The following is a 288,358-nucleotide window of genomic DNA, read 5'->3' on the forward strand; positions in this document are numbered from 1 at the left end:
CTTCTAACTGGCCTCATGTTACACCTTTTGTAGCTTCTAATTGGCCTCATGTTACACCTTTGAAATTCCAAGTAGCCCTCTTCCTTTTCTCTTATTTTTTATTTTTTATTTACCTTTCTTTTTATTATTACACCCTTGGGTGCTGGGGTTTAGGATTCGCTTAGGTTTAAGCATGCATGCATCTAGCTTAAGCTTAATGCATAGATTAAGTTGTATGCATAGAGCTTAATGCATAGTTTAAGGTCTATGCATAGAGCTTAATGGATCGATTAAGCTCTATGCATAGAGCTAAATGCATTATTTATTTATTAACTTTCCTTTCTTTTGATTAATGCGCCCTTGGGTGGCGTGGTTTAGGATTAGCTTAGGCTTATGCATGCATGCATCTAGCATTCAACTTAATGCATAGATTAAGATATATGCGTAGATCTTAATGCATGCATTTAACTCTATGCATAGAGCATAATCTATACAGTAAGCTCTATGCATAGAGCTTAATCTATGCATAAAGCTTCATGCATAGATTAAGCTCTATGCATAGACCTTAATGCATTAATTATTTATTAACTTTCCTCACTTTTGATTATTGCACCCTTGGGTGCCGGGGTTTAGGATTAGCCTAGGCTTAAGCATACATGCATCTAGTTTAAGCTTAATGCATAGATTAAGCTCTATGCATAGATCTTAATGCATACATTAAGATCTATGCATAGAGATTAATCTATACATTAAGCTCTATGCGTAGAGCTTAATGCATGCATTAAGATCTATGCATAGAGATTAATCTATGCATTAAGCTCTATGCGTAGAGCTTAATGCATAGATTAAGCTCTACGCATAGAGCTTAATGCATTAATTATTTATTAACTTTACTTGCTTTTGATTATTGCATCCTTGGGTGCGGGGTTTAGGATTAGCTTAGGCTTAAGCATGCATCCATCTAGCTTAAGACTAATGAATAGATTAAGCTCTATGCATAAAGCTTAATGCATACATGAAGATCTATGCATGGATCATAATCTATGCATTAATCTCTATGCATAGAGCTTAATGCATAGAGCCTAATGCATGCATAGACTAAGCTCTATGCATGCGATACAACACAACTCCCCCATAGCAATACTTGTTTGCGTCGTACAAGCGTCGATATAGCGCATCACTTAAGCTAGAAGCGACGATAGATTGTGTGTCACATAAGCAACGCATAGGCATAACTGAAGCGACGCACTTTGCATCACATAAGCAACACTTGATAGCATGTGTCCCTTATTAGATGTAAATATCGAGAGCATCCCATATGCAATGAACGGGCATCGCATAAGCGACGCTCAATGGATATTTTAATGAATAAAAAATTTACTTCTCAGTTCACTCTGGCATGTATTTGTGTTTGAACAAAAATTCTCTCTGCCTCTCTCTTTACAATACTTCTCTCTCTAACACACACATACATACAATATTAAAGTACTCATTCTCTCTCTCTCTCTCTCCCTCTCTCAACTCGAATTGGATTGAGCTCACACATTAAACTTGAACTCTCTCTCTTAATTTGAACTGGATTGAGCACACATTAAAGAACTCTCTCTCTCTCTCTCTCTCTCTCTCTCTCTCTCTCTCTCTCTCTCTCTCAGATCAAACACACAAGTGAGCAAAGATCAATTCAACATGGCAGATTATAACAACAGTAAGCAGTTTACATTTATGCAGAAAGTTGAACAAAAATAAAAACTCATGTAAGTATATGTAAGTGTTCAAGAGTACAAAGTATATAAAGTGATCAAATGTCTCTAAATAGCAAAATATAATGACTATAAATGGTAGAATGTGAGGCCAACATGGTCTACCTAATCCTATACTCATGTCTATGTGTAATAGTATGTAAAACTATGTACTTCGCCTCAAAATACAAAATGGGACTAAAAACAAGCTATGGATCTAGAGCAAGGAGAAGGAGGATCCTTTAGTCTCCATGGTCTGAACCCTCGTCATTCTCATGATCATCGTCCCCTGATTGTTGCAGGTTGCTTTGTTGACATAGATTTGCGTCCCATGGCACTCTGGTGGTCTACCTCCATCATGTCCTCATTGCCATGCAACTCCTGCGATTTAGAATGAAAAGATGTAAGGAAGAAGAGAGCTTGAGCTCTTGCAAGCACACACACACTCACACAAACCCTAGAAGAGAACACACAAGGTGAGAGGCTGAAAATTCTTTTTCTTCTTCACACAAAAAAAGAGGTCTACAAAGAAGATAAAGTGACTATAACACATAATAGAGTATATATAAGCGGTCCATAATGTGAACATGCTAATAGAAGTGGGGGTAGATCTGGACTAGTCGGTGTAGTCCAGTTGTAGAATCTCTGGCGAAGATATTGCGGTGCCAGCTACCAAACTCGTCAGTTGTAGAATCTTTGGCGAAAGATATTGCGGTGCCAGCTACCAAACCTGCCAATGATATAAATGTCAAATGGTCATGCAGGCGCCTCGTCAGTGTTAGCTCATGTTGAGCTTGACATCTCAACACTCTCCCTCAAGCTCAACTCCAGCTCATGAACTCCAAGAATATCTCAAAATCTGTGAAGCTTCTCATCTCCCAAGGCCTTCGTGAGATGTCAGTAACCTGATCCTATGTGCTCACACAGGCCAAGTCGATGTCGCCTGCTAGGACTCTCTCCCTGATGAAGTGGTAATGTACCTCAATGTGTTTTGTTTGCACATGGAAAACTGGGTTCCTAGCCAATTGTATACTACTAAGATTGTCATAATATATGAAAACCTTTCTCTCCACATGCAACCTGTTAAAATCCTAAGATCTCTCTAGATAGTTGTTATATATAAACATGCATAAATCAAACATGAACTCATCCACCCAACCACCCCGATACCAAGGGATGCACACATGAAATATAATGAAATACATCAGTCCTTTACCTTGATGTCCCATACCATCAAGAGGTATAACTCCAATCCAATAGCATGTACCTATAGTGTGAAATGGCAGGTGAGTAGATATGATCCTCTACACAAGAGAGCATAGCCTAAGCCTCCAAGCATCCACCAAGCCTCCCTTGAGTGTGCCCCATGTCCCTATTATATAGGAGCTCAAGTGACTGTTGACTCTCCATTTCCCATGTGTGACCCTTAGATGCCTTACCCTAATCTTAACCCTTAAGGTTAGTCCTAACCCATGCTCCACTAGAGCTTGTTCCCATGCCCCCATGCTCACAAGCCTAATGTGGGTTAGCCTCCTAGTATATGTACACATAATGTGTAAATAACATAGTATATGTACACATAATGTGTAAATAACATACTTCCCCTTTCTCAAAACATTGCACTCCTACAATGAAAAGAAGGAGAACTACGCTAAACAATCTCAACTGACTTCCAAGTGGAATCCTCTATTTCCCTATTTTTCACCTAATTTTAACCTCAGGGATTAGTCAACTACAAAGTTTCCTTTCCTTGAGTTCAAGTACCTTATCAAGTTCATGTGGAACATAAAATAATTCTTCAACTTCAACGAGTTCTTGAGGAATAACTATGTTATCATCACCTCCCAATTTCCCTTTCAATCTATTGATATGAAAGACTGGATGAACTCTAACATGTGGAGGTAGTTTAAGTTCATACACAACTGTGCCAATCCGATGTATAAATCGAAATGGATCACAATATCCAGGAGATAAATTCAAGCATTTTCCTTTTGAGACAAAGTCTGAAAATCTTTAGGAACTTTTAAATAAACCAATGCTCCTAGTTCAAAAGACCAAATTGAGCATCCTCTATCAGCATAGAATTGTGCCCTATCCTTAGCACTCCTAAACGAATCTCGAGCTTCGGTCAGCATTTCCTATATATCACGCAAGAAATCCCTCGATGCATCAAGCTCAATGTTCTTAAGAACGACATCAATAGGTGCCCTGGGTTGATACCCATACATAAGCATGAACAGACTAAAACCAATAGCCATATGTTTAAAACTGTTATAGGCAAACTCCATCATTGGAAGATATTTTTTCCAATTTGATACTTTTCCAGAGACTATGCATGAAGCATATCCTTTACAATGTGATTCATACGCTCTGTTAGATGATCAAAGGAACTCATACTCAAAGTAGTTTCCTCGTTTGTAAACCATTCGGAATAAAGTAGGAAAACATGGCATTATAGCAACAGGAACCAGGGATTCATCAGCACTCCGATGTACCCACATCTGCACAAGGAATTATCGGTGTCCCTTGAGTTACCCATATCAACATAGAGAGTCATCAACGTCTTGATGAGTCACATATGTCCATCCATAAACCATCAGGTTGACTGTATAAATCACCTAAAGTACAAAACTAGAGAAAGAAATGCCAACAAAGGAAAAATCCAAATTTCCTTAATCCGAACACAACAAGATAAACTTGTTGAACTCTAAAGAAAGAGATTTCAACAAATAAAAATACCGACAAGATTACACTCATCAAAACATGTAGGATATAGATAAAAGAAGTTTATTTAGAGAATGCCCACACAATAACTTTAAATGAATTCAGAAAATGAGTGTCTTTGAATGTTGAGGTCAACATGCTAAGTGATGTAAGCAAAGAAACAATATTGAGCCCAAATTATCCCATAAGATAATATATGTGAGGGATCGCTAGCGTCCCATACCACCATGATACCACCCATACATACCTTATTAATTTGAAACTCCCTAGTAAACCGTCTAGGAAATATGAAAAAATTTCAGAATAAAAGGAATAAGATGGCCTTATCCCAGACTTTCACATACTAAAACCTATCTCTATATTCATGAGACCACATCAAGGAATAACTCTTTCCGAGGATAGCATTAGAAAAGAATTTTGAATTATTGGTGCCTTTCTAATGATAACTACCCAATAAACTTAATAAAGTTACGGTATATATATAACTCACCTAGATACATAAGCAACTAGGTATCCAAGTTGGAATATGTAGAAGAGTACAAGCAATATACTCCAAAATTATGTGCAAAAAACAAAGGCAAATGCTACCCTCAAAGTACATGAAATTATCCAAAAAATTAAAAGATCCTTATAAAACCATGGATAGAAGCATAGTAGCTCCTTGAATCCATGAAAACCATAGTTGATCATAAAAATCAATGCATACCATCTAATCAACATTAACCATGGACAAGTGTCAAAGGTAAAACACACTTTGAATGCAAATTATAGCCATCATTGAAGAAACTAAGGAACATGTCCAAAAAGAATGGCTAAACAATGGGAAAAAATCATGAAAACATCGTTTAAAATTAATCCAAACAGAAATAACTATAAATACGAGGTATAATCGTATTAATAATATGCAAATAACCTTGCATCTATCTAATGTTAGCACCTGAAAACATACTTCAACATTAAATAACCCTCGAAAATAATAAATTCTTGAGGAAAAAAATTATCATGATTTTTTTCTAATTTTATAGAGCCTCAAAATACGATAATTTTGAATTCCGCCAAACGTACCTTATGGCATTCCAACCTATATTTTTCCAAAAAAAAATAGCAATTAGATTTGCCAAAATACCATTGATATTTTAAAAATACAAATTTCTAGGATTTCTAAAAATAACTTCTAGAATATTCCTAATTTTTCCTAAGAATCCCATCGTTCACGAAATTTCCAATTACGCGCGACAATTCTCAAATCCAATGAAAATCTACAAGTTTAATGGATTTTCTAATTTTCTCGATCAAAAAATATATTTTTAAGGAATTTGAATGGTCATGGGTGCTGGAATGGACACACCACATGCCAAACACCAACCCCAAATTTTCTCGAAATTTAAAATAATCTTTGTCTAATTTTAAAATTTTTTGGAAATTGTTTGGAAATTTACCCCGAATGCATTTAGAATATGAACGGTCAAAAAATTTCAGAATCCCAATAGTTTTTCCAGAATACAGAAAGCCAAAAGTTTCGGGGAAATGAAAAGACAAAAAAAAAATGGAATGTGAAAGGTCAAAAGTTTCTGGAATCCGAAAGGTCAAAAGATTTTCAGGAATTCGGAAAGCCAAAAGGTTTCAAAAAATAATTTTTTAGAAAAAATTTCAAAGAAGATTTTTTTCCCTCCCAAATCTCATATTTTCTCTTTTTTTTCAGGATTTTTTCTAAGCTTGGAAAAGCTTTAAATAATAAAAAAACTTCTTTTTTTTTAAAATAAAAAAATTGGAAATAAAAGCTTTTTTTAAAGCCTTAGGTTCAAAGCTTTCAGAAAAAAAAGGGGGGGGGGGTTGGCATTTTTTCGCCTCCTGGCAGCAGCAAAACCCCCCCCCCTCCTGGGCATGCGCCAAAAAGAGAGGGAGAGAGGACTCGCTCTCTCCTCTCCCCTCTCTCCTCTTCTTCTTCTCCATTCAATTCTCTTCTCACCCCCTCCTTCTCTCTCTATTAACAGAGAGGTTAACTTTTGATTAACTATTTTAATTAAACCAAGCTTAATCATAATTAATGTTTAATTAAAAAAATCCCTATTAAGAGAAGTTCACAGGGGCGGGAGGAAAATAGAGAAGAAAAATTAGATTTGAGAGGCGAAGAGGGTTCCACACACACGGGAGAGCATTGCATGCATCAATATGCTACATTTCAACAGAAAATCGGTAGAAATTTGATCGCATACCCATGGAAAAACCCGTAAAAATGTATTTAAAAAATATTTTCAACCATAAAAATGCTCAAAAAACTTCTAAAAAAATAGGCAAAAATTCCTTAAAATTCTAGAAATTTAGGGTATCCATTCTACCAAAAATATCCACACTAAAATATGTTGTAGTTTTAAAAAAAATCCATTAATTCTTATTTTAACCCACAAAAATAGGAAAAAATAGCATTAAACTCACGCAATTCCCCTACAACATGGATTCGTCCATTAAATAGTAGTAACACGTGTTCCAATTGCCATATTGATGATCCACATGCAAATCATCAACACAAATTAACAAAATAACATTTTTATTAAGAAATATTAAAATTTACTTCAAAGAAAGGCCAAAAATTGCAATAAAAAAGAAAAATCAACAACAACTAACTAGAGATTGCTCTGATACCACTGTTAAAACCCTAAGATCTATCTAGATAATTGTTATGCATAAACATGAATAAATCAGGCATAAACTCATCCACCCGACCAGCCCCGAGCCCAAGGGATGCACACATGAAATATAATGAAATACATCATACCTTTGCCTTGATGTCCCATACCATCAAGAGGTATAACTCCAATCCAATAGCATGTAGCTATAGTGTGAAATGGTAGGTGAGTAGATATGATCCTCTACAAAAGACCATAGCCTAAGACTCCAAGCCTCCCTTGAGTGTGTCCCATGCCCCTATTATATAGGAGGGCGCTCAAGTGACTCTTGACTCTCCACTTCCCATGTGTGACCCTTGGATGCCTTACCCTAACCTTAACCCTTAAGGTTAATCCTAACCCATGCTCCACTAGATTGTTCCCATGCTCCCATGCTCACAAGCCTAATGTGGGCTAGCCTCCTAGTATATGTACACATAATGTGCATATAACACAACCCCAAATCAGCGTAGCTTTCATAACCAAGCTACCTCACATGCTGCCACCGCAGCTCCTCTGTACTCTGCCTCTTTACTCAACAAGGCAAGTGTGGGTTGCTTCTTGCTGCTCTATGTCGCAACAACACTCCCCAATGAAAACATAAATCTAGTGGTAGATCTCTTGTTTGAGATGCGACCTACCCAATCTACATCTGTGTACCCATATAGCTACATTGGTACACCTGCTACATAAAATAATGCATAATCAAGAGGCCCTCAAATACCGAAGTGTATGTTGCACACTGTGAAGATGTGGTTTGTGCGGAACCTGCATAAACTGGCTCTCTAAGCCAATAGTGTAGCTCAAATCTTGCCTACTAATCATGACATAGATCAAACTCCCCACAATCTTTGTATACATAGTGGGATCCTCCAACATGTAATGTGCATCAGCGCACTAAGCTTGCCATTTTGATCTAATGGCACCGATATTGTCTTACAGTCATCCATCCCATACTTGAACAACATGTCCAATGCATATTGTCTCTGTGACAGCACAATACCCTCAGGTGTGTGAATGACCTCAACTCCCAAGAGTAGCGCAGATCTCCCAAATCGTGCATCTCAAACTGCATTTTGAGAAGACTTTTCACATGCTCAATCTCTTCCAAGTTGTTATCCCCAACAATAAGATCATCTACATGAATGGTGATGATCACAATACCCTTATCACTCTGGCACACATATAAAGAGTGATTTACATCTACCATATGAAAACCAATAGTGAGCAATCTTATCATGCCATGCTCATGGAGCTTGCTTCAGTCCATACAAGGCCTTACAAAGCTTACACACATACTCTAGGTGACTTGTATCCTTAAAATATGGTGGCTAATCCATATACCTCTCTTCTTACAAGTCACCATGGAAGAACACATTTTTTACATCCATCTGATGTAAAAACCAACCTTTAGCTATAGCCACCACAATCACAACTCTCACAGTATCCATCTTTGCAACTGGGGCATATGTCTCTTCATAATAAATCCCATGTGTCTGCGCATATCCTTTGGCTACCAATCTAGCCTTCTATCTGCTTATGCTACCATCACTATTATGTTTCATCTTATACACCCACTTATAGCCCCAATAGCTTTCTTGGCTTCAGGCAATGGCACCAAATCCCGTCTCATTTCCATACAATGCATCTATCTCCTCATCCATAGCTTTCTCCTAACACACATTTCCAATAGCCTCATCAAAACATGTGGGTTCTACAACCTGCACAATTTTTGCCATATATGCATAGTGATGTGGCACATAGCCTAAGTCAACCTCTGCACATGATTTTGGACTCTTTCAAATCTTCGTAACTTTGCATTCATGGCTTCCATAGCCTTCTTCACACCAGGTGTGCTCATTGTTGGAATCCCAAGCTCCTCATCAAGGCTTATCTCCGAGCCACTAGAATCCCATCAACAAGAGAATGCGGTGAAGAAATGTCAGGCATACCAAGGGGCTCAACCACTTTCTCTTTGCCTTTATGTGATGTACCAACTACATTTTCAGGACTGGTATTATGATACAGCCTACCACTCCATGGTCTATTAATAGAACCGTTGGACGAGGACTCTCCTAGTCCACTCAATGGACTGTGATTACTGACTTGCATTCTGTGTAACCACATTTCCACTTACATCATCCCCAATAGCATCCTTTTCAGCAACATACCAGCTACTCATCTCATTAAATACAACATCCCTGCTTACCCTCAAATTAGATGTAGCAGGATTATAACATCTATATTCCTTTTTCTTGAGGGAATACCCCAAAAACATACATTTTTCTACTTTTGGATCCAGCTTGGTACATAACTCATCTGGCACATGCACATATGCAATACATCAAAAAATTTTCAAGTGAGACAAATCACGTTTCTTGCCAGTAAACTTCTCCTCTGGCATTACATCATGTATGTGTTGAATTTGAGCAATGTGATGAGCTATGGTAGATCAAACACTAGAATCAACATCATTAACAAAGTGATTAGTAAATAATTAAGATGTAATTAGTGGATAATTAATAAATAGATTAATGTAGGCATGGATACTCAAAAACCAACAAATTCTCATTAGGGCAATGCCTCAATTTATAGAGTTTACATCAAGCATCAAATCCCATTGATTTCTCCATGATTCACTCCACCTCTTTTCCCTGATTCTCTCCATCTCTTTACTTTTCCCAGAATATCTCCACACTTCCTAAATCTTCTCATGCTACCCTTTATTCTTGCCCAGTAGATTCTTCTCACCTTTTCACAGGTTCTTTCACATTTACTCATTCTCTTTTATAGCCTCTAACCAAGGGCTTGTTCCCGCACACACCCTATTCACTTGTATTTTCAACACCTCCCCTCAAGTGAATACTCCTAGAACACCTAGACCCTATACCAAGTTTGCCTCCCCTTACTTGATAGTCCGCGACCAGTGTCTACTCCTCCCCTCAAGTTATCTTAGCACACCTGGACCCTGTATCAAGTTTCTTTCTTACCAGCCCGCGCCCAGTGCCTCAAGTCCCTAAACTCCATAGTCCTTGACACACACTCTCTCTCTGTCTATGTGTCCAAGGCTACTATAAGTGCCCGCAACCTTGACTAAAGTGCTCACACATACATCTACCACGTGGCCTACATCATTGGTGGCTCAGAGGTGGTTTTACTTTGTTGGGGCAGGTTACATTGGGTTGTGGGGTCTCTCTCTCTCTCTCTCTCTCACAGAAAAGATGATCCGACTCCACTTCCTTTGGAGCCTCCATGAAGTTTGCCGATGTCGTTCCTTCTCCACTCGGTTTACTGTAGCAGTCTCTCGCCATGTGTCCTGGCTTTCCACATTTGTGGCAAAAGTGAAGGTCCTTCCTCCTTCTCTGCCTCTTTCTCGTCCTCATCCTCGAGAGAATCCTCCTCGAGTGAAGAATGCTTTTTCTTCTCCTGCTGTTGAGTCGAGCCATTTCTTCTCTTTACCTCTGCTCTCTTGCTCTAGTAGAGCTGCTTCTATCTCGTGTAGCTTCAATTCAGGTACATTCTTTAGTGTTGCTACAATATTTTCATATTCACCTTTGTCCACACTCTTCAGAAGTACAGCTAGTCCTTCATCATCTTCTACCTTTTTGACAATAACTGCCAGCTATTGCTTAATGCTTTCTTATTTGTTCAAGTGTGTGATTAAAGGTTCACTTTCCTTCATGTCCAATTTTTAGAATTGCATTAACAGATTTATCTTTGAATTTTTTGCTTGTGTGCCAAATAATTTATTTTCATCCCATGCATCTTTTGCCCATTGTATTCCTGTGATGTGATGAATGATTTCATCATTTAAACTGAGTGCAATAAGTCCCAATGCTTTTTCATTCCTACTCTTCCACTCATTTTCTCCTCTCTCTGGGCATTCATCTCTTCCCTCATTTAATCCCCACAGATTTTTCCTCATGAGCAAATACATGGTTTTTGTCTACCATGTATAAAACTGCTCCCCATTAAATTTTATTATTTCTTATGCTGAACTCATGGTGATGTGAAGGGGGTCTTACCTCTTGATCCAATTTCAAGATTCAAGGGTAGTGTCCACCCTTTTACAACTCAATCTGGTGTTTAATAGATGATTACAACAAATTTATTAGCATAAAATCACCAGAAATTACATTAAATCAAGGGTAACCAATTTGTACGGGATGGTTGGAGTATCAAACCAACTCCGAATTGCAATCTGAAGTTATAGGGATCTGTATTAGATAGCTAATGGTTAATTTGAACCCTCAATTGTACCAAAATACATTGATTAGCACTGATTAATCATTGATTAACAAATTAATGCTCTGTTTTGTGTGCAAAAAATAGAGTATGCGGGGAGTCCAGATCTGGTGCCTTAGACTTCAAATGAGCTCAAATGCTTTCAAAGGCATCAATAACAATGAGTTTAGTAGAGGATTAAGCTAATAAACACAAGATTTGACCAAATATTGAAAGCTTAATCTCTGTTTTACCAAAGTCACTTGCAGATTTGATGAAGAGCTTGGATCTCATTGTAGACTTGATGAAACTGAATTTTGTCTTCACCAGCTTGTAGAGCATGCTTGAAAACACCTTGGGCTAGGAGGAATTAGAAACATTTGATTCGTACAAGCTGCAATGTCACTTTTACTCAGAAAAAAACGTGCCAGCAAAATCTTTGATTTCTCCTTTGTTGCTTGGTGGTTTTCTGTGCCGATTTGATGAGCTTGAAGGCAAGTGGGTTGGCAACCATATGCTAGAAGGGTTTAAGCTAAATGTGAGAATGCAAGGTGAATGAGATCCTTGGTGGCTGGGGGTGAAGGGGTGAAGTGAAAAATAACTAAAATTTGGATTATTTTCTAATTATCTACTAATCTTGAGTAATTAAATAATGGGCTAATAAACCTAATGGATTCTAGGCATGGCTCTGATACCATGTTGAAATTTGAGCAATGTGATGAGCTATGGTGGATCAAACACTAGAATCAACATCATTAATAAAGTGATTAGTAAATAATTAAGACATAATTAGTGGGTAATTAACAAAGAGATTAATGTAAGCATGGATACTCAAAAACCAGCAAATTCTCATTAGGGCAATGCCTCAATTTATAGAGTTTACATCAAGCATCAAATCCCATTGATTTCTCCATGATTCACTCCACCTCTTTTCCCTGATTCTCTCCACCTCTTCACTTTTCCCAGAATATCTCCCAGAATATCTCCACACTTCCTAAATCTTCTCATGCTACCCTTTATTCTCTCCCAATAGATTCTTCTCACCTTTTCACAGGTTCTTTCACATTTACTCATTCTCTTTTACAGCCTCTAACCAAGGGCTTGTTCCCGCACACACCCTATTCACTTGTATTTTCAACAGTATGGCTGAAGAGTAGAAGTCATGTTCATGATATAAACTATTGTAGACACAGCCTGAGCACAATAGCTATGTGGCATATTCTTCTTAGCCATCAATGCTCGTGCTATCTCTACAATGTGCCTGTTTTTTTGCTCAGCAACTCCATTTTGTTTGCAGAGTGTATCTACATGTAAATTATCTATGAATGCCATTCTTTCGCAACAAGAATTCAGAGAACACATTGGAGAAGTATTCTCCCCCTCCATCTAACCTTAGGCACTTCACATGTTTTCATGTCTATTTTTCAGCCATAAATCTGAAATTCTAAAAATGAGTGAACACTTCACTCTTCTCCTTCGTGAAGTACACCCACACTTTCCTCATGTGGTCATCAATGAATGTTACGTAGTACCTGTAGCCACCCATAGACATAGTCTTCACAAGACCCCATACATTTGAATGCACAACATCTAGTACATTCGTGCTCAAACACCATATTAGGGAATTTGAAAAATCCACATAATTTGGGAATGTGAAATATAGAGCCTCCTAGTAATTTTGGTAATTTCATTGATTTTGGTAATTTAATTAAATTTGAGATTTATTCCTTCCAATGTGTCAAGAAGACTCTTACACAAGCATGATTTGAGTTATCATTCAAGGGGTCTATAATGTTTGTTATTTATAAACAATAATCAATGTAACATACATAGCATTGTTGATTGTTGATTAAAATCAATTTACAAGTGGCATTTATAAACACCATTTAAGTCAGTTGTAACATACATAGGATTGCAAATCGTTGATCTAAATTAATTTTTAGGTAGTGTTTATAAACACCATTTAGGTCGATTGCACTTGAACAATTCCACAACTGAAAAAAAAAACATTAGTATGGTGTCAAAATATTAAAAAGAAAAAGCATGACCATGTTCTCAATATTTACATGAAAAAATAAGCTATGGAACCATAAATGCATGCTCATTCATTCTCCACATCACAACCACGTAAGATCTGAAGTGCCTTTGAGCAAATGTTTGGTGGTATTTTGATCCTTTGTGGAATCTTTTGTCCCTTTGTAACCCATGCAAATACTATTGAGTTAACATCTTCCCAGAACAAGATCTTTCCTATTGCACATCCAAAACTTATTCCAAAAATCCGCATAAACCTCGGCATCACTTTGTTTACTAACTGGTGCCCAATACTGTATCAAAACTTTCTTGTAGCTCTCAGATGACCTGTTCACATCAATGTTACTTTGTACTGTGCCTAGCCAAATTGGGTAGATTAGATTTGTTGGCCTTATAAGTAGAAAATCTCCTCTCTCTCTCTCTGAATGCATAGAGAGTTACAGAGACTTAGGAAGACAAAGAGATGCATAGACATTTAGAGAGAGAGAGACAGAGGCATGTCAAAAACATAGACAATTAACACCTCCATGTACATGTGTATTAGGCATTTACATAAGCATACCATGCGCCATTACAAGTATTGATTCATGCCTTCAATGCCAATCAATGCATTCCAATTTCATCAAGAAATAAGGTGAAGCAAAAGGCATATGGATTGGAATGTATCTTGACATTCCCAGGCATTGAGATAGCTTGAATGTCACACCAATGATTGAAGAAGCATCAAATGGTTTGAATGGCATCCAATGGTGTATGGATTTGGTCAAAAACCCCCAAAATTGAGTAAAATGGCTTAATCATTAGTCTATTTCAAGCAATAGCTTGTGTAATGTCATCATTAGTGTGATTAATGTTCATTAGACAAGGCTAATGGCAAATTGGAATGGCCAATGTCAAGAAATTAGGGTTTCTTGGAAGAAATACCTAAATCTCAAGGAAGATTCAAGAACTCCAATATTCAAGCAAGAAATGCAAGGAAAAGCTTACCAATTTCTCAAAGATTACCTCAAAGCCTTGGTTATGATTGTATGGTGAAGAATACTTTTTCCATGAAGAAAAACGTAGACCTCTGTTAAGTTCAGATTTTTGCAGAGTATATGGGATTCAAATCAGAAGAAATATGCCTTGAAAAAGCTTGGATATGATGAGGAACACCATTGGTAAGATAAATGGAGCATTTAGGCATATGATTTGGAAGCTTTCTTGGTGGATTTCTCACAAAAAAAATAGGCCAGCATGCTGAATTTTGCTGCCCAGCTGTGGCCTCTCCATGGCTCAAATCATATGCCTAATGTGTCCCATAACTCCCCCATAATGTTGTCTAAGTGATGGTTAAAATATTTAGAGTGATTAGATCAAGAAAGGTGATGAAATCAGGGTTTTCTTGAAGCACCTAATGGCTGGAAATGTCTGCATCAAAACATGGTCAAATTTGGGGAAAATAGGATCAATGAAAAGCTTTGATACCACTCCAAAGAATTAGCTATGGCCACTCAAAGCATGGAGTGACAACATGGGTGTAGGAGCACCATTCATGGGTATGGAGGAGAAGGGAAATATTGCCATGAAAGCCAATTAGTTTGTAAATTTGATTAGTATGAGTTAATTATGATTAGCTATTCACATTGGCCTATATACCATGGCCCTCTTTTCACACACACTTATTAGTGCCCACCCCCACTGGGCCTTTGGCCCATAAGCCTGTGTCCCTCAATTACAATTGGCCCTTTGGCCCTTTGGCCCAATACACCTATGCTTGGCCCTTGACCTCATATGTACAAGTCGTATCCACAATTATGTGTCCACTGCTTCATTTACAGATGCTGATGTTTACTCTTCTACATGCTTTGACTATTGTTGCTTACTGCCTGCTATGGCCTTACCGCCTGCTGAACTTCTGTTGATCAACTGGACTCCAGATGGTCAAATGACTAGAGAAGATGTGTCCATTTATAGGCCTATGAAACTACCAATTGGCTAGCCTAGCTTCTACAGCTGACCTGTATGGACAAGCATAAGAACCATATATATATATATATATATATATATATATAGGGGCCCATGGAGGAAGGTACATTGAGGAGCCCCTTTTGTAATAAAGAGCCACCAACAATAGGGAGCCTTTTTTAAGAAGGGGCACCAGCATTCATCTCCATACAATCCAAGAGAAGAAAGAAAGAAAATTAAAAAGGAAAGTAAGAGGAAGAGAGGTCAGTGGGAGATTGGGAGGACATTCCAAAATGATCAGGTATCAAAGTATCCTATCATACAACCTTTCGAGTCAGAAAACAAGGAGCCATCAAAGTTTGCTACTTGTAGCTAGAAGTTGGGTCGACCAATCATGCTGCAATTAAAGCTTGACACGATAGAGAATCACCTTGGAAAAGTTTATGAGAAAGAGATGGTTGATGTAAATACAAAAATTGTTACTCATTGGAAGAGCAATGATGAATGCAAGCATGTCCAAAACATGGTTGAGTATGAAGCTCACTTGTTGCAATTGGAAGAGGATAGAATGGCTCGAGCAACTATTCAGCACTTGTATGGGAAAAAGTTCGTGAAGGATTGGCAATCCACACTCGCACAATTTGCCATTGTATTCCACATACTCTCCATAGGGAAGCCCATGTCAGAATATTCCAAGTGGGAGAGGCCTTTGAGCTTCATTGGACTTCGTGTTCCACATTTTCCAACAAACCATTAGAGTGGCACTTCGGGTTGGGAATTTTCCAACTACATGGCAAAAGTGGTTAAGGGGAGCTTATAGGAGAAATTAGCAAATGCCAGGTTCATTGCTGTCTCACTTGATGAGGTAGCCAGTCGTGATAATGGCTCGTAGGTATGTATCAATGCATATTATGTGGAAGAACATGTGGGAAAGGTGTGCTATGTGGGCATCTTCAAGTGACAAAGTCCATATTAGGGAATTTGGAAAAATCCATGCATTTCGAAAAAAGTGAAATTGATATATTTAAATTAATTTTGGTAATTTCAATGAATTTGGTAATTTCATTAAATTTGAAAGAGAAATTTTTGCTACTCAAGGTTGCTAATAACACATATGGGGTATTTACAAGGACCGTTTAAGCTACAATGTAGCCAAGAAAATATCCATAAAATTTTAAAGAAAAGTATAAAAACAATCAAATTCTAAATAGTAAGAGAATAACACGTACTAACTCATAAACAAAAGGTGACCAACATAGATCCAACTTCTGGTACTGTAATGATCTAAACTCGCTGGCATTTATCATAGTCCTCGGATGTTGCAAAACTCTCCTTTGTCTTAGCAAACACATTTTCTAGAATCTTAATCTTTTGTGGCACTTTTTTCCCCTTAGTGTCCCACGTAAAAACTATTGTGTTTTGATAGTTCCCAACGCATAGGATCCTTCTTGTTACACATCCAAACTTTGTTCCAACAATCTCTATAAACCTTAGCATCACTAACATTTCTCTTTTTGCATACTGGTGCCCAATATTGTATTAAAATCCTATTATAGTTTTCAGATGTTCTCTTGGCATCTATGTTACTATGCACTACACCCAACCATATAGGATATACTGGTTCTGATGGTCGAATAAGAGTAAAGTATCTCTTTCTAACATCAACCATGGGTTAAAAAGCTTGCTTTGGACTTATACTTCGTGGTCCACAATAGTGATCATCAACAATCCTAAGAATTTATCATCAATATCAGTATCTGTATCATCCACATGCATGCCTAGGATTCTTGGCCAAAAGTTTTGATAGAAGCCTTCATCCTGGACACTTGGTCTCTCTAGTGCCGGAACCATGGCCTCCCAATACTCAATCACTGGGCTTATGTACAAGGTGAAAGCTGCATCAGATCCTTGAACATCAACCCATCTTTTCCAATATCATATGTAATCCTTAATTCCTTTTACCACCTCTAAGTGATCTTTAATGTACTCAAACATTGGAACGACACATGGAACCCCTGTTAGTAAGATTGTGCTACCATCACTATCCTTCTTCTATAGTCAAAAACCACCATCCTTTGGCAGCCATTCAATGGATTTGGAATGCACTTTATATTGCATGATTGGAGCCTTTTGTCACGTGCATCCCGCACTTGGATGCCACGTAGACATATCTGTACAGAAGGTGCAGAACCTAGGATGGTAAACTCGTCCCATGTGAGCCCAGTTTGGAAACGATTCAGCGAGGGATCCATCTCAGTCATTCGAGGTCAGGTGTGCATTGTCCTACACATGAGTCCAAGGTCAGGTGTGCATTGTCCTACACATGAGTCCAAGGTTAGGTGTGCACTATCCTGCACATGAAATAGTTCCAGTCTGCCCTGTGAGTCCCTCTGGAATTATGTCAGTGATTATGTGTATTTGGTATGGTACTGGATGCCAAATCACTGACTAGCCTCTCGAGAATAAAATCTATTCAAGGCATTGGAAATCTTCTCTTGATAGTCAGCTTGCTGAGTGCATGATAATTGACACACAAACGAGAAGACCCATCTTTCTTCTTGACAAATAAGATCGGGGCTGCAAATGGTGACACGCTAGGGCGGATGAAGCCAGATTGCAACAATTCTTGGAGTTGGCAGTCCAACTCCAATTCCATTGCCTTGGAAAGGCGATACGAAAACTTGCTCAAGGGTTCTGAGCCTAGGATGAGGTCAATCTTGTGGTCCTCAGGTATGGACAGGGGGAGCTAGGGAGGGAGATTGTCTTGAAGAAAAACCTTTTGGAACTTTTCATGGAGAGCCGAGTACTTCTCGGAAGCACTGGCCACCGTCTGGGCTGTCTGGATGTATATTATCGCACACTGTGTGCCTTTCTTGACTGCTCCCTTAGCCTTTCCTGACTGCTCCCTTAGCCTACAAGTGGCTTATGAGCGAAAAGTTCAGAATTTCTGCCTCACACTTAATGGTCACTCAGGCATGACACATTTTGATTGATCTGGAACATGTGCTTGTCCACTTGACATCAGGAAGAAACTTGTGAAACCACTGAATACCTAAATTTATGTCTACTCCTATAAGAGCGGCACAACCATAAAATCACGCACAAATTCTATACCCTAAATAACCACCTTAGCACACCCAGAGCTTTATACTTGATGCTCATTATCATGCCTGTGCTAAAACCCTCAACCTATTTGTCCACCAAAGTCAGGATGAAACGGGTACGCCTAGCGACCTGTTCCGTGACCACATCCTCCATGCTGCCACTATCAAACAAGACAATGGCTGCATGAAGCACACGTATGCACATTCCGAGGAATTCGATACACAGTGGGAGCAGGCATTGGATACCACAGGACCATGCCACTTTTTGATACATGATGGTTGGCTTTTCTATAAAGGCCGACTCTGTCATGAAGTTGTTCAGAGCAACTCTTCTCCATGATGCCCATGATGCCATTACTGGTGGTCATAGGGGCATGAATTCAACTCTCGAGAAATTGGAACGACAATATTATTAACCAAAGATGAGGTGAGATGTGTTTACATATGTACAATACTATGATATTTGTCAAAAGGTGAAAGCTCCTTGTTGAAGATAGGGTTGTTACAGCCCTTGCCAGGTGTGCATTGTCCTGCACATGAGTCCAAGGTCAGGTGTGCACTGTCCTGCACATGAAATAGTACAAGTCCATGCTGTGAGTCTCCCTTTGAAATGATATCAGTGATTCTGTGTATTTGGTATGGTACTGGATGCCAAATCATTGACTAGACAATTAGGGTTTGCATTTACAAAAAGGGGCCTACCCATAGGGCTACCCCAAGGCCTTGTGTGGGCATGGGGATAGGGTGAACAACCCCCATGAGGGCTAGGAAGGCCTTGGCTGAGTCCACTAGCCAAGGAGGTACTGTAGGATAGCCCTAAGGGCAGGGGAAGCCTACAAGCTGTACAACCTAATCATGGCTATAAGAGCAAGTTTGGGGTAGTCCATAGAGGCTGCCCAGTCCCCATACAGCCTAAAGATAGGGCCTAGCCCCTAGAGAACCATGCACCTGATGCCCAGCAAGGCATGAATTGATGCACATCAATTTATTAGATTTTTCCAACATTATATGCTGATTTTTCCAGTCGTGGGTTGATTTATGAGATAGCCGACTGCAGTGTAGCTAGCAGACTGGTCATCCTGGAGTAGTATAAATAGGAGAGCCACAATTCATTTGTGTTATCTCATCATTCACCAAGTGCTCAAGCAAACCAGGGCTAGGACAACCAAGAAGTTGCCGAAGCAAAGGGATGGAGGGCTGCAAGTCAAGGGCATGGATTCCTAAGCCAAGAAAGGTCAAGGTTTTTTGTATTTTATTTTCAGATTCACATCATTCTAATAAAGCAAATACACCATCTGTGGGGTGGGGGCCCTATAGAGGGTGTTTGGGACCCAATACTGTGTCCTCTCCTCTCTCCCTTTCTCTCTCTCTATTTTCTACACATCTTCATTCAGTTTTGTGCGTTAATTTTGTCGTAAAAAGTGTGCTAATTTTTGAGCATTAAAGTTACTGATCTTCTTCGAAGATTCCGCATGTTACACCTTTTCTTGCATGAAGAATTTGGGTTGTAATGGTTTTGAGTGCCCTACTAGCACATCTTGTCCACCATTAGACAAGTACTCATTAATGAATCCCTTGAAGTCTGGGACATTTGTCATCAAAAATGGGGTTGGAGCACATACTTGGCTATCCTTGAATATTTTCATTAAATGTGGGAAGGTGAATGTCTCTCTAGTCCTTAGTTTCTCATAAAACCTGCTAAACATTGCATCAATATCCTCATGTGTATGGCCAACCATCAAAAATACTAACTGGACCATCTTAAGTACTCCTTTGGCAACCAACAATGATAGATAGGCAAACAAATACCGATTATTGTTCTTTGATGCACAATTGTTCAATTGTAACATCAAATTCTCTGGCAACTTCTTGAAGTTTGAACTAGGATTTTTGTTCAACACTTATGTTGCTATCCCAGCATCATTCAATGTAGTTGAGCAAGCTCCCATGTATCCACCCTCATGCGAGTAATGCCGATCAAGAGCCTTTCTAGAGTTTAAGGCATTCAACAATGTGCTAGTAGATCTGGGCATACCATCATGGGAAAGATCTCCATACTCATGTCTATCACACCTCTCAAGGTTTCTTAGACACAAGGCAAGAGAACCTATTGTGAAATTCGGATCAGATGGCCATAAGATGATAGCAAAATGTCCATAGTGCCCTTGTCCATGTCCATGGGTTATCATTCCTATTAGTGATACTGGCAATTGTGTTGACTTATCTGTCTCCTTGGAACACACCTTCAATCTCGAGATCACTAGTGATACTGGCAATTGTGTTAACTTATCTATCTCCTTGGAACACACCTTCAATCTCGAGATCACTATTTTCTTTTAGTCCATCTTATCATGTATTATGCATAAGTACTTATGAGGATTTAATTGTGAGGTCAATCTCCAAGCATAGTAGAGATTTGTATAGCTAAGTTGTTGCAACATGTGGGCCTTTCTTTGATGCATCACTCTATTACGTTCATCTTGGAACTTTGTGGCTCCCAAGTGATCCTTTATTCCACTGCATATAGTGCACTTTGAAAAATCACTTGTTTTGGCAACGCTAACATGCTAGAATTCTATATTCCAGATCCTACCAAATGTTGATGTCGACATTTCTTTTTGATTGATATTCTTCAATGTCATATTAACCTCATTCAAAATGTCCACATGCTTGTATACATCTAGAGTAACTAGTTGGGTTTTGCTAGAACCATCTGCCATGGTCCTTCTCCTATGAGACATCTTCTCAGAATTGTTTTGTACAAATTCTTGAACTATTGCCCTTCCTAGTTTAGTGTGATTCCATGCCTTTCTTATAATCCTCTTGTTTCCGTGCATTGACCTTTGTATACCATTCTCAAACTAACCCCTGTATATGTAAAATGTTGTATTTGGAATACCATGCATCTCATACCATGCCCTTGAACATATTTCCATACCATTGAATGTGAACTATATTGTCTTGTCCCCACTCTGTCCACACGGCATGCCATTTCCATGGAATCATACACATAGTCAGTGTGAGATTGTAAGGAACGCCCCCAAAAATCTTTGCGGAGTTGTATCATTGCATCACAATCAGCAACTTCGTAACATTTTCTTCTACAACAATCAATTGTAGCTACATGGGAAACATCATCTAGTGTTTTCCTCTTTGAATTCCATGTTATTCCCAAGACTTTGGATTTCCTCTTCCCTATGTGGTATCTCCTCTACTTAGTTGGAGCATCAAGACATTCATCAATGAATTGGTCATCCATATCATTGGAATCCTCTTCAATGAGAATCTTAAACCATCCTCAAATGTGAGTCTTTTAATAGGCCACCTAATGAGATTAACACCATTATTCAAAGAAGGTAGTGGTGATTGAACTTGTTGGATGGATTGATCAACCACCACACCCACATCATCTCCACCTAAAACTTCAAAACCAATAGCCTTCTATGGAAAGACCAACAATATGACACCTTTCCCAACACATTCTTCTTTGCCCTCTAACTACAATAACACAAATTTTTCTCTCCAACTCTCACGGATTGAAATTCCATCATATGGCACTACTCTTGAATCATGTCCACCATCCTGAGCCCCAAAACTTCTTGAATGTTAGGTGCTACACCCAAGATCTCTAGATAATTCTTACACCTTTTGACATTGCTACCGACTGCATCAACTAATTTGCTTGCATCTAAAGTTGGAAATGGTCGTGCAATGTCATGGTTGAAGCATTTCTCAATGCTCACAGAGACGTGGTATTTCCCAAGTGTTTCTCCATGGCACATATCTTCCTCATGGGTTGCATGTATCTTGCCTATTGCCACCATCACATTATTGATGATCAACTTGACACATTCTCCATGAGAAAATTGAGATGACATTTTCCCTACACATAAAAAATACATAGATTCAGTTCTCCAAATTAGATCAAGTTTCCAAATTCAGTTTAGTAGAATATATGTTATAATCTATCATTAGTATCATCTTCTTTCACTTACCACTTCATATAATTGACCAATTTTTCAAATCTATATACAAATAAATATTTTTGAGGTCTCCAAAAAAAGCCTTTAACTCCACCGAATACATGGACTACTCCTTTTTATGGGATTATTACCCAAATATTTATACATATCTCATTCTTGCTTACAAATGCCACAACTCTCTAAAGAAATGGCCAGGTCTCCAAATCTATGTCTTAGAATTTTATCACATCCTGGTTTTATGAACCTAGCCATTTATATGTAAATATCTACATTTGGCGAGCTATCCAAATCTATATATGATATGAACTATCTCATAAACATCTCATATGAACTAGCCAGTTTTACAGTAGTCAAAATGTCACTCGAGATAGTTGTCGAAAGTAGCATCAAAAAGTGCGTGGTAAAATTACTTTTTTTGACTCTTGTTTTGACGCTTTTTTTGACACTTTTTTGACAAGTATTTTGATAATTAGGGGATTTTAAGCTTAGTTCTAAAGCGTGGATGCCCCACCTCTTGTAGTGCTTGGCTATGTGCGAACGGCTACACTACAAGGCTTGTAGAGCTGAACCAGTAGTCATGTAATAGCTAGGTTAATAGCTAGGCCAATAGCTATAGGGGTAGCCAATTTTATAGTTGGGAAAGTAGTCGAGCTAGGTCCACAAACAAAGAAATAGGGGGATCCCCTTACATGCACTACCAAAACTACATTGACATGCAAGCCCCCTATTTTCTTGCTTGTACATATGCAAGTCAAGGTGAATATAATAATATTCACATATAAGCATTGAGAGATAAAAGTTGAATTTTTTTGCACAAGATTAAGGTTAAATATAGTAATCATTTCTTAATAATTGAAGAAGTACATCTTGGATTGGGACAAAAAATCGTAATGCCTTATCATTGTAGGAAAAATAAAAATATAATGAAATAAAATTCTAGGGATTTGGGGATGCATTAAGGTTCTCAATAAGAAATGGGTTGTTCCTTATCTTTTCTAGAAACACAAAACACTCGTAGGCATTTTGATTGTTGTTTCTTTCCTTTTCAGGCTCTATTCTCACATTTTCATTATTTTTTGATTTTACATGGGTGAGATTTGTAGTAACACAATCCTTAAACACAATAAAACTAACACAAAAGAAACAAAACAAAATTAACAAAAGTGAAACAAAATTTAGAAAAAACAAAGAGGTTATAGGTTTATAAGTGTACTTGCTTACCATGCTTAGTGCCAAGGAGGGCCTCGAAAAATTATAATACATCCTTCTTCCACTATTTCAAAGAGAGCTTCCAAACCCCTCTATATGAGAACTCATATTCATCCTATATAGGGGAGCGGTTCACTGCTTTAAGCTACATGCCTTACAAAATAAATGAACATTCATTTTATGTTGTTTTATAAGGTAATCTTTTTTCCTTAAAAGATAAGATATAATTTGAAACAAAATGATTGATGGGATATCCACTCCTTTTTGCTAGAAGTTGTTTTCCATCTACCCATGTAAAAGCATTAATAATTTGAAACAAAACGATTGATGGGATATCCACTCCTTTTTGCTAGAAGTTGTTTTCCATCTACCCATGTAAAAGCATTAATACTTAAAACTCCTATGCGTAATCTATGTATAATTGGCATGTATACAAGTGCCACTTGTGGGATTCCTGGCTTGTAGGTGTATTGGCTTGTGTAGGTCTTGACTTGTAGAACTTAGAACTTTAATCATAATGCACTTCTGTGATGGCGAATCATAAATATGCCCAAATTCTAGAAAGTGAATCTGCCACCACATTTACCTTTCCCTTCGTATGTGTGATCTCAAAATCATAATGTTGAAGGGTAGCCAACCACCTTCTTTGAATAAGTAAAATATTTGATTGTGATAAGAAAGAATTGAAGAACCCTATGGTCACTTCGCACAGAAAACTTGCTTGGAAAAGTGGCTAGTGTATTACATAGCCCAAACGGCATCACCATGAGAAATGATAGAGACCTCTTTCAGTATGAAATGTCATCTTGTGCTCATCCCCACTTTTCATTATTATAATAGTGGTAACCAGACCACAAGTCAATCTTGGTGAAGAACGTGGTACCCTTCAATTCATCTAAGAGATCATCAATTCTTGGGATTGGGTACCTATATTTCTTCTTGATGGTGATCTTATTAACATCCCGATAATCTATGCACATTCTAAAAGTCCCATCTTTCTTCTTCACCAATTAAATGGGAGATGAAAATGGTGATTGACTAGGCTTCACCCAACCTATATCAATGAGGTCTTTACCTTACTTTGTCACTTCATCTTTCTCCACTTTTGATAATCCATATGGAGGTTTTTTGAACGGCCTTGCATTTGGCTCTAACTCAATGGCATGATCTATCTCCCTCATTGTTTGGTGGTAAGCACTTGAGAATATGGAACACATCTTCTTCATACTCCTTGAGTAGCTTATCCACACCCACATGTGTAACTTTTCTCTCTTTTTCATTGTCCTTGTCCTTACAAAGCTGTAAAACGTACATATAGCCACTCTTTTTCAATTCTCTCTTGAGTTGTGTGCTATTGATCAAGGTTAACTTTGAGGTGCCAAAACCATGCAATGTAATGGTCTCCTTTCCATTTATAAACCTCAAAAATCCTTGTTCCAAATTCATAGATAAGGTTCCTAGGGTTGATAACCAATCACACCCCAAAACCATATCAATCGGCCCCATATCTAGCACCAACAATTCAGCTTTGCAAGTGTACTCTTTTGAGAGCATTAATTCCACATTTCTACAAATCATTGTTATCCCCATTTGCTACTACAAATTTTCTCTTCATTTCTAATGCCTCCAGATATAACTTCTGATTTCCCAATGATTTGTATTTCACAAAACTATGAAGTCAATATTAGGTAATTTGGAAAAAATCTCATATTTTGGGAATTAATTACTCCATATAGTTTTGGACATATCTTAAACATACTAACTCCAAATTTGTCAAAGATCATAGATTTAGATTCTACTCTTCAAGATCTTTCCGATGATATGTCACATGAGGGGGTTTTGACAAACTTTTGGACAAGTTCACCATGCTCCCATTTTTCAAATGGGAATGGGATTTTTCCCAAATTATCTAATATGGTGTTTATGTGTGCTACCACTATCCACCACGAACACAAATGCATCTGTTCCCTTGAACTTAGCCTTGAATCTGAATGTATGTGCCCCTTTGTAACTACCATAAAATTCATGGGATATGAAACAAAGAGAAGCTTTGTGTTTGTATGCATTTGTAGCACCCAAAGTATGAGGTAATCCATCATCATAATCATGAAGATCACCAAGAGAACCACTGGGGGTCAAAAGGAAATTCCCCTTCCGGTTCTAAAGAATAGTCGACATCCAAAAACTCATATGGCTCCTCAAGTGGCTCCATTTCTTTGTCATTAGTAAACCATATTAATCTTGACATTGTGGGATTTACACTCCTTCCACTGGTCCTTGCTATACTTCCCACCACATTTGTAGCATAGGTTTTTGTCCCTCATCTCATTAACGTGGTCTTCCCTCACAAATTTGGTCTTGGCAACCCCATCATTAGTTGTCTTTGCACCCGCTTGTGAAGGATTTTGAGAATTATTTCCACTTTTGAAACCACCGGCATTGTATGGTTTTCCACCACTACCATAGACGGTAGGAAATTTGGGTACATTGGGAGTGGTAAGAGGTGGCTTTGTGAAAGCCGATGATTCACCCATGTATTTTCATACTTTTCTTCATATACCTCGGCCAAGATCATTGCATCCTTGAGAGTTGTTGGTCTCTATGCCTTCACATATGTTCCAATTGCATTCTTTAAGTCCTTGATATACTTCACTATTTTAAACTCTTCACTAAACCCTTCAACATGAAGCATAAGTTTGAGAAACTTATGTGTATACTCCTTCACACTCAAGTATCTTTGTTGTAGATCGTCCCATTTTAAACCATTTTGTCTTTGTGCATCTTGGAAGTGAATATGTCTCTCATATCTTCTTTGAATTCATATCAACTTGTGGCCTCATACCCTTGTGATGATTAGAGATGCCTCCACCATGCATGAGCATACCCTTCCATGTGTAAGATAGCATACCCTTCCACGTGTAAGATAGCAAAGTAAAACATAGCTTTTTCACTTCGAGGGTTCATCTCAAAATAGAGATCCAATTTGTTCACCCACTCCTCAAAGATGTCATTGTAAGTGCCTTCACCACTAAACTTTTAAAGGAAGATCTTATCTTTCACACCCTTGAATTCATCTCCATTTCCATGATGAGAATTTTGAGGTTACTTTTTGGTGGGGAGGTCATAACTTGAGCACAAAAACTCCAAATTTGTCGGAGGTTGGAGTGTTAGAATCCTCTCATCAAGATCTTTTCAATGATATGTTACATGATATAGTTTTGAGGTACTGTGGATAGAGTTATCCCACGATCCCCCTTTTCGTAATAGAATAAAGACTTGGTGTAAGATTCCTCCCCAGTCTCTCAAAATGTCCAGCATATTCCCTGTAATCAATCCCTCTTTAGAAATATAAAGACCTTGTTTCTAACTGTTTTAACCTAGAGAGAGAAAATATTCTAGAGAGAGAATATTCAAATTTTGAATATTTTTGGATAGAAAAATATCTCATATAATTAAGATAAATTTCCCTGAAATAAAAATTCAAAAAGAATTTTCCAATGTGCAATTAGAATTAATTGGAAATAGGTATAAAGAACCTTAGTCTAAGGGTCTAGATTTTCAGAAATCTTTGGACTATGGTCCAATTAAGGCTTCTAGGGGCCAATAGGATCAATCCATGTGTAGGGAAGAGATAAATCCAATTTTGTAAAAGAAGATACCCAAAAATGAGTAAATGCTCACATAAGGTGAAGAGTTGAAAATGTACAAGATTTATTAGTAAAAAACTATGAGCAATATTAAAAATATGAGATATTTTGGGTATAATGATTTCATTTTGACACATATGTAAAGAAGGGGAGTCCCTTCAATGCTCACATAAGATGAAGAGTTGAAAATGTACAAGGTTTAATAGTAAAAAACTATGAGTAATATAAAAATATGAGATATTTTGAGTGTAAGGATTCCATTTTTGACACATCAGTAAGGAAAAGGAGGGCCTTCAATGTGGCGCCTAAAACACATGCTTGAATGAGTTTTAAACTCATAAAAATTGAGATATTTCATCTCTCCTCTCTCCTCATTCAAGTCTAGTTCCAAAAAGTTAGCTTAACTGACCTAAAAATGGTCAAAAAGTGACCAAACTGAGTTGGAAAATTCTAGAATCAGTTTGTTTGGTTAGGAGCTCAATTTTTCCTATAGATAGAAGCCTCCCCTTGTTGAAAAAAATATAGTGTTTACACATTGTTACTCTACTCCACCTAAGCCAAGAACTATGAATTCTTTAATAATTCACTAGTTTTTGACACTTCTCTCTTTCTTCAATTCCCATTGGTGGCTCCATCAACATACTAAACCAATTGATTGGTTGGGGGCCTCTACCATGAACAAAGAATCAAGCAAATTGTAAGGTAAGTATGGTGAATTTTGATCTTTTCTATAATTTCTCAATGTTTCTCTCTTCTCTACCCCTCTCAAGCTTGAGAAGCTTAATTGGTATGGTTTTTGAATGCTATTGAAGTTAATTGATTAATGATAGTAAAGAATTACATAAATTTTCATTTATGTTTAATTCTAATGGCTTTTTCTCTCTCTCACTTAAGAAATGGTCATACTCATGACCCATTCTCAATCCAAATGAAGCTTTTCATAAAGCTTTTCCTTAATCCAAGATTAATCTATGCTTGAGAATAAATTAATAGTTTTTTTATCTATACTTTTAGTTTATGATTATTTTTTATTTAGTCCATTAAGGGTTAATGATCCAATTAGGGATCATTCTAATCATTCCCTTAAAGATAACCTATCTTTTAAAATAATTGAGATTTATCAGTTATAGTAGTGGAGCTATGGCAAAATTTTATAAAAATTTACACATAAAATAATTTCATTCAAAGCATGAAAAGAGGATTTCCTACCATATTCTAAGAATTATCATCCTAGATTAATTGAAAGAATTTCATTGTAATCATGAAAAAATTGAATTTTTATATTATGCATAAAAGATAAATATTTTATTATAAAAGTATTACTTTTAGCATAATTGAATTTCATGCATAGAGGTATGCATAAAATGTAAATATTTTATTATAAAAGTGTTACTTTTAGCATAATTGAAATTCATTCATAGAGGTATGCATAAAAGATGAATATTTTATTATTTTTTTATAAAACTGTAAAGAAAAAAAATTGATTATTTTATTATAAAAATGGTATTTTCATCATATTGAATTTCATGCATAGAAATGAAAAAAATAAAAAAAATATTATTTTATTATAAAAATATTACACGAAAAAAAAATGTTTATTTTATTGTAAAAGTGTTACTTTTATCACAATTAAAAATCTTGCATAGAGGTATGCATAAAAGATGAGTTAAGATGTGTATGGGATGAGGTAAGAAGTGTATGTGGTGACGGGATAAAATACTTATGGGATGAGTTAAGATGTGATAAGATGCGTATGGGATGAGATAAGAAGTGTATGTGATGGGATAAGATGTATATATGAGATGAGTTAGGATGTGATAAGATGAGTTAGGATGTGATAAGATGTATATGAGATGAGTTAGGATGTGATAAGGGGTGTATGAGATGTGATAAGATGCATATGAGATAAGTTAGGATGTGATAAGAAGAGTTAAGATGTGATAAGATGTGTATGGGATGAGATAAGAAGTGTATGTGATGAGATAAGATGAATATGGGTTGTGATAGGGTGAGAATGGATGTGATGAAAAAGAATAGATGAGAAGGCGTATGGGGTTATATGAATGGGAATGAGGAAATGGATGTATGTATGTGGATGTATGGATGTATGCATTTAGATGTGGATGTATGCATGTGGATGTGTATGTATGGATGTATGTATGTGGATGTGGATGTATAAATAAGGATGTGAAAATGGATGTATTCATGGATGTGTATGAAGAATAATGAAGGTGAATGTGTATGGGAAATAATGTGTCGTTGATATGAATGAATGGATGAGAATGAGTACATATAAAGGAAATGTGGAATAAGTAATGTGGATTAAGGAGAGATAATGTGGAATTAAGACGGAATTCGATATAGAAACTGTATTTTGTGACTGTTTGTAAATGCTGTTTGTAAATGACTGTTTTATGTCAAGAATGCTGGGAAAGCATTTTGACCATCTTGTGATTAAGGTCGTGGAGACCTAACTGATAAAGTTGCAACTGCTGACGAAGAGTCAATGGAGGACGTCTCGCGTAGCAAGGTCCACCGAGGTCTTGACCAGCCTCGGTTCGATTAAAATGGTGAGCTTCCGGTATGGTGGATGAGGGACCAAGGAAGGGACCTATGAGTGAAGCGCTAGGTCACCTGCGAAGGATCCTAGAGAGTGCCGACCATACAGTGCTCGGGCTCTGGGTCGCCCAGGATACCCACGCGTGCGTCGAGGAAGATATTAGAACAAGGAGTAAGAGTTGTTTTCTGAAACCAGGCATGGATCTGGTTGACTGACCTTGCTGGTCCTCAACGGATTAGTCCATGGCTCTTTTATATGGATCTGTTGGTTGATCTTGCTGATCTTCAACGAGAGTCCATCTTTATAAGTGATTATATTGCCGAGTATTATGGGCTAGGAACTATTGAAAAGGCCCCTGAGTGGACAGGTGGTGAGCGTTCTAGTTGCCAATGATGCCATAGATACTCTGATGAAGGAATGATGGGAAATTGAATCAACCGGATAAATTGGAAGATTGTGATCAGTGATACTATGGTTTCATTAAAAGATTGTTTTAAAGTTAGTTGATGTTGAGAAAAAGGCAATTTCATATTGGGTGTGTAAGTGGTGTGACTAGTTTTATGTTTGCATGATTTTTCGGCTAGGGGGCCTTGGAACTCTTTTCCTTGGTACCCGAGACAAAACCTAACCAAATTCTTAATTGGATCCCATCACTACAGTGGTTGGGCGGTTGGCTAACCCATGCGACTGGATGGGGTTAGGCTGGACTGATGGATCCGTAAATCGAGACTCAAATTCTGTTACTACGATAGATAAAGTAAATCCCGGATAGTAATTGTTCTATGGATAGGAATCAACAGCTGTGCCTCTTGATGGGAAAAAAAGCGTTGATCCCAATCATCCAAGTGCAAGTTTCTTTCTTGATCTGACCAAGTATCTTTATAGATGCTATCGGATCTGTTTGATCAGTAAGGGTTTTGACTACGTTAGAGTAAAAATTATCCTGGTGGAATCGCCCGTGCTTTCCGGGTAAAGGAAGTTTTTTCGGGTTCGGTTCTGGATAAATCGATGGATTAGTCTCTTGTCCGGATATCCGTGGGCGAGGCCCCGAGTGTGGGACTCCTGTCCCGCGCGAGAAGTGCTACTTCCGCTGCTAGTACCCAAATCCGTTGCTCGGTGGGAACAGGGATCTTACAGTTGGTATCAGAGCATTTGGCTAATAAAGATCAACTGAGAAACCAAATATGTCAAAAATTTATCAAGAAGCACAAAAAGGTTGTAATTGTGTGATATAATTCATACAATTTGATATTCAAACTGAAATTCGTAAATTGGTAATTGGGTCTTCAGATGGAAATACCGCAATTATATAGAATCCCTGACTTGCTTGAGGCCTAGACATGATGGTATTTACCTTATAATTCCAAGGGCCGTGACTACCGTATATATCGAGAGTATAACTGCAGCTCTTTACTGACAGTATATACGAGTAAATCGAAGACTTGAAATTATAAGCGTTAATGCTATCCAGATGATGATTTCGAATGTGGTTGATATGATTTTTAATTCTGTTTGAGAATTGATGAATTGATTTGGATTTTGATTGGAAAATAATGAATTCTGAAATTTAGTTGAAATGTAATAAGCTGAGCGAAACCACAATGAGGATGAATGGGACGACTCCCTGTGATGATATTCATAACTGGAATGATGATAATGATTTCAGCAAATCACTATGAGATTAGTGGATTGTGCTGTCGAATTGCTACGATTAACACTTGACTCGGTAGATCAAGTTAAGGGATGACAAATTGAGAACTTGCTTAACTGAAATTCCCATGGAGGAATGTTCAGAAGGGAATTTTTCGGTCTAATGGACCATTATCGTGTTAAAGATATGAATGATATGATCTGAATGAATTGTTATTTAATGATGAGTTCTATATAAGGGATATTTATCTCAGTATTCTGTTGGGTTGACCAGAATATAAGGAACCCCAGAATAAAATTGGATCTTAAGAAAAATAGTTGTCCTCTACCTTGCGAGATGAGGACATCTCGCACTTTTCAAGTGGGGTAGAATGTAAGATTCTTCCCCCAACCTTCGAGGTATACAGGAGTAAGAATCTCCCTTTTTTATCTTATAATTATTTCCTCTCTAAAATAAAAGAAAGATTCTGTTTTTAAAAAAGGAAGACCCTTTTCCTAGAATACTTCTCAGGAGTCCCACCTGTTTTAAGGATTCCGAACAATGAGTTCAGAAGTGAAAATCGGTGTTTTGGATACCAAGGTTTTGGTTTTCATTCGAGTATAGCCCAAAAGAAGTTCTTTATCTCTTCGGGAGTATAAAAAGTTATTCCCCCAGATATTGTGAGCCTTATATCTGAATTCAATGAAAGTAGGTGACTTAGCCTTCAAGCTTCTTTTACCTCCTCATCTCAGAGTTCTTAATGTATTTCATAGAAATATGTGCCAAACCCAAATCATGGAAAGACGGTAAAACTTCAGTGGCAAGATACCGCTGGCTTCTAAGTTACGCTAGCTCCTTCCTTTATATAAGTCGTAACTTTTACTTATCGCTCACAGTAATCTTACTTCCATCGATCTCCCTTCTTCTTAATCTCCTTCATGGCTTGGCAACAGGAATTAGTTTTATCCATGATGATTTCTCACCTTCAAGACGCAAGAGAGTCTGTGAAGAAAGATTTTATAGAACAGTATGAGCGCTCACTTTTTCCTCACCTAGGAACTTCTGTAGCTCAGACCAAATGGCAGACCTATCAAGACATAACTAGGGTAACACCCTGGGGTCAGCAGCACTTTCGTAACAATGTCCGCTTGGCCATGGTTATTGAAGCTTTGGGTTTGGGTCCCCGATACTACTGCATCATGAGATCAAGGCATCTTGGTTTTTCTGAGCTGGTCTTCTTACTGGCGTGTTTTCTTCCTCATCAGAAGATATGCCTTTACCCCGTTTTTGGCTTGCCTCTCAGAGGTCCTTTTGTTAGATCACCTCATACCACTGAGATAGGTGTGGTAATAACCAACATAATTATTCCCATAGATGAGTTACCTTATACGTGCACAGCTTGTGAGTGCTGCTTTTGTGACCATATGATGGACAGGCTTATGGAAGTGTAAAGAGTTCTTCTATCTTTACTGTATATGTTCTGAGAATGAATAAAGTTTAAATCTTGTTCTTATCTTGAATCCTGCTCTCTTTGAGACTTTTCTTGGTGGTTAATCTTGATTAAAATTTTTCTCTAAGTCTCATATTCGTGCATCTTGCAAAATTACCCAGTTTGCGAGATGAGGACATCTCGCGTTTTTCAAGTGGGAGAGAATGTAAGATTCCTCCCCAGTCTCTCAAAATGTCCAACATATTCCCTGTAATCAATCCCTCTTCAGAAATATAAAGACCTTGTTTCTAACTGTTTTAATCTAGAGAGAGAAAATATTCTAGAGAGAGAATATTCAGATTTTGAATATTTTTGGATAGAAAAATATCTCATATAATTAAGATGAATTCCCCTGAAACAGAAATTCAAAAAGAATTTTCCAATGTGCAATTAGAATTAATTGGAAATAGGTATAAAGAACCTTAGTCTAAGGGTCTAGATTTTCAGAAATCTTTGGACTATGGTCCAATTAAGGTTCCTAGGGGCCAATAGGATCAATCCATGTGTAGGGAAGAGATAAATCCAATTTTGTAAAAGAAGATACCCAAAAATGAGTAAATGCTCACATAAGGTGAAGAGTTGAAAATGTACAAGGTTTATTAGTAAAAAACTATGAGCAATATTAAGAATATGAGATATTTTGGGTATAATGATTTCATTTTGACACATATGTAAGGAAGGGGAGTCCCTTAAATGCTCACATAAAATGAAGAGTTGAAAATGTACAAGGTTTAATAGTAAAAAACTATGAGTAACATAAAAATATGAGATATTTTGAGTGTAAGGATTCCATTTTTGACACATCAGTAAGGAAAAGGAGGGCCTTCAATGAGGCACCTAAAACACATGCTTGAATGAGTTTTAAACTCATAAAAATTGAGATATTTCATCTCTCCTCTCTCCTCATTCAAGTCTAGCTCCAAAAAGTTAGCTTAACTGACCTAAAAATGGTCAAAAAGTGACCAAACTGACTTGGAAAATTCTAGAATCAGTTTGTTTGGTTAGGAGCTCAATTTTTCCTATAAATAGAAGCCTCCCCTTGTTGAAAAAAACATAGTGTTTACACATTGTTACTCTACTCCACCTAAGCCAAGAACTGTGAATTCTTTAATAATTCACTAGTTTTTGACACTTCTTTCTTTCTTCAATTTCCATTGGTGGCTCCATCAACATACTAAACCAATTGATTGGTTGGGGGCCTCTACCATGAACAAAGAATCAAGCAAATTGTAAGGTAAGTATGGTGAATTTTGATCTTTTCTATAATTTCTCAATGTTTCTCTCTTCTCTACCCCTCTCAAGCTTGAGAAGCTTAATTGGTATGGTTTTGAATGCTATTGAAGTTAATTGATTAATGATAGTAAAGAATTACATAAATTTCTAGTTATGTTTAATTCTAATGGTTTTTTCTCTCTCTCACTTCAGAAATGGTCATACTCATGACCCATTCTCAATCCAAATGAAGCTTTTCATAAAGCTTTTTCTTAATCCAAGATTAATCTATGCTTGAGAATAAATTAATAGTTTTTTTATCTATACTTTTAGTTTATGATTATTTTTTATTTAATCCATTAAGGGTTAATGATCCAATTAGGGATCATTCTAATCATTTCCTTAAAGATAAACTATCTTTTAAAATAATTGAGATTTATCAGTTATAGTAGTGGAGCTATGGCAAAATTTTATAAAAATTTACACATAAAATAATTTCATTCAAAGCATGAAAAGATGATTTCCTACCATATTCTAAGAATTATCATCCTAGATTAATTGAAAGAATTTCATTGTAATCATGGAAAAATTAAATTTTTATATTATGCATAAAAGATAAATATTTTATTATAAAAGTATTACTTTTAGCATAATTGAATTTCATGCATAGAGGTATGCATAAAAGATAAATATTTTATTATAAAAGTGTTACTTTTAGCATAATTGAAATTCATGCATAGAGGTATGCATAAAAGACGAATATTTTATTGTTTTATTATAAAATTATAAAGAAAAAAAATGATTATTTTATTATAAAAATGTTATTTTCATCATATTGAATTTTGTACATAGAAATGAAAAAAATAAATAAAATATTATTTTATTATAAAAATATTACAAAAAAATGATTATTTTATTGTAAAAGTGTTACTTTTATCACAATTAAAATTCTTGCATAGAGGTATGCATAAAAGATGAGTTAAGATGTGTATGGGATGAGGTAAGAAGTGTATGTGACGGGATAAAATACTTATGGGATGAGTTAAGATGTGATAAGATATGTATGGGATGAGATAAGAAGTGTATGTGATGGGATAAGATGTATATGAGATGAGTTAGGATGTGATAAGATGAGTTAGGATGTGATAAGATGTATATGAGATGAGTTAGGATGTGATAAGATGAGTTAGGATGTGATAAGGGGTGTATGAGATGTGATAAGATGCATATGAGATAAGTTAGGATGTGATAAGAAGAGTTAAGATGTGATAAGATGTGTATGGGATGAGATAAGAAGTGTATGTGATGAGATAAGATGAATATGGGTTGTGATAGGGTGAGAATGGATGTGATGAAAAAGAATAGATGAGAAGGCGTATGGGGTTATATGAATGGGAATGAGGAAATGGATGTATGTATGTGGATGTATGGATGTATGCATGTAGATGTGGATGTATGCATGTGGATGTGTATGTATGTGGATGTATAAATAAGGATGTGAAAATGGATGTATGCATGGATGTGTATGAAGAATAATGAAGGTGAATATGTATGGGCAATAATGTGTCGTTGATATGAATGAATGGATGAGAATGAGTACATATGAAGGGAATGTGGAATAAGTAAAGTGGATTGAGGAGGGATAATGTGGAAAGACAGAATTCGATATAGAAACTGTATTTTGTGACTGTTTGTAAATGCTGTTTGTAAATGATTGTTTTATGTCAAGAATGCTGGGAAAGCATTTTGACCATCTTGTGATTAAGGTCGTGGAGACCTAACTGATAAAGTTGCAACTGCTGACGGAGAGTCAATGGAGGACGTCTCGCGTAGCAAGGTCCACCGAGGTCTTGACCAGCCTCGGTTCGATTAAAATGGTGAGCTTCCGGTACGGTGGATGAGGGACCAAGGAAGCGGCCTAAGCGCTAGGGCACCTGCGAAGGATCCTAGAGGGTGCTGACCATATGGTGCTCGGGCTCTGGGTCGCCCAGGATACCCACACGTGCGTCGAGGAAGATATTAGAACAAGGAGTAAGAGTTGTTTTCTGAAACCGGGCATGGATCTGGTTGACTGACCTTCTCAACGAATGAGTCCATGGCTCTTTTATATGGATCTGTTGGTTGATCTTGCTGATCTTCAACGAGAGTCCATCTTGATAAGTGATTATATTGCCGAGTATTATGGGCTAGGAACTATTGAAAAGACCCCTGAGTGGACAGGTGGTGAGCGTTCTAGTTGCCAAAATGATGCCATAGATACTCTGATGAAGGAATGATGGGAAATTGAATCAACCGGATAAATTGCAAGATTGTGATCAGTGATACTATGGTTTCATTAAAAGATTGTTTTAAAGTTAGTTGATGTTGAGAAAAAGGCAATTTCATATTGGGTGTGTAAGTGGTGTGACTAGTTTTATGTTTGCATGAACTTGGCTAGGGGGCCTTGGAACTCTTTTCCTTGGTACCCGGGACAAAACCTAACCAAATTCTTAATTGGATCCCATCACTACAGTGGTTGGGCGGTTGGCTCTAACCCATGGGACTAGATGGGGTTAGGCTGGACTGATGGATCCGTAAATCGAGACTCAAATTCTGCTACTAGGATAGATAAAGTAAATCCCGGATAGTAATTGTTCTATGGATAGGAATCAACGGCTGTGCCTCTTGATGGGGAAAAAAGCGTTGATCCCAATGATCCAAGTGCAAGTTTCTTCCTTGATCTGACCAAGTATCTTTATAGATGCAGCCAGATCTGTTTGATCAGTAAGGGTTTTGACTACGTTAGAGTAAAAATTATCCTGGTGGAATCTCCCGTGCTTTCCGGGTAAAGGAAGTTTTTTCGGGTTCGGTTCTGGATAAATCGACGGATTAGTCTCTTGTCCGGATATCCATGGGCGAGGCCCCGAGTGTGGGACCCCTATCCCGTGCGAGAAGTGCAACTTCCGCTGCTTGACAACCCCAGATTTTGGTGCCAATTTTGGCGCATTATGGTGATGTTTGGAGGTTCTTCATCGACAAAAGTCACACTTTCATGGAATTCATGCCTAAATTGTACTTATCTTTTGTACTCCTTTTTAATGTAAATGCTTGGCATATTAGCGGGTCCGCATTTGTAAAGCCACAGCATGAAAACTCTTTCTTAGTATTTTGTAAGGTCCAAGCCATGTATTCACAAAATGAAGCAAGCCTAAAGTTCAAACATTATGTACTTTTGAATATTTGGAATCAAATAAAGAAAAGGGGAAAAGAAGGGTCGTGGGATGTGGGTGGTTGAGGAAGTTAGAGTCTCTCTCTTCCTTTATCAACCTCTTTCACGTTCCTTTCTAACTCTCTTGGTTTGAGCACAACTCTTGCCTCTCTCTTGTCTCTTCCTTGTTCTTGAATATTTCCTAGCTATGGAGGAAGGAGAAGAGGATGGGGAGGATGATTGTCTTGTCTATCTTCTGTGTGCTCTACACTAGGTAGCTTTTCATTGTGTGGGTATATGGCTATGGTGTTTTCCTAGAGAGAGAGATGAGAGAATAGATGGTGTGTGTGTATATGTGTGTTTCTTGAGAGCTTCTTGCAGTTTTTTATGGTTAGGAGCAAAGCTCCACGCATATATTTTGCGTGCTTGAGCCCGGGTTTGCTGTCTTTTTAGTGTGCCTTGGAAGGCGTTTCATTTGGTGCGTTCACCGGGAGAGGCTAGCCATGGAAGCTACGAGGAGTGGAGGCATTCTTGGTGCACTGGCTGGGACCGATCTAATCATGGAAGTTGCAATAGAAGGGCAAAAGCATGCTCGTGTGTGCTCAAAGGTAGGCCATAAAATCGATGCTACCCTGTGGAAGAACCTGGTGCAGAAGGTATCTAAGAAAGCAAAGGGCGACTATTTCAAGTGAATGGGCAGCGCATCTGCAAGAGGGGCTTTCTCTGAGTAGGCAATTGTTGTTGTTGCACACACTTGAACTGGAGCGGAAAGTGGGCGTTGCCCTATGAGCCGAGAAGGAGATGACGAAGAAGCTGTTGCGCTAGCAGTACCCAGAGAAGAGAGACAAGATTGTATGGGTGTGTGCATTTCTTGACGCTTGCAGATTGCAGGGGAAGCGCAAACAAGATTTAGAAAAACTCGAATGCTGCTCCAGCAAATGGCAGAGAGGAAAGAACAGGTCGATGGAGAAGGAATAGTTGAGGGTGCACTTATGGCGTTGGACAGAAAGTTGTCGCTCTCTACACATCATTCTGTGTGCTCGCTCCACGTCATATTGTTGCAGGGTTTCAATTCTTTAAGTTCATTTTTATCTTTTATTAAAATATCATCACCTAATTCTAAGGGATCATTCGCACCAAGGCAATGAAACACACACACACATTTTATCAATATGGGCTTGGGTACTAAAAATAATCCTTACGCCGGAGAAATTTTCTGCACCATAGCTAGGATGTGCCAAGTGGAGGGCTTGATTACTAAATGTTTTGTGTGGGCGAGCATAGTGAAAAAATTTGGATGGGGTTTCATTTGGGGTCAAAAGAAGGGGTTTCCATTTGGTTTCCATGAGGGTGGGTGAGTGTTCTTTTGAGCAAAGGGTTGATGTTGTACATCCTTATCCTATGTCATTTGAGTGAGGTGGTGTTAGTGTGTAAGTTTAGAGATGAGTGACTGAGTGAGTGTGATGAGTGTGTAAGTTAGTGTGGGTGTTTCTTGAACAAGGGAGTTGTGTGGAAGGTGTGTGAAGGAGCTAAAAGTATGCGTTAATGGGAGGTTTTTCATCAACATTTGTTCGCGAGGACGCTCACAGCTGAGTGGAGGAGAAATGACAACCCCGGATTTTGGTGCCAATTTTGGCGCATTATGGTGATGTTTGGAGCTTCTTCATCGACAAAAGTCACACTTTCATGGAATTCATGCCTAAATTGTACTTATCTTTTGTACTCCTTTTTAATGTAAATGCTTGGCATATTAGCGGGTCCGCATTTGTAAAGCCATAGCATGAAAACTCTTTCTTAGTATTTTGTAAGGTCCAAGCCATGTATTCACAAAATGAAGCAAGCCTAAAGTTCAAACATTATGTACTTTTGAATATTTGGAATCAAATAAAGAAAAGGGGAAAAGAAGGGTCGTGGGATGTGGGTGGTTGAGGAAGTTAGAGTCTCTCTCTTCCTTTATCAACCTCTTTCACGTTCCTTTCTAACTCTCTTGGTTTGAGCACAACTCTTGCCTCTCTCTTGTCTCTTCCTTGTTCTTGAATATTTCCTAGCTATGGAGGAAGGAGAAGAGGATGGTGAGAATGATTGTCTTGTCTATCTTCTGTGTGCTCTACACTAGGTAGCTTTTCATTGTGTGAGTATATGGCTATGGTGTTTTCCTAGAGAGAGAGATGAGAGAATAGATGGTGTGTGTGTATATGTGTGTTTCTTGAGAGCTTCTTGCAGTTTTTGTGGTTAGGAGCAAAGCTCCACGCATAGATTTTGCATGCTTGAGCCCGGGTTTGCTGTCTTTTTAGTGTGCTTTGGAAGGCGTTTCACTGCTAGTCCCCGAATCCGTTGCTCGGTGGGAACAGGGATCTTACACTTGGCATTTCTTAGAGGGCCCAAAAATGAGTCCACATTTTCCCTAATGCCACCCTTGTTTTTATCCTTTCTCTTCATCTCTTCAAGCATGCCCCTAATCTCTTGCACAAGTGGTTGTATCATGGTTTCCACAAGTGGTTGCATCACGCTTCTCATAATCATCAGACATATCATTTGTCACAGCGGGCATTGCTTGTGCATTTGCTAGCTCCTTTCAATTGATTTGATATATTGGCCACATTTGAAAAATTTGGCCCAATTTGCACATGATTTTTCCTATGCGCCACATTTGCATTGCTAATTTTGCCTTGTAAATTCATATCCTGTTCACTAATCACCTCTACATGATCCACATTCATCATTTCCTTATCTTCCCTTATTTCTTGAAGTTTCATCGCTTGGTTAGATGGATGCCCCCGTGGCATAATGGCTGAAAATAGAAAATATCTAGTAGAAGGCATGAATGGTGTTGGAAAATTGATGATCTAGGGATCTATGGATAGACCTTGTTGCATAGTATCCAAATATGAAAGAATAGAAGATTTTTGGATAGCCCTAATGTTCTATGTTTTAGGGTTTGTGTGACACTGCTGCAAATAAGAATTATGCTATAGAGTACTCAAAATTCATTGAATTTAAATGAAACTTGTTGTGTGAGCTTGTGATGACAAGTACTAACTATGCCTAAAAGAGGGTTTTAACCAAAGTGCAAATATAAGAATTATGCTATAGAGTACTCAAAATTCATTGAATTTAAATGAACTTTGGTGTGTGAGCTTGTGATGACAAGTACTAACTATGCCTAAGAGGGTTTTAACCAAATTCAAAGTGCAAATGTACCTTGTTTTGACTTTTTGTATAAAGACAACCATATAGGTTTGACCAACGAAATGACATCGGATTCCCGTGTACTATGGATGTTGAAAAGCCCTAATGATGTGCATCCATTTTATGATGCAATTTGTCCCAAATAGCTTGCTATTTCTAGTTAGGCCTAAATGGCAAGTTAGGGATCCAAATGATGTCGGAATGAAGAGATTGACAGCTTTTTGGGAAGGTTTAAGAGAGTACTAAGAGCATACATAATCAACAAAAATTGAGACCTGATGTGATTTTACTAAATGAGGGTTTTGTGAATCTACAGATTTTGTTTAAATGCTCTTTGGTACCCATTTGCCTTCTATATGTTTCACATGTTACACCCTTGCTTCCAAGAAACTTTTGCATCCAAAATCACCTTATGTGTGTCCACAAATTCCCTCAATCCAATCCATGCATGTAATTTTTAAACTTTTTTAGCATGGTCTCCTTTGTATTAGTGATCAAATCTCAAATTTCCAATGTACTCAATCCACAATCAATGCTCTTTTGGCATTTGGCATAGTATCAAAGGCATATCCTCATTGCATCATACATGACCAATGGCATATTGCATTTAACCTTTGTGCCGATGAAGGTTGAGTGTTGATGGAGAGGTTCTCTTGTTGATGGAGTTTGCTTGCTAATCTCCTAGCAAAGCCTTCCCACCCTCTTACGAAAGTTTAAAATCCAATGGTGAGAGTTGAGGCCATGTCTTCACTCCATGTACCTAATCTTCCAATGTACCATTTTTCCAAGGCACTCATGGCCCACCGGATTCAAGACATGCTCCCCTTGGCTTCCAGTGCCAAGGTACCCTCACACATATCTAGCTTTCTAGTTATGCAAAGATCAATTGAAAGCTTAGAAATGGATGAGAGTAAAGAACACATACCAATGACATTTATAAAACATGACAAACCATTACAACATCAAGATTAACTAGCTTTATGCCTCCCTTATGAATCTGGTATATAGCCTTTCACCATGAGCTCAAAGGAACACATAAAAGGCATCTCAAAGAAGCATAATCATGTCTCATTCCCAACATCATGCATCCAAATAGATCAATGTACTCCTCTATCCACCATTTATACATCAATCCAGCAAATATAGAGATATAATTGCCATTTGAGTCATCAATTTGATGTGGATTCAAATTCAATCCCCAACCTCATATAATGAAGAATTGGCATGGGAACTTGAATAATCATGTCTCTTGATCATATGGCTTGCAAATGCATTCAATGTAACTTAAATGATGAAAGGTGAAGATTACAATGAAAAACGGTTCTCTCTTTTTCTTTTTGGTGGAAAAATTGCATAAATTGTAGCCCATAGAGATCAAAGGGTCACCATTGTAGCCTTGCAAGATTTGGAAGCATCCAAGAGGAGAAAGCCATTGGGAAGCCATTCAAGTGAAGAGTACCGTATAAATCATTGATTTGAAGCATTGGAAATCAAATGGAGACATATCGTGGTCCTTATGATGTAGGAAATTGTGCATCCCAAATCCATGGTGTTGTGGTAGAGATGTGTAGCAGTCAGGTCATCATTTCAAGCTTCAAACCATCACAAGATATCCCTTATGCCTAACCTAGAATTTTCCAAGACCTAACCCACACAATGACTACAAAGTTTAGTCAATTTGGGCTCCAAAAATAGCCCGACCTAGCGGGAAGGAATTCTTCACAAAAATTGCTATTATCAAGCTTAGATTGTTGGCATTTTCTTGCTCAAACAAAGGCCTGGGTTAATGCTAGAACTCAACAACGGATTGAAGCCTTAATCATTCTGAGATTAAGCATGAATAAGAGGAAGAGTAAGAACTTTTTTGGATTAGCAACTATTCAAGAGTAGGAAATTTCCCCTAATTTTGGTCTCGATATTCAAATTTAATGAAGCTACCCCAAACAAATTTGGTCCACAATAACCCTCCCATAACCCCCAAAATCTTAGGAAAATGTGAATCAAAAAGATCAAATCAACTTAAGCAAGATCACCATATCCCCCATTTCTTGATCAGGAAAATCAAGAAATCCAAGAATTCCTCAAATTGTCTTGAAATTAAAATTAATATGGATCAAAAGCTAGGCTCAAATACTAATGCAAGAAACAAAAAACTCACTCATGACATTGACTAGATAACATGGGTGTAGCATAAGAGCTCGAAGAAAGGTAAAGTCAAATGATCAAAAGGTACAATGCCCATGATCCTATGTCTAATATAGCCCCCCAAGGCCGTCAAAAATACACATGTAAATGACCCTAGTCCACTTCATTACAATAAAAACATAGTGAGTAACCTAGAAGCTGAAAAACCTCTCCATCATCTGGAAGTGATTCTCCCAACTAGCCTCCATAATGTCTGTGATTATATGTCTGTATGAGAGGTAGTAGGTGACTGGGTAAGGGATGATCACAAGACATCTTAGACCAACAACATGCACAGGAGGTAATTTGTGTGCACGTGCCTCCATCTGTAAACTAAAGAATATAATAATTGTTCCTAGATCCATGTTACTTTGTCTATCAAGATCATTCAGAATTTAAATGAATCAATGTAAAATGATTAGAAAAAAAAACATCACTTACCATAGGCGAATCTTGTCTCTCTAGTACCAGAGCATCACAACATCTTCCTAACTCTAGCTTGTGGGTACGACGTTGCTATTGTGTCTGTCAATGAGTGCCTTGACAATTCACACAAAATCATGGAACTCTCTACTTGTCGTATGTATGTGCCTCATAATTTGCATGCTTCACAAATCTAGAGTACATCACAAAAGACATTGATGAAGATGTAGACACACCTCCTCCGCCTATCATGGGAGCTCATAGGCATGTTGGAGGAGGTGATGTACCAGAGGATGAGGCAAAACCTGTTTTGCTATTTGAACAAAAGAAAAGTTAGAACAACTACTTGTTAAAGTCGGTTATGTATAAGTTTGTAGTGAAAGTATTCATAGCATGTTTAATTGTTTTGGAGTTCCACTCATATGAACGTAGTAAATCTATGTGGCATGATATTCAATGACTTGATTGGTGAGTGTTTGATAGCTCATAGTTGTCGCTACATGAATTAATTTTTTATTCTAAATTCTTATATATGTGACTTGAAAATGTGTAGGAATTATTGCTCAGTGAGAAAGAATACCCATTCCACTAGTATGCACCCTAAGTCGTCATGGAGGGTCTTTTCGTAAGAGATGCGACTCAACACACATTTCGATCAGCAGAAGGTATGTAATAGTTACTTTCTAGCTATGTGATAGTGCATGTCTTAAATTTTAGGTCTATGTATACATGTTTTTTAATTCAAAGCATATATATATATAGGATGTATCATGATCCAGGATATAAGTTGGGCATACATCATGTCTCAGCAAGATGGAGAGGAAGGACTTTAATACCACTTTTGTAACTTTAAGTAATTATTAGAATATCTACATTTGGTCTTATACATGCATGTAAGTGTATATCATATGTTCTTTATATCACACGATATTTAATGTTTTTTAAATAATAGGTGAAGGATTGGTCGTGATCCCACACCTCAAGAGATAGATACGGCGGCCACCTATAAGGGTTATAGGAATATGAAGACCTAGCTACCTCCATGGGCTACTTTTGTAAGTAATCTTGATTAAATAGGTGAAGGAGGTAGATTAACAAACTGCCATTGGTAGATCTATGTCAGAGCAACATCGAGAAGACATTCATATATAGGCATTTGAACAATGAGGATGATGCTGATGATCATGACTAGATGGCCATCCGTCTCCTTGCTCTAAATGATTTGTTTGGAAGCTTTGTACATAGTTATACTATTACCCACATCATTTGTATAAGATTAGCTAGACTATGTGGAACTCACATTCTACCATTTGTACTCATCAGATTTTACCATTTATACAAACATTTGATCACTTTATATACTTTCTACTCTTGTACACTTACATATATTCACATGAGCTTTTATTTTTGTTCAACTTTGTGCACAAATGCAAACTGTTGAAGTATATTTCTATTCTTATGTTAACCACATGGTGGTTAACTGGGCAATTGGCTTAGGCGGGCCTAGGAACACATTAAAAGGGAGATGATTTTCAAGACAGAAGTGATACTGTAAAGAGATTCCAATTTTTGATGTTTTCCTCTTTTTGTTTTGAACCCATGTACTAGGAAACATTCAAGGCTTGAATCTATGTTTTCCTCTTTTTGTTTTGAACCCATGTACTAGGAAACATTCAAGGCTTGAATCTATGTTTTGATAAATGAGATCTTGGGATATAGAGCTTGGTTTGTGTTATCTTGATTACTTTTGTTGAGTTGCACAATTGTGGATGCATTTTAAAGTTTAGACAGTTGGCTTCTATCACCAATGTGCTTGTAATGTGAAATCCCTTGATTTTAAAGGTGCCTGAAGGACTGTGGATGTGAGGTGGGGTAAAGAAAGGCTTGTTGGAGGAGTCCATGAGCTTTTGGAGGTGTATATTCAATTGAATTAGCAATCAGTTGAGTCGAAAGTAGCACTGCCACAAGCCGTGTTAGAAATAAGTCAGCTAAGGGTAGCAGACATGTTTGGGAAGATCCAAGGAATGTATTTGAAGATTTTTGACCTAGGGGAAACATTCTAAGATCCTAGTGACATGCTTTTGACTCGGGACAACATCAAATTTTGGATTCTATTAGTCACTTAAGTTGAGTGATGTTTTGGTCAGCTGGTTTAACCTTTTTTGTGCTTTCTTGCATGTGTGTGAGAGAGTGACTGTGTGTGATTGAGTGAGAGAGGAGGGTTGAGCTTCCATTGGAGTGTCGCAATGGTGTTGGAGTAGAGCCTGGAGTCTGGCTGCATGGCAACAAGGACTCCTATGAGAATCCAAGTATAAGAAATCAACAAGGTCAGTGAAACATCTTGTTTATGCGATTGTGGGCTAGGTTATGGTTGATTAGCCTCTTGGTTTAAGTTGTTTTATGCTCCAGAGTGCACTAAGGCAAGGCCCCAAGACATTGGCTAGTTCATCCTGCACTCTTTCTATGGTATAAGGGGTTGCCACGAGTCATGCCATTTGGGCTGTCCAATGCCCTAGGTCCTAATGTGCACATTCTATAAGGAATATCTTCAGAAATTCCTTGAAGTCTTCATGGATAACCTCTATGCCAACTCTACATGGAAAGAACATTTGTCGAGTCGATGGAAAGTGTTAGAGAGATGTTGACTCTATATAATCTCTCTCAACCCTCTCAAGTGCCAATCATATGAGAAATTCAGTTATATATACACGTGATTCTTGAATAAGCCATCCATCCCGCTACCATACTACCTTCAGAATGAGCTCTTTGATGAAAAAATCCCTTAAGTGTCTTCATAAATCTCTCCAAGAAAAACATCCATCGGCTATGGACAACCCCAGCCACAGTAACTTCATCAACCACATGAACTAGCAAGTGCAATTGAATGGTTAAATTACTTGTTGGAAAGTATTTCTTAGCCATTGTAATAGCCTCGATGGAGTTTCACTATGTTGCTTCCAATGTGTCTCTACTAATATCTTTCCTTGATATCCAACGCACCAGTGCACCAATTTTTTAAATTGTTGCTCTAATGTTATGGTTGAGGCAATCCTTGATGGCTATATGAAGCATGAATTGTAAGAATTTGTGCCAAACATGACTCTTTAAGCCACTAAGCTCATCGTCCTTTGTAAATTCTCCCTTCAAGAAATGCATGCATCCTGTAGGGGTACAAAACTCACTAATGCACTTCTTTACATGCTGTTGCTCTTCCTTTGTCATGACTGGGGTTTGATTTTTTTGCGAGCTTTATTTGGCGAGCTTTTTGGAGATAAGATAGTTTTATGCGAGCTTGTAAGAAAAATGATACATTTTGGTGAGCTTTTATATAGTAAGTATTTATGAAAGAGAAATAAATACATTCACATACATACATACATATATACATGTATATTCTCAAACACACCTCCCTACCTACCTACCTACCTTCCTACATATATACATACATATATACATACATACATATATACACACATTTGTACAATACATACATACATACATGCATGCATACATACATACCTACATACCTACATACCTACCTACCTACCTTCCTACATATAAACACACATTTTATGTCAAAGAAACTTAAATATAGGCACAAACATACCTATCTATGTACCTTTCTTCCAATATTTATTTCAACACAAGTAAAAACAAGTATACTTGGCTCATATTTTCTTACAAAAAGATTGAGTTCACATTTCCTTTCAGGAAGATATATGGTTGGTACAACTCCTTTACCATAGCATCGCAAGCTACCTACAATAAGACTTTACCATAGCGTCGCAAGCTATCTAAAATAAGACTTCAGAGTACGTGACAGTATACTCCATCCCAAAGGAAGACAAAAAATATTGGTTCAAATTTTCTTACAAAAAGATTGACTTCACATTTCCTTACAAACATGAGAGGCTTGATTAAAGCTTAAGTAGGCACAAACATGAGAGGCTTGACTAAAGCTTAAGTATAGGCAAAAACATCCTTGCTTTGAGGACGTGACAGTATATTGCCCACTTCCTCTGGTGATAGTGTCGATTGATGCATTACCATATCCTCATTCTTATGTAATCCCAAAACTCGCAAGAAGACAAAACAGATATGCTTACATGCAACGTAAGACTTTCCTCTAGATTCTCTTTGCAGGAAATCAGGACATGGACACCAAGGTTGTACCTTGACGTGTATAAAATAGTCCTCTCCACTCTCACATGCCAAATGAAAAATAGAGTATGGGGACAGCTGCATTGCACTCTCATTAAGGACTATCATTGTCATAGCCTCGGCACTACCAATCCTCTTTTTTGCTTCTTTGGAAATCCAATGCCTCCACTTGGTTGATCTCTGTGTATTCTATGTAGCATCATGTGGCCTCTTGTCACTTTCTTTGTTGCGCGCTGCTTGTGTGGACGTTTCTCCCACCCCTGATACAAAAGGTTCTTCATGATGAGTAACATCTAACTTGAACCCTACCTTTACTAATTTCTCTACCTCTTGGCTGGTTATGTTGGTCCCAACATCCACTTTCCATATATCTGGGTATGATGGCTTGTATGTTATGTTTGGATCTACATGCCATGTGTGTGAAACGTCTGAAGGACAAAACCACATCATTTGAGCCTTTGGCCCCTCGGGCCAGGATATCGTCGCTCTGAGTAGAAGCTAGGGGCAATAACTCCAATAGAGCTTCCCTATATGTATGAGTTACACTTAAGTATTCCATCAATACCTCCCAAACATTTGACTTTTGAGTTCAATGGGGTTCGTCTAATGGCCCACATTGTGCGTCCAATGGCCTCTTCCTTTACATGCATTTGTCCTCCGCTCATTGTGCCATAATGTTGTTTCAGCTCTTCATATCCAACATCTTTGTTTCCTCCAGTCATTGGTCTTTTTGGTCCTCCCCTTGAAGCGTGACTTGCTGCACTGTTTGTTCTAGATCTATCTCCAAAACTTACTCTTCTTGCTATTCCCCGATTTTGAGGATGTTTACTCTGCATGACATAACCTGGATGATGTGAGAATTGGTCTACTTCCATTGTCCTCACCCTCTTCCGTTGAATAGTCTCCTTATCTCCATGTAGAGGCCTTGATTCCTCATACATAGGAGTATTAGCTACTGTTTCATGGACCATGCGAGCCACTTATGGTAGTGTCGGCCTTGACCTTGCTGCCACCATGTCCAGCAACTTGCTCAAGCTTGTTCCCTTGCCTTTGTGCTTCCCCATCTGATATGCATATTGCTTTGCACTTTGTAGTAAAGCGTTTGCCATATCTAAAATGCACGCATCATACAAGCTAACCTTTTCCTTGTATGCTTCACCAGCAAGCCAACTCCCATGTACACTTTCAGATCAGTTTGTTCGAGGGGTTTGTTCTAAATCCACCAATCTTTAGACCACCTCCACACAAGAGGTTTCATACATGAATTCACAAAATTGACTCCAATGCAAATACATCCATACAACATATCATTTCTCCATAAAATTTCTCACCCTTGACATGAGGTTGCCCCAATGTGCTATTCGTGAAAAGATGTAGGGGGGAAGAGAGCTTGAGCTCTTGCAAGCACACATACACACTCACAAAACCCTAATAGAGAACACACAAGGTGAGAGGCTGAAAATCTTCTCCTTCTTCACTCAACACTCAACACACCATATACAAGAATAAGAGTACACAATATGAAAGGTCCTCAACCAATACATACACGGGTTCTCTATAGTGTGAACCCGACTAAATGAGCTGGCGCTATAACTATGCCAGTCTCTAGAATGGCTGTCACACAGCTTGGCCTCATATCTCCCATGATCTCACCAACCATGCCAGTGGTGTAAGTGTGGGGCCTATCCCCCAGGCGGGCAGTGTCCACCGCCTCACTAGACGAGCTCGATATCTCAACACTCCCCCTCGAGCTCAACTCCATCTCATGTACACCAAGCGAAGCCCTGAATCTACGGAGCTTCTCTGCACCCAATGCTTTGGTGAAGATGTTAGCTACCTGATCCTCTGTGCTGACATAAACAAGGTCAAGATCTCCTGCCAAGACCTTCTCTCTGTAGTGGACCTCTATGTGCTTCGTACGAGCATGAAAGACTGGGTTCCTAGCCAATTGTATACTGCTAATGTTCTCACAGAAAATGACAACTTGTCTATCCACCACTGATAGACCCAAATCTGCAAGTAGCTTTCTCAACCAAGCTACCTCACATGCTGCCATAGCAGCTCCTCTGTACTCGGTCTCTGTACTGGATAGAGCAACCATAGGCTGCTTCTTGCTGCTCCAAGTCACAGCAGCACTCCCCAAAGAAAACATGAATCCACTGGTAGATCTTCTATCTGAGATACTACCAGCCCAATCAGCATCTGTGTACCCATGTACACATATCTCTGTCCCAGTCTCATAGAATAGTCCACAATGCAAAGTAGACTTCACATACCTTAGTATGTGTCTCACTGCATCCAAATGCGGTTTTCGTGGAACCTGCATAAACTGACTCACCAACCCAACAGCATAGCTCAAATCTGGTCTGGTGATCGTCATGTAGATCAAACTTCCTACTATGCGCCTATACATAGTAGGATCCTCCACCCAAGATCTCTCCTGAATCTACACTCAACTTGCCATTCTGATCCAATGGCACAGAAATAGGCTTACAGCCTGTCATACCATACTTGGACAACATGTCCAAGCCATACTGTCTCTGCAGTAATCCAATACCATGTGGTGACCTAATCACCTCAATGCCCAAGAAATATCTGAGCTCCCCCAGATCCTTCATCTCAAACTTCTGTCTAAGCAAGATCTTTACATCAAAGATCTCTGCATCATGGTCCCCCGTAATGATCAAGTCATCTACATAGATGACAACAAGCACAACTCCTCTATCACCATGTCTCACATACAGTGAGAAATCTGCATTGGCTACATGAAAGATCTCTGCATCATGGTCCCCCGTAATGATCAAGTCATCTACATAGATGACAACAAGCACAACTCCTCTATCACCATGTCTCACATACAGCGAGAAATCTGCATTGGCTACATGAAAGCCAATAGTGACAAGATATTTAGAAATCTTGTCAGACCATGATCTTGGTACTTGCTTTAAGCCATACAAGGCTTTCTTTAACTTGCAAACATGCTCGGGGTGACCCACATCCTCATAACCAGGTGGCTGCAACATATACACCTCTTCTTGCAAATCCCCATGCAAGAATGCATTCTGTACATCCATCTGATATAAAGACCATTGCTTTGACGCAGCCATTGCTATCACAACTCTCACCATTGCCATCTTGGCAACTGGGCTGAAAGTTTCCTCATAATCAATCCCATATGTCTGCGCATATCCTTTGGCTACCAATCTAGCCTTGTACCTGTTTATGCTTCCATCACTGTTATGTTTAACTTTGTACACCCATTTGCATCCAATGGCTTTCTTGCCTTCAGGCAATTGCACTAAATCCCAAGTTTCATTTCCATATAGTGCATCCATCTCCTCATCCATAGCTTTCTCCCAACACACATTTCCAACAGCCTCATCAATGCATGTGGGCTCTACAACCTGCACAACCTTTGCCATATATGCATAGTGATGTGCCACATAACCATCATATGTAAATCTCTGCACAGGGTTCTTCACTCTGCCTGATCTTCGCAGCTTTTCATTCATGGCTTCCATAGCCTTCTTTACACCAGGTGCTCTCATAGCTGGGATCCCAAGCTCCTCATCAAGGTTCATATCTGAGCCACTAGACTCTCCATCAACATGAGAATGCCCTGCACAAATGTCAGGCATACCAAGGGGCTCAACCACTTTCTCTTTTCCTTTACGTGATGTACTAATCACATTTGCAGGACTGGTATTATGATGTAGCCTGCCACTCCATGGTCTATCAATAGACCCACTAGATGAGGACTCTCCTGGTCCACTCAAAGACTGTGATTGCTGACCTGCATTCTGTGCAACCACACTTCCACTCACATCAGTCCCAACAGCTTCTTTTTTAGCAGCATACTAGCTGCTCATCTCATCAAAGACAACATCCCTGCTTACCCTCAACTCACGTGTAGCAGGGTTATAACACATGTATCCCTTTTGCTCAAGGGAGTATCCAATAAACACACATTTTTCAGTTTTTGGATCCAGCTTAGTTCTCAACTCATCTGGCACATGCACATATGCAATGCATCCAAAGACTTTCAGATGAGACAAATCTGGTTTTCTGCCAGTAAACCTCTCCTTTGGAGTTACATCATGTATGGCTGCAGTTGGAGTCCTGTTCTCATGATGTATACTGTTGTAGAAATAGCCTCAGCCCAATAGCAATGCGACATATTCTTCTCTTCCATCAATGCTCGCGCAATCTCAGCAATGTGCCTATTTTTCCGCTCAGCAACTCCATTTTGCTGTGGAGTGTATCTGAACTGTCTTCGAATACCATTCTTCTTCAAAAATTCAGAGAACTCATTGGAGAAGTACTCTCCCCCTCCATCTGACCTTAGGCACTTTACATATTTCCCTGTTTGCTTTTTAACCAAAACTCTGAAATTCTGAAAGTGAGTGAACACCTCACTCTTCTCCTTCATGAAATATACCCACACTTTCCTTGTGTGGTCATCAATGAAAGTCACATAATACCTACAGCCTCCCATAGATATGGTCTTCGTAGGACCCCATACATCTGAATGCACAACATCTAGTGCATTTCTACTCACATATCTGTTACGTGGAAACACATGCTTTGTTTGCTTCCCAAATTGGCATGCTTCACATATTTTCTGCATACCTTCCACTTTAAATTTTGCCAGCCCTGTCACAATTCCTTTTGTCTACATAGACTTCAATCTCTGCACATTTACATGTCCAATCCTTTTATGCCAAATGTCTGTGTCTGCAACAATTCTTGAACCATTTGCAAACATCGCAGCACTCATTTCAGGCATGTCTACATTTAACGTAAACATTCTGCCCACTCTGTTGCCTTTTGCAACCAACCTGCACTTGTCTTTAAAGTCTTCAACATAACAACCATCAGGGTTAAACCGAACCTGCAAACCCTGCTCAATCATCTGGCCAACTGAAACCAGATTCTTTGTTATGTTTGGTACATGAAGTACATCTGCAAGGTACTTCACTTTGCCATCCTGCATAGACAATGGCACATCTCCAACATGGGCAATTAGATGAGCAGTGTCATCCCCTGTTTCCACAAAACCTGGTCTTTCCGGGTTTTTTATCTCCTTGAACCACTCCCCATGACTTGTCATGTGGTTCAAAGCACTTGAATCCACATACCATACATTATCTTTTTGTGCTGCATCAACATTTTCAGACATGGCATTCACGACATGCTGCATAACAATCAACCTTTCATTATCCTCCTTATTTCTGCTTGAGGATGCATAGTTGTTTTGCTGCACTTTCCCATTTTGCATGTCAGCCTGCTTCTTATAATATTCTGCTTGCACATGTCCAGGCTTACCACAATAATAGCATTCACGTGCATCATTATATTGCCTTTGCCAATTTCCACGGCCTCTTTGACTCCCCCTGCCTCTGAATTTGCCTCTTCCACCTGCGTGTTGTTGTTGTTGTTGATTCTGGGACTGTTGTTGTTGCTGCTGCTCTGCTGGCCATAATTCTGATTGCGTGTTCGGCCACCTCCTTGACCGCGTCCACGGCCTCCTCTACCTCGTCCTCTTCCTGAACTTGTGTAGAAGGCCTGTTGCTCTGAACTGTTTTTGCTTTGTGAAGACTGTTGGTCTTCACCCAAGCTCTTCTCTTCGATAATCAGCATAGACACCAAATCTGTAAAGTTGGGAATGTTTTCCCGAGTCTGAATAGACGTCTTGAATGCCTTGTATTGTGGCTCGAGACCACATAGACAGACCTCCACCTTATCATCATCATCTACTGACACACCAATAGATGCAAGGGATTCCACAATACCTTTATCTTCAATGCATAGTCATTCACAGACATGCTCTTTTTCTCCACAGTATGAAGTTCGTTCTTCAACTGTATCTTGCGTGCCTTGGTATTTGTTTCATAGAGTTTAACCAAGGTGTCCCACGCCTCCTTGGGGGACTTGGCATCCTGAATATGCCCAATCATGGTGTCCTGTATACTAATAGAGAGCCAATACATAACCTTCTTGGCTCCTTGGTTCCAGTCTTTAAATTCTTTCACATCTGCAGCAATCCGGTATCTCCGGTGCCTCTTCATGCTCACCTTCTATGTAGTCCCAATAGCCTTTTCCCATCAAGAAATTCGTCAACCTGAACCTCCAAGCATGGAAGTTATTCTTATCGAGCTTCTCAGCCACAATCTGAGTCCCATCATTTGACATCTTGCCAAACACACAATTTTATCAGAAACTGCACTCTGGTTTTTCTGCACAAACTGCAGTATTTTCTGCACAGCGGTACTGCAGTACTCTCAAATGTCACAACCAGTGACCTCAATGTGAATACATATACCCAATGGCAACTGTAGACCTCTTTGCAGCACCCACAGTGTCTGCACAGTCAATCTGTCTTCCTACAATTCTTAAAACAGAGTTCTGCAGAGAATCGATGACTTACCCGCAGTGCTCGAAATCGCCTGCTTTCTGAAAAACGGAGGTCCAGACGCACCCGAAACGTGTTTTCAGCCCAGAAAATGTCGTCCGATAGGACAGTATAGTTGCCTTATAGCTTTACTCCCGCGAAGAAAGCTCCTCAATCAGAGATCGTTGCCGGTGCCTCCCGTAGAGCTCCCGACAAGGGTGTAGTCACCAACACAAACAGGGAAGAGTAGTTGTAACTCTTACCCTCGTACCACTTCCTGTGGTTCTCTTGCTTGTAGCTCAGTCCTTAGCACGAACCAAGCTCTGATACCATGAAAAGATGCAGGGGGGAAGAGAGCTTGAGCTCTTGCAAGCACACACACACACTCACAAAACCCTAATAGAGAACACACAAGGTGAGAGGCTGAAAATCTTCTCCTTCTTCACTCAACACTCAACACACAATATACAAGAATAAGAGTACACATAATATGAAAGGTACTCAACCAATACATACACGGGTTCTCTATAGTGTGAACCCGACTAAATGAGCTGGCGCTATAACTATGCCAGTCTCTAGAATGGCTGTCACACAACCTGTCATCCCACTTGCCGCATATCTCCCATGATCTCACCAACCATGCCAGTGGTGTAAGTGTGGGGCCTATCCCCCAGGCGGGTCATCAGTGTCCAATGCCTCACTAGACGAGCTCGATATCTCAACAATTCGTACTTCCCACCAACTCATCCACGTATCCATCACTAATAGTTTTCCCTCATGAGAACATGTCCAATTCTCCACCACTCACGAATATCTTTACTTTTGAAGAAAGCTAACTCCTTATTGGTTTCGAATCTCCATTCTTCACACAAGTCAATATGGTGTTGTCCACTTTCTGCCTTCACGCATTGTTTAGCATGCTTCATTAAACTTTGTTTCCAATGGAATAAGCACGTCCGCTCCCTGTCCTCCATAATGTTGTGCAAAACCCCATTGAAAACGGTCCTAAACTGCACACCAATTTGACCCTGCTTCATCAGCCATCATAAACCCATATAAGTGTGCAGGTGCATAACCGCATTGCTCCATTGTGCTATTCAGCATTTCCCAAAATAGTACTTGGCTTTTTGTATCCTCCTCCTTCATTTTGCATGTGGAAATTGTCAACAGCTCTTGAACACTATTGGATTTTGGAGAGAATTTTTTTCAACCAGCTATCATTCAAGGTAAATGAAAGAAAGGAAAAATTTGAAGTACGTAGTCTCACCTTGGGTCGTAAACATGACAGGCCATTGTTGACCAACCAAAAACTCGATAAGTGTGATCAAACAAAACCCAGGACTTTGACAAGTCACCTCCACTATCACACCGCATGCGATTCACCAAGTCCATGCCTGATGCTGGTCCTCGTCGCCGCAAAGACATCTTAAAGACATAACATTTGTCGTCGTCAGGGCCACCTTGTCCTGGGAAATGGCTACCTTGTATAAATGAATAGCGAGATCTTCTTTGTATAAGAAGGATGATATCAAAGCCGTCTCCAACCGGCATCAATTTTCTTTTCTCCTGGGATACAATGCGTCTAAACCTAAAAAACTTAATTTCACAATAAAGAGAGGACCGAATGTAGAAAAATACATACAAATATAATTAAGTTACAGAATGAATACTCACCTCCGTTTTTTCACAAGAGGACTCAACTCCTCCAAAAAAATGCAGAGCTCATGATCCCCAATACTTGTAGGTAGCTCATTATTTTGATTCATCATGGAGGAAAATAGCATATCCTTCACAATATCCATATGTATTTTTCGAGGACCTGCATTTCTCTGGGCTTTCAACACATGAGAAACAAACATTTTCACGCGCTCCAACATTGACCTTGAAGTTCCTGGCTGAATTGGATCTTCATGCAGCCCAGTGTGGAGCATCATTCTTGTAATAGTTGTGTCACGAGGCATTACGTAATACACAACACATCTACACACTTGCACACAGTGTGCAATTTTGCGACAAAAGTGACAAACTATTTTAGTTTTCTCATTCTCTATCAGAAGTCCAACTGAAATCTTTTTTGTCAGATGTCCATGAAAGAAGGTGTTGTTATACCTTTTATTGTTCAAGTAAAAAGGACAGCTGAGCCTATGGCACTCCAAAGTACCAACACAATAGCTAATACGCACCGTACAACTTACAAACATGTTTGATATTACTCGACGTGTCCATAGGCGACCATCATATTTTTGCTCCATTCCATCCATATTTCCTATTTTGCCATATGTTGGTGGAAACTCTAGGATGGAATCACCATCAGAATGTCTTGGCACCTCCTGGACTTGGATGACTCGAGTAACTTTTTCGAACAATGAACGTAGAAGAGAAGGTTGCTCCTTCTTACGAAGAATTGAAAGTATACTCTCTGAAGCAATACATTCATCTTCAGAGATATTGTGCTTTGAACCTTTTGGATTGCTTGTACCTTCACCTAGTTGCAAAATAGTTGTTGAGCCATTCAAGTCACTCTCAAAGGAGGAGCTTGAGATATGAACAAGGGTGTTTTGTGTCCCTAATTCTTTCTCCACTGAAGTCTCCAAATGTCGAACATCTTGGGCAATGTCATTAGCACTAGAATCAAGACTATCAGCAGCACCAGAGAGGACTACATTGTAGCATATATGTTTTACCTTGAGTAATATCTACGAGGTAGTTTTTATTACCCTCCATATCATAATGAGCGATGATTTCTTGTAGGCTTCCATTGGTCCTAGTAGCTTTCACTCCAAAGAGGGCGTGTGATGAAGGTAGAAACCCTTGTAGATATCCATGTGACTGACAAGTGTGGTCTGGTGGAGAAGTATTAAAGTTTGAGATTTTTTGCTGCAGCCATCAAGTTCCCACTCAAAGGTGACAGTGTGCTCCATAGGGAAGGTAATACAAAGATGCAGAAAGGACAGGAGAGATGAAAATGTGAAATGAAAATATAAAAACAAAGGAACAGGTGGAGCAATCACGATTGAGAATGAAGGCGGTTCAAATGATAAAACAAGGTGGAGCAATCACGATTGAGAATGAAGGCAGTTGAAATGATAAAACAAGGTGGAGCAATCACGATTGAGAATGGTCACGGTAAATTTTTTAAAAAAAAATATACAAATATATATATATCTACAAATACATAAAAAAATATACAAATATATACATTTATTGGTTCTAAGTATTATTTTTATAAAAGGCTAGTCTCTTTGTAAATACACACACACACATGTCTATATTTATATATTATATTGTATATATTTTAGGCTAAGAATCTATTAGGATATATGTATTTTAGTGTGTGTGTGTGTGTATTTACAAAGAGACTAGCCTTTTATCTATTTTAGGATATATAGATATATTAGACTATATATCTATTAGGCTACACACACACACACACACACACATTTATTAAAATACATATAGCTTAATATGTGTGTGTGTGTGTGTGTAGCCTAATAAATACCTAGACTAATATATATATATATACATCAATATATATATATGTACATATATACATAGCCTAAACTATATTCTCTCTCTCTTTTGAGCCTAAATGTTTAAAAAAGTTTTAAAAGAGCATGATTTTTCTCTTTGTTGTACATCACATATTCTCTCTCTCTCTCTCTCTCTCTCTCTCTCTCTCTCTCTCTCTCTCTCTCTCACACACACACACACACACACACATACATTTTTAAATGGTTGAATATGTGGCATACTTTTTTAAAACGCTATTGGCTTTGCGATCTCAAAATGAGTAAGTGATCTCTCTCTACTTAATTACGGACATTGTGAAGTCATTGTTAAGTTCTTGGCTCATTGTGACTCTTTACAATAGATTGGTGCGCACTAGTGTTACACCCACATTGTCACATGAGATCTTCATGTTTCAACGATTTGGAATGGCGGACAAATCATCCATATTGGACTACCTTGGTGAAGACATAAGGAGGTGGGCTTTAATGGAGCTTAGTTTGGAGCGACGAACTGGAGAGCAATGGTACAATGCTCCAGCTACAGTCTTGGCATAGCTTGTGTGGAAGGTAGTGTTTGCATTTCCCATCTTTTATTAATAAACGGATTATCAATGTTTTTTAATCATATGAGTGATAATGAGTTCTTTTTGAAAATGCGGTGAAGCAAGATATTTCATGCTGCATTGATAGACATGCCATGGGTTTGCAAGAATATGAGACAAAATGTGAGAAAGCCAGACGTGGTGTAGAGCAAACATTTTGAGATAGAGCGTACAAGATGCTCATAATTGCAACCCCATCCAATGGTGATGCATTCTTTCAACTCGTATATAACTATGATTGGTCTAAGAAGGGATTGGTTGCTCTGACCAAAGAAAAGCTCTACACAGTCGCCATATCTCGGATTTCAACTCAAAGGTATGTCACATGTCAATAAACCTCCCTTAACATAAACTAACCTTAACATCTAATCTCTTATGGCTTTGGTATGATGGCTTTGGTATGATGCTGAAATAGGAAGACGGAATTGCTTCAAATGCTTATGACCGGGAGGGCAAAGGACAAGGTAATTTCAGAGATGTTTAGGGATAACACAAAGACGTTGCTGCATATGAAGAAAGAGTTGTATTGGGAAGAGCTAATAGGGGAAGCGGACTCTATTTTGGACGGTTTATTGGTATATGATGATGTTATCTACGTTCCACCATTTATGCAATGGGTGCAAGAGGAGCGATCGAAACACATACCATGGGCCTTCCATGAGGTGTGGGCAAAGATTGGAAAAGTGATGGAAGGCCAAAAGTAGCCTGAGGTGGAGAATGCCGCAAAGAGGGTTGTCTACAGGTATATATCTTCTAATGCCATTCTATTTTTGTAAAAAATACATATACACATTAAAAAAATATTTTAGTGCTGTTTGTTTTATTTTGGATATGTAGGTGGGTGTAGCTACTCATTGGCCAAGGTTTAATGGACGAAGAGACGGAAGCAATCAAATAATGGGTAGATCCAAATTCCTCGGGTTGAGAGAGGGGTTTCTGATTGGGAATATAAGAGATGTCCTTGGTGGTTGGACTATCCTCTAAATCATGTGCCTCCAAGTGAGGAGCTCCTAGACAAAGGTACTTTTTTGCTTTCTACTGAATTATATGCATGTAATTGTATATGTATATGTATATGTAAACCTTCCTACCTATACATATAAATATATATAAACTATCCATATGCATATATATATTAGATACATATACATACAGATATATACATATACAAATACATATGTAAACATATATGTACATATACATATGCATACATAAATACATACCTACATACATACACTAGATTATATACTAAATTTCTACATACATACAAAGTTCATGTTACATTTAAGATTTGGCATGTTAGATTTTAAAGAAACATTGTTAAGTTTTGCAGTTTATTTTGGGATTTTTTAGAAAATGCAAAGGAGATACTGTCCAAATTTTTTACAAATTTGTACATACATACATACGTACGTACATACATAGTTCATGTTACATTTAAGGTTTGGCATATCAAATTTTAAAGAAACATTGTTAAGTTTTGATATATACATACCTACATACATATACATATACATATACATACCTACATATATATACATATACATATACATATGCATATACACATACATATACATATACATAGATACATATACATCTACATACATATATATATACAAAAAGGTCTGGAGATTTCTACCTTTTTACTAAATTATCTTGATCTATTTCTTGAAGAATTTAAGAATTGCCAATCTGAGCTTGAAAGAGAGTCCCCAACTCAAGAAGACTCTAGAATACCTTCCCCGCAGCCAACAAACTTGACCCAGTATCCAGTAGTTGGATCCTCACGCGTGGTCCCAAAACCATCCACACCACTGTCACGAGTGCCACAATCACACCAAGAGCATACATCTACATCGTCTCAAGTGCAACGTGAGAGGCAAACAAAGAGACGTCTTGACATTATGCATGATGTTCAAGAGGGAGACCCCACAAACAAAGATTAAGAGAGAGACCCTCCAGAGCATCTTCAAGAGAGGGAAGTGTGAGGAAAACGTGACATCATGGACATAACTAGTAAGAGTACTTTCCATCACAAATTTATTTTGAGCAGTGTGTGCTCTCAAAATGCATCTCATTTTTTGTCTTGTTTACTTGCAGGTGAGAGATGTTCTTCACACATATTGCTGGTAGACGTCTGCACTCTTTCAAAGGGCTCAGATAGGTAAAAAGAATAATTTCACCATATAATTAGTTTTCTAAGTTATACTTACCAAAACCAAACATCATAAATCTTTTATGTAGTGTGGAAGAATTCTTGATGAAGATTCCCAAGGCTCTATCTCATAGAGATGCTCCCTCAGATACAGTGGCTCGCCTTGTATGGGGTGACTTTTCTACAGGTTTACAGGTTGTTGATGTAGATACAGATGGGTATCCCTCATGGAATCAAGTTTCTTCATCATTGATACGTGCCACACTCAGTTTTGTTGGTTTGTTTCATTAGGAAGTGAATGGGGTCTTCTTGGGCCCTTTAATTTGCCCAAGCCTAATCAAGGTGATTAAGGAATAGCCAAATGGGGGGTTGCCATGTGGACTAAAATGTTGGGTTTGTAAGAGAGGTGTAAGAGTGGTCAAAGGGTGCACTTTTCCCCCAAAAAAGAGGAGGAGGCAATTTTACAATTTTCGGACCTCCATAACTTCTACATACAAGCTCCGATTTGAGCAGAGATTATAGATCCGTGATCTACGCATCAAGAGCTTTCCATAGATATGTTACATGATATGGTTTTAACCGCTAGATTTTAAATTCCATTTTCCCCCCAAAATTCAAATTCGAATAAAGTAGCCGTTTTGAAGCTTCTAATTAGAAAACGTTTCTTCTTAAGAGAAAAGATTTGACTCCTTAAACTGCCAAATAAAAGGGCCCAAGAAGCCTTCCATTGAGGTCCTAATGATGGCTGATGAGGGTTGGTTTGTGTGTTTGAGTCTAATGGATCAACTTCCTAAAATATATTCCATGGGAAAGAAAGTTGGATTGGTCATGCATTGGTCATGCATCGAACAATGTCTGTTCATGTGGAATCAAGTTATTTGTATGAGAATGGAGAACGAGTAAGTCATAATCTCTCAAATATTTCCCTTTATGTATACATGTTATGTGGTATGGATATCCAAACATAATGTTTTCTCGTTATGGTAGGTGGATACATTGGCGCTTAGTATGTTCTATCGAGTAAATTGCCATGTCCCTATTATTGATCATGAGGCTAGGCAAAATGTTTCAAAGAAGTTATTCAACGCTCAACAAAATTTCATTTTTGAGAAGAATAAGAAGTATCCATTCCAATGCACGATGGTCTTGGAGTGCTACGAGGTGGTGCAGAAAGATCTCCTATGTTCTTTAGGTGAGATGATTTTCATTCTGTTCATTTTCATAGCTACTTTTTCAAAATACTTAGATGCACGTTTATGATTGCATTTCATTGTAGGTGGCTAGTGGAGATCTTCTCAAGTGAAGGAGATGGTGTCTTGGATGTTTTTGAGGGATGTGGAGGCTTGGGACGTGCATGCCAAGAGTTAAAAAGGCACTATATGGGGATAGAGAATGACATGGAGGTAGCCAAAGCATGTCTGGGAGATTTCTCATTAGGTCAGGATGAAACGTAGAAGAATGCTATAATTTGTGGATCAAAAGAATTTGTAATCGAGATTGTCATGGTTTGGAAGTTTAAAGATCGATATATAAATTTTTGATCTTTAAAAGATTGTGTTATATATTTAAGTAAGTAAGAAAGTATGTATGTAATGTATGTATATATGTTAGTGCTGTGTAGGTAGCTCTTGTATGTGTGTATATGTATATGTACGAGGTGTATGAATTTAGGTAGATATATGTATATATATAATTATATCAATAAGTATGATGTGGATCGAAAGACTTTGTAATCAAGATTTTCATGGTTTGGAACTTTAAAGATTGATATATAAATTTTTTATATTTAAAGGATTGTTTTTTCTATTTAAGTAAGTAAGAAAGTATGTATGTATGTATGTTAGTATGTACATTAGGAAGTGAATGGGGTCCTCTTGGCCCTTTAATTTTCCCAAGCCTAATCAAGGTGATTAAGGAATAGCCAAATGGGGGGTTGCCATGTTTTACAATTTTCGGACCTCCATAACTTCTACATACAAGCTCCGATTTGAGTGGAGATTACAGATCCGTGATCTACACATCAAGAGCTTTCCATAGATATGTTACATGATATGGTTTTATCCGCTAGATTTTAAATTCCATTTTTCTCCCAAAATTCAAATTCAAATAAAGTAGCCATTTTGAAGCTTCTAATTAGAAAACGTTTCTTCTTAAGAGAAAAGGTTTGACTCCCTTAAACTGCCAAATAAAAGGGCCCAAGAAGCCTTCCATTGAGGTCCTAATGAGGTAGCTCTTGCATGTATGTATGTATATGTATATTTTGTATGTGTATATGTATGAGGTGCATGAATTTAGATAGGTATATGTATATATGTAATTATATCAATAAGTATGATGTGGATCAAAAAACTTTATAATTAATATTTTTATGGACTAGATCTTTAAAAGACTGAAATTTATATTGTTGATCTTTCAAATCTTGTTATTTATATGTAAGTAAGTTCTTGGTCCTTTATAAAGCTCATAGTAAGTTCATGGTCCTTTGCGAAGCTCGGACTCCTTGTTCATTGCTCGAAAAAGCTCGGCAAAAAAAGCTCGCAAAAAAAAAATCCCCCTCATGACCCAAGGTGCTTTTGGTAGCTTCACCTTCCCATCTGCTCTATTTTGGGCCCATAAGTGTTGCATGCGTTTAACCTCTTGTAAATAATCTCATTTTGCCTTGCTCTCCTTTGCTCCTGTGATCGTTTTCCAAAGCACCTCGGCTATATTCCTGAAAATGTGCATTGGTTCAAAAAGATGGTTCACTAGAAGGTCATTCCAGTATAGAAGTTGATGAAAAATGGATAGATGCTTAACCTTCCCATCTACTCTATTTTTGGCCCATAAGTGTTGCATGCGTTTAACCTCTTGTAAATCATCTCATTGTGCCTTGCTCTCCTTTGCTCCTATGATGGTTTTCCAAAGCACCTCGGCTATATTCTTGAAAATGTGCATTGGGTCAAAAAGATGGTTCACTAGAAGGTCATTCCAGTATAGAAGTTGATGGAAAATGGATAGATGCTTCATTCTTGGAGGTGTGCAGGATCGAGCATTGGATCCAGCTCCCATAAGGTCCTCCAGTTCACTGCTCTTCCATATAAGAGGAGACCTCCCTAGAAATCCCTCAGGCAAAGGATGGTTGTCAGGGAGATACTTCTTGTGGCCCTCGTATACTATCTTCTTCATAGAGTTTGAGTATGAAGCCTCAAGTTCTGGTCCACATAATGGACATCCATTATAACCTAACACTAAAAGCCCAGTAAAACATCAAAAAATATTTTAGCAGGTAAGTTTGGATGACAATCATGACTTAACATAATATGTTAACAAGCTACAGTATTACCAGAGCACTCTCCATAGCTAGGCCAATCATGCATAGTCCACATAAGTATTCCTCTCAATGTTAGCGCACGTTGTCCAAACCTCTTAGAAATATCGTGAACTTCAATGCCCTCCCATAGAACACGAAGCTTCTCAGGGGCTAAATACACATCCATGTTCTTCACCTTGTACTTTCTAAGAACTATCAAAGACAATAAAATATGCCCTTTTTTTAATCACTATCCATGGTGGAAGATTATAGTTAACTAGACAAACAGGCCATGTACTCCATGATAAACTTCGTAGACCAATGGATTCACTCCATCCATGGCTAGTCCGAGTCGAATATGGTGAGCCTCCTCCTGAAAGGCTACCCACTTCTCTCTTCAATGTGCTTCCATGTAGGGGAATCTGTGGGCACACACATAATACCATCCGTGGACCTAGTGTTACGGTGGCAAGTAATCAATCTTGCAATGGCACTTGAACATTGTTTTAATCCAAGGGATGATGGGAAAGTGTCGTAAAAATTTTGTTGGTACCCTTTCTCCTTGCACATCTTGTCTATATCTCGATGTACCACAATGTGGACATTATACTGCATTGTTATATTCTTGTTCCATAAATAATATAGTCATTTGGACAAGCATGGTGTGTGTTATAGTCCATGCCAATCGAGTGCAACATTGTTTTTGATTGACTACTATGGTCCACTAGCATCTCATTATCTTCTGGCAATATTTGATGTTTCAATAAGCTATCACACAAATTAGATAGGCTAAGAAAATGCATATGAAGCTACATAACTCACTAATTGCATATGATATCATCACTTACACAAAAAGTTTTGATACGCTCGTATCAGACCATCCAAAAATAGATTGCAAGTTCAATATGGATAGGCAAGAGCATAAAACAGACACTTGTGCTCCATGATATAGTGGAAGATGAGAAGGCATGCGTAGCTCTTTCTCTTCTTGGGAAGCGAATTCCACATGTCGTGTGATTTCTTCTACTACTTCATGTTCCAAACCACGATCTTATGTTCCATCATGTAAGGCATTTATCATGTCATTCATGTTCTAGTATTTGCTCTAAACCCGCCTCAAGTTCCTTGGGTAGTTGGATCACCTCGTTTGTGGCTACTCTTGTTGGTCTCCATCGTTGAGGCCAGATATCCACTAGTTCGTCATTATTGAAGCGCACATTGCCACTAATTAGATGTTCCAATCGCTCCACCAGAAATACTCCCCATTTTTTTTGTATTATCATTGCAAATTCATCGCGACGTCAAGCCACTTGGTATTTGCCAAGAATGGGCAAAGTGTATTCTCCTCTAAATCAACAAAATTTGAGGGTGTGGCATCATCCATGGTTTCCATATTGATCTACAATGCGAGAACGAATGCTTATTTTTGGAGGGGGATCCTCCCTTAAGTAGTTGTGGAGGGTGGAGTTGGTGATACGGAATTTGAAATGTTGGTGGGGGCATGCAAGATGTGGAAAGATTTTTAATTTGAATGAAAAGTAGTGACCGTCATCAAAATAAGCGTCGAAAAGGTCGTGGAAATAATCGTGGCAAAGTCGAAAATAGCATCGAAAAGGGCACTGAAATGGTGGTCATTAATCAGGTGGAAAAATATTTTTTCGATGCTTATTTCCATGTTCTCATTATTATTTTTTGATGCTCGATGGTTATTTTGACAGTTCAGGTTTTTACAGTAAATTAAAGCCTCACTTTTTCTGCATTTTTGTGCACGCGCGTGCGTTTTTCTCCCTCAAGCAATAGGTTTGCCCTCACTCCCCTCTCCTCTTGGTTGCATGTGCATGTGTTGTGAGATGTGTGTGCGTGTGATTAGGGATATTTTTCTTGTTTTTTGCCCGCCTCTTTGTTTTGCAGGTTCTCTCCCAAGCTCTTCTCCACTTCCTTAACCACTCAAGCAGGTTTGCCTCCTTCTTTGCCCTCCCTCCCCTCTCCTCTTGGTTGTGAGATGTATGTGTGTGTGATTAGGGATAATGAATGTTTCTATTTTTTGCTTTGTGATTTGTTTTGCAGGTTCTCTCTCTCTCCTAAGATCTTCTCCACTTCCTTACCACTCAAGCAGGTTCGTCTCCTTCTTTGCCCTCCCTCCCCTCTCCCCTGTGTTTGTGAGATATGTGTGTGTGTGATTAGGAATAATGAATGTTTTTGTTTTTTGATTTGTTCTTTGTTTTGTAGGTTCTCTCTCTCTCCCAAGCTCTTCTCCACTTCGACCTTAATCAAGTCATCCACATAGATGGCTAGTAGAACAATCCCATGCTCTTTCTTCTTCACATAGAGTGAAAGAGTCTGCTGTAGAAATCTGAAAACCAAGTGAGATAAGATATCTGCTCATCTTATCACTCCAAGCACGAGGTGCTTGCTTTAGACCATACAATGCCTTTTTCAATCTGCATACGTGAGTGGGATATCTAGGGTGTACATACCCTTCTGGCTGTGCCATGTACACTTCCTCTTGTAGATCTCCATTTAGAAATGCATTCTTGACGTCCATTTGATGCATTTCCCAGCCATTAGCTGCAGCCATAGCAATGACTGCTCTCACTGTGCCCATCTTAGCCACTGGACTAAACGTCTCATCATAATCCAATCCTTGGGTCTGTGCATAACCCTTTGCTACCAATCTTGCTTTATGTCTCTCAATAGAACCATCAGATTTGCACTTCACTTTGTAAACCCATTTACATCCAATAACATTCTTGTCCTTTGGTAATGCAACCAAGTCCCATGTATCATTATGGACCAATGCGTCCATCTCAACATCCATTGCTTTTTCCCATACATGCTCTCCAATAGCCTCTGTATAGCATGTAGGTTCTACATGCTTCACCATAGATGTCATATATGCATAGTGCATAGCAAAATCTCTATATGTCAATCCGTCAACAGGATATCTGACTCTTTGGGTTCTCCGCAATGCCTGCAGGTCACTCTGTACACCTGTAACTCTAGCATGTGGTGGCACATATCTATCCTGTCTAGCACCAGGTGTGCGTAAAACAGGTATGCCACGCTCCTCATCCAAACTCTCTGAACTAGATGACTCATAACCTGTGATTCCAATTCCTTCGACTTTCTTTTTACCTTTATCCATAGCACTACTCCCAGTGCTCACACTCTCATGCCTCAAACGTCCTGACCATGGACGTACACTGCTACTCTCAGCCTCTGCTACTGCTGGCCCAGACATAGTAGTAGAACTAGAACTTGCTTGTGGTGGCAAGTTCACATGCACATCAGCCTCAAGTGACTCAATGACACCTTCATCTTTTGCTTTGTACCAACTAGCAAGCTCATCAAACACCACATCACGTGAGATGACCACTTGTCTAGTTTGTGGATTATAACATTTGTATGCCTTTCGATCCTGTGCATATCCAACAAATACACATTTCTCTGCCTTAGGATCCAACTTCCTTCTTCTTTCATCAGGCACATGTACATAAGCTATGCATCCAAAAACTTTAAGGTGTCCAATGTCTGGCCTGTAACCTGTAAGCCGCATCTCTGGCGTGCTTCCATGAATGGCTGCTGTAGGTGTTTTGTTCAGTATATACACTGCAGTAGCACATGCTTCTGCCCAATAGTAATCTGGCATGCTCTTTTCATTGAGCATTGCCCTTGCCACTTCACATATGACTCTATTCTTTCTCTCAGCCACACCATTCTACTGAGGTGTATACCTGCAAGTCAACTGTCTTCTTATTCCATGCTTCCTCAAGAAATGCTCAAAAGCTTTTGAGGTGTATTCACCACCTCCATCTATTCTCAAACATTTAATCCAACAGCCATATTGCTTTTCTGCAAAAGCTTTGAAATCCATGAACTTTTCCAATACTTCACTCTTCTCTCTGAGAAAGTATATCCATGTCATCCTGCTGAAATCATCTATGAATGTAACATAGTATAAACTGCCTTTGATAGATGGGTTTTGTGCAGGACCCCAAACATCACTGTGTACTATCTCAAGTGGCCTGTTACTCATATTTCCTTCTCTAGGAAACCTCAACCTTGCTTGCTTTCCAAACTGACAGGCTTCACAAACATGCATATGTCCATCATATTTGAACCTAGGCAATCCATTGACAATGCCTCTTGTTTGCATGTTCTTTAATCTCTGTATATTGACATGTCCAATCCTCTTATACCACATATCAATGTCCTGTACCACATTCCTGCTCTTTGAGAACATGGCTGATTTTAGCTCAGGAATTCCAGCATCCAGCTTAAACAATCTTCCTTCTTTCTTGCCTTTAGCAATCACTCTACATCCATGTTTGAAATCTTCAACGAAGCATCCATGCTCGTTGAAACGAACCTGTAATCCCTGTTCCACCATTTGACCAACTGAGGCCAAGCTTTTAGTGATCGAAGGCACATACAACACATCTGACATAGACTTTGTCTGACCATTGTGCATGACCAATGGTACACTTCCAACATGTGTAATGACATGCTGGGTATCATCACCTGTTTTCACATAGCCTTTTACATCCATAGGCTTCATATGCTCAAACCATTCACCATGACATGTCATATGGTTTGATGCTCCTGAGTCCATATACCATGTATCATCATTCTCAGCATTTGTTGTCATAGAACCCACAACATGCTTCATGGCAAACAAATGATTTGCAGTTCCATCATTGCTACTTGATGCATAGTTACCACCATGTTGTGCATAGTTTCCACCATAATGACCACCACGTTGTGCTCTTCCCCCTCTCAAATCATTCTGTTTGCGGAAACAATCTCTCGCCATATGACCATATTTGCCACAATAATGGCATTCTACATCTTGCATAGAATTTTGTTGGCCTTGCCAACGTCCTCGACCACAGGGGGTACCTCTGCCTCGCTGAGGTGCATATCCACGACCACCTCGAGCACCATATGAAGGCTGAAAATTCTGTTGTGGAGGCCTGTCCTGCCATCCACGACCATTACCACCATGTCCACGTGATGCAAATCTCCCCCTGCCTCTAAAGCCTCTCTGCGAGTAGAAAGCCTGATTTCTGCCATCATCATGGCTAGTAGATGCATCCAGAAATGAATCACTGAGCTTGATTTCCTCAACCAACAAGAGTGAAACCAACTCATCGAAGTCGGGTAGACCTATACTCCTCACTGAGATAGATGTATCAAAGGATTTGTATTCCTTGCCAAGACCACGCAAAATAATATCCACCAAATCATCATCAGGCATGGGGGCATTTATTGTGGCCAATGCATCTGCAAACTTCTTGATTTCTTGCACATAATCATGTATGCTCCTTTTATTCCGTTTCACATTGTGTATCTGTTGTCGCAACAATTGAGACTTGCGAGCACTCGTATCTATATCAAACATCTTGACCAAAGTATCCCATGCATCTTTAGGATTCTCAGCATCCTGTATGTGTATGAGCACAGCATCAAAAATACATATAGACAAATAATGCAGCACTTTGAATGCTCTCTCTGACCATTGCTTATGAGCACTAAGCTGCTGCTGTGTAGGTTGTCGAGGTAGCTCAGGCTCAGCACCTGTAATGAGATTCCAAAATCCTTTCCCTTTCAAGAAACTCTTTATCCTGTACTTCCATGCCTGGAAGTTCTTCCTATCCAGCTTTTCACCAACAATCTGAACTGGCTGCTGTGTAGGTTGTCGAGGTAGCTCAGGCTCAGGCTCAGCACCTGTAAAGCTGCTGCTATGTACGTTGTTGAGGTAGCTCAGGCTCAGGCTCAGCACCTGTAATGAGATTCCAAAATCCTTTCCCTTTCAAGAAACTCTTTATCCTGTACTTCCATGCCTGGAAGTTCTTCCTATCCAGCTTTTCACCAACAATCTGAACTGGATTGTCCGACATGTTTGCTCAATGCATACACCTTCCGCACACTTCAAATCTGTAAATGAGCCTTCCTCAGCTCAACCACACTCCAATGAATGTTCTAGATACTCCAAGGTAGCCAACAAACTCCAAATTTGATGTAGAAAAACAACTTGTAATCATCCAAGATGAACTGACTCACTCAGTGCGGGATACCCTGAATTGACACGCCTTCCAAGGCTCCAAATCACAATGTAATGATGCAATCAAGTATGGGAAACTTGCATTGATACCTAATCAACCTCAATGTTGAGTATCAACACCATCTGACATGTGTACATATCGATTTTTGAAAACCCCTTTCTCTGTTTTTGGAAAAACCAGAAAAACCAGAAAAACCAGTAGAAAATTTGCTCTAATTCCTTCAATATTTGTCCAAATTTAGCAACCAGACATTCATTAGCTTAGCATTAGTGTCCATCAACTCCATGTAAGAGTAATTTGTCCAATTGTAAAAGACCAAGGATTAATTGCTCGATTAAAAATGCTCTGTTTCTCTGCAACTAGTGGACAGCCTGTTTTAATCAGCTCATTCCCAGCTCAATTAGGCATAATTGACCAAAAAAATCACATATCCCTCTTCTCCAAAGTGTATAGCATCCAATTGCTAAAGAAATTGTGGAAGATATCAAGCACCCAATGAGAAATCGATCTCCTCGTAGTCAAAATGATCAAAAACTGCTCTGTTTTCACTGTTTGAGCTGCGCCGCCTGCATTTAGGGGATTTGGGAAGGTTTGTGTTGTCAATTGATGGTAGTAATAAGTCCCCAAGACACCTAGGTACATGTGCAATCCACCAATGGTTGGATTTTAGTCAAAATCACACTCCAAATGCTTCAATTTTGGGCTTCCTCTTCTCTGTTTTGTGAGAGCTCAAAAAACCAGTAATTTCACTCAATCAAATGCATGTAAATTGCTCCAAATTTTATTAAAGGGTTGCATATGGGTTGCCAATACATCCCTCTTTGTCAAATACATATGTCTTTTGCCAGATTTACATGTATTTTCACCATACATCAATGTTGCCAAGCTTTAATGGAAAGCTTCAAAAACCAGAATTTCTCTTTGCTTTGATTTGCTCTATTTTGCTTTGTTTTTGCCTGTATCACCTGCAATCCGCTCAAGGATGTTTAGAAGACCTTACCCAGCAGGCCAAGCTTTCAGATCTGATAGTATTTGGTGTGTTCCAAGCTTCACAACTCCAATGGCAAGCTTCACAGCTTCTCTTCACAGCTTCTTCTTTTCCCTCTTCACTCACTCACTCATAAACCCTAATAAACATCACAAGGCTCTGATACCATGTTGAAAGAACGGTAGAGGGAGAGGAGACACACACACAAGAGCAAACCCTAATGTATATTGCAAACCCTAACCATAGAGGGAAGCCATATCCACTCACACACAAAACATAATGCACTAATCCATAATCCACACAACACACAATGAGTTGTGTCCACACTCTACTAACCCTAGCTAATGTCCACACACTATGACCAGCTGGACACGCGGTCATTTATATCTCACACATGTTCCTACCTAATCTGCCAGCACATAGCATAGCTGGCTCACACTGGCATCGAGCTTGAATCTCAACATTCTAAAGCGTCAAAAAGGCGTGGATAATGGCTCCACCTCTTTTAGTTATAGAACAGATTAAAAGGGAGATGATTTTCAAGACAGAAGTGATACTGTAAAGAGATTCCAATTTCTAAGGTTTTCCTCTTTTTGTTTTGAACCCATGTACCAAGAGACATTCAAGGCTTGAATCTATGTTTTGATAAATAAGATCTTGGGATATAGAGCTTGGTTTGTGTTATCCTTATTTCTTTTGTTGAGTTGCACAATTGTGGATGCATTTCTCAAGTTTAGGAAGTTAGCTTCTATCATTCACCAGTGTGCTTGTAATGTGAAATGTCTTGATTTTAAAGGTGCCTAAAGGCCTGTGGATGTCAGGTGGGGTAAAGGGAGACTTGTTAGAGAAGTCAATGAGCTTTTGGAGGTGTATATTCGATTGAATTAGCAATCAATTGAGTCGAAAGTAGCACTGCCAGGAGGTGTATATTCGATTGAATTAGCAATCAATTGAGTTGAAAGTAGCACTGCCAGGAGCTGTGTCAGAAATAAGTCATGTAGGGGTAGCAGATATGTTTGGGAAGATCCAAGGAATGTATTTGAAGATTGCTGACCTAGGGAAAACATTCTAGGAGCCTGGAGGATGACATGTTTTTGACGTGGGACAACATCAAATTTTGGATTCTATCAATCACTTGAGTTGAGTGATGTTTTGGTTAGCATATTTAACCTTTTTTGTGCTTTCTTGCATGTGTGTGAGAGAGTGAGTGTGTGTGATTGAGTGAGAGAGGAGGGTCAAGCTTCCATCGAAGAGTGCGGCAATGGCGTTGGAGCAGAGCTTGGAGTGTGGCTGCATGGCAACAAGGTCTTCTATGAGAATCTGAGTATACGAAATCAACAAGGTGGGTGAAACATCTTGTTTATGCAATTGTGGGCTAGGTTATGGTAGATTAGCCTCTCGGTCTGAGTTGTTTTATGCTCTAGAGTGCATTGAGGCAAGGCCCCATGACATTTGCTACTTCTTGCACTCTTTCTATGGTGTAAGGGCTTCCACGAGTCATGCCATTTGTTGTGATGTCCAATGGCCTAGGCCTAATGTGCACATTCTATAAGGAATATCTTCAGAAATTCCTTGAAGTCTTCATGGATGACCTCTATGTCAACTCTACGTGGAAAGAACATTTTTGGGATCTATGAAAGTGTTAGAGAGATGCCGACTCTATAAAATCTCTCTCAACCCTCTCAAGTTCCAATTTTGGGTGTCCAACATGGGGTAATATTGGGTCATATTGTCTCAAAGCACACAATCTCCATAGACAACAGAAAGGTGTGACTTATTCTTGAACTGCCACTACCGACCAATTTCAAAGGAGTCTAGCAATTCATGGGACATGTCGGGTATTATTGACGTTTTATCTTCATGGATGTTAACATTTCTCATCCCTGTTATAGAATCTTAAGAATGGACAAACGAGTCCCAACAAGTGTATGATACCTTGAAGAAAGCCTTGGCAAGTGCCGCCATTTTGAGATCCCCACATTGGGAAATCATATTTTATGTTCACATTGATGCCTCTGCCTTTGCAACTAGTGTGTATTGGCACACCTCAGTGAACAAAATAGGGATTTTACTATTACCTTTGCCAATTTCCGACTAAACAAGGTAGAATGGAAATATACCACCACAGAAGATAAGACTTAGCCATGGTCTACACGGTTAAAAAATTTCACCATTATCTTTTGGGTGACCAATTTCATTTTCTTTGTGGTCCATCAAGCTCTCCTTTAGCTCATAAATAAACCCTATAACACTGAGAGAATCACCAGATGACTATTTATTTAGCTAGAATTTGACTTTACTATCATAGTACGTAAGGGCTTATAGCATGTCTTAGCCCACCATATGTCACGCATCCCCAATTGGCAATGGGTGAGTCACTACTGGATGTTGATGATGACCTACCAGATGCCCCCTTGTTTTAGCTATGCTTGATTCTAGAATGGGGAGAGGAAATTACACACTTTCTCACTAATGGGCTACCCACTCAACCTCTTATCACAAAGACAAAGCAAGACACCTCATCAAAAAGGCTGCCCCCTATCAGTTGATTTTGGGGGGCAATGTTACAAGCAAGGAAAAGATAGAGTGATGAGATGCTATGTTCAAGAAAACAAATGTCTTTATTCTCTAGAGAAATCCCACTCTAGAATCTTAGGCGGTAGACACTTTGCAACAAACATCACTGGTGCTAAAAAAATCTTGCTAGTAGGACTATGGTAGCCCACTTTGTTTGCAGAGACTACGGAATACATCAAATGATGCGATAAATGCCAATGAGTGGAAATTCCACAAAGTAAGGATAGAATTCTCCTGAAACCAAATGTTTCCTTACAACCATTTGAGAAGTGGGGCATTCATTTTGTAGGACACATTAGTCCAGTGGCTCAGCACACTCAAGCATGATATATCATAGTGGCCAATGGACTATTGCACGAAATGGGTCAAAGCTAGGGCCACCTGCCGCAAAGCTAGTGCAAGATCCATGGAAACATTCCTTTACAAGTGTGTGATCATTCGTTTTTCTTAGTCACCGCCGATCGAAAATCATATCCCTACTACCCCCAAGCCAATGGTCAATCCAAAAGCACGAATAAAGTTATATGCATTATCCAAACCAAGACAATAGAGGCTAGCCAAAATTATTAGGAACAAAAGTTTCTAGCAACACTTCGGCATATCGCATAGCATATACAAAGTAGCCAAAAATGAGAAATCCTTTCGTTTAACCTATGGTATTGAAGCCATCATGCCTATGGAATTCTTAGTATACCCAAGTTAAAAGTAGCAGTACAAAAAGAACTCATTGGCAATATCCTAAGTTGTTGGCCTTTGGAGCTTGAAAAGCTTGAGGAAACACACCTCACATATGTGTACATCAAGATCGTAGAAAAGCTAAAGAATAAATAGTGGTTTAAGGACCAATTTAAAGAAAAGGAAAAGGGTGAGGGAGATATGGTCCTCCTCTATAGCACTAAGAATCACAAAAGGAAACTAAAATAAAGAAGATTGGGACCTTTCCTAGGGTCACTAAAATAACCCCGCAAGACACAATGAGCATAGAAACCCTCGACAACGTCAAGATGGTATGATATTTTAATGATAACAAACTAAAACACTACTATAGACCACTCACTCAAATACATTAGGCTCCTTCGGATAGGTAGATCAATTACTTTCCCCCAAGGCTATTCACCTTTAAAAAAAGGGAAAAATCAATTATGTGTTGTGCTGAAAGAATCAGCACAACACGTAGCCAAAGAATGGCAAGCAAAACTTAACGACAAACACATTGTAGTAAACATGGCCCAGGTTGTGGACCTCGAAGAAGAGGACTGGGGTGTTCATTAAGGACAAACACATTGTGAACCTCGAGGCCAGCATTAATGAACACCCCAGCTATGGTCACTATACTGTTACTTCACACTCGGTCCAATGTTTAGGTATGATTATAAATTTATTTCACATTGGAAATAACCCCTTGGAATGAAAGTTTTATGTTATGCATGCATGAACAATGTGTGAAGAGATCCTTTTGGGGTGTAGATAGATGGGACACAAATGATGTGTCAGACTGGTTGGGATGCAAGAACAACAACATTGCAACTTACCTCAGGGGGTCAAGTTACGATCTTGATGATGGAGAGCCCAAATCACCCAAGCATCCTCCCCAAATTCACCACTCTCTTCCACCAACCCCTATCACCCTACTCCAAGACTAGCATAAAACCATACCACCTAAAAAGAGGTCTCTCCCCTCCTAAATACTAAATTACCTCAACAAACGTCATCTACACAAAGCTCTCTAACTCAAGCCCACGACAAAGAGTCCACTAACAGAGCTAACCCCACTAACACAAATAAGAAGCTGCACGTACACATTTGTCCCCTCCTACACCAAACCTAATAATCCTCATTGTCGAGGGCCCAAAAAACCCTTATAGCCCAAGGTCATTATGACGGTTCTATGACTCTATGGATTCCTTGAAGGTCCAACCTTTCCTCTCAAACCTAGGGTACAACTCCCACCACTTGTGCCTTGCATCAGCCTCCAATCCACTAGCCACAAGCCTGTAGAGTACTGGAGACCCTCAAGCAAAGACCTCCCAAGCAACAAAATTGGCATAGCCACATGCCCCACCCTCATGCCACAACAACTGTTAAAACCCTAAGATCTCTCTATAAGATAATTGTTATGCATAAACATGCATAAATTAGGCATAAACTCAACCACCCCACCAACCCCGAGCCCAAGGGATGCACACATGAATGATAAATGAAATACATCATACCTCTACCTTGATGTCCCATACCATCAAGAGGCATAACTCCAATCCAATAGCATGTAGCTATAGTGTGAAATGGTAGATGAGTAGATATGGACCTCTACACAAAGACCATAGAATCAACCTCCAAGCCCCCCAAGCCTCCTTGAGTGTACCCCATGCCCCTATTATATAGGAGGGCCCTCAAGTGACTCTTGACTTTCCATTACCCATGTGTGACCCTTGGATGCCTGACCCTAACCTTGATCCTTAAGGTTAGTCCTAACCCATGCTCCACTAGAGCTTGTTCCCATGTTCCCATGCTCACAAGCCTAATGTGGGTTAGCCTCCTAGTATGTGCACACATAATGTGTATATAACATAGTGTTGGAGCTCTATATATGGCTCACTCTACCTAACTTGGTCTCACCTATATATATGTATCTTGTCCTCAATATGAATCAGTCTTTGGGAGCGTACATGCTGTGTCTCTTGTCTTGTCTCTCTACATTTCAACATGGTATCAGAGCATCTATAAGGGAAGCATCTATGTCTTCTTGTTAAATTCATGATTATAATTTCATGTCTTACAAGATTGTTCTTTGATTATGTGTTGTCTACATGATTTTATAGCTTAACTTGTTGTAATTAGAGTTGTTTCTTAATCGCGTTCTTAAAACCAAAACCAGGTGCGTAGATTGTATTGTGCTGGTGAATCCTATCGAAAAAGTTTGTCAAACGGAGTTGTGAGTCAAAAGTTATGACAGTTCAGGTAAACTGCATCTGTAACAGCAAAACAGGTTCTTTGAATAAGCAAATAGGTTCTTTGTGTGAGCACACAGGTTTCGTCTTCGTCAAGCATCTTTGTGAGCACACAGGTTTCGTCTTCGTCAAGCGTCTTTGTGAGCAAACCACCAAATCTAGCTTTTTTGTCAAGCGTCTCTTATTATTTTGCTATTTTTAGCAAAACAACCAATCTAGCTTTTTCATCAAGCGTCTATCAATGAATCTTGCATCCCACGTCTCTCTATTTTGAGGACTCTTTCTTATTGACGTCTCTTATCTCTTTCGGTCGTCCTTGTCTATGGTGTGCAGATTGTGTGATTTTATCTTATACGTCTTCTCGCAGACAGATATGGCTATGACTGTTCTCGTCAATGGTTTTCCTTCTGGCCAACATTCTATTCCTTCTTTTCAAGGCCAAGGGTTTCCTGGTTGGAAAGCAAAGATGTTGTTAATTCTTGAAGGCGATGAGCTCTCAGATGTTGTTATTGGCGATTCTCTATGTCCATCTCAGCCTACTATTCCGGATTCTGACAACGTTCTTATCACAGAAGGCCCTGTTTTTGATGCATGGTGTCTTGCTTATATGGATTGGCAGAGGCATGATAAAGCAGCTCATCGCGGTACATTCTTTCTGATCTTAGTGATTCTCTCATGCTTGATGTGTATGACTCTCCTACTTCCCATGACGTATGGGAGTATCTTATAGCAAATTTTCAAAAAAAGTCTGTTATTACAGAAACACTTTATTTGAGAGGTTTGCTTTCAAAGTTACAGTATGAAGTTGGTACTGCTATGAGACGGGGCATATTGATTGTTTCAAATCTATTATTAATCAACTTGCTGCTGCGGGTGATCCTGTTCCACGAAAGCAACTTATTACAATTCTTCTTGATACGATAAAGGATCCGTCTTATGACAACATTGTTACCATTCTTTCTAACAAGGACGGTCTTGATTTTGACCAAACTTGCATATCTTTGATTGAGTATTCTCAACGTCAACAACAATGTAGCGTTGGTCATGATGTAGCTATGTTTTCACAACAAGAGGAGCCTGAGTCACAACAGTTGGAACGGGCCTTTAAGGTGCGAAGGCGTCCTTTTCAACGAGGCAACCGCAGAGGTGGTCGTCGTGGTGGTAGTTTCTCTCATCTCAAATTTCCTAACAAGCATTGTTCTTACTACAATAGGAATGGTCATACTGAAGATGACTGTTGGTTTTTGGGTACGTCAATATGATGAAGAACACAACATTACCACAAAACAACCACGTTTATCTAGAGATTCTTCTTCTTATGATTATTGTGGAAAATCTGATCATCCCTCTTCCATGTGCTTTAAGCGTCGATTTGATGTAGATCAAAATCGAGCATATGCAACCGAGCATCATGATAATGTTGAGCGTGAAACAGGTTGTGTTTTATGTTCAGTTCCCCCAGACAGAATACTTCATGTACGTGATGGTTCACTTTCCATTATTGATTTTGGTGCTACAGGAAATATGACATATGAATCTAAGTGGCTACATAACTATCGTTCTTTACCTGTTAAGCGTGTTGTTTATCTTGCTGATGATACAACTTTTCAAGTCAAGCGCATTGGAGATTTATATCTTGGCACCTTATCTTCTTCAACTCGAGTTTTACGAGGGGTTTTACATGTCCCAGAACTTCAACGTAATCTTCTTTCAGTTGCAAGACTTGTTGATCTTGGTTTGTTTGTTGGATTCAACCACACCAAATGCCGCATTGAGAAAGATGGACAGATTATTGCAACTGCTTCTCGCAATGGTAATTTGTTTGAGCTCTCTCTTAATGATGCTGTAGAAAATGTTGTCACTGCTCTAGGTGATCATGATTGCAAGATATGGCATCATCGCTTTGTTCATGCTGATTTCTCAAAGCTTCTTGATCTTCATCGTCAAGGTCTTGTACGTGGCATGGATCTTAAAGCTCATCCTCATATGGGAATCTATGAGTTTTGTGCTCTTGGCAAACACAATCGTAAACCCTTTCCTCTCTCGAATTCAATTCATTCTCATGATTTGTTGGATCTTGTTCATATTGACATTTGTGGACCTTTACCTCCATCGAGAACACAACATCGTTATTTCATTACGTTTATTATGATTACTCACGGTATACAGTTGTTTTCTTGCTTCGACAAAAATCTGAGGCATTATCTGTCTTTAAGCAATTTCACAAGGCTGCCGAACTTCAAACTGGCTGCCGAACTTCAAACTGGTGGAGAATATGTGTCTCGTGAGTTTGAGAGTTATTGTATGGACCATGGTATTCATCATGAACATACTACTCCATATTCACCTCAACAGAACGGTGTTGCTGAACGTAAGAATCGCACTATTATCAATGCTATACGATGTATGCTGATTCATTCTGGGTTATCTCGTGTTTTCTGGAGTGAAGCTCTCTTGACAGTAGTCTTTGTTCATAATCATCTTCCTACTACTGCTCCTTCTGGTAAGATACCCATCACAGCATGGACAGGTGAAATTCCTTCTGTATCTCATTTTCGAACCTTTGGATGTATTGCTTATATTCATGTTCCTAAAGAAACACGAGCAAAGCTTGATGCTCCTGGGCTTAAAGTTATTTTTATTGGGTATTTTGACACTTTCAAAGGCTACAAATTCTATGACCCATCCTCCAAAAAAGTGCTTGTGAATCGTGATGCTATTTTCAATGAACAACTTATGGGCGGTACATGGTCCATGGATGATTCTGATGATACTAAATCTTTGCTTCAAGCTTTTCCATTCTTGTGTGATGATGAATCTTTTTCTATAGAGAAACTTTCCTCTTCACAACCATCTAAAGAGAAACTTTCCTCTTCACAACCATCTAAAGAGCAACTTTCCTCTTCACAACCATTGATTCCGAATGCTGTCATTGATGATGTTGACATTTTTATTGATCTACCTATTGATTTTGAGCATGAAGTTCAAACGCAACCGTGCCAATCCGATGTATAACTCGAAAATGGACCACAATATCTAGGAGATAAATTCGAGCATTTTTCCATTGACAAAGTCTGAAAATCTTTAGGAACATTAAAATAAACCAACGCTCCTGGTTCAAAAGACCAAGATAAGCATCCCCTATCAGCATAAAATCGTGCCCTATCATGAGCACTCCTGATAGAATCTCGAGCTTCGGTCAGCATTTCCTATATATCACGCAAGAAATCCCTCGATGCATCAAGCTAGATGTCCTTAAGACCGACATCAATAGGTGCCTGGGTCAAGATACCCATACATAAGTATGCACGGACTAAAAACCAATAGCTGTATATTTAAAACTGTTATAGGCGAATTCCATCATTTGAAGATATTTTTCCCAATATGATGATTTTCTAGAGACATATGCACGAAGCATATACACTATAATCTGATTCATACGCTTTGTTTGATTACGGATGATCAGAGCAATTCACATTCAAAGTAACTTCCTCGTTGTAAACCTTTCAGAATAAAGTAGGAAGGGAGGTAGGAAAGCATGGCATTATAATAGCAGAAACCAGGGATTCATCGGCGCCCCGACATACCCACATCTGCATATGGAATAATCGACGTCTCAAGTTACCCATAGCAACATAGAGAGTCATCAACTTCTCGATGAGTCACATATGTCCATCTGTAAACCTATCAGGTTGATTGTGTAAATCACCGAAAGTACGGAACTAGAGAAAGAAATGCCAACAAAGGAAGAATCCAAATTTCCTTATCCGAACACAACAAGATAAACATGTTTGAACTCTAAAGAAAGAGATTTCAACAAGTGAAAATGTCGACGAGATTACCCTCATCAAAACATGCAGGCTATAGATAAAAGAAGTTTATCTATAGAATGCTCATAGTATAACTTCTAGTGAATTTAGATAATAAGATTGTCTTTGAATGTTGAGGTCAACATGCTAAGTGATGTAAGCAAAGCAACAATCTTGAGCCCAAATTATCCTATAAGATAATATATGTGAGGGATCACTAGCGTCCCATTCCACCATGATACCACCCATACATTAACAATTTGAAACTCCCTAGTATGCCGTCTAGAAAAATATGAATAAAATCCTGTATAAAAAGAATAAGATGACATTATCCAGACTTTCACATACTAAACCTATCTCTATATACTTGAGACTACATCAAGGAATAAATCCTTCTGAGTACATCATTAGAAAAGAAATTGAATTATTGGCGCCTTTCTAACTACCCAAAACACAATAAAGTTAGGGTAGAAAAATAACTCGCCTAGATATATAAGCAACTAGGTATCTGAGTTGGAATATACACAAGAGTACAAGAAATATACTCCAAAATTACGTGCAAAAAATGAAGGCAAATGCTACCTTCAAAGCACATGTAAATATTCAAAAGATTAAAAGATCCTTATAAAACCATGGATAAAAGCATAGAAGCTCCTCCAATCCATAAACACCATAGTTGATCATAAAAATCAATGCATACCATCTAATGGACATAAATCATGCCAAAAGAAGCACTAAAATTGGTGGCCAACTGATCAATCCGGAGTATATGAACGTGGTGTCGTTCAAGCAAAACTCCAAAGTAAGCAAGTGAAACACATGTGTGTAGCACTCAATAAGAAAACCCTAGACACAAGTGATCTAGGCGGCAGAACTTGATGAGTCCATATAAAACTTGGAAAAAATCCAATAAAAATCCACCAAAACAAACCGATCAACTAACCCATGATAGAGGCTTAAAAAATCAAGCACAAACCACACTTAAAAAAGTACAAAATAAATTATCATGGAAAAGTGTCAAAGGTGAAACACACTTTGAACGTAAATTATAGCCATCAAAAGAAATTAAGGAACATGTCCAAAAAGAATGGCAACAAAATGGTAAAAAATCATGAATACATCGTTTAGAATTAACCCAAACATAAATATCCATTAATTCAAATATAAATATCCATTAATACGAGATATAATCGTATTAATAATATACGAATAACTCGCATCTATCTAATGTCAGTACGAGAAAACGTACTTCAACATTAAATAACCCTCGAAAATATTAAATTCTCGAGAAAAAAAATTATCATGATTTTTTCTAAATTTTTCCTAATTTTATAGGGCCTCAAAATATAATAATTTTGAATTCCATCAAACCTATCTTATGGCATTCTAAACCTATATTTTTCTAGAAAATTTTTAGCAATTAAATTTGCCAAAAGGCCTTTGATATTTTAAAAATACCAATTTTTAGGATTTTTAAAAATAATATCTATAATATTCCTAATTTTCTTAAGAATCCCATCATCACGAAATTTTCAATTCCACCCGACAATTCTTAAATCCAATGAAAATTTACCATTTTAATGGATTTTTCTAATTTTTTAGGTCAAAAAATATATTTTTAAAGGAATTTGAATGGTCACAGGCGCCCGAATGGACACACCACATGCCAAACACCAACCCCACATTTTCTCGAAATTTAAAATAACTTTTGTCTAATTTTTCACTAATTTTTAGAAATTTTTAAAAATTTTAAATTACCCCAAACGCATTTAGAATACGAACTAAATTAAGTGTTTATAATGCAAATCAAGATTTTCTTAAGAGTTATAATAAATAATTAAGAAAACTTTACATTTATGCTTAATTAGGATGCTTTTTATGTTTATCTCTCTCTCCCCCAAAGAATGGTCATTCCTATGACCAATTCTCTATTAAATTGATGCTTCTCATGGAGAAATTCTCAATTCACAAATCAAACTCTAGGCTTGTGAAGCTAGAGGTAAGGAAAATGGTTTTTTATACTTATATGCTAGTAAATTATGAAAATCATATAAGTTAAATCCATAAATTGGATTTAAGGTTAAAAGATAGTTATACTATCATAATTACATTACTAAGTCTTATTCTTTTCAAAAATATTAAAAATTATCAGTAATAACAGCTGCGTAGCTATGGCAAAAATTTTAAGAAATTGATACATAATTCATTCTTATGCATAACGTGAAAAGAGGACTTCCTTACATATTCTAGGATTGAATATCCTAGGCTAAAAGAATGATTTTCATCACATTCAATGGAAAACTAAACTTTAAGGTTTATGCATAATTAAATAATTAAGTAAAGAAAAAATTATGATAATTTCATTTAAATAATAAAAGAGGAATTCCCATGACATTGGAATTCAATCATTTAAATAGGAAAAGTGAAATTCTTAGCATATTGGAATTAATGAATATTTTATTTAAATTTTAACAAGAAATTTATATAAATTTATTTTATGCATGAGAAATATTTAAATGATAAAAGAGGAATTCCCATGACATTGAAATTCAAACATTTAAATGGAAAAAGTGAAATTCTTAGCATATTGGAATTAGTGGATATTTTATTTAAATTTAAAGAGAAAATTTAGATAAATTTATTTTATGCATGAGAAATATTTAAATGATAAAAGAGAAATTCCCATGACATTTGGAATTCAATCATTTAAATGGGAAAAGTGGAATTCTTAGCATATTGGAATTAATGGATATTTTATTTTAGATAAATTTATTTTATGAGAAATATTTAAATGATAAAAGAGAAATTTCCACGACATTTGGAATTCAATCATTTAAATAGTAAAAGTGAAATTCTTGGCATATTGAATTAATGGATATTTTTATTAAAGAAAAGAGAAATTCTATATAAATTTATTTGATGATAAAAGAGGAATTCCCATGACATTTAGAATTCAAGCAATTAAATGTAAAAAGAGGAATTCCCATGATGTTTGAGGTCCAAGAAATTAAATGAAAAAAAGAGAAATTTTTAGTATAATTCAATTTATGAATATTTATAAAAAATGAAAATATGGGTAGAATTGATTTTTGTAAATTCCATGAATTAATTTATTCAAAAGAGGAATATTGAATATAATTCATTTGAGAAATTGAGAAAGAAGATGGAAACAGTTGTCGAGAAAAAGAACCTTTATCGAAGCCAAACAATTGGCAGAAGTTTAGAAAAAGTCCCATTATCGGTATCGAAGTAGGAAAACCTACTAAATGGGAATAAGATGTAAGAGGGATGTGATAGGATGTGAATAGATGTAAATGGGATGTGATAGGATGTGAATAAATGTGATAAGATGTGAATGGGATGTGATAGGATGTGGTGTGATGAAAATGAATGTGGATGAGATGTGAAGTAAATGGATGTGGATGTAAATGATGAGATGAGAGGATATGTGAAATGGTGAGATGGGAAGTAAATGGATGTGGATTGTATATGTGAAAGAATATGATGTAGATGGATGTGGATGTGTATGTGAAAGAATGTGATGTAAATGGATGTGGATGTGTATGTGAAAGAATGTGATGTAAATGAATGTGGATGTGAATGATGAGATGAGAATGAGAATGAGATGTGAGGTTATGTGATAAAATGTGATGTGATGTAAATGGATGTGGATGTGGATGCAATAAGATGTGATGTAATGTAAATGGATGTGGATGTGATGTGATGTAAAGGGATGTGGATGTGATGTGATGTAAAAGGATGTGGATGTGAATGTGGATAGATATGAATGAGACGTGATGATATGTATGGGTGTGATGTGATGTAAAGAGATGTGGATGAAATGTGATGTGATGTGAATATATGTGGATGTGGATGTGAATGTGAATGTGAATATATGTGGATGTGGATGTGAATGTGATGAGACGTGAAGTGATAAATGTGAATGTGAGTGAATGGATGGATGAGAATAGACGTGCATGTGAATGAATAAATATGGATGAATGAGATGGGATGTGTATGAGTGAGATACGATGTGGATAGATGTGGATGTGATGTAATGTGGATAGAATGTATGTGATGGGATGGTGATGAGAATGAATGTGATGGATATGAATGGATGCAATGAATGTGATGGATATGAATGGATGTGACGTGATGGATGTGAATGGATGCAATGGGATGTGATGTGATGAATGTGAATGGATATGATGTAATGTGAGTCGGGATAAGTGTCAATGGGCGAGATGTGATGTGTAATGGATGTGATGTGATATGATGTAAATTGGGATAGATGTGAATGGATGATATGTGATGAGATGTGATGTGATATGATGTAAATTGGGATATAGATGTGAATGGATAATATGTGATGTAAATGGATGTGATGTGATGTGATGTGAATCGGGATAGATGTGAATGAATGAGATGTGATGTGATGTGATATGATGTAAATTGGGATAGATGTGAATGGATGATATGTGATGTAAATGGATGTGATGTGATGTGAATCGAGATAGATGTGAATGAACGAGATGTGATGTGAATGGATGTGAATGGATGAGATTTGATGTGAATGGATTTGAATCGGGATAGACGTGAATGAATGAGATGTGATGTGAATGGATGTGAATCGGGATAGATGTGAATGAATGAGATGTGAGGTGAAATGGATGTGATGTGATGTGGATCAGGGTAGATATGAATGGATGAAATGTGAATGAATGTGATGTGATGAGATGTGGATATGGGTAGATGCGAGTGGATGAGTATAAATGTGGAAAGATGGAAAATGATGTGATTGGATGAGAATGGATGAAGACGATGGGAATACATATGATTGGACTTGGATTAAGTAATAAGGATTGATGTGGAACAATGTGGAAAGATGAGAGTTCGTTATAGAAACTGTATTTATAACATATTTTTAAATGATTGTTTTATGCCAAGAATGTTGGGGAAGCATTTTGCCTGTCTTGTGAATGAGGTAGTGGAGACCTAAGTGATAAAGTTGCAAGAGCTGACGGAGAGTCAACGGAGGACGTCTCGCGTAGCAAGGTCGGCTGAGGTCTTGACCAGCCTTGGTTTGATTTAAATGGTGAGATTCCGGTACGGTGGATGAGGGACCAAGGAAGTGGCCTATGAGTGAAGCGCTAGGTGACCTACAAAGGATCCTAGAGGGTGCTGACCATACGGTGCTCGGACTTTGGGTCGCCGAAGATACCCATGCATGCATCGAGGAAGATATTGGAACGAGTAAGAGTTGTTTTCTGAATTCGGGTATGGATCTGGCTGATTGACCTTCCTGGTCCTCAACGGATGAGTCTATGGCTCTTTTATATGGATCTGTTGGTTGATCTTGCTGATCTTCAACGGAGAGTCCATCTGGATTTTTATAAGTCAATATATTTCTAGATACTACGAGCTAGGAACTATTGAAAAGGCCCCTGATTGGACAGGTGGTGAGCGTTCTCGTTGCCAATGATGCCATAGGTACACCGATGAAGGAATGATTGGAAATTAGATTTCAACCCGATATTTTGGATGATTATGATCAGTGATACTATTGTTTCAATAAAAGATTATTTTAAAGATAGCTCAATCTGTGAAAAAGGCAATTTCATATTGGGTGTGTAAGTGGTGTGACTATCTTAAAGTTTGCATGAAGCGCCGGTTAGGGGGCCTGGGAACTCTTTTGCCTGGTACCCGGGACAAAATATAACCAATTTCTTAAATGCATCTTATCACTACATTGGTAACCCATGGGACTTGATGGAGTTAGGCTAGACTGATGGATCCCTAAAATGAAACTCAATTCTCTGCTGATGGTACAATAGATGAAGTAAATCCCGAACAGTCCTTGTTCTATGATGCAAAAGAATCAACGGCTGTGCCTCTCGATGAGGAAAAAAGCGTTGGGTCTCTATGATCCAAGTGCAAGTCTTTTCCTTGATCTGACCATGTGACTTACAGGTTTGGACGGAACAGTTTGGTTAGTGATGACCTTGAGTACGTTAGAATAAAAATATCCTGGAGAAATCGCCCATGCTTTTGGGGTGAGGGAAGTTTTTTTGGGTTCGGTTTTGGAAGAACCGAGGGGTTAGTCTCTTGTCCGGACATCCGTGGTTGGAAAAGCCCCCGAGTGAGAGGCTCTGCCTTGCACAAGAAGTGCTACTTCCATTGCTAACACTCTCGAATTTGTTGCGCGGAGGGGGCATGGATCTTTCACCTACTGGCCACCGCTTGGAGGAGTATGGGAAGCACCCAACCCAACTATCTCACTTGCATGAAACCATCATGAAGCAGATCAATGGCCACACCATTCATAACCTCATGAATAACACCCACAAGATTGAGCACAAGCTGCTCTCTATTACACCAAACCTTGTTATCGGGCTATAGCAAACCCCACCACTATGGCCCACCTAGAGCAAATAAGGCTCAAATTACTGACCCTTCATCCGTGGTGGGGACCCAATGTGCTCAATTGATTATATTTCATGGAGACATATTATGCCAACCAAGATACATGATAGGTCATTAATAATGAGGACCCACCCCCAGCCTATCCACCTCAGCCTTGTCCCTTGTTTGGGATGCCCTTCGTCTTTCCTACATCAAATAACCCTATGTCCATCTCACCAATGTCCTGCGCCATGTGCATGATGCCTACCAGGGGCAACGCAAAAGACCGTGTGGCGTGGCACCACATCTCGCACCCCGAACTTGTAATGTCAGCCAGAGCCCTGACCTTCCACCTCAACACCTATTGGATGACCGACAAGATTAGCCGTTGTAACCTGTCCACCCTAGCATGCGTCCAACAAGGGGTCGAGATAAATTGGGCAAAGTATCTCCATAAAGAGCTTCATTCAGTCTACTCGGACCCCTAGGGAAAGCTCACCGCATGTCCACCTTAGCCTGCGTCCACTAAGGGGTCTAGGTAAATTGGGTAGAGTATCTTCATAAAGAGCTTCATTCAGTCTACTCCAACCTTGAGGGAAAGCTCACCGTCTCCTCTCTCCTAACAAAGGTGATCTACATGCAGTTGGCTTGGGAGGAGCTTCCACCATAACCCATATGCATTCAGAACAGCACAGCTACTTGAAAGCTAAATAGGAGAACAAATCTCGGCGTAAAGCGCAGGAAGATGAGGACATCCACCACATCACCCAATTCTCATTGAAACCCCTAGCCCTAGAGGCCATTACTTCCCCTCTCTTCCCCCCACTTTTCCCAAAGAAGTAAATTCCTCACCCTCCTCTCAAAGACAAACGATGCATGAAAATCTCATCGAACCCCCTAGCCCTAGAGGCCATTACTTCCCCTCTCTTCCCCCCACTTTTCCCAAAGAAGTAAATTCCTCACCCTCCTCTCAAAGACAAATGATGGATACACTATGTTGGGTCTAAGAAGGCCATTTCTACAAACCTAGGCTGCCTACTCCGAAGGAATTAGATCCATACATGGTGCTATACCTGATATTTCTCAGGGTTTATCTAACCTCCCCCACACAAGCTCATCACCTGAATGATGGATTACATGCAACGTCAGCAGAGCAAGAACATGTGATAGCCGCCCAACAGTAGATGCTCTTGGCAAAGGCAAGCTAGCAGTAGAAAACCCAAGAAACCCTCCAGGAAGCAACCATAGCCAACCAACAACTACACGCGGACCTAGAGGACCAAGAAGCCACCCTCTCCCCCATCACTCTCACCCCCACAGTCATAGAGATCTAGTAACAACTCCAAGACACCCAAGAGAGGCAACCCACAAGGCCACCCAAGCCCTTCCCCTCACCCACAACAAAGCCCAAGAGATCAAGAGGAGAGATACACAAGCAAAGGAATGAATGCAACCACCTTCGGATTTCTTTCAGTAAATACCAATACGTGGCAGAAACAACCCTACTCCAGAACAATGCCCAGTTGTGCAAGTCGTGGAAGCCCGAGCACTCCAGCCTCAACCTCCACCCTTAGGGCCAGTACCTAGAATAGTCAAGAGGAAGGTCACCCTCATGGTATACATAGAGCTAGGAGATCAGTTTTGGCCCCCCAATTGTTAAATGGGAAGCCAACCATTATAAAAATAGAGCTCATGTATATTTAAGTGACTTATGAAATATGAAAAGTGACAATCCCATTATCACATTTGAGATTCCATTCTCTCTCTCTCTCTCTCTCACTCACTTGTGACTATGGTGGTAGGCTTGTGTAGGTTTATGCTTGCTTACTTGATTGTGGGTGTGTGCATGTAGGATATGTCTTCTTGGCTTTCTTCTTCTTCTCCCTCTCTCCTTGTCTTCTCCCTCATCTTCACTCATACACACATAAAGACACAGAGAAAGGGTTAAGCTCTCCATATATCCCTTTTTCTTTTCTCTTTACCTAGCTTATGGAAGGTCCACTTGAGTGACAGAAGTGGTGGTGGAGTGAGCCCCTAGTAGCCTCACATAGGGGAGTTAACCCTCATCAGGGTTAGTTAATTTCTATTTCCCAAACCGACCCTTGCATGGTCTTTTGTCTCTTCTCCTCACCCTCGTTTTGTGCAAGGAAGCATGTTCGATTTGGTTGGACAAGATGTGTTTGAGAGGCTTGGCATTTCCTCTAAAGCTTTTATCACTTCCAAAATATTGTACTATTGATTGGCTTTATGAAGAAATGGAAAAGGCGAATGAGTATGGAGAGATGGTGATAGAAGAAGAGTGGCTGTACAAAGAGAAATACCCAATATTGTGGGGTTATGGAAAACTTTGAGCAAGAAAGTGGAGCAATGCTTGATTATTGTGGCATGATTCAAAACATCCTAAGGATTGGATTCAGAACATTCCAAAATTTTATATTGGATGTGAAGTGGTTCAAGGATGTGTGTGGAGGTGCTTAAGCATTCGTGAAAATGCATCCAAATGGATTTATTACGATTGATTGCTTGACAAACAAAGAGGGACACATTTGTGCTACCTCACCATTGTGAACAAATAAATTCTAACCATAAGCTTTTATCATATCATCCTTATGCATGTTTGATTTACACTAGATGTGTTTCTTCTTACAAGGTTGTGTGTCATGCGGATATAAATGACAAGAAATGGTGGTGTGTCATACAAGTTGCTCCTTGTTCAAAAGAGTATTTTTCAAGATAGGGATGTTGAAGAGCTCATAGATATTGAAGTGGCGGTTGAAAATGAACATGCAGAGGGTCAAGTACAATATGAAGAACACAAGATACCACCAACTAATCAAGATGAAGGTGTATTTATCCAAGATAATGAGGAAGGAATTGAATCCAAGCATAATGATGATGATGATATGAGTCCATTGCTATTGGGATAGATCTTTTGGTTGATCTTGAAATGGGACATATGGATCTTGAGATAGACCAATTAGCATGTATGGATTTGATGGAAGATGTAATAGATGTTGGGCCAATAAAACAATTGCTCAATTTGCAAGTCTTGATTTAGTCCATATTTGACTATATTATAATACATTTGGTGCTTCTTCTTCTTTTGTGATATTGGGATCACATTTTGTGCTTCTTCTTTTCTGATATTGGGATATTTTTATGACTCAGGAATGCTCTCTAGAATGTCTAGATGGTTTTCCCACTACAAGGCTATACAGTGGCTATAGCCACATATATAGCCACATACTATAATTATATACACCCTCCACACCTGCCCCGGTCCCCTCTCTCTACTCCATCCTCTTCACATGGCTATGCTTCATGGCTATACTTCCCATCTCTTGTAGTGTATGGTATATGTATGTAGAACAAGGTTGCTAGAAATGTTTGAGCTCTATACATTATTTGTAGTGTACGGTCACATAAATCCTTCGTGGTGGATTACATTTGGATATAGCCTAGTTTATCAGGTCTAGGTAACCATGATTCATGGGTGGCAACCATTTTTAGTTAGCCTTAGCATTTATGGTACCTTCCTTAGATGAGGTTAAGTTAACATGGGCCACTGGCCCATGGCATGTCTATGCATAGTTTTAAGATGGTGGGCCTATATAAAGAGCATCTCATCTCTTTGTTCTATGTCAGAGCTTGCATCTACCTTGATACATCTCTCTTTTTGAGATTATACTTGATGGTCCTTTGTGCAAAATCTAGCTCGTGTATTTGTGCTCTTGGTAAATCATGTTTCTAGTTACTTCATGTGTGTTGTTCTAGGCTGGATAGTACTCTAATCATTTGGTTAGCATTCTTGGTGGTTATAATTCATGACTAACCTTGATTGAATCATATTTACTGATTAGCTGCTTTGTGAAAATAATTTCACTATTTTATTTCATAGTTTTATAAAATATACCAAAAACTCCATCTAAAGAAATTGATAAATTCAAAGGAAGCTATAGCATATGCAAATTCCTTAGCAAAGTTAACTAAGGAAACTTAAGTTCTCCTCATTACCAAAGATAAATCCATGATTTTCAATTGTTTTTTAGACTTGGGGGCCAAGGAGTATTATGAATCCCCACAAAGCCAAGACCAAAGAACACTATGAAGAGGCACTAGTAACCACTATATATATATGAAGTAGCAAAGGCGTTCTTACTAAAAGCCTTTGCTACAAAAGATTTACATACAAAGTGTTTTCTTGGGGGGTGCACTTGTCAAAAATCATATGTATCACGTGTGTTCAAGGGGCATTTAAAAAACCCCTTAACTAAAAAATTTTCCCCCAATAAAACCACCCCTCTTTACTTATGAACTAATGGATTTTTTTTTGAAGTTGAATTAAAATACCCCTCTTGTTATTGTAATCTTGTTAAAATTTTTCCAAAATTTGAATTAAAATACCCATCTTTTTGATCGCATGTGGTACACTAATTTTTTTTGAGGTGAACCCCCCGAGAGTGTTTTACAAAAATAAATAATGCAAAACATGACATGTAAATGAATTATTAGATCCAATAATATATGAAAAAATATAATTTGACCATTACTGTTCCAAATAAACAAACTGTTAATTTTGAATCATGGAGCTTAGTAGGCTCTGCCATTTCCTATCACTCAAAGGAACATTGGTTAACTTTAGGAAAATTGTTTATTCTCAAGGTTTGTATTATCAAATCTAGTATGATTATGAAAGTTTCCAAATCTATAATGATTCTAAGGAATACTTGAGCTTTGAATGCCTAATAAATTCACTACAACATAATGGAGGTGTAGCCTAGCTGTAGCCAAGCCAAGCAAGTATGTGTATTTTTAGCATGGGCCAAAAATTATGGCATGCATACTAGCTTGGGTACTATCTTGGCTATGTGCAAACGGCTACTACAAGGCATGTAGAGCTTACTCAGTAGTCATGTAATAGCTAGGTCGATAGTTAGGCTAGTAGTTGTGTGGGTAGCCAATTTTGTAGTTGGGAAAGTAGTTGAGCTAGGCCTGCAAACAAAGAAATAGGGGGATCCCCTTACATGCATTACAAAAACTACATTGACATGCAAGCCCCCTGTTTTCTTGCTTGTACATGTGCAAGTCAAGGTGTAATAATATTCACATATAAACATTGAGAGATAAAAGTCAAATTTTTTTGCACAAGATTAAGGTTAAATATAGTAATCATTACTTAATAATTGAAGAAGTACATCTTGGATTTGGGAGAAAAATAGTAATGTCTTATCACTGTAGGAAAAATAAAAAGATAATGAAATAAAATTCTAGGGAGTTGGGGATGCATTAAGATTCTCAACAAGAAATGGGTTGTTCCTTATCTTTTCTAGAAACACAAAACACTCTTAGACATTATGATTGTTGTTTCTTCCCTTTTAAGGCTATATTCTCACATTTTCATTATTTTTTGATTTCACATGGGTGCGATTTGTAGTAACACGATCCTTAAAAACAATAAAACTAACACGAAAGAAACAAAAAAAATTAAAAAAAGTTAAAAAAATTTAAGAAAAAACAAAGAGGTTACAGGTTTAGAAGTGTACTTGCTTACCATGCTTAGTGCCAAGGAGGGCCTCTAGAAATGATAATACATCCTTCTTCCACTATTTCAAAGAGAGATTCCAAACCCCTCTATAATGATAATACATCCTTCTTCCACTATTTCAAAGAGAGCTTCCAAACCCCTCTATAATGATAACTCATATTCATTCTTTATAGGGAAGCGGTTCACTGCTTCAAGCTACATGCATTACAAAATAAATGAACATTAGTTTTATGTTGTTATAAGGTAATCTTTTTTTCTTAAAAGATAAGATATAATTTGAAACAATATACTTACAAAGATAAGATACAATTCGAGGCAATGTACTTACAACGATTGATGGGATATCTACTCCTTTTTGCTAGAAGTTGTTTTCCATCTACCCATGTAAAAGCATTAATATTTAAAATCCCCATGCGTACTCTATGTATAATTGGCATGTGTACAAGTGCCACTTGTGGGATTCTTAGCTTGTGTAGGTCTTGACTTGTAGAATTCAGATTTTTAGTCTATTAAATAGATCATGCATAGCTCTAATATGCATTGATAAAACATACATATATTCTATGCACGCATATTGGAGCTATGTATAGAGTCCATGTATAGCTATCATGCATAAGGTCCATGTATATCTGTAATGCATATGTAAATGTGGAATCAATTAAACCTAGACCACCGTAGCACGTGAGATTGTAATTCAAAAAAAAGGAAAATCATCTTATTTCAAGAGCTGAGAAGGTGTTGGTGGGATTAAGATAGAGGAGACCTACTAAATAAGAGTTAGAAAGGTTGTTAATGTAAAGCTACTAATAGAGTATATTAGAAAATAATGAACAAGAGAAAACATTTGTTAATGGTAAATCTCCTAATATGCATATATAGAGCATGCATATCTCTGATATGCATGGGTAGATACACTACTACAATATCTTTAATTTTCCTATACCTTAATTTGATCCTTCTTCTAGTTATTCATGTAAGAATATGTTACAATGGAAAAAGATACAAAAAGAGAAAGTAGAGTGGACAATGCAATAGAGAGAATGGAGAGAATTTTAAAATTCTGAATATACCAAAAAAGAGATAGGTAGAATGTGATGGTGTTGTCCACCTTTGCACTCCAATGACAAGATTAAATTGCTATCTAGATAGACTCTGGATGGAGGAGGGCATACTTGAGAGAGAATAGGGAATATATGCTCATAAGCATTGGATTCCTTTGTTTGTGAAAGCTATTTCCATCTATAGTGTTATAGCTAGTGTAGTGGATGTGTCCAAGACGTGGGTGGCTATGCTGCATTGACATGACTCACTGCTCGTGTATTCATAACGCATCCCAATTGACCACCACCCACCAATGATGAAATGAGTATCCAAGGAATATTTCCCGAACCCCAACTAACACCTCCTAACCATCAACGATCACAAACTACAACCCCTTCTAGCATCTAAGCTGGGATTACCTCTAAAGATATGTGCACCAATGTTTGGTGCACAAACTACAACCCCTTCTAGCATCTAAGATGGGATTACCTCTAAAGATATGTGCACCAATGTTTGGTCCTTGTAATGGGGGCCATACAAATGTGCACCATACATCAATGTGAGATACATGCTGAGAGGCGGGCATTGAACATATACTAACACCCCCCCTCAATGTCCACCCATGCACCATACATCAATGTGAGATACATGCTGAGAGGCGGGCATTGAACATATACTAACACCCCCCCTCAATGTCCACCCCTCAATGAACTAAGAGTTTCTTAGCCCAATATCAAGTCCATATGAAGATATCAAGTGAGCTAATCCTTCCAAAGAGATTTGGTGAAGATGTCAGCGTAGGTGTGCTCCATAGAAAAGTAGTCCAGCTCCACGCTCATCCTTGATCAACTCCCGCACATAATGATACTGAGTCTCAATGTGCTTTGTGCGAGCATGAAACATGGGGTTCTTTGCAATGGCCATGCAACTCTGATTGTCACATCATAAGGTCATGGATGACCTAACTAGAACTCCCATATCTACTAGAATCCTCCTCAACCATACTACCTCACAGGCAGCAAAACAAGTGGCCTTGTACTCTAGTTCAGTTGAAGAAAGTGCCAGTGCCACTATGGGTTACTTCTTACTAATCCAAGAGAACACACTGGATTCAAGTGAGAAGGAATATCTAGAAACTAATTTTTTGATGTCTCAATCTCCAGCCCATCCGAGTCAAAATATCTCACTAAGGAGTCACCAGACATGTATGTAATTCCATACTCAATGGTACCTTTGATTTACCTTAGCACATGCATTGTTGCATTCCAATGACTTTCCCTTGGTTTAGTGGAGAACCTGCTCAACACATCAACTGCATAGCAAATGTCTGGTCTAGTATTGTACAAGAAAATAAAACTCCCAAATGTGCTTTCTGTACATCTTGCTGTCAACCAAAGGTGAAGTATCCTCACAAGAAATCCTAGAGTTTACCTCCATCGATGTACTTATTGGCTTGTAGTTTGTTATACCAAATGCCTTCAAGATGTCTGTTGCATACTTCTACTAATAAATGAAGATCTTGTCAAACCTCAATCCCTAAACATTAATGCAAGAGTCTATTATCCCAAACTGATATCCAAGCCTTTCTCGTATTTTGAATCAAGTCTTCATCGTCGCCAATGATAATTAGGTAATCCACATAGAGAACAACTATCACATGTTTGCCATCCTTTCTAAGTACATAAAAATTACCATCATATGTACTTGTAGAAAAATTAATATTTTTGAAAAAATTATCTATTCATTGTACCGTGGCATGCGAGACGGCTAAGAGACATACACCTCCTACTTGAAATGTCTATTCAAAGAAGCTCATCCATTTAAAAAACTTGCCACTTCTTATAGTAGCCAAGGCAAGTACTATGCAAATAGTGGTCAGTCCATTTGTTGGGGCAAAGGTCTTATTGACATCAAAACCTTCAACTTGTGAAAAACCTTGTGGAGCTAGCCTAGCTTTGTATTTCTCGAATGAACCATCAGATTTATTCTTAGCTTTCCACATCCAGTTGGTGCTAATTACCTTTCATTTTGGTGGCCGATCTCCCAAGTGTTTTTTTAATGATGTTGTCATACTCTGATTGCCTTCCACTTTGGATGTGCCAAAGCTTCTTCTACATTTGTGGGCTCCTTCACTAAATCCATTATCTCAACTTCAAGGTCATATTGACAATGTGTTCAGAAGACCCTATCTGCTTCTCTTTTCTCTTTGATCTACGTAGGCCATCTACTAAAGTTTCTACAACATCATGTGGGTTGTTGTGATCATCAAAGAGCTGCCTTACCCACGTAGGGAGTGGTTGTCATTTAGGTGTAAGGGAAGGCTGGTGTAATTTATGAGAGTCTTCATCATCTGAAACCTCCTCCTCCTTAATTTTTCCAATGCTTAGGTTGGAAACATGGTGGATTATTTCTCCATTTGATGATAAAGTGAATGGATCCGTATTCTCTAGTGAATTTGGATGCACCACAACTTGGCTAACCATTATCTCCTTAGCCTTTGGATGGAATAGTCGATATGTCTTTGAAGCTATACTATATCCAAGGAAGACACATTTCTTGCTTTTGGCAACAAGCTTAGTTCTATTTGGATCTGGTATATGCATGTAACATTCACAACCGAATGTTCAAAAATGACCCTCATATGGTGTGATTCCTTTGTGCACCTTTGTGTAGTATATGTTAAGAATTGAAATTGTAGTGTTGATTGATTCAACCCAAAAAGATTTAGATAAACCTTTCCCTTTCATCATGCACCTTGCCATTTCCAAGACTATGCATGTAAGATCCCTTACCCCACCGCGCAATGAATTCAGGGGTGCTAGCAGCGGAAGTAGCACTTCTTGCACACAGGGCGCACAGGGCAGGGTCCCACACTCAGGGCCTCGCCCACGGATATCCGGACAAGAGACTAATCCATCGGTTCTTCCAAAACCGAACCCGGAAAAACTTTCCTTTTCCGAAAAGCACGGGCAATTCCTCCAGGATAACTTTTCTCTAATGTAGTCAAAAGCCTTAGCTAACAGAACTAATCTTACCGAACCTGTAAGTCTCATAGTCAGATCCGAGAAAAGATTGTACTTGGATTATAGAGACCAACGCTTTTTTCCTCATCAAGAGGCACAGCCGTTGATTCTTTTCCATAGAATAATTTTTGTATGGGATTTACTTCATCTATCGTACTATACAGAAATTGAGTCTTGATTTAGGGATCCATCAGTCCAGCCTAACCCCATCTAGCCCCATGGGTTAGCCAACCGCCCAACCACTGTAGTGATGGGATCCAATTAGGAATTTTGGCTAGGTTTTGTTCTGAGTACTAGGGAAAAGAGTTCCCGGGCACCCTAGATGGATATTCATGCAAACATAAAACTAGTCACACCATACACACCCAATTTGAACTTGCCTTTTTCACAGATTCAACAATCTTTAAAACAATCATTTAATGAAACCATAGTGTTACTAATCATAATCCTCCAATTATCCAGTTGAATCCTAATTTCCAATTCATTCCTTCATCGGTGTACCTATGGCATCATTGGCAACCAGAACGCTCACCACAGGGGCCTTTTAAATAGTTCCTAGCTCATAGTACCCGGTAATATAATCACATAAAAATATCCAGATGGAATCTCCATTGAAGATCACCAAGATCAACCAACAGATCTATATAAAAGAGCCATGGACTCATCCGTTGAGGACCAGCAAGTTCAATCAACCAGATCCATGCCCGAATTCAAAAAACAACTCTTACTCCTTGTTCCAATATCTTCCCTGACGTACTTGTGGGTATCTTTGGTGACCCAAAGCCCGAGCACCGTATGGTCAGCACCCTATAGGATCCTTCGCAGGTCACCTCTAGTTCACTCATAGGACACTTTCTTGGTCCCTCATCCACTGTACCGGGAGCTTACCATTTAAATCAAACCGAGGCTAGTCAAGACTTAGGCCGACCTTGCTACGTGAGACATCCTCCGTTGACTCTCCGTCTCTGCAGTTGTAACTTTAATAGATAGGTCTCCACGACATCATTCACAAGACGGTGAAAATGCTTCCCCAATATTCTTGACATAAAACAATCATTTAAAAAATAGGTTTCACATATAAATACAGTTCCAACAATATTTCCATCTTTTCTCATTACTCCGCATCCTTTCACATTAGTCCCCATCTTTTCTCATCTTACCACAATTTTATTTTCTTCATCGATTCCTATCACATCACATTATTCCCACATCAAATCACATCCAGTCACATCATCCACACATTAATCCACATCATCCATACATCCATCCACATCAATCCACATCATCCATACATCCATCCACATCAATCCACATAATCCACACATCCATTGACATCAATTCACATTATCCACACATCAATCCACATCATCCATACGTCCATCCACTTCATCCACATCAATCCAAATCATTCACTCATCATACACACACCAATCCACATCATCCACATCAATTTATATCATCCACTTATCAATCCACATCATTCACATCAATCCACATCATTCATACATCCATCCACATCAATCCACATTATCCACACAATTTCATAAGTATTCCCATTCTCATCTAATCACATCTTTCTCTACCTCAACACTTAATTCCTCATTTATCCTCATCAGATCTCATCCACTTGCATCTACCCATACATCTCATCACTTCACATACATTAACATCTATCCAGTCTACATCACATCTTATCACATCCATTTCACATTATATCACATTCATTCACATCTTATATCATTCATTCACATCCTAATTCACAGGTTATCACATTCATTCACATCCCTTATCATTCGTTCACATCCTGATTCACATGCTAACACATTCATTCACATCCCATATCATTCATTCACATCATTTATCATTCATATCTATCCAATTTACTTCCATATCATTGCCTTTACCCTCATTCATATCCATCACATTCACATCCACATATATTCTTCCACATACATCCACATCCATACTTATAAACATCCACATCTATCCTTTCACATACATCCACATCCATCTTTTCACATATATACATCCACATCCATTCTTTCTCATGCATCCACTTCTATCCTTCACATACATCCACATCCATTCTTTCTCATACATCCACATCCATTCTTTCTCATAAATCCACATCCATCCTTCACATGCATCCACATCCATTCTTTAACATACTTCCACATCCATCCTTTCACATACATACATCCACATCCATTATTTCTCATACTTCCACTTCCATTCTTCACATACATCCACTTCTATTCTTCACATACATCCACATCCATCCATCCATTCATTCCCATCATCGATCTGATTCACATCACATCTCATCACATCTATTCTTAGAATGCAGGAGAATCCTTATTTTTGATATAAAGATTCTTTACACATCTGTTTATGCATAATTTCAATTTTAAGGAGAATAACACTTTTGAAATAAAAATAAATCTTTTATGCATCTTTCTATGCATAAATTCAATTTTAATGAGAATAACTCTTTTGAATTTAAAATCAATTTCTTTATGCGTCTTTCTATGCATAAAATCAAAATTGATGAGAATAACTCTTTTGGAATTAAAAAAAATTCTTTATGCATCTATTTATGCATAAAATCAAAATTGATGAGAATAAAAATAAACTCTTTATACATCTATTTATGCATAAAGTCAAAATTTATGAGAATAAATCTTTTGGAATAAAAATAAATTCTTTATGCATCTATTTATGCATATTATCAAAATTGATGAGACTAACTCTTTTGGAATAAAAAAAATTCTTTATGCATCTATTTATGAATCATTCTTTTATAATAAAAAAATAACCAATATGCATCTTTCTATGCAAAGAATTTAATTTTATAGAAATAACACTTTTATAATAAAATTATTTCTACTGTGCATTTTTTTATGCATAGAATGAAAATAACACTTTTAGAATACACAAACGATGGGGATTACTCTTCTTGAATAATAAAAGATAAAACTTATTTCATAAAATTTAAGAAAATTTTGCCATAACCTCCTTTGTATGGCTGACCATTTTTCAAATTTTCTATCCTAAAATTACTTAAAAATGATCCCCAATTGGTCTAAAGCATTCCAAACTAATCAAATTCTACTTTTAAAAGAGAAACAATATGAAAAGTTTCATTGCAACAATTAGATTACTTAACTAGGATAAAGAAGGATTGAATTTAAGAAGAAGAGAGAGGGAAAGCCTTTCCAACAAGGATAAAGAAGGACTAAATTTAAGAAGAGAGGGGGAAAGCCTTTCCAACAAGGCACAGCATCTCTTTATCATTTTAAAGATAACAAAAAATCAGAAAACCATTAAAAGAATAAAGAAAAAGTAAGATTTCTTACTTACATGAATTTTTGGGAGCTTTCCTTTGGCTTGATGGTTCGAGGGATCTACTCTTGTTTGCAACAAGAGTGGCCACCAATTCTTTAGAAGAGGGAATGGTCAAAAAACTAATGAATTATTAACAAATTCACAGTTTTTGGCTCTAGGAGGAGCAGAGTAACAGTGCATAAAACACTATTAAGATTTAACAAAGGGGGAGGCTTCTATTTATAGGAAAAAGTGAGCCTCTAACCAAGCAAACTGATTCTAGAATTTTCTAGATCAGTTTGGTCAATTTTTGACCATTTTTAGGTCAATTTAGCTTACTTTTTGGATCTAGTTGAAGCAGGAGAGAGGAGAGATGAAAATATCTCATTATTTGTGAGTTTAAAAATCACCCACACATGTGAAATAGGCGACTCCTTCATGAGGGGAATTCCCCTACACTAAGGTGTCAAAAATGCATCATTTCACTAAATATCTCTTCTTTTGTTAACTAATATCCTTGTCCTTAGTCAACTCTTCATCTTATGTGAGTATTTACTCTTTTTTTTAGGGGGGGTCTTTATCTCTTCATTTATCTCCTCCATACATTTGGATAAATCTAATTGGCCCCTCAAAACCTTAATTAATTTTTTTTTTGAAAATCTGGACCCCTAGGATAAGGCCTTTTGAACAGATTATAATTGATTTCTAATGCACCTTCTGAAAATCTTTTTGAACTTCTGTTTTGGGGGTAGTTTATTTTAATAAGAAGAGATATTTTTCCATCCAAAATCTGAGTAACCTCTCTCTAGAACATTTTCTCTCTTTAAGCCAAAACAGGTAGAAACAAGATCTTTCTTTTCTGAAGAGGGATTTGATTACAGGGAAAGATACAGGGCATCCTGAGAGACTGGGGAGAAATCTTACAATGCAGTTTTGCGAGCATTCCATAACTCCATTTTATTGAGGTGTATGTGCAAAGTGAGTTGGGACTTGGTACCCTACTCCGTGTAGTACTCATTGAATTCACCTAAAAAGAATTATCCTCCTTTATTCACCTAAAGTGAATTATCCTCCTTTATTCGTTCAAAAATTATTCATCCTCTGTCCTATCTCATTCTCCACAAATTTGTGCCACTATTTAAACTTGCCAAAAGCTTCACCCTCACGGAGGAAATAAAGCCACATCTTCCTATTTGAATTGTTGACTAACATCATAAAGTAAGAAAATCCCCCCAATGGAAAAGTAGAAATCTTACCACAAAGATCAGCATGTATGAGCTCTAGAGGAGACTTTGCTTGATTGCTACTCTCTTGTGGAAATGCCTTCCATTGTTGCTTGCGAATCATATAAGACATGGTTCCTGCAATTCTAAAATATAGGTAAATTTTTCACCTTCCCTATTTTCTACATCTCGTTTAGCACAACAAATCCTATGTGACCAAATTTCTCATGCCGAAGTTTGCTTGTGTCCTTATCTACAACAATAGCTGTGAGAGCACTCAGCTTGTATAAATTTTTATTCCTCACAGTTTTACAAATTGTCTTCCCGTTAGCATCTAGAATCTATCATCCTATTTTCTTGAAGCATACTTCAAGGCCACAAGCAAGTTTGTCTTTATTTGAAACACATAGAGCACATCAGAGACAGCTTCTTTTCTTCACCTATAGAGCTACCACAAATGAGATATTTCTAGACCCTTTGGCTAGACATTTAGCATTATTATTAACAATAACATTGTAGGTAGTGCGATGGATGCGTCCAATACGTGGGCGACTATGCTGCATTGATGCGGCTCACCGCCTACGTATTCATAACACTTCCCAACCGACCACCACCCACTAATGATGAAATTAGTACCCGAGAGAATATTTCAAGGAATATTCTTTGGACCCCGGCTAACTCTTGTAGCCCTCATCAGTTCCCAACCATCAATGGTCACAACTACGACCCCTTCTAGAATCTAAGTTTGGGTTCTCACTAAAGAAATGTGCACCAATGGCTTCTCCTCATAATGGGGACCATACAAATGTGCATCATACATTAATGTGAGATACATGTTGAGAGGAGGGCACTGAACATATTTGTTTACTGCAAATTTGGATTACAAACAACCACCTGTTATCTCTTGGGTCTGCCTTAAAGAGGACCTGCTCACAATGCTCTTGTAGCATAAATGTGTCCCTTTAGCTTATCCATATCTTTATGGAGGCCACTTGAACAAATCTACTCTTACCTATGTGCACGGTTGCTTGTGGTCCTTGAGTCACCACCTTGAACCACTTCACATCAAAATGAACAAAGAAAACTTTGTATACCCAACCTTGATAATGTCTTATAATGTTCCACAATAATCAAGCCTACCAACTTCACTACTCATGTCACGTACACTTGAACGACTTTCCTGCATGAAATTTACCTTGACATAGTGATCAAATGTTGTTCTCGACTTATCTACTCTCTCCACTCAAAAGTAAGGACAAAGTGCACAAAATTATTGATACTTCAAGCAAAAGAAGATCATGAAATTGTATCAAAAATGAAAACTTATACAAGACTATGTCTTATGGTTTCTTATGTGCATACAAAAAATCACTTACATGATCACAACCATAATCGAGCTCCTCCTCCTCCTCATTGGTTATAACCTTGCCACCAAGTTTTGCTTGTCGTATGGTTTGTTGAAGCCATCTACTAGAAGGAAATTCTAGAAGTTGAGCAAGTGAATATGGGTATGGTGGTAATGCTCTAGTTGTTCGACTCTTTATAAAATTCATACAATGTTTGTCTCTTTCCCGCTTTGCTAGGTTATACCTCTCGATCCATTTCTCCATAGCACATGAGTTGAGGATGCAAAATTTATTAATCTTATCTCACAATGCCATATCCATTGTTCTTTGAAGGCCTTTTCCTTGAGTCGATCATCCTCTTCTTATGTCCAGAGTGGTGGCATATGTAAGTATGATGTATTAAGAAATTCTATTATGTATACAAGAGATTCTCGAACAAGCCATCCCATTGCTGTACTGCCCTCAGGCAAGCTCTTTGTTAAACAAAAACTTTTAGTGTCTTAATAATAAATATCTTAAGAATAAACATCCATTGGCTAAACAACACCTGCTATAGCAATCTCGTTAAGCACATGAACTAGTAGGTGCAATCATAAAACTTGTTGGAAAGAATTTCTCTACCATTGTAATTGCTTCAATGGAGTTTAGGTGAGCTTCTTTCAATGTATTTCTTCTAGTCTCCTTCTTTGATATCCACCATATCTTTTTTTTTTTTTTCCGGGAGAGAGATCCTACTAATAGTTAACATTACAACTCGCTCAACGTCCCAGCCACGCTGGTGTCGTGAGCTACAAGATCATCTACGCGGCCCTCTTGAAGAGGGCGACGAGCACACTCGACCACAAAGAGCGGAGGGGCTACACTGGAGTCCTCCTGGGAAAGGCGGCCAGAACACGATCGACGCCGAAAGGGAAGCTTATGGAGAGCGCGGATAAGGGGTGCCGCCGAGGGGTCCAAGCAGGGTTTGAACCCAAGACCTTTCGGTCCTAGGCAAACACTTTACCACTTGGACTATCACCTCTTTGGCGATATCCACCATATCACTGCACTAATATTTACATTCTCACTCTTATGTCCTCCCATGAGGTAATCCTTAATGTCTATTGGTAGCACAAACTATAAGATTTTATGCCAGACATGAGACTTCAAGCCACTAAGATCTTCATCCGCTGTTGTGAATGCTCCCTTCAAGCAATGCATACAACCAGTGGGAGTACAAAACTCATTGATGTTATTCTTGCTCTTCTTTGGTTAAGACCCAAGGTTCTCTAGGAATAATCACCTTCCCATCAGGTCTGCTTCCTGCCCATAAGTGCTACATGTGATCCACCTCTTGTACATCATCCCTTTGTGCCTTTATTTCTTTAACACCTGTGATGGTTTTCTGAAGCATCTCGGCTATGTTCTTGAAAATATGCATAGGTTCAAGAAGATGATTGACTAGAAGATCACTCCAATATGGGAGTATATGGAAGATGGATAGCCACTTCATTATGGGGCATGAACAACTTGGATCCACTTCCCATGACCTCCCCCAATCACTTTGGTTTAGCACACAATGAGGCCTCCCTAGAAATCTTTCTTGTAACCCATGCTTGTCAAAGAGATACTTTTTGTGTCCCTCATAGACAACCTTCCTCAAAGATGTTGAGTACCGGGCATCTCTAATCTAGGCCCACATATAGGCCATGTATTATAACTAGATTTTTAAAGTCGTGCGAAACATTCTAATCATTGTGATGAGATATGCAAATAAGAGAAATTGTGAAATTATATTTGATCATGAAACCGTAGAATAATTAACTTACCAAAGTGCTCCATATCCCAGCCAATCAGGCACGGTCCACACAATTATTCCTTGCACTATTGTAGATCTTTATATAAGCCTCTTAGACGCATCATGAGTTTTGATATCGTCCCATAACATGCGTAGCTTGTCAACTAATGGAGCCAAGTAGATGTCCATGTTCTTAACCTTGTACTTCTGTGGAACTATATGAAGAAAAGTAAAAGATGTCCCTTCTTTATTGCTGACCATGGTGGCATGTTATAGTTGACTAGGCAAACGGGCCATGTACTCCATGATGAACTTCGTAAGCCAAATGGATTGACTCCATCCGTTGCTAGTCCAAGAAAAATGGGATGAGGCTCTTCCCTAAATTCCACCTTCTCTTCAGTATACCTCCGTGCTAGAGAATTAGCACGGGCAGGCACACACATGCGTCATCTGTGGATCTAGTTAAAAGATCCCTGCCCCCTCCGCGCAACGAAATCGAGGGTGCTAGCAGTAGAAGTAGCACTTCTCGTGTAGGGCAAAGCCTCTCACTCGGGGCCTCGCCCACACGGATATCCGGACAAGAGACTAATCCCTCGATTATTCCAAAATCGAACCCGGAAAAACGTCCCTCGCCCAGAAAGCACAGGCGATTTCTCCTGGATATTTTTATTCTAACGTAAACAAGAGTCTTAACTAACCAAACTGATCTGACCAAACCAGTAAGTCACATGGTCAGATCAAGAAAAGACTTGCACTTGGATCATAGAGACCAACGCTTTTTTCCTCATCGAGAGGCAGAGCTGTTGATTCTTTTCCATAGAATAAGGACTATCCGGGATTTACTTCATCTATCGTACCATAACAGAATTGAGTCTCTTTTTAGGGATCCATCAGTCCAGCCTAACCCCATCCAATCCCATGGGTTAGCCAACCAACCACTATAGTGATAGGATCCATTTAGGAATTTGGTTATATTTTGTCCCCGAGTACCAGGGAAAAGAGTTCCCGGGCCCTCTAGCTGTCGGCACTGCAAAAGCAAAAGCAAAGTTCAAGATAGTCACACCACTTACACACCCAATATGAAATTCCCTTTTGTTGCATAGATTCAGCTGTCTTTAAAACAATATTTTAATGAAACCATAGTATCACTAATCATAATCCTCCAAAATATCTAGGTTGAATTCTAATTTCCAATCATTCCTTCATCGGTGTACCTATGGCATCATTGGCAACCAGATTGCTCACCACCTGTCCACTCAGGGACCTTTTCAATAGTTCCTAGCTCATAGTACCTGAAAATATATTCATTTATAAAGATCCAGATGGACTCTCCATTGAAGATCAACAAGATCAACCAATAGATCCATATAAAAGAGCCATGGACTCATCCGTTGAGGACCAGCAAGGTCAATCAACCAGATCCATGCCCGAGTTTAGAAAACAACTCTAACACCTTGTTCCATTTTTTTCCTTGACGCACCCGTGGGTATCTTTAGCGATCTAGAGCCCGAGCACCATATGGTCAGTACCCTCTAGGATCCTTCAGAGGTCACCTAACGCTTCACTTGTAGGTCGCTTCCTTGATCCCTCATCCACCGTACCGGAAGCTCACCATTTAAATCGAACTGAGGCTTGTCAAGACCTCGGCCAACCTTGCTACGCAAGATGTCCTCCATTGACTCTCCATCAGCTGTTGCAACTTTATCACTTAGGTCTCCAGGACCACATTCACAAGATGGTCAAAATGCTTCCCCAGCATTCTCGACATAAAACAGTCATTTAAAAACATGTCATAAATATAGTTTATAACGAACTCTTATCTTTTCACATCCTTCCACATCGTTTCCCGTTATTCCACATTCTTCTAAATCAATTTACTTTGCTTAATCCACATCCAATCATATGTATTCTCATCGGCCTTCATCCATTCTCATCCAATATTATATCTCATCACATCTATCCACATCTATCCACATCTATCCATATCTATCCTCATCACATCTCATCCATTCTCATCTACCCATATCCACATCACATCACATGCATTCACATCTCATCTCATCCATTCACATCTACCCCGATCCGCATCGCGTCACATCATATCACATCTCATCCATTCACATCTATCCCGATTAACATCACATCACATTACATCCATTCACATCACATCTCATCTATTCACATCTATCCCGATTCACATTACATCACATCACATCCATTCACATCACATCTCATCCATTCACATCTATCCCAATTCACATCACATCACATCCATTCACATCTATCCCAATTCACATCACATCACATCCATTCACATCTATCCCAATTCACATCACATCCACATCACATCTCATCCATTTACATCTATCCTGATTCACATCACATCACATCACATCCACATCACATCTCATCCATTCACATCTATCCCAATTCACATCACATCTTTTACGTCACATTCACATTTCATTGCATCTATTTACATCCATCACATTCATTGCATTCCCGTCCCATCACATACATTCTATCCACATTACGTCACATCCACATCTATCCATATCATATCTCATTCATTCCATCCACATTACATCACATCCACATCCATCCATATCTCATCACATCCATACACATTCCATCTCATTCATCCACATCCATCTAGTCATTCACATGCACGTCTATTCACATCCATCTATTCATTCACATTCACATCCACATATATTCACATCACATCACATTTCATCCACATCTCATCACATTCACATCCACATCCCTTTACACCACATCACATCCTTTCACATCCACATCCACATCCACATCCATATTCATTTATAGCACATCACATCCACATTCATTTATAGCACATCACATCACATTCTTTCACATCCACATCCACATTCATTTATATCACATCACATCCTTTCACATCCACATCCACATCCATTTACATCACATCACATCGTATCACGTCCACATCCACATCCATTTACATCACATCACATCTTATCACATCCACATCCATTTACATCACATCACATCCTATCACATCCACATCCATTTACATCACATCACATCCTATCACATCCACATTCACATCCATTTACATCACATCACATCTTATCACGTCCACATCCACATTCATTTACATCACATCACATCCTTTCACATCCACATCCACACCCATTTACATCCTGTCACATCCACATCCACATCCACAAGCATTTACATCACATCACATCCTTTCACATATCCTCACATCTGATTCTCATCTCTTCATTCACATCCACATCCATTTATATCACATCCTTTCTCATATCCTCACATCTCATTCTCATCTCTTCATTGACATCCACATCCATTTAAATCACATCCTTTCATATATCCTCACATCTCATTCTCATCTCTTCATTCACATCCACATTCATTTATATCACATCCTTTCACATATCCTCACATCTAATTTTCATCTCTTCATTCACATCCACATTCATTTATATCACATCCTTTCACATATTCTCACATCTCATTCTCATCTCTTTATTCACATCCACATCCATTTTACATTTAGAAACATTTTCTATTTTTTATATCGATGGGACTTTTCTAATATTTCTGCCAATTGTTTGGCCTAGGTAAAGGTTCTTTTTCTCAACGGATATTTTCATATTCTTTCTCAATTTTCTCAAGTAAAATATATTCAATATTCTTCTTTTTGAGTAGAAGATTCATGGGATTTACAAAAATTAATTCTACCCATATTTCCCAATAATGCTCAAAATTTCACTTTTGATAAATACTCATAATTTAAATTATACTAAGATTTTCTCTTTTTCTATTTAATTTCTTGGATCTTAAATATCATGGGAATTCCTCTTTTTGCATTAAAATTATTGAATTCTAAATGTCATGGGAATTCCTCTTTTATCATAAAATAAAATTACGAAAATTACCTCTTTTCTTGATTACTTATTTATGCATAAACACTAAAAATTAGTTTTCCATGAATTTGATGAAAATCATTCTTTTAGGATAGGATGTCCCATCCTAGAATATGGTAGGAAGTCCTCTTTTCACATTATGCATAAAAATGATTCATGTATTAGTTTCTAAAAAAATTTCCATAGCTACTGATAATTTTCAATAAATTTTGAAAGAATAAGACTTTGTAGTACCATTATGATAGAATAACTATCATTAGACCTAATTCCAATTTATGGAATTAAATCATAAATTTATCATAATTTTATTAACATATAAGCATTAAAAAGCCATTTCTTTAACTTCTAGCTTAACTAGCATAGAGTTTGATTTTTGAATTGAGAATTTATCAATGAGAAGCATCATTTGAATAGAGAATTGGTCAAAGGAATGACCATTCTTTTGGGGAGAGAGAGATATACATAAAAACATCCTAAATTAGGTATAAAGATAAACTTTTCTTAATTATTCATTTACAACTCTTAACAAAATCTTGATTTGCATTATAAACACTTAATTAGAAACTTCTGAAGCTTGAGAGGGGTTGAGAAGTGAAAACATTGAGAATAGTAGAGAAAAACCATGAAATTACATCTTATCTCTTGATTTTACTTGCTTCTCTATCTTAGAAGAAGCCCCCAACCAATCAATTGGTTAGTGTGTTGAGAAGAAAGCTCCAAGGATGGTTGAAGAGAGAGAGAAGTTCCCCTCTCTCCAAAAGTAGAGGATTTTTCAGGGATAATAGAAAATATGAGTATTTTAATGTAATATTGGCATGGTATAGCTCAAATAGGAGAATACAAAAGAATGAGGGTCTATTTATAGGTGAGGGAGACCACTAACTGAGTCCAACTAAGTTCTAGAATTTTCTAGCTTCAGTTTGGCTGAATTTGGACAAGATTTGGATGAGTTTGGCTCCCTTTTTGATTTGGTTTGATCCACCAGAGAGGAGAGATAAAAATATCACAAATTTTTTGAGTTAAAAACTCATTCACATGTGTGAAATAGGTGCCTACCTCAAACTTACCAAGGTGTCAAAAATGTATCATTATTCCAAAATATCTCATTTTTTTAGTAATATCTAGTTTTTAACTAATAAACCTTGTACTCAGTCAACTCTTCATCTTATGTGAGCATTTACTCATTGTTGGATATTTTCTTTTATTATTTAGCTTTATCTCATCCCCACACTTGGATTAATCCTATTGGTCCATAGGAACCTTAATTGGACCATAATCTTTTTTTTTTTGAAAATCTTGACCCTTAGGCTAAGGTCCCTTATATCATTTTTAATTGATTCCTAATGCACATTGGAAAGTTCATTTTGAACTTCTGTTTTATGAGAAACCATTTTAGACACTAGAAGGATTTTTATATGCAAAGATATCTCAATTTTGGATTACCTCTCTCTAGACATTTTCTTTCTTTAGGCCAAAACAGGGTAAAACAAGATCTTTCTTCTGTTTCAGAGAGGGAAATAATTTCAAGAACAGAAGGGGAGGTTTTTACACCTTTACACCTTAAAAGCTAGAGGGAGGAATCTTACACTAGTGTTCTAGTGCCAAGTAATTAAAGATGTAATGGATTTGCATTTGAACATTTTTTTAATACATGGAATGATTGGGAAGTGTCGTAAGACTTTAGGAGGGACTCTTTATCCTTGGACATCTTGCCTATATCTCAATGAACCATAGTGTGTGGACACTCGTAAGAGTGGTATACTCTTTATGAAAGATAATACAATTCTTTGGACAAGCATGGTGTGTGTTATAGTCCATTCCTATGGAGTGTAACATTGATTTTTCTCACGCATAGTTCGAAGGCATTTCAGGGTCTTCTGGTAGAATTTCATCCTTCAATAACTTGTATGATAGAACAGAACAAATAGTAAAGGAAAAATATAAGACATTCATGTAAGAACACTCATATCAGACAACCCATATATTGATTTCAAGTTTAATATGGAGAGGCAAGTGTGCAAAACTAGAATGTGTTCTCCATTACAAAGTGGTAGATGGGCAAGTCTACATAGCTCTTTCTCCTCTCGAGAGGAATTCTCTGCACGTAATCTGATATATTCTACTTCTTGGGCTATATGTCATGTTCTAGAACTTGATATGAGTTTGTCAAAGTTTGCTGAGCTTCCAATCCCGTTGAGGTTATCTTTGCCTATTCTCTTTTGCTTCGCTCTCAAGTTGGATATCCACATGGTCAACCAGTTCATTGTTGTTGGGGAAAACATTGAGGCCACCAAGTAGATGTTGCAAGTTTTCACTCGAACTATGCCCCATCTTTTAGAATACTCGTTGTTGCAAAGTCATTGACGTCATAGGTGACTTGGTACTTGCAATTGTACGGGCACATGTTCTCCTCGAAATCAACAAAAAATAAAATTTTATTAGCATTGACAAGCTCTAGAATCACCTTTTAGGTGCATCTTGGTCTCTATTCTATCACTAAAAGGTATGCTTGACAATTTCGGGAAGTTATGGGTGGTGGAGAATTGTCTCTGGTCAGAATCTAGTTACTGCAGTGCATTTTAGGAGTGCAGACAATGTTTACACATGTATGGTTGATATTGGGTGTATGTACATGTACTTTGGTTAGATCTAGTGACCTAGAGGTTGTGTTGAAGTACCACTGTAGTAACAAAAGGTACTACTATGTTAGAGGTTGCACACAAAAATTGTCTGTTTGTTGTAGGAAAACATGTCTAATGGACTCAATCACATTGTCAGCGAGAAGCTGGACAAGAACAACCTCCATGCTTGGAAGTTAAGAATGGCTAATTTTTTCATGGGGTAAAGTATTTTGGGACTATGTCGAAGGAGACAATGAGGAGCCTCCAAAGTTATCTGAAGAGCTCTAACAGATATAAAGGCATTCAAGGATTGGCATCAAGGTGCAAGGAAAGTCATGCATTGGCTTTTGATAAATGTCATAGACATAATGATAGGACACATACAAGATGCCAACACTCCAACAGTTTGCATGACAAAACTTGGTGCATATGTGCCAAACCAATACATAGTCAAGAAAACTATAGCTAAAATAAAAGTTGCATACACTGGAAAAGAAAAGTATATATATTAATGAGTATGCTTTAAAGATCAAGAGAATTGTTGAATCCCTTGGGTCTATCAATGTATTGTTGGAGAATGACGATTTGGTGAGTGTCTATTTGAATGTGCTTTTCGCAAAGAGTACAAGCCATTCAAGACCTCCATTATAGTCAGACATAATATTCTAAACTTTTGGTACATGGTATCTATGTTGATCATAGAAGAAAAGTCTTTGTGAAAGATCCTTGTCCCCTCCGCGTAACAAATTTTGGGGTACTAGCAGCGGAAGTAGCACTTCTTGCGCGGGGCAGGGTCCCTCATTCAGGACCTCACCCACGTATATCAGGACAAGAGACTAACCCCTCGGTTCTTCCAAAACCAAACCCGGAAAAACTTCCCTCGCCTGGAAAGCACGGGCGATTCCTCTAGGATATTTTTACTCTAATGTAGTCAAGAGCCTTAACTAACTGAACTGATCTGACTGATCCCGTAAGTCCCATAGTCAGATCAAGGAAAAGACTTGCACTTGGATCATAGAGACCGATGCTTTTTTCCTCATTGAGAGGCATACCCGTTGATTCTTTTCCATAGAATAATTTTTATCCAGGATTTACTTCATCTATCATACCATAACAGAATTGAGTATCATTTTAGGGATCCATTAGTCCAGCCTAACCCCATCCAGTCCCGTGGGTTAGCCAACTGCCCAACCACTATAGTGATGGGATCTATTTAAGAATTTGGTTAGGTTTTATCCCGGGTACTAGGGAAAAGAGTTCTCAGGCCCCCTAGCCGGATATTCATGCAAACTTAAAACTAGTCATACCATTTACACACCCAATATGAAATTGCCTTTTTCATAGATTCAGCTATGTTTAAAATAATCTTTTAATGAAACTATAGTATCACTTAACATAATCCTCCAAAATATCCGGTTGAATCCTAATTTCCAAATTTTTTCCTTCATCGGTGTACCTATGGCATCATTGGCAACCAACACGCTCACCACCTGTCCACTCAAGGGTCTTTTCGATAGGTCTTAGCTCATAGTACCCGGTAATATATTCACTTTTAAAAATCAAAATGGAATCTCCGTTGAAGATCAGCAAGATCAACCAACAGATCCATATAAAAGAGCTATGGACTCATCCGTACACAAGGTCATTCAACCAAGCACCGTATGGTCAGCACCCTCTAGGATCCTTCGCAGGTCACCTAGCGCTTCACTCATAGGCCGCCTCCTTAGTCCCTCATCCACCGTACACCGACGAAAGCTCACCATTTAAATCGAACCGAGGCTGGTCACAAGACCTCAGCTGACCTTCCTACTATGCGAGACGTCCTCCATTGACTCTCTGTCGGCGGCTATTGCAACATTATTAGTTAGGTCTCCACAACCGCATTCATAAGACGGTCAAAATGCTTCCCACCATTCTTGACATAAAATAGTCATTTAAAAACAGGTCATAAATACAGTTTCTATAACGAACTCTCGTCTTTCCACATCAATCACATTATTTAATCCACATCCATTTCATATGTATTCCCATTCTCATCCATCATCATTCTCAACTCATCACATCTTTCCTCATTTATCCTCATCAGATCTCATCCACTCGCATCTACCTATATCCACATCTTATCACATCTCATTCATTCACGTCTCATCCATTCATATCTACCCCGATCCACATCATTCCTATTCTCATTCATTCCCATTCTCATCCATCATCATTTTTATCTCATCACATCTTTCCTCCTTTATCCTCATCAGATCTCATCCACTCGCATCTACCCATATCCACATCTCATCACATCACATCACATTCATTCACATCTCATCCATTGATATCTACCCCGATCCACATCACATCCATTTCCCCTCACATCTCATTCATTCACATCTATCCCGATTCATATCCCATCATATCTCATCCATTCACATCACATCTCATTCATTCACATCTATCCCGTTTCACATCACATCACATCACATTCATTCACATCACATATAATCCATTCACATCTATCCTAATTTACATCACATCTCATTCATTCACATCCTGATTCACATCACATCACATCTCTTCCATTCACATCCCATATCATTCATTCACATCCCAATTCACATGACATCACATCTCATTCATTCACATTTTGATTCACATCACATCTCATTCACTCACATCTATCCATTTCACATCACATCACCTCCATCTGTTCACATCCATCACATCACATTCATTCTCATCACTATCCCATCACATACATTCTATCCACATAACATCACATCACATCTATCCACTTCATATCTCATTCATACACATCTCATCTCATTCATCCACATCCATCCAATCATTCACATGTATGACTACCCACATCTATCCATATATTCATATCTGTCACTTCACATCCACATATATTCATGTCACATCACATCTCTTTACATCACATCACATTATTTCACATACACATTTACATCCATTCTTTCACACACATCCATATCCATTCTTTGACATACACATCCACATCCATTCTTTCACATACATCCACAACCATTCTTTCACATACATATCCACATCCATTCTTTCACGTACACATCCACATCCATTCTTCACATACATATCCACATCCATTCTTCACATACACATCCACATCCATTCTTCACATACACATCCACATCCATTTTCAACCATACCGAGGTTGGTCAAGACGTGGGCAGAGGCTTTGCCGCGTGAGCCGTCCTTTAACCGCCAGAGCTGATTGTTTGCATAGAAATTTCTCTCTTAGAGTATTTAATTATTCATTTATCAAATAATCATAGAATTTAGACATAGAATTTAAGAGAATTCTAATTTTGATATAAAATTTTTTAATGCATCTATTTATGCATAAAAATCAACTTCAATGAGAAAAATACTATTATTTAAAAAAAATTCTTTTATGCATAAAATCAAATTTATTAGGAATAACACTTTTAAAATAAAAAGAATTGCTTTATGTATCTATTTATGCATAAAAATCAATTTTTATAAGAATAATGCTTTTATAATAAAAAAATTCCTTTATGCATCTTTCTATGCATAAAAACGAATTTTAATAAGAAAATCACTTTTGTAATTAAAAAAAATTCCTTTATGCATCTTTCTATGCACAAAATCAAATTTAATAAGAATAACACTTTTACAATAGAAAAATTCCTTTATGCATCTTTGTATGCATAAAAATCAATTTAATAAGAATAACACTTTTATAAAAAAAATCCTTTTATGCATCTATTTATGCATAAAATCAAATTTAATAGGAATAACACTTTTAAAGTATAAAGAATTTCTTTATGCAACTATTTTTGCATAAAAGTTAATTTTCATAAGAATAACACTTTTATAATTAAAAAATTTCTTTTATGCATCTTTTTTTGCAAAAAATTAATTTTAATAAGAATAAAACTTTTGTAATTTAAAAAAATTCTTTATGCATCTTTCTATGCATAGAATCAAATTTAATAAGAATAACACTTTTAAAATTAAAAAAATTCCTTTATGCATCTTTCTATGAAAAAAAAATCAAATTTAATAAGAATATCACTTTTATAATAAAAAAAATTCCTTTATGCATCTTTCTATGCATAAAAATCAAACTTAAGAATAACACTTTTGTAATAAAAAATTCCTTTATGCATCTTTCTATGCATAAAAATCAAATTTAATAAGATTAACACTTTTATAATTAAACAAATTCCTTTATGCATCTTTCTATGCATAAAAATCAAATTTAATAAGAATAACACTTTTGTAAAAAAAAAATTCCTTTATGCATCTTTCTATGCATAGAATCAAATTTAATAATTAATATCAGTGATATCCATGCATATTCATTGGTGAATATGTATATGGAGTAATTAGAATATTTCTTTTAGAAGCAAAAATGATGGGAATTACTCTTTTGGAATAACATAAAAATAAACTTTCTTGTTCACAAAATTCTAGAAAATTTTTCCTATTGGAGATTATACATAAATATTCTCTTCTTCAAGAGCTTTCCAATTATGTATAGCATGGTAGGAATATTTGCATCATTGTGGGTGATCTTTGGATCCTATAATCATTACAAAAATTCATGCCAACTAGCACTTATCCCAGACACAAAAAAGTGTACCACACTAACATGCTTCCACCCACCAATAGGTGTCATTTGCATATATTTACATATGGCACAAGTGCATTGGTCATGTGAATATATAGTGAATTCTATGCAAGCTCAAAATATTACTGTAGGTTTGCCAAAGTTTAAGGTTGATGGTATGCATAAAGTATGTGAAGATGTGCCAACTTGATAAAAGCGATCCAAACATTCTTTCCCGCATGAAAAGCATGTCACTTCAAGGATTAGATGTTATACATTCAAAAGTATGGGGACATGCCAAGACTGTAGCAATTACAAGTTACACGTATTATGGTACATTCATTGATGACCACGCTAAGAAAGTGTGGATTTACTTCATGAAGGAGAAAAGTAAGGTGTTTGATAACTTTATGAGATTTAAAGTTTTGGTTAAGAAGGAAAAAGAAATGCAAATAAAATGCCTAAGATCAGATGGTGGGGGAGAATATTTCTTGTAAGATTCTCCCCAACCTTCGAGTATACAGGAGTAAGAATCTCCCTTCTGATCTTATAATTATTCTCTCTCTAAAATAAAAGAAGTTCTTTATCTCTTGGGGAGTATAAGAAGTTATCCCCCAGATATTGTGACCCTTATATCTGAATTCAATGAAAGTAGGTGACTTAGCCTACAAGCTTCTTTTATCTCCTCATCTCAAAATTCTTAATGCCTTCTATAGAAAAATGTGTCAAACACAAATCATGGAAAGACGGTAAAACTTCAGTGGCAAGTTACCGTTGGCTTCTAGGTTACGCTAGCTCCTTCCTTTATATAAGTCGTAACTTTTACTTGTCGCTCACAATAATCTTACTCCCATCAATCTCCTTTCTTTCTTAATCTCCTTCATGGCTTGGCAACAGGAATTAGTTTTATCCCTGATGATTTCTCACCTTCAAGACGCAAGAGAGTCTGTGAAGAAAGACTTTATAGAACAGTATGAGCGCTCACTTTTTCCTCACCTAGGAACTTCTGTAGCGCAGACCAAATGGCGGACCTATCAAAACATAACTAGGGTAACACCTTGGGGTCAGCAGCACTTTCGTAACAATGTCCGCTTGGCCATGGTTATTGAAGCTTTGGGTTTGGGTCCTCGATACTACTGCGTCATGAGATCAAGGCATCTTGGGTTTTCTGAGCGGGTCTTCTTATTGGCGTGTTTTCTTCCTCATGAGAAGATATGCCTTTACCCCGTTTTTGGCTTGCCTCTCAGAGGTCCTTTTGTTAGATCACCTCATACCACTGAGATAGGTGCGGCAATAACCAGCAGAATCATTCCCATAGATGAGTTACCCTATACTTGTGCAGCTTGTGAGGACTGCTTTTGTGACCATATGATGGACGGGCTTATGGAAGTGTAAAGAGTTCTTCTATCTTTACTGTATAAGTCCCGTGAATGAATAAAGTTTAAATCTTGTTCTTATTTTGAATCTTGCTCTCTTTAAGACTTTTCTTGGTGGTTAATCCTGATTAAAATTTTTCTCTAAGTCTCATATTCGTGCATCTTGCGAAATTATCCCAGTTTGCGAGATAAGGACATCTCGCATTTTTTAAGTGGGGTAGAATGTAAGATTCCTCCCCAACCCCTTTTTGATGTCTAGTATCTTCCCCTGTAATCAATCCCTCTTCAGAAATATAAAGGCCTTGTTCTAACTGTTTTAGCCTAGAGAGAGAAAAATATGCTAGAGAGAGAATATTCAGATTATGAATATTTTTGGATAGAAAATTAACTCATCTTATTAAAATAAGTTTCCCTGAAATAGAAATTCAAAAAGAATTTTCCAATGTGCAATTGGAATTAATTGGAAATAAGTATAAAGAACCTTAGTCTAAGGGTCTAGATTTTCAGAAATTTTTAGATTATGGTCCAATTAAGGTTCCTATGGGCCAATAGCATCAATCCATGTGTAGGGAGGAGATAAATCCAATTTGTAAAAGAAGATACCCAAAAATGAGTAAATGCTCACATAAGATGAAGAGTTGAAAATGTACAAGATTTATTAGTAAAAAAAAACTATGAGCAATATTAAAAATATGAGATATTTTGGGTATCCAAAAATGAGTAAATGCTCACATAAGATGAAGAGTTGAAAATGTACAAGGTTTATTAGTAAATAAACACATATGTAAGGAAGGGGAGTTCTTTAAAGGAGGTGCATATTTCACATAAGATGAAGAGTTGAAAATGTACAAGGTTTATTAGTAAATAAACACATATGTAAGGAAGGGGAGTTCTTTAAAGGAGGTGCATATTTCACATAAGATGAAGAGTTGAAAATGTACAAGGTTTATTAGTAAAAAAACTATGACACATATGTAAGGAAGAGGAGTTCATTAAAGGAGGTGCATATTTCACATAAGATGAAGAGTTGAAAATGTACAAGGTTTATTAGTAAAAAACTATGAGCAATAAAATTTTGACACATATGTAAGGAAGGAAAATTCTTTAAAGGAGGTACATATTTCACATGCTTGAATGAGTTTTAAACTCAAAAATAATGTGATATTTTTATCTCTCATCTCTCTTGAACCAAACCAAATCAAAATGGAACCAAACCGAATCAAAAAGTAACCAAACTAGGTCCAAATCTAGTCCAAATTCAACCAAACTGACTTGGAAAATTCTAGAATCAGTTTGTTTGGTTAGGAGCTCAAATTTTCCTATAAATAGAAGCCTTCTCTTGTTGAAAAAGAGAATAGTGTCTTATGCTTTGTCACTCTACTCCACCTAAGCCAAAATATATAGTGTCTTATGCTTTGTCACTCTAGTCCACCTAAGCCAAAATATATAGAGTCTTATGCTTTGTTACTCTACTCCACCTAAGCCAAATTAGATAGAGTCTTATGCATTGTTACTCTACTCTACCTAAGCCAAGAGTTGTGAATTCTTTAATAATTCACTAGTTTTTGATACTTCTCTCTTTCTTCAATCCCCATTGGTGGCTCCATCAACATACTAAACCAATTGATTGGTTGGGGGCCTCTACCGTGAATAAAGAATCAAGCAAATTATAAGGTAAGTATATTGAATTTTGATCTTTCTATAATTTCTCAATGATTCTCTCTTCTCAACCCCTCTCAAGCTTGAGAAGTTTAATTGGTATGGTTTTTTAAATGCTATTGAAGTTAATTGGTGAATAGTAGTGAAGAGTTACATAATTTAATAAATGCTATAGAAGTTAATTTCCATTTATGTTTAAATTCTAATGGTTTTTATGTAATTTCTCTCTCTCACTCAAGAAATGGTCATACTCATGAACCATTCTCAATCCAAATGAAGCTTTTCATAAAGCCTTTCCTTAATCCAAGTTTAAGCTATGCTTGAGGCCAAATTAATGGCTTTTTGCTATGCTTTTAGTTTATGCACATTGATGATTCAATCCATTATGGATTGATGACCCAATTAGAGACCATTCTAATTGTTTTCTTAATGATCCAATTAGAGACCATTATGGATTGATGATCCAATTAGAGACCATTCTAATTATTTCTTTAATAATGAGCTTTATCCCTTAGAAAAAAATTGAGATTTATCAGTCATAGTAGCGGAGCTATGGCAAAATTTTTATAGAAATTACGTATAAAATAAATTCATTCAAAGTATAAAAAGAGGAATTCCTACCATATTCTAGGAACTATCATCCTAGATTAATTAAAAGAATTTTATTATGCATGGAGATGTGGATGTTGCATGTAGATGTAGATGTATAGATGTGGATGTGAATGTGGAGGGGATGTATGCATGTAGAAATAGATGTGTAGATGAGGATGTAAATGGAGATGTGGATGGATGCATGTAGATGTAGAGGTATAGATGTAGATGTGAATGGAGATGTGGATGTATACATGTAGATGTAGATGTATAGATGTAGATGTGGATGTGGAGGTGGATGGATGCATGTAGACGTAGATGTATAGATGTAGATGGGAATGGAGATATGGATGTATGCATGTAGATGTAGTTGTGAATGGAGATGTATATGTATACATGTAGATGTAGATGTATAGATGTAGATGTGGATGTGGATGGGGATGTATGCATGTAGATGTAGGTGTATAGACGTAGATGTGGATGTAGAGGTGGATGTATGCATGTAGATGTAGTTGTGAATGGAGATGTATATGTATACATGTAGATGTAGATGTATAGATGTAGATGTGGATGTGGATGGGGATGTATGCATGTAGATGTAGGTGTATAGACGTAGATGTGGATGTAGAGGTGGATGTATGCATGTAGATGTAGATGTATAGATGTGGATGTGAATGTGGAGTGGATGTATGCATGTAGATGTAGATGTATGGAGGTGAATGTGAATGTGGATGTGGATGTATGCATAGGGATGTAGATGTATGCATGTAGATGTGAATGTACGCATATAGTTGTGGATGTATGGATGTGAATATACGATTGTGATGTGAGGGAATCTGAAGTGATGAGATGGAAATGATGTGATGGGATGAGTATACATATAAATGGAATATGGAATAAGTAATGTAGATTGAGGAGGGATAATGTGGAAAAATGAAAGTTAAAATAGAAATTGTATTGTAAACTGTTTGTAAATGCTGTTTGTAAATGCTGTCTGTAAATGATTGTTTTATGTCAAGAATGCTGGGGGGAGCATTTTGACCGTCTTGTGATTAAGGTCGTGATGAGAAAGTTGCAACTGCTGACGGGGAGTCAATGAAGGACGTCTCGCGTAGCAAGGTCGGCCGAGGTCTTGACCAGCCTCGGTGCGATTAAAATGGTGAGCTTCCGGTACGGTGGATGAGGGGCCAAGGAAGCGGCCTATGCGTGAAGCGCTAGGTTACCTGCGAAGGATCCTAGAGGGTGCTGACCATACGGTGCTCGGGCTCTGGGTCGCCTAGGATACCCACGCGTGCGTCGAGGAAGATATTGGAACAGAGTTGGAGTTGTTTTCTGAAATCGAGCATGGATCTGGTTGATTGACCTTGCTGGTCTTCAATGGATGAGTCCATGGCTCCTTATATGGATCTGTTGGTTGATCTTGCTGATCTTCAACGAGAGTCCATCATGTTAAGTGATTATATTGCCAAGTATTATGGGCTAGGAACTATCGAAACGGCTCCTGAGCGTTCTAGTTGCCAATGATGCCATAGATACTCTGATGAAGGAATGATGGAAAATTAAGAATCAATTGGATAAATTGGAAGATGGTGATCAATGATACTATGGTTTTATTAAAGGATTGTTTTAAACTGGTTGAATCTGGTTGAAAAAGGCAATTTCATATTGGGTGTGTGAGTGGTGTGACTAGTTTTATTTTGCATGAACATCCGGCTAGGGGGCCTTGGAACTCTTTTCCTTGGTACCCGGGACAAAACCTAACCAAATTTTTAGTTGGATCCCATCACTACAGTGGTTGGGCGGTTGGCTAACCCATGGTCTTGGATGGGGTTAGGCTGGACTGATGGATCCGTAAATCGAGACTCAAACTTTTGTTTTTACGATAGATAAAATAAATCCCGGACAGTAACTGTTCTATGGATAGGAATCAACGGCTGTGCCTCTTGAATGGGGAAAAAAGCGTTGATCCCAATGATCCAAGTGCAAGTTTCTTCCTTGACCTGACCAAGTATCTTATAGATGTAATTAGATCAGCTCGATCAGAAATGATCTTGACTACGTTAGAGTAAAAAGTTATCCCGGTGGAATCGCCCGTGCTTTCCGGTAAAGGAAGTTTTTCCGGGTTCGGTTTTGGAACAACCGACGGATTAGTCTCTTATCCGGATATCCGTGGGCGAGACCCCGAATGTGGGACCCCTGTCCCGCGCGAGAAGTGCTACTTCCGCTGCCAGTACCCTGAATCCGTTGCTCGGTGGGAACAGGGATCTTACAGTTGGTATCAGAGCATTTGGTTAATAAAGATCAACTGAGAAGACAAATATATCAAAAATTTATCAAGAAACACAAAAAGGTTATAATTGTGTGATATAATTCATACAAATTGATATTCAAACTGAAACTCGTAATTTGGTAATTGGGTCTTCAGATGGAAGTACCACAATTATATAGAATCCCTGACTTGCTTGAGGCCTAGACATGATAGTATTTACCTTATAATTCCAAGGGCCGTGACTACCTGTATATACCGAGAGTATACTGCAGCTCTTTACTGACAGTATATACGGGTAAATCTAAGACTTGAAATTATAAGCGTTAATGCTATCTAGATGATGATTTCGAATGTGATTGATATGATTTTAATTCTGTTTGAGAATTGATGAATTGATTTGGATTCTGATTGAAAATGCTGATTGGAAAATGTTGATTTCTAAAAATTAGTTGAAATATAATGAAACCTCAATGAGGGGGAATGGGACGAGTCCTTGTGATGATATTCATAAGCTAGAATGATGATAATGAATTCAGCAAATCACTATGAGATTAGTGGGTTGTGCTGTCAGATTGCTACTGTTAATACTTGACCGGTAGATCAAGTTAAGGGATGTCAAATTGAGAACTTGCTTGACTGAAATTTCCGTGGAGGAATGTTCCGAAGGAAACTTTTCGGTCTAATGGCCCATTATCATGTTAAAGATATGAATGATATGGTCTGAATGAATTGTTATTTAATGATGAGTTCTATATAAGGGATATATATCCCAGTGTTCTGTTGGGTTGACCAGAATATAAGCAACCCCAGAATAAAATTGGATCTTAAGAAAAAGAACTGTCCTCTACCTTGCGAGATGAGGACATCTCGCATTTTTTAAGTGGGGTAGAATGTAAGATTCTCCCCAACCTTCGAGTATACAGGAGTAAGAATCTCCCTTCTGATCTTATAATTATTCTCTCTCTAAAATAAAAGAAGTTCTTTATCTCTTGGGGAGTATAAGAAGTTATCCCCCAGATATTGTGACCCTTATATCTGAATTCAATGAAAGTAGGTGACTTAGCCTACAAGCTTCTTTTATCTCCTCATCTCAAAATTCTTAATGCCTTCTATAGAAAAATGTGTCAAACACAAATCATGGAAAGACGGTAAAACTTCAGTGGCAAGTTACCGTTGGCTTCTAGGTTACGCTAGCTCCTTCCTTTATATAAGTCGTAACTTTTACTTGTCGCTCACAATAATCTTACTCCCATCAATCTCCTTTCTTTCTTAATCTCCTTCATGGCTTGGCAACAGGAATTAGTTTTATCCCTGATGATTTCTCACCTTCAAGACGCAAGAGAGTCTGTGAAGAAAGACTTTATAGAACAATATGAGCGCTCACTTTTTCCTCACCTAGGAACTTCTGTAGCGCAGACCAAATGGCAGACCTATCAAAACATAACTAGGGTAACACCTTGGGGTCAGCAGCACTTTCGTAACAATGTCCGCTTGGCCATGGTTATTGAAGCTTTGGGTTTGGGTCCTCGATACTACTGCGTCATGAGATCAAGGCATCTTGGGTTTTCTGAGCGGGTCTTCTTATTGGCGTGTTTTCTTCCTCATGAGAAGATATGCCTTTACCCCGTTTTTGGCTTGCCTCTCAGAGGTCCTTTTGTTAGATCACCTCATACCACTGAGATAGGTGCGGCAATAACCAGCAGAATCATTCCCATAGATGAGTTACCCTATACTTGTGCAGCTTGTGAGGACTGCTTTTGTGACCATATGATGGACGGGCTTATGGAAGTGTAAAGAGTTCTTCTATCTTTACTGTATAAGTCCCGTGAATGAATAAAGTTTAAATCTTGTTCTTATTTTGAATCTTGCTCTCTTTAAGACTTTTCTTGGTGGTTAATCCTGATTAAAATTTTTCTCTAAGTCTCATATTCGTGCATCTTGCGAAATTATCCCAGTTTGCGAGATAAGGACATCTCGCATTTTTTAAGTGGGGTAGAATGTAAGATTCCTCCCCAACCCCTTTTTGATGTCTAGTATCTTCCCCTGTAATCAATCCCTCTTCAGAAATATAAAGGCCTTGTTCTAACTGTTTTAGCCTAGAGAGAGAAAAATATGCTAGAGAGAGAATATTCAGATTATGAATATTTTTGGATAGAAAATTAACTCATCTTATTAAAATAAGTTTCCTTGAAATAGAAATTCAAAAAGAATTTTCCAATGTGCAATTGGAATTAATTGGAAATAAGTATAAAGAACCTTAGTCTAAGGGTCTAGATTTTCAGAAATTTTTAGATTATGGTCCAATTAAGGTTCCTATGGGCCAATAGCATCAATCCATGTGTAGGGAGGAGATAAATCCAATTTGTAAAAGAAGATACCCAAAAATGAGTAAATGCTCACATAAGATGAAGAGTTGAAAATGTACAAGATTTATTAGTAAAAAAAAACTATGAGCAATATTAAAAATATGAGATATTTTGGGTATCCAAAAATGAGTAAATGCTCACATAAGATGAAGAGTTGAAAATGTACAAGGTTTATTAGTAAATAAACACATATGTAAGGAAGGGGAGTTCTTTAAAGGAGGTGCATATTTCACATAAGATGAAGAGTTGAAAATGTACAAGGTTTATTAGTAAATAAACACATATGTAAGGAAGGGGAGTTCTTTAAAGGAGGTGCATATTTCACATAAGATGAAGAGTTGAAAATGTACAAGGTTTATTAGTAAAAAAACTATGACACATATGTAAGGAAGAGGAGTTCTTTAAAGGAGGTGCATATTTCACATAAGATGAAGAGTTGAAAATGTACAAGGTTTATTAGTAAAAAACTATGAGCAATAAAATTTTGACACATATGTAAGGAAGGGAAATTCTTTAAAGGAGGTACATATTTCACATGCTTGAATGAGTTTTAAACTCAAAAATAATGTGATATTTTTATCTCTCATCTCTCTTGAACCAAACCAAATCAAAATGGAACCAAACCGAATCAAAAAGTAACCAAACTAGGTCCAAATCTAGTCCAAATTCAACCAAACTGACTTGGAAAATTCTAGAATCAGTTTGTTTGGTTAGGAGCTCAAATTTTCCTATAAATAGAAGCCTTCTCTTGTTGAAAAAGAGGATAGTGTCTTATGCTTTGTCACTCTACTCCACCTAAGCCAAAATATATAGTGTCTTATGCTTTGTCACTCTAGTCCACCTAAGCCAAAATATATAGAGTCTTATGCTTTGTTACTCTACTCCACCTAAGCCAAATTAGATAGAGTCTTATGCATTGTTACTCTACTCTACCTAAGCCAAGAGTTGTGAATTCTTTAATAATTCACTAGTTTTTGATACTTCTCTCTTTCTTCAATCCCCATTGGTGGCTCCATCAACATACTAAACCAATTGATTGGTTGGGGGCCTCTACCGTGAATAAAGAATCAAGCAAATTATAAGGTAAGTATATTGAATTTTGATCTTTCTATAATTTCTCAATGATTCTCTCTTCTCAACCCCTCTCAAGCTTGAGAAGTTTAATTGGTATGGTTTTTTAAATGCTATTGAAGTTAATTAGTGAATAGTAGTGAAGAGTTACATAATTTAATAAATGCTATAGAAGTTAATTTCCATTTATGTTTAAATTCTAATGGTTTTTATGTAATTTCTCTCTCTCACTCAAGAAATGGTCATACTCATGAACCATTCTCAATCCAAATGAAGCTTTTCATAAAGCCTTTCCTTAATCCAAGTTTAAGCTATGCTTGAGGCCAAATTAATGGCTTTTTGCTATGCTTTTAGTTTATGCACATTGATGATTCAATCCATTATGGATTGATGACCCAATTAGAGACCATTCTAATTGTTTTCTTAATGATCCAATTAGAGACCATTATGGATTGATGATCCAATTAGAGACCATTCTAATTATTTCTTTAATAATGAGCTTTATCCCTTAGAAAAAAATTGAGATTTATCAGTCATAGTAGCGGAGCTATGGCAAAATTTTTATAGAAATTACGTATAAAATAAATTCATTCAAAGTATAAAAAGAGGAATTCCTACCATATTCTAGGAACTATCATCCTAGATTAATTAAAAGAATTTTATTATGCATGGAGATGTGGATGTTGCATGTAGATGTAGATGTATAGATGTGGATGTGAATGTGGAGGGGATGTATGCATGTAGAAATAGATGTGTAGATGAGGATGTAAATGGAGATGTGGATGGATGCATGTAGATGTAGAGGTATAGATGTAGATGTGAATGGAGATGTGGATGTATACATGTAGATGTAGATGTATAGATGTAGATGTGGATGTGGAGGTGGATGGATGCATGTAGACGTAGATGTATAGATGTAGATGGGAATGGAGATATGGATGTATGCATGTAGATGTAGTTGTGAATGGAGATGTATATGTATACATGTAGATGTAGATGTATAGATGTAGATGTGGATGTGGATGGGGATGTATGCATGTAGATGTAGGTGTATAGACGTAGATGTGGATGTAGAGGTGGATGTATGCATGTAGATGTAGTTGTGAATGGAGATGTATATGTATACATGTAGATGTAGATGTATAGATGTAGATGTGGATGTGGATGGGGATGTATGCATGTAGATGTAGGTGTATAGACGTAGATGTGGATGTAGAGGTGGATGTATGCATGTAGATGTAGATGTATAGATGTGGATGTGAATGTGGAGTGGATGTATGCATGTAGATGTAGATGTATGGAGGTGAATGTGAATGTGGATGTGGATGTATGCATAGGGATGTAGATGTATGCATGTAGATGTGAATGTACGCATATAGTTGTGGATGTATGGATGTGAATATACGATTGTGATGTGAGGGAATCTGAAGTGATGAGATGGAAATGATGTGATGGGATGAGTATACATATAAATGGAATATGGAATAAGTAATGTAGATTGAGGAGGGATAATGTGGAAAAATGAAAGTTAAAATAGAAATTGTATTGTAAACTGTTTGTAAATGCTGTTTGTAAATGCTGTCTGTAAATGATTGTTTTATGTCAAGAATGCTGGGGGGAGCATTTTGACCGTCTTGTGATTAAGGTCGTGATGAGAAAGTTGCAACTGCTGACGGGGAGTCAATGAAGGACGTCTCGCGTAGCAAGGTCGGCCGAGGTCTTGACCAGCCTCGGTGCGATTAAAATGGTGAGCTTCCGGTACGGTGGATGAGGGGCCAAGGAAGCGGCCTATGCGTGAAGCGCTAGGTTACCTGCGAAGGATCCTAGAGGGTGCTGACCATACGGTGCTCGGGCTCTGGGTCGCCTAGGATACCCACGCGTGCGTCGAGGAAGATATTGGAACAGAGTTGGAGTTGTTTTCTGAAATCGAGCATGGATCTGGTTGATTGACCTTGCTGGTCTTCAATGGATGAGTCCATGGCTCCTTATATGGATCTGTTGGTTGATCTTGCTGATCTTCAACGAGAGTCCATCATGTTAAGTGATTATATTGCCAAGTATTATGGGCTAGGAACTATCGAAACGGCTCCTGAGCGTTCTAGTTGCCAATGATGCCATAGATACTCTGATGAAGGAATGATGGAAAATTAAGAATCAATTGGATAAATTGGAAGATGGTGATCAATGATACTATGGTTTTATTAAAGGATTGTTTTAAACTGGTTGAATCTGGTTGAAAAAGGCAATTTCATATTGGGTGTGTGAGTGGTGTGACTAGTTTTATTTTGCATGAACATCCGGCTAGGGGGCCTTGGAACTCTTTTCCTTGGTACCCGGGACAAAACCTAACCAAATTTTTAGTTGGATCCCATCACTACAGTGGTTGGGCGGTTGGCTAACCCATGGTCTTGGATGGGGTTAGGCTGGACTGATGGATCCGTAAATCGAGACTCAAACTTTTGTTTTTACGATAGATAAAATAAATCCCGGACAGTAACTGTTCTATGGATAGGAATCAACGGCTGTGCCTCTTGAATGGGGAAAAAAGCGTTGATCCCAATGATCCAAGTGCAAGTTTCTTCCTTGACCTGACCAAGTATCTTATAGATGTAATTAGATCAGCTCGATCAGAAATGATCTTGACTACGTTAGAGTAAAAAGTTATCCCGGTGGAATCGCCCGTGCTTTCCGGTAAAGGAAGTTTTTCCGGGTTCGGTTTTGGAACAACCGACGGATTAGTCTCTTATCCGGATATCCGTGGGCGAGACCCCGAATGTGGGACCCCTGTCCCGCGCGAGAAGTGCTACTTCCGCTGCCAGTACCCTGAATCCGTTGCTCGGTGGGAACAGGGATCTTACAGTTGGTATCAGAGCATTTGGTTAATAAAGATCAACTGAGAAGACAAATATATCAAAAATTTATCAAGAAACACAAAAAGGTTATAATTGTGTGATATAATTCATACAAATTGATATTCAAACTGAAACTCGTAATTTGGTAATTGGGTCTTCAGATGGAAGTACCACAATTATATAGAATCCCTGACTTGCTTGAGGCCTAGACATGATAGTATTTACCTTATAATTCCAAGGGCCGTGACTACCTGTATATACCGAGAGTATACTGCAGCTCTTTACTGACAGTATATACGGGTAAATCTAAGACTTGAAATTATAAGCGTTAATGCTATCTAGATGATGATTTCGAATGTGATTGATATGATTTTAATTCTGTTTGAGAATTGATGAATTGATTTGGATTCTGATTGAAAATGCTGATTGGAAAATGTTGATTTCTAAAAATTAGTTGAAATATAATGAAACCTCAATGAGGGGGAATGGGACGAGTCCTTGTGATGATATTCATAAGCTAGAATGATGATAATGAATTCAGCAAATCACTATGAGATTAGTGGGTTGTGCTGTCAGATTGCTACTGTTAATACTTGACCGGTAGATCAAGTTAAGGGATGTCAAATTGAGAACTTGCTTGACTGAAATTTCCGTGGAGGAATGTTCCGAAGGAAACTTTTCGGTCTAATGGACCATTATCATGTTAAAGATATGAATGATATGGTCTGAATGAATTGTTATTTAATGATGAGTTCTATATAAGGGATATATATCCCAGTGTTCTGTTGGGTTGACCAGAATATAAGCAACCCCAGAATAAAATTGGATCTTAAGAAAAAGAACTGTCCTCTACCTTGCGAGATGAGGACATCTCGCATTTTTTAAGTGGGGTAGAATGTAAGATTCTCCCCAACCTTCGAGTATACAGGAGTAAGAATCTCCCTTCTGATCTTATAATTATTCTCTCTCTAAAATAAAAGAAGTTCTTTATCTCTTGGGGAGTATAAGAAGTTATCCCCCAGATATTGTGACCCTTATATCTGAATTCAATGAAAGTAGGTGACTTAGCCTACAAGCTTCTTTTATCTCCTCATCTCAAAATTCTTAATGCCTTCTATAGAAAAATGTGTCAAACACAAATCATGGAAAGACGGTAAAACTTCAGTGGCAAGTTACCGTTGGCTTCTAGGTTACGCTAGCTCCTTCCTTTATATAAGTCGTAACTTTTACTTGTCGCTCACAATAATCTTACTCCCATCAATCTCCTTTCTTTCTTAATCTCCTTCATGGCTTGGCAACAGGAATTAGTTTTATCCCTGATGATTTCTCACCTTCAAGACGCAAGAGAGTCTGTGAAGAAAGACTTTATAGAACAATATGAGCGCTCACTTTTTCCTCACCTAGGAACTTCTGTAGCGCAGACCAAATGGCAGACCTATCAAAACATAACTAGGGTAACACCTTGGGGTCAGCAGCACTTTCGTAACAATGTCCGCTTGGCCATGGTTATTGAAGCTTTGGGTTTGGGTCCTCGATACTACTGCGTCATGAGATCAAGGCATCTTGGGTTTTCTGAGCGGGTCTTCTTATTGGCGTGTTTTCTTCCTCATGAGAAGATATGCCTTTACCCCGTTTTTGGCTTGCCTCTCAGAGGTCCTTTTGTTAGATCACCTCATACCACTGAGATAGGTGCGGCAATAACCAGCAGAATCATTCCCATAGATGAGTTACCCTATACTTGTGCAGCTTGTGAGGACTGCTTTTGTGACCATATGATGGACGGGCTTATGGAAGTGTAAAGAGTTCTTCTATCTTTACTGTATAAGTCCCGTGAATGAATAAAGTTTAAATCTTGTTCTTATTTTGAATCTTGCTCTCTTTAAGACTTTTCTTGGTGGTTAATCCTGATTAAAATTTTTCTCTAAGTCTCATATTCGTGCATCTTGCGAAATTATCCCAGTTTGCGAGATAAGGACATCTCGCATTTTTTAAGTGGGGTAGAATGTAAGATTCCTCCCCAACCCCTTTTTGATGTCTAGTATCTTCCCCTGTAATCAATCCCTCTTCAGAAATATAAAGGCCTTGTTCTAACTGTTTTAGCCTAGAGAGAGAAAAATATGCTAGAGAGAGAATATTCAGATTATGAATATTTTTGGATAGAAAATTAACTCATCTTATTAAAATAAGTTTCCCTGAAATAGAAATTCAAAAAGAATTTTCCAATGTGCAATTGGAATTAATTGGAAATAAGTATAAAGAACCTTAGTCTAAGGGTCTAGATTTTCAGAAATTTTTAGATTATGGTCCAATTAAGGTTCCTATGGGCCAATAGCATCAATCCATGTGTAGGGAGGAGATAAATCCAATTTGTAAAAGAAGATACCCAAAAATGAGTAAATGCTCACATAAGATGAAGAGTTGAAAATGTACAAGATTTATTAGTAAAAAAAAACTATGAGCAATATTAAAAATATGAGATATTTTGGGTATCCAAAAATGAGTAAATGCTCACATAAGATGAAGAGTTGAAAATGTACAAGGTTTATTAGTAAATAAACACATATGTAAGGAAGGGGAGTTCTTTAAAGGAGGTGCATATTTCACATAAGATGAAGAGTTGAAAATGTACAAGGTTTATTAGTAAATAAACACATATGTAAGGAAGGGGAGTTCTTTAAAGGAGGTGCATATTTCACATAAGATGAAGAGTTGAAAATGTACAAGGTTTATTAGTAAAAAAACTATGACACATATGTAAGGAAGAGGAGTTCTTTAAAGGAGGTGCATATTTCACATAAGATGAAGAGTTGAAAATGTACAAGGTTTATTAGTAAAAAACTATGAGCAATAAAATTTTGACACATATGTAAGGAAGGGAAATTCTTTAAAGGAGGTACATATTTCACATGCTTGAATGAGTTTTAAACTCAAAAATAATGTGATATTTTTATCTCTCATCTCTCTTGAACCAAACCAAATCAAAATGGAACCAAACCGAATCAAAAAGTAACCAAACTAGGTCCAAATCTAGTCCAAATTCAACCAAACTGACTTGGAAAATTCTAGAATCAGTTTGTTTGGTTAGGAGCTCAAATTTTCCTATAAATAGAAGCCTTCTCTTGTTGAAAAAGAGGATAGTGTCTTATGCTTTGTCACTCTACTCCACCTAAGCCAAAATATATAGTGTCTTATGCTTTGTCACTCTAGTCCACCTAAGCCAAAATATATAGAGTCTTATGCTTTGTTACTCTACTCCACCTAAGCCAAATTAGATAGAGTCTTATGCATTGTTACTCTACTCTACCTAAGCCAAGAGTTGTGAATTCTTTAATAATTCACTAGTTTTTGATACTTCTCTCTTTCTTCAATCCCCATTGGTGGCTCCATCAACATACTAAACCAATTGATTGGTTGGGGGCCTCTACCGTGAATAAAGAATCAAGCAAATTATAAGGTAAGTATATTGAATTTTGATCTTTCTATAATTTCTCAATGATTCTCTCTTCTCAACCCCTCTCAAGCTTGAGAAGTTTAATTGGTATGGTTTTTTAAATGCTATTGAAGTTAATTAGTGAATAGTAGTGAAGAGTTACATAATTTAATAAATGCTATAGAAGTTAATTTCCATTTATGTTTAAATTCTAATGGTTTTTATGTAATTTCTCTCTCTCACTCAAGAAATGGTCATACTCATGAACCATTCTCAATCCAAATGAAGCTTTTCATAAAGCCTTTCCTTAATCCAAGTTTAAGCTATGCTTGAGGCCAAATTAATGGCTTTTTGCTATGCTTTTAGTTTATGCACATTGATGATTCAATCCATTATGGATTGATGACCCAATTAGAGACCATTCTAATTGTTTTCTTAATGATCCAATTAGAGACCATTATGGATTGATGATCCAATTAGAGACCATTCTAATTATTTCTTTAATAATGAGCTTTATCCCTTAGAAAAAAATTGAGATTTATCAGTCATAGTAGCGGAGCTATGGCAAAATTTTTATAGAAATTACGTATAAAATAAATTCATTCAAAGTATAAAAAGAGGAATTCCTACCATATTCTAGGAACTATCATCCTAGATTAATTAAAAGAATTTTATTATGCATGGAGATGTGGATGTTGCATGTAGATGTAGATGTATAGATGTGGATGTGAATGTGGAGGGGATGTATGCATGTAGAAATAGATGTGTAGATGAGGATGTAAATGGAGATGTGGATGGATGCATGTAGATGTAGAGGTATAGATGTAGATGTGAATGGAGATGTGGATGTATACATGTAGATGTAGATGTATAGATGTAGATGTGGATGTGGAGGTGGATGGATGCATGTAGACGTAGATGTATAGATGTAGATGGGAATGGAGATATGGATGTATGCATGTAGATGTAGTTGTGAATGGAGATGTATATGTATACATGTAGATGTAGATGTATAGATGTAGATGTGGATGTGGATGGGGATGTATGCATGTAGATGTAGGTGTATAGACGTAGATGTGGATGTAGAGGTGGATGTATGCATGTAGATGTAGTTGTGAATGGAGATGTATATGTATACATGTAGATGTAGATGTATAGATGTAGATGTGGATGTGGATGGGGATGTATGCATGTAGATGTAGGTGTATAGACGTAGATGTGGATGTAGAGGTGGATGTATGCATGTAGATGTAGATGTATAGATGTGGATGTGAATGTGGAGTGGATGTATGCATGTAGATGTAGATGTATGGAGGTGAATGTGAATGTGGATGTGGATGTATGCATAGGGATGTAGATGTATGCATGTAGATGTGAATGTACGCATATAGTTGTGGATGTATGGATGTGAATATACGATTGTGATGTGAGGGAATCTGAAGTGATGAGATGGAAATGATGTGATGGGATGAGTATACATATAAATGGAATATGGAATAAGTAATGTAGATTGAGGAGGGATAATGTGGAAAAATGAAAGTTAAAATAGAAATTGTATTGTAAATTGTTTGTAAATGCTATTTGTAAATGCTGTCTGTAAATGATTGTTTTATGTCAAGAATACTGGGGGGAGCATTTTGACCGTCTTGTGATTAAGGTCGTGATGAGAAAGTTGCAACTGCTGACGGGGAGTCAATGAAGGACGTCTCGCGTAGCAAGGTCGGCCGAGGTCTTGACCAGCCTCGGTGCGATTAAAATGGTGAGCTTCCGGTACGGTGGATGAGGGGCCAAGGAAGCGGCCTATGCGTGAAGCGCTAGGTTACCTGCGAAGGATCCTAGAGGGTGCTGACCATACGGTGCTCGGGCTCTGGGTCGCCTAGGATACCCACGCGTGCGTCGAGGAAGATATTGGAACAGAGTTGGAGTTGTTTTCTGAAATCGAGCATGGATCTGGTTGATTGACCTTGCTGGTCTTCAATGGATGAGTCCATGGCTCCTTATATGGATCTGTTGGTTGATCTTGCTGATCTTCAACGAGAGTCCATCATGTTAAGTGATTATATTGCCAAGTATTATGGGCTAGGAACTATCGAAACGGCTCCTGAGCATTCTAGTTGCCAATGATGCCATAGATACTCTGATGAAGGAATGATGGGAAATTAAGAATCAATTGGATAAATTGGAAGATGGTGATCAATGATACTATGGTTTTATTAAAGGATTGTTTTAAACTGGTTGAATCTGGTTGAAAAAGGCAATTTCATATTGGGTGTGTGAGTGGTGTGACTAGTTTTATTTTGCATGAACATCCGGCTAGGGGGCCTTGGAACTCTTTTCCTTGGTACCCGGGACAAAACCTAACCAAATTTTTAGTTGGATCCCATCACTACAGTGGTTGGGCGGTTGGCTAACCCATGGTCTTGGATGGGGTTAGGCTGGACTGATGGATCCGTAAATCGAGACTCAAACTTTTGTTTTTACGATAGATAAAATAAATCCCGGACAGTAACTGTTCTATGGATAGGAATCAACGGCTGTGCCTCTTGAATGGGGAAAAAAGCGTTGATCCCAATGATCCAAGTGCAATTTTCTTCCTTGACCTGACCAAGTATCTTATAGATGTAATTAGATCAGCTCGATCAGAAATGATCTTGACTACGTTAGAGTAAAAAGTTATCCTGGTGGAATCGCCCGTGCTTTCCGGTAAAGGAAGTTTTTCCGGGTTCGGTTTTGGAACAACCGACGGATTAGTCTCTTATCCGGATATCCGTGGGCGAGACCCCGAATGTGGGACCCCTGTCCCGCGCGAGAAGTGCTACTTCCGCTGCCAGTACCCTGAATCCGTTGCTCGGTGGGAACAGGGATCTTACAATTTCTCCAAGGAGTTCAACGATTTCTTGAGAAAGTAGAAAATCAAGAGATAGTTTACATGTAGGTACACTCCGCAAAACAGAATGGTGTTACATATAGAAAAAATATGAACATTGTAGAAGTGGTATGTGCCTTAATGATTGAAAAGAATATGCCACATTATTTTTGAGAAAAAGTAGTAGCAACTACTGTATCCATTATGAATAGGATACCCACTGTGAAGGAGTTGTTCATGGTATGACACTTGAATGTAAGTTTTAAAAAATAACACCGGATGTGTCTCACTTGAAAGTGTTTGAGTGTATTGTATATGTGTATGTTCCGAATGAAGTAAGAACAAAGTTGGATCTAAAGGCCGAGAAATGCATCTTTATTGGTTATGCTATGGAGAAGAAAGGTTATAGATGTTATAATCCTACCACTCGTGAGATGCGAGTAAGCAGAGATGTCTTTGACGAGATGAGTAGCTAGTATGTAGCAGCACAACAGTGAAGGCAATAGAAAATGAAGATGTAAGAAGTGCTGATGTTGCACCACATGTAAAGGAGTAATCATGGGTGCTTAGTGGACTTGGAGAGTCCTCTAGCACTGGATCCAATGTTAGCCCATGGTCAGGTAGGTTGAGGAGATGTAGGTACACATGTATCAGGTAAAGGGAAGGAAAAGATAGATCAACCTTTTGTTCTTGATTTGTAAGAGTGGGCCAATCATATGTGGATGGTGACTCTAGTGGATCTGAGCTGAGCCTTGATGATGAGAAACTTAGCATTCCATCTCAATCATATGTGGATGGTGACTCTCGTGGATCTGGGCTGAGCCTTGATGAGGAACTTAGCATTCCATCTCTGGTTACTCCTTTTGTATGGAGAACCAAGGTTGTTTAGAGGAAACTTGGCAGTGATCCAGGTGTATGCAGGTCTACTACGAGGGTTAGGTACCCTATTAACGTAGGTTGAAATATGATGGATATACAACCCATCATTATCATTACATGATTAAAGTAATACAATCATTTGAGCCTACTTGTTTTGAGCAGGCACTTGGAAATTAGAAATTAAAATAATCCATGAATGAGGAGATGGTAGCATTGGATACAAATGTGACATGGGAGTTAGTGCACTTGCCTAAGGAAAACAAGATAATTGGATGTATAAAGTCAAGCATAACGCTGATGGTTCATTGAGTAGGTATAAGGCAAGATTGGTTGCCAAAGGCGGCTGACATCTTCACCAAGGCATTGGGCACAAAGAAGCTCCAAAAGTTTAGCAGCTTACTTGGAGTGCTGTGTGTGGAGTTGAGCTTGAGGGGGAGTGTTCAGATATCGAGCTCAACTAGTGTTAGGGTGGACATTGATGACCTACATGGGTGATAACTTTCACACTTATGTCACTACTACTAGCATGGTTAGCGAGATTATGGTTGATATACCGCCAATGGATGACAGGCTATGTCCACTTTGTAGTACTAGAGTTATGGCATAGTTATAGTGCCATCATCTGATATAGTCAGGTTCACACTATATACCAACCATTTTTGTATGTTATTTTAAGAGAGTACTTTCTTTATGTATGTACTCATATATTTTCATTATTTGGTTGGAGAGAAGAGAAGATATACTAAAATTTAGCCATCCATCTCTCTCTTATGTCTTGCTCTCTCTTGTGTGTGTGTTTTTGCTTGTACTTGGAACTCAGTCCCTCTCTCTGTCTCTCTCTCCCCTGCATTCTCTTTACACATCCCACCACCACATACGCCACACCGACGAATACTCCATGACAAGTCACACAAACCTTGCCAAAACATTGCTCCCTACTTTGAGTCATAGAAGATAGGATTGCTTTTGTCGGGTTGTTTTCCGTGGTGGTGGCTCCACACATGCGTCTACCCAAACATTGCTTGACTACTTTGAGTCATAGAAGATAGGATTGCTTTTGTCGTGTTGTTTTTCGTGGTGGTGGCTCCACACATGCTTCTACCCCTCAGTGGTGCAAGAGCCCACCTATTACCAGTTGTGAGGGGATGCCATGCTCACACTTATCCTTCTTCTTCGACACAAACCCCTCCACCCCCAATCCGGCTCATTCCCAATACCAAGTTGTGGGAGGGAAATGTGGTCCTCAACTATGTTGGTAACAACAAGAAGCTCGAATCTGTGAATTATGCCATATAGTCATTTCCCATGACTTTATGACTACATGGCATAAACTTAATAATGCAAAGAAGAACCAAGTTGTCAATTAAATTAGGAGTGAGTTTAGGCTAGCACAAGAAGGCAGTGAAGAGGTCCATCCTAGATGGATTACAGATCACATGGTCAATATAATGAAGCACTCGCATAGTGACGTTACACGCAAGGTAAATATAGGGGGAGAAAAGCCCTGGCATTGTGCGTACAAGAGATTTGGGATGAGGAGTGCAGGCATTAGGGGAAGGTTGAGGTCTATAGGGGCCCTTTAAGATGCCATGTGATTAAAAGGTTATTAAGGAAAAGGGCCAATCATGTGATGCCATGTATACAAAAATGTTGGGTGATTAAAGGTGGTCAAAAGATTCTCTAGAAGATGCCTTTTTGTACTTTTCATTCCCAGAAACGGGGGGGAAAGTTTTTGAAATTTCGGACATCCATAACTTCTACATATGAGCTCAAAATTTGTCGGAGATTAGAGATCTAGAATCTACTCACTGAGCTCTTTCCATAGATATGTCACATGATATGGTTTTGCCCACTCAATTTTAAATTCAATTTTGGCGGAAAACTTTGAAATTCAAACTTCTAGCCATTTGAAGAATAAGAAGGTATCTAAAGTCAAAGAAACTTAACATTTTAACAAAAAGTCATTAAAATCATAATATGGCAGCTTAAAGGGCCCCTATAGACCTCAACCTTCCCCTAATGAAGCATAATGCAAATCCCCACAGGAAAAAGCAATAGAAGGAGGCCACAACCAAGAAAATGGAGAGCATAGGGAGCTCCCATCTTGGGAGCGGTGGAGCTGGATGCTTTTCACACATACTTTGTAAGTACTAATAGTACACTCACTCACTTTTGTTGGCATGATGGGCATTTCATATTTATTAACTATTCATGCTTCATATTTCCAGTAAAGAGGGGTCGGTTGTGTAGAGAATAATGCGGAGGAAAGGTACGTCTTAGAAGCACGGCATGTACGCCCTCCTCAAGAAACTTGAGCGAGAGGGCGTCAACGTCAACTGGACGGATGTGGTCAATATGGTAAAAGCACGGCATGTATGCCCTCCTCAAGAAACTTGAGCGAGAGGGCGTCAACGTCAACTGGACGGATGTGGTCAATATGGTAAGCCTCTACATTTTTAACCCACAAAATAGTTCTTACATCACTTGCCATTTTTGAGTTTTTATGTTGTGAATATTCTCTGCAAGGACTAGTGATGACAAACCTTGAGACTACCAATGATTAGGGTTGGCCTTGTGTCCAAGGCACTATGTATAGAAATACTTTTTTGTTGGCTCCATGTGTTTGATCATATATTGTAAACATAATTAAATAGACGTTATGTAACTTCTTCTTATTAATAAAAATTCATGTTTTGTGACCTTTGAGTACAGATGTTGTAAGTACTCCTCAATATTTGCATAGTGGTAAGACTGCACTTGGATATACCATTATGCCAAAAAAAAACCTACATCCCCATCGAAGTATTAGTCAAAATACGCATCAAAGTATATGTCAGAATAATAGTCAAAATAGGCATCGGTAAAGGCGTCGAAAAGTTTGTTGTAAAATATTTAAGTTTTTTGACTCTTTCCTACGACGTGTATTTCGATGCATTTATCGATGCTTACATTGACGTGCATATCGATGCTTTTGGAGTTTTTTTGCATGTTCGTTTCTGTAAAAAAACATTGCAAATAGACGTGCTTGTAATAGTGATACGTGGTAAGGCTGCTCATCTTTGTTTACTAGGGTGTCCTCGAAATAGGTCCATCAATCTGGTAGAAGATGTCACTGTAGATATCCAGGGGATTCTGTTCATTCTAGACTTTGTGGTGATCTGACTTTTCTCACATCTCCCAAATGACCTATAATTAGAATTACTCGATTTGAGTAGGGAGCGTTGGTTTAATAGAAGTGCATGGAAAAATGATAGAAGTAAATTTGGAGTATTTAGAGCATTTGGAACCCTTTGCCAATAGATCCTAGCTAGGTTTATACTTTATTAGTCACATACTTCTAATTAGCAAAGAGAGCGATTACAACATCGTACAAATACCTTATGATTATTATTGGGATTGGGATGAGATTGTTAGGACTGTATTACTCTTAGATTTTGAGGACATTAGGCATGGTTATCCACGTGTAATAGGTTACAAACTTTTATAAAGACGATAAGACTGTAGTTGAGGAAGAGGCAAAGAAATCCTTGATGGGAATGATGTTTAGAAAATAACTCGAAAGATATGGATCTAACAATTATGTGTCTTGAATTACATGGAGTTATAGGGAGATTAGAATCTATAGATGGTTCATAAAGAATTTTTCTAGGTTAGTGAGACCTTTCCCATAGTTTTTGCTTTTATGAGTAAAGCCTCTACATCCCTACAAACCATAAAAGAAGAGATTAGACACTTAGATGAAGAGATATAATAGAAAAATTTTTTAGAGATGAGATGAATGCATTAGAAGAATAGAGAGAGAGGAGCGACAAGGACAGAGAGATGAGAGGTGTAGCGAGCGTATAACAAAGTAGTTAGAGAGCTTGAAAAATTTACTAGAGGAAGGATTTAGACGAGATGCATCGGCTAGTGTAAACTTAAACAAAGGGCATACTACAAGGAGTACTCCCTCAAGCATAAGTGAGAATGATCCAAATTACTGAGATTAAATTATTTCAAGTCTAAAGAGAATGCAGGGGAGAGGGAGAGATTTAGTACCTCACACAAACAGACAAGAGAGCGTAAGACACAAGAGAGATATGGATGGCTGAATTTTCTTCTATCTTCTTCTCTTGTAAATAACCATATAACTAAAAGATAAGAGTACATACATAAAGGGAAATTACTCTCCTAGAATAACATATAAATGGTTGTTGTGATCCATAGTGTGAACCTGGCTATATGACCCACGCTATAACTATGCCATATCTCTAATACTCTAAAGTGGCTATCACACAGTCTATCATCCAATGGCGACATATCAACCATAATTTCACAAACGATGCCAGTGGCATAAATGAGGAAGCTATCACCTAGGTGGGTCATCAATGTCCGTCGTACCACTAGTTGAGCTCGATATCTCAACACTCCCCCTAAAGCTCAACTCCACACACTACACTCCAAGTAAGCTCCTAAACCTGTGGAGCTTCTCTGTGCCTAATGCGTTCATGAAGATATCAATCGTCTGATCCTTTGTGTTGACATATACCAGATTTACATCACCTGATAGAACCTTCTCTCGTACAAAATGATAGTGCACCTCAATGTTCTTCATTCTAGCATAGTATATTAGGTTACTGGTGAAGAACAACTATATGCTACTTATATTTTCAAAATAACTAACAACTGCCCTATCCACAGGCTCACCCATTTCACATAGTAGCTTCTAAAAACAAGCTACCTTACAAGTTGCCATAGCACCACCCCTGTACTCTGCCTTTGTGCTGGATAAGTAAATTGTTGGTTGCTTCTTACTACTAAAACTCACAATAGCACTCCCAAATGAGAATATAAAACCACTAGTAGATCTCTTGTCTACAAAACTACCATCCCAATCAGCATCTGTGAACCCGTGTAGCTATATCTCTATATCAGCCTCATAGAAAAGTCCATAATCCATTATGGACTTTACGTACCTGAAATCTGTCTAGACACTTCCAAGTGTGGCTTACTACGGGCTTGCATAAACTGACTCACAAGTCCAATAGCATAGCTCTTGGCCTAGTAATGGTCACGTAGGTCAAGCTACCCACTTAGCATATGTACGTAGTGGAGTCCTCTGAAATCTCACCTGTATGTACGGAAAGATTTTTTATCATGCTCCAATGGCACTAAAATAGGCTTATAGGTTATCATACCATATTTGGACATGTCCAAGCCATACTTCCTGTGTAATAAAAAAATAATATGAGGTGACCCCACCACCTCTATGCTCAACCCAAATCCTTCATATCAAACTTCTACTTCAAAAGCCTCGTCACATCATGTATGTTAGTATCACTATCACCTATATAATCAAGTCATCCACATACATTACTAATTGCATGATCTCTCTATCTATCTTTTTCATGTAAAGTAAAAAATATACATTGGATATCCAATATCCAATGGTAACAAGATACTTCTCGATCTTGTTTGACCATGCTCTCGCTGCTTGCTTCAAGCCATACATAGTTTTGCATAACTTGCACACAAAGTCTAGGTTTACATCACTATCATAAGAGTTGGTGGATACATTATGTATACTTCTTCTTGTAAATCACTATGCAAGAAGGCATTCTTTGCATCCATCGTATGTAAAGACGAACCCTTTTCTATAACCATAGCAATGACAACTCTCATGGTTTCCATTCTAACAACTAGGATGAATCTCTCTTCATAATCAATGCCATAAATTTGTGCATAGCTCTTGGCAACCAATTTTTTCTTATACCTGCTCAGTGAACCATCACCATTATGCTTGACGTTATAGACCCACTTACATCTAATTGTCTTCTTTTCCTTAGGCAAAGGCACTAACTCCCATGAAGACAATATTAGGGAGTTTGAAAAATTTCCATTACTTTGGGAATTTTCTTTTCAATATACTTTTTGGTATATCTTGAGCATAGTAATACCAAAGTTGTCGGAGAATGTGGATTTAGAGTCTACTCTGACAATATTAGGGAGTTTAAAAAATTCCCATTACTTTGGGAATTTGCTTTTCAATATACTTTTTGGTGTATCTTGAGCATAGTAATACCAAAGTTGTCAGAGAATATGGATTTAGAGTCTACTCTTTAAGAGCTTTTCAATGATATGTTGCATGAGGGGGCGTTGACAAAATCTTAAAAGGATTTACCATGCCCCCATTTTTTAATCTTACAAAATGGAAATTGGGATTTTCCCAAACTTCCTAATATGGACTTCAGGTTGCATTTTCATCCAATGCTGCCATCTCCTCATTCATGATAGGCATTATATCCATCATATCTCAACCTGTCAATAGGGTACCTAACCCTCATAGACCTATGTACACGTGGATCACTACCAACTATCCTGAAAAAAATCATGGTTCCTTACACCAGCAATAACCACAAATGGAATGCCAAACTGTGCATCAAGGATTTGCTCATAGCCACTACAATCACCATCCTTATATGAGTGACCTACTCATAGATTAGGCACAAAATGTTTATCTATCTTTTCCTTCCCTTTGCATGATACATGTGTACCTATATTTTTTGTCAACCTGCCTGACCATGGGCTAACAATTGATACACTGCTAGACGAATCTCCAGGTCCATAAAGCACCTCTGATTCACTTCTCTACATGTGGTGTATCATCAATACTCCTTACATTTGCATATTTTATTGCCTTCACTACCGCTAGTGCATACCAAATACTCATCTCGTCAAAGGTGACATACCTACTTACTCGCATCTCACGAGTGGTAGGATTATAACATCTATAATCTTTTTGCTATGTAGCATACCTAACAAAGATGTATTTCTTTCCATTAGGTCAAACTTTTTTCTTACTTCATCAGGAACATGCATATATGCAATACACCCAAATACTTGACATATCCGGTCTTATGCTAATAAACTTATGTTTATGCATCATACTATGAACAACTGCAATACACCCAAACACTTTCAAGTGAGACACATCCGATCTTATGCCTATAAACTTATGTTCATGTATCATACCATGAATAATTGGTAGTGGGTGTGTTGTTCATAATGTACATAGTAGTTGCTATTGATTCTCCCCAAAAATAATACGGCATATTCTTTTCAACCATCAAGACACATGGCACTTTTGCAATGTGCCTATTTTTTCTTTTTGCAACATCATTCTATCGCGGAGTGTACTTGCATGTAAAATTTATCCTCTTGGAGTAATACCCTCCCCTACCAATTGATCTTAGGTATTTTATTTACATGTAATTTTCCTTCTCAAGGACCACGGCTTTAAATCTCTGAAAGTAAGCAAACACCGCACTTTTCTCCTTCATGAAGTACCTGCATGTAAAATTTATCCTCTTGGAGTAATACCCTCCCTTACCAATTGATCTTAGGTATTTTATTTACATGTAATTTTCCTTCTCGAGGACCAAGGTTTTAAATCTCTGAAAGTAAGCAAACACCGCACTTTTCTCCTTTATGAAGTAAACTCACACAATGAATGTAACATAATACTTGCAACCTAAATTATTGCAGTCTTGGTCAGTCCCCATACATCTAAATGTATAATATCTAATAGCCTTACATTGACATGCTTTTTATGTGGGAAAGCATGGTTAGCTTGCTTACCAAGATGGCATGCTTCACATACTTTATGCATACCATGAACTTAAACTTTGGCAAACCTGCAACAATATTTTAGTGGACCATTCATAACTTTGGTAACTTTGTTGACAAAGTTGTATTTGCATATATATCAGAGTCACAAAATTTCCAAATCTGCACCAATGCAACCTTGTCCTTTTTGTCACAAGCATGCCACAATTGAGGATCTCCACACATCAATTCACATCATCCCACATCAATTCACATCAATCCACACATCACTCCACATCATTTCACATCAATCCACATCCTTCCACACATCACTCCACATCATTCCACACATCACCCACATTATTCCACATCGTTCACACATCAATCCACATAACTCCACATCACCTCACACATAAATCCACATCAATCCACATCATTCCACACATCAATCCAATTTCTATCAACAAGATGATCTCTTTTCGCTTTGAGCGAATCAGGTTTGATTATCAACTTTCCTTGATCTAGTTATCAGAATTTTTGTTCCATTATCAACTAGGTTAAAAGTACAGTTACTCTACTTTTCATACTGACAAAATTTTTGTTCCATTATCAACTAGGTTAAAAGTACAGTTACTCTACTTTTCATACTAACAGAACTTTTAAGTCTTGGCCATTACTTGACTCAATTGAAGGCAACTTATTCTCAACTCAACTCAATTCAATTAAGTCTATATTTCTGTTCTCTTTTGGATCCTTGATCCTTTCAAGATTTCTAGATTCCTTTCCCAAGGAATCTCGAAATAAATCTGTCCACAAGTATTTACATTCATCCAACTAAGCATGTTTGTGGTCTTTTTTCTGGGAAATCCTTTTCCCGTTCATAATGTACTTAAGATTATATTTCTCGAGAATCTAGATGTATACTTCATAATTCCAAAAGTTAATTATGCTCTTGATTCCTCTTTCTGATTAAAAATTTATCCATGTTTTCTTGATGCTTTCCTCTGAATATTTTCACGTTCTTATGGGATTTACAAAATTAATTATATCCATAATTCCTCTTTCAGCATAAAACATTTATGCACACATACTAATTCATTTTTATCTAAATGAAATATATCCATAATTCTCATAAATTAAATGAATCTATAAAAAATTTTGCATAACCTTCCTTATTTTTTTGATAAATGAATAATGCTTAAAACTCCACTTTTAGCATAAAATTTATTATGCATAAATTCATTTCCTAATGATAAAAATTCTGCCATAGTTTTCCCACGATTTCTATCAAATGAGAATACTCAAAGTTCTCCTTTAGCATAAAATTTAATTTATGAACAAACCTTCATTTTCTAATGATAAAATTTTTCCATAGTTTCCCTGCATTTTCTATGAAATGAGAATGCTTAAAATTACACTTTTAGAATAAAATTTATTTTGCATAAACCTTCATTTTCTAATAAAATTCTACCATAACTTTTCCACATTTTCTATGAATTGAGAATGTTCAAAATTACACTTTTAACATAAAATTTAGTTTATGGATAAACCTAAACTTAAACATAAACATTACTTCATCTAAACCAATTCATAAATCAAGAAAGGCATGGTTTTAAGAGGAAACCCATAAAATAAAATGCTTCCCAAGCATGAGAGAGGTTGGGAAGAAGATAAACATCAAAAAAGAGGGTAAACATCATTGTTTAGGCTTACCCTTGGTTTGCTTGATTCTTTACCTTGCAAGAAGTTGTGTAGTCCTCAAGGAGGAAGAGGTTTGGCCACCAAGAGAAGAGGGTAATCTTGCAAGAAGTTGTGTAGCCCTCAAGAAAGTGGTTTGGCCACCAAGAAAAGTGGGCAATCTTCAAGAGAAGAAGAGGTTTAGTGAAGCACCAAAGCTTCACAATGGAAGGCCAATGAAGAGGGAAGAAGAAAATATACTAAATTGAAAATTACACTATCATGTAAATAGACTAAGATTAAATTACAAAGAAATAGGGGTCTATTTATAGGTGAGGGAGGCCACCAACCAAGTCCAACTGGGATCTAGAGGCTTCCAGCTTTAGTTTGATCCAATTTAGACAAGTTTTGGACTAGTTAGGCCCACTTTTTTTAATCTAGTTTGGAAGAGGTGAGAGGAGAGATGAAATATCTCATTTTTTTGAATTAAGAATTGGGGTAATGATGAGGATTCTAGGTGCCTCCTTCATGAGCTCCACTCACCCTCCTAAGGTGTCAAAATTTCCATTTTTTTACTATTAAGTGCCAGTAAATAGTCAACCCTTCATCTTATGTGAGAATTTACGCATTTTTGGGAGATTTTCTTCTATTCTTGCATTTTTCTTATTCAAACACTTGGATTAATCCTATAAGCCCATTAGAACACTTTTTGGACCTTAATCCATAATTTTCTAGAAATAGGTACTAGTAGGTACCCTTAGGCTAAGGCGTCCAGTAGTGCACATTTCAATTAATTTCTAATGCACATTGGAAAACTCTTTTTAAACTTCTGTTTTAGGGGATCACTTCCTATTGAGTGGAAGAAAATACTTATGCAAAAATATTTCAAAAATGTATTACCTCTCTCTATAATATTTTCTCTCTAGGCCAAAGACAAGAGAAAACAAGATCTTTTTCCATTCTAAAGGGGGGAATGATTACAAGAGACTAAAGGGGAGGTTCTTACATGTTTACGTCATGAGGGAGGAATCTTACAATAAATGTTATGAATGTATCTTCTAAATGATAATCAGCATATGTGTGCATATGTGTAGGCAGGTGCATATGTGTGCATATGCGTAGGCAGGTGCATATGTGTAGGCAGGTGCATATGTGTAGGCAGGTGCACTAAGAGATCCAACTATATTTGTTGATTCATATATTTCTTCTCTTTTTATGAATCTTATTTCTTTCTTAGCACCTTTTCAAATTTTTATGGGACTAGTCCCATAACTTGTCTACTCCTTTCACTGGAAAATATTTCGAAAGGACTAAATACATTTTATAGACTAATAATGTAGAGGATATGACTATACACCAAAATCAAGCCTCTCCAACTCAAGTTAAGATTAGTAGAATGTCTGCTGCATAACTCCTTGATTGCTTTTTAGGGATAAAAGATGTCACATAAATTAGAACTAAAAATTAAGCACTTATTATTTTAGATTATTTTCTTTATGTGTGAAGGAACCATAATTGACCTAAAGAAATATATTATCTACCTTGTTGCACCAGATATGGAGAACAAAGTAATCCATGCCTAGAACACATTTGAATGAAGTAGTATTATACACTCTTTCTTTATAATTCTGCATATACGATGGTTAAAATGTAGTCCAGGGGTAAGTTTTACCACACCATAACAAGCCAAAATTATCCAAGCTACAACATTCAAGTTGTCCAAAGAGGAGCTCTAATAGAAAAGTCTATAATTAAACTGATGACGTTATGTACTTGATAATCCACATCCAAGTTGTCCAAAGAGGAGCTCTAATAGAAAAGTCTATAATTAAACTGATGACGTTATGTACTTGATAATCCACATCCAAGTGTGGCTTCTAGGGGGCCTGCATAAACTAACTCATAAGTCCAACAACATAGCTCAAGTCTGGCCTAGTAATGGTCATGTAGATCAAGCTACCCACTATGAGTGTATACATAGTGGGGTTCTCTAAAAGCTCACTCATACCTATGGAAAGCTTTGTGTTATGCTCCAATTGCACTCAAAAAGGATTATAATCTATGATACCATAGTTGGACAAGATGTCAAAGTTCTATTGCCTCCATAATAACAAAATTCCATGAGGTGCTCTCACCACCTCTATACTTAAGAAATATTGTAGCTCACTCAAATGCTTTATCTCAAACTTATGCTTCAAAAGTATGTATGTAGAATAACTATCACCACTCATAATCAAGTCATCCATATAAATTACTAATAGCATGATCCCTTTATTTATATTTTTCACATAAAGTGAAAACTTTGCATTAGATGAGATATCTGATGGTAACAAGATACTACCTATGATCTTGTTTCACCAGACTCTGGGTGCCTAATTCAAGACTTTGTGTAATCTACACATAAAATTTGTTTGGCATCTCTGGGAGCTTGTTCCTCCATGCTCTCGCTTCCTACTTCAAAGCATTACAAGACTTTGCATAACTTGTACAAAAAATTTACGTGTGCATCGCTCTTATAACCCGGTGGATGCATCATGTATACTTCTTCTTGCAAATCACCATGCAAGAAGCATGCTAAATGTCTCCTCATAATCAATGAAGACCATATTAGGAAGTTAGGGAAGATCCCAATTTTCATTTTGCAAGATTAAAAAATGGGGGCATGGTAAATCCTTTTAAGATTTTGTCCACACCCCCTCATGTGACATATCATTGGAAAGCTCTTAAATAGTAGGCTCTAAATCCACATTCTTCGACAACTTTGGCATTGGTATGCTCAAGATACACCAAAAAGGAGATTGAAAAGCAAATTCCAAAAGTAATGGAAATTTTACAAACTCCCTAATATGGTCTTAATGCCGTAGGTTTGCAAAAGTATGCTAAATCTATCCTCATAGAGTCAATGCCATAGGTCTGTGCATAACCCTTGGATCCAATCTTGCATATACTTACTCATCACTATCCATCCGATTTATGCTTAATTGTACACATCCAATTACCTTCTTTTTCTTTAGACAAAGGCACTAACTCCCATGTTTCCTTGGCATCCAACGCTAGTATCTCCTTATCCATGGCATCTTCCTATTTTTAATTTCCAAAAGTTTTTGCTCAAAACAAGTGGGCTCTAACTCTTATATTGCTTTAACCTTGTAAATATAAATGTTCAAAGCAAGGCCATATCTTTGGTTGTCTATGTGTACTTGATATAGTAGATGTGTGTGAGAGTCTTCTAAGCTGAGATTTATTTGGTCTATGCATGTGTGTATGTGTGAACCACCTCTTATAGGGTTGTCTATGTGTACTTGATATAGTAGATGTGTGTGAGAGTCTTCTAAGCCGAGATTTATTTGGTCTATGCATGTGTGTATGTGTGAACCACCTCTTATAGGGGTCACAATAATATCTAGATATTTGTGTGTGTGTCAAGAAGAGAATCTTTTGTACGTATAAAAGTTACATTTAATTCATTGCAATTTATCTAATACAATACATCATTGAGTCGTGTTAATTATCTCTCTTCATTTTCTAGCTCTATCTCTCTTTATCATTGTTAGTTCTCTTCCCCCCTCACGATGCCACCACCATTAGCAACTACCACTCCTTCTCACTAGGTCAACTACTCATGCCTGACTCCTTCCGATGCCCCCCTGCTCTTTGACATTCTCTCTGCATAGTGCTCCTAATTAAGGGAAAAGAAATATGAGGTTTTATTCACAACACACTCCATAAGAATTTCTTGACATGTCTATACCTTGGGTCTTCAATCGAGGCTTAATCACATGCATATCAATGCATTACCATCATGGTTTTCATCATAATGTCTTTTTCAACTAGAAAATGATGGGATCATCACATCGGCAAATTCTTTTTCAACTACAACTTCATCTTGTGCATTTTGCCTCAAAACATAGAACCCTACAAATGATGCCACACAAAAGGTTCCTTGCCATCTTGATCAAGGGGGGATTATTTCTCCAAAACTTTTTCTAGTATGTAAGTGTGTGTGTGTGGGCTGCTCTGCCTGAATTAAATACAAAATGAGATGTAATAATTGTGTGTGGATAAAGCATGTGTGTGTTAGTTTGTGTTATCATATGATTAATACGGATAGACGGTGTTAAACATAAGATTAAAGACTATGTAATTTAGAAAGAACAAGATTCAAGAGTAAAATATACAATAAACACACAACACATTAAAGATTGCATAAACAAAACATAGACAAGATAACTCGTCGATTGATTTATTCATGTATTCCATACAATTTATAGCAGGCTAACCAGCACCGCTTGACGTGCTTAGTAATGACTAGTTGCAACTCTTCATTAATGTTTACAAACCGGTGGCCACCCATTACAGTTTGTTTGTGTCCTGTGGGTATGTGTGTTTGACCTTCGTGGGGGCTTAAATCTCCTTACCCTGCAGGCAATGACCGAGCTTGTCGACGGTTGAGGGAGGGCACCGATTCATCCTCACTGGTTTGCGGTTCCCAATCGGCGGAAGCAACACCATCGCACTTCGCATGAAAAGGACTATGGCCTCTTCGATGATGCGATTCTCCGGTACGTGGAACAATCGACGACGGTGGGCCTTGAGAGAACGCGTGAAATCACCGGGGATCCGATGATCGTGGTCAACGTGTGTTATCCGTCATAATTAATGATATGATTTAATACAGATAAATGGTGTTAAACATAAGATTAAAGAGTGTGTAATTCAGTAAGAAAAAGCTTCAAGAGTAAAATATATGGTAATTACAAAACATGGTAAAGATTGCGCAAACACAACACACAGATAAGATAACTCCTCGATTAATTTATTCATGTATTCCATTCAATTTATAGCAAGCTAACTCGCACCGTTTGACGTTCCAGTATGACTAGTTTTGACTCTTCGTTAATGTGTACAAACCGATGGTGGCCGACCATTACACTTGGCATGCACATTGGACTTGGGAACCCACAATCTTCTAGTTCGTATTAATCTTTGTCTTCAGAGAGTAAATTAACAGATTCCTGTATCGATGTTCTAGCTGCATCGGCTCGTCAGTCTTCTTGCTGTGTGGTGTGGTGTGACACCTTGGCATACAAACCCGCAGATCTTGCCGCTCCTACCACCATTGTAATGGGTGTGGTGCTAAGGGGTCTACTTTGGCAGGCTCACTGCCCAATAGTCTGGCAAACTCCCAAATTGAATACCTAATAATTGTTCTCGGACCGGGGACTTGATGACCTGGCACCTTAAAAGCCACCCAATTTTCTGCCACTTCTTCATTAATGGGAAACAAACACTGCAAATCTTTTGCATGATAAGGCCACAACCGAAACCCATTAATAGTATGCAGTAATAGCCAATCTTGCATATCCGTCAGCTGGAAAGCATTGCCTCTGATATTGTTGTAAATCTAGAACGGTCCTGCCTAGCAAAACTTTAACTTTCTTGGCAGCTTACCCATCCGAGTATTGAAAACCAATACTACTTCCCCTCATTCAAAAATACGTTTCCTGGACAACCGGTCCACCTGAGCTTTCTTACGGTTCTGCAACTCTGTCAAAACAAGTAAAAACTCTGGAGCAGTCGGTGGGCTTCTTCTAGATTTTCTAAATCTGCCAATCGAGACTGTAGAGATTATTTTGGAAGTAAATGATCTTCGATTGCAATCCAAAGACTCGGAAGAACCACATACTCTAAAGGCATGACTGCTTCCATCCCAAATGCCAACTTGAATGGTGTCAATCCTGTGGCTACCTTGAATGCAGTTTGATATGCCCATAATGCCGCTGGCAGCTTACTATCCCAGTCCTTCCTATGAGTAGCTACGAGCTTGGTCGACATTTTTCCCAGTGTCTTATTAGTAGATTCTGCCAGCCCATTTGCCTGTGGATGATATGAAGAAGATTTCTTGTGAGTTACCAAAAAGAATGCCATCATCCTTCATATCACCTTATTCACAAAATGTGTGCCTCTATCACTAACAAGCTCAAACGGACAGCAATACCACATCAGCAGATCCTTGTACAAACACTTGGCTACGGATGCTGCGGTATTACCCTGCAAGGCCCAACATTCAACCCATTTGGTGCAATAATCCGTAGCTATCAGGATATACCTGTTCCTAGTTTTTTGTGTTGCTAGCTTAATTGGTGTAACAAAATCCAGTCCTCATTTTTGAAAAAACTTTAATGATAATACCGGTTATAGCGACATCCGATCCTTGGATGTTGGTGGCCCTAATCTTTGACAGGCGCATCACAATTCCTAACAACTTCTGTGCATCTGCATCATGTATAGATGGCCACCACAATCCAGCTTGCAATACTTTCTTAGCCGTAATTGGGCCCGCGAAGTAACCACCAACAACTCCCACATGGGCTTCAGCCAGCACTGCTTCTTGCTCCATTGGTAATACACACCGCTCTGCAAGACACCAATCAGATTCTTGTGGTATAATTGTCCCAAGACTACTTCAAAACTTTGGCTCCGAAGTGCCAACCTTTTCCATTGGTCTACTGATAGATGAGTTGGCATCTCCGCAGAAACTAGAAAATGCGGCATCTCATCATACCATGTCCAGGGAATCTGCACACCTATATATTCCACCTCTGACTGGACTACAAACAAGTGTGCATTAGGAAATTCATCTTCCACCCCTACTAGCAATTCTCCATTATCCAGTCTTCTGGACAAATAATCGGCTATAACATGCTAACTCCCTGCTGGATGCACCACAGTGTAGTCAAATTCCTGTAACAATAGCACCCATCATACTAATATGCCCGTCAGTTTCTGATGCTTCACTAGGTACAACAATGCAAAATGATCCACATGAAAAATGAATGGACGCCCAAGCAAATAATGCCAAAATTTCTTCACAAAATAAATCATCCCAAGACACTCCCATTCTGTTCACTGAATAATTCTTTTCAGCATTGGACAACCAAGACAAGTGGCGTAAAACACAAGCTGGAACCACCCATCCACATTCTTTTACATCAAAACACTGCCTATTTGCGGTATCCGAGGCATCCAAAAAAACATGAAATTCTTGCTTCCAATCCGGGGCATCAACACCGGAGCTTGTGACAATAATAACCATAATCTGCGATATGCCATATCACAATCAGGAGTCCACTGGCACTGAAACTTCAGAATATGGGTCATCAAATTTAGCAGTACCACAATATGGGCCAACAACGAGAGATGTCTTCCATGCCATCTGATTTGCCCCAAAAATCGGCTGACTTCCCCTAGATTGCCTGGTGCACGTGCCTGCATAAAAGCTGCCACCTTGTCGGGATCCACTGCAATGTCGTCTTTAGAAATGATATGGCCCAGTAACATGCCACTTTTTATCACAAACACACTCTTCATCAGCGGGTTGAGGCTCAACCTAGCCTCCTGACATTTCAGCGAACATATCTGCAAATGCATGAAATGCTTACAAAATTCACTAAAAACACCGAAGTCCTCCAAGAATACTCGCATAAACTCTAGCAAGTAATCTCCACCAAAAATTTCGTGCATGTCCCCACCGTTGAAAGGTGGATGGAGCATTCCGGAGTCCAAACCACATAACGGTACAGATAAATACTCCCTAGTTTGTGATAAATGCGATTTTACCCTGATCCTCCGGTGCCACCCGCACTTGGTAATACCTGCTGAACCCATCCAAGAAGGAGTAAATGTCATGGCTAGCTACATCATCCAAGATACTATCAATATACGACAAGGGAAAAGGATCCAGAATGTGGCCACATTCAACTTGCAATAATCCATGCAAATTGGCAATTTCTTTTTCTTCTTGGTACTATAACAATTGGGGATATCCATTCGGATTTATCGATTGGAGCAATAAATCCCACTTGCAACAATCTATCCAATTCCTCCTTAACCTGTTTGGCCACATGCGGATTCATTCTGTATCTCTGCTACTTAATCAGTACCGCATCATCAGGCTTCAAAGTAATCTTATGCTAGTAAAATTTTGGGTCCAAACCCTTTATATCTGAGTAATCCCATGCAAACACATCCTTGAATTCTTGTAAACACGTTAATCAGATCCTCCCAAAACTCCACTGGAAGAACATGACTAATCTTCACAGGTTTGTCTTCCACCTGCTCACCCAAATTTACTGTCTGCAACTCCTCTTCCTTGGCCCTAGTCACTGTTTGCATCTATTTCTCGAAATTCCTTTCTTGCAACAGTATCTCCTTTAAGTCAAACTTGGCCAATTCATCATGAACTTTTTGATTATTCTCGCCTTCTGCTTCACTGCTGGCTTCCTTTGCAGATTGGTACCCCTGTTGTATTTCTTCAATATCAATAACACAGAGTGACACCAGATCTTCATTAATTGCCAGAAACTCAACTTCCTCATCATCATCAAATCCTTCTACCATATTGACGGTTTTTGCAATGATTGGTCTGGCAGGAGCAGCTGGCGGGCACCACTCTTCTAGAGTTACTTTAACTTTCTTCTTCCCCCTGCGGAGTGTCAGCACATTTGTTTCTCAATTATGCTTAACTTTCGCCTGTCAAAGCCAAGGCCGTCCTCCCAAAGCAACAAATTAAAATCAGCTGCGCTCCTTCCATATCCAGAACCACTAAGGACAAACGGAACTATATTCCAGCCAACTCCACCACCATATCCCGCAGAAATCCCACAGGATGCACCTTTCTTTGATTTGCCATAGATGCTGCCTCCCATTGCATTAAGTCATACTTCCGGCAAGTAGCAATGGTTATAATATCAATTGACTCCAAACTCACTATGAAGCACGTGCAATGCAGGTAGAAGAGCCGGGCAATGTTGAGCCACCAAGTGAGTGGGAGCTGACAGTTGGCTAAGGTGGCCATCGCGCATGTTGGCCTTTAGTGTCACATAAAAAATATGCCCTGGGGAGGCCGCGCGGACATGTTTTTTTTGTGAGGCTCTCTCTCCCTCTCTCCACCCTCACTTGCCGTCCTAGTAGTCCCTTGATGGTGATGTCCTCTCTACTACTGTGTAGAGAACGGTTCTCAATAAATGGTTTCTACACTGCTGCACATGAAATAATACATGAAGTTGATCCATACATTGCCTGCCATCGCGCTAACCAGTATAAACCTTGTATAAGATGGGGACGTGGACGATGGATTTGGGCAGCACGTAGGCCATGGCATGGCCTAGCGGGAGAACAGCGAGGGTAGCGGAGAGTGTGGTGATCTTCATGGGCTCGCTCTGCGATACTGGAAGAAGGGACAAAACATAACCTAAATTTTATATTGTATCCCGTCAATACAGTGGTTGGTGGGCAGTTGGCGAACCCATGGGATTGGATGGGGTTGGATTGATGGATTCCTATAGTAAAATTCAATTCTCTTCAAGTTACGATAGTTGAAGTAAGTCACGTGATAATTCTTGTTCTATGGAAAGAAATCAAGAGCTGTGCCTCTTTTGATGGGAAAAAAAGCATTGGTCTCTATGAACCAAGTGCAAGTTCCTCCTTTGATTCGGCCATGTGACCCATAGGTTCGGTCGGAATACAAAGGATAGTTGAGGCTCTTGACTATGTTAGAAGATTTTCCTAGAGGAATCCCCTATGCTTTCTAGGCAAGGGAAGTTTTTCCCGGGTTCGGTTTTGGAAGATCTGCCGGATTAGTCTCTTGTCCGGACATTCGTGGGCGAGGCCCCGAGTCGGAAGCTCTACCCTGCATGTGAGGTTGCTACTTCCGCTCTGCTACTAGCACTCTAGAGTTTGTTGCGCAGAGAGGACAGGGGTCTCACATTCAAAATATTTTTAATAAAAGACTAAATTTTAATCGTGTTGGCATGGTTTTGCTGGACCGTAAGGTTTTCATCTTATTGTTGCTTGTCTCTTCTTTTGTTCTTACATCTTTCTTTTTTTTTAACACTGCTAGTAGTCCCTCTTTTATCTACTTGAATGTTGCATCTTGGATACTTTTGGCTCTTATATGATGTGTTTTCATTTTGACCATCCTAGTGTGTGTATACTATAAATGTGTCTCCCAACAAGCCTCATAATGTCAGTGATTATATGTCTCTATGAGAGGTAGTAGGTGAGTGGGTAAGGGATGATCACAAGAGATCTTAGACCGAGAAAATGACATGAGGTAATTGGTGTGCATGTGCCTCCATCTGTAAACTAAAGAATATCTCTAGCATGGGACGAATTATAGATCTATGAAGCCCGTGAAACCCATCGTCATCATCAAAAAAATGTACAACTAGGTGTGGCCATAATAATTGTTCCTAGATGCATGTTACTTTGTCTATCAAGATCATTTAGAATTTAAACTAATCAATGTAAAATGACTAGAAAAAAGAAACATCATTTACCATAGGCCGATCTTGTCTCTAGAGTACCACTGCATACGACATCTTCCTAACTCTAGCTTGTGGGTGTAACATTGCCATTGTGTCTGTCAATGAGTGCCTTGACAATTCACACAACAACATGGAACTCTCTGCTTGTAGTATGTATGTGCCTCATAATTTGCATGCTTCATGGATCTAGAGTACAATGCAAAAGACATTGATGAAGATGTAGACACACCTCCTCGGCCTATCATAGGAGCTCGTAGGCATGTTGGAGAAGGTTATGTACCAGCGGATGAGTCAAAACTTGTTTTGCTATTTTAACAAGAGAAAAAATAGAACAACTACTTGTTAAAGTTGGTTATGTATATGTTTGTCATAGTGAAAGTATTTAGGGCATGTTTAGTTGTTTTGGAGTTCTTCACTCATATGAACCTAGTAAATCTATGTGGCATGATATTCAGTGACTTGATTGGTGAGTGTTTCATAGCTCATAGGTGGCGCCGCGTGCGTTAATTTTTTATTCTAAATTCTTATATATGTGACTTGAAAATGTGTAGGAATTATTGCTCAATGAAAAATAATACCCATCCCACTAGTATGCACCCTGAGTCGTGGAGGGTCTTTTGGTAAAAGATGCAACTCAACAAACATTTCGATCAACAAAAGGTATGTAATAGTTACATTCTAGCTGTGTAATAGTGTCTGTCTTAAATCTTAGGTATATGTTTACATGTTTTTTAATTCCAAGAATATATATATAGGATGTAGCATGATCTAGGCACTATAAGTTGCGCATACACCATGTCTCAGCAAGATGGGTAGGAAGGACTTTAATACCACTTTTGTAAGTAATTATTAGAATGTTTACATTTGTTCTTATACATGCATGTAAGTGTATATCATATGTTCTTTATCACCTGATAATTAATGTTTTTTAAATAATAGGTGAAGGACTGGTTTCACGATCCCACATCTCAGGAGATAGAGACAGCGGTCACCTATAAGGGTTATAGGAATCTGAAGACCTAGCTACCTCCAGTGGCTACTTTTGTAAGTAATCTTGATTAAATATCATTATAATTCTAATTAAAGTATTCAAACATTAGCTAATTAGTTTTCTAAACTATAGGAGTTGCATGGCAATGAGGACATGGAGGAGGTAGATTGACAAATTGCCATTGGTAGATCTATGTCAAAGCAGCATGGAGAAGACATTCATAGGGATTCAAACAATGAGGACGATGCCAATGGTCATGACTAGATGGCCATCCATCTCCTTGCTCTAGATGATTTGTTTGGAGCCCAAATGTTGTATTTGGAAGCTTTGTACATAGTTAGACTATTACCCACATCATTTATATAGGATTAGCTAGACTATGTTGAACTCACATTCTACCATTTGTACTCATCCGATTTTACCATCTATACAAACATTTGATCACTTTATATACTTTGTACTCTTGTATGCTTACAAATATTCACATGAGCTTTTATTTTTGTTCAGCTTTGTGCACAAAATTATTGAAGTATAATTCTATGCTTATGTTAACCACATGGTGTTTAATTGGGCAATTGGCTTTGGCGGGCCTACCAACACATTAAAAGGGAGATGATTTTCAAGATAGAAGTGATATTGAAAGAAATTCCAATTTTTGATGTTTTCGTCTTTTTCTTTTGAACCCATGTACCAGGAAACTTTCAAGGCTTGAATCTATGTTTTGATAAATGAGGTCTTGGGATATAGAGCTTGGTTTGTGTTATCTTGATTGACTTTGTTGAATTGCATAATTGTGGATGCATTTCTGAAGTTTAGGAAGTTTTGATAAATGAGGTCTTGGGATATAGAGCTTGGTTTGTGTTATCTTGATTGACTTTGTTGAATTGCATAATTGTGGATGCATTTCTGAAGTTTAGGAAGTTATATTCTATCACGAGTGTGCTTGTAATGTGAAATCCCTTGATTTTAAAGGTGCCTGAACGATTGTGGATGGCAGGTGGGGTAAAGAGAGGCTTGTTGGAGGAGTGAATGAGATTTTGGAGGTGTAGATCCCATTGAATTAGTAGTGAGTTGAGTCGAAAGTAGCACTACCGGGAGCTGTGTGTCAGAAATAAGTTAGCTAAGGGTAGCATACATGTTTGGGAAGATCCAAGGAATGTATTTGAAGATTACTAACCTAGGGGAAACATTCTAGGAGCCTGGTTGACATGTTTTTGACTCGAGAACAACATCAAATTTTGGATTCTATCAGCAAAAACAGTCAGCTGCGTTGAGTGATGTTTTGGTCAGCTCGTTTAACCTTTTGTGTGCTTTCTTGCATGTGTGTGAGAGAGTGAGTGTGTGTGATTGAGTGAGAGAGGAGGTTTGAGCTTCTGTTTGAGTGTGGCGATGGCATTGGACCAGAGCTTGGAGTGCGGCTACATGGCAACAAGGTCTCCTATGAGAATCCGAGTATAAGAAATCAACAAGGTGAGTGAAACATCTTGTTTATGCAATTGTGGGCTAGGTTATACTAGATAAGCCTCTTGGTTTGAGTTCTTTTATGCTCTAGAGTGCATTGAGGCAAGGCCCCACGACATTGGCTAGTTCCTGCACTCTTTCTATGGTGTAAGGGCTTGCCACCATGAGTCATGCCATTTGGGTTGACCAATGCCCTAGGCCCCTTCCAATGCCTAATGTGCATATTCTATAAGGAATAACTTCAGAAACTCCTTGAAGTCTTCATGGATGACCTCTATGTCAACTCTACGTGGAAAGAACATTTGTGTGGTCTATGGAAAGTGTTAGAGAGATGTGGTCTATGGAAAGTGTTAGAGAGATGTGGTCTATGGAAAGAACATTTGTGTGGTCTATGGAAAGCGTTAGAGAGATGATGACTCTATATAATCTCTCTCAACCCTCTCAAGTGCCCATTTTGGGTCCAACATGGGGTAATATTGGGTCATATTGTCTCAAAGCACACAATCTCTATAGATGACAGCAAGGTGTGACTTATTCTTGAGCTGCCACTATCAACCAATTTCAAAGGAGTCCAGCAATTCATGGGACACGTCGGCTATTGCTGACGTTTTATCTTCATGGATGTCGACATTGCTCATCCTCCCCTTTATAGAATCCTAATAATCTTTGAATGGACAAACAAGCCCCAATAAGTGTATGATACCCTAAAGAAAGCCTTGGCAAGTGCCCCCATTTTGAGATCCCCACATTGGGAAATCATATTTCATGTTCACGTTGATGCCTCTGCCTTTGCAAATTAGGTGCGTACTGGCACACCTCAATGAAGACAATAGGGATTTTACTATTACCTTTGCCAATCACCAACTAAACAAGGTACAATGGAAATATACCACCATAGAAAGAGAAGAGTTACCCATGGTCTACATGGTTACTAAGTTTCACCATTATCTTTGCGACAAAGTTCATTTTCTTGGTGGACCACAAGCCCTCCTTTACTTAAAAAATAAACCCTATAACACTAGGAGAATCACCACATGACTATTGATTTTGCTAGAATTTTACTTTACCCTCATAGTACGCAAAGGCTTACAGCATGTCTTGCGGGTGAGTCACCGGTGTGGGTGTTGATAATGACGTGCCAGATGCCCCCTTGTTCTAGCTATGCTTGATTCTATAGTGGGAAGAGGAAATTACACATTTCCCCACTAATGGGCTACCCACTTAACCGTTTATCAACAAAGACAGAGCGAGACACCTCATAAAAAAGGTTTCCCCCTATCAGTTGATTTTTTGGGGCAATGTTACAGGCAAGGAAAACATAGAATGATGAGATGCTATGTTCAAGAAAACAAATATGTATTTATTCTCTAGAGAAAGCCCACTCTAGAATCTCAGGTAGACACTTTGCAACAAACGTCACTACTGCTCAAAAAATCTTGCTAGTAGGATTGTGGTAGCCCACTTTGTTTGCAGATACTACGGAATACATCAAACGATGTGATAAATGTCAATGAGTGGAAATTCAAAGAAGTAAGGATAGAATTCTCCTGAACCCAAATGTTTCCTTACAACCATTTGAGAATTAAGGATATAATTCTCCTGAACCCAAATGTTTCCTTACAACTATTTGAGAAGTGGGGCATTAATTTTGTAGGACCCATTAGTCCGGTGGCTTAGCACACTCAAGCATGATATATCATAGTGGTGGCCACGGACTATTGCACGAAATGGGTCAAAGCTAGGGCCACCCGCAAAGCTAATGCAAGATCCATGGAAACATTCCTTTACAAGTGTGTGATCATTCGTTTTGGTCTGGATCTGGTGAGTGATAATGGCACACACTTCATCAATGAAGTTATACAATTCTTGCTACAAGAATTCTTAGTCACTGATCGAAAATCATATCCCTACTACTCCCAAGACAATGGTCAATCCAAAAGCATGAGTAAAGTTCTATGCATTATCCAAACCAAGACAACAGAGGCTAGGCGAAAGGATTGGGAACAAAAGTTGCTAGATAGCGACACTTTGGGCATATCACATAGCATACAAAGTAGCCACAAACGTGAAACTCTTTAGTTTAACCTATGGTATTGAAGCCATCATGCCTATGGAATTCTTAGTACCCAACTTAAGGGTAGTAGTACAGAAAAAACTCATTGGCAATATCCTGAGTTGTCGACTTTTGGAGCTTGAAAAGCTTGATGAAACACCCTTCACATCTGTGTACGTCGTGATTGTAGAAAAGCTAAAGCCTAAATAGTGGTTTAGGGAACACATTAAAGAAAAGGAAAAGGGTATGGGAGATATGGTCCTCCTCTATAGCACTAAGAATCACAAAAGGGTATGGGAGATATGGTCCTCCTCTATAGCACTAAGAATCACAAAAGGAAGCTGAAATAAAGAAGATTCGGACCTTTCCTAGTCACACTAAAATAACCCCGCAAGACACAATGTCATAGAAACCCTTGACAATGTTAAGATGGTAGGATATTTCAACGGTAACAAACTAAAACACTACTACAGACCACTCACCCAAATACATTAGGTTCCTTTGTATATGTAGATCAATTACTTGCCCCCAAGGCCATTCACCTCAAAAAAAAAAGGAAAAAAATCAACACAAATAAATGAAAGAATCAGCACAACATGTAGCCAAAGAATGGCAAGCAAAACTTAAGGGCAAACACAAGGTAGAGTAAACATGGCCCAAGTTGTGGACCTCGAAGAAGAGGAATGGGAAGTGAAACCCGTGCGGTTGTGGTTTGAAATGACCACTTTGATAAGTTTCACACAAAAATTAGTGCTTGTTGGCATAGAAGCTAATCATATTCTGATGTCCTATGACACATGGCACCCCCTTGGGAGGCAAACATTAATGAACACCCCAGCTACGGTCATTAATGTTGCTTCACAGTCCGTCCAATGTTTAGGTACTATCACAACTGTATTTCACATTGGAAACAACCCCTTGGAAGAAAAGTTTTATGTTATGCATGCATGAACAATGTTTGAAGAGATCCTTTTGGGGCATAGATAGATGGGACACAAATGATGTGTCAGGCTGATTGGGATGCAAGAACAACAACACTGCAACTTGCCTCACGGCAAGAACAACAACACTGCAACTTGCCTCAGGGCAAGTTATGATCTCAATGATGGAGAGCCCAAATCACCCAATCACCCTCCCCAAATTCACCACTCTCTTCCACCAACCCCTATCACACTGCTCCTAGACTAGCATAAAACCATAGCACCCAAAAAGAGGCCTCTCCCCCTTCTAAATACCAAAATGCCTCAACAAACATCATCTACACCAAGTTTTGTAACTCAAGCCCATGACAAAGTGGCCACCAACAGAGCTAACCCCACTAACAGAAATAAGAAGCCGCATGTACACATTTGTACCCTCCTACACCAAACCTAATAATCTTCACTGTTGGGTGCCCAAGAAAACCCTTATAGCCCAAGGTTATTATGACGGTTCTATGACTCTATGGATTCCTTGAAGGTCCAAACTTTCTGTAACGTACCCATCTTCACTAATAAAGAAATGTCCATGTAATTATGAGTTTTTATGGTATAAATATCAATGATTTTATTATTTGAGTCATTTCTACTTAGAATCTTCAAATTCTGAGCCCAAATTTGGAATCTACGCGTGATTTTACCCTGAGATAGGATTTTACAGCATCCAAAACGGACACCGGATCAAGCCTATACGCTAATTTCAATCATTTTAGTTAAAAAACGGCGACCTTTAAACCTTAATAAATGCACGACCGCACGTCCGATTGACGAACGGTCTGAACCCCTACAACCAGGAGAACCTCCCGGACAAAAAAAAATCCCCCCCGGGACGGTCCGACACGTAAATCGAGGCGGGCGTCCTAAATTTGGGTACCCTACCCCAAAATTTAGTCCGTACACACTTACTAGGGTGCCCGTACAATGACCGTCCAAGAACCAAAGGATGGCCGCCCACTGTATGGTCCACGTGTACCCTTACGTGGACACCCATGCTGCCCCAAACCAGATAAGGTACATGCGTACCACTCCTTTCCTGGACAACCGACACCGTACCTTTCCCCTAGACCCATGTAGACCACTGATCCATAGCCTTTGAAGGTACACCGTCCTTTTGTCCTTGCTTTGCGCAGCGCCCGTACCCTCACCCCTCAGCTATATAAACCCCCGCCGGGGTGCTCCACAGACGGCACGCATTTCTGTGTAGCGTATGCCCTGTTGTACCGCCGTTCGTACTGCCATCCGTCTCTGTGTAGCGTACTTGCTGCAAGTACAGCCGTCCTTGCAGCCACCCTTCTCACACCCCCTTATTTGGCTCTTTTCAGATAAGCCAATTTTCCTCCATCGCCCTCTTCCTTAGAGGTAGTGTCCTTAACTCTTCCCCCCCCTTAGAGGCAGTGTCCTTAACTCTTCCCCCCCCATGTGAAGAGACTTACAGAGAGGCTTGCAGCAACCCCTCCGAGCCCTCTCCACGTTTTTGCCCTTAAGGACATCTCACAATCCCCCCCCCCATTTGCGTAGACTTTAATAAGGGTTTTTTGACTCAAGAAAGGGTTCGTGCGCCATATTCTTTTGCTCATTCGGTGAGCAAACGAGCTCGGAATTTAGATCCGACTGAAGCGTTTTGATCGCAGTGGTGAGCTCTACAAGGCGACACCTAAGATGGCCTCACCTCAGAGACGACAAAATATTGCCTCAAGAGGAGCACGTAACAACGAGATGGGGGGAGATGCGCCCAATGCGGCTCCAGTCCTCCCTTTTCAAGCCCCTCAAGGAAACGGTGGCCAGGTTAGCTTGGTTAATTTTCAAAAGAAGAGATTTTTCCTTAAATTAGTATTAATGAATGGTGTCTTTTCCTTTTAAAATGACGACATAAAAATTATATAAAGTTACGAATTATGTGATGTTGTATTCGATAAATTGCGTTGAAATTGTTATCTTCATGAATTGTGAATGCTATATTTAGTAAATTGCATTGAAGTTGTTATCTTTAGAATTCAAGATTTTTTTTTTCTTTTTTGGCTTCAACGCTAACTCCGTTCCGTGCTTGTGTAGCCGGGCGGCGTCGTTAGTAAAGCCCGGGAATGGCCCAAGGTATCCCTCATACCTTTGGGAGAATAAAGATCGCCGATTGAGGTGAGAGATTATGAGGCTGCCTAGTTCTGAGGGCCCAGGCTAGTGCGGTAAATAAGCCCACCCTAGTGTGCAGATATCCCTCTGAGGGGCGGGAGGATCGAGCGATGGAGCCTGAGAGGGCGATAGGCCGGCTTGAGTCCTCGCCAGCGGCTGACGATGAGGTGTATGGTCCCATAGGGTTTTGCCCAGCATGTAGAGGCTAGAAGGCCGAATTCTCGATCATCGGCAGAATAAGAATAAGAGAGCCAGTTTGGCTTGTATGGAATTGGTTCATGTATAAACTTTTTATATAATTACATCTTGTCTTTGGTATGATTGTATTGTGTAAGAAGGCTGTTTTAACGATCCTTGTGAAAAAGGACCTTAATTAAGGAATATGTTTATTTATGTCAAACAGTGTGGTAGGATTAATTAGAAAACAAATTGATACGTGAGTAGGGTGGAAAGTGGGAGGATGAAATGCCCTGACGGCACCATCCTACGGACGGGTGGACCCGATTAGTCGGGTAGCTTTCCAACAGATTAAGTGAAAGCCCTACGCTAGATGTTCCTGGGCAACTCTATTCTAGAAGACTAGGCCAGCGGCTGTGCCTTGCATAAGATGAGGAAAAAAGCGTTGTCCCTAGAAATCAAGTCTAGTAGTTACCCAATTTATGATCAATTGCCCTATGGGTGATTTGATGTTTAGAAAATCACGCTCCCCCTGCGGGATAGAGCTAGGTCATACCTATAAATCGTATCCTTCAATCTCTACAGGGTCAAGGTGTCGATGAATAGGAAATTTTTTCCAAGATAAGACTTAGCGGACTATCTTAAGTGTTCTCCCATTTTAGAAGGGAGGAACCTTACAATTGGTATCAGAGCAAGTTTAGCTCCTAGGAATTGGAGTTTAAGGACTGTCTTGTAATAAATGTTTTACCTAACATAATGCTAATTAGTAAAGACATCCTACTAAAACAAATAAGTTGAATTGATGTTTGAATGATTGTAGGAAGAGGAAGATGCCTACTCCAAGTTTCTAGTTTTCCAATGCATCTTCGAGACTGCTAGTCACTCCTCGAATTTCGAGTTCCGCGACACCATGGTGTAGATATTAGAGAAGATATCCCTCCCTCATTTCTCTCGTATTCAAAGAGAATGGGGTAGAGATTTCTGGAGTCGTGGGCTGAAATACTTCTTCATCCGAGCAAATCAGATTGGGAATCTCACCACCGACCTTAAGCGGATTCGTTGGATTGAGAAGCTGAAGATGATCCACATATTTTGGTTCGTCGGTACCCCCAGGGCCGACACCTCGGTGACTATAGAAGGGGTTCGCATACCTCAGGATCGTTGGGTGTATGACAAAGTGATGCAGGTCTTACCTGCTGATAGAGTAGCGGTGTTGGGATCCCAATCCAGAGTTTGCCACCCTTACCATCAGTTTTTAAAGTCTTAGAAACTACAGCGGAACCCCCATATTTCACCTAATATGTGGACCGCTCTACCCTTATGTCATAGTCAAACCTAAGAATTTCCCTTCATAACAAATAAGACTGATTATAGTCTCAGATCTTTGTAATAAAACTTGTCCTTGTAAATATTTGAAAATAAAATAATTTCAATGTTTTACTCTCCAAAAATAAGCGTTGTGCAAATATGAATCTTGTAATCTTAAAATTATTTTTTACAATGATGGCCAGGACGACCACCCTCCACTTACCAATGCGCTTTACCGATACCCAGGAGAAGAAGCTCCTGCTCAAGCAAATGCAACCTCCCTCCTTTAAAGGAGAAGGTTCAAAGGTTGAGAAGGATGCTGAAGTCTGGATTGAGGCAATGGACGATTATTTCTCTACTGCCGGTACTGGAGTAACAAATCAGTCTATGCTCGCACGGTTTCGCCTCATTGGAGATGCTAAACTCTGGTGGAAACACTGGTGCCGTGACAAGGAAGTCACCGAGCATTCTCAAACGTGGGAAGACATCAAGCAGGTAGTGAAGGAAAGATATCTTTCTCCATCCCATGAATCCATAAAGATGAACGAGTTTAAATTTAGTCTTAGACAGTGCAACTTAACTCTTGAGGACTACTATTCCAAATTTATTACCCTTCGGAAGTATGCCCCAGCTATGACTTCTTCCCAGCAAGTGGCTTGTTTCTGCCAAGGGCTAAATGAACCCCTAGATTCTCGCCTTGAAGCAATGAGGCCAAGCACATTACAGGATGCTCTCATACGAGCAAAGCCCCTTGTGAACGAAATGAAGGCTAACAAACCAAAGAATCAAAAGAGATCTTACCCTGAGGCAAATCTTAAAGATCAACCCTACAAGAAACCTCAACAGAATTTCCCCTACTACAACAGAGGGAGACAAGGCAACTCTTTTGTCCCCCGCTCGTATGCTGCTTCTTCCAAAGAAGGCCCTCTGTGTTTTGAGTGCAATGAGCCGGGACACTTTAGAGCCAACTGTCCCAAGATGGCAACATCATTTCCCCAAGGTAACAGAGGAAATCAAGGCCGTGGAACCCCTACCCACCAAGGTGCAAGAGGCAGCGGCCGTGGCAGAGGCCGTTGTCGTGCCATGGCACGTCTATGGTGTGAAACCATGCATATGAGGCCATTAAATGCAAATCCAGATGCATGGGATTAAGTGCCATGACTTGAGTCATTATATGATGCCTAAGTACATATGTTCATATTGTAAATGAGGTTCAATAAGACGAGCTGAGACTGAGCCAGGTCTCAAAGCCTGTGTACATAACGGGTGTAGCAGGTGTTTTAACACTTGGATAGTGTGATGTTTTTAGTGGAGGAAAAGGGCAGTCTTTTGTTGTACAGATGCATGCTTGAAGGCCAGGCAAACAGTGGAGAAATGTGTGAGTTTTTGTGAAGTGCACAGGCTGATAAGGATCCATTTTGGAGGGCAGATAGCAGGAGCTGGGAGTGCCTGATGGGTATGTGATGAACTAAAGAGTTGTGGTCAAACATGCTATGAACAACTTCCTAGAAGGAAATTTTTGCAAAGGAGCTACATTTTGAGATCTTTTTAGTACCCAAGGTGGGTACTTTTCATCCGGAATAGCTACAGATGATAGATGGCTAGTTTGAAGCAGCTTTTGTGTGTGCACATGATGAGCATGCTGTGGTGAGACCCAGGTGTTTGGACATAGGTGCTCATATGGAATTCAAGGCCATGAAGTTGGATTGGTGATCGGGTGCGTGAGCGATGAGATATGGACACACCAACTGGGGCACCTTTCATGATGTGCAGGGAAGAACTAGATTTTTTTGTAAGTGTTGAGTACGGGGATGGCAACTAGAACTTTTGCACGCCTTGGACGGATGGCTTCTTGATGGAGTTTTTGTGCACATAGGCTATGGAAGGAACCCGGGTATGTGGACAAGAGGGTGATCTAATTAGCTTGGCAACTGGAGCCTTGAGTAGAGGGCAACTCGCAGACTCAAGGTGGTGGCTTGCGTGGCAAAAACACGAAGGATTTTTTTTAAAAAAAGGGAATATCCGAGTATTAAGCTGGAAAAAAGGAGGCGCAAGCGTATTTTAATTTTAGGAAATCCGTGTTTTTGGTTGCAAAAGAGAATGGGGACCGAATTCCCTGCGGGAAAAGAAAAGAAAACCAGGCAGACGGCGCATATGGAAGGGGTGTGTGCAAAAATCAGAACCAGAGCAGAAATCGACCAGTGATTCAAAAATTTTGAGGAAGGCTCCTGTTTAGGGCATCTTGGGTTTTGAATTAAAGAGAAAATGAAGCTCTATCCAACATCATGATCTTCAAAAATCTCACAGCATACAAGCAAAATGATATCAAAACCTTTACGAATGCTGAATTTGGCGCATACTGAAGCGAAGCAGAACATGGGGAAAAGCGAAATTCATGAATTCGCTTCTTTTTTTTACTCTGAGATAAGTAATTTTTTTTTTGTTTTGTTACTTACGATTTTCAAAAATCGTATAGTCTTGGAATAATAACATTCCCCCATTAAGGTTTTTGGGGAGGAGAAGGCTTTGAAAGTTTTTATGGTTTTGGAGAGTCTTGGAATAGGAAAGCATAAAAAATACAAAGAGTTTCTGGGACTTGGATTTTATTTTGTAAAAAGCTACTTGGTTGGATTTTGGATTCTAGACATGGAGTTTTAAAAAAAAAAAATCACATGAATATGTTGTACACATGCCATATGTCATCTTTTGCCTTGTGAGTTGTTGGAATCTGAAAGCAGGTTTTCATGAGATCAAGAGACATCTTGAAATGATGGAGTTGGCAATATATGATATATGTGATGTGAATGGTCACATGTATATTGAAATCTTTCGTAGATTGTGTTATGCCTACATGTGATATGTATGAGGCACTTGGATAAAGGGTCAGGAGATCTATGCTTGGAACTGGTTGTGCTCTTGACACATAACTTATGTGTAATCATCAAGTTGAATTTGGGGATGTTTTTGAAGTGAATTGGCTCATGTACATGTCAACCAAAATGGAGATGTCTTATGCCGCTTGAAGAGAATATATTCTGTTTCCTTGCTGGGATTTGAAACAACTCTCATAGCCAGAAGTCTCGCACTTTCCCAGCAATACCGCCCATGTCACGACAGCTTTGGTGAACCCGACGTGAAACTGCTGGGGTGAGAGTGTGGTGAAATACACAGGGAAGCTATGGCTGAGAATCGTGAGGGACAGGGGGTTCATTTTGACCCCGGGATTATGCAAATGTTTCAGATGTTTACTATGTATATGCAACAGCAACAAACTGCTAAGAGGGGGCAAATTTCCACGACTAAAGCACTGCAGTCAATTGTGAAAAAGGTGGATCAATTTGATGGTAAGGACATCACAAAGTATTTGCGCAATTACACAAAGGAAATGGAGCTAAACAGGGTGACTGAGGAGGATATGGTTCGAAGCTTTGAGCTGGTATGTGTTCCTGAAATAAGAGAGCGCATAAGAGGATTACAGGCAGCACATGGTGGCAGAAATTGGGAGGAGTTCAAGATTGCTTTGAAGGATGATTATTTCATGGAGGATTCTGAGTGCGTGACCAAGCGAACTTTCTTGGAATGGGTCACAAAACCCAAAATGGGAATTTCTGCCATAGAGTTGCTAAGAGAGTTTGAGAAGCGCTATGCCCAGTTGTCAAGGATTGAGTGCACAACCTTGGACAGGGAAAAAACAGAGCTCTTCTTACAAGCAGCTGGGAAAGATCTCCAAGAAAAACTGGAAATTCTCCTTGAGGATAAGAATAAAGAGCAGGGGCTAAAGAATGATTGGAATGATGTCGAGGATGCGGTCACCATGTTAGCAAAGCGGCAGCGAAGGAGGGATAAAATGGTGATGAGCTCCGCAACTCCTATAACTGTTGTTACCCCTGAGAATCTACCAAAATTAGCTGCTGCAATCCCAAAGGTAGAAGGGCCGATGGATGAGCTTATTAAGGGCATACGAGACCTAAAATTGAAGATGTCCACGATTGAGGAAAAAGGGCTACCATTAGGGTAGGATTCTATGTAAAGGACTCAAAGCAAAGAAGGGTTTACATTCAGATGTATATGGTGTGATGACCCAGAACATGCAAAGAAAGACTGTGCTAGCTATAAAGAAGCCCTCAGAAATCAACTTGTGTTTTTCAAAGATGGAAAAATCCACCTTACAGAGACTGGTCTTCCATTAAGCACAAACTTTGGAAAGGGAGGGATGAAAAAGCTGGTTGAAGACATGGTTGCTGGACATGCCATCTCTATGGTTGAGGCAGCGACCTATGGGTTAAAGGTTGGTCAATCAAAGCAGGAATCTGAGAATGATGAAGATTATGAGAATGAAGATTTTTGGCCATCAACAATGGACCTAATTGCGTCAAAGAAGGTGTCTAAACAGGCTTTGCATGAGGCAGGTGACTGTATACGTCTTGAGACTGGCTGGGAAGAGCCTGTGGATTCTTTATCTGTTCATGCCTACATTGCAAAATGCCAGAATAATGAGGCACAGGTAGAGGAGAAGCGTAAAAGGGAAAATGAGGAAGGAGGGCCATCAAAAAGGGTTACCCGTGGTAGTGAAAAGAAGGATCCTGGGCCATCACATATGCCTCCACCGCATAGCACAGACCTCCACAGGAAGTATCAATGGAAGAAGTGCCAGCAAAAATGAAGCATGAGAAGGAGAAGGGTAAAGGGAAAAGTCCACTCTACAAGCTTCAATCTGATATTGAAGCCGCAACAGGACCTCAAAAAGGTGCTTGAAGAGAGGATTCTAAACAGTAGGGTGGAATTTACACTAGGGGAAGTCTTGGGGATTGCAAAGAAAGAATTCCATGATGAGATAATTGATATTATATGAAGAAAAAGGCAGTCCATAATTGAATCTATTCCGTCACAAGGGGAGACAAGCACTTCCAAGACTCATGGAGTACAGGTACAGCAAAAGGCAGAGAAAGAGAATGTGGTGGAATGTAATCACTCTGCTGAAGGGGCACGACAAGTGCGCTTTGTGGATGAGGATGATGAAAAAGAAGTTCTTACAAAGAGTCATTACTCCAGGAGCCATTGGGCAAGGGCCACCACTAAAACCCTTGTCAAGATAGGTGACTTGGAAGAGCCGTATGTCGCTCTAATTGACCATGGGTCTGAAATAAATCTTATGGCTAAAAATCTCTACAACAAATGTAAGAGGCCAATGGATGTAGATCATGGGTGGATGATTAAAGCAGCTAATAACTCATCTGGAGAGCTCTATGCAGCCTGTCCAAATGTAAGGGTAACTATAGGGGATGTGAAACATGATCAGAACTTCTTTGTCCAGGAGATGTCATCGTATCCCCTCATCCTTGGGCAACCCTACATTACAGCTGTGAGGATGGAAACAAAAGTTTTGGATGATGGCTCGGCATATGCAAGAATAAGGAGTAAAGATGGCAAGAAAGCTGTTCAGTTCTTGACAGTTTGCATTAACCATGAAAGGAACTTTGAGTCTCTTCGAGCACAGTCACTCCCAAAGATAATCAGAGAATTCATGAACTACAGGGAGATGAGGGATTTTGGCTAGGTGCCATTGTAAAGCGGGATTCCAATGGTACAAGGGAAAATGAGTTCTCGCAGGACTCAATCAATGTAAATAACTTTTCAGCAAATTTTCAGGGATTTTCTAGCTATGGGTCACTGGTCTTTGTAAAAAGCAACGATTTAAAGCGTGGCATGCATCGACATGTACAAAATGAACAAAAAGGTCTTGAGCAGTGTGGTCTTTTGGAGAAGAATGAGTTTATTTCAGGGGTGCTTGATGAGGTGTCATTTGTGGATACTATGGGTGTGCTTTTTGCTATGGAAAGAGCATGCTTACAGGGTGGAAATGAGATGATAGAGGCGTCATTTGTGGGGATGTATGATATAATCCGGGAATTTGAGGGGATGGAATGTAAAAACATGAATTGTGAGATGGATGCTCATGTTGATACAAAGTATAAAACGGTTGCAAAGAAGGTGAAACCAGTTGCCTTGCCCTTGCCACCAGGAAGCAAGGAGAAGATAGATGAAGCCACTATGCAACCAAATCTCAGAGATCCAAAGAAAATTGGGCATAAGTTTACACAGGAAACCCTAAAAGAGCTGAAGATTGGTGAAAAGGATTTTCTGTTGCCAGTTGAAAGGGAATGCTTTAAGGAGATGCTTGTAAAACATGGGAAAGCCTTTGCTTTTCAGCCGCATGAGATAGGCTGTGTTGATCCAAGTGTAATAGCGCCAATGGTGATCTTCACTGTTCCACATGTGCCCTGGAACCTGCGGCCGATTCCAGTACCAAAGGCTCTCTTGCCAAAGCTGATGGAATTACTAAAAGAAAAGATCAGGATGGGAATTTTGGAGCCATCATGCGCTCCATACTCCAACAGATGGTTTACTGTGCCAAAGAAAAATGGAACATTGCGCTTCATTCAAGACATGCAACCTGTAAACAAGGTCACAATCAGAAATGTGGGAGCAGGTCCGATTGTGGATGAGTTTGCAGAAGCATTTGTAGGGAAAGCTATATACTCTATGGGTGATCTGTATTCGGGATATGATCAGTTCCAGCTGGATATACAAATCAGGGACATGACCACAGTCAAAACTCCTTTGGGATTGGTAAGGATGTGTACCTTACCACAAGGAGCCACCAACTCAGTGGCGCATATGATGAATGGAATGAATAAAGTCTTGCGAGACTTCATACCACAAATAACTATGCCTTTTCTGGATGATGTGCCAATAAAAGGCTGTGATGAGAAAGATAAAGATGGGGATTTGGATTCGAGGGGGTGCCATAAGTTTGTGGCAAATCATATAAAAGATTGTGATATGATTCTATCCAGGCTTGAAGAGGTGAATCTTACTTTGTCTGGATCGAAATCAGTGTTTGGGTTTGGTGAAGTGCTAATCGTGGGGCATCTTTGTAGTACTAATGGACGCCGACCTTGTCCAGCCAAGATAGATGCAATACAAAGAATGAAAGAGATATGCATTAATGTTACAGAGCTGAGGAGATTTCTTGGTGCATGTGTCTTTTATGTTATATGGATCCCGCATTATGCACATGTAGCAGATCCTCTTTATCAACTTTTGAGGAAAAATCAAAAATTTTTGTGGAGTGCAGCACATACTAAAGCTATGCGGAAGCTGAAATATCTGCTCCAATCATCACCTACTCTAAGGAAGGCAGATTATGAGTGTGGCAGGCCTGTGATTGTTACAGTTGATACTAGTCCTACTGGGATAGGATGGGCAGTAGGGCAAGATGATGAAGATGATCACAGATATGTAATCAGATGTGGAGCAAAGGTATCAGCGAAAATATCCGCAGATCAAGAGGGAGTTATGGGGAATAGTCACTGCTCTAAAATGTAAAAAAGAATATCTTATTGGGGCATCTGTACTTGTGGAAACTGATTGCTTGCCACTCCTTGGGATGATTGCAAGCTGCACCACTCCAGATATCGCTATGCTTAGGTGGATTGCCTATATCAAGTCACTAAATCCTGAGTTTGAGCATATTGCAGGAAAAGATAACCCAGTTGGCAGATATGCTATCAAGAGCCAGGTATGAAGATGAAGAAGGGATGATTAGTGACATTGATGATGTAGGTACAAAGTTCTATACTACTGCATATGCAAAAGAGGACCATACTTGCCTATCAAATGCACTTGAGTCTTTTACTGAGGAAATGTATGAAGGAGATTGGTTGCTTATTGGTCAATACTTGAGTACTCTGACAAGACAGGAAAATTGGTTTGACTCAGAATTTAAGAGGATCCGCAGAAAAGCATATGGGTATTTTCTAAAGGATGGGTACCTGTGGAAGCATCCTAAGCAGAGGAATGCTATGCCACAGAGCGTCATATGTGATAAAGAGATTCAAAGGAAGCTCATGAAAGAATTCCATGAGAGTCTCTGGGCTGGACATCGAAGTGTGTGGGCCACCTTTACCAAAATAAAGGAAAGATATTGGTGGAAAGGAATGTACAAGGAACGTACAAGGATGTTTCCCAATATGTGGAAACATGCATGATATGTCAAATGTACTCAAATGTGCGACATCGTGATGGCTTGCAACCAACCTACCCACCTGCCATGCACTACAAATGGGTAGTGGATCTAGTTACAATGCCTTTGGGAATTTGGCAGATGCGGTACATAGCACTTGCAAGAGAAGATTTGACAAATCAGGTGGAAGGGCGTGCTCTTAGAACAAAGAGTACGGAAACAGTATGCAAATTTCTCTTGGAAGATGTGATTTGCCAGTATGGTTGTGTTGGGAAAATAACAGCTGACAGGGGTGAGCTAGATGTTGAAGAAGCAAGAGAATTCTTCTCTAGAATTGGCATCAAATTGGCCCTAACATGTGCTTACAACCCTGAGGGCAATGGTAAAAGTGAGCGAGGACATCCTCCAATCATTAAAGCTTTGGCTAAGGCATGCAGAGGAAGAATGCAAGAGTGGCCAAGGCTGCTACCATATGCCTTGTGGGTTGACCGTACAACTCATAGCTCAGTGTGACAGGATACATGCCTGCAGAATTAATGTATGGTCAGAAGCCAGTAATGCCAGTTGAAGAAGTAGTTCCAACTTGGAATGTATTACCCTGGGTGGAAGAATTGAATAGGGAAGACCTCCTTGCATTGCGAATAAGACAGCTGGAGAGGAGGCCTGAAGATGTAGAGCTTGCTAAAGCTCGTTTGAAAGATGCAAGGTTGAAAAATAAAGAAAGATTTGATAGAAGACACAGACTCCGGCCAAAGCCTATTGAAGAAGGTGATTGGGTCCTAATGTATGATAGTAGTCTTGACAACCAGTTCACTGTTCAAAGAAAGTTTGCAAAAAGATGGTTTGGCCCTTACATTGTCAAGCATGTGCATGGAAATGCCACGTATACCCTGTGTGAGCTTGATGGAACATAGATAAAGAATCTTGTAGAGCAGGCAAAAGGATCAAGATGTTTAAAAGAAGGCATGACAGTGATCCTTTTGATTCATAGGAGACTCGGGATGAGAGGCTTGACAATGATAGCATAGATATGGTTGAAGAAGAAGAAGATGATCTTCCTGGTAATGTAGAAGATGAAGACGACATCCAGATATATGTGGATCTTGATGATGATTTGGCACATACCAGAGGATGTGCAGGTTTAGAGGGGGTGGATGTCGTGCCATGGCACGTCTATGGTGTGAAACCATGCATATGAGACCATTAAATGCAAATCCACATGCATGGGATTAAGTGCCATGACTTGAGTCATTATATGATGCCTAAGTACATATGTTCATATTGTAAATGAGGTTCAATAAGACGAGCTGAGACTGAGCCAGGTCTCAAAGCCTGTGTACATAACGGGTGTAGCAGGTGTTTTAACACTTGGATAGTGTGATGTTTTTAGTGGAGAAAAAGGGCAGTCTTTTGTTGTACAGATGCATGCTTGAAGGCCACGCAAACAGTGGAGAAATGTGTGAGTTTTTGTGAAGTGCACAGGCTGATAAGGAGCCATTTTGGAGGGCAGATAGCAGGAGTTGGGAGTGCCTGATGGGTATGTGATGAACTGAAGAGTTGTGGTCAGACATGCTATGAACAACTTCCTAGAAGGAAATTTTTGCAAAGGAGCTACAGTTTGAGATCTTTTTAGCACCCAAGGTGGGTACTTTTCATCCAGAATAGCTACAGATGATAGATGGCTAGCTTGAAGCGGCTTTTGTGTGCACATGATGAGCATGCTGTGGGTGAGACCCAGGTGTCTAGACATAGGTGGTCATATGGAATTCAAGGCCATGAAGTTGGATTGGTGATTGGGTGCGTGAGCGGTGAGATATGGACACACCAACTGGGGCACCTTTCACGATGTGCAGGGAAGAACTAGATTTTTTTGTAAGTGTTGAGTACGGGGATGGCAACTAGAACTTTTGCACGCCTTGGACGGATGGCTTCTTGATGGAGTTTTTGTGCACAGAGGCTATGGAAGGAACCCGGGTATGTGGACAAGAGGGTGATCTAATTAGCTTGGCAACTGGAGCCTTGAGCAGTGGGCAAGACGCAAGGTGGTGGCTTGCGTGGCAAAAACACGAAGGATTTTTTTTAAAAAAGGGAATATCCGAGTATTAAGCTAGAAAAAAGGAGGCGCAAGCGTATTTTAATTTTAGGAAATCCGTGTTTTTGGTTGCAAAAGAGAATGGGGACCGAATTCCCTGCGGGAAAAGAAAAGGAAACCAGGCAGACGGCGCATATGGAAGGGGTGTGTGCAAAAATCAGAACCAGAGCAGAAATCGACCAGTGATTCAAAAATTTTGAGGAAGGCTACTGTTTAGGGCATCCTGGGGTTTGAATTAAAGAGAAAATGAAGCTCTATCCAACGTCATGATCTTCAAAAATCTCACAGCATACAAGCAAAATGATATCAAAACCTTTACGAATGCTAAATTTGGCGCATACTGAAGCGAAGCAGAACATGGGGAAAAGCGAAATTCATGAATTCGCTTCTTTTTTTTAACTCTGAGATAAGTAATTTTTTTTTATTTTGTTACTTACAATTTTCAAAAATCGTATAGTCTTGGAATAATAACATTCCCCCATTAAGGTTTTTGGGGAGGAGAAGGCTTTGAAAGTTTTTATGGTTTTGGAGAGTCTTGGAATAGGAAAGCATCAAAAATACAAAGAGTTTCTGGGACTTGGATTTTATTTTGTAAAAAGCTACGTGGTTGGATTTTGGATTCTAGACATGGAGTTTTTTTTTAATAAAAAAAATCACATGAATATGTTGTACACATGCCATATGTCATCTTTTGCCTTGTGAGTTGTTGGAATCTGAAAGCAGGTTTTCATGAGATCAAGAGACATCTTGAAATGATGGAGTTGGCAATATATGATATATGTGATGTGAATGGTCACATGTATATTGAAATCTTTTGTAGATTGTGTTATGCCTACAGGTGATATGTATGAGGCACTTGGATAAAGGGTCAGGAGATCTATGCTTGGAACTGGTTGTGCTCTTGACACATAACTTATGTGCAATCATCAAGTTGAATTTGGGGATGTTTTTGAAGTGAATTGGCTCATGTACATGTCAACCAAAATGGAGATGTCTTATGCCGCTTGAAGAGATATATATTTTGTTTCCTTGCTGGGATTTGAAACAACTCTCACAGCCAGAAGTCTCACACTTTCCCAGCAATACCGCCCACGTCACGACAGCTTTGGTGAACTCGACGTGAAACTGCTGGGTCGAGAGTGTGGTGAAATACACAGGGAAGCTATGGCTGAGAATCGTGAGGGACAGGGGGTTCATTTTGACCCCGGGGTTATGCAAATGTTTCAGATGTTTACTATGTATATGCAACAGCAGCAAGCTGCTGAGAGGGGGCAAATTTCCACGACTAAAGCACTGCAGTCAATTCTGAAAAAGGTGGATCAATTTGATGGTAAGGACATCACAAAGTATCTGCGCAATTACACAAAGGAAATGGAGCTAAACAGGGTGACTGAGGAGGATATGGTTCGAAGCTTTGAGCTGGTATGTGTTCCTGAAATAAGAGAGCGCATAAGAGGATTACAGGCAGCACATGGTGGCAAAAATTGGGAGGAGTTCAAGCTTGCTTTGAAGGATGATTATTTCATGGAGGATTCTGAGCGCGTGACCAAGCGAACTTTCTTGGAATGGGTCACAAAACCCAAAATGGGAATTTCTTCCACAGAGTTGCTAAGAGAGTTTGAGAAGCGCTATGCCCAGCTGTCAAGGATTGAGCGCACAACCTTGGACAGGGAAAAAACAGAGCTCTTCTTACAAGCAGCTGGGAAAGATCTCCAAGAGAAACTGGAAATTCTCCTTGAGGATAAGAATACAGAGCAGGGGCTAAAGAATGATTGGAATGATGTCGAGGATGCGGCCACCATGTTACCGCCCACGTCACGACACCGTGGAGGAGGAGTTGCTAGAACTACCTGTGTTATAAGTGAAGAACCGACCTTAGAAACGGCTGAAGAAGAGCGCGCCACTGTCCATGCGGCAGTAGAACACCAAGGTCCAAATAAACAATTTGGTGTAATCCAAACCCCCGCCACTCATCACGGTAAGCCATTTCAGCTTTTGATTGATTGTGGCAGTACCCATTCATTCCTTTCTCCTAGGTGCTTGCAAAAATGAAACTTGAGTCAAAAAACAGCTAGAAAAATGATAGTAGAGTTAGCCAGTGGGAAAGAAGTAGTATCTCGCCACTCTATAGGAAACCTTGATTTTCAGCTGGGTAATGAGCAAACTCATGGTCACTTTAGAGTCTTGCCATTAGGAATTTATGATGGAATCCTTGGGATGGATTGGTTAATTGCAAACAAAGCTAGCATTCATTGTAACCAGGGGAGTATCACTTTTGAAAATGAGCATGGCTAAGTAATATCTCTTCAGGGGATCACAGGGAAACCTAAATCTAGGGTAGTCAAGGCAAAACATCTTCTCAAGGGAACACGTAAGGGTCAGCAAGTTTTCTTAGTCAAACTCAACAAAGTCATTGAACCTAGTATGGAGACAGAACCCTCTTGGCTCCAAGAATTCTCTAAAATCTTCCCTGATGAGCTTACAGGGTTACCGCCTCCTCGAGAAGTCGACCATGAAATCGAGGTGATCCCTGGAGCTCAACCCGTCTCAAAAACTCCCTATAAAATGTCCCTTCCTGAAGCCATCGAACTTAAGGAGCAACTTTCCCAACTCATTGAACAAGGATTTGTACGCCCCAGTAGCTCTCCGTGGGGAGCACCTGTTCTTTTCCAAAAAAAGAAGGACGGGACTCTCCGCCTCTGCATAGATTATCGAGGGCTAAAACAAGTCACTGTCAAGAAAAAGTATCCTATCCCTCGCATCGACGAACTTCTTGACAGGCTTCATGGGGCCAAAGTCTTCTCAAAAATAGATTTGAGGTCTAGATACTATCAGATCAAAGTCAAGGAAGCAGATATACCCAAAACAGCCTTCAATACCCGTTATGGCCACTATGAGTTTACTGTAATGTCATTCGGGTTAACCAATGCTCCTGCAAACTTCAACCGCCTAATGCAAGATATATTCCGCCCTTACTTGGATGAGTTTGTGCTTGTTTTCTTTGATGACATCTTAATCTACTCCAAATCAATGGAAGAGCATGAGGAGCATGTGCGTAGAGTTCTGCAATTGCTGCGCAGACACAAACTCTATGCTAAGAAGAGCAAATGTACCTTCTTTACTCATCAAATTGAGTATCTTGGATTCATCATCTCCAAGGATGGCATCTCAGTAGACCCCGCCAAGGTCAAGGATATTCTAGAATGGCCACCCCCTAAATCAATTCGTGAAGTTCGTGGGTTCTTGGGAATCACGGGTTGGTATAGGATTTTTATCAAAGATTATGCCTTGGTAGCTGCACCTTTGATGACGGATCTTCTTAAGAAGGATTGCAAAGTAGTGTGGCTGCCAATCCATCAAAACAGCTTTGATCAGCTGAAAGTCATTATTACTTCTGCCCCAGTCTTAAAGCTTCCTGATTTCTCCAAGGAATTTGAAGTGGTTACCGATGCTAGTAGTCTAGCACTTGGTGGTGTCTTAGGCCAAGAAGGAAGACCAGTTGCTTATACTTCCCGCAAGCTGAAGCAATATGAAGCAAACTATGCCACCCATGATTTGGAGCTCTTAGCAGTTGTTCATTGCCTCAAATTATGGAGACATTATCTTTTAGGGGGCAAATTCCAGCTTGTAACTGACCACAAAAGTCTAAAGTGGATCTTCACCCAGCCTAATCTCAACATGCGACAAAGGAGATGGATTGAAATTCTATAAGAATATGACTTCGACATCAAATTCCGCCCTGGGAAAGATAATGTGGTAGCAGATGCACTTAGCCGCAAATCTTTCTTGAATGCAAATTTCAATGCCAAATAATCTCATACTGGTCAAGGTGGAAGAAGCCTCATCTCATGATCCAGATTATCAGAGGATGATAAAGTTAGTAGAAGAAGGGGGACATTCAGAGAAAGAGAAGAATCTAATCAAGGGATACTCCACTCATGAAGGAAGCCTCTATTTCAATCACAGGCTATGTATCCCTAAGGATCCTGCTTTAAAGAATCTAATCCTCCATGAAGCTCATGATAGCCCTGCTCTGTAGGACACCCAGGTTATGCAAAAACATTAAATGCTATAAGAAGGAGCTTTCATTGGGCAGGCTTGAAAAATGATGTGCTTCGGTACTTGAAGCAATGTCTCTCATGCCAAAGGATCAAAGCTAAAAGGGTCAAGATGCCTGGAAAACGTCAACCCTTAGATATTCCCCAAATGAAGTGGGAGTGCATTAGTATGGATTTTGTCACAAGTCTCCCCACTGTTCAAAGAGGACATGACTCCATTCTAGTAGTAGTGGACTTACTTACCAAAGTAGCTCACCTTATACTAGCAAAGAAGACCTTCAAAGCTTGTGATGTTGCTCGAATATTCATCAAGGAAGTCCTCAAACTTCATGGTCTCCCAAAAAGGATAGTAAGTGATCGGGATTCTGACTTCACCTCAAAATTTTGGCAGTCTTTATTTCAAGCTCTGAGAACTCAACTTTGCTTTAGCACAGCCTATCATCCAGAGACCGATGGCCAAACTGAGAGAGTCAATCAAGTAATTGAAGACATTCTCAGAGCATACTATGGACGGGAACCCAAAAGGTGGATTCAATACCTTCCTCTGGTAGAATTTGCCTACAATGCGTCTTATCATCAAAGCATAGGAATGTCACCATTCAAGGCACTCTATGGGCAAGAATGCCTGTCTCCTCTAAATTTCTCTGATCCAACCATAAGAGTTGAGGCATCCAGGAAAATGCTCGAAGAAATGGAGGAACAAACCAAGGCAATCCAAAAGGATATTAAAGCTGCCCAAGATCGACAAAAGCTTTATGCTGACAACAAGAGGTCTGAAAGGATCTTCAAGGAAGGAGACAGAGTTCTTCTATGAGTCCGACCCAAACGAAGTTCTCTATCACTTGGGAAATATAAGAAGCTCAGCCCTAGGTATTGTGGTCCTTATACAGTTATCAAGTGTCTAGGAAAAAGTGCCTATAAACTCCAACTCCCAGCCCATATCAAAGTCCATAATGTATTTCATGTAAGTTTGTTAAAACCATATGTCCCCAGTCTTGATCATATTCTTGATGATGAACAAGTTGTAATCCCTACTCAAGGAGTCCTTGAATTACAGCCCAGTAGCATCATAGATTCTAGGGAAAGGCAACTCCGAAATAGAACTCTTGTAGAACATCTAGTTCAGTGGAAAGATTACCCTAAAGAGGATGCAACTTGGGAAGATGAAGCTACACTCTTAAAGGATTATCCGCAATTCATGACGAGATGAGGACATCTCGATTTCTTTAAGGGAGGAAGGATGTAACGTACCCATCTTCACTAATAAAGAAATGTCCATGTAATTTAATAAATGCACGACCGCACGTCCGATTGGCGAACGGTCTGAACCCCTGCAACCAGGAGAACCTCCCGGACAAAAAAAAAATTCGCACCCGGGGCGGTCCGCACGCAAATCGAGTTGGCGCCCCAAATTTGGGTACCCTGTCCCAAAAATTGGTCCATACACACTTACTAGGGTGCCCGTACAATGACCGCCCAAGAACCAAAGGACGGCCACCCACTGTATGGTCCACGCGTACCCTTACGTGGACACCCATGCTGCCCCAGACCAGATAAGGTACATGCGCACCACTCCTTTCCTGGACAACCGGCATCGTACCTTTCCCCTAGACCCATGCAGACCACTGATCCATAGCCTTTGAAGGTACACCGTCCTTTCGTCCTTGCTTTGTGCAACGCCCGTACCCTCACCCCTCAGTTATATAAACCCTCGGGGTGCTCCACAGACGGCACGCATTTCTGTGTAGCATATGCCCTGTTGTACCGCCATCCATACCGCCATTCATCTCTGTGTAGCGTACTTGCTGCAAGTACAGCCACCCTTCTCACACCCCCTTATTTGGCTCTTTTCAAATAAGCCATTTTTCCTCCATTCCCCACTTCCTTAGAGGCAGTGTCCTTAACTCTTCCCCCCCCCCCCGTGTGAAGAGACTTACAGAGAGGCTTGCAGCAATCCCTCCCAGCCCTCTCCATGTTTTTGCCCTTAAGGACCTCTCACAATTCCCCCCCCATTTGCGTAGACTTTAATAAGGGTTTTTTGACTCAAGAAAGGGTTCGTGCGCCATATTCTTTTGCTCATTCGGTGAGCAAACGAGCTCGGAATTCAGATCCGACTGAAGCGTTTCGATCGCAGCAGCGAGCTCTACAAGGCGACACCTAAGATGGCCTCATCTCGAAGACGACAAAATATTGCCTCAAGAGGAGCACGTAATAACGAGATGGGGGGAGATGCGCCCAATGCGGCTCCAGTCCTCCCTTTTCAAAGCCCCTCAAGGAAACGGTGGCCAGGTTAGCTTGGTTAATTTTCAAAAGAAGAGATTTTTCCTTAATTAGTATTAATGAATGGTGTCTTTTCCTTTTATAATGACGACATAAAAATTATATGAAGTTACGAATTATGTGATGTTGTATTTGATAAATTGCGTGGAAATTGTTATCTTCATGAATTGTGAATGCTATATTTAGTAAATTGCATTGAAGTTGTTATCTTTAGAATTCAAGATTTTTTTTTCTTTTTTGGCTTCAACGCTAACTCTGTTTCGTGCTTGTGTAGCCGGGCGGCGTCGTTAGCAAAGCCCAGGAATGGCCCAAGGTATCCCTTATACCTTTGGGAGAATAAAGATCGCCGATTGAGGCGAGAGATTATGAGGCTTCCTAGTTCTGAGGGCCCAGGCTAGTGCGGTAAATAAGCCCACCCTAGTGTGCAGACATCCCTCTGAGGGGCGGGAGGATCGAGCGATGGAGCCTGAGAGGGCGACAGGCCGGCTTGAGTCCTCGCCAGCGGTCGACGATGAGGTGTATGGTCCCGTAGGGTTTTGCCCAGCATGTAGAGGCTGGAAGGCCGAATTCTAGATCATCGGCAGAATAAGAATAAGAGAGCCAGTTTGGCTTGTATGGAATTGGTTCATGTATAAACTTTTTATATAATTACATCTTGTCTTTGGTATGATTGTATTGTGTAAGAAGGCTGTTTTAACGAACCTTGTGAAAAAGGGCCTTAATTAAGGAATATGTTTATTTATGTCAAACAGTGTGGTAGGATTAATTAGAAAACAAATTGATGCATGAGTAGGGTGGAAAGTGGGAGGATGAAATGCCCTGACGGCACCATCCTACGGACGGGTGGACCCGATTAGTCGGGTAGCTTTCCAAAACAGATTAAGTGAAAGCCCTACGCTAGATAGTTAGGTTCCTGGGCAACTCTATTCTAGAAGACTAGGCCAGCAGCTGTGCCTTGCATAAGATGAGGAAAAAAGCATTGTCCCTAGAAATCAAGTCTAGTAGTTGCCCAATTTATGATCAATTTCCCTATGGGTGATTTGATGTTTAGAAAATCACGCTCCCCCTACGGGATAGAGCTAGGTCATACCTATAAATCGTATCCTTGAATCTCTACAGGGTCAAGGTGTCGATGAATAGGAAATTTTTCCCAAGATAAGACTTAGCGGACTATCTTAAGTGTTCTCCCATTTTAGAAGGGAGGAACCTTACACTTTCCTCTCAAACCTGGGTACAAACCTAGGTACAAACCACCACTCGTGCCGCCTTGCGTTGACTTCCAATCCACTAGCGACAAGCTCGCAGAGTACTAGAGACCCTCAAGAAAAGACCTCCCAAGCAACAAAATCGGCATAGCCACATGCCCCACCCTCATGCCACAACAACCTACAAGTGGGTCCCTAAAGCTCTCCTCAAAGGAATAACACTTTTAAAATAAGAAGAATTTATTTATGCATCTATTTATGCATAAAAATTAATTTTTATAAAAATAATACTTTTATAATAAAAAGATTCTTTTACGCATCTTTCTATGCATAAAAATCAAATTTAATGAGAATAACACTTTTGTCATAAAAAAAATCCTTTATGCCTCTTTCTATGCATAAAAATCAAATTTAATGAGAATAACACTTTTGTAATAAAAAAATTTCCTTTATGCATCTTTCTATGCATAAAAATCAATTTAATGAGAATAACTCTTTTGTAATAAAAAAATTCCTTTATGCATCTTTCTATGCATAAAAATCAAATTTAATGAGAATAAAACTTTTGTAATAAAAAAATTTTCTTTATGCATCCTTCTACGCATAAAAATTAAATTTAATGAGAATAACACTTTTGTAATAAAAAAAATCCTTTATGCATCCTTCTATGCATAAAAATCAAATTTAATGTATTTACATTTTTGTAATAAAAAAATTCCTTTATGCATCCTTCTATGCATAAAAATCAAATTTAATGAGAATAACACTTTTGTAATAAAAAAATTTCCTTTATGCATCCTTCTATTTCAATGAGGACAATTGACACATTTAGTTACCGCACAACAGGGTGCACCATCCTCCCGCGATTCTAGCACCACAAAAATTCCAATGGCGGCCCAAGAGATCCTCCATTGTGCACTCTCTAAAGCCAGAGCTATTCACTCTCCATTATGAAGCAGATCAATGGCCACACCATTCTTAACCTCATGCACAACACCCAAAAGATTGAGCACAAGCTTCTCTATTACACCAAACCTTGTTATTGGGATATAGCAAACCCCACCATTGTGGCTCACCTAGAGCAAAGTAGGCTCCGATTACCCACCCTTCATTCCTGGGGACCGAATCTCCTCAATTGATTATATTTCATGGAGACATATTATGCCAACCAAGATACATGATAGGTCATTAATAAATGAGGGCCAACCAAGATACATGATAGGTCATTAATAAACGAGGGAACCCATCCTATCCACCTCTGACTCGTCCTTGTTTGGGATGCCCTTCATCTTCCCTACATCAAACAACCCTATGTCCATCTCATGAATGTCATGCTCCATGTGTGTGATGCCTACCAGCAGGGGCCAACCACAAAAGACAGTGTGGCATGGCACCACATCTCACGCCCCGAACTTGTAAAGTCAGCGAGAGACTTGACCTTCCACCTTAGCACCTATTGGACCAACAGGTTTAGCCGCTGCAACCTATCCACCCTAGCCTTTGTCCAACAAGGGCTCTAGGTAAATTCGGTAGAGTATATCCATAAAGAGCTTCATTCAGTCTACTCTGACCCCCCAGGGAAAGCTTGCTGCATGTCCACCTTAGCCCGTGTCCACCAAGGGGTCTAGGTAAATTGGGAAGAGTATATCCATAAAGAGCTTCATTCAGTATACTCCAACCCCCAAGGAAAGCTCGTCGCCTCCTCTCTCCAAACAAAGCTGATCTACCACGTAGCTGGCTGGGAGGAGCTGCCACCACTATAACCCATATGCATTCAGAACAGCACAGCTACCCTTGAAAGCTAAATAGGAGAACAAAGCTCAGGCATAAAGTGCAAGAAGATGAGGACATCCACCACATCACCTAGTTCTTCGCTCGATGAAAATCTCATCAAAACCCTTGGCCCTAGAGGCCACTATATTCCCCCCACTTTTCCCAAAGAAGTAAATTCCTCACCCTCCTCTCAAAGACATACGGACGATGGATACACTGTGTTGGGTCTAAGAGGGCCATTTTTATAAACCTAGGGCGCCTACTCCAAAGGAAATAGATCCACACATGGCGCTATACCTGATTTTACTGAGGGTTTTTCTAACCTCCCCCACGCAAGCTCATCACCTCAATGATAGATTACATGCAATGTCAGTAGAGCAGGAATAGGTGATAGTTGCCCAGCAGTAGATACTCTTGGCAAAGGCAAGCTAGCAATAGCAAACCCAAGAAACCCTCCAAGAAGCAACCATAGCCAACCAACAACTACACGCGGCCCTAAAGGACCAAGAAGCCACCCTCCCCCACCACTCTCACCCCTACAATCATAGAGATCTAGCAACAACTCCAAGACTCCCAAGAGGCAACCCACAAGGCCACCCATGCCCTTCCCCTCACCCACAAAAATGAACCCCAAGAGCTCAAGAGGAGAGATACACAAGAAGAGGAATGAATGAAACCACCTTCGTATTTCTTTCAGCAAATACCAACAGGTGGCCGAAACAACCCTGCTCCAAAACAATGCCCAATTGTAAGCTGTGGAAGCCCGAGCACTCCAGCCTCAACCTCTACCCTTAGGGGAGCCTTAGGGCCGGTACCTAGAATAGTCGAGAAGAAGGTCACTCTCATGGACTCAGCCCACAGAGTTGCCGCACCTCGTCACCCTCCTCCCACCCCCTGGAAAACCCCAACCAACTCCACGACCTCCAAAACCACACCCTCCACCTCGATCTCATAGCACAATATTTTTCTTGACGATCCCATCTCCCTGCCACCCTCGCTTATCTACTCACCAAACTTCCTTGTGTGACTCCATCTTCCTTTGTCAAACCCTTTTCTTACAAACCCAAACCTCTTTCTCTGAAGAACCGATATCCCTTTTTACACTTCTCATCCACCTATTTACTGTAAACCTTATTAATTGGGACAATCATATAACAGATATACCCTCTACATTAGCAAGGACCCCACCTTTCAATGCACAACATGATGCCTAACAGTGCCAACATCCGCATCGGCAATGTGATGATTACAAGTTTCCCCCCTCCGATGCTTGGCCCATCACCTTTGAGCTCATGGACAAGTAGCCCATTTGGCATCAACCCTTCCTAGTGAAGCCCTACATTTGGGCAGAATACTACAAGGCACCTCGCCACTTGGTGGATCAATCTCGTGTACATGCCTATCTGTAGATGCTAGTCTTGGGACTTGTTCTCGCATGACCAAAAAGTGAACCCTAAATTTGAATACAACTTCCCATGGTTTTTCCCATCGACGTCCCATAATACATACACTGAGGCCAGTATGCTAACATGTTGGAGCTATATATAGCTAGCCCTAACTCACTCTAGGCCTTGCCTATATATATGTGACTTGTGACTAATATGATTCATTCTTGTGGAGCGAATGTGGTGTCTCTTGTCTCGTCTCTCGCTCGCTCTCTCAACATGGTATCAGAGCTTGCAAGACAAGGAGTGTTTGCTGGATGTGCAGTAACCAATCCAAACTTTTGAACAATATCTTGGATAAACTTTGCTTGACGAGGAAGCAAAATACAATTGTGACGATACCTTTGAACTTGAATACCAAGGCATGAATGGATGTCGCCAAGATCCACCATATCAAAGGCTGAGGATAAAACCTTTTTTACTTGTTGCATGAAAGATAGATTATGAGACACAAGTATAGTGTCATCAACATAAAGGGCCAATATCACAAAATGGTTATCCACATTGCGCTTGATATAAAGATTTGGACCAGAGAAGCAAACATGCTTCATTTCAATATACTTTGGGAATTTTCATTACAATATACTTTTTTGGTGTATCTTCCGCATACCAAATCCAAAGTTGGAAGAATGTGGATTTAGAATCTACTCTTCACTTAAGAGCTTTCTAATGATATGTTAGATGAGCTAGTTTTGACAAAAGCTTAAAAGGGTTCACCGTGCTCACATTTTTCTTATCTTGCAAATTGGGAATTGGGTTTTTTCCAACCCCCTAATATGGTCTTTAATTCAGTTTTACTTAGAATGTTGACAAAGAAACACATTGATAGATGTGGTTATATAAATTTGATATCAACTTAGAGAAGTGCTTGGTTTTCTACTGCTTTCATGGCTAAAGATTGAATGATTTGGTATGCATTTGAATTTTAGAAATAAATTATATGATGATAGCAATTGAGTCTAAGCGAACACAAAGCAAAATATTTAGGTTTTTCTCAGCAAATTATCAGATGAAACTTTACTTATGCTCACAAAGAAACATATTGTTAGATATAGTCATATAAATTTGATAACAACCAAGAGTAAATAAAAACAAGCACATTTTCATTCTTACAACCAAAAAATTAAAACTATCTAATTATCTACCGAATTATCTAATTGAGATTTACCTGGAGTGCTCACAAAGAAACACATTGCTAGATGTACTTAAAAATTTGATATCAACTTTGAGTAAATAAAAACAAGCACATTTTCAATCTTAGAATCAAAAAACTTTGAGCACCAAAGAGGTTACATAAACACATGAATATCATTCGGAAGTGTTGCTAGATGCTTAGGGTACGCCTTACGAGAGCCATGTTGTGGAAGAATGGGAGTATGCATCAGGATGCATGTTAAAGGTACATAGAACTAATGTTTTCCATTAGTTGTAAGTGATTTGCTTTTAATATTTATTCACATTGCTTACACAAATATTGCTTCTATTTTGGTCCAGTGCACTATGTTCAATGCTATATGGTGTGAAGGCAAGCATTTTCAAACACAAAGAATTGATGAAAAGAGGAATACACAAGATTGCGGTATCATTAGTAGCTTTGAGGGAGCTAATGGAAAAATGGATGATTATTGTGGCACAATCCAAGACATATTTAGGCAAGACATATTTAGGCTTGACTTTCGTCGCTTCTTTGTGTATGTTTTGGATGTCAAAATGGCAAATGAACGTGGTGGAAAAAGGGCCTAATGCAACGATAAAACGCCATGCAGGTGGCTATGTAACTATTGACTCTACAAAGTTTTGGCAAACAAAGAAAGATAGGCCCGTATTGCCACAACAATGTGACCAGGTATGCATTTTTTTACTAATGTGTTTCATGTACATATATATCTAAGCTCACGTACCCCTTGACTTTTGATATGCTAATTAATTATTGCAGTATGTGTATTTGAGTAGGTTATCTATCTGCCAATGGTGCATGACATTAAATGGTGGTACGTCATCCCTTAATCACATTAAAAAGTCTCAAAGAGAGTAAGGGTCAAGAGACAAGAACAAGATTTAAACTTTATTCATTCTTGGAACATATACAGTAAAGATAGAAGAACTCTTTACACTTCCATAAGCCCGTCCATCATATGATCACAAAAGCAGCACTCACAAGCTGCGCACGTATAAGGTAACTCATCTATGGGAATGATTCTGTTGGTTATTGCCGCACCTATCTCAGTGGTATGAGGTGATCTAACAAAAGGACCTCTGAGAGGTTTTAAAAAAAAGTATAAAGGCATATCTTCTGATGAGGAAGAAAACACGCTAGTAAGAAGACCCGCTCAGAAAACCCAAGATGTCTTAATCTCATGACGCAGTAGTATCGGGGACCCAAACCCAAGGCTTCAATAACCATGGCCAAGCGGACATTGTTACGAAAGTGCTGCTGACCCCAGGGTGTTACCCTAGTTATGTCTTGATAGGTCCGCCATTTGGTCTGAGCTACAGACGTTCCCAAGTGAGGAAAAAGTGAGCGCTCATACTGTTCTATAAAATCTTTCTTCACAGACTCACTTGCGTCTTGAAGGTGAGAAATCATCATGGATAAAACTAATTCCTGTTGCCAAGCCATGAAGGAGATTAAGAAGATGGGAGATCGATGGAAGTAAGATTACTGTGAGCGACAAGTAAAAGTTACGACTTATATAAAGGAAGGAGCTAGCGTAACCTAGAAGCCAACGGTATCTTGCCAGTGAAGTTTTACCGTCTTTCCATGATTTGGGTTTGGCACATTTTTCTATAGAAGGCATTAAGAACTTTGAGATGAAGCAATCTCGTCCGAGACGGACCCTGATTAGATTGGTATGAAGGAATTGGTCTCTGAATTTGCGTTCTAGACTTCCCTGTGCCCTTTTCATGGTAGGAGTCGGGTAGTCTTTTTAACTGATGACCAAAACCTTGGTATCCAAAACATCGGTTCTCACTTCTGAACTCATCATTCTGAATCCTTAAAACAGATGGGCTCCTGAGAAGGTATTCTGGGAAAAGTGTCTTCCCTTTCTAAACAGAATCTTTCTTTTATTTTAGAGAGGGAATAATTATAAGATCAGAAAGGGAGATTCTTACTCCTGTATACCTCTAAGGCTGGGGGAGGAATCTTACATTCTACCCCACTTAAAAAGGTGCAAGATGTCCTCATCTCGCACATAGAGGACAACTCTTTTGCTTAAGATCCAATTTATTCTGGGGTTCCTTATATTCCGGTCAACCCAACAGAATATGGGGATAAATATCCCTTATATAGAACTCATCATTAAATAACAATTCATTCAGATCATATCATTCATATCTTTAACACGATAACGGTCCATTAGACCGAAAAATTTCCTTCTGAACATTCCTTAACTTGATCTACCGTCTCAAGTATTAACAGTAGCAATTTGATAGCACAATCCACTAATCTCATAGTGATTTGCTGAATCATTTTCATCATTTATCATTACAGGGACTCGTCCCAATCATCCACATTGTGGTTTCGCTCAGCTTATTACATTTCAACCCATTTTCAGGGATCATCATTTTTCAATCAGAATCCAAATCAATTCATCAGTTCCCAAACAGAATTAAAAATCATATCAACCACATTCGAATTCATCAACTAGATAGCATGAATGATTATAATTTCAAGTCTTAGATTTACTCGTATATACTGCCGGTAAAGAGCTGTAGTTATACCCTCGGTATATACGGATAGTCATGATACTCGAAACTATAAGGTAAATACCATCATGTCTAGGTCTCAAACAAGTCAGGGTTCCATATAATTGCGGTACTTCCAATTGAAGTCCTAATTACTAATTTACAAATTTCAGTTTGAATAACAAATTGTATGGATTATATCACACAATTACAATCTTTTTGTGCGTCTTGATAAATTTTTGACATAATTGGCTCCTCAGTTGATCTTATTGGAGATCTATGACATAAGTCTGATAAACAGATTTTTCTTTATCCGATCGTCCGTAAACAATCACTTAAATAACAGGAAAAACATTTGTATATTTATATACAAGTTGCAATAAGTACATAGAGTGGCTCGGCTCCAAAATTCAATCTCTCCTCGAGAGACACATAAGACGACGGTACTGGGCCATAGTCATGCCCTGTTACATAATTTCTCTAATTGCGAAGGGAGCTATTATTTTCTCCTTAGGGATAAATCGACTGAAGAGTCTATAAACTCGGCAAGCAAGTCTGAAATTTTGAGGCGTTGAAAGATATAGAATGACACCACGCATCATTTTCAGCTTTATCAAAATCATGGCCAATGAGAGGTTCTACCTCAGCATTGCACGCCGATTGCAAGAGGCGTGGATATATAGCCCTACAAACCACTTATGCCGTTGTCTCTCCACTAGGTTAGGAAAATATAATTCCTCAAAATGGCGTGCGAGTCTTGCTCGGCTTGTTCGTGTTAAAGCGGAAGAGATGAGATGCTCGAAGGCAAAAGCAATCATATCTTGAGACTAGGTGAGGTCGAGAATACCAGATAAATGGGGAACTTCCATCTATAAAAATAATTTCTTTGATTAAAACTTCTTCATTAAAGAAGCTTACGGAATGAAAATACATTATGAAAATGCTATTTTTGAATTCTTATTACCAATTTCAGATAAGAAGTTAATTATCTTTATTAGCTTTCAATTTCGCTCTGATACCAACTGTGAGATCCCTGTCTCCACCGCGCAATGGATTCGGCAGCGGAAGTAGCACATCATGCGCGGTAGGGGTCTCACACTCGGTGCCTCGCCCACGGATATCCGGACAAGAGACTAATCCGTCGGTTTGTCCAAAACCAAAACCGAAAAAACTTCCTTTACCCGAAAAGCACGAGCGATTCCACCAGGATAACTCTTTACTCTAACGTAGTAAAGATCATTACTAATCAAACTGATCTGACTGCACCTCTAATGGTACTTGGTCAAATCAAGGAAGAAACTTGCACTTGGATCATTGGAATCAACGCTTTTTTCCCCATCAAGAGGCACAGCCGTTGATTCCTATCCATAGAACAATTACTATCCGGGATTTACTTCATCTATCGTAATAATAGAAATTAAATCTCGATTTACGGATCCCTCAGTCCAGCCTAACCCCATCCAGTCCCATGGGTTAGCCAACCGCCCAACCACTGTAGTGATGGGATCCAATTAAGAACATGATTAGGTTTTGTCCCGGGTACCAAGGAAAAGAGTTCCAAGGCCCCCTAGCCGGAAGTTCATGCAAAGATAAAACTAGTCACACCACTTACACACCCCAATATGAAATTGCCTTTTTCTTAGCATCAGCTAACTTTACAACAATCCTTTAATGAAACCATTATGTCACTGATGACAATCCTCAAAGTCTCTGGTTGAATCCTTATTTCCAGTCATTCATTCATCGGTATACTTATGGCATCATTGGCAACCAGAACGCTCACCACCTATTCACTCAAGGGCCTTTTCCATAGTTCCTAGCTCATAGTAACCGACAATATATTCATATAATAGAATGGAATCTCTGTGGAAGATTAGCAAGATCAACCCATAGATCCATATAAAAGATCCATGGACTCATCCGTTTTTGAGGACCAGCAAGGTCAATCAACCAGATCCATGCCCGGTTTCAGAAAACAACTCTTACTCCTTGTTCCAATATCTTCCTCAACGCACGTGTGGGTATCTTCGGCGACCCAGAGCCCGAGCACTGTATGGTCAGCACCCTCTAGGATCCTTCGGTCGCAGGTGACCTAGCGCTTCACTCATAGGCCGCTTCCTTGGTCCCTAATCCACCGTACAGAAGCTCACCATTTAAATCGAACCGAGGCTAGTCAAGACCTCAGCCAACCTTGCTACGCGAGACGTCCTCCATTGACTCTCCGTCAGTAGTTGCAACTTTATCAGTTCGGTCTTCATGACCTTAATCCTCAAGACGGTCAAAATGCTTCCCCAGCATTCTTGACATAAAACAGTCATTTACAAACAGTCACAAAATATAGTTTCTATAACGAACTCTCGTCTTTCCACATTATCCACTCTCGGACCACATTACTTATTTCCTATTCCATTCAATGTGTACTCATTCTCATCCATTCACTCAATATAGACTACACATTATTTCACATACACATTCACATTCATTATTCTACATACATATCCATGTTCGTATGTCCACATCATACATCCAATTTCACATTTATACATACGCATCTACATGCATACATCTATTTTCACATCCTCATTCATACATCCACATTATACATACATCCAATTTCACATTCATACATACGCATCTACATGCATACATCTATTTTCACATCCTCATTCATACATCCACATTCACACACATATATCTATATCCGAATCTTACATCCATACATCCACATCCACATCCATACATCCACATCCACATCTTCATTCACATTCACATCCATATATCCACATCTACATACATACATCCATTTTCACATCCTCATTCATACATCCACATCCACATACATACATCCACATCCACATCCACATACATACATACATCCGTATCTACATCCATACATCCATACTACATCTATTCTCGCCCTAACACATCCCATATACATCTTATCCCATCAGATACACTCTCTACCTCGTCCCATACACATGTTAACACATCCTAACTCATCTTAACACATTCTATCACATCTCATACACCGCTTATCATATCCTATCACATCTCATACACATCTTTTCACATCTCATATACCTCTTATCACATCCTATCACTTCCCATACGCATCTTATCACATCTTATCACATCTCATACACCTCTTATCACATCCTATCACTTCCCATATGCATCTTATCACATATTATCACATCTCATTTAAAAATCAATCTTTTATGCATCTTCCTATGCATAAATTCATTTTAAATGAAAATGACACGTTTGAATTAAAATTCCATCTTTTATGCATCTTCCTATGCATAAATTCAATTTGGATGAGAATAACACTTTTGAATTGAAATTCCATTCTTTTGAATTGAAATTCCATTCAATTTGGATGAGAATAACACTTTTGAATTGAAATTCCATTCTTTTATGCATCTTCCTATGCATAAATTCAATTTAGATGAGAATGACACTTTGAATTTAAAAATCAATCTTTTATGCATCTTCTTATGCATAAATTCAATTTGGTAGGAATTACACTTTTAGAATAAAAGAATTTCTCTTATGCATCTAAGTTATGCATAAAATCCATTTATGAAGAAAATCACACTTTTAGTATAAAAAGAATATCTTTTATGCATACCTCTATACATGAAATCCAATATGATAAAAGTAACACTTTTACAATAAAATAATCAACTTTTATGCATACCTCTATGCATGAAATCCAAATATGATAAAAGTCACACTTTTATAATAAAATAATCAACTTTTATGCATATCTCTATGCATGAAATCCAAATATGATAAAAGTCACACTTTTATAATAAAATAATCAACTTTTATGCATATCTCTATGCATGAAATCCAAATATGATAAAAGTCACACTTTTATAATAAAATAATCAACTTTTATGCATACCTCTATGCATGAAATCCAAATATGAGAAAAGTCACACTTTTATAATAAAATAATCAACTTTTATGCATACCTCTATGCATGAAATCAAAATATGATAAAAGTCACACTTTTATAATAAAATAATTGACTTTTATGCATACCTTTATGCATGAAATCCAAATATGATAAAAGTCACACTTTTATAGTAAAATAATCAACTTTTATGCATACCTCTATGCATGAAATCCAATTATGATAAAAGTCACACTTTTATAATAAAATAATCAATTTTTATGCATACCTCTATGCATGAAATCCAAATATGATAAAAGTCACACTTTTATAATAAAATAATCAATTTTTATGCATACCTCTATGCATGAAATCCAAATATGATAAAAGTAACACTTTTATAATAAAATAATAATTCTTTTATGCATACCTCTATGCATGAAATCCAAATATGATAAAAGAAACACTTTTATATTAAAATAATAATTCTTTTATGCATACCTCTATGCATGAAATCCAAATATGATAAAAGTAACACTTTTACAATAAAATAATCATCAATTATGCATAACATAAAAATCAATTTCTCCATGATTACAATAAAATTATTTCAATTAATCTAGGATGATAATTGCTAGAATATGGTAGGAAGTTCTCTTTTCATGCTTTGAATAAAATTATTTTGTGTAATTTTTATAAAAATTTTGCCATAGCTCCGTTACTATGACTGATAAATCTCAATTTATTTTGAAGGATAAAGCTTATCATTAAGAAAATGATTAGAATGATCCCTAATTGGATCATTAACCCAATAATGGGTTGAATCATCAATATTCATGAAATACATAAACTAAAAGCATAGAAAAAAAAAGCCATTAATTTAGCCTCAAGCATAGCTTAATCTTGGATTAAGGAAAAGCTTTATGAAAAGCTTCATTTGGATTGAGAATGGGTCATGAGTATGACCATTTCTTGAGTGAGAGAGAGAAATTACATAAAAACCATTAGAATTAAGCATAAATGAAAATTTATGTAATTCTTAACTATCATTAATCAATTAACTTCAATAGCATTCATCAAATTATGTAACTCTTCACTAACATCCATCAATTAACTTCAATAGCATTCAAAAACCATTCCAATTAAGCTTCTCAAGCTTGAGAGGGGTTGAGAAGAGAGAAACATTGAGAAATTATAGATAAGATCAAAATTCACCATTTACCTTACAAATTGCTTGTTTCTTTGTTCACGGTAGAGGCCCCCAACCAATCAATTGGTTAAGCATGTTGATGGAGCCACCAATGGGGATTGAAGAAAGAGGAAAGCTCCAAAAACTAGTGAATTATTAATGAATTCACAGTTCTTGGCTTAGGTGTAGTAGAGTAACGATACATAAACACTATATATTTTTCAACAAGGGGGAGGCTTCTATTTATAGGAAAATTGAGCTCCTAACCAAACAAACTGATTCTAGAGTTTTCTAAATCAGTTTGGTCAATATTTGACCATTTTTAGGTCAGTTAAGCTAACTTTTTGGAACTAGACTTGAATGAGGAGAGAGGAGAGATGAAATATCTCAATTTTTATGAGTTTAAAACTCATTCAAGCATGTGAAATATGCACCTCCTTTAAAGAACTCCCCTTCCTTACATATGTGTCAAAATAGAATCATTATACCCAAAATATCTCATATTTTTAATATTGCTCATAGTTTTTTTACTAATAAACCTTGTACATTTTCAACTCTTCATCTTATGTGAAATATGCACCTCCTTTAAAGAACTCCCCTTCCTTACATATGTGTCAAAATGGAATCATTATACCCAAAATATCTCATATTTTTAATATTGCTCATAGTTTTTTACTAATAAACCTTGTACATTTTCAACTCTTCATCTTATTTGAGCATTTAATCATTTTTGGATACCCAAAATATCTCATATTTTAAATATTGCTCATAGTTTTTTACTAATAAACCTTGTACATTTTCAACTCTTCATCTTATGTGAGCATTTACTCATTTTTGGGTATCTTCTTTTACAAATTGGATTTATCTCCTCCCTACACATGGATTGATGCTATTGGCCCATAGGAACCTTAATTGGACCATAATCCAAAAATTTCTGAAAATCTAGACCCTTAGGCTAAGGTCCTTTATACCCATTTCCAATTAATTCCTATTGCACATTGGAAAGTTCTTTTTGAATTGCTGTTTCAGGGGAACTTATTTTAATAAGATGAGATAATTTTCTATCCAAAAATATTAAAAATCTGAATATTCTCTCTCTAGAATATTTTCTCTCTCTAGGTTAAAACAGTTAGAAACAAGTCTTTTATATTTCTGAAGAGGGATTGATTACAGGGGAAGATGCTGGACATTTTGAGAGACTGGGGAGGAATCTTACAATAGCATGTAGATGCTTGCAATCCATGAAGAAAAAAAAACTAAAAAAATAAACAAAATAGAAAAAAAAACATGACATCGATGGAGAGATGGAGTTTGTTGGAGATCATGAGAGAGGAAGAAGATATATGCTAAACTCTTTGTTGGGGGTAGTCCTTATGGTGGTGCTTGTAAGCGAGATGTGTGATTTCTCTTTCATAAAGAGTGGGAGCTTTTGAAAGACTAAGTGTCGAGGCTGATTTTTCCAATTTATATGTTTGACTGAGAAATGAAGAAGATATGGGGAGTTGTTACTAGTTGGAGCGTGAGGAGTGGTGAGGAGGAGAAGTTTGTAGGAGTGAATTGATAAGTAGATGGAGCAAGCGACGTGAAGAGTGCAGAAGTGAAGTTAAGAGTTGATGGATATATAAGCTAAGAGCCCTAAGAACGGAGAGGTTAAGAAAGGAGAGGTTGTGTGATCGATGCTGCATAGTGAAGAGTCTTCTTCGACAGTTAGCTTGTAAGAGTTCCCAATCAAGTGTGAGAGGAAATACCCTATGTTAGGGAAGGGTGTGGTCGTACCTATTTTGCAGGAATATTCAGGACTTCAGAGAGCTGGTGTTTTGCTTGTAGCTGCTGAGGATATGTGTTGATGGCTATTGAAGCTTGCTTGATGAGAAACCAATGAAGGCAAATAAACAGGTGTTTCCTTTCCAATGTTCACATGATTTAATTCAAAAATTGGTCAATTCATGCTTGTTATTGAGAGAAGTGATTAAGTCATTGGTTATTAAATAGGGTGATTTCTGTACTCTAGGCTACGACCTGCTATAGTCTTGACTCCACCCCCTCTTTTGGTTTGGTTTACCAATCATAAGTTGTGACCTAGCTAGATATTGACTACATTGGGTACGGTGGAGATCCTCTTTTAATGTGAACATAGTGCTTTCTAATGCTTGATAGTTGTGTTTATGCTCTTAATCCGATGGATGTAGCTTGTATAGGCAAGTGTCTGGTCTTTCTAGTAGGCTTAATCCTCTTTAACACCTGATTTCTGGTATTCTAAAGGAATGTTTCACTGTGTGATGAGCCTGGGAAGGGGAATGTTTGGTTTGCTAGTTCTTTATGTATGTCAGAAAAAAAAAAAGGAAAGACACATCGTGACTGGAAAATACAAAAAAAAACTCACGAAAAGACGAATCCAAAAGAAATGGCGGAAAAAAAAAGAAAGGAAAAAAAGAAAAAACTAATAAAATAAAAAAAAATTTACATGTTGTGTTGTGGGTCTATCGCCGTACTGGTCTTTGGTAGGTGGGGGGAGTCCCTCTAGCTTTGCTAGGGCCCCGAGAGCCGATGCCTTGGGTTGGTGCAGGATAGCCATTCCTAGGGTAGACTGGTAGATTCCTGGAGAAGGCCTTGTGGATAATGAGGAACCAGGGTCGATGCTTGTTCTATCTTAGGATGGTCGCCATTGTGATGTGGTATATGTATGTATGTTGTACTTGGGAATAAAATCAGGCGATGACCATCACTAGAGTGATTGCCTTTATCATATTTGGAATTGGGCATTTTTTGGGAAATAGCCTCTTTTCAGACCTGAGACCAGCATTGATAGCTCTCGCGCAATAACATAATTATCTAGACTTAGCAAGTTGACTATGGTCACATTAACGGTTGACCTTACCTTTCCTATTGAGGGTTATGACTAGTCTAGCTCACAATTTTGAATTTGTTGACCTTTCCAACTGAGGAAGTGGTTGCTATTATGGGAGGTGTTGGTTTAGAGTACTGAGATTACTTTTATTTGATGCTTGGTGACTTATCCCTTGTGGGCTTGAGATTTGTGATATTTTGGTGTATTTTTGTGGTTTATCCTGAGCATTTTTACTATGGAAGTGTTTTTGTTTTTCAGGTGCTCACGAGGACGTTCGCAATTGAGAAGGGGAGAGTATTTTAAAAAAAACACACTAAGGTGCTGCAGCGATGCAGAGGAGCAGCGGTTTAAGCTTTCCATGAGTGTTCTGTATGTCTTTTTAGTTCTTGACCTCTTGATTGAGAGCACGTCCATGGGCCACTACTCTCATCCAGATGGTTAAGTTCTAATAAGTCATGATCAGTGATCAGTGCCAATGTTTGTTTGTCGAGGACGACTTCACATTTCAGTGGGGGAGGAATGTAGACCCTTGGATTTGGCACAAATTTGTAACTTTTGGGGACTATTTGGGATCTGCATGGGTCATCTTAGCTGCATTAAGACATAAATCATTGCATACTGTGGCGTGATTGTTATGATTTTGGTGTGACGCATTTGCATGTATAATTGCTTGCTGATGTGTGTCCAGTGAGGAAGTGAGAGTGGTGTGAATCGGGGCTAGGGGGGGCATGCATAAATAAAGTTCTAATTAAAATAAAGGGGGATTTGAAAAGGTATGGGCTGGTTGAGAAGGAGCCAGCAGAGACTCGAGAGCAACCGGGGGGGGCGAGACCCGCCAGTGGAGGGGGGAAGGCGCCAAGGGAGAAGAGGAACCGAATGCATGGCGAGCATTGCGGATGGAGGAGGATGAGCAGGAAGGAGAAGAGGTGGGGGCGCCACCCGGATGCACCAGCCGGCAGAGGAGAGAAGGGAGCAGTGTGAAGAGGGGGGAGAAGACCCGCGATGGGGGAGGCCTGCAGGCGCATGAGAAGAGGAAGATAGGAGAGAAGGAGAATGAATAAGTGAGCCTGAGAAGAAGCGAGAAAAGAACATAGAAGAAGACGGACTAGCAGCAAAGCCAATTGCAGTTGGTTAGTGCGCTTGAATCTGTTAAATTGACTTATAAAAACATTTAAAATTGTTGCAAAAGTAAACATACACACATAAAAAAATGAAGCGTGGTTATTTTGAAAGTGGTTACATGATAATATGTGAGAGAGAGTGTATGTGAACAGAGAAGTAAAGAGAGTAGATGGTGAGAGGTGCTCTTTGCTGCCTGTTTATTCATTGCTAGTGATAGAGAGAGAGAGAGAGAGAGAGTTTGATTTGTTGGCATAATGGTTGATTGCAAAGAATGTGTGTGATTGTGCATGTTAGTGGCATTCAAAGGAAAGAGGGAGAGAATTGGATCAATAAAAGTTTAGATTTTCATGAGTTTTGTGTGAGAGTGAGTTAAATAGCAGTGGTGTGTGGAAAATTGTGTCAGAAGTGTTAGAGAGGCAGTGTGATTAAAAGGAACCACAACGGAGCACAATTGAAACGACTTAGACATGTCATAGTCCCTGAGAGAGAGAGAGAGAGAATCTGGGTGACTGAGAGATTAAGGTTTGATTGTTGGACTACGCAAGGCTGTGCAGCACTGTGTTTGGGGTAGTTTTAAGCTACACTTGTGTGGCAGTTAAGTGTATTTGGAAGTGAGTTAGGACGCAGAAGCATAGTTAGAGGGGCCGTGATAGTTGTTGGACGCTTAGCTTGGAGGTGAGTCACACGCCTCCTTGGGGGACTTGGCATCCTGAATGTGCCCAATCATGGTGTCCTGTATACTAATGGAGAGCCAATACATAACCTTCCTGGCTCCTTGATTCCAGTCTTTAAATTCTTTCACATCTGTAGCAGTCGGATTTATATTCGGTATCTCCGGTGCCTCTTCATGCTGACATTCTATGTAGTCCCAATAGCCTTTTCCCATCAGGAAATTCGTCAACCTGAACCTCCAAGCATGGAAGTTATTCTTATCAAGCTTCTCAGCCACAATCTGGGTTATCCCATCATTTGATATCTTGCCAAACACACAATTTTACCAGAAACAACACTCTGATTTTTCTGCACAAATTGCTATATTTTCTCCAGCGGTACTGTAGTACTCTCAAATGTCACAACCAGTGACTTCAATGTGCATACATACACCCAATGGCAACTGTAGACCTCTTTGCAGCACCCACAGTGTCTGCACAGTCAATCTGTCTTCCTGCAGTTCTTAAAACAGAGTTCTGCAGAGAATCGATGACTTACCCGCAATGCTCGAAATCGCCTGCTTTCTGAAAAACGGAGGTCCAGACACGCCCGAAACGCATTTTCGGCCTACAAAAAGTTGTCCGAAAGGACAACATAGTTTCCCTATAGCTTTACTCCCGTGAAGAAAGCTCCTCAAACAGAGATCGTTGCCGGTGCCTCCCGTAGAGCTCCCGACAAGGGTGTAGTCATCAACACAAATAGGGAAGAGTAGTTGAAGCTCTTACCCTCGTACCGCTTCCTGTGGTTCTCTTGCTTGCAGCTCAGCCCTTAGCTCTTATCATCCCACTGGCCACATATCACCCAAGATCTCACCAACCATGCCAGTGTTGTAGGTGTGGGGCCTATCCCCCAGGCGGGTCATCAGTGTCCACCGCCTCACTAGACGAGCTCGATATCTCAACATAGATGGCTAGACCAATTTGTGGAACACCTCACTTAAGTGTGCTTGCACAGGAACACAACTAGGATGGGTGACCTCCCAAGAAGTGGGAGAATCCATAATTTCAACATGATATCAAAGCCCAAGTTGTGATGTTGGAAGCTAAGACCTCAACCAAAGTGTGGCTTGAGGGGGGGTGTTGGAGATGCAATCCACACTTCTAGAGAGAACCATCTCACGTGGGGAGACTGGGTTTGAATCTTGGCAAGTTGAGGTTTCTACAAAGTGGATTACTAAAGGTCACCTAATAGCTTAAGGTTTTGGGGTCTGGATGGCTAGACCAATTTGTGGAACACCATAGTTAAGCGCGCTTATGCAGGAGCACAACTAGGATGGGTGACCTCCTGGCAGTAGGAAGTGGGAGGATCGATGTTTCCAAAAGGTGATAGTGATGCTAACATACATGATGTTAGGTGGCTTTTGAAGTAAAAGTTTGAGATGAAGGATTTGGGTGAGTTGAGGTATTTCTTGGGTATAGAGGTGGTGAGATTACTGCATTGCATTTTGTTATTGTAGAGGTAGTATGGCTTGGACATATTGTCTAAGTATGGTGTGACAGGTTGTAAGCCTATTTCAGTGCCATTGCAGGAGAAAACAAAGCTTTTCACAAATACAAGTGAGCTTTTGGAGGACCCCAGTATGTACAAGTGCATAATGGGTAGCTTGATCTACATGACCATTACTAAGCCGCCAGACTTGAGCTATGTTGTTGGATTTTTGAGTCACTTTATGCAAGTCCCTAGGAAGCCACACTTGGATGCATCTAGATGGATTCTCAGGTACATAAAGTCCACAGTTGATTATGGACTTTTCTATGAGGCCGATATAGAGATACAGCTACATGGGTACACTGATGCTCATTGGGCTGATAGTGTTGCAGAAAAGAGATCTACTAGTGGTTTTATGTTCTCATTTGGGAGTGCTGCTGTGAGTTGTAGCAATAAGAAATAGCCAACAATTTCCTTGTTGAGTACAGAGACAGATTACCATTTATTGTGATAGAATGAGTAACATATAGTTGGCCAGAAACCTAGTATACTATGCTAAGATGAAGCACATTGAGGTTCATTATCACTTTATGAGAGAGAAGGTTCTAGCAGGTGATGCAGATCTAGTATATGTCCGTATAAAGGATCAGATGGTGATTAACATCTTCACAAAGGAATTGGGCATAGAGAAGCTCCATAGGTTTATGAGATTTACTTGAAGTGTAGTGTGTGGAGTGGAGCTCAAGGGGGAGTGGTGAGATATCGAGCTCAACTCGTGGTATGGCAAACATTGATGACCGGCTTGGGTGATAGCTTCCACACTTATGCCATTGGCATGGTTGGTGAGATTATGGTTGATATGTCGCCATTAGATGAAAGGCTATATGACACCCACTTTGGAGTACTAGAGTTATGGCATAGTTATAGTGCCCAACTCATAAAGTCACGTTCACACTATGGACCGACCATTTGTATGTTATTGTAGGAGAGAACTTTCCCTTTATGTATGTACTCTTATTTGGGGGGGTGCACTACTAAGAAACCCTATGTATCATGTGAGTTTTGCATGACTAAAATGACCCCTTTTTCTTTATGAACTTTTGGGTTCTTTTTTCAAAATTGACTTAGAAAACCCCTTCTATAGATGTATTTATATAAATTTACCTTAAAACTTTGAATTAAAAAACCTCTTCATTTGAGCTCACGTGATATACTTATATATATTTTAGGTGAACCACTCGACACTCTTATCTTTTAGTTATATGGTCACAAAAAAGAGAAGAAGATAGAAGAAAATTCAGCCATTCATCTCTCTCTTGTGTCTTGCACTCTCTTGTGTTTGTGTGTGCTTGCAAGGTACTAAAGCTCTCCCTCTCCCCCACATTATCTTTAGACTTGAAATGGTTCAATCCTAATAATTTGGATCATTCTCACTTATGATCAAGGGAGTGCTCCTTGTAGTATGACCTTCATTTAACTTTACACTAGCCGATGCATATCCTCTAAATCCTTCCTCTAGAAAATCTTTCAACCGCTCTAACTACTTTGTTATATGCTCACTATGCCTCTTATCTCTCTATCTTTGCCGCCCGTCTCTCTCTAGTGTCTAATCTCTTATTTTATGGTTTGTAGGGACATATATTCTTTACTCACATAAGCAACAGCTACAAAGGTCTCAATAACCTAGAAAAATTCTTTATGAACCATGTATAGATGCTATTCTCCCTATAACTTCGTGCAATTAAAGCCACATAATGGTTAGATCTATCCCTTCCTAATTTTTTTCTATCATTCCCAATCAAGGATTCCTCTCTCCTCCTCTCCCCAACAACTCTTCAACTAAAGTCTTATCATCTTGATAAAAGTTTATAACCTATTACACATGGCTGACCATGGCCTAATGTCCTAATGTCTTCAAAATCTAAGAGTAATATGGTTCTAAAAGTCTCATCCCAATTATAATGATAAGATATTTGTACGATGTTATACTCACTCTCTTTGTTAATTGGAAGTATGTGACTGATAAAGTATAAACCTAGCTAGGCTCTATTACAAAGGGTTCCCAATGCTCTAAATAGTCTAAATTCACTTCTAACATTTTTCCATGCACTTCTATTAAACAAACATTCCCTACTCCAATTGAGTATTTCTAACTGTAGGTCATTTGGGAGATGTGAAAAATAGTTGGTCAAAAAATCCTCATTATACTCACTCATACTAAACTACTCCTTGTTATAGTATTGCTAGGACTCCTGGTAAAACAAACGGGCCAAAAAATGACCCTTGAGTAATCTACTCTTAAATAGCTCTCTTAATAGGTTTCTACCTAACCAAGTATTGGGCTCTTATGCTATTTAAGATTTAGTTGTATGAGAATTATTACTTATTCATACATTAAGATATAGTTCATTTGTACTTCTCTTATATGTTAACTAATTTTAGGGTTAACAAGGTTTCTGACACCCCATTATATGCCAAAGCATGAGTAATCTATATCAAATATCAAGAATGGACACATCAAAATCGTATACAAACAAGCATGAGTAATCTACATCAAATATCGAGAATGGACACTCCAAACTCAAGTACAAATAAACATGAGTAATCTATATCAAAGAATCAGTCATTATTATATTTCAATTAATCATGAGTAATCTACATCAAATATCAAGGATGGACATACTTAACTCATTTATAAACAAGCCATGAAGCAATGGTGTCTAAATCTCAAACTTGGATGGGCATCCTAACGCATATTTAATGGTGTTTCCAACTCCAAGAGCATGTGGTAGTGAGTAGGGAAGAGCTAGGATGTTCTCCCTAGTGTTTTAATCCATAAATGTGTTATGAGATGGAGCAATTAAAGAGTGATAGGACCAAATAGAAGATTTGGGCGCATGCCTGACCATAGTTTAAGTGTTTGTGAACACTTATGACTATGTATATAAGGAAATTTCTCTCATAATGAAAGAACACTCTCTCATTGTGCAATTGAGATTTCTCTCTTGCTAAACCTCTCTCTAAAGCTTAGATAATTAATATTTTCATGATAAATAAGTATTTTGTTGTATTTCATTACGTTAGTATGTTAGCATTCATTCTAGTTAATCAACAAAAAAAACATAAAAAACAAAACAAAACTCTTGATATTTTGTTATTTTTTACTAATATATTGGTTTTTTTTATTAGTGGTCAAGAGACAACAAACATAAAATATTAGAGTTTAGATTGTAGATTAGAGTCCATTGAACACATATTCATGATATTTTTGCTTAGGATACCCATACCCGACAATTTGGTCAAGAAAAAACATCAAAAACTTCCCAAATTTGAATTTTGAATTTTATGCAAAATCACATTTTGGATAAAACCTATAAAATCATGGCCATGATTATCATCATGACATTCTTGCCACCATTTTTCAAATTACAAGGACAAAAAATATTAAACCTTATCTTATCTTGATCGACATGCTTCTGTAGTCATGGAAGAAATTGGCGTGATTCTCTAGGCACAAAACAAATTGATGTTGTTAATCCTAACATACTACCTTGCACACAAGAGAGAGAGAGAGAGAGAGATAAGAAGAGAAACAACATGCAAGGGTCGTGTTCGGAGAGGTGCACTTAGCCAACCCTAATGAGGGCTAACTCCTTAATGTAAAGCCACTAGGGGTCACTCCACCTCTACTTGTGTCACCCAAGTAGAGATTCAATAGCTAGGTAGAGAGCAAGCACGAGTGAGCTATGGAAAGATCAACCTTCACTCCATGCCAAATGCATGCAAGAGGGACTTGGTAGAGAGCAAAGAGAGAGGAGAGAAGCTAGAGCATCACCATCCCTACAACCACACACCCAAAATCAAGCATGCAAGCACAACAAGCAAGCATACATCCACAAGCTCATGAAAGTGAGAGAGAGAGAGAGAGAGAGAGAGAGGAAAAACTCAAATGAGAGTAATGGGTTTGTCCCTTTTCATATTTCATAAAATGTCTTGTATACAAGAGCTCATAGTTTATAAAGGTCAGCCACCTATTTGCAATTGGGGGCCCAAAATTAGTCTTCTTAGCTCTATGTACAACTCTTTCCTATGACCGGCATTACACAAGCCATAAGCTCGGTCACCCCCCCATGTCTCTTTTACATTAAGTTCTTTGCACGGTTATAAAAGATGAGTTACAATAAGTGTAGCCACGCTTGAAAAGTAACATTAGCTAGAGTGGTTAACATACCTCCCTCTCTAATTTAGGTTCGTCCTCGGAGCTTGCCGAATCTAGCAATAGTAGATTGAATAGGTGCGGATAGAGTCACGATGCGAGGTGGGAGTAGGGGGTGCTCGGTGGAAGACTCGATACCTCATCCAAAATGTAGTCTCTATCATATCTTCAAACTTCTGGAGGTGCCAAGGAGGCATCCACATGACGCACTCATAGTAACCAAAAATTTGCTTGAGTGTCAGCCCTTTGTTGATGTCTAAGGCCAAGTGAAACGCCCTTCATGGTAGTGCTCCCAGTCAGAGAAGGCCTCCAGTAGCATGATGATCAAGTTGAATAATTTGATCATTTGCTATCATGGCTGGGTCAAAGACCTAATCATATCTGCATATGAACTCGTGGACTCGCTTGATCGTTGTCTCTTCCCTGCAAGGTTGCTAGAGCGTCACAGGAGAAAACCATGGAAATTTGAACTTCAATTTTGGGTTCTTTTACTTCTCCTCATGGAAGAGGTTCCAAGCCCATCTTCTTTGTATTGGTAGGTAGTATGGGTTGATGCAAAGGGGGCACGATGCCATGCAATATGTCTCCCAAATAAAGGGCTTCAATAGAAAGCGGCACCTCTAGGCCGACTACTCACCCATGAGATCGAAAGTGATGGGGGAGAAACGATGGGTGGCCAAATGTAGCCTCCTCGATGTCTAGGTGGATTCTCTTGCCACCAGGTTTGATGCTTGTCCTCAATGTAAGGATGCAGGACATTGTTGTCCATGTAATCTGTTATGCGTGTAATCGGCGTGGCCTAGAGTTGTCGACCATGCAGGATTTGTATCACCTGATCAAACTACGTTCTGTCAAGAGGGTCCCACTAATTGAGTGGATTGAGCATATTTCCAACTTTTTCATGTTCAAGTGGTGGTAGCGGTGGAATTTCACCTTCTTCTAGGGGTGGGAGGAAGGGGTGATTAGTCAATGATAAGGGTGGAGGGGTATGTGATAAAGAGGATCACGTGGCAAGGTTGGCATAAAATAGTGGTGGGGGCTTTGGTGAGGTTGAAGGGATATCTTTGAATGTGGTGTGCATTCCTAAATTCAAGGATAAAGAGGGAGTTGAAGGTGGCATTGGTGAGGGAGGTGGGGTCCTCCTTGGTTGTTGTTGTCGCCGCCATCATGGCCTACCATGATCTTCATCTTCTAAATCTTTTGGGCCATGTGACCTAAAAAATAGTCACCTCTGCAACTCCCTTAGGTGTGAAGTCCCTCAAAAAGGCCACATGCTAGTCATTGAACTAGCACATGCCCTTCGCTTCCATCACTTCCATCCATATAGGGAACCTTTGGTAGAGGATAAGAAGCCCAGCTATACAAAGTAGGAGGGAAGTTCGTCGCCAGGTGGAGGGAGCGATATGCTACACGAGGATGTGCCAACCCCTACTATGGAGATGTTGCAGAGTGTCAACTATGTTGAAATATACAAGTGAATAGGGTGTGTGCGGGAACAAGCCCTTGGCTAGAGGCTGTAAAAGAGAATCTATAAATGTGAGAGAAGCTGTGAAAAGGTGAGAAGAATCTACTGGGAGAGAATAAAGGGTAGCATGAGGAGATTTAGGAGGTGTGGAGATATTCTGGGAGAGGTGGAGAGAATCAAGCAAAAGAGGTGGAGAGAATCAAGCAAAAGAGGTGGAGTGAATCAAGGAGAAATCAGTAGGATTAGATGCTTGCTGAGGCATTGGCCTAATGAGAACTTGCTGGTTTTTTATTATCCATGCCTACATTAAGCTATGAGTTAATTTCTCACTAATCACATCTTAATTATCATCTAATCTCTTTGTTATTAATGATGTTTATTCTAGCATTTGATCCACCATAGCTCATCACATTGCTTTAATTTTTACATGGTATCAAAGCCAAGCCTAGAATCCATCAAATTTATGAGCCCATTATCTAACTAATTAGGATTAGTAGATAGTTAAAAAATAATCATTTTTTAAGTTATTTTCAACTAGCCCACCACTGTACACTCAGCTAGTGGGGGAGCTCCCTCTCCTTGTAGGCACAACATCATCTCAAAAGCTTTCAACCATAGCTAGCCATACCTATTGGACTCCAGCTTCATCAAACTGCCAGCGCAATCAGGAGAAAATCGTAAATTTTCTAGCGCTTCTTTTTCTGTAAAAAATAGAGATCTTGTCTTCCACATATGCAATGGGTCTAATTCCTCTTGGCCCTAGGGGTTTTCAAGGGTGTTATACAAGCTGGTGAAGTCAGAATTTGATTTGATCAAGTCTATAGTGAGATCCAAGCTCTTCATCAGATCTGCAGGTGACTTTGGTAAAACAAAGATTAAGCATTCAATGTTCAGTCAAATCTTGCGTTTATTGGCTTAATCCTCTACTATACTGATTGCTATTGATGGCCTTGAAAGCATTTGAGCTCATTTGAACTCTAAGGCCTCAGATCTGGGCTCCCCGCTTACTCTATTTTTTGCACACAAAATAGAGAATTAATTTGTTAATCAATCATTAATCAATGCTAATCACTATATTTTGGTGCAATTGAGGGTTCAAATTAACCATCAAGTATTTGATACAGATCCCTATAACTTTAGATTGTAATTCAGAGATGGTTTGGTACTCCAACCATTCCGTACAAATTGGTTACCCTTGATTTAATGTAATTTTTGGTGATTTTATGCTGATAAATCTGTTGTGATCATTTCTTAAACACCAGATTGTGTTGTAAAAGGGTAGACACTACCCTTGAATCTTGAAATTAGATCAAGAGGTAAGACCTCCTCCACATTATCATGAGTACGACACAAGAGATAGCCAAATTTAATGGGGAGCAATTTTACACATGGCAGACAAAAACCATGTATCTGCTCATGAGGAAAAATCTGTGGGGGGCTAGTTGAGGGAAGAGATGAATGCCCAGATGTGAGAGGGAAAAATGAGTGGAAGAGAAGGCATGAAAAAGCATTGGGACTTATCGCACTCAGTCTAAATGATGAAATCATTCATCACATCACAAGGATACAATGGGCAAAAGATGCATGGTATGAAAATAAATTATTTGGCACACAAGCTAAAAATTCAAAGATAAGTCTGTTAATACAATTCTACAGATTGGATATGAAGGAAAGTGAACCTTTAATCACACACTTGAACAGATATAAAAGCATTAAGCAACAATTGGCGGCTATTAGCAAAAAGGCAGAAGATAATGAGGCACTAGCAGTGCTTCTAAAGAGTGTGGACAAAGGCAAAAGATAATGAGGCACTAGCAGTGCTTCTAAAGAGTGTGGACAAAGGGAGGCAAAGAGAAGAAATAGCTCAACTCAACATCAAGAGAAGAAAAAGCATTCTTCACGTAAGGAGGATTCTCTCAAGGACAAGAACAAGGCAGAGGTAGAGTAGGAGGAAGGACCTTCACTTGCCACAACTGTGGAAAGCCAAGAAACATGGCAAGGGACTACTACAGCAAACCCACTGGAGAAGGAACGACATCGGCAAATTGCATGGAGGCTCCTAAGGAAGTGGAGTCGGATCATCTTTTCTGAGAGAGAGAGAGAGAGAGAGAAAGAGAGAAACCTGACAACCCAATGTAACCTTCCCCAATAAAGTAAAACCACCTTTGAGCCACCGATGATGTAGGCCATGTGGTACATGTATGTGTGAGCACTTTAGTCAAGGTCACGGGCACTTATAGTAGCCTTGGACACATAGAGAGAGAGAGAGAGAGAGAGAGAGAGAGAGTCAAGGACTATGAGTTTAGGTACTTGAGGCACTGGTCATGGACTATCAAGTAAGAGAGAAACTTGGTATAGGGTCTAGGTGTACTAGGAGTATTCACTTGAGAGGGGAGGTGTTGAAATATACAAGTGAATAGGGTGTGTGCGGGAACAAGCCCTTGGCTAGAGGCTGTAAAAGAGAATCTATAAATGTGAGAGAAGCTCTGAAAAGGTGAGAAGAATCTACTAGGAGAGAATAAAGGGTAGCATGAGGAGATTTAGGAGGTGTGGAGATATTCTGGGAGAGGTGGAGAGAATCAAGCAAAAGAGGTGGAGTGAATCAAGGAGAAATCAGTGGGATTAGATGCTTGGATGTAAACCCTATAGGTTGAGGCATTGGCCTAATGAGAACTTGTTGGTTTTTTATTATCCATGCCTACATTAAGCTATTAGTTAATTTCTCACTAATCACATCTTAATTATCATCTAATCTCTTTGTTAATGATGTTGATTCTAGCATTTGATCCACCATAGCTCATCACATTGCTGTAATTTTAACAAACTGTCCGTTGGGAGGAGTAGGGGTATGGACGCAAGCCTTTAGGAACTGAGAGGCCGATGAGATGAGCTACTTCTATCAATTGGTCAAAGCCTAGTAGGTGGTACGAGCTGATGAGGGTGGCTTAGAGAGGGCGGGTAGGGAGGTCGAAGAATATCTTGGGGTGGGTGAAAGAGATGAGCCCTTGGAAGAAGAAGAGAGGGAGGAGGGCAATCCTAGAGAGGGGGAGCTTGGTGAGGATATAGTTATAGGTTGTGCAGGAGAGAGTCTCATCTAGAAAAATGTTGTGCTGGAGTAGGTTTAGGCAAACACTATGATAATGGAGGTCAAGGAGCTAGAGGGTGTATTGTGGGGGGAGGGCCAGTAGGAGCAGCTCCGTGGTTGTATCCATGAGCATGTCCACCTTTTGTTATGTTATGTTGGAGGAAAGAGAAGATGGTTTCCGTGGTGACTGTGCTAGTTTGGCCTTGGCTTCATCCATCTATTCTTGCTTCTCACAAACTGTCGCCTCGAAGACCTCTTGGTATTGTTGGAAGTCGAATTGAGTCTTCCTAAGGGCCTCCTTTGCAGCATTACCTCGATCCTGGGAGTCTCTAGCGATGGCCTAGGCTAAAGAGAGGTCATTGTGGGCCCTTTGTGCAGATCTTGTTGGAACTTTTGCTGGAGTGTTGTGATAGTAGTGATGGCATGCCCGAGCTGTTATTCCTTCCCATGAATCATGTTTTGCAATTGGAGGTTGTTTAGATTGGTTTTGTTTAAATCTTCATATATTTTCCTGCGCTTTGGCTAGTAACATCTCTCCTTGGGACATAGTTGCCACCTCCTGTTGGCAATAAATACAATCGATCATTTATGTAATAAGCTCCTTGGTCAAATGAGAGAACCCTAGTGCAAAGTTTGGCACTGCTCCATGGGCCGCATGTACAATCTCAGCATATGCTTAACTTGATTAGAAGCTACCTACCCTTGCCCAATAGAGGGTCTCCAATGTGTTGACATGAGAATAGTGAGGGGAAGAGGGGCCTGCTTCTATCAAATGAGGGGGGAAATCTGCAAAGATGTCCTGAGGTGAGATTTCATAAATATTTTGATTGAAGAAGTCCTACTTCTACCTCTCCTCCTTAACATCCTTGTGTCTTTCTTCTTCAACATTCTTCTCCTCTTGTGTAGGGCCTTGACAGGATAGTGGGGGAAGTAGCTCCTTAATTTTGGGTTTGCGTTGATGGCATTTGGGACAAGTGGTGGTTGTGGAGAGGATGGGGATATGGGCACAACATCTAGCCTAGTTTATTCATTAGGGGAAATTCAAACTCCAAATGGCCCCTTTTAGATCCCATTAAAAAAATATAAGGCCATCCAATGAGAGCACTTGGATTCTAGATCCATGTAACATGGATCTTTTTTGTCAAAGCGGGCCCCACAAATTTGAGCTCAAAAAAGAGGAATAAAATATATTTGCATAGAACTCAAAAATAGAAGAATTCCAGGCCTGACATTAGGAGAAATATGGACTCTCCATTTTGCCCCTTAAGGAGTGAATTTAAAAAAAATGGCTTGACTCGCCCTAGGGAGCTCCTCTCACCTGCTCTGCTGACACGATGGTAAAGAACTTTAGTGAGAAGCATTGCTGATGCCACAGCTCCCTGTGGATTTGAAAAAATATGGATCTTCTTGTGCAGATATTCAAACCAATTCACCATCTACCCTTGGTGTACTGTGACACAAAGTTGGGGTTTTGACTTTGGTCACTTCTTAGAATCAAAACACACTTGTATGAAACCTCACAGCCTCCTCACCTCCCTTTCTCTCCGTAGGTTAAGATAAAGATAAACACATCAAAGGACATATCAATATTCATGGAAGGAAAGCTGAAAGGATCAAGAGAAGTAAGAATTTTTGCCAGTCTGGCAGCTCCAAACAAGAGGGCAATTCTTTGTTGGAAGAAAATCTTCCGACTCAGGATTATGTGAACGAAAACATACGGGGAATGTTGGTAAGGTTCATCCGTTCGAAAGGGGAAATTTGGACGAAACATATCCAAGTAAAAGAATATAGCAATCACTTACAAGAGGATAAGACACATGGGATTTGCCTTTTGATAAGAGATCGAGAGAAATTAATCACAATTAAGAAGAAATAATGACCAAACTTCTATAAAAATAGAGATACACAAAGAATTATAGTTTTAAATCCATATAGACACAACAAAAGAGGATTACATAGGTCCGTAAAGCTTGAAGAGAGCTTTGCACTTGTATAAAAACTTTCAAAAACGGGCAACCGAACGAAATGTTATGAGCATTTTACTACAAGACTATAAAACTGCCAAAATTCGCCTAAAAGTTAGCAATTTTGGGAGAAATTTTGATCATCAATGAAGTAAGGGATTAAGAAAGAAGTTACATGAGTGGAAATAGCATATAAAGAGCTTCCTATCCAATTTTAGAAACTAATACCCGAGTGATGAGTAATTATCGGTTAAAATTTGGGTATTAGACCACAAAAATTGCACTACGTCTTCCCTCTCTTTGCATGAAACCTCAATTTTCACATAGCCTCTTGCTTCTCATCTCCTTCATGATTCAAGCTAGAGGGTAGGGGTTAACATTGCTCAGTGGACAATTGTAAGGATTTACCTATGGTCCCCAAAGTCTTTCCACATGCTCATTACCCACCCACACTTGGCATAAATGGTTGATAGCATCTCGTAAGAATGACATCTGGACATGTGTGATGCAACAACAAGTGTACCGATCTCGAAGCTTGCATAGTACAAAATAAGGCTTCAGTTTTTCAAATGCTCTTTGGTGAATCTGTACCTCTGGATAACTCTGTTTGAAAGTAAGAAAGAATTTTACCTGCAATAAATAAGGATAATAAATCAGCCTATGAACAACATATATAGCTTATAGAAGTCAAAGAATTAGAACTAACTTGGTAATTTAGAAAATTTTCATGCCAGAAATAAACAATAGTTTTAGGTTAAAGGTTTGGAACAATAGCTACCGTGTTAAGAGAGTGGTAGCTATTTGGGTAGAATGGGCACCACTAGGTAGATAAGGTAGTAACTATGTTAAGAGTGGAAGCTACTAGGTGAACAATGGTGGCTTTTAGGGACAGAAAGGTAACTACCAGCTTTGGAACAGTAGCTGCCATGTTAACACTGGTAGCTACCTATTAAGAGTGAAAGCCACCAGGTAGGTAAGGTAGCAATCATGTTAAGAGTGGAAGCTACCAGGTTTACAATAGTGGCTTCTAAAGAAAGAAAGGTAACTACCAGCTTTGGAACAGTAGCTGCCATGTTAACAGTGGTAGCTACCTGTATAGAGTGCGAGCCACCAGCTAGGTAAGGTAGCAACCATGTTAAGAGTGGAAGCTACCAGGTTGACAATGGTGGCTTTTAAAGACAGAAAGGTAACTACCAGGTTTGGAACAGTAGCTGACAGTGGAAGCTCCCTGTATAGAGTGAGAGCCACCAGCTAGGTAAGGTAGCAACCATGTTAAGAGTGGAAGCTACCAGGTTGACAATGGTGGCTTTTAAAGACAAAAAAGTAACTACCAGCTTTGGAATAATAGCTGCCATGTTAACAGTGGTAGCTACCTGTATATAGTGAGAGCCACCAGCATAGGTAAGGTAGCAACCATGTTAAGAGTGGAAGCTACCAGGTTGACAATGGTGGATTTTAAAGGCAAAAAGGTAACTACTAGGTTTGGAACAGTAGCTGCCATGTTAACAATGGTAGCTACCTGTATAGAATAAAAGCCAGTAGGTAGGTAAGGTAGCAACCATCTTAAGAGTGGAAGCTACCAGGTTGACAATGGTGGCTTTTAGGGATAGAAAAGTAACTACCAGCTTTGGAACAGTAGCTGCAATGTTAACAGTGGTGGCTACCACCACTCTTAGCATGGTACCTATCATCAAGATACCACCTGAATCACTCCCATCCTCATGCCTATAAGCTCCAAGCTTGGTAACTGAGCTCCAAGCCTAGGAGCCACCACTCTTACCATAGTACCTACCATGAAGATACCACTCCTATCAGCTCCCAGGCTTGGAGCTCATTGGTATGACAAAAATCCTAACCTGATGCTTCTGGCTATTGGCCAAATAACATATCACCTTGAGCAAAACCTTTGCTACCAATCTGTGAGCCTACCACCACCTTGGTGGCTTCCTTTGCTAGCCACCTTTAGGAGGATGAAACTGTACTTGAAAGTGGTAACTATTTATCTACAAGGGTTACCATGGTAGACTAGTATTACACACTATGAAGCTGGTGCCTAACTTCAGCCCTGCAGTACTGACCAATGTACAACCAAGAGGTAATTAGGGACAGTTAAAAAGTATGGCATAACAAGGAAGACAAACCTGAGGTTATTCAAGCATATGCACCGGATGCTTCTCATACAGCTTTCATCCACCACGCTTTCGACATACATCCTTTTTGTTCGACGACACACGTGTATTGTTTGTCCAATATGCAACGACTAAATCTTTCACTTCCTCTGTGATTATACTTCTATGTTGTCGTTGTTGCTCACACAAATGCAATGGCAGCTGTGAGTCATGTTGCTTCATTTGAGATCTAGCTGCATAAAAATTCCTTCGATGAACTCCAAGTAAGGCTTGATGCAGCTGCTATATTTGGTTTTCTACTTGTGGAATTCATGACCATCATGATACTTGCCTGTTTAACAAACAATTCCCTAAAGCTTTTTGGTCTTTTGACAGCCTTGAGGGTATTGTGTAATCCATGGAGCAAGAACTTATGATCTTGTGTGGATTCCTCAGCTTTGTGACAATTAAGAGATGCACAATTAAATTGTACATCTCTTAAAGCTCGATGGTTGAGTATACTTGTGACGATCTCACCCTTTGCTTTATTGTCAAGATCCTGTGTGTATTCCGTGAAACACTTAATCACTTTTGAAGTAATCATCTTCTGTTTTGTGTTGTTGAGCCTGACTTGTTTCATTCATGACTTCCTTGACTTTAACTTCTCACGATAAGCACGCTTTCCGCCTGTTTCGTACTCCCTGATTAATTTTGATTTGCATGGTGCACACTTGAAGGAGTGACATGTACATAAGCTGCTTTGAACATCTTCTGCTTGTGCAATTGGAACTATTTCCATGTTGAAAAAACTCCTTTTGATCAGTCCAACAAGTCGAATGTGCTCACTTTGTGGATAGCATGAGGCTCAGATAGACCCTCAGATGCTAATATAATGTTAAGAAATCCAGGAGACCTGCAATGCAAAAACACACACTGGTCACCGTGGAGGTTGTTCAAAGCAAAGGAGAGAGAGAGAGAGAGAGAGAGAGAGAGAGAGAGAGAGAGAGATTCTTCTATAGAGGGGAAGTCTTACCACCAGCAATCACAAGACACACACACACACACATATGAAGTCGCCATCGAAGGTTGTTCACGGCAAAGAGAGAGAGAGAGAGAGAGAGAGAGAGAGAGAGAGAGAGATTCTGCTATAGAGGGTAAGCCTTACCATCAATCACAAGACACACACACAGACATGAAGTCGCCATGGAATCTTGTTCATAGTAGCAGAGAGAGAGAGAGAGAGAGAGAGAGAGAGAGAGAGAGAGAGAGAGGATGTGGGGAGTGGTTGAGCATAACCAAAAAACGGTTCTTTTTCTTTTTCTTTTTTCGGCCTTTCACTTGCATGCTCACGTGTGAGATTTTCATTGCTAGTTTTTTTTCAATAAAAGGCTTTACTTGTCTTCCATTGTTTTTTTAAGCTTTTGTTTCTACCACGCTCAAGGACGTGCGTAATTTAGGAAGGGGGAATGTTCCACGGGAACACTCATGGAAACACAGATTATGGAAGGAGGCCGGAAGAAGCAATTAATGCAAGAGAGCGGGATTGTAGCCATGGGAACATAAAGACGCACATAATTTTTCCATATTTTTGTGCCGAAGTGCAATGTAAATCGTTTTAGGCCAATGTGGGTTCTAAATGAGAGTTCTAAGTGTATTAAGCAAGGCTCACTTATGGGGTTGTCTGCCCATGTGTGAAAGAGGCCTAGGGCTAGGGTTAGTGACATCTCTACAAAAGAGATGTTAGCTAACATCTCTACAAAAGAGATGTTAGCTAAAGAAAGTGGACGTTTTTGCCATTCTCATAAGCGATTGAGTGAAGCTCTTGAGCTCTCAAGCTATGGCAGCTCTCTAACTCTCTCTCTATTGTACTCTAATGAGCATCAAGCTCCAATGAGCATAGCTCCACTTCTTTCTCTTAATCTGTTTTAGCATCATTGAAGTAGATTAATCTATGATTAGTTGAATGCTTCTTTCTTTCTCTTGTGTATGCTGCATGCTTGTAGTGTGTGTGTGTAGTCTCCATTGATGCAAGCTCTTGCCCACTTCATTGGCAATGAGTTATTCCTGGATAGACTCTCTCTATGAGCTTGTGGGTTTGTAAATGTTACATTCTCTACTTGCTTAAGCTTGTGGGTTAGTAGATGCACGCTTATGGGTTTGCAGGCATTAGGGAAAGCTAAGATTTAATCAATGTTTGAATGGGATTAAGAGATTGCTATGCATTGCTTGTTCTCTTGATTAGTGTAGTGGATTTAAGGGATTGAGAGATTGATTGAGGTGTTGAATGGTTGTGGTGGTTTGTGTATGTGAACTCTCCCTCATGGGATAAGCCTTCATGCACTAATCAGGTCGAGTCCTCGGATTGACATTGTGTTTCTTAACACATTTGTTGATCGGTAGTACTCTATGAGCACTATATTGCACGGTAGAGAGAACCGCTCAAGAGCTGATTATGCTTCCTACTGTAAGAGAAGTTGGTCTAGGCTAGCATGCAAAGCCCACATTATTGAGCTTCGAAATGAAGGAAAGAAAAATATGGACCTATGGTCGGATAGTAGTATTTACCCACCAGATCCTACCTCCTCTCAATCTCCATCATTCTTTGGGTTGATAAGTTTCTTCAAGTTTTTGTGTGAGGGTGAAAATGGATTGCTTGGATATTGCAAAAGATTGTTTAGCCAATGTCAAAGTATCATTCAATGTAGCTTTGAAAGACATTTGAGTGATAGAGATGCCAAAATAAAAATGCTTTGCAAACTTCATATGAGGACAAAGCAAAAGTTTGTCCTGGGTTACAAAAAGAGATTGATCATTTGCAGCAGACTATTCATAAGATGCAGGCCACTATTAAAGAGAAGAATGAAATTTTGGCAGTTCAAGAAATCAATAATTTCACTTTGGAGAGTGAGAATGCACACCTTAGAAAACAACTTGAAAAGTTCAGCAAAAAATTACAATATTTGAAAGACACACCATTGGGTGCTCGATTACGCAAGAGAGAGTTAAAACCATTGGAAGAACTCAATGTTGGAGGTGGCCAATGGAAGTGTCGTGTAAAAGCTTGCAGGTATTATGGGATCTATAATTTCTTTAAGCACTCACTTTTCATTTTCATCTTTAGTTCCTTTTTTGGAGATGGGGGATTGGGTGTGGGGGTGGTATAGTTAGATGAATGATGGACTACAATAACTATCGTTGTTGCTTCTTCATGATGGTAACAGATGTTGTGGATCCAAAAGAGCAAGGTTCTGATATACTTGGCAAAGCTGTGACAAAAGACATCGTGGAGTCAGGAATACATCATCCTAAGTTTGCAAGACTTCGACAATCCGTATACAACAGAAAGAATCACCAGGTGGTTGTTGATCCTTCTTGAGTTTGACTTCACTCTATCACAGTTTGAGGAAGGGCTCACAGCATGTCTTAGCAGACCACATGTCAAGGATCTCTAACGGGGAGCCACACATGGGACAGGATGATGATTTACCAGATGCTGCCATATTCCAACAATGCTTAATTCTTGAGTGGGACAAGGAGGTAACACACTTTCTAACCAATGGCTTACTAGTAGACCCCCTCCTAAACAAAGATCGTGCTCATGACCTAATTAAACAAGAATCCCCCTACCAACTCATTGTAGGACAATTCTATAGGTAGGGGAAAGACAAGATTCTTAGATGCTGTGTCTGTGAAGATGAATATGTCTTCCTTCTAGAATAGGCTCACTCTACCTATGCTGGTGGGAACTTTGTAGCATATATCATTGCACACAAAGAATCCCCCTACCAACTCATTGTAGGACAACTCTACAGGCAGGGGAAAGACAAGATTCTTAGATGCTGTGTCCGTTGAGATGAATATGTCTTCCTTCTAGAATAGGCTCACTTTGCCTATGTTGGTGGGAACTTTGCAGCATATATCATTGCACACAAAGTCCTCACAACCGGGTTATGCCGTGAAATATCATACTTAATAGGATGCCTACCAAGACGGGCTATGTGAAACTCTTTGGCAGAATGATTTTTTGTATCTTGACACCTTTCAAAGTAAATGGAGAGAGGCATTTTACAAAGTTGATGCAAGGGGTCGAAAATCAACTAGGAGACTTGCCATGATGGGAAATCCAATTAATGGTGAATATACCTTCACAATTTTATCTTCTCCTTTTTTTTTCTCCAGGCTTGTATGACTACAAAGCAGCATGTAACATGTATTGTTTATGTAGTTTACTAGTGTAAGTGAATTGGGATGACAAGCCAAGAGGCTTGATAGAATACAGGGTGTACTCTATTCCATGCTCGACTCTAGGGCCTGTAGACAAGTGTCATATATCGTACCTGCTGTGAAGGATGAAAACAAGGGCACAAGGTTCGTGCATCATGTGCAACATGTGCCTCGTGTGGTGGTAAGTGCAATCGCCAAAGTAGTGATGATGATCTTGGTAATCATGTACTGACTTTTAGAATTTTAAACAACATTCATAGACACACAAAGGACTTCAGGAGTTCCTTGAAAAGAGAGGTGTTGTGGAGCCAAATTTTAGACCAAAAGTAGCTCTACAATCTAGAATATACAGAGGACCTATAAAATAAAATTTCCCGACACATTCTCTCACCATACTCAAAACAAAAAAGGAAGTACTTCAATAGCACATTCGACAAGCTAATGGAGAGAGTGAAGTCTTCGTTAAAAAATAGAAAGGTAGCCCGGATTAAAACAAGCATCCAAGAGATGCGTATTCGAGTACTTTCATATTGACCAAGCTTTGCACTGTACACAGCCTAAAATTTGTAAACTCTTTTTGTTGTCTTGCAACAAGTGGCTAAGAGCATGGCTGACACAACAGGTGCGATGAATACCAACGTGTAGCAATCCCTCGCTCTTTAAGGACATCATGCCCTTGAACCCTGTTGTGTCCTTGGAACCGTTTGAAAAGTAGGGCATTGATTTCATTAGACCCATTACACTTATAGCCAGATATACTCAAGCCAGATATATATTTTCTTCCATGAACTATTGCACCAAATAGGTTGAAGCTCAGGTTACCCGTAAAGTTAATATGCAATCAACTGCAAAATTCCTATATGAGTCACTCATCAAATGCTTTGGTTGCCCCCTAGATCTTTTGAGTGATAATGGAATGCATTTCATTTAATGAGGTAATCCAATTTGTCTTACAAGAGTTCTTTGTCATTCATAGAAAGTCCTCCCCATATTACCCACAAGCTATGGCCAAGCTAAAAGCACTAACAAGTTTTTGTGTGCCATTCTAATCAAAACCATTGAGGCCAACCGCAACGATTCGGAACAAAAGTTGTTGGCAGCACGGTCTATAGAACTGCCTACAAGGCATCTACCAATGCCACACCCTTTAGTCCTACCTATGGCATTGAAGCGGTCGTGCTAATGGACTTCTTGGCACCCAACTTATGCATCATGGTTCAAGAGAAACTCACAGGAGATGTCTTAGGCTGTCTCTTTTTCAAGCTAAAAAAGCTTGATGAAATATGCCTTCTAGAGGTATATAGCATGATTGTTGAGAAACTAAGGCGTAAACAATGGTATGACGACCAGATATAAAAGACAAACAAATGAATGAGGGCAACATGGTCCTCCTATTCAGCACAAAAACACACAAAAAAAACTCAAAATCGGGGGCTTAGGAGCCTTCCTAGTCAGTAAGATCACCCCACAAGGCATTGTGCGCATATGGACACATAATGGTGTCAAATGGTAGGATTAGCAAGTTAAAATGCTACTATGGCCCACTAACCAAAACTACCCTAAGGGCCATCCATGACAAGAAACAAAGGCAAAAGAACCATAAAGAAATGAAACAAGGCACCCAACAAGAGGCAAAAGTGAGGTAAGCTAAGCTTAAACATAAACATATCATGGTCAACATGGCCCAAATGGTAGACCTCAAAGAGGAAGAATGGGAGGTGAAGCCTGCTCTATTGTGGTTAGAAATGACCACCCTTGTGGGGTCACTCATAAATATGTAAGCATAGCATGTGAGTTAAACATAAGTGGTTTTTTAAATTCTTTTTTAACATAATTTTTACATACAGAAGGGTACCATTTAAAGGGGGTATTAACAGGTTGAATAGAAAAAGGGTGTGTTTTATCCACGAAAAATTCACAGATAAGGGGTTTTTAAAATAAGCCTTGAACGCACATGATATAGAGAGTTTATGTATAGTGAACACTCCGAGTGACCACCCTAATGATATTCACCCAAAACTTCTCTCTCAAAGATAGAGGAGATAATAACAATTTGATGTCCCATGAGACAAAGCATTCCATGGAACCTTCACTCAAAGATAAGCGGCCGCTCATCACTCCAACCACCCCACTACTTCTCACACCCTCCCAGGATGTAAGATTCCTCCCTCCGTCTTTTGAGGTGTGCAGGTGTAAGAACCTCCCCTTCTGATCTTATAATTATTTCCCTCTGTGAAATAAAAGAAAGATCCTATTTTAGCCTAGAGAGAGAAAATGTCTAGAGAGAGGTAATTCAAAATTGAGATATTTTTGGATATAGAAACCCTCCTAGTGTCTAAAATGGTTTAGATGTGAATCACATAGATGTGATGTGAATCAGATAGATATGAATGAATGGATGGATGGATGTGATGTGAATAGAGGTGATGATAATGTGAGGTGAATAGATGTGATGAGATGAGATGAGATGTGAATCAGATAGATGGGAATGAATGGATCAGATGTGATGTCATGTAAATCAGGATGTAAATGATATGGGATATGAGTGGATGATATGTGATGAAAATGGATGTAAATGTATAAGTAAAAGAATGGATGTGAATGTATATGTGAAAGAATGGATGTGAATGTATATGTGAAAGAATTGATGTGAATGAGTATGTGAAAGAATGGATATTGATGTGTATGTGAAAGAATGTGATGTGATGAAAAGAGATGTGATGTATCATAAATATATGTGGATGTGAATGTGATGAATATGAATGTGATGGGTATGAATGAATGTGAATATGATGGATATGAATGAATGTGATAGGATGTGAATCAAGATAGTGAATATGATGGATATGAATGTGATGTGATAGGATGTGAATCAAGATAGATGTCAATGAATGAGATGTGAGGTAAAATGAATGAGATATGATGTGAGTGAATGTGATGTGGTGTGAATGGATGATATGTGAATGAATGTGATGTGATGAGATGTGGATATGGGCAGATGTGAGTGGATGAGATCTGATGATGCGGATAAATGAGAAAAGATGTGATGAAATGGGAAATGATGTGATGAGAATGGAAATACATATGAAATAAATGAGAATTGATGTGGAACAATGTGGAAAGACGAGAGTTTGTTATAGAAACTGTATTTATGACCTATTTTTAAAATATTGTTTTATGTCAAGAATGTTGGGGAAGCATTTTGACCGTCTTGTGAATGAGGTCGTGGAGACCCAATCTGATAAAGTTGCAACAACTGATGGAGAGTCAATGGAGGACGTCTCGCGTAGCAAGGTCAGCCGACGTCTTGACTAGCCTTGGTTCGATTAAAATGGTGAGCTTCCGGTACGGTGGATGAGGGACCAAGGAAGTGGCCTATGAGTGAAGCGCTAGGTCACCTGTGAAAAGGATTCTAGAGGGTACTGACCATACAGTGCTTGGGCTCTGGGTCGCCAAAGATACCCACACATGCGTCGTGGAAGATATTGGAACAAGGAATAAGAGTTGTTTTCTGAATTCGGGCATGGATCTGGTTGATTGACCTTGCTGGTCCTCAACGAATGAGTCCATGGCTTTGTTATATGGATCCGTTGGTTGATCTTACTGATCTTCAACAGCGATTCCATTTTGTTATGTGAATATATTACTGGTTACTATGAGTTAAGAACGATCGACGAAAAGTCCCCCTGAGTGGACAGGTGGTGAGCGTTCTGGTTGCCAATGATGCCATACGTACACGGATGAAGGAATGATTGGAATTAAGGATTCAACCAGAGATTTTGAGGATTATGATCAGTGACACAATGATTTCATTAAATGATTGTTTTAAAGATAGCTGAATCTATGAAAAAGGCAATTTCATATTGGGTGTGTAAGTGGTGTGACTAGTTTTAAGTTTACATGAATATCTGGCTAGGGGGCCTGGGAACTCTTTTCCCTAGTACCCGAGACAAAACCCAACCAAATTCTTAATTTGGATCCCATCACTATAGTGTTGGGCAGTTGGCTAACCCACAGGACTAGATGGGGTTAGGCTGGACTGATGGATCTCAAAAAATTGAGACTCAATTCTGTTATGAACGATAGATGAAGTAAATCCCCGGAAAAAAATTGTTCTATGGAAAAGAATCAACGGCTGTGCCTCTCAATGAGGAAAAAAGCGTTGGTCTCTATGATCCAAATTTCCTTGATATAACTATGGGACTTACGGGTTCGGTCAAATTAGTTTAGTTAGTTAAGGCTTTGACTATGTTAGAGCAAAATTTTATCCCAGAGGAATCGCTTGTTCTTTCCAGGCGGGGGAATTTTTTTTGAGGTTTTGTTTTGGAAGAACCGAGGGATTAGTCTCTTGTCCGGACATCTGTGGGCAAGGCCCCGAGTGAGGGACCCTGCCTCGTGCAAAAGGTGCTACTTCTGTTGCTAGCACCCTTGAATTCGTTGCGTGGTGGGGATAAGGATGTCACACAGGCTACCCCACTTGGCAACAACCCACTCTCGCATCTCGAAAGCCACTCAAGATACTCACCCATCACAAAAAGAAAACCTCACTAACACTTCTAACCACACTAACACATGCCATAGGGCACACCTTCTCGACAATGGGTACCTAAAAGGCTCCTAACCACTCAAGGCTATTATGAGGGCACCTTTAACTTGTGGATCCCTCGACGAACCAACTCTCATCCTCATACATAGGCACCCCAAGTCCACCTCATAGGCAACCAATTAAACAACAACAAGCCAACATAGTACAGGACAAATGCCAGCCCAAGAGCTATCCAGGGCCTAAATATCCGCAACCACACCACCAGCCTTGCCCACCAACCGATGGATCCCAAAATATATCCTACAAGCCCAACATTTCTATGAAGGAAATTGCTATGTTTGGATCTTGAAATCACCACGACTTGAGCCCGCATCTCATGTCACTCCGTAGTGATCCACCCTTCAATGGACACCACAAATACTACCCAACCAAGAGAAAGGGAAGAAAAAGCTTCACCACAACACTCCAATGCCCCCTCAGCCGATATCCCTTATCAATAATATACCCTCAATGTCAGAAAGTACTCCACCCATTATTAACTGGCTATCTCGAAGTACCTCACATCCATCGATCTCTCCAGTTATAGGGACTCCCTCATCACCAACCTCTGCAACCCCCCCAAGGAATTAGAACCTTCCCCCTCGCCAAATCTAATTGGAACCGACTTCTCACTTTGGCAAATTGGGCATGCAATAAGTATAAAACTCGCAATGGGGTGTTGGTAGCATAGCCCAAGGATACAAAACTTGACTCAAGATGCCTAAAAAAACAAGAAAAAAGAAAAAAAGTGTCATGGCCCTACCAAATATGCCAAGACCATACCATTTCCATCCCCCATTTTCCATGGTCGCACCAATTAGGACTTCAAATTTTCCACGGCCATACCAAATGTGCCACGGCCATACCCTTCTAAAATCCAAGTGCCACACAAACGTCCCATTCAACATTCAAGATGCCACGGCTGTACCAATTCCTAAGTGAATTGCTACGGCCATTCCATCACAAGTGCCATGACCACTCCATCATCAAACCCAACTGCTAAACGGCTACTCTGAAAGTGCCATGGTGGCACCAACTTTTGCTCAAATTGCCAGACGGCCGTACCATTTACCCAAATGAAGTACCACGACCGTTCCCTCATCAAAACGTATTGCCACACCAGTTCGTTGTTGGGAATGCCACACCCATACCATTTAGGTTTCCATGGCCATATCCTTGTGGAAAAGTATATATATGGACCCGAGCCCCTCATTTCCTCATTTTCTCCTCTCGGTGTAGCCAAAAACTTCTCCAAATTTTCTCTCAAGACATCATGTTCTCACACCCTCTATCACCCATAGCCGACACCTTGGACTCCTCCATGGAGGTCCTCCACCACCCTACCCTTAGGAAGAACTGCCCCCGCCGACAAGGGGATGCCTTGAGGAATATGGCCGCCACCCTGCATAGCTTTCACATCTAGGTGGGCCACTCATGAAGCAAGTCAGTGGCCATACTGTGCATTCACTGATGAAGACAAACCATAAAGTCTAGAAAAAGCTCCTTTACTTTACAAGGCCATGTTAAAGGGTTGTTGTTGTTGTAGACCCTTCAGTGTGGTAACACCTTTGGAGCAGCTAGGACTTAGAGGTCTACCAACTATGGGGCTAGATCTCTGCAATTGCCTCTATTTCAGAGAAACTTATTATGCCAACCTGCACACACGTGAGGTGATTGACAATAAGGGGAAAAAACAAACAGTACACTTGAGCATGGATGTGATCAGAGATGCCCTCCATCTCCCCCGTCTGGACCAGCCTTACATGTGGCTAACTGACTCCTCTGGGTTGGCCAAGGGCATGTACAGGGGTGCAACAAACAAAGATGAGGTTAAATGGGTCACATCACACAAGAAGAGCTAGTCATGCCAGTAAGGGCCCTACAGTTTCTTTTGACAACACGATGGATCAACAGATGCAACATGTCCACATTGGCCACGATACTATGACATGAAAAATTGATATCTTTCATTTTCAATTTTGTGCATATTTTGATGGTTTCTCAATGGTAATAAGGTGAAAGCTTATCCAAGAAGATTGCGTCTCCCACAATAGAATAACGGCATGGTGATATGGCGGCTTGGTGGCTACCCTGATAACATCATTCTATCTTCAAATATATTGGTTTTACTTGATTTAGGATGCACACATTGTAAATGCCACAAGGATTCTTGATAAATACTTTGGTATGGTAGATAGGCTAGTGATGTGGAAAATAAAAGTGGGTCTTCATGCTCACATGGATTTTAATTGTATCATTAATGCAGTATTCATCACCATAAGGCTACAAGTTGGGGAGTGTGGAAGGCATGTGGAGGAGTGTGTGTAGGTGCATAATTGGGAAAGATTCTTCTAGAATGCCTACATGGAAGAGGAGAATTCGACCATGTGTAACTGGGATCTCCACCTACATGCCACTTAGACTTGGCTATTATCTCATCACACTTTGAAAGTAAAAAAGCCTTCAATTTAATAATCAATAGAAGACTTAGCCTAAGAGGACAATTGATGGTGACATCTACCTTTATGTCACTGAAGGGTTGAAGATTTTTATGTTGTAATTTGTAACAATGGAAGAGAGGGTGATTCTCCACCTATAAAAGGAGCCCTCCTCTCCCTTTCAAATCAATGAATGAAGCCTCCTCAATTGAGCATTTTGTGTCATTGCCATTCTCGTATCTTCAAACCCTTATTCAAACACTCTCTTTACATGTGAATGTCTCATTTAGCATTAGCTCCTCATGCTTAACCCAATTTTGGACCTCTTTGATGATTCATGATAAGTGGGATAAGGAGTTATTATCTTGGTGGGCCTGTGACTTCTCAAGGTATCCCTTGCCTTATTGCCGCCCTCCTTTGGAGAGGTACCAATGGTTCTAGCGGTAATGAACATGTGGAAAGACTTTGGGGACCATAGGTAAATATTTACAATTGTCCAACACTGAGCAATGTTAACCCTTACCCTCTAGCTTGAATCATGAAGGAGATGAAAAGCAAGAGACTATGTGAGAATTGAGGTTTCATGCAAAGAGAGGGAAGTGCAATTTTTGTGGTCTAATACCCAAATTTCAACCGGTAATTACTCATCACTCGGGTATTAGTTTCTAAAATTGGTCATATGGCTAGGAAGCCCTTTATATGCTCTTTCCACTCATGTAACTAATTTCTTAATCCCTTACTTCATTGATGATCAGAATTTCTCCCAAAGTTGCTAACTTTTAGGCAAATTTATAGTCTTGTAGTAAAATGCTCATAGCTTTTCACTCGGTTGCCCGTTTTTGAAAGTTTTTATACAAGCGCAAAGCTCTCTTCAAGCTCTACGCACCTATGTAATCCTCTTTTGTACAGTGTATATGGATTTAAAACTGCAATTCTCTGTGTATCTCTATTTTTATAGACTTTTGGCCATTATTTCTTCTTAATTATGATTAATTCCTCCTGAACTCTTATCAAAAGGCAAATCCCATGTGTCTTATCCTCTTGTAAGTGATTGCTATATTCTTTTACTTTGATATGCTCCATCCTAATCGCCCAATTCGAACAGATGAACCTTACCCCAACATTCCCCATATGTTTCCGTCCACATAATCCTGAGTCAGAAGATTTTCTTCCAACAAAGAATTGCCCTCTTGTTTGGAGCTAGCAAACTGGCAGAAATTCTTACTTCTCTTGAGCCTTTCATCTTTCCTTCCATGAATTATGATCTCACCTTTGATGTGTTTATATTTATCTTAACTTAGGGAGAGAAGGGGAGGTGAGGAGGCTAAGAGGTTTCATACAAGTGTGTTTTGATTCTAAGAAGTGACCGAAGTCAAAACCCCAAATTTCTGTCACATCTTTTTGGTGGAGACAACGGGCAAGTTTTACTTAGAATTATTCTATTTTAACCTCAAGGTATCGCATGATTAAAAAAAGTTATTTTAAAATAAGTAAATTTCCCTTGTTGCTACTCATCTTTTGGTGCAAGATGTTCAACATTCTGGTGTTCCAAGGATCGGAAGGAGAAGACCTGGGGAGTTATCTCCGAGACTTTAACCGAGCATGCCGCTTAATGGGTTGGTCTATGAAGGAGAGAGCAGAAATACTTCTAGATTTTGAAATAAGTAAATTAGAAAAGTTATTCTGAAATAAGTAAATTTCCCTTGTTGCTACTCATCTGTTGGTGCAAGATGTTCAACATTCCGGTGTTCCAAGGATCGGAAGGAGAAGACCCGGGGAGTTATCTATGAGAGTTTAACCAAGCATGCCGCTTGACGGGTTGGTCTATGAAGGAGAGGGCAGAAATACTTCCAGATTTTTTGGAGGGTGTGGCCTTGTTGGCACGAGGCTTTACTAGAGGAGTCCAAGAATGATTGGGAAAGGTTGACCAAAGCAATGAAGGAGAGATTTGGGATAGTGGAGTCACCAAATGCTTTACTATTGCAATTGGATCAGATTTTCCAAAAGGAAGGAGAGTCAATTTTTGCCTTTTCAGTGAGGTATGAAGCCTTGTTCATCAAATATCAACAAGCTGCTTTACATGTTACTTCTTCTTATCGGAGATTTAAAGAGTTCTTTAGCAATAGAGCACCTTAAGATGAGCAAGTTTATCAGGGCTTTGGATCCCCGCATGCATGGAAAAGTTCTTAGCAAAGATCCCACTAATTTTAAAGAGGCTCTTTGTATTGCTTTGAAGAAGGAGGCCACTCTTCATATTGAGTCCTTATTCCAATCTTCTCCGAGTGTGCCTACCCCACCACGAGTAGAGATAGCCTCAACATCTCAAGTACAAGCTCCATCCTTGGATCATATCATTGCACAACTTATGGCAGAATTTGCTAATTTGAAGTACTTAGTCAATGCAAGGCCACCTAGGGTTCCACGAGTTGAGGATAAACCTAGCCTAAGGGATAAAAGTAGTGTCATATGCTATGAATGTCAAGAGAAGGGGCACTATCGCACTGAGTGTCCGAAATTGAGGAAAAGAGAGGATAAAAGTTTAGCACTTTCAGAGGGAACATGCTCAGAAGAAGAAGAGGAAACATTGATGCCATTAATGGCAAAAAGGGGTCGTAAAACTAGGATCCAAGAAGAAGAAGAACAAGAAGATAAATCTAAAGAAGAGGAGAAAAATAAGAAGAAGAAGAAGTCATCTAGGAGAAAAATTGGACAATCTGACTTTCCTCTTGGACAAGGATCTCTTAGTTATGACCTCTTAACAGATCTTAGGGAGAAAACGGCACAAATCACATTTGGGCAGCTTTTGGCACTCTCTCCAAAGCTCACAAAGGAATGGGATAAGCTAGGAAGCACAAGGGAATCTAAGAAAAAAAAGAAGAGGGATAATGGGACTCCTATGGTTCAAAAGATGGATATTGATGTAGGAGATGATGTGCCTGTGAGATTGATGTCATCATTGAGGGGCAAACAATTTCTAATGCATACATTGATGGAGGTGAGTCAATCAATGTCATGAGTGAAAAAAAAAATGAAAGATGCCGATTTAAAGTTGTCTTCTACTAACTCTCCCTATCGCATCAAACTTGTTGATAATACTAGGGTGAAAACCTTAGGAATTGTCAAGAATTTGGGAGTGGATGTATGTGGTATTTATGTGCCTACAACTTTCCAGGTCATTCCTACAAAGCCTGATGCTAGGGCTTACCCATTGATATTGGGTAAAAGCCATGGCTTTGCCAAGTGAAGGCAATTCAAGTGGGAGACAAGTGATCTTATTCTACAAGGTGAGAATAAGAAGGTCCACTACAACATCAAGAGTCATCGCAAGAAAGTGGTAAGAGGTGAACCTTCTACTTCCAAAAGTTCAGAGTCAGAGTCATCCGATGAAGAGGAGAGTCACAGTCAGAGTCATCCGATGAAGAGTAGACAAGTAGTAGCTCCGAGGATTCCATCTCAGAAGGGGAGGTGGAGGGAGTTGCATTGGGTCTTTCCCTGGGAAGGGATCGAGGGGATGCTGAAGACAATGGAGCCTTGGAAGGGGAAGCTTCTTCAACCATGTTCAAGAAAGGAGATGTGGAACTCACTAGTCTTCACCACCAATAGAATGAGCTTCTTCTTGATGAGTCCATAGGGGGTACTAAAAGGGAGAATTACTTAAAAATGTTGGATAGATGAGTCCATAGCAAGTACTGAAAGAGAGAATTACTTAAAAATGTTGGATTTCCTAACCTTTTTGCAAACAGCTACTCAAAGTACACCAAGTGTGTTGAGATTCAAGCTCGATGTCAGTGTGAGCTAGCTATGCTATGTGCTGGCAGATTAGGTAGGAACATGTGTGAGACATAAATGACCGCGTGTCGAGCTGGTCATAGTGTGTGAACATTAGCTAGGGTTAGTAGAGTGTGGACACAACTCATTGTGTGTTGTGTGGATTATGGATTAGTGCATTATGCTTTGTGTGTGAGTGGATATGGCTTCCCTCTATGGTTAGGGTTTGCAATATACATTAGGGTTTGCTCCTGTGTGTGTGTCTTCTCTCCCTCTACCGTTCTTTCAACATGGTATCAGAGCCTTGTGCTGTTTATTAGGGTTTATGAGTGAGTGAGTGAAGAGGGAAAAGAAGAAGCTGTGAAGAGAAGCTGTGAAGCTTGCCATTGGAGCTGTGAAGCTTGGAGCACACCAAATACTATCAGATCTGAAAGCTTGGCCTACCGGGTAAGGTCTTCTAAACATCCTTGAGTGGATTGCAGGTGATACAGGCAAAAACAAAGCAAAATAGAGCAAGTCAAAGCAAAGAGAAATTCTGGTTTTTGAAGCTTTCCATTAAAGCTTGGCAACACTGATGTATGGTGGAAATACATGTAAATCTGGCAAAAGACATATGTATTTGACAAAGAGGGATGTATTGGCAACCCATATGCAAGCCTTGAATAAAATTTGGAGCAATTTACATGCATTTGATTGAGTGAAATTACTGGTTTTTTGAGCTCTCACAAAACAGAGAAGAGGAAGCCCAAAATTGAAGCATTTGGAGTGTGATTTTGACTAAAATCCAACCATTGGTGGATTGCACATGTACCTAGGTGTCTTGGGGACTTATTACTATCATCAATTGTCAACACAAACCTTCCCAAATCCCCTAAATGCAGGCGGCGCAGCTCAAACAGTGAAAACAGAGTAGTTTTTGATCATTTTGACTATGAGGAGATCGATTTCTCATTGGGTGCTTGATATCTTCCACAATTTCTTTAGCAATTGGATGCTATACACTTTGGAGAAGATGGCTATGTGATTTGTTTGGTCAATTATGCCTAATTGAGCTGGGAATGAGCTGATTAAAATAGGCTGTCCACTGGTTGCAGAGAAACAGAGCATTTTTAATCGAGCAATTAATCCTTAGTCTTTTACAATTGGACAAATTCATCTTACATGGAGTTGATGGACACTAATGCTAAGCTAATGAATGTATGGTTGCTCAATTTGGACAAATATTAAAGGAATTAGAGCAAATTTTCTACTGGTTTTTCTGGTTTTTCCAAAAACAGAGAAAGGGGTTTTCAAAAATCGATATGTACACATGTCAGATGGTGTTGATACTCAACATTGAGGTTGATTAGGTGTCAATGCAAGTTTCCCATACTTGATTGCATCGTTACATTGTGATTTGGAGCCTTGGAAGGCGTGTCAATTCAGGGTATCCCGCACTGAGTGAGTCAGTTCATCTTGGATGATTACAGGTTGTTTTTCTACATCAAATTTGGAGTTTGTTGGCTACCTTGGAGTATCTGGAACATTCATTGGAGTGTGGTTGAGCTGAGGAAGGCTCATTTACAGATTTGAAGTGTGCGGAAGGTGTATGCATTGAGCAAACATGTCGGACAATCCAGTTCAGATTGTTGGTGAAAAGCTGGATAGGAAGAACTTCCAGGCATGGAAGTACAGGATAAAGAGTTTCTTGAAAGGGAAAGGATTTTGGAATCTCATTACAGGTGCTAAGCCTGAGCCTGAGCTACCTCGACAACCTACACAGCAGCAGCTTATTACTCATAAGCAATGGTCAGAGAGAGCATTCAAAGTGCTGCATTATTTGTCTATATGTATTTCTGATGCTATGCTCATACACATACAGGATGCTGAGAATCCCAAAGATGCATGGGATACTTTGGTCAAGATGTTTGATACAGATACGAGTGCTCGCAAGTCTCAATTGCGACAGCAGATACACAATGTGAAAAGGAATAAAAGGAGCATACATGATTATGTGCAAGAAATCAAGAAGTTTGCAGATGCATTGGCCACAATAAATGCCCCCATGCCTGATGATGATTTGGTGGATATTACCTTGCGTGGTCTTGGCAAGGAATACAAATCCTTTGATACATCTATCTCCGTGAGGAGTACAGGTCTACCCGACTTTGATGAGTTGGTTTCACTCTTGTTGGTTGAGGAAATCAAGCTCAGTGATTCATTTCTGGATGCATCTACTAGCCATGATGATGGCAGAAATCAGGCTTTCTACTCGCAGAGAGGCTTTAGAGGCAGGGGGAGATTTGCATCATGTGGATGTGGTGGTAATGGTCGTGGATGGCAGGACAGGCCTCCACAACAGAATTTTCAGCCTTCATATGGTGCTCGAGGTGGTCGTGGATATGCACCTCAGCGAGGCAGAGGTACCCCCCGTGGTCGAGGACGTTGGCAAGGCCAACAAAATTCTATGCAAGATGTAGAATGCCATTATTGTGGCAAATATGGTCATATGGCGAGAGATTGTTTCCGCAAACAGAATGATTTGAGAGGGGGAAGAGCACAACGTGGTGGTCATTATGGTGGAAACTATGCACAACATGGTGGTAACTATGCATCAAGTAGCAATGATGGAACTGCAAATCATTTGTTTGCCATGAAGCATGTTGTGGGTTCTATGACAACAAATGCTGAGAATGATGATACATGGTATATGGACTCAGGAGCATCAAACCATATGACATGTCATGGTGAATGGTTTGAGCATATGAAGCCTATGGATGTAAAAGGCTATGTGGAAACAGGTGATGATACCCAGCATGTCATTACACATGTTGGAAGTGTACCATTGGTCATGCACAATGGTCAGACAAAGTCTATGTCAGATGTGCTGTATGTGCCTTCGATCACTAAAAGCTTGGCCTCAGTTGGTCAAATGGTGGAACAGGGATTACAGGTTCGTTTCAACGAGCATGGATGCTTCGTTGAAGATTTCAAACATGGATGTAGAGTGATTGCTAAAGGCAAGAAAGAAGGAAGATTGTTTAAGCTGGATGCTGGAATTCCTGAGCTAAAATCAGCCATGTTCTCAAAGAGCAGGAATGTGGTACAAGACATTGATATGTGGCATAAGAGGATTGGACATGTCAATATACAGAGATTAAAGAACATGCAAACAAGAGGCATTGTCAATGGATTGCCTAGGTTCAAATATGATGGACATATGCATGTTTGTGAAGCCTGTCAGTTTGGAAAGGAGGGAAGGTTGAGGTTTCCTAGAGAAGGAAATATGAGTAACAGGCCACTTGAGATAGTAACAGGCCACTTGAGATAGTACACAGTGATGTTTGGGGTCCTGCACAAAACCCATCTATCAAAGGCAGTTTATACTATGTTACATTCATAGATGATTTCAGCAAGATGACATGGATATACTTTCTCAGAGAGAAGGTGCTGGATGGTATAGTTGATCTTCAGTATGTGATTGATATCTTTACAAAGCCACTTAGCAGGGAGAAGTTTGAGTACTTCCAGACTATGTTGGGAGTACATGGGATGAGCTTGAGGGGGAGTGTTGAGAGTCTTGATATCCCAAGCTCATCTACATCTTCATCGGCAGTACATCATGAGCTCGAGAGGGGCTGTTGAGATTCAAGCTCAATGTCAGTGTGAGCCAGCTATGCTATGTGCTGGCAGATTAGGTAGGAACATGTGTGAGACATAAATGACCGCGTGTCCAGCTGGTCATAGTGTGTGGACATTAGCTAGGGTTAGTAGAGTGTGGACACAACTCATTGTGTGTTGTGTGGATTATGGATTAGTGCATTATGCTTTGTGTGTGAGTGGATATGGCTTCCCTCTATAGTTAGGGTTTGCAATATACATTAGGGTTTGCTCTTGTGTGTGTGTCTCCTCTCCCTCTATCATTCTTTCAACAAAGTGACCCTAGTAGAGCACAAGATTGATCTTAAGCCCCAAAGTAAGCCAGTGGTACAACAAAACTAAGGCATTTGGGAGTAGTGCAAGCAGAGGTGCTTACGAATGAGGTAACTAATTTGCTTGAAGCTGGATTTATTTCTCCAGTAGAGAATTCAGAGTGGATTTCCCCAGTTGTAGTCACTCCCAAAAAGGGTAGAAAATGGCATGAGTGTGTGGACTTTCGCCCTCTGAATGCATGCACAAAGAGGGATTATTATCCTCTACCCTTTCAAGATGAGATTTTGGATCAAGTTGCAGGTCATGAGTTGTATTCAATGTGTGATGGATACTATGGATACTTTCAAATCCGGATTTGTGATTTTGGATAAAACAAAGTATTACCAACGCTTTGTTGTTGACATGTTCTCTGAGAAGATGTATCCTATAAATCTGTTGACAAAGAAGAATGTTTCTTTCCAATGGGGGCCCGATCAAATTCAATCTTTTTGTTTGCTCAAGGAATGCATGAGTCAAAGTCCAATTTTGCAGCCTCCTAGGTGGGGGGAGGACTTTTATGTGAACCCAAGTGTCTCATCACATTCAGTGGGTGCTATACTCTTGAAAAAGGGAGAGCAAGGGTGTATGCAACCAGTGTATTATGCAAGCCAACAACTCACTGATGCCTAGGAGAGGTATGGTGAAATGGAGAAAGGTGGTTTGTCTCTTGTTTTTGCAGTAAAGAAGTTCAGCTCATACTTGCTACCTCGCCCCTTTTTCTTCCTCACATCTCAACCTTCTTTACAATTCTTGGTCCGCAAACCCAATCCTACAAGAGAGAAGTTTGCAAAGTGGATTTGTGAGCTTCAAGAATTCTCTTTCACTTTTATTATAGAAAACACCACGAGGGCCTCTCTTGCAGATTTGCTTACAAGGAAGGAAGCAAGGAAGAAGGAAGAGGAACAAAGGAAGAAGTATATAAAGATTTGGAGACACCACCAACTGCTTTCACTATGCATTTTGATGGAGCCTTTAGCCCTTCCAGGCAATGTGGGGCTGGGGGAATAGTTTTATTTGTTCGAGGAGGAAAAGAGGTATGATGGCCATGTGGAGAAATGGCTAGATAAGAAGCTTCCTCGACACTGGGAAGGCCCCTGCAGGATAAAGTAAAAGTTCAAAATAACACCTATCTTCTAGAGGATGCAAGTGGCCAGGAGGTTCCCGGACGTGCCAATGTGTTCTACCCTCGAGCACCATGGCCAATAGATCCCCAAGACAAGCATGGAGGATCTGCTGGGGGGAAGATGTCACATGAAAAATTGATATCTTTCATTTTCAATTTTGTGCATATTTTGATGGTTTCTCAATGGTAATAAGGTGGAAGCTTGTCCAAGAAGATTGCGGTGCCCATAATGGAATAACGGCATGGTGATATGGCGGCTTGGCAGCTACCCTGATAATAGCATTCTATCTTCAAATATAATGGTTTTACTTGATTTAGGGTGCACACATTATTGTAAATGTCACAAGTATGCTTGATAAATACTTTGGTATGGTAGATAGGCTAGTGATGTGGAGAATAAAAGTGGGCCTTCATGCTCACATGGATTTTATTTGTATTCTTTATGTAGTATTCATCACCATAGGGTACAAGTGGCAGTGTTGAAGGCATGTGGAGGAGTGTGTGTAGGTGCTTAATTGGGAGAGATTCTTCTAGAATGCCTACATGGAAGAGGAGAATTCCGCCATGTGTAAGTGGGATCTCCACCTACATGGAAGAAAAGAATTTCGCCATGTGTAAGTGGGATCTCCACCTACATGCCACTTAGACTTGGCTATTATCTCATCACACTTTCAAAGTTAAAAAGTCTTCAATTTAATAATCAATAGAAGACTTAGCCTAAGAGGACAATTGATGGTGACATCTACCCTTATGTCACTGAAGGATTGAAGATTTTTATGTTGTAATTTGTAACAATGGAAGAGAGGGTGATTCTCTAGCTATAAAAGGAGCCCTCGTATCCCTTTTAAATCAATGAATGAAGCCTCCTCAATTGAGCATTCTGTGTCATTGCCATTCTCTTATCTTCAGACCCTTATTCAAACACTCTCTTTACATGTGAATGTCTCATTGAGCATTAGCTCCTCATGATTAACCCAATTTTGGACCTCTTTGATGACTCATGATAAGTGGGATAAGGAGTTATTATCTTGGTGGGCCTGTGACTTCTCAAGGTAGCCCTTGCCTTATTGTCGCCCTCCTTTGGAAAGGTACCAATGGTTTTAGGCAATGGAAAAGGTTCAAGGACATGGGATGAGATTTTTGATTTCCCCAGAAGCATATGAGGCTATTTATAATAGCACTCTCTTTGATGTATAGCTTGCTGAAAATAATTCAAGCTGTTTCTTTTGGACATACTTGTTTTTTTTTGGATCCTCGTCTACTCATGCTGATCTCTTGCAGGCAAGGGTCACTAAGAGCCACACCAGGCTTGTGGGCATTTGTGAATGATAATTAAACTTGCCTGATCTTTCTTAGGGATGCTCAAATTGTGGTACATGGTAAATCTTACTAGGCACATTCCATACATGTCAAGGTATTCTTTTACACTATGGGTCTTATGATGTGGCATGACCATATTGCTCAAGATGCACAATTAATGAGCTTCTAAAGTATACCACTATACCAGTACCTAGTAGGAGGACCTTGGTAGCACTTGGTAGTAGGTCACAAGCACCAAGATAGCAGAAGATAGTGATATGGTATCAAGTAGGTAGTAGTATGGTAGCACCTGCATACTAGCCTGGCAGCACCAGGGAATAAACCAAGCATCTGCATACTAACCTAGCAGCATCTGGAAATAAATCTATCACCCACCAGTATACCAGTACCTAGCAACAGGAACTTGAATCTAGCACTTGGTAGTAGCCTGCAAGCACCTAGGTAGCACCAAGGTAGCAGTCTACAGATTATACTAGTGTTTCAAATTTAGTACTGCAAAAACATTATAGTAGAAATTGAAAAACTTTACATTATACCAGTGTTTCAAATTTAGACTAAATGATACTTGTAATCAAGACAATAACTTATATATCCAATCTACAGCTTTGCAAGAGTGCAAAAACGGCCATCACATTATGTCAGTTAGAGCACTTCTACAGCATATACAAGGTTCCAAAGTGGACTCCATAATAAAAATTACATTTAGTTTGTTGGGAACAAAACGGGCTGATCACAAGTCTCGCTATACTACAGTTCGTTCATATGTTCGTACATCCAGCTCCTTTGCATAGCTATGCTATCATCATCTTTCATGATTGGTAGCGGCGTATCTATAGTATAGTCAAGGCAATCCTCGACACCAAGCCATGTATCAAGCCAACCTCTGAGGACTGTCGTAAGATAAGCCTGCATTTCCCCAGGGACTTGATCTTCCATTTTCTTTACTATACATGCGGTTCCTTGAGGATTCCATAAAGTTTTGTACTCGCTATCATCCACCATGATAGTGTTTGTTGGTGAATACTAAGGATAAGCCTCCCAAAACACGGTCAACTTCTTATAAAACACTGGTTTCTTGGTAATTCTCTGGAACTTAGTCTCCTCTGTGCAAAACTCTTGCGTAAGCACGCCTTTGAACCGGTGGACGTGAAAAGGCATAAAGCACCTCAAAATTCTATTTGCATTGACCTTGCTAGCACAAGTCCATATAAAGACATCAAAGCATTCCAAGCACCATTGCACAAACCTCTCAGCATCATGCTTTTGCCCTAACAGCTTCCTGCCACCCATATCTCTCACTTCAAGCATATTCCAATAGGGGGGGTTTGTGCATATCTGCAGTCAACCGTTGTGAGTAGCACTCCATTGAGATCCAAAATTAAAGCTAGCTGTAATTGAAATGAAGGGCTAGTTGGATCCTCCCAGGCACGATACATCTTTGCATTAGGATGTCTCACACTACCACCTACAATCGATTCGATAACATCTCTCAGTTTAGTTCTCTTATTACTCTCATGCTTTTCAAACAACTCTGATGCTTTCTGATCAACAACAATGGGCACTTACATCACCCTCCACTGAAGCTGACAGTGTGTCTTGTGCCTCATAATGCTCCTTGAACACATAGTTCTCTGTAGCATTTTCTGAGCTCTGAGACCTGTCCTCTTCAGTCCCACATTCACCTTTTACCTCACTTTTCCCCTCAAATGCATCATAAAAACTAATAGCATGTGCTTTAATCTGTCTCAGTATGTCAGCAGCATTGTCTATAGGAACACCACAATCCTGTGTTTTCCTTGCATTTTGTACTATGGTTGCAAGGCATGATGTCTGGACAAAGCACCAAAAATCCACTTTTTCCCAGACATCACTATCCTCCTCTGTGACTTTATTACCATCCTGCACTTTTTCACCATCCTGCACTTTATCACCACCATCCTACACTTTTTCACCATCATCCTGCACTTTATCACCACCATCTTGCTTTTTATCACCATCCTGCACTTTATTTACACCATCATGCACTTTATCACTATCTTGCAGTGTATCACCATTCTGGCTTGTGAGGACATTGCTAGATATTTCAGCTAGTCCATCCACACTTACAGTGTCTGCAATGATTGTGAGATCCTTGTCCCCACCGCGTAACGGATTTGGGGTACTAGCAGCGGAAGTAGCACTTCTTGTGCGGGGCAGGGTCCCACACTCGGGCCTCGTCCATGGATATCCGGACAAGAGACTAATCCGTCGGTTTTTCCAAAACCGAACCCGGAAAAACTTCCCTTACCCGAAAAGCACGGGCGATTCCAGATCATTACTCGGTTGGATCAAGGAAGAAACTTGCACTTAGATCATTGGGATCAACGCTTTTTTCCCCATCAAGAGGCACAGCCATTGATTCCTATCCATAGAACAATTACTATCCGAGATATACTTTATCTATCGTAATAACAGAAATTGAGTCTCGATTTACGGATCCATCAGTCCAGCCTAACCCCATCCGATCCCATGGGTTAGCCAACTGCCCAACCACTATAGTGATGGGATCCAATTTGGAATTTGGTTAGGTTTTGTCCCGGGTACCAAGGAAAAGAGTTCCAAGGCCCCCTAGCCGGAAGTTCATGCAAACATAAAACTAGTCACACCACTTACACACCCAATATGAAATTGCCTTTTTCTCAACATCAACTAGCTTTAAAACAATCCTTTAATAAAACAATTATGTCACTGATGACAATCCTCAAAGTCTCTGGTTGAATCCTTATTTCCAGTCATTCTTTCATCGGTGTACTTATGGCATCATTGGCAACCAGAACGCTCACCACCTGTTCTCTCAGGGGCCTTTTCCATAGTTCCTAGCTCATAGTAACCGGCAATATATTCATATAACAGAATGGAATCTCTGCGGAAGATCAGCAAGATCAACCCACAGATTCATATAAAAGAGCCATGGACTCATCCGTTGAGGACCAGCAAGGTCAATCAACCAGATCCATGCCCGGTTTCAGAAAAAAACTCTTATTTCTTGTTCCAATATCTTCCACGACACACGTGTGGGTATCTTCGGTGACCCAGAGCCCGAGCACCGTATGGTCAGCACCCTCTAGGATGGTCAGCACCCTATGGTCAGCACCCTCTAGGATCCTTCGTAGGTGACCTAGCGCTTCACTCATAGGCCGCTTCTTTGGTCCCTCATCCACCGAAAGCTCACCATTTAAATCGAACGAGGCTGGCCAAGACCTCGGCCGACCTTGCTACGCAAGACGTCCTCCATTGACTCTCCGTTAGTTGCAACTTTATCAGTTAGGTCTCCATGACCTTAATCCATAAGACGATCAAAATGCTTCCCTAGCATTCTTGACATAAAATAGTCATTTACAAACAGTCACAAAATACAATTTCTAAATCGAACTCTCGTCTTTCCACATTATCCCTCCTTAGTCCACATTACTTATTTCACATTCCATTCAATGTGTACTCATTCTCATCTATTTCCTCATATCGACGACACATTAATTCACATACACATTCACATTCACATCTACATGCATACATCCATTTTCACATCCTCATTTATACATCCACATCCCATATCCACATTCATACATACACATCCATACATCCACATCCACATCCACATTCACATTCATACATCCACATCCGTATCTACATCCATACATCCACATCCACATCCACATCCACATCCACATTCACATTCACATCCATATATCCACATCTACATGCATACATCCATTATCACGTCCTCATTTGTATATCCACATCCACATACATACATACATCCACATCCCCATTCCCATTCACATCTATACATTCACATCTACATCCACATACATACATACATCCACATCCGCATTCCCATTCACATCTATACATCCACACACATACATCCACATCTACATCCGCATTCCCATTCACATCTATACATCCACACATACATACATCCACATCTACATCCACATTCACATCTACACATATACATCTTCATGCATACATCCATTTTCACATTCATACATCCACACTCCCATCTCCACATTCACACATCCACATACATACATCCATTTTCACATTCCCATTCATATAACCCCATATGCCTTCACATCTAATCTTTTACATCACATCTATTCTTGCCCTATCACAACCCACATACATCTTATCCTATTACATACACTTCTTACCTCATCTCATACACATCTTATCACATCTTAATTCATCTTATCACCTGCTAACGTATTTCATAAGCATCTTATCACCTCTTATCACATCTTATACACCTCTTATCACATCCTATCACATCTCATATCTATTTATAGAATACAAGAGAATTCTTATATTTGATATAAGATTTCTTTACATATTTATTTATGCATAAATTCCATTTAAGGAGATTAATACTTTCGAAGTAAAAATCAAAATTTTATGCATCTTCCTATGCATAAATTCATTTTACATGAAAATGACACTTTTGAATTAAAATTCAATCTTTTATGCATCTTCTTATGCATAAATTCAATTTAGATGAGAATGACACTTTTGAATCAATCTTTTATGCATCTTGCTATGCATTAATTCAATTTGGCAGGAATTACACTTTTAGAATAAAAGAATTTCTCTTATGCATCTAAGTTATGCATAAAATCCATTTATGATGAAAATCACACTTTTAGTATAAAAAGAATATCTTTTATGCATACTTCTATACATGAAATCTAAATATGATAAAAGTAACACTTTTATAATAAAATAATCAACTCTTATGCATACTTCTATGCATGAAATTCAATTGTGATAAAAGTAACACTTTTATAATAAAATAATCAACTCTTATGCATACCTCTATGCATGAAATCCAAATATGATAAAAGTAACACTTTTATAATAAAATAATCAACTCTTATGCATACTTCTATGCATGAAATTCAATTGTGATAAAAGTAATACTTTTATAATAAAATAATCAACTTTTATGCATACCTCTATGCATGAAATTCAAATATGATAAAAGTAACACTTTTATAATAAAACAATCAACTTTTATGCATACCTCTATGCATGAAATTCAATTATGCTAAAAGTAACACTTTTGTAATAAAATAATCATCTTTTATGCATACCTCTATGCATGAAATTCAATTATGCTAAAGTTAACACTTTTGTAATAAAATAATCATCTTTTATGCATACCTCTATGCATGAAATTCAATTATGCTAAAAGTAACACTTTTGTAATAAAATAATCATCTTTTATGCATACCTCTATGCATGAAATTCAATTATGCTAAAAGTAACACTTTTGTAATAAAATAATCATCTTTTATGTATACTTCTGTGCATGAAATTCAATTATGCTAAAAGTAACACTTTTATAATAAAATATTCATCTTTTATGCATGCCTCTATGCATGAAATTCAATTATGCTAAAAGTAACTCTTTTATAATTAAACTAAATAAATTTTCTTTTACTAATTTCTAAAAATTTTGCCATAATCTCCTTTGTATGGCTGACCATTTTTCATTTTTCTACATCTTTAAAACTAATTAAAAGTACACCAATATTGAAATTATCCTAAAGTAAATATTTTTTTCACTTAATTGAGATAAACATTATAAAAATTTGACATTAATCACTTAACCATTCACCTAGGATAGAGAATGGTTGGTTTTGTTAGAGAAGAGAGGGGAATGCCTTTTGTAATGAGGCCTAACATTATAGAGAAGACATAAAGCATAAAAACCATTTTAAAACCATAAAAATCCATAAAATAATTGAAAGAAAGAAGAACCACCAACTTACTAATGACTTTGATAGCTTTCCTTTGGCTTGATGGTTTGAGGGTTCAACTCTTGTTTGAACAAGAGTGGCCACCAATCTTTGGAAGAGGGAAATGTCAAAAACTAATGAATTATTAATAAATTCATAATTCTTGGCTTGGGTGGAGTAGAGTAACAATGCATTAGACATTGTTGAGTTTTAACAAAGGGAAAGGCCTCTATTTATAGGAAAAAGTAAGCTCCTAACCAAACAAACTGATTCTAGAATTTTCCAACTCAGTTTGGTCAAATTTTGACCATTTTTAGGTCAGTTGAGCTAACTTTTTGCAACTAGACTTGAATTAGGAGAGAGGAGAGATAAAATATCTCAATTTTTATGAGTTTAAAACTCATTCAAGCATGTGAAATATGCACCTCCTTTAATGGACTCCCCTTCCTTACATATGTGTCAAAATGGAATCATTATACCCAAAATATCTCATATTTTTAATATTGCTCATAGTTTTTTACTAATAAACCTTGTACATTTTCAACTCTTCATCTTATGTGAGCATTTACTCATTTTTGGATACCCAAAATATCTCATATTTTTAATATTTCTCATAGTTTTTTACTAATAAACCTTGTACATTTTCAACTCTTCATCTTATGTGAGCATTTACTCATTTTTGAATACCCAAAATATCTCATATTTTTAATATTGCTCATAGTTTTTTACTAATAAACCTTGTACATTTTCAACTCTTCATCTTATGTGAGCATTTACTCATTTTTGGGTATCTTCTTTTACAAATTGGATTTATCTTCTCCCTACACATGGATTGATGCTATTGGCCCATAGGAACCTTAATTGGACCATAATCCAAAAATTTCTGAAAATCTAGACCCTTAGGCTAAGGTCCTTTATACCCATTTCCAATAAGTTCCAATTGCACATTGGAAAGTTCTTTTTGAATTTTTGTTTTAAGGGAATTCATTTTAATAATATGAGAAATTTTTCTATTTAAAAATATTCAAAATCTAAATATTCTCTCTCTATAATATTTTCTCTCTCTATCTCAAAATAGGCCGAGACAAGATCTTTTATATTTTTGAAGAGGGGATTGATTACAGGTAAAGATGCTGGGCATCTTGAGAGGCTGGGGAGGAATCTTACAATGATAAATTTCATACATTGGAAAAGAAATGAATGAAATACATAACAATGAGAGATATATAAGAAACAAAATAGTCGGACTCTTTTCATTCATTAAATAGAAAATGTCAACAATTTGGTTACAGAGCTAGAATGGCTATTGATGGGACAAACCCAAAAAAGGGGGTAGACATGCATTCATGGGGAGAACTAGCAGAATTTAGGGTTGCAATCTTTTTCTGACTTTGGCAGTAGCACCTTTTCATCCTGATCCTTCAGAGATATTGGCAGGTTCCTCCTTGTCCGGTTGATTATCTGTTATATTGGAAGCTTTATCTAGGTCCTTATTGCTTGAAGTTGGAGGACGCTAGCTAGAAGATCCTCCTGCATGGAAAACAATCATTAGCAAGTGAAAACATATTAGTCTACATTCTGTTAAAAGTGAATACAACCTTTTGTTTTCCTCTTTCTTTCCCTTTTCAACATTTTTAAGGCTTGTAGCAGTGAAGGACTCTCTTCTTGATGATTCTCCTTGTCCATGTCACTATCTATAGGACTTTCTACACCCAAGTCCACAAGTTCTCTCTCTTTGTTGATACTGTCATCCTTTGGATCAGGTTCCTTATTTTTTCCAAGGAAATCTGCCACGGTCTCAAGTTCCGTGTCCAACTGTAAATTTTCCACATTACAACCTGGTGTTGAAAAAACTTCATCCATTAGGTGGCTGAATGTTTTGGCATCCTCATTATCTGCAATAAATTCAATCATTAGAAAATATTTTCCCACCTTAGTAGACAGTAAACCATACCAAATTGAAAGTAAACCCTCACAACTTAAGACAAGCTCTACCGATTCCAGCTACAAAAGTTACATACTAGAAGCTATCATACTTACCTTCAAACCTCCAAGTCAAGCTGGAGGCCTTGGTAGCTTTTAGCATGCCTTAACATCTTGGTATCCCTTGGTAACTTTTAGCATGGAAGACTCAAGCATATCTTGGTAGCTTTTAGGCATCCCTTGGTAGCTACCAGCATATCTTGGTAGCTACCAGGCTTCCAAGGGTAGCTATTAGGCTTCCAAAGGTAGCTACCAGGCTTCAAAGGATAGCTATCAGGCTTTTAAGGATATTTGAGAGGCTTCAAGGATAGTTACTAGGTACCTACCAGGCTTCCATGGGGAAGCTCTCAGGTTTTTAAGGGTAGCTGAAAAGCTGGAAGGTAGCTACCAGGTAACTACCACACAATTCCAAATGTAACTTTTAGGCTATTAAGGGTAGCTGACAGGCTTTGAAGGTAGCTATCAAGACTTCAAGGGTTTACACCAGTCTTCAAAGAGTAGCTATCAGGCTTCGAAGGGTAGCTATCAGGATTTTAAGGGTAGCTGATAGCCTTTCCAGGTAGCTACCTAGTAGCAGGCTTTTAAGGGTAGCTGACAGCCTTTCCAGGTAGCTACCAGGAATCTAAGGATTATTATCAATCTTCAAAGGGTACCTATGAGGCATCAAAGGGTAAATTCCTAACTAACCACACTGCTAGCTACCAGGACTATAGTGGTGGCTACCATGACTCTATTCGCAGCTACTAGATTCCCTTGGTAGATTCCATGCTATCCTTGAAAGCTTTCAGGCTTGCCTTGTTACTTTCAGGCTTGCCTTGGTAGCTTCCAGGCCTTACTTGATCGTTTCCATGCTTTCATCCAACGCTTTCAAGCTCGTCTTGGTAGTCAATGTCTTGGTAGTTACAAGGTTCATAGGCAGCTACTAGGTTTCCAAGGGTAGTTGTCAGGCTTTAAAGGGGGGTTGATACCAAGTAGCCACCAGGCTTCAATGGAGTAGCTCTCAAGATTTTATAGGTAGCTACCAAGTAACTACCAGGATTTCAAGCTTATAAGGGTAGCTGATAGGCTTACCAAATAGCCACCAGGCTTCCAAGGGTTAATAGCAATCTTTAAAGTGTAGCTACTAGGCATCAAAGGGTAATTTCCATGACTACACTGGGAGCTACCAGGACTCTATTGGTGGCTACCATGACTCTATTGGCAACTACCAAGATTCCCTTGCTAGCTTCCATGCTGTACTTGAAAGCTTTCAGGCTTGCCTTGGTAGCTTCTAGGCTCTACTTGTTGGTAGTTTCCATGCTTTCATTCAAAGCTTGTAGCCTTGCCTTAGTAGCTGGCAGCAAAGTCTTGGTAGCTACCAGGATTTTAAGGGTAGATACTAGGTACCTACCAGGCTTCAATGGGGTAGCTCTCAGGCTATTAAGGATAGCTGACAAGCTTCAAGGGTAGGTAGCAAGAAAATACCAAACTTCCCAGGGTAGCTATTAGGCTCTTAAAGGTCACTGACAAGCTTCAAAACTAGCTAATAGGTAGCTATCAGGTTTCCAAGGGTTAATACCAGTCTTCAAAGTAAAAGCTACCAGCCACACTGGAATCTACCAGTCCATGTAGGCACTCAGAACTACCAAATAAGAAGTTACAATCACCAAAGGAATAGACCTGTACATGTACTCTTATTTGTGGTAGCTTCTAGGCTCACAATCTAGCTACCAGCCCAACAATGTAGCTCCCAAGCAGCATAATCTAGCTACCAGCCCAACAATGTAGCTCCCAACAATGTAGCTCCCAAGCAGCATAATCTAGCTACCAGCCCAACAATGTAGCTCCCAACAATGTAGCTCCCAAGCAGCATAAGATAGCTACCTTGCTACCAGAATCAGCTGCTGCCATGCTACAGATGACAACTCTAGGTGGTACCATTTATCCACATGCATCTTACCGTCGCCCACCTTACAAAAAGGTACACAAAAAAAACCAGTAATAATGAAGAGAAGGGTTAGAGAGCATAACGGTATGGTACGTACCGTGGGAAAAGCAAGATTTGGCAGCAGTGTTTGGAAGCATGGAGGGTACTGTGCTTCGTGAGACTGCCTTGCATAACCGAGGGCATCAATGTGGCCAAGCATCACCAAAGACCTTGTAGCAGGCGAGATCATTTGCGTGCATCCCATATCCATGCAAATCTCTTTGCTTGTAGCAAGGTGAGAAAAACAATAAATATGATAAGCATGACCACAAGGAAGTATAAACATGCAAAGACCATCGACATCATATATGACCAATCCACAAGCATAACAAATATTGTGCGCATCTGATAAGCCCAGATTTGCATGTGGTAATTTAGGTGTTGGCAAGGATAGGAACACTTTGTTCCTTCTTGTGCCTGCATGTCTTTCACAAAATCCACATGAGCACGCACATGCATCTCTATTTGTTTTGCATTTTCTAGAAACTCTTGACTTTCACTGCCCGCACTAGCAGGAATAGTACCCATAACAACTCCATCCACAGTTTGGATGATGATCAGCGACAATCTGTCCACTTTCATCCTCAGAACCTGTAACTTCCGAGCATCTGCTGGGTCTGATGCATTTTCAACCTTTTGCAACTCAGATTGTGCATCTTCCAACTGTCTTTTCAAACTACTAACCAGGAGCTGTGCCCCTTTGCATATCCGCTTTGTACTTGTCAACTTTTCTCGTAGCTTCGTTGAGCTGTGACAAGGCATGAGCATATTTCCTTTCAAGCACCTCAATTATTCCTTCCAACACAACAATTGCCTCTGAGTCCACATGCATATTTTGTAATGTCTCCGATTTCTCAAGAGGCTTCACCTGTTCAAACCCGAGGGTATGCGGTGCAGAGGAAGCATGGAAAATAGACCATCGGTACTTCTTTGCTTGTAGCTTCTTTGCATCCATAGCCGCTATCATGCTCTCAGACAATAAAGCCCAATCAACTGGCCCTTTTGTACACTCATGCAGAAAACCTCTTGCAAATGCCTTGGTCACCTCTATCCCATAGTTGCTGGGAGGTTCCTGATATACCAAAGTAAAATGGGTGTAGAACCTAGGCCACAACTCTAGCTTCAAAGTCCTGCATTTTACTTTACTGCCCCTTCTTGGCACCTCATCAAAACATGATAGCCAATCTGCATCTATAAAATTAGCCTCACCCAATGTTCGCGCATCCACTCCTCCAGAATTTGAAAGACCGTAGACTTCATGTGCTTGGTCTTTGTTCATACAGAAAATTGACTTTCTTTCAAGCTGGACATATGGAGAGTACCAACACGATTTGCCCTGCAACATTCTATAGCACAACTAGAATCAATCCAACACATTTATACTAACATATTTTCATGTATGATCTGCTTGCTTTGGACATGCACCTTCCATATATATGCATGAGGCTACAAGTATGCTTATGTTAACAATGCTTGTGCGCATGTATAGAAAGTGTGGGAGCACCAAAGGTGTAGAAAATGTGTTCTCCAGTGTGTTGTCAGCATGCAATATGCAATGTAGTGTCACTAAAACTCAATAAAGCACTATTGCCCACAAATTGAATTTTTCAAGGGATGTTTTGGTATGCAACACACTTATTACAATACACGACAAGTGAGGAGTCTTCATTGAAGTAAGAAATTTGTTTTGTAAGGTATTCAATAGGGACATTGTTTCATGGATGACATTGTGAGCATATGCACTCCATTACCCCCTCGAACAGCATGGTAATACCCTAGCATGCATGTGCAACACACCTCTAGAAAAATTCACACAAGCCAGGCACTTGAACAAAAATTGGCTGCACAACAACATGTGTAAAGATGCTCACCTCTGTACTTGGAGTGGCATCTCAGCCCAGCTGCATGTTGAACTTCTTGCTTGGTGTAGTAGGTGATTTGGGTGTAAGAGGATAATGCCCTTTCTTATAGCTCCTTTGGCCTTTGTTGCAGCTGAGGAAGGAGAGGAGGAAGCTAGCACCCTACGAGATTTCCTAACTAGGGATGGCTCTGGAGAAGATTTCCTGGCTGACCTCCCTCTCGGCTGCTTTCTTGTTGCTCTCAAGCTTCTAGCATTTCCACGCTGGCAAGCTTCCCCCCAGACGAGGGCCCCTGCTATTGCAACCGATGGGCACTCCTCATGATGGTTGCGAGTGGTGCAAAGGTAGTGCCCCCACTCCTTTGATTTTTCCACGCCCTGAATTGAATAAATTAAAAAACTTATTGAAGTCTTTTAAAATTCCCAACATTCCTATGGCTACCAACTGAGCTCCCAACCCTGAAATCTGGTAGCTAGTGTACCACCTATTCATTACATATAGCCCCACCTTTTTCTTCTTTTGTTTCACAGGTTTCATTGCATTGTTCTGTGCCTTAACAATACCAAAAAGCATCATGAACTCACACTTTAACCAAAAGAAATTAAAGATATTACACTTATCTCCCGTGAAGAAGAAATTAAAGATATTACACTTATCTCCCGTGAAGAAGATTGCTTCATTAAAACCAAAAGACAACATCACTAAATAATACCTCCTTGTCCATCAAACAAACTTGTTGGTATCCTGGATGCACCAAAATGTACACTATACTTGTAAGCACAACCCTCACTTGAAAAGGATAATAAATGGGATTGTTATTCATGCACAAGCAGGTATGGCGCATGAAGAACAAATTCTTTTCCATCCTTTTTCAAAACTTGCCACCTCAGTCTCTCCTCAAACCTTGATGTATGATGAATCAATGTTCCATTGAATGTGCCACAAAACTTGGAGGTAGGTAGGCACTCATGAGATGGAGTGGAAGATTGTGGCATGAGAAAGATGCGGGAGGCTATGAGCTTCCAAAATGGAAGGAATGTGAATGAGAAGAAGAGAAAATCAAAAACTTCCCGCTCAAAACAATTCGGATTTGGAGTGGTTGTGGTTGTGGTTGTGGAGTCGGGAAGATAATGAGGGAGACAATGCAAGATGATAGGTTGCAGGGAGGAAGTTTGGTTCAAGTTTAGTAAGCAAAGTTGGCTTGGTTCCATTCAAAAGTGTAATGAAGAAAGAGAGTGGTGACTTTTTTCAATAAAACAAGGCACCATAGTGGGAATAAAAAACTATACTTAAGAGGCATTGTTTTGAATTAAAAAACACCCCACATGTCCGTTAATGGAATAAAGAACTCAAAAATGATGCACCTACCCTCCAATATTATATGTGGGTTTATTGGCTTGCTTTGCCCACATCACCATCCCAAGGGATCTGTTACAAGGCCCCTTTTTGAGTCCAAATTTTCCCTAATGGGGGTAGCTGCTGCAGTGGGAGCTATCGCTTCTATTGGCCTTTGTGGGGGTGACTGGTCTGGGAGCTCTCTAGTATATTATAATACCTAAGCTTCTTTAGTGGGTAGCGGGTTGGAGACCAAAGAGCATGTCTCAAGGTAAGCGGTAGGAGGCTCATCTTCTATTTGTGCTTGGCAGGACACCATACCAATGGACACTCCGTGCTGGTATGGTTATCTCGATTAACACATGATAAAGAGAGAGGAGAGAGAAAAAGAGAGATTGGTGTTAGGGGTTTTCTATATATATGGTACAAAAAGATTGATAAATGTTGTACATGGGTGGGCCTTGGTCAACCTCAAGGGGTTGACCTTTAGGCCCCTTTTCTACATGCTTATACTGAGCATATTGATGATGTAACATGTAAAGAATCAGTAACTTCAATGCTTAGAATTTAGTAATCGTTTGTGTGACAAAGATAATGCACAACATAGAAGAAGATGTGAAAAAACTAGATAGAGAAAAAGAGGGAGAAAAGGAGACAATATTGGGTCTCAAATACCCTCTGTAGGGCCCCTACCATGAATGGTGTATTTAATTTATTAGAATGATGTAAATTTGAAATAACGACCGGCTCTTCCAATTTGGTGCTCTATTTTGCGTGATTGCTTGCATCATCTGTTGGAACATATCATGCACACTCATGTCTGCCCACCGTCAAAGGATTACTTGGTGCACTTTGTTCCAAAGTTTGTCGTACTCTCTCTTCATCTTGAAGCTCCCCATAGTAGTGTTTACCACTCCGATTAACATTATTTCTCAAGCGTGGCTATGCTCATTGTAACTTATCTTTTCGTAACCGTGCAAAGCGCTTTATGATAAAAGAGAGATGTAACTTATCTTTTTGTAACCATACAAGGCGTGGCTATGCTAATTGTAACTTATCCATTTTGTAATCTTGCAAAGCGCTTAATGATGATAAAAGAGACATGGGATGACCGAGCTTATGGCTTGTGTTATGCTGGTCATAGGAAAGAGTTGTACATAGAGCTAGGAAGACTAGTTTTGGGCCCCCAATTATAAATGGGTGGCTGACCATTGTAAAATAAGAGCTCTTGCATATAAGACATTTTATGAAATATGAAAAGGGACAATCCCATTAGTCTCATTTGATTTTTGCCTCTCTCTCTCACTCTCTCTCTTAATCTTGTGCATGCTTGCTTGTTGTTTTTGCTTGCGTGCTTGCTTGCTTGTTATGCTTGTAGGGATGGTGATGATCTAGATTCTCCTCTCCTCTCCCCTCTCTTTTCTCTCTACCAAGGTCCCACTTGCATGCATGTGGCATCGAGTGAACTTGGTTGAGCTTTCCATAGCTACCTCCTTATTTTTCTCTACTACCTAGCTCTTGGATCTCCACTTGCGTGACATAGTGAAGATGGAGTAAACCCCTAGCGGCCTCGCATAGGGGAGTTAATCCTCATTATGGTTGGCTAAGTGCACATCTCTAACCTCGACCCTTGCATGGTTGTCTCTTATTCTTCTTCTTGTCTCTTGTGTGCAAGGTTGTATGTTAGGATTAACATCTTTGGTGCCGCTGCTGGGGATGGAACTTGCCCATGTCAGTTTTTCCACACATGTGTCATTCTCTTTTGACCCACCTCAAACAAGTGTATGGCCGTATCCCTTGTTCCACGCCCATACCATTTGTCTCTTTTAAAGAGTACGCCTGTGGTAAACCTGCCACACCAATGCCTTTTGTTTGCCATGCCTGTACCTTCTCCATCCAAAAGTGCACGCCCGTTCCTTATTGAAGCGTATGCCCATTTCCTTCAGGAAGCGTATGCTCGTGTCATCTGCTCCTCTCTAAGAAGCATATGCACGTTCCCTTGTGAAGCGTATGCCCGTACCATTCCCAAAGCATACGGCCATACTTTTCTTTAAAAAAAACAAACTGTTCTCACAAGGGGATCTACATAGTAGTTCCACACCTTCATGCACCTACATTCAAGTAAATTGGTGCAAAAAACCCCTCGCTTTGACAACGTAAACTCTTCTAAATCCTGCTCACTCATAAGGTTAGACCCATCAATCAATACCACATGGATCATTTTTAGAACTTCAGAGTTATGGCTGAAAAACAAACAAGAAAACATGTGAAGTGCCTAAGGTCAGATGGAGGGGGAGAATAATTCTCTAATGAGTTCTTTGAATTCTTGCGAAAGAATGGCATTTAGAGATAATTTACATGTAGATACACTCCACAGCAAAATGGAGTTACTGAGCGAAAAAATAGGCACATTACAGAGATAGCATAAGCATTGATGGGGCTGAGAAGAAAAACAGACAGGAAAGCATGTGAAGTGCCTAAGGCCAGATGGAGGGGGAGAATAATCCTCCAATGAGTTCTTTGAATTCTTGCGAAAGAATAGCATTTAGAGATAATTTACATGTAGATACACTCCACAGCAAAATGGAGTTACTGAGCGAAAAATAGGCACATTACAGAGATAGCATAAGCATTGATGGCTGAGAAGAATATACCACATAGCTATTGGGTTGAGGCTATGTCTACAACAATTTATATCATGAACAGGACTCCCCTACTATAGCCATATATGATGTAACGCTAGAGGAGAAGTTTACTAGCAAGAAACCTGATTTGTCTCACTTGAAAGTTTTTGGATGTATTTCATATGTGCATGTGCCAGATGAGTTATGTACCAAGATGGATCCAAAAGCAAAAAATTGTGTGTTTATTTGGTATTCCCTTGAGCAAAATGGATATAGATGTTATAATCCTACTAAACGTGAATTGAGGGTAAGTAGGGATGTATTTTATGGGATGAGTAGGCGGTATGCTACTGAAAAGGATGATGTTGGGGCTGATGTAAGTGGAAATGTGGCTGCATAGAATGCAAGTCAGCAATCATAGTCATTGAGTGCATGGTGCCCACCAGCTACACAAGTTCCAGTGCTCCATACGTCGGGCTTAGCACAGCCAGAGCAACCTCCTCGTCGCCAACATACACGCACCTTCCTACAAAGTGCCCATGTTGCCCTCTTTGTGGTTACCCAAAGTTTGGCAACCTTTGGCCACCGATTTCACAAGTGGGCAGCCCGCGAATGTCCAACCACCTTCTTCTATCAATGGTCTAGGTGGCGTTCTCCACGTCCCTGCGCCCATTCCTACGGACTATGGTAGCTCATTATAACTAATGCTCCACACTCTCTTTTGTGAAGCACACCTTTGGGACCAGCCGCCTCATCTCTGCCACTTGATATCCCGCACCACGAGACCGTCAATCATCTCAAGTCATGCTAATGACCTCAACTCAATGCAAGCCCGACCATGCCCTGAACTCCTATCACGGCACGATCTCTGCCTATGCACACTCTTTTCATTGAGTTGTCGACAGGATGCGTTCTCCATAGCACATAAGGCTTGCATGTGTCCTCGATGCAATAGCCGCATCTCACAACCTTGATTAACAAGCGGACTCGTTACACTCCCCCACTTGATTCAATATCCCTCCTATAGAGTCACATGAGTCTAAGGAATGATTTAGGCTTGAATTCCATCTAACATTTTGTCAAGCCAAGGCATTTTAATGGATATCCGTCTTGCTAACAACTTTAGCTCTCAAGCCTCTCTCTATGGTGCTAAGAAGTCCTCCAAACACATTGCTCACTCCGAGTCAATGTGGAAGAGTACGTGATTAGCATACTCGTACACAAGTAGCTATCACGATGCCATTCCAGCATATTAGTTTTCTAGTGTCAACTCCATTTGAGCTCAATGAAACCATGCATCTTATTCGCTAGACCTCTTCTCATGGTGAAGTGACATAGTGTGCCCTCCATAGCCACTAGATGCATAGGGTAAGGGATCCTTCCATTTGCTCCTTCCCATTTCCTTTGAACAAGCCCATTATTTTTAGTACTCATCATGTGACACACCCACTAAATGCATGTCATCGGCTTCATGCATGTCACTAAATGCAACATGCACTCATGCCCCATTTTTCGCTTGGGAGGAATCATCCAAGATTATCTCCCCCTCTTTATAGTGGAACCACCACACTCCATGGTGAATGGTCTTGGTGGTATACTTCCGTCTTACACTCACCAACATTACCCTTGTTCATTTTAATGAAATGAATAGCAAGAATAAGAAGTGATGAACCAAAAGAGAAGTTACCAATGTATAGAGCCAGCTCGAATGGTTCGTTATCTTTGTTCTTGCTTGAGGGTGTCCACTTCTTTTCACCATGCTCATGTTGAGCTTGGGTCTCTATGCAGAATAGACCAAGACAGTGTCTCTAGTGTTCATGTCTTTCATAAGGTTCTTGGTTCCTTGGCATCTTCAACTTGATTTGAGTGCTTGACGGTATCATCCATGTCAGCAATGGTGAATGGAAATGACAAAAATAGTAGCACAAGTGCAAGCATCTATCATCTAAAAATGGTGGCGAAGTGGCAATGTGAGTGATCGAGACATGCCTGTTATGGATGTATGGTTTAGTTGGTGGGAAATTTGTATTGCCCATTGGGGCAATATAATGATTTCTATTTGACTACTACCCCTATCTCTTGTTATGTTTGGGTTTTTGGAAACATAACCTTGGATATATTATTGTCATTGGCTTATTTGAGTAATTATTATAGGTAGAGAATAGTAGTGATCAAGCATGCACACCACACTCAAACTTATCAGAATCCAAGCATGGAAGTTGGCTAGTTGGGGAGGGTTTTAAGCAAAGAATATCATTATATGATGCTTGTGTTACAGACATGGCCAATGCCCTCTTGCAAAGTGCAAAGTAGAATTCTTACAACCTTGGCAAACACATTGGAGTAGGGCCTAGTCTTGAGAATCTTGTTGAAAGGGAAAATTCTACCACTCCTAGTCCAACACAGGTCATACGGACTATGAAAAGTAGCACTACAGGTACTCCCATGTACAAAAGGCACCAAATCCTTCAAGTGGTGATCGAGAGTCAACAAGGTGTAAGAGGAAATCTTCTACAATAATTGATGTGGAGGATGATGCAAGCCATAGGCCAGAGTTCAATGTGCATATTTGAGATAGAAAACCAATTGGCAGACCTTGAAAGATTCATTTCTTAGATGAAGAGACAAGTGCGAGCAGTGAATCCACACATACTAGTGTGGTGGAAGCACTAATACATCAAACCTTCTGGGAAATTAGGATGACTCCAGAAAATAGTAGGCTCAAATGTTTGGGGCATTAAGGAAGGATGGGAAAATGTGGGCGAACTATAGTGGGAAATGCAAAGGGGGCACGTGCTCCCTCATTTTTTTCAACAAGGTCTCATGTGGCTAGGAAGACTAGTCAAATGATGCGGTTTTGCAACACATATGTAATGCACACATGGGCCATTGATAAGAACATTGATCATCCTCTACACCCTTCAGTTTGGCCTGTGAGATAGAGGGTACCAAACTCTCAAAAGATGAGGTCGATGCATTTCTTCTTGCCGATTTCAATTTGCAAATGAAGAAAGTGGAAGGAAAGATATCCTCCTCTACAATACAAGGAGTGAGCTAGGAGACTCGAAAGGAGGAAACAACAGCAGCAAATGTCATATCTCGAGAGAGGTGACGCATGAGATACATGCCTAACATCTCAAAGCAAGCGGCAACAAGAATTAAAAGAGCTCTCAAAATGAAAGCAAGGGTAACACAAGAAATGGTGATTGAGTCTAAACAACATGAGGTTTTAACTGTAGATACTTTTACGGAAGGCATAGAAGTTGGTGTTTATGATATACATATTAAAGGCCATCCAACATGCACTTGTCCATATTTCATGGGAAGGATTGAAAAGAGGAAGCCATATCTTGCATGCAAGAACCTATACTTTGTGTACCTGAGGGTTCTCGACCTCACCCAAAATGAGAATATGTTTATTTATCAACCAATGTTGACTGAAAGGGATGTTGCTGAGGCTTTGAATAGACACATGACATACCCAGAGTTGGCCTAGAGTGTAAACAAGTACAAACATTTGTATTAGGCTGACCTTTTTTTGGTTTTTTCAACTTGGCTTGTGAACAATATGGATGCAAATGGATTCCAAAACTTCAATGACTAATTTCCTTGTCCACTTAGGGTATGAAGACCTTTTTTGTATGTAATAACATGACTTTTTTTTAATATGGATGGAAGGGATTGCAACACTTTAAACATTATGTGTGATTAATGGATGGAATAGAATGCTACACTTTCTTCACTAATGTATTTGTCGATTTGTCCACTTTTTTATTGCAATCATGTTGTACTAACATTTTGTTCTAAGGGTGTGGAAGAATAAGTGAGGGGGAGAGAGAGGTGGTGTATAGAGAGATGTTGGAGAGAGGGGGAGAGGGAGAGTGTAAATTAGGGAGTGAGAGAGAGATAGAGTGGGATAATAGACAGAGGGGGAGTTTAAAGATTGGGTATGGAGAGGAGAGAATGTGAGTGAGGGAGAGAGATACATACTACGAAGAGAGTAGAGAGAGGAAAAAAGCACTCACCAAAAAGGAAGGTTCGCTCATTGGAAATTTCTTGCCAAAAAAATGCGTTCCTCATCAATGTCTTTCTCTCGAAAATATTCTTTGAATGAGGAGCTACTCGTATGACATACCACCACTTGGCATACATGTCTGGTTGAAACAAAACCTATTAACAATGAGGGGGGACCGGGTGTTAACACTAGTTTGGTAGCTCAGCATGATATAGAGGTATATCCATCACTACAATTTAAATAGGTTACAAATTTACAAAGTAGATTCTTACATGCAAGAAAAACGTAATCTTGACTTATTTATAAAATTTTCATAAAACTTACATAGTATTTAAGAGATGAGAGAGAGATTCTTCATGACAAAAAAATGTTAATAATATATTAAATTAAATTTTACTTCTTAGAATCTCTTACACCTAAAAATACAATAATAATGTGAGCTTATATGGTAATTTTCTTTAGTTCTTTTAATAAATCAATGTCTCTACTAAAGTAATAGATCAAGAATACATATTTAAACACTTCAATTTAGTTATAAAATAATGTGATGGTGTCAACTTTCAAAATTGCATTGATAACAAAACAACGTATATGATCCCTTGCATATACTTGGATCGTCTAATGAGAAACTAATGAAAATAGTGTTTATTATTACATAACATGACTAGATATTCTATTGAAAGCCCTATGAGATGTTAAAAAATGCATGAAGTAGTCTCATATTCCATAGTAATGCATATGGCTCAAAATTGGAAAATTTTAGTCTAGAACAAAGTGTTAAAAGGATAGGTGTATATGTGATTAGATCTCATAAAATGCAATAGTAAAGCATAACACTAATGTATAAAACATGTGTGCAAGATTTGGTTCTAATCTATGATTAATTGATTAGCTATAAAAATCCCCAAACTTTTTTTTTGAAATAGCTAAATACCTTGGAATTTTCATTAAGACCTAAATCTTGGAGTTCTAAATGATTTTTGAGTCTAAGATAGATTGTAATATATGATATATATGTTTGTGAAGCAATGCACATCCAAACACTTTGAAAAGAAATGAGAAATTGGCTTAATAAAGCCTTTGATCTAAATATAGTCCAAATAACTTTGTATTATGATAGTAATTTGGCCTACAAATTCTTATGAAGTTGAAAAGGTGAGAGGTAACCAATGTGATCCCGAAAATTCCATTTTTTTTACTATGTATGTGATGAAATGAAAAAAGTAAACCTTTTTTTTCACTATCCATGTGTTCCAAATAATTCCATAAAGTTGGTTCAGTAATAAAGGACACGAACACTTTTATATCCTATTACCAAACTAGTGTTAAGAATAAACATATAATATCAGTAAATTGTAATGAGTCATTTTTAATACTGTTGTTCCTATTCACAATCTTGTGGTAGTACAAAAGTTACCTTCTCCTATTCCCAAAACGTTTCTTAGTCTATTGCCATGATCATACTTGGATACCTTCTCATAGTTGATTGAGGACTATGACACACGATCACATCCTTGAACCATTAAAAATCCAATATAGAAATATCAAATGTCCTATATCCAACCTTGATGAAATTCTTAATCATGTTATAATACTCAAGGATTCTCCCATCCACTTGCTTGAAATTTGTCACGATCCCACAATCCTATGTATTTCTCTTTGAGTCAATTTTACTTGTGCAAAAATGCTTTCCTTCGGAACCACATAGCATTCTAAATAATAAACTACAAAAAAACCAAATAAATAATATATGTGATAACTATATAAAAGTAACGTTTGATATTGAGAAGAGATGTAGAGACACACTTGCTTTTTGTAGACATCCTCTCCTATACTTTTATTCCTCTTTGGTGACCTCCTCTCCATCTCTTTCTGCCTTCTCCATATCCTTATATATCTATCTAATGAATGGTACAATCCTTTCCACCATCTCTTTGGTGACCTTCTCTCCATCTCTTTCCGCCTTCTCCATAGCTTTATATATCTAATCAATGGTACAATGCTTGGGAAGTTGAATAAGGTTGGGTGAAAAAACCACACATCTTCCATTGCGTCCTCCTAAATGCTTGTCTCTATTTCTCTCTTATCCTTATTTCCTCTTCATACCATGCCACACCCATGTATTCATTGACTCACTATTAAGAATGCAAAATGTATTTACTATGACACATTGCAAACATAACAACATTTTCTAATAATGTTCTAGCAGCATTTTGCAAGTGGGGATGGAGGTTGCTTGACAATGTTTTTTCATTGGTCAGTAGCAGTAATAACAATGAAAAAATACTCGTATACTGGGAAAAAGTTTCTAGAGAGGAAATGAGAATTACATTTGAGTTATACATGTTATAAAAAGAGGGATTCTTAAAAAAACATATAGAGTAGTAGACAAAAAAAGTGGTGCTTCAAAAAACCATGACAATGTTAGTACAAGAGGGAAAAAAGGATAGAAATATAAAGTAATAATAGTAGTGTAGAGAAATTAGCTATATAATATTGATGCTGCACTATAGAAAAATTAGCTACATAATTTCACTACTTAGTGAAAGCTTGCTTCTCTCAGAGCCAACAAAGAGAGAGCACCAAAAACTAAAACTTGTGAAGTTGACATGAGTGCAGGGTGTTTCTTCCAACCATGCTCTCGATCTTCTCCACAAGCACTTCCAAGCAAGGTGTGCCTCCTCTTACTCTCCACCTCTCATAAGATTTCCATGAAAGCTTCACCTTTATAAAAAGGTCTATTTCTTCACCCTCTACATCTCTATATCTTCTCCTCTCCTTGCCCTCTCTTTCCCTTCTCATCTCCTTCCCCTCTATTTCTCTTCACCTCTCATTCCCTATCTTTTCCCTCTCCATCTCCCTCTCTTTCTCCTCTGTTGAGAGATGTAATCGTGGTTCTATGTGTACGTGGGAAAGCACCCGAAAGGTGCAAGATATTGTGGTAAGATAAGAATGGCACATGTGATAGTCTATGGTGTGTGAGTGTTGACCAAAAGAGTGGAAAAGGAGTTGGCACACATGGATGATGATGTGTAAAGTGGGATAAGGCTAGAAACCCTATAACATTATATGGTTCATTGGGAGTACAATAGAAAAGATAACTTGTTGTGTTGAGTGTGCAATCACTCTCTTTCTCTACTCATGGAGTTTTTAGTGTGGTATAACCCATCTTAATTTTTATGCTTAATCTTATGTCTATCACCACGATCAATCCCATTTTAGGATTGTTAACATGGTATCAGAGCGTGGGTGGGCTTGGTCATGGAGAATATTTATGTATAGTTTTCTTGGTTATGAGTTCATTGATTAAGAATTATTTTCATTTTATTATGAAAAACAATTTAGCATAGTCATTGTGTTTAGTATTGCATTTGGAGAGAGATTATGCTCATGGAGATTTGGAGATTATGGTGCTGCCCAAAGAAGGTGAAAATGGAGTTTTCAACAAGTGTGAAGGCTATGGAGTCTTCGAAGTCAACATTGAAGCTACCATGGAAGCTCAAAATGGAGATTTCAGCAAGATGAAGTTTTGGAAGCTACCTCATCATCAAGGAAGGTTCAAATTTCAATTGCAACATTCAAGACTGGTTTGTGTATTATATTGCCTCAAGTTTGAAGTGTTTAGCATGGGAGAATGCTCAAGTTTATAGAGAAGAGTTTCTATGGTGGGATTTAAAAATCCTACACTCCTTTCAATAGGTGAAAGACATGGAAGGTGCATTGGTTCTTGCTTGGCTATGGCACAAGTAAGTTTTTTGGGCTATTGTGTTGGTCCTTATTGAGCATATTGGAAAGGGTATTGCTCATTGATTTCTCACATAGATGGGCAAAGAGGTGGAATTTCATTGAATCTTCTACAATGGTTTTGCACCTAAGATTTCATGTGAGAAATCTTGCGTAGAAGCACCCTTACAAAGGATGCATGCAACAAGCAAGACATTCACATTGGAGCTCGATTGAAAGCTTAATGTGGCCAAGATGGTGGTCACCAACCTCATTCAAGAGGTAAAGGAAGGTTTAGCATGCAATGAGGAGGTCATGCAAATTAAGATGCTCCCTAGGGATCTCATTTGCAGCCATAGCAATGGCCAAGCTAATGTCAATTGGGAGGTTTGTCAAGGAAAACAAGATTTTGCAGCAAAGGAGGTGCTGCAAAATAGCTTCAATTTAAGAATCAACAACTAAGCCAAAGAAGGAAACATAACGAGCACCAAAGAGGAGAAGTCTACACATGTGGAGGTACAAACACATCTCGTTAAAGAGAGCCCATCAAGGAGTTAGAGTTATGATAGTTCAAAACAAAAAGGCATGCAACTTAAGGTCTTGGCGATGTTGAAAAAAACGATAGTGGGCGATGAAATTGATTGTAACAGAGTAGAGCTAGTAGGCAGCCAATGATGAGAAAGGAAAGAAACTGCAACAAATAGATAATAGGTAGCAGAGAAGCAAATCCTTGGAAAGTATGGTGGTGGTCACAAAAACAACAACAATAACAGAGAGCTATAGAGGCAAATTGATCAGGCCATTAAGAGCTAATGTCGATGTTGAGAAGGTTGTCGTTATAAGAGCTAGCGTCAATAGGCGGGGTAACCTACACAAGTTCTCTAATATGGCGTCCATGAAATTAATATCAGACAAGTTAAGGACTTGCAGGTTGGGCAACGAGGACGAAGAGGTTATTGTAAGATTCCTCCCTCTAGCTTTTGTGATGTAAAGGTGTAAGAACCTCCCCTTCAGTCTCAGAATACAATCCCTTGGAACTAAACTTTAGAAGTTTCACCCTTGAACAAAGGAATTAAATGCTTTAACTACCAAGGATACGGTCATCGTAGCATGGATTTCCCAACTCCTTTTGGATAAAGGTTTTCAAGATAAGAAAGTCAAGGACCAAGATTCTAGATGCCAGCTCCTTCCTTCTAGAGTAATCAAGGTCCTTCCCATCAAAATTAGGGAAACCCCAGAGGAAGATTCCCTAACAAACCCTCAGCTTCAATGCAAAGTAATGCAAGACCTTAGCCTTAGAATAGGGGAAGTCAAAGAGAGATATTCCCAAATAGGCCATCTACTTCCAAGGCAATAACGCTAGAAGTAATAGGAGAAGATAGAGAACTCTCAAATTTTTTAAGTGGGGTAGGATGTAAGATTCCTCCCTCTAGCTTTTGTGATGTAAAGGTGTTAGAACCTCCCCTTCAGTCTCTGTAATCATCTCCTAATTCAGAATGCAAGAAAACATTGTTTTACCCTCTTTTGGTCTAGAGAGAGATAATATAGTTTTAAAATATTTTTGGATAAGAATTTTCTCCCAGTAAATAAAAAGAGATCCCCTAAAATAAATTCTTAAAAAGAGTTTTCCAATGTGCATTAAAAATTGATTGAATATGTGAATTGGACATCTTGGCCTAGGGGTATAAAATTTTAGAAAAATTCTTATTAAGGTCCAAAGAGTGTCAAGAAGGGCCAATAAGATTGATCCAAGTGTTGGGATGAGAAAAAGGCAAAGAATATAAGAAAATCCCCCAAAAATGAGCAAATTCTCACATAAGATGAAGAGTTGACTAGTACAAGGTTTATTAGTAAAAAATGGAATTTTTTAGTTAAAAAAAAGGATTTTTTAGTAAAAATTTAGATTTTTCAGTAAAAATAGAATTTTTGACACCTCAAAATGGGGCGAAGGGCTCATGAAGGAGGCGCCTAAAAATCACATCAAGAGGGTATTTTTTAATTAAAAAAAGTAACATATTTCATATGTCCTCTCTGCTCCTTTAAACCAAATCAAAAAAGTGAGCCAAACTAGTCTAAACTTGTCTAAAATGGATCAAACTGGAGCTAGAAACCTCTAGATTCTAGTTGGACTTGGTTGGTGGCCTCCCTCACCTATAAATAGATCCCCATTTCTCTGTATTTTCATACTAGAGTAAATATATGCTAGTGTAATTTTTAGTTTATTATATTTCTATTGTTGTGAAGCTTTGGAGCTTCATTAATCCTCTTCTTCTCTTAGAGATTACCCTCTTTTTCTTGGTGGCCAAGCTTCCTCTTTGAGGGCTTCACATTTCCTAAAGAATCAAGCCAAAAACCAAGGGTAAGTCTAAACAATGGTGTTTTTTCTAAATGGTTATTTTCTTCCCAACCCCTCTAATGCTTGGAAAGCATTTTAATCTATGGGTTTGTCTTTTAAAACCATGTTTTTATTGATTATGTTGTTATAAATGAATTAATGCTAATCTTTTAAGCTTAAAAGTAATGTTTTGATTTGTAAATCTTTCTTTTGGTAAGAATACTCACCTTTATTGGAATAATCCTTCTTGCAAGGATAGATCTTAGTCCTAATCTTATTTTCTTAACCAAATCTCTAGGCCTAACAAGCTAGAGATAAAAATTAAGCTTTTTTAAGCTAATTAAAATGAGGATTAGTTCATTTATGCTTGTTTTATGTTAGGAAAATTCATATTTATTCATTCAAAAGTGAAAGAGAGCTTGGGCTAACATTCTTATAATATGAAAGTCATATTGGTAACTTTTCTTAAATAAATAAAGTGCTTATGTTTATGTTTAGGCTTATGGATACACTAATTTTTATGTCAAAAGTGTAATTTTAATCATTCTCATTTCATAGTAAATGCGAGGAAACTATAGCAAAATTTTATCATTAGAAAATAAAGGATTTGCATAACCAAAATTTTTAATTAAAAGTGAACTTTTGGGCATTCTCATTTCGTAGAAAATGCAGGAAAATTATGGTAGAAATTTTATTATTAAAAATAAATTTTATGCATAATTAATTTTATGCTAAAAGTGGAGTTTTGAGTATTATTCATTTGCCTGAAAAAATAAAGAAATTTATGAATAAATTTTCTAGATGAATTATGGAAATGATTATAAATATAATTCACTTAGATAAAAATGGATGTAAATGGATGTGAATGGACGTGAAATGATGTGAATGGATGTGAAATGATGTGAATGGATGTGAATGGATATGAATGGATGTGAATGGATGTGAAATGATGTGAATGGATGTGATTAGATGTGGATTGATGTGGGAAGATGTGAATAGATCTGGATTGATGTCGGAATGATGTGACTAGATGTGGATTGATGTAAGTAGATATGGATTGACGTGGGAATGATGTTGTTAGATGTGGATTGATGTGAATAGATGTGGATTGATGTGGGAATGATGTGATTAGATGTGGGTTGATGTGGGAAGATGTTAATAGATGTAGATTGATGTGGGAATGATGTGATTAGATGTGGATTACTGTGGGAAGATGTGAATAGATGTGGATTGATTGGGAATGATGTGATTAGATGTGGATTAATATGGGAAGATGTGAAAAGACGTGGATTGATGTGGGAATGATGTGATTAGAAGTGTATTGACGTGGTGCTCATGCTAGATCAACGATGTGGAGGAGAGAGACTCACAAAATACAAGAAAATATCTTGCTTAATAACTTGCTTAAATACAACTAGGCTTCTTGCTCCATACAAAATGCCTCCTAGCTTCACCTCTTTAAATAGATGAGCTAGTGGACCTTAAGTCCCTTCACACACACACCCTTCTCCTCCCCTTTTACATAACCTTAGTCTCTTAATACCCCCCTCAATACCAACTATGAAAGAAATTGGAATAGGTAGTATTGGACATAGGATGCCTTTATAACATTAGGCGTACAAGGTTAGGAATATAGGTGTGGTTACATTGAGATTTAAAACAATTTCTCAGCGGAGTTAGAGGCTGATACAAAGTTAGCCTCTGACTCTTTGTTAGGACATTTAGAAGTGATATGTCCCATTTGTTTACACTTGTTACATTTCATTTTGTTGGGATATTTGGTCCAACAATTATTTGCCAAATGACCCACCTTTTTGCAATGGGTACATCTTACTTTGATCACTTGATGTAACAAAGCTTGTTCGATATTCGATGAAGTGGTTGCAGCTCCTCCCTTTAGCCTCTTTTCTTCATCAAGACAAGATTGAATGACTCCTTCAAGGGTGGGATTAGGTATGTTCTTCAGGGTGGTGACTAAGGTAGGGTACACCTTCTTGACTACTTTTAGCAAAATAGCCACTACATCATCTTCATCCATTCTCGCATTCATTGATACAAGTTGAGCCATAAGGCCCTTCAAGTGAGATATGAACGCTCCAATGCCGTCTCCCTCTTTGCGTTCCAAGTTGAAAAATTCAATTTGAGTGAGATCTTGAAATTCTTACCCACGAGCTCCATAGAGCTTATCAAGCTCATCCCATTTCTCCTTTGTAGTCGAAAGCTGGTCCACATGGTGAATGAGAGCCTCATCAAGATGAAGCATGATGATGGCTTGTGCCCTCTCATCATCTTCAATATCTTCAGCCTTAGTTCGATCAATAACCTTAGTGCCGGAGATGAATGGCCAAAAACCTTTGGACATCATCTTGTATTTAACAAGGACTTGCCAAGTGTGGAAGCCCTGTCCTGAGAACTTCTTAATTTGGGTGTTGTCCTTTGACATTGGGTATTGAAGGAGGTTACTAGAGAGTAATGGGTTGATATATGAAGAGGAAAAAAACCAAAAATTTATGATTTTTAGACTTAAGTAGAAAGAGGAAGGCTTATGAGAGTGCAACAACCCTTAATCAAGTCAAGGATGTCACAAAAAATAGGAGATTAAGATGGTAATTTTTATGGTTAAGCACTTAGAGTTTGTGCCCAACCAATAATTTTGATGGAGATTAACTTCATTAGTGTTAAAGAACACTTTGTTTGGTGATTAAGATCACCATTAGTGTTTAAAAACATGATTAGTATTTAAGAGCACATTTCTACTATCTAATGATACTTGCATTGGTGATTAGGCTGACCATTAGTGTTTAAGAACACTCTTAGTGTTTAAAAAAACTTTGGAATAATTTCCCTTTGCTGTATTAGAAGCCTCATTAGTGTTAATCAACACTATTAGTACTCATAAGCACACTTTGAAAAGCTTTGTGCACTTAAAGATGATGTTGATGATGGAGCTTGATGAGAATGAGGCTCATGAATACCTCATGGTGTGTGGTCACTGTTTCAAAATCAAAAATTGGATCAGCAACAAGCCCTCACAAGAGCACTTAGGTGATTAGAGCAAAGAAGAGGAGATTAGAGCAAGAAAAAACTTGATTTTGAACCTTTAATGGTGAGCTTCAATGGATTTCAAGAGGACAGCCCTGGTTTTTCTCCTGTAGCAACCACGTCGAGCGACCATTAGGGTTTAAATTTGAGCTATAGACTCCTAAGGCTAGGGGCTTCGAAAGCCCTAAGCCAATGTAGCCTATAACCACCTATACACGGCGTATTATTGTACGACATCAGCAGCTCCACAGCAAAAACAGCGTCGAGTTGAACCAGTCGAAATGCCACGACAGAGAGAAGACAATTCGGCTGGTTGGCTGTACAAATGTGTGTGCTTGGGCCTCCTCTAAAAGTTCTTAGTTGAACATTCCACGAGTTCTTGCCTCCACAAGTTGCTGGAGGGCCTCCACTGCCAGTAGATTCAGCTCCACAAGGGAAAAGATAAGAAAATTGACCTATTCTACACCACAAAAGTGACCTACTCTTGCCAAGCTCTAGATACCATGTTAAAATTCATGGTGCTCATGCTAGATCAACTATGTGGAGGAGAGAGACTCACAAAATACAAGAAAATATCTTGCTTATTAAGTTGCTCAAATACAACTAGGCTTGTTGCTCCATACAAAATGCCTCCTAGCTTCATTTTTGAATAGATGAGCTAGTGGACCTTAAGTCCCTTCACACACACACCCTTCTTCTCCTCTTTTACATAACCTTAGTCTCTTAATACGTTAGAAGACTTTTACTGGAGGAATTGCCTATGCTTTTTGGGTGAGGGAAGTTTTTTCTGGGTTTGGTTTTGGAAGAACCGAGAGATTAGTCTCTTGTCCAGACATTCGTGGGAAGCTCTGCCCACACGAGAGGTTGCTACTTCCGCTGCTAGCTCCCAAATTCCGATGCACGGAGGGGACACGGGTCTCACAGCTGGTATCAGAGTGAATTGGTTAAAGAAGTTGATCAACCAAGAAGGAAGAATGTCAAATTTTTATGAGTTACGAGTGAAAGATTGTAATTGTGTGTTAAAACTCGTAAAACTGATATCCAAATTGAAAATTCATAAATTGAAAATTGGGCTTTTAGATGAAAGTACCAAAATTATGTGGAATCCTCGACTTGCTTGAGGACTAGATATGATGACATTTACCTTATAAATAAAGGATCATGACCACCTGTATATATCGTGAGTACAGCTGCAGCTCTATACTAACAATATATACAAGTGAATCTAAGACCTTGAAGTTATAAGCAAAAATGCTATCCGAGATAATGATTTTGAATACTCTAGTTGATATGATTTTAGAATTCTAGTTGAGAATTAATGAATTGATTTGGATTTTGATTGAAAGATGATGATTTCTGAATTTGAGATGATGGGCTGAACAAGTCATGATGATGATGAATGGAGAGAATTTCAATAATGATGTTGGTAGTTGGGAAGATGATAAAGTCTTTTAACAGATCACTATGAGATAAGTGGATTGTGCTACCAAATTGTTTGTAGCTTGACATTTGGCCCAGTGGACCCAATTGTGGAATGACAAATTGAGAACTTGTATAACTGAAATTCCCATGGAAATGTTCAAATGTAAACTGGAAATTACTGGTCTCGTGGAACAATATTGTGTTAAGGATATGAATGAACTATTTTCTGCTGATGAGTTCTATATGTTTCTTCTTGTAGAAGGTATCTTTATCCCAGGATTCTGAGAGGGTTGACCAAACTTTAAGGAACCCCAGAATCAGTTGGATCTAAAGTTTAACTCCTTTTAGATTTGAAGTGATCTTTTCACCTGAGCGTCTCGGTTAACTTGGAAAAAAGGACTTAAGAGGGAATTTTCATATTAATAAGATCATGGATCAAGGTTGTCGTGGTAGAAATGTTAGCCCCCAACGCGATGAGGAAGAGCTTGACCCAGATGTCCGCAAAGCTCTTCAGAGATCTCAGCCTCCTAGATCTTTCAAAGGTGAAGAGGAGCACATGGGAGAAATAGTAGAGAAGTGGATCGAAGCTATAGAAGAGTACTTCAATGTCACTGGTTACAATGAAAGAAGTAAGGTGGCTCTTTCTAGGCTGAAGATCATAGAAATAGCTAGAGTAGCATGGAGGAACCATTGTGAGACAACCCGCTTGGATCGGAACACCTAGACATGGGATGATCTTAAAGCATACCTCAGAAAGAGACTCTATCCTCCAGGATTCTTGGAGACAAAGCTAAACGAGTTCCTGTAGTAGCTAACCCAGGGAAGCTGAACTATGGAGGAATATCACCACACATTCGCTCTCCTACTTAAATACTCGCCATTGCTGAATGAAGAACAGCGGATGGCCAGGTTCATTCGAGGAATGAACAAACCCTTGGATACTTTGGTGAAGAATGCTAAGCCAGTTTCTATGGTTGAAGCAATGCGGATGGCGAAGGATTTTGCCAAGGTCTTTGTTGTTTTCAAGGTCCTGCTGTGAAGCCAACACCATCGTATTTCAAAAGATTCCTAACCCCGGAGGGTGATTCCAACTTTCTACCTCCTAAGAGATAACAAGGTCCTAGTCAAGCCCAAGATACGGGAAGTTCTAGAATGGAAGAAAGGCCTTTTTTTTAGAATACAATTCCCTGGAACTCAACTTCAGAAGTTCCACCCTTGAACAAAGGAATTAAATGCTTTAACTGCCAAGGATATGGTCATCGTAGCATGGATTGCCCAACTTCTTTTGGATCAAGGTTTTTAGGACAAGAAAGTCAAGGACCAAGATTCCAGATTCTAGCTCCTTCCTTCTAGAGTAATCAAGGTCCTTCTCGTAAAATCAGGGGAAAACCCCAGAGGAAGATTCCCTAACCAACCCTCACTTTCATTACAAAGTAATGCAAAACCTCAGCCTCAGAATAGGTAAAGTTAAAGAGAGATATTTCCAAATCGGCCATCTACTTCCAAGGCAGTAACGCTGGAAGTAATAGAAGAAGAAAGAAAACTAAGAGATTATCCTCTAGCTTGCGAGATGAGGATATCTCGCGTTTTTTAAGTGGGGTAGGATGTAAGATTTCTCCCCCCAACTTTAAGTGGGGTAGGATGTAAGATTTCTCCCCTCAACTTTTATAATGTAAAGATATAAGAACCTCCCCTTCAGTCTTTGTAATCATCCCCTAATTCAGAATGCAAGAAAACATTATTTTACCCTGTTTTGGTCTAGAGAGAGGTAATACAGTTTTGAAATATTTTTGGATAAGAATTTTCTCCCAATCAATAGGAAGAGATTCCTTGAAACACAATCTTAAAAAGAGTTTTCCAATGTGCATTAGAAATTAATTGAATATGTGAATTGGACATCTCGGCCTAGGGGTATAAAATTTTAAAAAATTTATTATTAAGGTTCAAAGAGTGTCAAGAAGGGCCAATAAGGTTAATCTAAGTATTGGAATGAGAAAAAGGCAAAGAATATAAGAAAATGTCCCAAAAATGATTAAAACATAAGATGAAGAGTTGACTAGTACACGGTTTATAAGTTTAAAAATGAAAATTTTGACCCCTCAAAATGGGGAGAAGGGCTCATGAAGGAGGAGCCTAGAAATCACATCAAGAGGGTCTTTCTTAATTTAAAAACGTGAGATATTTCATCTCTCCTTCTTCAAACCAAATCAAAAAAGTGAGCCAAACTAGTCTAAACTTGTCCAATTATTTTCTTAACCAAATCTCTAGGCCTAACAAGCTAGAGATAAAGATTAAAACTTTTTATGATTTTTTAAGCTAATTAAAATGAGGATTAGTTCATTTATGCTTATTTTATTTTAGGAAAATTTATATTTACTCATTTTAAAGTAAAAGAGGTCGTGGGCTAACATTCTTATAATATGAAAGTCATATTGGGTACTTTTCTTAAATAAATAAGGTGCTTATGTTTATGTTTAAGTTTAGGCTTATGCATAAACTAATTTTTATGTTAAAAGTGTAATTCAAACCATTCTTATTTCATAGTAAATGCGAGAAAACTATAGCAAAATTTTATCATTAGAAAATGAAGGATTTGCATAAACAAATTTTTATATTAAAAGTGAACTTTTGGGCATTCTCATTTTGTAAAAAATGCGAAAAAAATTATGGCAAAAATTTTATTATTAAAAAAATAAATTTTATGCATAATTAATTTTATGCTAAAAGTGGAGTTTTGAGCATTATTCATTTGCTTGAAAAATTAAAGAATTTATGCACAAACTTTCTAGATGAATTATGAAAATGATTATAAATATAATTCACTTAGAAAAAAATACATATGAATGGATGTGAAATGATGTAAATGGATGTGAAATGATGTCAATGGATGTGAAATGATGTGGTTGGATGTGAATGGATGTGATTAGATGTGAATTGATGTGGGAAGATGTGAATAGATGTGGATTCATGTGGCTAGATGTGAATAGATGTGGATTAATGTGGGAATGATGTGATTAGATGTGGATTGACATGGGAATATGCGAAAAGATGTGGATTGATGTGGGAATGATATGATTAGATGTGGATTGATGTGGGAATGATGTGAATAGATATGGATTAATATGGGAATGATGTGATTAGATGTGGATTGATGTGAATAGATGTGGATTGATGTGGGAATGATGTGATTAGATGAGTTTTGATGTGGTAAGATGTGAATAGATGTGGGAATGATGTGATTATATGTGGATTGATGTGGGAAGATGTGAATAGATGTGGATTGATGTGGGAAGATGTGAATAGATGTGGGAATGATGTGATAAGATGTGGATTGATGTGGGAAGATGTGAATAGATGTGATTAAATGTGGATTGATGAGGGATGATGTGATTAGATGTGAATTGATATGAGATTATGTGATTGGATGTGAGTTGATGTGGGAATGATGTGGGAATGATGTGATTGGATGTGAATTGATGTGAGATGGTGTGATTGGATGTGAGTTGATGTGGGAGTGAGGTGATTGGATGTAAATTGATGTGGGATAATGAGAAATGATATAGAATGATGGGAAATGATATGGGACGATGAGAAATGATGTGAAAGAATCTATAATGATGAGGAAAGATGAGAATTTTGTTGAAACTGTAATTGTATGTGAAACCTATTTTTTAAAAGATTGTTTTATGTCAATAATGTTGGGGAAGCATTTTGACTATCTTGTGGCATGAGGTCATGGTGACCTAAGTGAAATAGTTGCAACAGCAGCTGACGGAGAGTCAATGAAGATCGTCTCTCATGGGGACAAGGTTGGCCGAGGTGAGCTTCTGGTACGGTGGATGAAGGACCAAGGAAGCAACCTATGAGTGAAGCGCTAGATGATCCGCGAGAGAAGTAACCTAGAGGGTGCTGACCATACGGTGCTTTGGGTCACCCAGGATATCCACGCGTGTGCAACGAGGAAGAAAAATGAGTTGGAGCTGTTTTGTGAACATGGGCATGGATCTGGTTGATTGGCCTTGCTGGTCTTCAACGAATGAGTTCATGGCTCTTTTACATGGATCTTGTTGGCTGATCTTACTGATCTCCTACTGAGAGTCCATATGGTTTTTATGCGATTAAACTCCTAGGTACTATGGGCTGGGAACTATTGAAAAGGCCCCTGAGTGAGCACGTGGTGAGCGTTATGGTTGCCAATGATGCCATAGGTACGCTGAGGAAGGAATGACTGAAATTGGATTTTATGGTTGGAAAGTGGAAAAGTTCGAAATTGGATTTGGAAATTGAATACTGAGGATTAGGATGGAAACACTGTGGTTAATCTGTTTTGAAAATAGTTGAAGCAGAGAAAAGGCAATTTCATATTGGATGTGTAAGTGGTCTATCTATTTAATTTTTGCATGAGAGCCGGCTAGGGGGCGTGGGAACTCTTTTCCCTCATACGCAGGACAAAACATAACCAAATTTTCATAATGGATCCTATCAATACAGTGGTTGGTGGGTGGTTGGCTAACCCATGGGACTGGATGGGGTTAGGTTAGACTGATGGATCCCTATAATTAAAATTCAATTCTGTTCAAGTTAGGATAGTTAAAGTAAGTCCTAGGATCATCCTTATTCTATGGAATAAGAATCAATGGATGTGTCTCTAATGATGAGGAAAAAAGCGTTAGTCTCTATGAAAAAAGTGAAAGTTCCTCCTTTGATTCGGCCATGTGACCCGTGGGTTCGGTCAGAATACAAAGGTTAGTTAAGGCCCTTGACTACATTAGAAGATTTTTCATGGAGGAATCTCGTATGCTTTCTGGATGAGGGAAGTTTTCTCTAGGCTCGATTTTGGAAGAACCGATGGATTAGTCTTTTGTCCGGACATTCGTGGGAGAGGCCCCTAGTGGGAAGCTTTGCCCTGCGCGAGAGGTTGCTACTTCCGCTTCTAGCTCCCTGGATTCCAGTGCGCAAAGGGCGCAGGGGTCTCACAGTTACAGAGGTTGAAAGCAGCACAAGCCAAGGTTGTATATGTCTATGAGTGCAACAAAGCATGCAAGGCAATGTGAAGAAGTCAATGACCACGATAGAAGCATGTGATGCAGGTCCCAATCTTTAGAATTTGAGCAAGTGGTCCTGGACAAGTTGTGAAGGTGTTTGGTGCATACCTGGAGTGCAGAAATAGCTCACACATTCAAGGAGCGTAGCTTTTCAAATGTATATATATATATATATATCATTTCATTAACCGTTAGAATTCATGTTTGATTCCCACAAACGTTGGTTCAAATCTTGTTTGTAAGGTTTCACACACACAGTTTTGTTTGTTTAAGAAGATGTTCACACACACTTGGATTTGTGCTTGACTTTGGAAAAATGTAATTGGATTATCACCCATGTATGGGAAAGGTAACCGTACCTAAGCTTGAAGCTCAAAACAAGAATTTTTTTTGGTGTTTTCACCCATTGGTATGAGGGTTCTCTACTCGAGCCCACCTAGAGGCTCAAAAGTGAGCGCATGTGTGGTGTCTTGAGATGTTCGTGTTCGAGACGGATGTGCAAGTGATTGGGCTTGTCGCACGGGTGCCCTGCCTAAGATCCAGAATCTCAAAATGGATTATGGTAGTGGTGTGCACAGGTTGATGCCTTTCTCGACCGACGGTGGTTCAAAAAGGATGAGGGTGGTTTCGCCCGAGCATGCATGCTCAAACGAACTTGGTGTCTAAATCAAGTAGATACGGCACACGCCCATGTAGACACATGCTAGCGGACTAGATGCGTCTAGCCATAGTTGATGGACACTCAAATGTATCATTGAGGGGGAGTGTTGAGAGATAGCGATTGCAGTTGTGCAATGCTACATTGATATGGGTGATGGGTGAGTTGTGGAATACCTCGATTAAGAGGGGGTGTTGAGAGATGTAATTGCGGTGTTGTGTGTATGTGGGAAAACACCCTAGAGGTGCAAGATATTGTGGTAAGATAGAATGCCACATGTGATTGTATGGTGTGTGAGTGTTGAACAAAAGAGTGGAAAAGTAGTTGCCACATGGATGATGATGTGTAAAATGGGATAAGGTCAAAAATCCTATATCATTGTATGGTTCATTGTGAATGCAATAGAAAAGAGAACTTGTGATGAGTGTGCAATCTCTCTCTCTCTCTCTCTCTACTCATGGAGTTTTTAGTGTGGTACAACCCACCTTAATTTGTATGCTTAATCTTGTGTCTATCACCATAATCAATCCCATTTTAGGATTGTTAACACCCTCTGCTTCCCCTGTTTCTTGAAGTTTTTCCCCTCTCTTTGCTTAAGCTTATGCTAGGGGTCTTATGCATATGTTTATAGCTTATGCATAAAACTATATGCATAAGCATAATTCTTGTGCTTAAAACATAAAGCATATATTTATGCATAAGCCATAAAGCCTTATTCATAAGACATAAAGCCTTATGTATAAGCCATAAAGCTCATGCTTATTCACAAAGAATATGCTTATGCTTTATGCATAAAGCATATGCTTATGCATAAAGCATATGCTTATGCATAAGCCTTATGCATAAATCATATACTTGTTCTTATGCATAAGTGTAAGCATGAATCATAATCATATGTCTTATGCATATGCCATAAAGCTCATGCTTAAGCTTATTGCATGAAGCATAAGCATATGCCTTTTGCATTTGCATAAGCCATAAAGCTCATTCTTTCTTATGCATATGCATAAACATGAAGCATAAGCTCATAAGATTTATGCTTATGCATAAGCATGATCTTGTGCTCACATCAAGGTCATAAATTTTTCTATTATAGGTCTCACCTTTTTACATTAATCTCATGTTTTGTATTATAGGTCTTCCCTTTTTTGAGATCGTCTCTTCTGAACCACTCATGATAAAGCTCTTTCACTATTTATGCTTTTCTTGTTTTCACCCTTGAGTGCTAGGGTTTAAGCTATGTGCTAATGTTGCCTCTCTTTCAAAAAGATGCATTACCTATAACAAATCATAGAGATTTTATATTTATGGTAGACCTTACACTATAGAGGATTGTATCTACTCTCATGCCATTTCACACTACAGCTACATGCTGCTAGATTGGACTCATACCTCTTGGTGGTATTGGACATCAAGGTTAAGGTATGAGATACTTCATTGTATTCATGTGTGCATCCCTTGGGCTCGGGGGTGGTTGGGTGGATGAGTTTATGTATGGTTTATGCATGACAATTATCTAGAGAGATCCATTAGGCAAAATATGGACTCTCATTTTTCCCTCTTAAGGATTTCCACACCTCCTCTCTCTAGAAAGATGGGCTCATGGTGAAATTTTTACAAATCAACTCAAAAGTGAGCGGAGTTTGGACGTTTGGAATCTATTCTTTGAGACCTTTCTAATGATATATAGCATGATAAGAAATTTTGAATATTCAAGAAGTTTCCAAATTGGTGATGATGTGGCATGTAACATGCCACATCATCACCAATTTGGAGACTTTTTGAATAATCAAAATTTTCCATCGTACTTTGAGCCCGTTTCTCTAGAGAGAGGAGATGTGAAAATCCTTAAGGGGAAAAAATGAGAGTCCATATTTCACCTAATGTTAGGGTTTTAATAGCGTTGGGGTAGAACAAACCAAACAAGTAACCAACCACTTCAAGACCTTTCAAATGGCCGATAGATTCGTGCAATATGACTTGGACCAAAGGTCCCACAACGGGAAACCAAGGACCTTGTATGATGGTCCAGCCAAGGTAAAAGAAATTAACCTGGCAGTCCCGAGCGAAGACCCGAGGCAAGTATACATTGGAGATGACCTCTTTATAGAATAAGAGATCAAGCTCATTTCTTTGCCTATTAAATTCATTTCTCTGCCTACTGAATCCTAGGATTTCTTTCCCTAGAAGTACACGGATATGAAAGGTGTACCTCACCATCCCAATGGCTGATGGAGCAAGGTTGGTCAAACAAAGGGCTTATCCTATGAAGCTAAAATATTCCAAGATGGTCAGAGAAGAGATTGAGAGACTCATTGACACTGGATTCATCTATAAATTAGAGCATACGAAATGGCTATCACCCATTGTGGTAGTGTCCAAAAAGAATGGGAAGGTTAGAATGTGCGTGGACCTCAAAAAGGTCATTGTTGTTGCTGTCACCATAAGGGATCATTATCCCTTACCCTCCTTCACTGAATATGTGCTAGAACATGTCGCAAAAAAGTCATTGTTGCTGTCACCATAAGGGATCATTATTCCTTACCCTCCTTCACTGAATATGTGCTAGAATGTGTCGCAAAAAAGGAAGCCTATAGCTTCCTTTATGGATTCTCCGACTACATCCAAGTGTTGAGATTGACCCTAAGGATCAATACAAAATAGCCTTTGCCGCCAAATGGGGCACTTATGTATACCATATCATGCCGTTTGGGTTGACCAATGCCCTGGCACTTTCCAGCGACTCATGTGCATAGACTGTAAGGAATATCTTTGGAAATTTCTTGAGGTCTTTATGGATGACTTTTTTGTCAACTCGTCATGGAAGGTTCACCTTATGTGTTTATGTAAGGTGTTAGAAAAACGAAAGTTGTATCGCATTTTGGTGAACCCACTCAAATGTCAATTTTTGGCTAGACATGGAGTAATCCTAGGACACATTGTCTCGAGACAGAGAATCTCCACATGGATGATAGCAAGGTGCAGCTCATCCTTGAGCTTCCCCCACCCACCAACTTTAAGGGAGTCTAATGTTTCACGGGATATGTTGGCTATTGGCACTTCATTTTCATGTATGCTGATATAGCTCAACCTCTTTCTGGACTCTTAATCCTTTTTGAGTGGACGAAGGAATGCCAACAAGCTTATACAACCCTCAAAAAAGCCTTCCTAATAGTGCTCCTATTCTTAGGTCCCCAAATTGGGCATTATCTTTCATGTCCACATTGATGCCTCCACTTTTTCTATTGGATGTGTCCAGACCCAGTCGGGTGAACACAAAATAGATTTTCCCATCGCTTTAACCAACTCCCAACTCAATGAGGTTGAGAGAAATTATACCACGACCAAAAGAGAAGGCTCGGCCATGGTCTACACTATTAAGAAGTTTTGCCATTATCTTCTAGCAACCAAATTCACTTTCTTTGTAGACCATAAGGCTCTTTTATAGCAACCAAATTCACTTTCTTTGTAGACCATAAGGCTCTTTTATACCTTGGTAAAGAAGCCATGTACAAGAGGAAGAATTAGTAGGTGGCTACTAATCCTGCTTGAGTTTGACTTCACTATCACATTGAGGAAGGGCTTATAGCATATCTTTTGTAGAGCACATGTCAAGGATCCCTAACGGCAGCAAGCCACCCGCGGGAGTGGATGATGCTTTACCATATGCCACCCTATTCCAACTATGCTTAATTATTGAGTGGGGCAAGGAGGTAGCACACTTTCTAGACAACGGCTGTTAATCCCATTTTGGATTAATAAATATGCTCCTCCATTTGAGGACATTAATAAGTTTCATACAATGGTACTATAAAATTTATACATTATGAGATATTGGCCACCCACCAAGGCTTTAGTTAAGTAAGTTTTGGGTGCCCAAGTGTGAATAAGGGCTAATTATATATAAGGGCTAATTATATATAAGGGATTTTCTCATAATGAATGGAGACAATCCCCCCTTGTGCTATGAGAGTTCTTGCTTTTGTCTTGAGAGAGATTGAGAGAGAGAATTCTAGCACATGTGCCTTCTTGATACTTGTATGTTGTATGCTTGTATGGAGGAGTGAGAGAGTGATTTCCTTGTGTGGTGGTGTGAGCGACTCTACAGTGAGCATGGAGGTTGAGCTTAGAGGATTGGAGGTACTCAAGTGAGCTTGGAGACCTCAAGGGGACACAAGTTCGAAGCATTGGTAAGTCCCCTACAATAGTTGTGTTCTATTTATCTTTCCAAAGGTGAATGCATTGAGTTCCTTCTTTGAGGTGTGGTAGCCCATAAAATTTTTGGCACCACTACTAGGGAAATACCTTTGTTTCTTCCATCCTCTTTGGGTTTTAGCTCCCCTTACATAAGTTTCTTCATTGCCTTTACACTCTAGTAGTGCATTGTGCATGGAATGAATGGATAAGATTTGAGTGGAAGTGAAAAGTTGTGAGAAATTGGTTGTTTTTGTTGTGTGATTGTGTAGTGGAGTATCCTTGAAAGCTCCACTATTTTTTTTTTTGTCAATTTTGATGTTTGTACCACCAGAATCGTTAACGTGAGTGAGTAGGGTGATATTCTATTTTTCTTTCCTTGAAAAAATTTACAAAAATTGTAAAAATAAGGAGCCATTGGTTGTGTCTTGAACTCATATTACACTCTTTATGCGTGGCACAATCATTTTGGAAGCATCTCGATAGGTATTTTACACCCAAAATTATCTCAGTCGACGTGAGAATTCTCCACGTGAAACTGCAGGAGACTAGTTTGCGACATGAACTAGTCTCTGCAATCTCATAGTGTGAAATGCTCTTGACATCATCATTGCAATTGACGCTGCAATTTCGGGATTACCTTGCTAAAAATAGGTAGCCTTATTCTGACACCTCTGATACCACGGGTCGGACAAAATTAAGAACCATGAACTAGCAGAAATTGTTTCACGACATGAACTCATTCAAAACATTTCACGACGTAAACTGATTCAGAGCATTTCACCACGTGAACTGATATAGAGCATTCCACGACGTGAAGTGATACATAGCATTTCATGATGTGAACCTATTTTCTTTCACGGCATGAACCGATTCCACTTCACGATGTGAACTATTTCTATAGTTTCACAACTTAACCAAATCTAGCTCATGAAACTTGCAGTGTCAGATTGAGGTTAAGGAATTTCTTTAGACTAGTAAAAATTATAACAAGGTAACGTGGATTTCTAAGTCCAAAGCAAACATTTTGAGCACGTGAAAGTATAGAAAATTGTTCACGACGTGAACGGTTTTTTGACTTTTCATGCCGTGAACTGATCTCTGCAATCTCACGGCCTTAAAAAACAAGTCTACATTATCTTACCAGAATTTAATTGGGGTAGAAAAATAGATTATCAAATCGTATTCACATGCACTTGAAGTCTAGAAAGCTCATCGACCTCACTCTTGACGATAGTGCATCAAATCACCTAGGATCTTCCTATCAAAAGAGTGTTGGTTCAGGCCCCATAATAAGCACTCAATTGAGTGTCTTAAGGAATCTAACCATCATCGAGACTAGTAGTGAAGAATCCATGGAAGAGGGGTTGCGATACTCTAGGTTTGGGGAAGAGGGGAAACCACCCTCCCCTACCAAATCTAGTGGTATCATTGATATAGCCTGGGGAGTTTTTGATCTCCAAACCAGCAAACGATGAAGATGCACAATCCGTGGGCACGGGTCCGTCAACCAGCATTAGACTTGGTCTAAGGAAAAAATTACCTATCCAACCTTCAAATTCTAGGTTGTCAAACACTAGCACCCCCCGAATAAGAAGAGACATGGAAAACACAACCAAGACAGGTCAATTATTCTTCCCAACCTCAAGGGAAGTAGAATTAGATCAGAAAAGGATTGAAGTTGAACGAGAGCTACAAGAATTGAGCTTAAGGAAACAAGAGCTCGATACTCAAAGGGCTAGGTCCGAACAAAAGGAGATGGGAAGTGTGAACTTACTTCAATCATGTGGCAAAGAGATGGAAATAGTCATAGGCAGGAGTGAGGGAGAAATTCAAAACTTAGAGCCCATTAATGATGATCCAAGAGTGGAGAAAGGGTTAAAGAGAATGTGGGGGGGAGGGAGAGTTTCAAACTCTAGCAAGCAAACACACACACCCAAGAGAGAGAAAGACACGAGAGAGGAGGATAGCTAAATTTTCTTCTTTCTTCTTCTTCTCTACTCAACCAACATAACATAAAGATAAGAGTACACACTATATGGGTTAGTACTCAACTACTACAACATACAAGGGTCGGTCCATAATGTGAACCTGACTAAATGAGCTCGTGCTATAACTATGCCAGTCTCTAGTAATCTAAAATGGATGTCACACAGCCTGTCATCCCATTGGCCCGCATATCACCCATAATCTCACCAACCATGCCAATGGTGTAGATACGGAAGCTATCACCCAGGTGGGCCATCAATGTCCATCGTAGCACTAGTTGAGCTCGATATCTCAACACTCCCCCATCGAGCTCAACTCCACACACTACACTCCAAGTAAGCTCCTAAACCTGTGGAGCTTCTCTATGCCCAATGCCTTTGTGAAGATGTCAGCCACTTGATTCTCTATGTGCTCACATATACCAGAACTACATCTCCTACTAGGACCTTCTCCCTCACAAAGTGATAATGCACCTCAATGTGCTTGGTTCTAGCATGATATATTGGGTTACTAGTGTGACAAAGTTGCGGTTTTAATTTCGGTCACTTTTTAGAATCAAAACACATTTGTATGAAACCTCACAGCCTCCTCACCTTCCTTTCTCTCCCTAGGTTAAGATAAAGATAAATACATCAAAGGTGAGATCATCATTCATGGAAGGAAAGATGAAAGGCTCAGGAGAAGCAAGAATTTCTACCAATCTTACAGCTCCAAACAAGAGGGAAATTCTTTGTTGGAAGAAAATCTTTCAACTTAAGGTTATGTGAACAGAAACATATGGGGGATGTTGGTAAGGTTCATCCGTTCGAATTGGGCAATTTAGACAGAACATGTTAAAGTAAAAGAATATATCAATCACTTACAAGAGGATAAGATACATGGGATCTGCTTTTTAATAAGAGATTAAGAGGAATTAATTATTATTAAGAAGAAATAATGGCCAAAAGTCTATAAAAATAGAGATACAAAGAGAATCGCAGTTTTAAATCCATATAGATTGTACAAAATATGATTACATAGGTTTGTAGAGCTTGAAGAGAGCTTCGTGTCAATATAAAAACTTTTGAAAACTAGCAACCGAGAGAAAAGTTATGAGCATTTTATTACAAGACTATAAAACTGCCAAAATTCGCCTAAAAGTTAGCAACTTTGGGAGAAATTATGATCATCAATGAAGTAAGGGATTAAGAAATTGGTTACATAAGTGGAAAGAGCATATAAAGAGATTCCTAGCCATATGATAAATTTTAGAAACCAATACCAGAATGATGAGTAATTACTGGTTGAAATTTGGGTATTAGACCGCAAAAACTACACTTCTCTCTCTTTGCATGAAACCTCAATTTTCACATAGCCTCTTGCCTTTCATCTCCTTCATGATTCAAGCTAGAGGGTAAGGGTTAACATTGCTCAGCAGATAATTGTAAAGATTTACCTATGGTTCCCAAAGTCTTTCCACATGCTCATTATCGTTAAAACCATTGGTACCTCCAAAGGAGGGCGGCAATAAGGCAAGGGCTACCTTGAGAAGTCACAGGTCCACCAAGATAATAACTCCTTATCCCACATCATGAATCATCAAAGAGGTCCAAAATTGGGTTAAGCATGAGGAGCTAATGCTAAATGAGACATTCACATGTAAAGAGAGTATTTGAATAAGGGTTTGAAGATAAGAGAATGGCAATGACACAAAATTCTCAATTGAGGAGGCTTCATTTGTTGATTTGAAAGGGAGAGGAGGGCTCCTTTTATAGGTGGAGAATCACCCTCTCTTCTATTGTTACAAATTACAACATAAAAATGTTCAACCCTTTAGTGACATAAGGGTAGATGTCACCATCAATTGTCCTCTTAGGCTAAGTCTTCTATTGATTATTAAATTGAATACTTTTTGACTTTGAAAGTGTGATGAAATAATAGCCAAGTCTAAGTGGCATGTAGGTGGAGATCCCACTTACACATGGCGGAATTATCCTCTTCCATGTAGGCATTCTAGAAGAATCTTTCCCAATTATGCACCTACACACACTCCTCCACATGCCTTCCACACTCCTCAACTTGTAGCCTTATGGTGAATACTATATTAATAATACAATTAAAATCCATGTGAGCATGAAGGCCCACTTTTATTTTCCACATCACTAGCCTATCTACCATACCAAAGTATTTATCAAGCATACTTGTGGCATTTACAATGTGTGCACCCTAAATCAAGTAAAACCATTATATTTGAAGATAGAATGCTATTATCAGGGTAGCCGACAAGCCACCGCATCACCACGCCATTATTCCATTGTGGGCGCTGCAATGTTCTTGGACAAACTTCCACCTTATTACCATTGAGAAACCATCAAAATATGTACAAAATTGAAAATGAAAGATATCAATTTTTCATGTCACATCTTTCCCTCCCAGTAGATCGCGCGCATGCTTGTCTTGGGGGTCTGCTGGCCATGGTGCTTGAGGGTAAAATATCTTTAGCCGGTACTCATTGGCACGTCCGGGAACTTTCTCGCCACTTGCATCCTCTAGAAGATAGGTGTTATTTTTGAACTTTTGCTTTATCTTGAAGGGGCCTTCCCAGTGTTGTCAAAGAAGCTTCTTATCTAGCCGTTTCTCCACACGCCTGTTATACCTCATGACTAAGCTTCCTTGCTTGATTTCTGGCTTCTTCTTCTTTTTCATGAGAGTGTCATGCCTTGCCTTGCACCATTGTTGTGCAGCCTCCAAATTTTGAAGTGCCTGAAGTCGCCTCTCATCCAAGTTCTCCAGTTGTACTAGGCATTGGGCATCTGTTTCTTCTTTATTATTCAAGCATGCAAAAGATGTGTGAAGGCTTGTGATTTCCAATTCTATTGGCAAAATAGCCTCCATTCCATAAACTAACTGAAAAGGTGTGAAACCAAGAGAGACTTTGTGAGTTATCCGATAGGCCCATAGGACCTCTGGCAAATGCACATCCCACTTTCTCTTCATAGTATCCACTAGCTTAGACAAAGATCCACAAAGCAGTCCATTAGTTTTTTCTACTAAACCATTACATTGGGGGTAATAGTAGGGAGTTGACATAGCATGCTTTATTTTTAATTTCTGTACCAAAGTTTCAATCAAGTCATTCCTGAAAGACCTCCCCCCATCCGTAAGGATTTCTAAAGGGCACCCAAATCGAGCACATATGTATTCCCTGAGAAAGGATGCCACAACCACACTGCTTTATTATTGACCGTGGCCTTTGCGTCTGCCCACTTTGTTGCATAATCTGTGGCCGCCAATATGTAATACTTCCCACGTGAGGAATCAGGAAGTGGGCCCACAAAATCTAATCCCCACCATTCAAATAGACCATATGCTAGGAGAGGGTTTAAGGGTTCGGGAACCAAATGCTTATGTCCATATGCCTGGCATACTTCACAGTTTCTGCACCACTCATAGACATCTTTGCTGAGTCAAGGCCAATAATAACCTGTGTTAAGGATCCTCCGAGTTGTGCTGGCTGAGGCAAAGTGACCTGAACATTCATGACATAATTCCATAATCCTTTTAGATTCTTCTAGGCTCATTACCCTCCTAAGAATCTTATCCTTACCTTGCTTGTAAAGAACATCCCCTGGAATTGTGTAAGGATGAGCTTTCCTTGTAAGCCTTTGCTTCTGTTGAGGATTCAATCGAGGAGGGAAGTATCCTATATCTAAATATCTATATTTAAATAGTGTTGAACATCTTAGAGCTCAGGCCAACCTGTATCCATTAATGTAAGAATAGATACTTTGAAAGAAGCCAAAGTTTTAGTAGCCAATTCATCAACCTTTTCATTATCCTTCCTGTTGACATGCACAAATTTACAAAACTCAAAAGCTTCTTTTAACTCCATTGCCCTTTTATACATTTCTTGGAGATTAGGGCTCCTTGCCTTATATTCTCCTTTCATTTGTCGGATGAGCAATTGCAAATCCCCTTTAACCTCTACCTCTTTAATTCCATCTTTTATGCAATCTTCTAATCCCCAAATTAATGCATTATACTCAGCCACATTATTTGATATAGCCTTTAGAAATTCCCTACCCTTGCACCATACCTCTTTTCCTTCTGGAGCATCAAATTCCCTACCCTTGGACCATACCTCTTTTCCTTCTGGAGCATCAAATTCCCTACCCTTGGACCATACCTCTTTTCCTTCTGGAGCATCAAATAAAACTATCCCCCCAGTCCCACATTGCCTGGAAGGGCTAAAGGCTCCATCAAAATGCATAGTGAAAGCAGTTGGTGGTGTCTCCAAATCTTCATATACTTCTTCCTTTGTTCCTGTTCCTTGTTCCTCTTCCTTCCTTCTTGTAAGCAAATCTGCAAGAGAGGCCCTAGTGGTGTTTTCTGTAATAAAAGTGAAAGAGAATTCTTGAAGTTCACAAATCCACTTTGCAAACTTCCCTCCTGCAGGATTGGGTTTGCGGAGACCTAGAATTATAAAGAAGGTTGAGATGTGTGGAAGAAAAAAGGGCGAGGTAACAAGTATGACTTGAACTTCTTTACTGCAAAAACAAGAGACAAACCACCTTTCTCCATTTCACCATACCTCTCCTCGGCATCGCATCAGTGAGTTGTCCGCTTGCATAATAAACTAGTTGCATACACCCTTGCTCTCCCTTTTGTAAGAGTAGAGCACCCATTGAATGTGATGAGACACTTGGGTTCACATAAAAATCCTCCCCTCTTCTAGGAGGCTACACAATTGGACTTTGACTCATGCATTCATTGAGCAAACAAAAAGATTGAATTTGTTCGGGCCCCCATTGGAAAGAAACATTCTTCTTTGTCAAACAGATTTATAGCATACATCTTCTTAGAGAACATGTCAACAAAGTATTGGTTATACTTTGTTTTACCCAAAATCCTCCTTACCTCCCTTACATTGGTAGGTGGTGGGAGGGCCACAATTGCCTGCACCTTCTTAGGATCCATCTCTATGCCTTCTTTTGAGATAACATGTCCCGAGAGAACCACCGTCCTTTGTGCCAAGTGGCATTTTCCAAGATTAAGACACCCTTTTGCATCATCAATACTTTGCAAGGCCAACCTCAACTTGTGATCCATGTGGCTTGAATAAATGCAAAAATAATCCAAAAATACCCTTATAAACTTTTCCAAGTAAGGTGCAAATACTTGACTCATGAAGCATTGAAAAGTTGCTGGTGCATTGGTCAAGCCAAATGGCATCACCCTATAGGCATACACTTCCCAAGGGGTGATAAATGAGGTTTTCCTTTGATCGTCTTCACAAATTCGGATTTGAGAGTATCCATAGTATCCACCCATCACACACTGAATACAACTCATGACCTACAACTTGATCCAAAAATCTCATCCTGAAAGGGTAGAGGATAATAATCCCTCTTTGTGCATGCATTTAGAGGGCAAAAGTCCAAATACACACACGCCATTTTCCACCCTTTTTGGGAGTGACTACAACTGGGGAAATCCACTCTGAATTCTCTATTGGAAAAATAAATCTAGCTTCAAGCAAATTAATTACCTCATTCTTAAGCACCTCCGCTTGCACTACTCCCAAACGCCTTAGCCGTTGTACTATTGGCTTACTTTGGGGCTTGAGATCAATCTTGTGCTCTACTAGGATAACTTCGCGTACTTGTGAGTAACTGTTTGCAAAAAGGTTAAGAAATCCATCCAACATTTTTAAGTAATTATCGCTTTTAGTACTTTCTATGGACTCATCAAGAAGAAGTTCATTTTGTTGGTGAAGACTAGTGAGGTCCACATCTCCTTTCTTGAACATGGTTGAAGAAGCTTCCCCTTCTAAGGCTCCATTGTCTTCAGCATCCCCTCGATCCCTTTCCAAGGAAAGACCAAATGCAACTCCCTCCACCTCCCCTTCATGGAATCCTCAGAGCTACCACTTGTCTCCTCTTCATCGGATGACTCTGACTTTGAACTTTCGAAAGTTGAAGGTTCACCTCTTACCACTTCCTGTGACAACTCTTGATGTTGTAGTGGACCTTCTTATTCTCACCTTATAGAATAAGATCACCTATCTCCCACTTTTGAATTACCTTTACTTGGGGAAGCCATGGCCTACCCAATATCCATGGGTAAGCCCTAGCATCAGGCTCTATAGGAATGACCTCGAAAGTTGTAGGCACAGAAATACCACATATATACACTCCCAAATTCCTGACAATTTCTAAGGTTTTCACCCTAGTATTATCAGCAAGTTTGATGCGATAGGGAGAGTTAGTAGAAGACAGCTTTAAATCAGTATCTTTCATTGTTTTTTCACTCATGACATTGATTGACGCACCTCCATCAATGTATGCATTAAAAATTGTTTGCCCCTCAGTGATGACATCAATCACAGGCACATCATCTCCTATATCAATATCCACCTTTTGAGCCATGAGAGTCCCATTATCCCTCTTCTTCTTTTACTTAGACTCCCTTGTGCTAGCCAGCTTACCCCATTCCTTTTTGAGCTTTGGAGAGAGTGCCAAAAGCTGCCCAAATGTGATTTGTGCCGGTTTTTTCTTAAGATCTGTTAAGAGGTCATAACTAAGAGATCCTTGTTCAAGAGGAAAGTCAGATTATCCAATTTTTATCCTAGACGACTTCTTCTTCTTCTTATTTTTCTCCTCTTCTTCAGATTTATCTTCTTGTTCTTTTACGACCCCTTTTTGCTATTTAATGGCATCAATGTTTCCTCTTCTTCTTCTGAGCATGTTTCCTCTAAAGGTGCTAACCTTTTATTCTCTCTTTTCCTCAATTTTGGACACTCAGTGCGATAGTGCCCCTTCTCTTGACATTCATAGCATGTGACACTACTTCTATCCCTAGGTTTATCCTCAACTCGTGGAACCCTAGGTGGCCTTGCATTGACTAAGTGCAACTTCAAATTAGCAAATTCTGATGTTATGATCCAAGGATGGAGCTTGTATCTGAGATGTTGTTATTCTCTATGTGGATGACCTAATTATCACTGGGCGACGATAAAAACTTGATTCAACAAACACGAGAAATTCTTGGCTCTAAGTTTGAGATAACAAACTTGGGGCTCTTGCATTATTATTTAGGAATCGAGGTTTGACAAGATCTTCATTTATTAGTAGAAGTATGCAACAGAGATCTTGAAGGCATTTGGTATGACAGACTGAAAGCCAATAAGTACACCGCTTGAGGTGAACTCTAGGCTTTTTTCTGAGGACTTCACTTTTGGTTGACACCAAGATGTACAGAAGGAACGTTTGGGAGTTTGGTTTTCCTATACAATACTAGACCACACATTTGATATGTAGTTTATGTGTTGATATGTAGTTTATGTGTTGAGCAGGTTCTCCACCAAACTAAGGGAAAGTCATTGGGCTGGAGATTGTGACATCAGAAACTTAGTTTTTGGATATTCCTTCTCACACATGGATCCGGTGTGTTCTCTTGGATTAGTAATAAGAAGCAACCCCCACAGTGGCACTTTCTTCAACTGAAGTAGAGTACAAGGCAACTTGTTTTGCTGCTTGTGAGGTAGTATGGTTGAGGCGGATTCTAGTAGATATGGGAGTTCCAATTAGGTCATCCATGACCTTATGATGTGTCAATCAGAGTTGCATGGCCATTGCAAAGAACCCTATGTTTCATGCTCGCACAAAGCACATTAAGATTCAGTATCATTATGTGCAAGAGTTGATAAAGGATGAGATTGTGGAGTTGGAATATTGTTCTATGGTATTAAGATTTTTTTGGACCCAAAGAGGGTCTCTTGGATAAACTTTTGATTAAGAATGGACCAATAGGAAGATGGTTGGGTGCACATTTTTTACTTCTTTGACCCTAGGGGGCCTAGGCTTTGGCTTGCTAATGGGGCCTAATCAATACTCTTGTCCCTCTACCTCTCTTGGGCCCAAACTTAGAGGTCCCTCCACCTAGAATTGTGCAGATTAAAAACCCTAAAAATTGAAAATTTTAATTTTTCTTCCAAAAGTGTGTTTTCCCTCTCAAACTTCCCCCCAGCATACTCTAGGTTTGGAAAACTCATTTTGAACCTCTTTCTTCCTCTTCTAAGCTCTCCATTACTGTAGAAACTCCATACCTCTCATGTTCTCCCTCCTTGTCAAGCTCCCTCAGTCTCAAGCTCCCTCTCCCTCTTTCTTCCTTTTCTATGCTCTCCATTGCTACAGAAACTCCATCCCTCTCAAACTCTCCCTGCTTCACAAGCTCCCTCCCTCTCAATCTCCCTCTCTCTCAAGCTCCCTCCCTCTCCATTGCTGTAGAAACTCTATCCCTCTTTAGTTTACTCTAGGTTCAGGAAGCCTATTCTCAAACTCTAACGCTCTTTTAAGCTTTCCATTGCTACATTGAAAACCCTGAACTTTCTGTCCTCTCCACTCCTCTATTGTAAAACAAGCTTTTCTTTTCCTTTCTTCTCTTTTCTTACCACCATGGCCTCTTCCAGTAATGTGAGAAGACCTAGGGAGAAGGTGGAAGAGCTTGTGCTGTAAGACAAGAGATGAGAATGGAGTTTGGGCTCCAACAAGATTCAGGATTGGGGCTTGGGTCTACATGCAGCCAAACTCTAAGGGACCAGATCGAGTGTGTCAACTGGGGAATATGCTACATCATTGGAACACAATGTCAATCTGAGGACTCGACCCGATTAGTGCATGAAGGCTTATCCCTTGCGGGAGAGCTCACATACACGAACCACCACTTGACGATTCAACCATTCAACACCTCAATCAATCTCTCAATCCATTAAACCCACTACACTAATCAAGAGAATAAGCAATGCATGGCAATCTCTTAATCCCATTCAAACATTGATTAAATCTTAGCTTTCCCTAATGCCAGTAAACCCATAAGCGTGCATCTACTAACCCACAAGCTTAAGCAAGCATAGAATGTAACATTCACAAACCTACAAGCTCATAGAGAGAGTCTATCCATGAATAACTCATTGCCAATGAAGTGGGCAAGAGCTTGCATCAATGGAGACTACAGACACACACACTACAAGCATGCATACACAAGAGAAAGAAAGAAGCATTCAACTAATCATAGATTAATCTACTTCAATGATGCTAAAAAAGATTAAGAGAAAGAAGTGGAGTTATATTCATTGGAGCTTGATGCTCATTAGAGTATAATAGAGAGAGTTAGAGAGTTGCCATAGGTTGAGAGCCCAAGAGCTTCACTCAATAGCTTATGAGAATGGCCAAAAACATCCTCTTTCTTTAGCTAACATCTCTTTTATAGAGATGTCACTAACCCTAGACCTCTTTCACACATGGGCGGACAACCCCATAAGTGAGCCTTGCTTAATACACTTACAACTCTCATTTAGAACCCACATTGGCCTAAAACAATTTACATTGCAGTTCGGCACAAAAATATGAAAAAATTATGTGTGTCTTTATGTTCCCATGGCTATAATCCCGCTCTCTCGCATTAATTGCTTCCGGTCTCCTTCCATAATCTGTGTTCCCGTGAGTGAACATTCCCCCCTTCCTAAATCGCGCACGTCCTCGGGTGTGGTAGAAACAAAAGCTGCAAAAAACAATGGAAGACAAGTAAAGTCTTTTATTGAAAAAAAAACCAGCAATGACTATCTCACACGTGAGCATGCAAGTGAGCATGCAAGTGAAAGGTCAATTAGAGTTTTAAAGAGTGCTAAAAGAAGCGAGTAAAGACTCGTCAAAGTGAGAATAAGTGGTAGATAGTGCTATGCAAAGGCAAGTGTGCTTGTACACCTGACCGCATTCCGAATGTCCTACAAGTGTTTAAGTTATTCCTAAGTGGCAACCCTACTTCTAAATATAACCATGGTGGTTGGACCTTTCTTTCTTTTCTTTCTTTTTTTTTGGGTGTAAAGAGCAGAAGATTAAAGAGAATTATTACTTTTAGCTTGATAAAGAAGAAGGTTCCATCCCAATGAGACCCAAGCAATGGCCAAGACACCTTTGCCAAGAGAATCTAAAGGCTGCTAAGTATCTCAAGGATGAGACAGACCCTTTTCTTTCTTTTCCACATGAGTACCCCATGAAGATGAGGGCATCGGTCTCGAGGGCCCATAATGTACCCCAGAGTCCTACCAGCATCTATCAAGATGATAGAGTCCTTGTAGGTCTTCTTCTTAATCTTTTAGACGTCAGTGTTCACCCCATGGAAACCAAGGCATTAGCCCCAAGGTGTTAAAACAACCCAAGGTCCTACCAAACATTCCACATGGTCATAGACACGTCATGTCGCAAGTCACTTCTATATATTTTTTAGGACATGTGTTTCGTAAAATTTTTATTAATCGTAGCACCTAAGAGGTAGCTACCACTAGGGATAATTAATATACTTTGAGAGCATAAGAACTTGGCATACTCCGTTGGCATATATCTTACACCGTCTTCAAATAGAAATACCTTCTACTAAGTCCTCTAAGAATCTAGAAATCACTCACCACATAGTAACAACTAATTTAAAACTTAAACCAGCCAATTGTGTGTGAACATGCAAACAATATATGCAAAAGTGAAAAGCACATAAAGAACAAAAGATTATGATTTGAATACACCTGTTGTAGTGCTCGTTGATGTTGTGTGTTTGTCTTGATGCATTGCTGATGTGCAGATTGCTTCTCTTTGCTCTTTGTAGGCATTGCATGTCTCCCCCCTTCCTAATTTGTGTGCACGGTAGGTGGACTATTGGGGATGTTTGTATGCTCTTGTTTAGCTGAGATCTCTGCAAAATGTCTTATTAACAAACAAGAAAAGAAAAGAATAAAATTTGTTATCGGTGCCAATCACCAAATATAGCCGAGGAGAAAAACCCAGTGCGAGAAAAGATGGTATCAATCACTTCAGGATGAGCTTACCCGTTCATTGGCGGTGGATCCATGTTCACTTCTGCTGGAAAGATGGTATCAATCACTTCAAGATGCAAGGACAACCCTGTACAAAAGCCGGCCTCTGGAGAAGGTGGTAGAGGAAGGAGTGCTTCCTCGCCAAATATGGCATTGGTTCTATAGGCTCAAAGGAGACTCATGTAAAGTTGGATTTGTCTTAGGTACACAAGTTGATGGTGGAAGTGTGTAACAAGAAGAAGTTGGGACAACTATTGATTCAATACATGTTTGGGGAAGGTCAACACAAGGAGATTTGTAGGTGCTATCACAACCACCTATCCTATCTTGAAGAGGTTGTGTTGATTTCCTTTGCACCACCCACTGATATGAGAAACCAAGAGTGGATTTTGGAATCTTATTCATACACTCTTCTGGCTCTAGCAAACCATGGCATTTGGGAAGCCAAAGTGCTGTTGCACCCTCATAATAGCCTTGTGCTTTAAGAACATGCTTTGGGACCCAATGAGTAACAATCTGAGGTTTAGGCTTGGAAAAGATATGCTTTTTAGGAGGTTTAGCAACTAGGCTAGATGGTACAAGTTTGTACGCATCTTTGGGTAGCCAAATCGACAATTCCTTCTTGCCTGGCCTTCTTTGAGCAATGACTAGAGTAGTTGGAACATGCCAGCCATGGCCCTCATTTGAGGACTCATCGATTATCCACATTATTTGTCTTGGAGCTTGAAGAGCAAATGTTGAAAGTGGGTTGTGTAAGGTAGAACTACCACCCTTTTAACATGATAAAACTCGTGAAGCAGCAGATCCCAAGATGCAATCAGAATCAATTTGTAATTTGTATTGTCTATTCTTTCAATCTAATGAACAATTGGTAGCACTTAACCATGATCGACCAAGAACAACCTCTACCACTGCCTTGGACTTACTAGCCACATAAAAGGGAACTAACATCTGATGATCCTGAATGGACATCATAATGACACATTTTCCCTCTATAGGGTTATCTTCACTTGAGAAGCTTCTAAGTCAATAGGAATGTGCACAAGTGTTGGTTGTCCCAAGGCTACCCATGTGTCAAATGAGAGAACATTATAATTTGCACCAGATTCAATTAAGGCAGAGACAAAGTAGGTAGTCTCATGCAGATGAAGACACACGTGAATATTGAAAGGATCAAAATATTGTTATCAGTAGCCAACTGTAAGGTCAACACAGAAGCCTTGTGATGCTCCTTGGCTTTTGCAACTCTAGCTTTAGCTTCTTCTTGAGCCTGACGTTTAAGTAGGTCATGTGCTTCTTTCCGTGTGTGGGCAATGCATTTGTTGAAGCATGGCTTCAGTTAATGGTTCATTGTATTTCTTGAGACGACTTCCATTAATGAAGTTAGGCATTTGCTCATCTTCTAGTGTCTCTAAACGCACTGCACCACTAGGAGTAAGCTCATTAATCACAAATGGTCCTAGGCCACGTTTCTTGAGCTTTCGCTTATGCTTCTTAAGTGTGTACAAGAGCACAAGGTCTCCTTTTTTGAATCAGTCAGTTGTTACATTTCAATCATACCATTGCTTTTGTCTCCTCTTCTCGGTATACATCCCTATTACCGCCAATAAGCGAGTCTCATCAAGCTTTTCCAATTCATCAATGCATTGAGAAAGCTCATGACCAGTCTAGTCCAATCGTTTAGCAACTCGTAGGGTAGGTACAAGAAATTCAATGGGAAGAATTATATCTAGCCCAAAAGCAAGCTCAAATGGGGTTGCGCCCATAGATGTTTTATAGGTTGTTATATATGCCCAAAGAGCCGAGTGTAACTTTTGCTCCCAATCAGTCCTATGTCCCTCAACAATCTTTATGAGTGCTGTGCAGAGAATCCTGTTAGTACTCTCAGCTTGACCATTGGTCTGGGGATGATAGGTTGCAGAACACTTGTGAATTACCATAAATTCTTGAAGTAAAAACTCTATGACCTCATTCACAAAGTGCACACCTTGATCACTAACGATTTCAATAGGTAAGCCATAGCGTGTAAGCACGTACTCATACAAGAACTTGGCTGTGGTTCTGGCATCATTTTTGACTGTAGCCTTTACCTCTACCCATTTGGTCAAATAGTCAGTTGTTGCGACTATAATATATTTGGCATGCGTGTGACGAGCTGGAGGTTTAATGGGACCGACAAAATCAATACCCCATTTGGCAAAAGCACATGTGCTTAACATAGGCCGCAATGGCGTATTGTCCTTTGTGATGGGAGGTTTGGCCCTTTGACAATCGTCACAATGTTTTACATATTCTTCGGCATCCATTTATAAGGTTGGCCACCAAAGCCCAGACCACCTAATCAACTTAGCTGTGGTATTGCCCGAAAAGTGTCCACCCCCAACACCTACATGTGCATGAGTCAATATTTTCAAGTAGTCAGCTTCACATACACACATGCGCAAGTTGCCATCCTTGCCCCTCTTGTAGAGTTCGCCCTCTATCAGCATATAGTTGGCCGCTTCAACTTCAATAGCACGCTTTCGATATTTAGGAATTGTTCGATCAGTATGACCATGCTGAAGATAGTCCACAATATACTTACTCCAACTTGGTGTAGATGAAATTTGGAATAATGTGACATTATGAATTGGTTGTTGAATATGACATGAAGCATAGTTATGAATAAAATTTTCAGCATCCGCATGCATGGTAGGCCACCATTGCCCATCTTGAGTTATACGTCGCACACAAGTAGTAGCTGATGGCATGGATTCCACCAATACCCTCATGTGCCCATTCCAAGATCTCCTCATATTGATCACGTTTAGGTATAAGCTGTTACACTCCATCATTACCCTGATGATATAATCTCCTTGAGATTAACTTGTATGGTCGCCATAGGTCCACATTAGGACCTGCTAGTTGTATCTGCCCACTTGTCAAAATTTCTAAGATGGGTTCAGACCATTTAGGAGCTGTCTCTACAAGGAAAAGTGTTGAGTCTAACGTATCATCATCCAAACCCACAGGAGCTTCTCCAGA

The sequence above is a fragment of the Cibotium barometz genome, chromosome 45 (assembly GCF_041138505.1).
Source record: "Cibotium barometz isolate CiBa-2024 chromosome 45, ASM4113850v1, whole genome shotgun sequence".
NCBI classification, from domain to species: Eukaryota; Viridiplantae; Streptophyta; class Polypodiopsida; order Cyatheales; family Cibotiaceae; genus Cibotium; species Cibotium barometz.